The 241,304-nt window shown below is 42.2% G+C and overlaps 15 protein-coding genes and 1 non-coding gene across 31 annotated transcripts; 8 read left to right on the plus strand and 8 right to left on the minus strand.

Moving 5' to 3' along the window:
- Positions 1-8,290: 8,290 nt before the first annotated feature.
- mob2a (MOB kinase activator 2a) lies at positions 8,291-70,428 on the plus strand. 4 transcript variants are annotated; one of them, XM_086109214.1, is made up of 5 exons: positions 8,291-8,817; positions 61,843-62,003; positions 64,408-64,501; positions 67,521-67,645; positions 68,623-70,428. In XM_086109214.1, exons 1-5 carry the CDS (start codon positions 8,801-8,803, stop codon positions 68,943-68,945), a joined length of 720 nt encoding a protein of 239 aa, XP_085965340.1. In that variant the 5' UTR covers positions 8,291-8,800; the 3' UTR covers positions 68,946-70,428. The 4 variants fall into 4 exon arrangements, with proteins under 4 accessions (XP_085965340.1, XP_085965339.1, XP_085965336.1 ...); XM_086109213.1 differs by lacking the exon at positions 8,291-8,817 and adding an exon at positions 30,764-31,194; XM_086109210.1 differs by lacking the exon at positions 8,291-8,817 and adding an exon at positions 32,126-33,804.
- A 53-nt stretch (positions 70,429-70,481) lies between these two features.
- Positions 70,482-73,549, minus strand: kcnj11 (potassium inwardly rectifying channel subfamily J member 11). The gene has a single exon (XM_086109208.1). The coding sequence runs from the start codon at positions 73,139-73,141 to the stop codon at positions 71,981-71,983; it is 1,161 nt and encodes a 386-aa protein (XP_085965334.1). The 5' UTR covers positions 73,142-73,549; the 3' UTR covers positions 70,482-71,980.
- Positions 70,963-71,094, plus strand: LOC147205899 (U6atac minor spliceosomal RNA). Its single transcript, XR_015100853.1, has one exon. It is a non-coding gene; the product is annotated as a U6atac minor spliceosomal RNA (small nuclear RNA).
- A 1,921-nt stretch (positions 73,550-75,470) lies between the features above and the next one.
- On the minus strand, positions 75,471-121,948 carry abcc8 (ATP-binding cassette, sub-family C (CFTR/MRP), member 8). 7 transcript variants are annotated; one of them, XM_086109206.1, is made up of 39 exons: positions 120,836-121,948; positions 118,091-118,253; positions 115,208-115,349; positions 114,062-114,183; positions 112,145-112,311; positions 109,428-109,670; positions 106,468-106,656; positions 102,910-103,074; positions 102,672-102,827; positions 100,395-100,529; positions 99,629-99,791; positions 98,760-98,800; positions 98,349-98,494; positions 96,609-96,723; positions 95,230-95,349; positions 94,318-94,390; positions 94,132-94,237; positions 91,500-91,532; positions 90,392-90,430; positions 90,006-90,104; positions 88,271-88,355; positions 87,866-87,946; positions 87,376-87,513; positions 87,147-87,272; positions 86,824-86,920; positions 86,036-86,076; positions 85,829-85,939; positions 82,819-82,985; positions 81,891-82,118; positions 81,261-81,353; positions 81,030-81,132; positions 80,677-80,790; positions 80,493-80,613; positions 80,186-80,316; positions 80,037-80,115; positions 79,850-79,958; positions 78,713-78,816; positions 77,576-77,709; positions 75,471-75,971 (listed from the first exon to the last, which is right to left on the minus strand). In XM_086109206.1, the coding sequence occupies exons 1-39, from the start codon at positions 120,854-120,856 to the stop codon at positions 75,738-75,740; spliced, it is 4,734 nt and encodes a 1,577-aa protein (XP_085965332.1). In that variant the 5' UTR covers positions 120,857-121,948; the 3' UTR covers positions 75,471-75,737. The 7 variants fall into 7 exon arrangements, with proteins under 7 accessions (XP_085965332.1, XP_085965329.1, XP_085965331.1 ...); XM_086109203.1 differs by having other exon boundaries at positions 75,471-75,759; positions 75,909-75,971; positions 85,829-86,076; XM_086109205.1 differs by having other exon boundaries at positions 86,036-86,079.
- A 196-nt stretch (positions 121,949-122,144) lies between these two features.
- On the minus strand, positions 122,145-138,919 carry ush1c (Usher syndrome 1C). The gene is made up of 27 exons (XM_086109207.1): positions 138,714-138,919; positions 138,573-138,640; positions 136,618-136,761; positions 136,355-136,493; positions 134,487-134,595; positions 134,362-134,386; positions 134,215-134,272; positions 133,680-133,868; positions 133,539-133,598; positions 133,183-133,239; positions 132,202-132,344; positions 131,435-131,500; positions 131,206-131,348; positions 130,570-130,619; positions 130,156-130,317; positions 129,871-129,987; positions 127,985-128,641; positions 127,549-127,596; positions 127,324-127,452; positions 126,594-126,659; positions 125,827-125,868; positions 125,376-125,429; positions 125,151-125,250; positions 124,872-124,981; positions 123,910-123,965; positions 123,629-123,727; positions 122,145-122,827 (listed from the first exon to the last, which is right to left on the minus strand). The coding sequence occupies exons 1-26, from the start codon at positions 138,780-138,782 to the stop codon at positions 123,640-123,642; spliced, it is 2,949 nt and encodes a 982-aa protein (XP_085965333.1). The 5' UTR covers positions 138,783-138,919; the 3' UTR covers positions 122,145-122,827; positions 123,629-123,639.
- Positions 138,920-141,270: 2,351 nt separating this feature from the next.
- ccdc77 (coiled-coil domain containing 77) lies at positions 141,271-147,016 on the plus strand. 3 transcript variants are annotated; one of them, XM_086110319.1, is made up of 13 exons: positions 141,271-141,327; positions 142,010-142,065; positions 142,558-142,604; positions 142,797-142,989; positions 143,069-143,211; positions 144,043-144,139; positions 144,403-144,487; positions 144,635-144,726; positions 144,803-144,951; positions 145,037-145,319; positions 145,421-145,546; positions 146,449-146,601; positions 146,735-147,016. In XM_086110319.1, exons 3-13 carry the CDS (start codon positions 142,570-142,572, stop codon positions 146,879-146,881), a joined length of 1,503 nt encoding a protein of 500 aa, XP_085966445.1. In that variant the 5' UTR covers positions 141,271-141,327; positions 142,010-142,065; positions 142,558-142,569; the 3' UTR covers positions 146,882-147,016. The 3 variants fall into 3 exon arrangements, with proteins under 3 accessions (XP_085966445.1, XP_085966444.1, XP_085966446.1); XM_086110318.1 differs by lacking the exon at positions 142,010-142,065 and having other exon boundaries at positions 141,279-141,327; XM_086110320.1 differs by lacking the exon at positions 142,010-142,065 and having other exon boundaries at positions 141,279-141,327; positions 144,638-144,726.
- Positions 147,017-147,841: 825 nt separating this feature from the next.
- On the plus strand, positions 147,842-155,277 carry hdhd5 (haloacid dehalogenase like hydrolase domain containing 5). The gene is made up of 8 exons (XM_086109372.1): positions 147,842-148,779; positions 150,073-150,282; positions 150,380-150,492; positions 150,691-150,784; positions 150,992-151,025; positions 152,739-152,913; positions 152,991-153,179; positions 153,262-155,277. The coding sequence occupies exons 1-8, from the start codon at positions 148,696-148,698 to the stop codon at positions 153,668-153,670; spliced, it is 1,308 nt and encodes a 435-aa protein (XP_085965498.1). The 5' UTR covers positions 147,842-148,695; the 3' UTR covers positions 153,671-155,277.
- Positions 153,770-156,160, minus strand: ccdc34 (coiled-coil domain containing 34). Its single transcript, XM_086109373.1, has 7 exons — positions 156,056-156,160; positions 155,492-155,769; positions 155,278-155,398; positions 155,082-155,189; positions 154,812-154,970; positions 154,596-154,722; positions 153,770-154,459 (listed from the first exon to the last, which is right to left on the minus strand). Exons 2-7 carry the CDS (start codon positions 155,716-155,718, stop codon positions 154,287-154,289), a joined length of 915 nt encoding a protein of 304 aa, XP_085965499.1. The 5' UTR covers positions 155,719-155,769; positions 156,056-156,160; the 3' UTR covers positions 153,770-154,286.
- Positions 156,161-157,673: 1,513 nt separating this feature from the next.
- On the plus strand, positions 157,674-163,751 carry slc15a5 (solute carrier family 15 member 5). The gene is made up of 9 exons (XM_086108484.1): positions 157,674-158,157; positions 159,544-159,766; positions 160,179-160,348; positions 160,930-161,150; positions 161,941-162,127; positions 162,315-162,503; positions 162,601-162,732; positions 162,820-162,928; positions 163,610-163,751. The coding sequence occupies exons 1-9, from the start codon at positions 157,674-157,676 to the stop codon at positions 163,749-163,751; spliced, it is 1,857 nt and encodes a 618-aa protein (XP_085964610.1).
- Positions 163,752-165,432: 1,681 nt separating this feature from the next.
- Positions 165,433-168,165, plus strand: tmem17 (transmembrane protein 17). The gene is made up of 5 exons (XM_086110275.1): positions 165,433-165,612; positions 165,761-165,864; positions 167,382-167,495; positions 167,620-167,763; positions 167,886-168,165. The coding sequence occupies exons 1-5, from the start codon at positions 165,504-165,506 to the stop codon at positions 167,961-167,963; spliced, it is 549 nt and encodes a 182-aa protein (XP_085966401.1). The 5' UTR covers positions 165,433-165,503; the 3' UTR covers positions 167,964-168,165.
- A 390-nt stretch (positions 168,166-168,555) lies between these two features.
- agbl2 (AGBL carboxypeptidase 2) lies at positions 168,556-182,695 on the minus strand. The gene is given in 23 exon segments (XM_086110274.1): positions 168,556-168,571; positions 168,573-168,647; positions 170,165-170,300; positions 170,578-170,777; positions 170,848-170,878; positions 170,953-171,264; positions 171,565-171,664; positions 172,347-172,439; positions 174,465-174,551; positions 174,623-174,724; positions 174,862-174,940; positions 175,379-175,482; positions 175,568-175,668; positions 175,745-175,871; positions 175,959-176,118; positions 176,739-176,881; positions 177,079-177,480; positions 179,179-179,428; positions 179,493-179,646; positions 181,075-181,182; positions 181,295-181,462; positions 181,793-181,922; positions 182,607-182,695. Coding segments are annotated over 22 exon segments (3,060 nt in total). The 5' UTR covers positions 181,905-181,922; positions 182,607-182,695.
- Positions 182,696-184,649: 1,954 nt separating this feature from the next.
- fnbp4 (formin binding protein 4) lies at positions 184,650-194,512 on the minus strand. 2 transcript variants are annotated; one of them, XM_086109532.1, is made up of 17 exons: positions 194,312-194,512; positions 193,913-193,987; positions 192,803-192,930; positions 191,536-191,701; positions 190,697-190,844; positions 189,891-189,978; positions 189,469-189,813; positions 189,196-189,385; positions 189,017-189,114; positions 188,834-188,938; positions 188,448-188,581; positions 187,304-187,464; positions 186,901-187,193; positions 186,686-186,800; positions 186,421-186,614; positions 185,246-185,397; positions 184,650-185,115 (listed from the first exon to the last, which is right to left on the minus strand). In XM_086109532.1, the coding sequence occupies exons 1-17, from the start codon at positions 194,433-194,435 to the stop codon at positions 185,028-185,030; spliced, it is 2,604 nt and encodes an 867-aa protein (XP_085965658.1). In that variant the 5' UTR covers positions 194,436-194,512; the 3' UTR covers positions 184,650-185,027. The 2 variants fall into 2 exon arrangements, with proteins under 2 accessions (XP_085965658.1, XP_085965657.1); XM_086109531.1 differs by having other exon boundaries at positions 189,017-189,126.
- Positions 194,513-194,562: 50 nt separating this feature from the next.
- LOC147205909 (seipin-like) lies at positions 194,563-196,933 on the plus strand. Its single transcript, XM_086110144.1, has one exon. The coding sequence runs from the start codon at positions 194,803-194,805 to the stop codon at positions 196,033-196,035; it is 1,233 nt and encodes a 410-aa protein (XP_085966270.1). The 5' UTR covers positions 194,563-194,802; the 3' UTR covers positions 196,036-196,933.
- Positions 196,934-197,589: 656 nt separating this feature from the next.
- lrrc10 (leucine rich repeat containing 10) lies at positions 197,590-199,721 on the minus strand. 2 transcript variants are annotated; one of them, XM_086109351.1, is made up of 2 exons: positions 199,662-199,721; positions 197,590-198,945 (listed from the first exon to the last, which is right to left on the minus strand). In XM_086109351.1, exon 2 carries the CDS (start codon positions 198,853-198,855, stop codon positions 198,049-198,051), a length of 807 nt encoding a protein of 268 aa, XP_085965477.1. In that variant the 5' UTR covers positions 198,856-198,945; positions 199,662-199,721; the 3' UTR covers positions 197,590-198,048. The 2 variants fall into 2 exon arrangements, with proteins under 2 accessions (XP_085965477.1, XP_085965476.1); XM_086109350.1 differs by lacking the exon at positions 199,662-199,721 and adding an exon at positions 199,165-199,288.
- A 1,633-nt stretch (positions 199,722-201,354) lies between these two features.
- On the plus strand, positions 201,355-207,873 carry cnot2 (CCR4-NOT transcription complex, subunit 2). Of its 2 annotated transcripts, none has more exons than XM_086110064.1 (15): positions 201,355-201,473; positions 202,517-202,645; positions 202,723-202,798; positions 203,012-203,159; positions 203,264-203,446; positions 203,612-203,691; positions 204,418-204,543; positions 204,710-204,834; positions 204,914-205,031; positions 206,171-206,327; positions 206,418-206,479; positions 206,548-206,597; positions 206,922-207,022; positions 207,117-207,261; positions 207,350-207,873. In XM_086110064.1, the coding sequence occupies exons 2-15, from the start codon at positions 202,529-202,531 to the stop codon at positions 207,434-207,436; spliced, it is 1,575 nt and encodes a 524-aa protein (XP_085966190.1). In that variant the 5' UTR covers positions 201,355-201,473; positions 202,517-202,528; the 3' UTR covers positions 207,437-207,873. The 2 variants fall into 2 exon arrangements, with proteins under 2 accessions (XP_085966190.1, XP_085966191.1); XM_086110065.1 differs by lacking the exon at positions 201,355-201,473 and adding an exon at positions 201,483-201,681.
- An 884-nt stretch (positions 207,874-208,757) lies between these two features.
- washc4 (WASH complex subunit 4) lies at positions 208,758-239,161 on the minus strand. Of its 2 annotated transcripts, none has more exons than XM_086110063.1 (33): positions 239,019-239,161; positions 238,426-238,565; positions 223,272-223,325; positions 223,109-223,174; positions 222,913-222,958; positions 222,742-222,809; positions 222,577-222,659; positions 222,306-222,348; positions 222,133-222,236; positions 221,828-221,948; positions 221,196-221,319; positions 220,987-221,114; positions 220,740-220,900; positions 220,536-220,662; positions 219,237-219,362; positions 219,048-219,155; positions 218,668-218,814; positions 217,652-217,731; positions 217,471-217,576; positions 216,134-216,250; positions 215,858-216,026; positions 215,313-215,467; positions 213,929-214,003; positions 213,709-213,813; positions 212,727-212,861; positions 212,535-212,643; positions 211,141-211,207; positions 210,894-210,980; positions 210,605-210,752; positions 210,336-210,432; positions 210,027-210,223; positions 209,822-209,918; positions 208,758-209,713 (listed from the first exon to the last, which is right to left on the minus strand). In XM_086110063.1, exons 1-33 carry the CDS (start codon positions 239,077-239,079, stop codon positions 209,664-209,666), a joined length of 3,501 nt encoding a protein of 1,166 aa, XP_085966189.1. In that variant the 5' UTR covers positions 239,080-239,161; the 3' UTR covers positions 208,758-209,663. The 2 variants fall into 2 exon arrangements, with proteins under 2 accessions (XP_085966189.1, XP_085966188.1); XM_086110062.1 differs by having other exon boundaries at positions 209,807-209,918.
- Between the last annotated feature and the right edge of the window lie 2,143 nt (positions 239,162-241,304).

Raw genomic sequence — 241,304 nt, forward strand, 5'->3', positions numbered from 1 at the left:
TCAGCCATCTCTGCCTCACGGTTCTGAGCAACAAAAGTAAATTAAACCATAATAAAGTCAAACTACTCACCTTTTGAATGCACCTGACACACATAAGAGACTGGGAACAGGAACGTGTTTGTAGATCTGTTTGCCCTTTGGCATTTTAATGATAAATACACAGATGACCATTATCGTAAAGCCAACAAAAAATGCCTTATAATTCCCCCAAATATCTGGTCTTCTCTTTTGTCAATGTTTTTGCTTGTTTTTTTAAGATAACAATAATAATAATACATTAATGGCTCGCAGTACAAAAATGTTGGTGTCCATGGTGCCCAAGTGTGAAATCAAACATCCCAATTTTGGTATCTGTCTGTTACTAAAAATGTGTCTTGAAACGTTCTGCGATTCCTCCCGACTGCACTGTTCTTGATCCTTAGGCTATTTTGATGAAGGCATGTGACAGTATCCTGATGATTTATTACTTGCAAAACAACACACATGTCTGCTTTTATGTGTACATTATTGTGTAGGGAAAAAGTCCTGGGACAGAATTACATTTATTTTAGTAGTTTGGTTTACATGTACAGTACTTGAAGCAAATCTTTGGGCATATGACACATGCCTTCGAACACTACATGGCGATAATCCTTTCAACTGTGCGGGTTCAAGAAGAGCGCAGTTGCTGGAGGCAAGACGGACGTATGTAGTTGTTGATAGTTGCTGTCTGGCACAAGCTGAGAGGTAAAAGAATCACCTCACAGCTCTGTACATACAACACTTGTGGTAGCGTTTTGGGGTTTTTTGGATAAAGATGACTTGCAGTTGTGGTAGTGCCACAGTTACGGCATCCATCCATCCATTTTCAATAGCGCTTGTGATCGTCAAGCGAGCTGCAGCCTATCCCACTGACATTTGACGAGAGGCAGGGTATACCCTGGACTGTCCGCCAATCAGTCACAGGCCACATATACTGTAAAAAAACAACAACTTTAACTCACATTCACACCTATGGACATTTTAGAGTCTTCAATTAACCAAACGTACAAGTTTTTGAGAAAAAAAAACGTTTTCCAAACATAAAAGCCCCACCTGAGGCTCAAAGCCGAAACCCAAATATTTGCACATGCACCACAAGACTCAAATGACCCACAATATATAGCAAGTGATTGCTTTTTGTATGGGTGTTTACAGAAGAAAAAAAGTCCAAATTTTAATTTGTGCGCCTTTCATGTAGATTCACTTTGTGCCACACATACCAGGCCAACCACTGGGCACACAAGGGCAATCAACAACCATTCAGACTCACAATCACATATAGGGACAATATAGGGTCATCACTTAACCTACCATGCATGTTTTTAGAATGCGGGAGAAAATTGGAATGCCCAGAGAAAACCCATGCAGGCAAGCGAGAACATGCAAACTCCACCCAGAGATTAAAAAAGATTGATGTTTTTCAAGCAGGTGGGATGCGCAAAAATATATACTTATATAAAAAAATTGTATTTGGTCTCTGTATATCACAGGTGGTGGCTCTATAACGTATCCCTGACGGAAAAAAAGAGGTTCATTTTACTGTATTCCTGTATTGGAACCTTCTTCCACATTTTCACAAAAGTGTGTGGTTTCTTCTTTGGTCGACTCACCAATCCTATACAAGGTTTTGTGGGATTATTTTGTTGTTGTATTTATTGTGTGTGTGTGTGTGTGTGTGTGTGTGTGTGTGTGTGTGTGTGTGTGTGTGTTATACTGAAAACTATCTGTATCTGGAACTCATTCATAAATGTCAAAATGGCTGCTGTCAAAAAGGTCATTAAAACAACAAAGCTTGTGTTGGCCTGAGACTTTTGGAAAATAAAACAGACGCATTTGTATAATCTTAGGAGCCATCAAAGATGTATTATTCATGCAAGAATTGTGTCTCGGTTTTAATCCCTGCTGATGACTCTTTGATTCACCGCTGCCAGCTATGAATAAATCACATTAGTCACCCCACAGTCGATACCTGCAGCTGCAGAACTGATCTATAGTTACACGAGTGTTCATATGAGTCCGCACGTTGAGTGTTTTTCAGATGCCCCGATAGCTATGTTGAACCTCTTTGACAAGGGGAAAAAAAATATATCTCAAAATTAAATCTGGAGTGTGTACATGTGGGTGTCACACTGTCTGGCTCGGCATGACTAGCAGTCACGCAAAAAGTCTAGGCTAAAAGAAAAACTTCTGACACTTCAAAATGTCACAAAAGTATGACAACAAAGAACTCTATGTTCATCTTTGAAAATGTTTTCTTACCTCTCCCAATGACAAAAATTTCGACACAGTGCTTATTGTTTGAATAAGAAAATGACAGCATTATAGATTTCAAATTGCAGCATACTGTACTCTCCAAAGTCATATGGAGGGGAAAAAAATGCTTACATCAGACATCAGGCGCCCATCACTGTGTGTCTGGGTAGATGCATCATTATGTGTAACATCCTGCTAGACAACAGACAATTTTCAGATTTGATCTTACAAAGCATGTGATGGATTAAATATGTAAAATTTGTTTAATTTTATCTTTGGCTTTTTGTGTGTGTGCATGTATGTGTGTTTGTGCGTATGTGCGTGAGTGTGTGTGTGTGTGTTTTTCTACCAGAGAAGGACACTATAAATTACAAAGAGGAAAAGTGTAACAATAACCACAGAGCTGAAATTTTAGAAAAGAAGATAAACCACTTGTTCTTGTCAGGGTTGTGGGTGAGGGTTAGATTTGGGCTAGATGGGAGGTATACCCTGGACTGGTCACCAGCCAATCCCATGGCATAAATGTCATATTTATTTGACTTACTTGTTCTTTTCAACAGATGGTCAATGGAGTGCACTTATGTAGCACTTTGTCTTCACCAACGGGCGCCCAAAGTGCTTAACAAAGTCTCACATCCAGACTTTAATACATCAATGGACGGCTACTGCCATGCAAGGCGCTGCCAAGCCGACGGCCAGCAAACCAGGGTTTGGTGTCTTGCTAAAGGACACTTTGGCAGTGGAGAGTCAGAGACGGATTCAAACCGGCGAGCCATCAGTGGACTCTATGTACTCTGGTATCCTCCCACATTCCAAAAACATGTATGGTAGGTTGATGGAGCACTCGATATTATACCTTGGTGTGACTGTCAGAGTGAATGGTTGTTGTTTGTCTATGTTTGCCCTGCAATTGGCTGAAGACGGCTGGGATAGGCTCCAGCACGTCCGCAACCCTCGTTAGGATAAGCGGTTTGGACAATGGATGGATGGAGGCTTAGGAATCACAGCACACTTCGATGAATTTCGATGAGGCGCACAATTTGTACTGCACTCTGGGAATATAGGAATTCAGTCATATCTCTTTTCAGCTGCATCAAGTTTGATGTTATGGAATGGGAAAATATCGACCTGTACACGACCCATTATTGATGAGCGGATGGATTTCAGGAAGTCACCTTGAATTGCTAAAAGGAGCATCTGACCAGTGGCTGGCTCCATTTCCCACAGTGGGCACATCTATGGTGACACCTGGACCTTTGGATGCAAAATAATACAGTAGTTGGTAAACAAAGCTCAGTGGATGCCTGATCAAGGACACTGCTGCATACACAATAGTCAGCAGAGGGAAAATAGTGTCCAATATTAGTTCATGTGAAGGTATTTATGTGATTCAGACTGTGATTGATTTGCATTATCAAAGGCGACGTAACCTGATTTGGTACGAAATTCTGAACGCGCAGCTACCTAAGTTAGTGCAGTGTTATTCCTTCATCATCATTACAGAAAGTATTTCTATGAAAACCATTACCCCATAAATCCCAAATTATCAAATGAAAAAAAGCTTGCTCTCTGTACGGACCCAAGAAGCGTTGTACCAGAGGGTGGAAACTTCATATTACCCCACACTGCCACCACGTGGCTATATATGGAAGCACTTTGCAGAAGATTATTTTACCGCGCCTCGATTGCCGAAAACATTTGAAACCACGCCCCCCTGTTACATTTGATTGGAGGCCACCAGGGCGCTCGCATCTCAAAAGGCCAATCGTATGACTCTGGCCCATGTCAACAGGACTTCTTTTTTTCAGTGCCTTGTTGTTATCTATAGTACAGCAGTGTGGGGAAAAGAGGGTTGCTAATGATGGCTTATTGATTCTGAATGCCTAATTGTGAGATGACGTTGGGAGAGCAAACCTGATGATGTATGCAAATTAAGTTATGATGTCATCAACTTGTGGACTATTTCCATTTTGTTCAATGTTTATTCCCCGAGTTCCTCCTTACTGTTCTAGGCCTGCCGGATTGTATCTTAAAGAACAGATTTGACATGGATGCATGTTCTGGGCTAAGAGTACAGTTGTTTGAATCCCAGAGTACAGAACAGAGCAGAGGAATGTGGACAATAAAGAAATTGAATTGATTTAAAAACACACCTTTACAAGAATTGTAGCTCAGTCCCATTAATAAATATATATGTACATTGAAAAAAAGCATGTCATATTCTACTACAACACATTACATTGCAGGCTTCAGAGATGAGAAGTCCTGAGAAGAATCTGAGCTCACACGTTGTCCCCATCCTAGTTTTCTCCAGATACTGTACTCCACTTTTCTCCCATATTCCAAAAACATGCATGTTAGGTTAATTGAAGACGTTTCTGCTCCCTGATGACTCTCTTGTATCGTCACTTCTCTTCTTAAAATGTGATTCTGTCTTTACCACATTTGTACATCGAATTAAAAAAAAAATCACAATAAAGTGGCCAGAATGTAAATTCCAATGAAGTAGAGTGACTGTGAATGGGTGTTTATTTATATGTGCCCGCAATTGCCTGCCAACCAGTCCAGGGTTCATACCAAAGTCAGCTCACATAGCTTGCAGCTCACCCCAACCTTAATTAAAGAAAATCGATGTCTACTGTAGATACATGTGTACAATGCAGTGCATGCAAGCTAAAGTAAATAAGGTATGAGATACTGCTGCAATGGCTCAATATTCCAAGCTACCATAATAGACGTACTGTTAAATGATGCCCAAATAGTTTCAATAGCTGTGCATTATGATATGTTCAAAAATGATTCCAGAATTGAATACTAAAATGAAGGGGGGAAAAGTCTTTGTGATGAGAGGTTGCATCATATCAATGCGATTTTTTAACGCTGATTTCCGAACCCTAAATTAAAAACTTTTATGGGGTATTCTCATTAAATTGATGGTGTTCATCTGGCTGAGAGAAGTCGAGCAGGTGGATCCACTGTTACTGATGTGACAAAGACATAAAACACGGTTTATGCTTTGGGAAGGCAGCCTGTGTGTGAGCTCATTTATGATCATTTAACTGTAAGTTACTGTGCGTGCCTGCCACCTCCACCGCTTCACAGTGAGAGGTCAGTGCACATGGATGCCTTCCAGAGGAGAAATATGGCTTCCAATGACATTTCGCCGGGTCTTGTTTGATTGTGATGAACGCCACGGGAAGCTCACGAAAGACAAAGGCATGAGTGCAGTGATTCTTAACCTTAATCGAGGTAGCGAACCCAACCAATTCATATGCACATTCATCGAACCCTTCATTACTGAAAAATAAAAATTCAAGAAGTGTTCCTTCAGTTTTACCGGTGCGAGACTCAAGTTGTTCAACTTGGCATGACACATCATGGAAAAAGGATGCCGAGTCCCATCACATTCCGTGAATCCATGTGGTACATATTCGTCCGACCACTTTGGTTTTTTTTTTTTTTTTTGTGCGACATAGTTAGCATGTATTTAAAACATTCTAAGAGAAATCACACAATGTACTATCATGACAGTCGCACATTGACTACTGAGTGAACTAAATTTCCCGCAGCACTGATTGGATAAGCAATGTAATGTGATCATACAGTCAGTGATCGCCAAGCGGGCGTGTCATAATTGACATGTTGAGTCGGGTGTGTCTTAACCTCCATGGCAGAGTCTCCGTCAAACCCCTGAGACCGATTCACCGAACTCAGGTTAAGGACCACTGCATTAGTGGCTCCATTAGGTATGCAGTCTATCGTTTTTGTTTCTTTATTCCGCCTCAAGATGTCATGGGATATACAACAAGAGTGACAGAATAAAATTGCTTGCACATGGAGTTTGCGGCAAAGAATGGTCTAAATAGGACTTGGAATGTATCATTTGGGCACAATATAAACTAAACTAAACAGTCTTTGCTTTGCATAAAAACATTTAGTTGAACAAAGCAATGTTTACAAATACTTATTACAATTATTTTATTTTGAATTTAACTTTGAAATACTAGTCATACATTTTTACCTTCAACGTTTTTAAACAGCACCATGATGCAGTGGACGCTCTGAAACACTTTCTCCATAGGGCAAATGAGCATAGTTTTGCACGGTGTCCCTCAAGTCATGACAGGTAGCAATTGATGGCAATGTGCAGTTGTTGAAAACAATTAGTATCTTTTTTTCTCATTGCAGTGTGCAAAGAAACTGGGGTGTTCAAGTTCATCGAGTTCCTGTCAATCTTGGCAAGCACATCAACATTGGCATCACACAGAAATGTTCCATTTCAGTTAAAAACAAACAAACATGCAGTTAAAAATGCAATTTCTCAAAGATTCTGCATGCATATTTTGTATGTTTTCTAGACTTTAGATGTTACCATATAACATACAGCATGTATGTTATATGATCATTTGCGTCACCATCATAAAAGCGTTTTTTTTTTGTTATCTCTTGTTTTCAATGTTTTGGGTCAGAACCACATATAAGAGAGTAGAACAAACATAACAGCTACTGCTGCAATCAAATGCCTTTGGATGGCAACAGTGGCTAGAAGATTATATTTGGCCTCCACACGCCGAACAGAATCATTACGTAATGCGGCTGCACCCACGTTTTTTTCTTCTCATTTTTAAATGAAAAACTTTATTGTGCGAATGTCAAGTGTGTCAAGCATTCACATGACAATTGTGCATCCAAAAATGTGTGTGAATGTTAACTCATGTATTGAAACTAATGTTTGTTTTTCTGCAAGAATGCTGAATGCCTCGGGCTTTCTATGTTTGCATATTCTCCTTATGCTCCTGTTTTTTTTCTTTTCCTTTTGTTGTAGGTATTCCACTTTTCTCCCACATTCCAAAAACGTGCATATTAGGTTAATTGAAGACACATTTGCCGTAGCTGCCCATGTTAGTGTGAATGGTTGTTTGCTTGTATGTGCCCCATTGCCTAGCGACGAGTTCAGAGTAAAACCTGCCTCGTGCTCACAACCCCAATGTGGACAAGCACTTCCATATATCTTTCTTTATCTATACTGGGTTGGAAAATGCTTCTGTAAGGACTTGGGCTTTTGAACCAGAAGTGTTTCAAGGTAGCATCACCACCTCCCAAGTTTGCTTGCGTGCCTGCATTTGTGTGATGTGCACTACAAATCGTACAAATACTACATGATAAGAATGCCGACTGCAAATTCAATCCCCATGAGGAATTCTAATCAGAACATAATGTTGCATCTTTGGGTTTGTCCCATTTGGGGGTCATCATAGTGAGTCAATCGCATGATTCGTCTGGCACCATTTTTATGCCAGAAGCTACTTTTTAAAAATGCATATTTACTTATTGGGATGAATGTTGGGAATTGAAAACCGCGGCATCAGAATGAAAGGCAACAGAATGTTACCAAATTACTACTGTATATGAGAATGTCAATAAAATGAAGCTTCTGAAGGCATGGAGAACAAACTGTGCAAAATTCATTTCGAGTTCCCTAAATATCATATCCAAGAAGATCAAAGGCGAGATCATGGACAGAAAAAAACAAGGATGGCACAGATCACAGCACTTCTAAAGGTCGGCTCGCTCTGACGTCATCCCAAAAATACTCGCAGTCGCTAGGGGGCATATTTGCATTGTTTCCCTATACCCACCATTATTATTATAGTCCACAATTCATCGTGTTCTTTGGCATTTCAGCTAACCCAACAGCATTTGCACGTATTTTCATCCATCCATCCATCCATTTTCCAACCCTCTTATCAAAGGGAAGCAATTTGCAGTGCTTAACTTCACAATCAATAGACAGCAAACTGAATTGATTACGTCACTACACGTATTTACAAGCAAGCAAACAAACAAACAAACAAACAAAAACCAAGCACAGAACTAATGAGTAAATTCACGCTCCACAAAAAAACTCGTTCGATGTATGCTTCAAAGCATCAAATGTTGTCTAGGGGGTTCGTTGCCTCCAACGTTCCCCCAACGACGCACAGGAGCCGCAAAGTGCGAATGGCTCGGCTCTGTGTTTACTTCCGGACCTCGATGTGAGAGTTGCTCGCAGGCAGAGAAGCAGCAGCGGCAGGCGGCTTCGCTGGACCTTCAATCTGTCAGCTAGCAGTCATACGAGCTTTCATGACAGAGGTTACTGGGTTTGGCCCGACGGCATCCCGACACTCAAGTCTTCATTCAGCGCACCGGTCCGGAGCCCCTCGGCTTGCGCGCCCCAACCCCGCTCTGCGTGCTGCGTTCCCCGGCTCAAAGTCGCTCAATACTTCCAGGCTGCCCCGCTGAGCAGCTGCTTGTGATAGTGCCTCTTCATGCTCGGCGCTAGCAGAGCAGCACAAGGACGGTCACTCGGAGCGTGAGCGCCGTTCTTGGTCTGGACGGCCGGGGGGGGAGTCAACTGACCCCCGGAGAGAGCGACGGGACTCGGCGACGCGAGGCAGTCGGTCGGATCAAGTCGAGGGGGTCGCCTCCGACTCCTGGCGTTATCCCCTACTAGCTAGCCTTAGCTAAGCTAGCTCCAAACAGCACCATGGACTGGTTAATGGGGTGAGTACACATCGTTTCCCCTCATTTTACACGCCACCTACTCCCAGTTTTATTGTTGACACTTTGGGCTTGTCACTGCTTTATTTGTCACAATTTCGGTTGACTGTCGTGTTGCATTTCTCACATTCTAGCCCGGTGAGGCTAGCTCGATAGCAAAGCTTGCAGTCAGTGGGCTTCACCTGCAATGATAAAGCGACCAAACCAAGGACCGAGAGTTTTTATTTTCGTATCCTTGCGGCGTCTTGCCCTCTGTCCTAAAACGACAGCACCCACATTAGGTCCTGTCTTTGTCAAAGACAGTTTGCTGCACGGGGTGCTTATTTATAGCAATGATTAACACAGCAAAGTGGCTAACATTAGCAGCGTCCTGCTAAGGGAGCTGTGCCCAGCTGAGTGCAAGGTGCTCCTTCTCAGGCTGTCTCTCTTCGCCGGTGGTTCTCAACTGCCGTCACCTTAAGACCCGCAATTGCAAAGTGTCGACGCATGTTTATACAAGTTAAAAACAAAGACAATGTACTAGTAGCCGATGAAAACACGAAAACATGCTTACATTTTCAAAGTGCCTTTCAGAGCATTACTAATCTGAGGACTGCATCTCCAAAAAATGAACTCAGTATAATTAAACATGACAATTGCAAAAAATACAGCCAACAATCTTCACGTATATCTTGGCCCTAATCTCTTCTTTTTAGAAAAGTCCCTGACATGGTTTGTGTCGTACAGAAGTGTGCTAAGTATAAATACATGCCCCGTTACACCACAATAATGTTTCTGATGCATGGCTGTCAAAATATGCCGTTTTTCAAATTAAGGAGGAATCTGACATGGTATTTTATTGTACAGTGCGTCCTTAGTTCAATGGCAGCGACGTATACCAAAATTGTACTTAAGTCTGAGCATGTTGTAGGCCAGCGGTCACCAACCTGTTTGAGACAGAGAGTTACTTCTTGGGTACTGATTAATGCGAAGGGCAACCAGTTTGATACACAACTTCAGGAATAACACATTTCCTCAAGTAACTTTTCATAATATTGTTATCGCATGTCATTTCTAAAAGATAACAAATCATGATACAGCAATACTTTTCAAAATAACCAGGAAGCAGCACCATATTAACATGTACAACTTACTCAAAAAAATGTCATCCAGTGTTCATATTTTCAAATGACCACTACTACAACATTCCTTGAAGATCATACTGTAACATCACTGGTGAGCTCTTTTTAAAACAGGACTGCAGGCTGCACTACCCCGTAGGCCATAACCAACCATATCTTTGCACAGTAAGAAAGTCACAATTACACTTAATTTGAACTTAAGTCTACTGTTCAATCATACTCATTTAGGTATTTGAATGGATAACAGTAAGTACGGCGTTTAGCTGAGTGTGCCTTCTTGTGCCACATGATGATGCATTCATTGCGCGCTGTGCACAACCTCAAACTGTGATATGTCTTACTGTCACAAACAAGAGGACCCACTCACTTTTTTACCTACCCGTCCACAACCTAGACGAAATGGGTCCATGACCCGCTTTTTGGTCCCAACCAACCAGTTCAGAATCACTGCTCCACGCTACTGCTGTCAGGAGCCATGCTAACCCACCCAACGTGGTTTCCCTGAGACCTGTCAAAAGTCCTGTTTTGTTTGACTCAAGGAATGACTGGCTGAGCGACATATTTAACAAAACAATAGACCCATTTTAATACAGTAAACTAGTTTTGAGTACCTTCTTAGTGTGCCGCCTTGAATTGTGTCAGATACCATTATATTTATAATGATAATTTTGGGTAAGGTGTGTCCATGCTGAATTCGTTCCACTACAGAGTAACAATTGTGGGTCATCGGTTTCCCGTTTGACCAGTTATTAAATAATTTAAATGTAATTGTGGTTATCACTGTTAGATGTGGAAGAGTAAGTGTTGAGTCAATTTGTTGTGCTGGCTGCGTAGAGTATTAGCAGCCTGTGTGCATGCCCGTGTGCGTGCCTGTGTGCCCGTGTGCCCGTGTGCGTGTGTGTGTGTGTGTGCGCGGGCGCATGCAGGCTTGCACCACAGAGCAGTCAGGGCAGGGCAAAGGAGGGGTGGAGGCCTGCTGTCTGGCCTGTTTCTCCACCATGTGACATTTTGGCTGAGAGATAACGCTCTGCAAAACACATGCAACCACAATATCAGCTAGTTCACACCAGTTCCATTTTTTATTCGTCTTGCGCATTTTGGGAATCACAATAGTTATTTTATATTTTATTTTTTGGTGGACACACAAGGTCACTTAGACTCCAAACAAAGATTACCTGCTTGGTTGGGTTTCTAATTCTTGCCTGCAGCAACATGTCTCTCAAGTTTTAAAAGGCAGCCCGTCTTGTAAAAGTGACGTATGTACTTTGATACTCACTCGATGAATTTTAGGGCATGCCAAGTGGCAATTGGAACTATTTTTGTTGATTCAAGGACATTGTCAGTTATTTTGTTGAAAAGATTTCAGATTGTTCTCCAATAGAAGTGAGCACAGTGTGATGACCAAATGAGCAAAAAGGTTAAAATCATTATGCCGTGGTGCTTTTTCTCCTCTGCTGGAGCTGAAATGTTACTCATTTCCTCACCAGAATGATTGCTGCATGAAGGTGTGTGCATGTGTTGCTTACATTCGGGTTTAGATCGATGTTTCTCAACCGTTATTGCTCCAATGCACATATTTGACATCAGGAAAAACGGAAATGTCACCAAAAGTGCAAACACAACTCAATTATCGTCTAGTGGAAGATTATCTTAATTGTTCTGCCTGTGACTATATGTCTCTGTCATCAAACATAACTACAGTACATATGTAGTATTTACTGTAAATAATCATTGATGACCTCTTAAGTGAAATTAAACAATTTCCCACGGCACACCAGATGATCTCTCACGGTACACTAAATGCTGCAGCACACTAGGTGGAAAGCACCGGTTTCTTCACTCTAAAATCATCGTGCTCGCTTCCTGTTTAATGTGAGAAGACATGAAATGTTGGAAAACCTTTTCTTTACTTCCTCCCTTGTTTGCAGAGGAGGTCATGATAACATTGCCAATATCAATGACTTAGCTTTTTGCCTCACTGGCTGCTGTCCAATTCATGAATCTGTCCACAATTTCTTGTTGATTTATTAATAATATTCAACTGCAACTATTAAACCCCACTAAAAGTAATAGTTACTGATTTACTTAGTGATTGTTTGGCAAGTCAAGAATAACAGCCACTCATAAGGAAGCGAGATCACGTTCAGACAGTCAGGATGATTGTCTTTATGGGCAATCCCGGGGCTGCATGCGGCCCGTCGGCTGCATGTTTGTGGCACCAGAACTGTTAAGGCCCTTTCCAAGATCATACAAGAGCAGGCGTTCTCAAAGGAGTCGTAAGCCACACTTAACACATTGAACAACATCAGTCAGTCAATCGGACCCCTCATTGAAGTCACACAGCACCATTCACAAATGTTGGGACTCGTTGCATACACAATGGGACCCGCATTATTAGGTGCCCCGCCCATTTTGCAGAAAATTTAAGACTTCTAAGTGTGCCTTATGGTCATGAAAATACGTTAGCTAGTGGAGGGCTAATTGTCTCTCTGGTCCAGCGACCAGGTTTGCAAACTTCCTTTGTGCTAGCACGGCATCAGAGGCCAACAGCGAAGTAACGACCATGGCGTTGATGCACAGCCGATCAGGGATCACCAACCTTTTTGGTTACTGATTAATGCAAGGGGCTACCAGATTGATGTCTGCTTCGGAAATACACATATACGTACGACGTCACACGCTCGTAGCTATCGAAACATTTCTGTGCCATCAATAGACTTGATTCATTCTTATTCAAATCCGAAAATTCTGATTCCGCATTTATTTTTAATGGCTGCTTCCACCGATTCGTGCACAGCCGTACTAACAGCCAAACTTGGCAATTGTAATGGCAGCAAAACATGCTGAAAAATTCCTCCTCTTCCCACCACACAGGATCTCAACAGTGGCGCAACATTAAGCGTCACTGACAAACAAACTGCAAATTCCACAATGCAGCGCTTCATGCGAACAGTCATACTTTCTGTATGTTTGGAATTCATCTCATGTCACCTGTTTGCTGATATAGCCTGATAGCATCTTTTAATTGTTGACAGCTTGTGTTTGACTGCGTGCATTCAATTTGCGGCGGTTCGCTTTCAGTACACAATCCAACCTTGAAGGTCAAACAGTCTTTTTTTAACGTGCTTATCCCGCTCTGATTTATTTTGATTGCAAAACACGTTCCTATATCAAATGATACAAGGGAAATACGGTAGTGTGTTGAAAATTCATCCCGTTCCCATCAAAGAAAATCTTTATTATCTGTACATTTTATACTCCAGTAGTATTATGAGTGTGTTAGCTGTGCCGAAACCTGTGGAGGTACTACAATATATAAAGGAAGAATGAACAAAAATAATGTAGCGGAAAGAAACCTTAGCCTGGTAAGAGAGGGTCATGATGGAGTATTTGATGAGGTTTCTAAGCAATGGAGACATTAGCAGGTGCTGGGAGAAGGAGTGGCATAGTTTACGAGAAAGTAGGAAGCTCCCGGCGGAAACAAATGGAACTGATAATAACACTTCCCTAATGGTGGCAAGATAAAGGAGATGATGTTGAAGCTCACGAAATGTGACATAGCTTTGTTTCTGCGCAAGAGCAGCTGGGAGGTAGTGTGCTTCAATAACCCTTGTTGTTATTTTTGCACTTGCCACAATTTGTTTGCGCGGCAGACACTACCCAGACAGTATTATTTCAAAGCTGAATGACCTCATTTGTCTAGTTTCATATGTAGACAGGACGTCGACTCGCCAGAGAGATGCGCTACGCCTAAATGTGTCTTTTCCTGCCCCGGTGAAATGGGCAGCCTTTGACAGATGTTTAATTCCCTTGATTTTGAGTGATGGCTCGCTAATGCGGAACTAAGAGCGAGGGAATGGAAAATGCAGCAGCTTGGTAGAGTGAGCTACGGGCCGCCCAACTCAAGCCAGCCGTAGTCTGAATAAACCTTTAGCTTGCTTTGCATCTCCTGTGTCCTCATGCTTTACGGACACTGTAACGTATTACTGCATCATCGCTTTCCTGGTTGTTTTCGTGCTCCGTCGTCGTTGCCAGTGTTATGTGGTTGTGTTTCAGGTCCAGCTGAAATGGCAAAATCGTGTTGTAGACATGTTCAGATTAGTGGCTCCTGCCGGGGAAACATAACTGAAAGTTGTTTGTAATCAGAGCATATTTTGATTATATTTTTCTCCCGCAGTGAATTTGAAAATTCTACACACCCCTGTCCAAATACCAGGTTTTTATGATGTTAAAAAGAAAAAATTAGACCAAGATAAATCATTTTAAAACTTGTTCCACCGTCAACTATTTGGTGCAGCACCTGTTGTAGATTTTGATGTGGCGGTATTTGCCCACTCTTATCAAAAAAAAAAAAAAAAGCTCTAACTCTCTCAAGATTGTGCCGGCATCTCATGTACACACCCCTCTGAACGTCACCCCACAGATCTTCAGATTCAGGTCTGGGTGGGCCATTCCGACGCCATGTTCTTTGGGGAAGTCATACTTTTGTTGATTTGGCTGTGTGCTTTTGGAATTTTTTTATTTCCACTGTGGAGTCATCTGTAAATCAAAAAAAATGCTAACAGTTTGATGGCACATACATTTATTACATAATTCCCATAGTATCATAAACAAGTGCTTGATGGGATGCAGTATATAACAGGTGTCAAACTAAAGGCCCGGAAGACAGATGCGGCCCGCGACATCATTTCATGTGGCCCATGAAAGCAAATCACATGCATCGACACCATGTTTCTGGCTTATTGTTTTTAATAGTCTAGATTAGAGCTATTGCGAGCATTTTTTCTTCTGCTTGTGGAATGCCTTCTTTAAAATAAATAAAAAATACTAATATAAAATAGCTGAACTAACAAATATTTACTGGCATCTGCTTTCAAAACTAGATATTCATCCATTTGTTGTGAGGATGTGATAATGTAACAAGATCATCCAAATGCAATAAATGGCTTCGCAGTCATAACAGCCCTCCAAGACATTAATTCCAATGTGGCCATTATCGAACCTGTACAACTCAATTAAAGAAAACAAATCTTATCGTGGCTTGTTAGTAAACATAAACAATTGAGATGAAGTCGACCCCTTTATGCTCAAGCTTTGGCTTTGCATATTCTTATTTTATTTTTGTTTTTTTAATTCCTCCACCATCTTGGCTCCATTTTACACGACTTATCAGTGTTTTGTTTTGTTTTTAACAGTTTTGGAAGCTATGTTTTAATGACCATCACTTTCATGCAGAGTTTCACTATCCGCAGCTGGTCCTGTCCCTATCACCAGTAAATAGCAGTGGTAAACTGTAATGTTGGCTGTGCAATTGTGCACACCGTGTTATAGTTGGGGATGTTGTTGTGATCATAATCAACTAATCACATTCAAGCCCATCTTAAATGAGTCAACACACACCTGCCACCATATGAAGTGCCTCTGTTTTTCTCCAAATAAGAATCCTCTGTTGTAGTAGGCTTTTCCTGACTATTTTTGAATTTTATTCTAGTATTTTTTCTAAAGGTTATGTGCTTACATGAACTGATGGTGGATTTGGTGCCTTATGATGCTGGAACAATTTTTTTTCACTGCAACAGGGGAGTCTGAAAGACTCCCTCTGTGGTTGTTTGTATTGTGACATTTATTGGGACTGTAATTGGACAGAACAAGGAGTGGGCAGGCATTGTAATTGTATATAGGGTGGCTGCTGTCTGGGATGCAGCCGGCGGACCATGTTTCCTAATTGGTCTTGTTCCTGGGTCCAGTCGAGAAATCTACTATCAACCAAAATGAAATACTTATTTCGTGATATACCTTTCTGTCATCTTGCCCAGCCCCAAGCCAAAACATATAAAATAAACTAGGGCATTCTCTCAGTAGTGACAAAGGAAATGTACTGATGGAAATGATCTATGCTAAATCTGGTGCAAGCATTTCTTCATGTCTTGATATTAAAATATGTATGCATAAATGTAGTGTATTAATGTATGCAACCACACACTGTCCATAAACTTTAAAAAAAAAGATTCTTTATATCCTGTCAAGAATGTGTGTTGTTATATGCACAACTCTAATTGCTCTACTTCCAACGAATTTGCTGGATGAGAAGAGAACGGTCCCATTTGTTTCCTTCTTTATAAGGGAAAGCGCACGGCTCTATTAGATCCTGTCTCTATCCGCGTTTTAATTCTGTCCTGCTTCTCTCTAAGGACACTGATGTGCAGAGACGTGTGCGTGCTTTGTTACAGCTTGAGCTGGGCTCTTCAGTTGTAGCAATCCAGGCTGTGTTGAACTGGCCCAGGGCAGCCTCGGCTTCCAGATGTTTACCAACAAGGCTTACTGGCATGTTTGAGACTCAATTGTGTAGTATGACAAGCACAAGCCCAAGCAACTCTTCTATTGTGCCTCGTACATATGGCAGTGAATGACACAAAGCTGTGGAGAGAGCAATGCAAAGCTAAAGGTGCAAGAATTTAAGCCTTGTCACTGACAGCCCCCCCCCCCGCACCCTTTTTTTTTTTTAGTCTTTGTTTGGTATTCCCAATTCAACCACACTTGAGAGCACAGTGAAATATTCAACGTGTGAAAAGTCAGCAGTCAATGGAGGTTGGCCACATGTAGTTTTTTTCAGTTTTTTTTTCTTTCTGTCAGGAGGAGGAGGAGCCCATCCTCTCCACCATTGTAGCGTGGCCCTAATGAGGCATTTCCATTAATTGTATCCCGCAAGAAACGGGAAGGGAAATCTCGCTTCACTTTTGGTGAGAACTTAGCATTCGTGAATAATTAAATTATAAAGGGTCTATTTAAAATCTCTTAAGGACCCAGATAGTGTCTTGTACACTTCTGATTACATGTATTTCCAGGTTGTGCTCCTGTTGCCCCAGATAGGCAGTACAGACAGTCAAACCATAAACCAAGAATGTGTCTTCTGATATCCCCACATTACGGACTAGGCCTCTGCTTGGCCCCTTGGTTAAAAAAAAAAAAAAAAAAAAAAGATTATTGGGGCATGCGTGAGTGGCCCGGTGGCCCAGTGGTTAGCGTGTCGACCCCACAGTGCAGAGGCTTCCCTGTGTGGAGTTTACATGTTCTCGCCGGGCCTGTGTGGGTTTTCTCCAGGTACTCCGGTTCCCTCCCGCATTCCAAAAACATGCATGGCAGGCTGATTGAACGCTCAAAATTGTCCCTAGATGTGAGTGTTAGCGCGGAAGATGTTTTTTCTCTGTATGCCCTGCGATTGGCTGGCAACTGTTTCAGGGTGTCCCTCGCCTACTGCCCGAAGACAGCTTGGATAGGCTCCAGTGCCCCCCGCAACCCTTGTGAGGATAAAGCAGATCGGAAAATGAATGAATGAATGGGGCATGCGTCCCACACCTGTCCTCGTGTTATGTCTAGGTTCCAACAAAATGTAATGAAACCGAACTCTGTAAATGAATGGTGTGTTGAATGGCGATGAAGAATATTGGAGCAGGACAGAAAATGGGTGATGCTGATTAGGTGAAAAACAGAAAATGAGAATGTAGGTAAAGATGGAAAGAGACGAGGAGGGAAATAATAGTGCAGCTCAGGCGATAGAGATATGGAGATAGAAGTGGAAGCGGCATGGGTCAAAGTGTTAGATTGGAAACAGCAGAGGTCTGCAATAGAGGACAGATCGAGAGATTTAACTGCAGGGGCCCAGGCGGCCTGACACAGACAAATGAGCCGTATAGCAGGCAGGAAAAGGAACTGACCCTGCTGGACATAACTGTATACTTAAATAACGATACGGATGGATTTTTGTGTATCAGGAGAATAATTGTCATCCTTTTTTCAACAAAGCCATGGTTAGCCTCTGATAACGAGGCCTCAGTTGAGCTGCCGGACGGGTGCAGAACCATCAGGCTCTTATAGCACTGTTGTCAGCTCACGATAGATTTGCCCTTGGCGGCTGGGCCGAGGCCAAAAGGCTGGTCTGAAGTGTAATTGGATTAGAGAGCTCTGTGTTGCATCAGGGCAGGCGAGCCCAAGACACACACACTCATATTAGCACACTTTGCTCAGGCCTCAGAAAGTTCATCTCAATTCTAGAGGTTGTACAAATTACCCCCCCCCCCCCCAATATGCTATGCAACCCTCAAACTTACATAAGTGATCTTTGTTTAATCATTATTGGCTGCCCTCTTAAAACTTGGTTGTTCGTTATTTCTTTCAATATCCATCTTTATGTGAACATGTTGGTGGCTGTATGCATGTTCATCATCAGCCCTGTGACCTACTCTAAATGGGATTACAGGGTGTTGGAGCAGAATGGAGGCCATAAAAACTGCAGAGGGAAAATGTACAACAGGAGTTAATGCTCTAAGTCCTCCTACTTCATTTCACTGTTCTGCTGAGAAGGGGTGAAGGATCTACTCTTGACCTGTTTCCGATTGTGCACTTCCTGTTTAGCAGCTTCGCACAGGCAGTAAAAGGTCATTCGGGCTTTTTTTTCCTGATTGAATTATTTTGTTTCTCCTTTCAGCTTTGTGTCCGTTCACAAACAGTACATTGGGAATGGTTTGTGTCAATTTTAATAAAGGTTGTCACATGAGCTCAAGCTTCATGTATTCTTGAAGTGACATTCTAGGTACTAGTAGGTGTGGTTGAGGCAAGACACCATGACCACCAAGAAGCTCGCCATTATGGATCTGACCTTTCCAATGGGTCAGCGCATTGCCTAAGCTTCCTGCCACCATCACACTGAGGGAGGAAGTCGTGGCAGTGATTTTGGATTATAACAAGCAGCCACAATCTTCCAAATGTATTCTGTTGTACAGACAGTGGCTGAGATTCTCAAACCGTGACCTGGTCCAGATACCCAAACTGTTTAAAATTTATTAATAACATTGTCTCATGGACAGTGGTTTTACACTTTTCCTCAGGTATAAAACGGGAAGTGGAGGAGGCCCATTCGCATGTATTAAAGATGTTTGACTTGTTCAGAAGGCAACCAGAGTATACTGAGACGGTCAGCTGATTTCCGCTGTTGGGATTGGGTCACTTTATGGGAGTTGCCGCTCAGCAGTCGGGGGGGGGGGGGGGCACGCTTAAAACTGGACTTGACACGACTTCAAAATATACAACCAAGTATTTAACTCCCAAAAGTCCTCTGATATCCACTAAGAAAGTGAATGTGCGTAAACGGATTAGTCTCACTGACCGAAAGCTTACATAGTTGTAGACTGGGGAGTATCATCTGTTTGCATGCTATGATAATTAGAGATACACCAAAAGTGGCCCAAAAGTGCATTTTCGGTTTTCGACCACAACCAAAACAGGATGTTGTAATGACGCAAGTAAAAATTCCCTTCTGCTGCGGCAACCAGACGTCGGGCCAAAGAGATGCAAAAAGTGTTCCAGTTTGGCGTATTTTGCCATGGGGTTTTGCCATGTGTTCTGCTGTTTCTAGGGAAGTCTAAATGTTCTGGAGAGGACACCATGACATGGAGAGTCGATCTTCACTAATCATTACCCCCATGGCGAATTAAAAAAATGCATAAAAGACACGGAATGAATATTTTAATAAGGTGCAATTCATGGAGTATCCGCTAGGGGAAACACTGTTTTCATCAGTGTAGAAGACAACATTGTTTTGATCAGAGAAGAAGACAACAGCAGTCTCAGTATGTCACTTAGACAGATGAAATCAGAATTGGTACTTTCATCAATTAATTTCCGTGGTATAAGCTGGTAAGTGCCCTTTGAAGCGTATACAGGGAATTATCAGGATGGACTCTGGACAACTGTCCTCTGCATATCGGTTCACACCTCCATGTGTTCCATTGATCGCTAACAAACAATTATTTGGCGACATAATGACATGTAAAGAATCCAAGTGAAATACATCTATTTATTCTAATTTCACAAATTATTATCATTATTTCTTTTTTTTTACTAAGTAGTCTGGAAATTAGGGCCTGGAAAAGTGCAGACTTTTGAAATCTCAAATGTGTAGGAACCCTGATACAGGGGCAACCAAGAAGGCGGCCACCCAAAGTGTATTACATATTTATAGTATCAGCAATATTTTTTTGCACAATAGAGTTTTGATTTTGGCTTTGGAGATCTGCACAATAAATGTTCTCAAAATTATTTTGTTTTATTGTATTAGTATTTTTTTAATCAACTCTGGCTGCACGACCATACAACAGTATCTCTCATAATGTGTCGGGCCATAACTACATCATTATATATTTTTATATATTGAGCAGTTAAGACAATAAATCAAAACTGGAAAAAAAATGAGCTGTCAATATTTTGTCACTTGAAACTATTCAAGCAGGTGGTGCGGTCAATATCTCTGCAGCCACTTCTCTGTTAGTGCATCAGAGCATGTATCAGCTGCTCAGGATTGTACTCAAATGACAGATTTAAAACAACAATAAAACCCCCCAAAAAACAAAGAATACACACTGAGGTGACACTTGTAGTTTTTGCTCACTTCGGTGGATGTGAGCATGCCATGCAGGGCAGGCTCGACGCACTGGGGAGTGTGCTGCTGATTTATTATCGTCTGTGAGCTGTGTAAATGAGGCCAAGTGAGATGGAAGAGATTAGCTTACATAAAGAGCGATGGAGAGAGAAGTTCTCGGAAGTGAGCAATGGCTCTTGACCTTCTACTTTTTAACTCAGTGATTCACTATCCTCTGCTAAGCTGCCCTTTCATTCTTTCGGGCCTTCTCCTTGTAGCTGTGCCTCATTCCATGGACACCACTAGTTCTGATGAGCTTTGACAGGGCCTTGTCTTGGGTCAGACAGTCTTTTCTCGCATGAAGTCATGGGAAAAACAGTACTGTGCTTAATTTATCTGAGGCCAACTCGTTTATTAACAAGTGCTGCATTGCCCTCTGTATTGTTCTGAATAGATAACCATTAACAAATGTTCATCAGTGAACTAGGCAAAACAACTCTCAAAGGATGTTGCACTTCCAGTTTGGTGCCTTGTGACAGATGCTTTCAAATGTTCAACAAATGTAAGAAATAGCTTTTACCTCACCTTGAGCTTGTTTTGTCGTCGCCACAACTGTATTATTCTTCTATTTATTTATTTATTTTTTTATGCTGGCGCCCCCTGAGTGGCTGCCTCTCCAGCAGCGCATATCCCTGTTTGAGTTTCTTTTCGCCCTTTTACTTTATTTATTTCTTCTTCCCATTTTGTTTTGCGTGGTTTTGTACCCCAAACCTACGGGGGGGGGGGGGGGGGGCAGCTTCATTTCTGCTCATCTCCTTTATTTGCTTTAATCTTTTTACGTATCCTGTGAACGGAGATCCCGATGGCACACGCAACTCCATTGTTTACAGTAAGGACCAGCTGTTAGCATGGCGGGCTAACAGCGGGCTACTGGCCGGTGACAGACCGGATATCCCACGCGAGTTGAAGAGGAGGAGACGAGGGTGTCGAGCCGGGAAGGACCGCCGCACAAGATGGAGAAAGTACAGACATGTCCTCCCGTCCGTCATCATGGGGAATGTAAGATCGCTCCCTAACAAGATGGATGAGCTGGCGACGCTAACGCGACATCAAAGGGAGTACTGCGAGGCTAGCCTGATGCTACTCACGGAGTCGTGGCTAACAGCGATCACTCCGGACACACATGCCGAGTTGGACGGCTTCCAACTCATACGTGCGGACAGGAATGAAGGGAGTGGAAAGAGAAAAGGTGGGGGACTGGCTGTTTTTGTGAATGACAAATGGTGCAATCCGGGGCATATCACGATCAAAGACAAACTCTGCAGCCGGGACATTGAGCTGCTAGCCATTAGCCTCAGGCCCCATTATCTCCGGAGGGAATTCTCACACGTCATAGCTGTGACAGTGTACGTCCCCCCGTCGGCTAATGGTGATGCAGCGCGTGATGCCCTGATGACTGTCGTGAGCAGGCTGCAAACACAGTCCCCCAACGCCCTGCTGATCATCTCTGGGGACTTCAACCATGTCTCTCTGTCGTCCTCCCTTTCAACCTTCACGCAATATGTAACCTGTGCCACTAGAGACAATAAAACTTTGGACTTGTTTTATGCCAATACCAAGGAGGCATATAAACCCCTCCCCCTCCCCCCTCTTGGAAGAGCAGACCACAACTTGGTATTTCTCGAGCCTGTGTACAAACCACTGGTGCACAGGCAGCCAACTGTGACCAGAATGGTCAGCAAATGGTCCACGGAAGCTGAAGATGCTCTGCGGGACTGCTTCGACACGACCAGGTGGGAACTCTTCAGCGAGGTTCACGGGGAGGACATTGATGCACTCACTGACACCATCACGGACTACATAAACTTCTGTGAGGAGAACACCGTACCCACCAGAACTGTGCGGTGTTTTTCCAACAGCAAACCATGGATTAATCCCGACATAAAGCCCCTCCTGAAGGAGAAGAATAGAGCTTTTATGTCGAGAGACAGAGAGGAGCTGAAGGCCGTGCAGATTCGGCTGAGAAGAAAGATCAGGGAGGGGAAGAAGATATACAGGATGAAATTGGAGGACCAGTTGCAGGCCAACAATGTCACTGGTGTCTGGAGGGGCCTGAAAACCATCTCAGGCCATGACAGCCCAAAGACATTGACTGAGAAGGACAAGAACTGGGCAGATGGACTGAACCGTTTTTTCAACCGTTTCGACCAGTCGTCTGTCCCTTCCCCCAACCACCAACTGCAACCACTCTCACTGAGGACTTCTTCTCCTCCCCCTCCTCTTTCAACCAGCTCTCATCAACCCAGTCTGTCACCTGGTTCCTGCCTGTCCATCACAATAGAGCAGGTGAGGAACCAACTGAGGAAGATGACTGTGAGGAAGGCAGCAGGTCCAGACAAGATCAGTTCCCGGCTCCTCAGTACCTGCTCTGACCAGCTGTGTGACATTGTCCAGCACATGTTCAACCTGATCCTGAAGCTGGGCAGAGCTCCACAGCTGTGGAAAACTTCGTGCCTGGTCCCAGTGCCCAAGACCCCCCACCCTAAGGAGCTGAACAGCTACAGACCGGTGGCGCTGACGTCTCATCTGATGAAGACGCTGGAGAGACTCGTCCTCGCCCACCTTCGACCGCTGGTGAGCCCGGCACTGGACCCGCTGCAGTTTGCCTATCAGCCTGGCATCGGCGTGGAAGACGCCATTATCTACCTCCTCCACTCAGTGCTGTCACACTTGGAGAAGGCTGGGAGCACTGTGAGAATCATGTTCTTTGATTTCTCCAGTGCCTTCAACACCATCCAGCCCAACTTGCTGGGAGGTAAACTGCAGAACGCCGTAGTGGACCACCATCTCACAGCATGGATCACAGACTACCTCACAAATCGGCCGCAGTACGTGAGGTTGCAGAGCTGTGAGTCGGACAGGCTTCTCTGCAGCACTGGAGCCCCGCAGGGGACTGTTCTGGCTCCATTCCTGTTCATCCTCTACACCTCGGACTTCAGACACGCCACTCCAAACTGCCACCTTCAGAAGTTCTCCGATGACTCTGCGATTGTTGGCCTCATTACAGAGGGGGACGATCGGGAGTACAGGGGAATGACGAAGGACTTTGTGGACTGGTGCCAGCAGAATCTCCTCCAGATCAACCCTAGGAAAACTAAGGAGTTGGTTGTGGATTTCTGCAGGAAACAGTCCTCACCAGCACCGATGAACATCCAGGGTATGGACATAGAGAGGGTGACCTCCTACAAGTACCTAGGTGTTCTTCTGAACAACAAACTGGACTGGTCTACAAACACGGACACCCTGATTAGGAAAGGACAGAGCCGACTCTTCCTACTCAGGAAACTGAGGTCTTTTGGGGTTCAGGGGTCGCTCCTTAAGACTTTCTATAACTCGGTGGTGGCCTCGGCCATCCATTATGGCATTGTCTGCTGGTCAGGTAGCATCTCAGCCCGGGACAGAAAGAGACTGGAGCGACTGGTCAGGAAGGCCAGTTCTGTCCTGGGCTGCTCCCATGACACTCTGGAGGAGGTGGGCAACAGAAGGATGCTAACTCAGCTAAAAGCTATGATGGACAGTCCCTCCCACCCTCTCCAGCCCGCCCTGACAGCACTAGGTAGCTCCTTCAGCCAGAGACTGTTACACCCGCGCTGCAAGAAGGAGAGATACCGACGCTCGTTCCTACCAACTGCTGTCAGGCTGCTGAATAAAAAATAGCAACAATAATATTAATAATAATTAATGATGTGGAAAACAACTGTAAATAGCACTGCGATTTATCCATTTTGTATTTATATTGCACTTAATTGAACGGTGTTTGTTTGTTTTTTCTTCTTCTTTCTGCCTACATTCTTTCTGCTGGAGGCTGTAAATTTCCCCAGTGTGGGACAAATAAAGGATATCTTATTCTTATTCTATCAGTTGACATGTATCTTTTGGGCTTCCCCCAATTGTGGTCAAAGCATGTTTTCACCAAATTGTTGCCTGAGTTTCGTTCGCAGGCTTCCTCTTAATATGGGTGTCAAGAAGTAGGAGGGCATACAGAAATTAAATGTAATCTTGGGGGGCTAACAACTGTGTTTTCGATTTTGTGTTGCCCCCCCCCCCCCCCCCAAATCTTGTCAGAGAGCAAACGATGTCGGCAAGGAGTAGCAGGTCAGAGGTGTGTCTGCTGTTCTGAGTTCATGTGTGTCTCTGAGATCGACTTGCGATGGGAGGCAAATATGCAGCGCGCTTAATCACTCTCAATCTCGCATGCAAGGTTAGCTTCCTACATACACCCTGTGCTACACATTGTTAGACGACGGCGGTCTGAAAGTTGACAGTTCAGTCAAATTCAGACATGCCTTCTTTCCATTCCATGCTCAGCTCGATATTGTTCCAGTTTCATGTTGTCTGTCTACAAGCAATCAATGCTTCTTTGTTTTGAGTGTATTGTTCACGTACACCTGCATCCTCTTGTTTGCATATGACCTCTTGTTTGACTTTGTGTGCAGCGCCTTTCTCATCGCCCCACACTGTAACAACCGCTCTTTTCCCTCCTCATTGTTCGCAGGAAGTCTTCGTCACTCACTGAAGGCAAACAGGAAGTGCTGCCTTCCTTCTCCGACCGTCTGTCACTGAGCCGGCCGGCTTTATCAGAATGCGGCAGTGTGAGCTTTTGGCTCAGACCGCAAATGTTATGGTCCGTTGCATATTGTACTCGTGTATCTCAGTAGGCGCCGTGTTGTCACTGCAGCCTGACTTGTGCAGCTCTACTGGCTGCGATTCTGTAGATTTTGTCCACTATGCAAATCTCGAAATATCTATGCATTGGTTAGGTTGCCAGCCTGGGTTATGCTATGATGTGCCTTTTACAGAAATATCTCCACTTCAAATGAGACTTTAACCCACGTGTATCCCTGTGGTGTTTCTTAATATTGCTCAAAGCAGCTGAAGTGCATTTATTTTACTGTTCACAAATCTTAATGAAGCTTCTCTAATGGAATTGCCTGTGTGCATTGCATCATTATTTGCTGAAAGTGGGGTCAATTTTGCATAAAGCTCACTGGTTCTTCACAGCTTCGCACTTCACTGAGGCTTGAACGTGTACTCGCACACAATTGCTGAAGAACCAGTAGAGTGAACAATTCAACTATGGGTTCGCTTGCACATGCAACGCATGCATGCGTGTCAGAAAGTGTTTTACTTTGCAGTCGGGGAGTTATGATGATCGGTGCAGCGTCTGCTGTGATGCGGACGTTGTATCGGTCTGTCGTGGTGAAGAAGGAGCTGAGCCAAAGGGCGAAGCTCTCAATTTACCGGTCGATCTACGTTCCAACCCTCATCTATGGTCACGAGCTATGGGTCGTGACCGAAAGAACGAGATCCCGGATACAAGCGGCCGAAATGAGTTTTCTCCGCAGGGTGTCCGGGCTCTCCCTTAGAGATAAGGTGAGAAGCTCGGTCATCCGGGAGGGGCTCAGAGTCGAGCCGCTTCTCCTCCACATCGAGAGGAGCCAGATGAGGTGGCTTGGGCATCTGATTCGGATGCCTCCTGAACGCCTCCCTGGTGAGGTGTTCCGGGCATGTCCCACCGGGAGGAGACCCCGAGGAAGACCCAGGACACGCTGGAGTGACTATGTCACCCAGCTGGCCTGGGAACGCCTCGGGATCCCCCGGGGAGAGCTGGAAGAAGTAGCTAGGGAGAGGGAAGTCTGGGCTTCCCTGCTAAAGCTGTTGCCCCCGCGACCCGGCCCCGGATAAGCGGTAGAAGATGGATGGATGGATGGATGGAGTTATGATGATAAAAATGTTAAGTCCTGTCAGTGTTCATTTTTACAATGTCTAAGAATGCAATGTATGTACAGCCACAGTTATGTGCTTGAGCAATGCCAATCACAATGAATCATTTCCTTATAGAAGAGGAACTAGGTGTTACTGCACTGCAGCTAAGTTGTCGAGAGCAATAGAAAAAGATATTATTGATTAATATAGTAGTAATCACAAAGGCCGTATATACTGTATTCAGTTTAACATTCCTCTCAAATTTCCCAAGAGCAAAAGTAATGAGCTTTTTCCTTGACAATATCTTCAAAAATGTGCAACAATTGAAGTAGGCCTCTCTGAACATCAGTTGAACATTGGCAGAGAAGCTCCTTTGTCATTGAAGTGCACTTGAGCTGAACTCCAATGTGTTTTAGGTTGAGAGCATTGATATCACCCGCACGTTTATCTTAATTATGTCTTAATGCTCAAAATGTATTTGACATACAGTAAGCACAATACAATACATACAATACATGCTGATTTATATAGCGCTTTCACAACAGCGGCAGCTGTAACAAAGCGCTTAACAAAACAGTTAACATAAAGTAAAATAATAAACTCAACACATAACATAAAACACGGACAGTCGTGCAGTCCTAACCACTTTTTCGTCACACACTTTGTTGTTTGAAGCAGTTTGAGATGAAAGAGGAGAGAATCAAAGTGTCCTTTAACCAGTGGATCAGAGACGTCATGCTCAAAATGTGCACACGTCGGCTACAAGCTAAGTTTCAAAGTCAACAAGAACCTGTAGCATCCATTGACGAAAAAAGAGATTGGTTCACTTCTCAAGTACAGGCCAAGCTTGTTGTCAACAGAAACATAATGCAGTGCACCCTTATACCACAAGAGGGCCCTATATCTCAGGTTCTCTTAAAGTAGGATACTGTATACTGACATTCATGCTTTTTCACAGTATGGTTCATTTGAGTGCATTTGTTGTTGGAAACTGTGAAACACTGTATGTGTGTGTTCTGCCTCTGCACTCTGTTAACATGCAAAGGGATGTAATCCTTGAGGTAGAATACTATATATCCATTCATTCATTAATTTTCCGATCCGCTTTTCGTCATAAGGGTCGCAGGGGGTGCTGGAGCCTATACCAGCTCTCTTCAGGCAGTACGCGGGGGACACCCTGAACCGGTTGCCAGCCAATTGCAGGGCACACATAGACAAACAACCATCCGCGCTCACACTCACAACTCGGGACAATTTAGAGTGTTCAATCAGCCTGCCATGCATGTCTTTGGAATGTGGGAGGAAACCGGAATACCCGGAGAAAACCCACCCAGGCCTAGGGAGAACATGCAAACTCCACACAGGGAGACCGGAGCTGGAATTGAACCCGGTACCTCACGGTAAACAATGTGAGGTCGAGGCGCTAACCACTGGACCACCGGGCCCACACTATATATCCATCCATCTACTTTCTGATCCGCTTATCCTTACACGGGTCACGGGGCATGCTGAGGCCTATCCCAGCTGTCTTCAGGTAGTAGGCGGCGGACACCCTGAACTGGTTGCCACCCAATTGCAGGGCACACATAGACGAACAACCATCCACGCTCACACTCACACTCACACCTAGGGACAATTGAGAGTGTTCCATTAACCTGCCATGCATGTTTTGGGAATTTGGGATGAAACCGGAGTACCTGGAAAAAACTCAGGCAGGCACGGGGAGAACATACATTATGTTTGTCAACTGTCACCATCTGATTGCTGGTGAGCCAGAGAGCAAATGTAATTTTCTGATGGCAAGTTCATTAGCGAAGAAGTCAAAGCATATCACAGCCTGTAGTTCCTCTTTTGGCCCATGGAGGTCATGTTCTGACCGTATCTCAACTTGTTACACATGGTAGAATGGATCTGTTTGATTTCCGATCCGCTTTATCATCATAAGGGTCGTGTGGGGGAGCCTATCCTTTCGGGGAGCAGGCGGGGGACACCCTGAACCGGTTGCCAGCCAATCACAGGGCACTCGCAGACAAACAACCATCTGCGCTCACACTCACACCTAGGGACAATTTTAGAGTGTTCCATTAACCTGCCATGCATGTTTTGGGAATTTGGGAGGAAACCGGAGTACCTGGAAAAAAACTCACGCAGGCACGGGGAGAACATGCAAACTCCACGCAGGAAGGTTGGAGAGAATTGAACCCTGCGCCTCTGCACTGTGAAGCGTACGTGCAAACCAGTCGATCACTGTGCCGCAAGATGTATTTTTTCCCAAAAATAAATATTGGAATTGATATTTGGTCCAGTAAATAAATAATCCTGGACTGTACACCATAAATAGACGCACTGCCTGGCCATACAGTAGACCCTTTCATACCGCTTCACTGGGTTTCACATTTACTGTGCCACTAACTGTCCAGTGTGTAACACTCCACCCAGTGCCCGTTATAGTGCCCCCTTTTGTACACTAAATTGTGTATATGTCAGTGTCTCTGTCTCTCTCTCTCTCTCTCTCTCTCTCTCTCTCTCTCTCTCTCTCTCTCTCTCTCTCTCTCTCTCTCTCTCTCTCTCTCTCTCTCTCTCTCAATAGAGTAAGATGTGTTGAATGAAGCAGTTCAACATGTGTGTTTGTGAAAAGTATTCCTGGAAACCCTGTGTGGAACCAAGCACAGCAGTCTGTCTTGATTTTGTTTTGTTTCGTGGGGTAAGCGGAGAAAATATGTTTTCTTTCACACCAATAAAATAATGTCAAGAAAGTAATGCTGGGTTTAAAAAAAAGTCTCCTTTTAACCTTTAATTCCATTAGTATGCAATGACACAACACTTAACTGCATATCACTCTTGCACAACATGTCCTGGAAACAGGCATTGAACTTGGCGGGACAAGAGTAGTGTAAAAGGGGCTTAAATCGTGGGGAGCTGCACTGATAGGATGGCTTTCAAAATAAGGAAGAAAGCTCAATTTATCTTGGTGGAAGATTAAAGCCGAATAGGAGAAAGGAGGATGTATAGAACGGCATCAATTAAAAACAAGCCTTTGCGGTTGGCGGTTTCCATCCTCTTTATGCAGAAACCAAGCGTGTGTCCTGTCCGTACACTCCAGAGTCTACTCATCGTCAATTACCCATCATCCTGTGGTGTGACTGACGGAGGAGCAGCGGTGCGACACATCAGCAGTTCTGGTGCCAGACTGCTCTTATAGTTATTAACCAACTTGGATACATCGAAAGCAGAGTGCTTTTCAGAAGTAGAGGAATTGCCAATGCACCCACAGACACAGACACACACTGCACCGCAATTACATGAGGTCATGCTGGCTGCTTTTAAAGCTACCATTGGTCTGGATTCTTCATTTTCCTCTTCCCTCCTTCAGTTGTAGCAGACACACAAGCTCCTGAGCCCAAATTTGTGCACAGCCCTGTCGAAGCATCTTAAATTTGACCTTCTGAACCCCCCGTCATTGCTGTGCACTCAGCTCCGTCAAAGCCTTGTGTGCTGACCTAACCACTGTCAAGTTACATGAAATTGTATTCATTTATTTCCATGTCATTATGTGCCTTAGCTGCCCACCATCTAGGCATGTGTAACTGTTATATTTATCCAATCAGATTTCGGGCTCAATTCATTGCCATGTCAATCTAATCTGACCGTCGTTGCCATGTCAATCTAATCTGACTGTTTTAATTTGCATTTTTGGATGTAGTGCCAAAATGTAGTTACTAACATTGGTTTTCTGAAGTGTTCCTGAGCCCATATGGCGATATCCTTTACACATTGACGTCAGTTTTTGATGCAGTGCCGCCTGAGAAATTGAAGGTCACGGGCATTCAGTGTTGGTTTCTCGGCATTGCCGATTAAAATCATTGATTTCTTCAGATTCTCTGAACCTTTGGATAATAAAATTGACTGTAGATGATGAAATAATTGCAATTGTACATTTGGGAACATTGGCCTGAGACAGGTGTTTGATGAGCTTTTCCTCAATGTTGTTTCCCAGCTTTTTTGAAACTCATTGAACCCATGAAATTCTAAGTCAATTATTTGCTAAAAGCAATCATATTTATCAGTTTGAACATTAAATAGCTTGTGTTTGCACTGCATTCAAATGAATAGTTGAACATGATTTGTAAATCATTGTACTATATTCTGTTTTTATTGATGTTTAACATAACGTTCCAACTACCGGTACATTGGAATTGGGTTTGTCCAACAGCTCAACAAGTCTTTGCTAATTGAGATTGGCAACATTATATCTCATGTATTTTCTCAATATTAGTTCTTGACAATCTTAAATATTTATGTATATAAATCACTCACGCACACGCAGAGTTACAGTATATTAGCACATGCGTGTTTGTCAAGAGAATACAGTACAGTGCTTTAATGGCATTAGTTGTTCTTGAGTCCTATTCTTGGCCTCAAATCTGACTCACTCTTCAAGCTTGGACAACAGCTGTTTGGGACAACTTGCTGTATGTACGTAAATATATACACAGGAGTAAAATGGGAGCATATTCGAGTGAATGGGGAAGCCGTCTCATTGAAAGTGACCCCCACCACCACCACCACAAAGCTATCGTGATGACGTCACTGTGTCTGGGTAGTTTGCACATTGTTGTGGAGTTGATGTTTTTCACGGCGGGCTGAGATGATCGTGTGAGCCATTTCGCCTGTTGAGCCAGGCTGCGGACAAAGACGCCTCTTCCCCCGAGCTCACTGTCGCTTTTAACACCGGTCCATTTGTCTTGATCCCGATTCTACTGCATGTCATCGATACGGACTCTTTTGTGTTTGGAATCCAGACTGTGAGCCTGCCCCGCGGAAACTGCACGGAAAAGGGTGGGGGCGAAGGTGCAGCGTGGAGAGAAAATAAATAGTCGCAAAGGTGTCGAGCAGCGAGCGACTGTTTTGTTCCGCTTGTGTGCGCGCCCTGCAGCCGTCCACAACAGCAGCGGCTTCAATCTTGCTTTTTCGGGGCGCCGCCTAAACGCTCCGACATCGCACCATTCTGGAGTTCTTTATTCGCTTCCTGTCGTCCAGAATGAGGTTTAAAAGGAACGGCTCTTACACCTTAAATAGGTAAGTTAGTAAGATGCTGCCGTGCGCAAAGCAACTTAATGTGACACTCGTGTCTGGGGAGAAAGATGTGGGTGGGAGGGAACTGGTTGTCCTGCTATAAATCACTTTTCTATGGAGCTGCTCTGCATTTTGACTAATATGTGGGACGTATGGACACAATGCCAGATAATTTCTTATTTATGGGAACGGTTACTGAATTTAAAAAAACATGCATGGTCATTTAATATATTTTCACACAGTTTACGACTGCCCATTCCCTATTACAGTGTTTCTAATTGTACACCTTTTTTTTCTGGTTGTCGACATGTGTGTCAGTTTTGAAGAAACCTGTTGTTTGTGTTTCAGAGCTGGTGGGCTCCGTCTCTTTTGTTCATCTCCTTTCTCATATCGGCTTCCATCTTCATCTTTTTCCTACCCCCTCTATTTCCTACAAGGAAATGCTCCTTCTTGTGGACCCATCACCTAGCAACTTTGTATGTGCGTGGTGTGTCAGGTCACTTCCCCACCTCCATCTCATCTCTTTTCTCTTCCATGACAATTATTGCATCCACGTATAATTCTGTTCTTTTTTTCTGCACAGGTCACCCATTGAGTGCTATATGGTTTAGTCTTGTTTCTTTTTTGTCTTTTGCTCCCAAGTTAGAACCTCTTTGAAAAGGAAACCAAATTTCTTTGTCTTCTTGCTTCTGAAGAATAGCCAGTGCAGATGTTATGCTTGTATTGTTTGACTAAATAATATGAATGAGCCCATACGCCAGGGGAAGTACAGGCACACAAAGCCACAATAACATATTTTTTCGAAAGTGACAGTTCGTTTAATGGTCATTGCACTCCTTTTCCTCTTTTGCCTTGTTATTGAGCACATGGCTTTCCGCTGGGCATTACACATAAAAAAAAACAACAACATATCCTGCCTTCTTTGATCCACAAACTTCTATGAATTCCTAGCACACGTATCAGCACATATGCACACGCCTAATCACACAAACACAATTGAGATCTATGCCTCTACAGTTTAGCCTTGGTTATTTCATCTTAATTGAATCTATATACTCTTGCATCTGGAATTTTCCCAAGATTAATTAACCTCTGTTCATACTCTTATTTTGCATGCTCTATCACACATAAGCCTACATATCTTTGTCTGCAGGTGAGAGAAATGATGTAATCACGCCGCAAAAGAGGAGGTCTCTTTAAACGCAGCTTCTGGCGACAGGGCTCTGAGGAGGAGGTGGAGCGATGATGTCATTGGATGCAAAAGTGCTTTGCTGGGCTGCTGCGGTTTTTCCTTGATTGTACAAACCAAAACTAGCAAGAGATCATGAAGAGTGTTGTGTCAAGCATCCAGAGCACAACTCTTTGCTTGTGTTTAAAAGGGGGCCTTTACTTATGCTGAAGGTGCAAGACGCAATTTTTTTGTACCCATGAGAAGGATGGATTCACTCAGTCTGACATTGAGCGTCAGCATTCAGCACCACCTTCGTCACTCTCTGTTAATCCCGTGTCGACGGAAGCATCACCCTGTTGATTGGTGTCACACACACACACACACACACACACACACACACACACACACACTTCTAATGCCACTGTTGAATTTAGTGTGTTTTAGCATGTGTAATTGTGCATTTTTTTTCCCAGCACCCAAATACATGGGAGTGATGTGCAGGGCATGGTACCTTTCATAATTTTTTTTTTCTCCGGAGTACTCTGCATGGATTGGCTCGCTTCCAGGGGGCTCGTCACAGCGCAAGCCCCTCCCATTTGGTTCCGCTGCATCATTTGTGAAGAAGAAAAGTCACCTTGATTGTTTATTAATAAGATTTTTTTTTTCACCAGGTTGCACTGCCAACATGGTCTGTGTTTGTTGTTTCCCACAAGAAAAGGGTAGCCACTAACCAGTCTTCAAAGTATTTTAGCGAATGACGTACTGTATATGCTTAGCCAATGTATGGAGGTAGTTTTGGGTACACATACATGTACAGTATATATGTAAACAAATTCCTAAAATTGCTGCCTCCTGAGGTTAGTTTACTCTCTCTCTCTCTCTCTCTCTCTCTCACTCACATCCTTTTTCTTTCCCTCTATTCATCATTCTCCTGCAGTCCACCCTGTGCTGCCCAGCCGTCTGCACTTTGTTTACGGGACTCTATTTGCCAAGCTACTCTTCCCGTTTTTTTTAGGTGGGGGCCAACGAGGAAGAGAGGGAGTGTGAGAGAGTTGTTCACTAAGGACAGTGAGAGAGAGAGCGAGAGTGCAAGAGTGTGAAAGAGGCACGCAGTTGCAGACGTTGGACGTCAGAGAGAATGAGTAACCTGCTCTGTGAAAATTGTCAGATTTTTGTGAATGGAGTTTGCCGAAGTGCATCTCTTGCTGCTCCATTTTGCGGACAAGCGAATTGGTCCTGCATTCATCTGTTCTGTGCACAAGTCAAAGGTTGTTTGTTCAACCATATGATTACACAAGGTGCTCGGCCGGACATTTTCACCCAGCTGCACCTGTAGCCGCCAGTGCAGACGGGGAGGTGGGAACGACAAAGGGTCCAGCCTAGTTCTGCTTCACCGCCGCCTGGATGGGTGTTTTGGTGTGCTGCGACTGCTTCTTCTATAGGTAATTAACCAAGTGACTCCTTGTCCTACTGCCTCTTTACTTAAGTTGCAGGTAGTAGAGTTGGTTTGACTTTTCTCCATTCTTTAAATGATCTGATTTTCATCAGATCTGATTCCCTCTCCCTCGTATGCTCCACTGTTATTGTGCTGTGTTTTGGAGGTGACATTTGAGGTCAGTGCTGCTGTAGCAGGCAGAGATTCTGCTGGTGTCAGAGCCAGGCTATCGTGACATGGGTGGGGGGGAAGTGTGTGAGGCCAGCGGGCTACAGCTAACCACGGGATATTAAACATGACTGACTATTTTGCTAATGACGTACTAGCCTTGCCAGGTTTTCGAAACTTTGCGTCCCTGTGTGCCTCTTGGCTTCGAATCAGTCTTAATTTGGACACTGTGTTCCCTCACAAGAGGGCAAGGATGTGTTTCCTGTTTCCCTGTTTGTTTGTGCAGCATTGTCAGACTTTGGTCTCTTTCTCTTTTTTTTTTCTTCCCAGCAATTTCACTGTACTTGGAAATCTCTTTTGAAAAAGTTATTTGCTAATGCCATTTTTGGGACAGGCCCATTTGTTGACAGACCATGCTGGTGCTCTCACAGAGGACCACTGGACTAACTTGTTAAGGTAGATGATTTAGGTTCGGCTTGTTGGCAGTTGCACATCTGGTTCCTCTCTCTTGTGGGTTGAGCCAGTCACAGGCCAGAACTGCAGTAGAAATTCTAAATATAACGTGCTAGTTTTCTGAGGAGCTTTTTGACGATGGTGAAACTGTAGCACACATCACACTGCAGCTGGATTAGATTAGGAGTCAGTGATTTGCAACTCTGTTTCACTTCACCTTGAGCAACTCTTAAAAGAACCGTGTGTGTCTGTGTGTGTGTGTGTGTACGCACGCATTCACGTTTGACCATGTGCAATACACTGTAGCCCTTAGTGAAAGAAACACACAGAAGTCTAGTAAAAGGAGGGTTTGTTCCCGAGGTGTGTTTCCCCACCTTCGTGATGTAGTTGAGGGAGGAACCTGGTCTGTGTGCTGATGTCTCAAACCCTCATTCAGCTAAAATGGACGATCAGGTCTATTTTTAGCATATTTTCTCCCTATTCCACCAGCATTAGCCAATTTAATAGTGTCACCATGACCCTATGTTGACATGATTTGATTTGCTTTGCTAAAACGGGTCCTCATTGACCTCAGCGCAGGTCTCAGTCTACTCATCTCAAGTCTTTAAAGTTTCAACAGTGACATTGTGTGGACAAAAACTGCCTGCCAGCACTCCGTCTGTCATAGTATGCCTTCGTATAAAGTTAAAAAATATATATTTTACCGTAATGTCCTAGTCTGACATCCTGTTAAATTAAAAAAAACTTAAAAGATGCATTTTACCTTCATTTTCAGTCTTTCAGTAGTCTGTTTAGGACTAAGACAGGCTTACTGCATTCAATGCATTCAACAGCTGGCTGGACATTGACTCAAGTTCAGTTAAGCTACATATTTATCACGTGAGATTCAGTTCTGCTAGCCAAGAAAGTTTAGAACTGTTCACCGTGTTCTGGCTTGTATTTTTTCTGCAGAATGTGTAGGCTGCAAGAGCTGTGTCAGCTCCTTAAATAGTGTGACAACATCATAGTTGTAACAGTGCAACAAACTCTTCTTTTTTTTTTTTTGGTCTACTTAACTTTTAAGATTTGCGTTTTACAGGAATTGGCATAAAAATCAATTCGTCGCTTGATTGTTTCCAAAAGATTTTGTGGATTGAGTGTTTTTTTGACCGAGCCTGTTGCCTTCATCTGCGTTGTAAAACGGGTGCTCAATGTGTCGTTAGCCCGTGGACTGATCCCAAGTCGATTGGGCTGTAGGGAGGCATTGGGGGAAAACAAAGAAAAAAAATAAATTTGTGTGTCTGCGTGCGTGTTTTAATCTATATACTGTATATTTTGTGTTTGTGTTCACTGCACCCTAAGCATCCTATCAGTTTCACTTTCACACTAAATAAATAAATATTAAAGCAGGTCACCTTTAATCTACGGTGGTGCATGCTCTGCATCACCGGAAGTCGTTTGTGGTCAGCAGTCTGGAGAGGAGTTATAGGTTTCTGTGTGTGACAGTCTCTGCTTGTGAGCCTCAAATTGGCCTAATACTCAATAAAATTCACCTCAATTGTTTGTTCTGTTTAGCCTATTTCCTTTTCTTCTTATCATGGTCCACCCAAACAATTGGGCTATATGGTTCATAATCACCAAGTGAGTTGAATGCCCTCACGCTGAGAGCATTTCATTTAACTTGCATCGGACCAGCTTTCACAAAAGTTTGTTTGTTGAATCGGGTGAAGAAATTATGGTCATACCTCTCTCTGGAATGACGGCAAGCCTCCTCGCTGCCCATCTTTAAAACCCGCCTCAAAACTCACTTGTATTCTTTGGCATTTGACTCAGCATGACTTAGATTTGTTCTTGGTTTTGCTGTTGGGTGCTTTCTACCGTCTTTGTTCCAGATTTGCTTTACTGTTTGTTGTATATGTTAATTGCTCCATGTATAGCACTTTGTATGCAGCGATGGCTGTTTGAAAGTGCGCAATAAATACAGTTGAGTTGAGTTGAGATACCTTGACAAGATTTTGTCAAAGGTATGCACTCATTTCAAGTGTGTGAAGAGTTCCTTTGCTAAACAGTACAGAAATGCAATGCACTTAACTCAACTAGAATTACATTCATGAAATAGTGCACATTAACAAGGTCTGTCACTGTTCACTGCCTGTCCTCTACTTTCTCCCGTTGTCACTGCAGTGTGCCGACCTCACACAAGGACGGTTGCATAACACTTTCACAGTGTTTGCTTGCATTCAACAGCAGCTTCATCTTGCTGGCTCATGAGAAGCAGAAAGTGATGTCCTTGCACTAACCTCAACACTTCATTCAGTTACACACAGCAGACTGTGATTTTCATACACCTTGCGTACAGTGAAAGCGAAAGGATGTTGTCTATGTATGAATGGCTTGTTCTTAGGCCCATCACCAATACTACGATCTTGACTTATCGGTTAACAAATAAAATGAACATAATAGTATTTTTATGAACTCGATAAATTGTCATCTACATACGTTTATTTATATACACCATCAACATTCAGTTGCGCTGCTTCAATTCAACTCTCCTTGCTCGCCACTGTGGGAGCTGGCACTCCCATGCACTCATACGCAAAGGGTTGGAGTAGAACAGCTTTTGAAAACCAATAAAATGGTTCGACTGTTAGCATGTGCGCCATTGCCTCATAGGCATGCACACCTCTCATTTTTTAATGTGCTGCAGCTGTGTACTGTAGCGCTAATGCTAGCCAAGGTGACAGCGTTCATGGATGCGCCGGCTAACAGCTGTAATCTTTGGCGCTGCTTTTGTACTATTTTATTGCTTGTTTTTATACTCTTGCTTCTACAATATTTGTGCCAGGACCTTAAAGGTGGCAAAAAAACCCCACTACTGTTTATTGTATTAGCTTCTGGGAAAATATCTCACCCCCAAAAAAAGTATTGTGACTGTCCGAGTTGTTTTTGTAAAAAAGGTGGTACCTGTGCCAACCAGCCACACACACACACACACACGGGTATCCGTACGTCATGTAGATATTTATACATCATCATGTACACACACACACACGTGTGTGTGTGTGTATTTATATATATATATATATATATATATATATATATATTGTGTGGAGAGAGAGAGAGCACATGTGTGTGTGTATAGGTACCGTATATATGCGTGTATTTACCTTTAGGCACGAAAGCGGCACTAAAATGTCAGGTGAAGTCGGTGTTAGAAATGCTGCAACAGCCCACAGCCTCTCTGCTCTCTCTTGGAACAAGAGGGCCATTTCAAGGGAGACAGGAAGCATTTTGGCGCCTCACTTCGTGTTTATTGAGGTTGTCCCGGGAGAGTGAATGGAAAAGGTGGTGTGGTTCAGCCTAACAGACTGGAGAAGGTGGTGTTGAGTAGGTGTGTCTGCCACACATTTTCTTGCACAGCGGTGTAATTTTCCTCTGTGCTGCAGTGCCTTTGGCAGCAGTGCCAACGTCATATGCTGAAACAATCTTGCATTTTGGTACTGCTACTGGATAAACTGCAGAAGACAACAAGAAAAAAAAAACATTTCACATTTCACCATCCCATGTGGATCTCTGTCATTTTTAGACAAGTGAGCAACACAAACATTACTTCCCTGTACCTCCAGTGAGACTTACTGTATAGTATAGTACAGGGGTGGGCAAACTTTTTGGCTCGGGGGCCGCATTGACTTTTAAAATTTGACAGAAGGGCCAGGTCAGCACGAGCTATGGTACATTAAAAAAAACTGCATTTGTTGACAGTCCATATCAAACATCAACAGAACAAAAGCATGAAAGTACGGTATTAATATACTTTTTTTAAATGACAAAAGTGTTGTTGATGACCTATTTTAGCCTGTGCGTCGCTGCAGATGGGTTGTGATCAGACCAGTAGAAGTAGAGCGATACAGAGGTACCAGGTGGTCGAAAAGATTGCCCCGCCCCCTGTGTTCTGCAACTTCAAGTCAATGCGCCACCTGGCGGTGAAATGCCTGTCATTACAAGTCCAATTGAAATGAATGCAATCATTCACATCGAACCTTAATTGTGGACCAACCTTCGGTGGGCCGGATTAAAAAGACCAACGGGCCGGATTCGGCCCGCGGGCCGTAGTTTGCCCACCACTGGTATAGTAGCTGAGATATAAGGGGAGCGATTGTTGTGAAATGTTGACAAGCATGTTCAAGATTACGTATTTACTAAAACAGCACATGGAATTCCAAGCAGAACAGATACAATTGACATGGAGATTCACTTTACTTTTATAATTACAGTCATACCCCGTTGTCCACGAAGTTATTCTCCCCCACTGTTCAACATGACATACCATGCTGATGAGGAATTTCAAACACAGCCACTAGCTGATATATTTGGCAGTTCAGTAACACTGTCCAGCAACACATCACACAACTAGATAACTTATTTAACCATATCTCCAACACTTATCAGTCCTGCAATCTGTGGATTCTATTAGCAAATTCTGCTCTTAGAATTTCCTTCAAGTACACTACGGTACGTGTATTTGGTACATGTATACGAGCCTACTCAAATTGACTCCGATTTTGTAAAGTTACAGCATCAATTTGTCAGAATAATGTTGACTTACTCTTTTCTCTAAGCTGATCACACCACTTTCAAAAATGTGGAAATACTTGAATCAGTGGCTACGGAATATTCTACGACTGAATTATCAGTCCAACCTCTGACCTTTCAGTGTGGATTTTGCATGTTCTCCCTGTGCCTGCAGGGTTTTCTCTGGGTACTACGGTTTCTTCCCATCGTCCCAAAACATACATGATAGGTTAATGGAACACTCTAAATCAGGGGTGCCCAACCTTCATGGTGTACCCCGCCTGCTGACCCAAAAACAGCTGCGATAGGCTCCAGCACGCCTGCCCTCGGGAAGAAAAGCGCCTCGGATATTGGATGGATGGATGAATTATCATTTGTGACAGTGGAACCTCAAGTATTTAACTTGATTAATTCCATGACCCGAGACCGTGTTTGTGACTTGAAACGTTAATGAACTGAGGTAATGTTTCTCATTGAAATGAATGGAAATCCAATTCATCCTTTCCTCGCTACCTCCAAAATGGTATGCTTGCATATATTTTTTGTCTTTTTTTTGTCAATGTGTGGTTTGATATAAATAGTGCAATATAAAATTGAGTCAAAACACACTATTCTAAAGAAAACACTAGAAAAAAAATACAAATTTAGGGGAGGCGCTATTTGTGCTAAAAGAACGTACCGGTATATATCTTTATTTGAAAAAACAAAACCCTCACGAGCCATAATTAGATGATATTCTACAAAAAAATTGTAAATCTCCACTTGTTTCACAGAACAATTATGGATAGACAGCTTTTGTGAACGATCGCGTTTGTTTGTATTTTAAATTTCATACATCTTCTGCAAAACATTGCACACTGATATTGACAAAGAACTTTAAGTAATGGTGAATTTCATAGATTTTTGGAAATATTTCTCTCATGTAGCGTCTAGCGTTGTTATTTTTAATGACAACAAAGTGAGTCCTGATCATTTGACAAGAGAGTTTCCAAAATTGTCCTACACATGTAACACGCAATATCGTTCTAATGTAGTTATGATGGGGACTACGTGCGTGAAAACTGAATGTTAGGCAAATATTGAACATCCTGGCTGTGACGTTTCATTTGCTCGCATTAAATACTATGTGTGCGCGTGTGTGTGTTTTTGCTTAGCTCGGCGAGGATACTCCGACTGTGTGTGTGTGCGTGCGTGTGTGTGTGTGTGTGTGTTTTCTTAGCTTTTCTTTCGTGTGCCTGTGGAGCTGCAAAGTTTTTCCCACAATCCATATGGTTGATGGTTGTTTTCCCCATCCTCAGTCCAACCTTTTCCTTTTCTTTGTCACAGTCACAACACAGGAACAAGCGATGCTGTTGCTTTGTCTGACCACAACACCAGTTGTTGTTGTTCTACCGCCACTGCAAAACGCGGGCGCGCACACACATGGTTTTCCCCTTTTGCTCCTGTTTGCTATGATAAGACTACTCTACACTGACGCTTGAGTTGTCACTATTGATTTTGGCAAATTATGTGCATTGGCTTCTTGTTTCTTGCTAAAATACCAAAATTGCAAATCATCTAAAGATGCCAAAACATGGCAGGGGAGAGCTAGGCTTGTTCAAACAAAGCTCCTCAACTCACATCAAATTATTTCTGACACCAAGATGCCACCAGATGGTGCTAAAGCAGTACTGTTTGTGCTGCCTTATTTTTCAGTAGCTTCCTAAAATGTGCCTCATTGTTCACATCCCTAGGTACTCTGTGCACATAGAAATGCATGCCTACATTACCAGAGCTTACTTCTCTGGGCGTGCTTAATAGCTCAATTTTTCCACCAGTTTGGTGTTTGGATTGCTAGTGTGTTGGCCACTTTTTAGTCACATGCCTGCTCTTCACCTCCTCATCCAAACGTTCTTGGGTGTAACCTCTTCCCAGCGCTCAAATCCCTTCCAGCCTTGGTGAAACCTAGACAATGGCTCATAGTTTCCTTTACAGTCCGGAGGTGGTTAAATCTCGTCTAGTCATCTTTGGTCAGGCGGACCAAATCATCATTTATTTATTTGTTTATTTTTTATTTGTAAGAGGGGGCTACACTTCACACACATTGCCGAGATAAAAGTAGTAGAAATGAGGAATTTGGACAAAAGTTTTCCTTTCATCTTTTATTCCCCTTATGTTTTATGTACTTTGCTTGCTGCAGTGCAGGCTTTGCTCTGGGTTGAGCATGGCCAAGTTGTTGTGATAAGAACGGCAGCAGATTTGTGATGGGATGTGTGGAGGGAGGTGCACTCTGTGACCTTCAGCTGCTGTGGCCATTCCAGTGATGCCCCTTCCTAGAACATTGTTCAATATGTAGGTCGCAGCTTTAGAGAGTCTCAGTGTTCTTGGAAGTTTATGGCACGACACTTCAATATGAATCTGAAAAATGGAATAAACTAAATGATAATCACACATACTGACAAGTGTTTCTGATGTGGCTAAATGAGGGCACTAAAATATTTGAAACCCTGTTAATTATCCAATATTGTCTTTGTCCAGGAATATTTTTCAAACAGCACTTCTGTTGAGTCATTTCATTTGTGACAATTTACGGAACGGAAATTTTGTCACAACAGGGGTGCCCATTACGTAGATCATGAACGACCAGTAGATCAGGGACTGGTCCCAAATCGATCCGAGGGGTGTATATGAAAAAAACAAAAACAAAACAAAACATTCGTGTCTCTGTGCATGTTAGTGATATATTTTTTGTGTTTATGCACATTGCACCCTAATCATTCTATCAGTCTCCCTTTCACAAAAAGTATTTAAAAAAGAAACAAAAATAAAGCGGGTCATCTTTAACCTATGGTGGCGTGTAACTGCGTCACCGGACGTTGTTCGCGCTCAGCAGTCTGCAGTTGCAGCTTGTGCTCAGAGTTGTCGCGCTAATCTTTTATCGGTATTATTATTCTCAGTCAGAGTTTGTTTTGTACAATTCACCGAGGAGGCGGGCAAAGAATGGGAATCTGGAGGGCCGAGAGAAGCATTTTAAAACGCTACGCGTGAGCTACGAGCGTTAACAGGCTGCAAAAGAGCTCATCATGGCATGCGTGTGTACGTATGTGCGTGCGTATGCGCGGTAACGGGTCGATCCCGGGAGGTTGGTTGATCGAAAAGTAGATCTTCGGTCAAAAAAGTTTGGGCACCCCTGTTTTACAATGTTTAAATTCGACTGTCCGGTCACGCGCACAAATATGCTTTCAATTATACTCATGCATCTACCTTCGTTTGACATCTTAAATCAACCTTGCAAAGCAACCTTGCAACCCATTTCTACTGTATGTCTGAAAAGGTTTACCAGAAAAAGGTATCAATGAGTTTCTTCCACTCTTAATTCCCCAAAACGCATAAAATGGGTAGATATACTGTATTTTAAAGCCCCCCCCCCCCCCCCCCCCCAGTTCAGCCATACCGGAAACACCAGCATATGCAACAATTTCTGTGGGTCTGTGACAACTGTTGAAGCATTTCCATTCAATAACACTGGTAGTTTATTGCACTAGTTTTAAGGTACTGCAGTTGTTAAGTTGTGTATGCGTTTGAGGAATGAACACTTGGCTATCAGAGATCTGAATGTTTGTATTGCTCAGAAGCTTTTGCCAAGATAGATTTCTTAGTTCCATCTGGCCTGTTTTTGCAAGCATGGGTGTCACTCTGGGTGAAATAATTATAAGTTCAGTATTTACCTTAATGAGGAATTTAGACAATTCCCGTGGAAATGGGGCTCCCCCAAACCTCTCCTTTCATCTTTTATTCCCCTTATGTTGTTCCTGTGTGAATCTGAGGGCCTGGGAGACTGCGGCCTTTAGTTATGTAATATCCCTAGAAACACAACAAGCACACTAATGTGATGTGACTTGTGCACCTAAGGATCTTGTCAAATCACGGTCATGTCTGCTGACCTGATAGCGACTTTGTTCCAGCTTCTAACTCTCACGCCACTGTGTGTCATGCAGACCATTTTTAAACGTTACTTTCTCATGTAATCGTCCATGCATGTGTGAGCCTAATCTCGTTGACTTGTGTCACATGCTCACTTACTCCTGAAGTGAAATTTGTCTCTTAAATGGGATGTGAACCCAAAAATGTTCTTAACAGAAATGTGATCCATTTGCCTCCGCTAGTCTAAACACATCATCCTGGTTAATGTTGCGTTTTTGGGATACCACTCATGGCTTAGCTTTTGCATTTAACTGCTTAACTCAAAATCCACAAATGCAATATTAATCAGAATGCTGTGTTTAGACCCATAGAACGTATTAATGGAAATCATTTGGGGAGGGGGTTAACTTCCCCTTTAAACAGCCACTCTCAAGGCAGGTGTCCATTGTTAAAGGAAAATTCTGTACATTGTAGTCACATCCTCTGTCATCACGTTTGTGTATTGTTGCAAGTTGCGTCTGGGAATAAATGTAGTATAAACATTCTCTTCTGGCCTTCGTCCGTGACTAAATGGCCTCACTTGGGAGTTAATGAGCTGCATCATGGGACACTTGCACGGCCATACTGCAGGGAACACAATTCTACACTAACCTGCCCGATTAACTGTCACTTATTTTGAAGCAATGGTTGTTTAGTGACCTGCATGTATGCAACTTCAATCCAGACTGGCATTTCTTTATTTCTTTGTCAATGTTGGTCCTTCTCAGGGGCCATGAAAAGAGAGCTCTGTTTCTCCCCAAGCCCCTACCATCATGCTCCACCTCACTCACACACACATCGCGCACACTTCCTGTGCAAACATGGGCGCTACCCCAAATGTTTTCTCCACCACCTCCTCTTTGCTTCCTGACTCCATCCTGTATTTCATGACGATCTATCACGAACCCCTGACCCCCCCCCCATCCACACACACACCCCAACTGTTCTGCGCCAATGCAAACTGTAGCATATTTGACTGCAGCCCCACCACCATTTTTATTTTCCACCATCCACTGATGCCATGAACTCTCCTTCAGACTGTGACATGCTCCTGCTCCCCTCCTCTTTTTATAATTCTGACAAACTCCTTGCACGGCAACAGATACTTCACATGAATAGTTGGTCTAATCAAAAGTATTTATTTCATAGCAAAAGCTTGTTAGAGTGAGAACAAAACCAAACTTTTTTTAGTCCATAATAGACTTGTTTCAGGTGTTCAAATAAAATCCGCCTGGAGGCTCAGCTGTTTTCTGAATTGGTTGTTAGCTGAGTCCCGAGCACTGTGATATCATTTTCAGTCGACAGCAAGTGGCAAAATGGCCACCCGTTGAGATAGACCTAATGAATGAGTGACCTCGGAAGCTCCACTCACTACATATTGACTGACTAGTTAGTCCTGTTTTTGCTGTGTTTTCACTTTTGCATGATTGTTACCAGCTGGGAAAAGGTAAAAACGATGTATTTTGAATTTGTATTCATTCATTCCGATGCCTTTTCAAGTGGTTGGCATTTGTCCATGCTAACAGGTCCAGCTTTTTCTGCCTATATCTACAGAAAAAGAGAAGCTGTGCTTGCTCGTTTGTCACCTGTCAAAAGAACAGTGTGCACTCCCATTTTGTGACAGCAGGTGACAGCATTGCTCCAACACCCAATTTGTCAGTGACTGGGTACCATGTGAAAACAAGGTTGTTCCTCACGATTCATTCCTAACGCTAAACTGTAAACAGCTGAAAGTGAAATCTCAAGGCACTGTTTTGCTTTGGGTCAGAAATGTTCTGAACTTTATCTGCACCTGGGGAATGAAGACAAACACCCATAATTTCAGGTTTCTCTGTGGTAGTTTGTCAGTGCCAAGGTCATTGAGTCTTCCCAGGAAAATTATGTTTTTTCTCCTTTTTGAGAGATTATCTGTGCTCTGGGAAGCTTGTCGGTGGGAACCTTTTCCATGACAGTGCAAGACTATCATTTTTCCTTTTAATCAAAGTGAAGAATAACATCCATCCATCCAGTTACTGTGTGTACTGCTTTTCCTGATTAGGTTGCGGATAAGGACTGGTACACAGATAAATTGAACAACTTTAATATTTAAGATACTCTGACTCGTTTTGGACCATATAATGGGGACAAATCAACACATAACATACCGCGGATGTAATAAGTAGTCATTTTATAATAAGACAGTCAGCCGTTTGATGTCCTTGGTCAGGAAGTTGCAAAAGAGAGAGAATAACAGCCTGGTTGTCTTTGTGTGGAACGTATCCCAGGTGATTTTGGGCAAGAGGCAGAATGTGACCATTTCATGACTGTACTGCATTGACACTGCTGTCGACACGTTTCTTCTGGCAGGAGAGAAAACCCCATTATCACCCTTCTGTGACCTGCAGGGCATACACTGGCTCACCTGTAAACTGGGAAGCGAGAGAATGCCAGTTTGTGTTGCAGAGGTCACCACCTCTCCTCCAACTTGACCGCCAACTGTGTTTGTTTCTTGACAGCCCGTGTTTATCTTTTAAACTTGACAGATAAGTGTTCAACTGTCGAGGTGGGAGATTGTGGGATCGACTAAGACTCGCCCGGTTGAGGAATGCGGAAAGGAAGAATGAGTGTGTGTCCAGGGCATGCTGAGACAACTCCCACATTGAGCAACTTTTGTAGCTTCTCCTCAACCCTCTACAATCTCATTAGACTCATTTCCTGTCATTTTATCTACTCTATGTTTCAGTGTGTCCTATCTAGGTCCGTAGAGATGCTGAGGTATGGACTTGAGGACACAGGTTTGGTATTTCTCATCTTGCTAAATCTCCCTCTTAGTTCTTAAACCATTGCTGTCAGGGCCTGGTGTGGTGCCATGAAGCTGAAGCTGATGCCGGAAATTCTGTTGCCACATATTCATTTCTACCAATCAAAACTAATTGTAACCAAAACCAATTTTGATTTTATTTCGAAATCAATTTTAGCGATTGTTCTACCTACATGTCAAACAATAGAAACCATATTGTTTGCATATAAGAGACTTGGCTGTTCATGCTCGGTACGCCTTGTCTCATCTTGAGCCACGCTGTATGATCAAGGGAGCCATAGCGAGTCTCAGCATGCAGCTATTCCCTGCCTACAGGAATGCGGAGCAATGAAATGAAGCCAGGGACAAAACAGTGCACAAGAAAAGACAAACATACGTTGAGGCCTGGAAGGTGGGGAGTACTGCTTTGCCTTAGTGAAACGAAAACTAATGTGGCAAGCTTTGTTCCAACTAATGCTTAATTAATTAATTCTGGTTTGTGTACTGTTTAATGCCTGGAGCGGAGGCGTGAATGTGTTGGTCTGATTTCTTTTCAGTAGTTCATTAACAGGAAAAGCCTTTGACTCAACTCCTCAAAATTAAAATGTAACTGTGCTTTATAAACCCAAAGAATATTTTTTTTGTCTTGCACGTCATGTGAGTTTGCTCGGATTATCACATAACAGAACATCACTACTAGTATATTTTTTTACTTTGTATCAGATTCCTGGTGACCAGGTTCGCTGCGAAAACTTTCTTCAGGCCCTTCTTGACCTTTCTACAGGCCCATAGAAAATCCAGGGGCTCAAAAGACCTTCAGTGTGCACTGTTTTCTCTGGCCTTGCCGAGACCTTGCCTAAACATGCTGCACACACCCAGAATGCAGACCCAAGGGAAACCATGGGGGGGGGAAGCATGCTTTGGCTGAAATACGCCTTTTATTTCTTCTATGCTAACAAAAAAAAAGTATATAAGATAATAAGATAAGATAAGAAAACCTTTATTAGTCTCGCAATGGAGAAATTCTTAATTCACAGCAGCAAAGTTATGAAAGGAAGAAGTAGAACAAAATAAAGGAGCTGCTGGAAAGGCAGCCACTCTCGTGGCACCATCTTGAAGTCAAAATAACAAAATAACACAACACAACACATAAGACACAGACAGGCGTGCAATCTTAATCACTTTTCCTGCATACACTTTGTGCCCAACACATTTCAATGAAATTTGAAAGAATGTATTACGTACAACGTAGTGTTTTTCTTCGCAGTTTTGAGAAGTTTCATTTTCTAGCAACATTGTGAAAATAATTTCTGTTCAAACGGAGGAGCCCAAATGACTGAAAACGCTAGCTTTAATATGCACACCAGACCTGTCGATAACGTCCCTTTGTATAGACAACAACTGAATTCTGTCCTTTGGAGTCTCCAAAAGTATATTTCGAGTTCCCGCTGTTAAAATTTATGTGTATCTCTTCTAGCTATAGCAATGTTTTAGTACAGACACACTTTACTGGAGAAGTATTGTCAATGGCATATCTCAAGTTAGGGCTGGACGATTATGGAAAAAGTCAAAATCACAATTATTTTTGATTGGGATTGAAATTGCAATTATTAAAATGATTATTAATTGATTGAAAAAACCTTGTATTTATTCAACAACTCAAAACTATCGTCGTAATTAAGGTTAGTAACATTTTGCCAAGTAAAAAAAAAAAAGACAAACACTGGCTGTTCCTGCGTTTTTTTTGTCCTCATAGGGGCAGTGTGGTGCATTGCATGGATGGCGTACACACTTAGAAGAAGTGGCAGCCGTTGAGATGTCATCATTCCCCAAGGCATATCTGTTGCAACTAATGGCCTGGGATCAGAGTTGTCTTTGTTTCCACCAGGTGGATTGACCACTTTCATACCCAACCTGTCGAGCCTGCCAGGCATTTCTTCTAGCAGAGAATGGACTGCTGCAGGCAGCCAGTCTCCTGCTCATTTTAAGTAGTCATGACGTTTATTTATTTATTTTAAAATATCTTTTCACGTCGCTAACTTTTTGGTTGTGTCAGTCATTGCATCCTGTCTCACTGGATCGGCAAAAAGGTTTGCTAGAGTTGTTAAAATTCCAAGACGGTGTATTCATTTCAACACACACCTCTTAAATGTGGTGTTTTGACGTCAACGCTGTAATGATTTGAATTGCTCGCATTGTTTTCCACTGCGGCCTGTTTTCCTTGTACTGTGAGTTATCGAGCAGAGCAATTATTTTGGCTTCCTTCAGTTTTTCAGTGGACAGAATAAATCTAAGTGCCTTCATCTGTCGCCAAAGAGTGACATCTCAACATTTGCGTAAGGCTTTTGTTGTTGTTGGGAACAACAGTGCACTGTTTTGTTTTGTTTTTTGTTTTTTTGGTAAATTTCCATTACACCTTGCTTGAACAACAAAGTGTGATGCTTACCCTTTGTTTAGAGTCAGTCACTTCACGCTCTCATTTTTCTTGATTATGTAATTCAAATAATATTTATTCTCTCATAATATTCTGACTGCAATTTTAATCCAGTTGAATTTTTTTCCCACTGTTGTCTGTGTCTGCCATTCCTTTCAGCACACATGCTCGTTCTATTTCAGGGTGCATGTGAGGAAGCAGGTATACATAATACAATGCACAGTAACATCTGGTCTTGTTAGAGTAGGTGGCGAGAGTGTGATGCAGGTCTCGTCTGGACTGGGGAAAGGAAGGCAATTGTGGGACCTAGGCAAAGAAAGAAAAAGTGTTTGCCTGACAATGGAATGTGGCCATTCGTTTCCATCCACGTCAGATGTTGTGTAAGACTTTGCGGTGGGGTCTAACTTGTGTCGTTCTATAGCACCATTTATGTCAGCACTTCCACTTTTACCCTGCAGCCAACAAAACCTGACATGGTACAGGTGTGGCCTGTTTGAAGCAAACAATGGCGTGCTACCGCACTGCATCCGATTTAGAGAAATTGTGAAAGTAATACATCCAAAATATTAGAAATAGCTGTCAGTCTGATGCAGTGCCGTTATACACCTCTGCTACAACAACTAAAATAGCCATGATGTTAAACGTATATATCTCTGATAGTGTAAACCAGTGGCGTCAAACTCAATATCGCCAAAGGCCATATGACTGTGAACCAAGAGAAATGTATGATTGCCTCATGTTGCTACTGTATATACAACATATTGATGAAATCAGAAGACTGTCAGAAAAAAATCATTTGTTCAACTAATACTCTATTTTAAAAGAGGGATTGTTGAGGGAAAAAAAATCTTACACAATGTCAATGTTATTAAAAATAAAGACGTGCAATTTTGATATTTTAGCAAGAAACACACACAACATGATTTCCTTTCGCAGACCACATAAACGAATGCCTTGCCGAATCTTGCCCCTGAGCCTTTAGTTTGAAACTTGTGGTCAAAATTTTTACACCACTTACTTAAGATAGATATGTTTTAATCCTACTTTTTTCAACAATTTTTGAAGTGTCCCCAAAGTTTGACGGGAACATCATTAGACGAATGCCGACTTGTCAAAACAGGTCAATGTTGCTTTTTAAAGCGCTGCATAAATAAAGTTAAGTTGAGTACAAACAAACCCACGCCAATGAAAACATCCTGCTTCATGCAAATAAAATAGAACCACGTCCTTAATATGAATTGGGCATGATGACAATCAGTAATGGGGTGCCTGTATCTCATCAATAAGGACTTGGGTTTTGGAGTCATTGAGTCCTGCTGCAGCCAAATGTTAAAATGGCAACTAGTTCACGGAGAGAAGCTTGTTTGCAGCAAGGCACTCCTCCCACACACCCAGCTCAAAAGGTGCATCACCATTGTGCGTCCCCTTCACCCTAACAGTTTCCCTTGCATGCCTGCTTCATGTGTTGTTTTCGTCAACGATAACAAAATTATTTTGTTGACACCCCCTTTTTTGGGGGAGGGGGCAAAATGAAACAGTGGTGTACTAAATATGGCTCTTTGATGAGGAAATCATGATTAGACAAAATGCCAAAATTTTCATTGGCAAGACTGGACAAAGTGTGAGGTGTGTTATGTCAGATATTCAAAATACACATATCACAGAGGTGTTGCTGAACCCACGTTTGTTGAAGGGGAAGTGGCCGATGTGACTTATGAAATAAAATGTTCATATCACTCTATCACCTCAAATAAAAAGGAAACCTGTGAATGAAGTCTTAGATAATTTGTTAAATATTCCCAAACATGTACAGGCAGCTGTAAATATTCATGATAATTCACCATTTGCTCTCATCCAGCCTTTGTTTGATGATCTCACTGGTTCTTCAGTGTTGACATGGGTGAACACGCCTGACTGCTATCATCCTGTCACAGTGGGACTGCAGGTGTAATTTCACAAACAGGTGGAACGTCCCGGCAGTCCATGCACACATGTTAGTTAGCTCGGGTTCTCTCGCCTCCAATAGTGACACTTTTGAAGCGGTTTATTATGAACATTGCTTTTTCATACATGTTATTTATATCCTTGCCTACTCCGGGGTTGTCTTACTGCGTTATTTTAGGAGCTTAGCCTTTTGAATGTCACTGGCTCAGTGAATTAGGAGGTACCATGTGCAGTCATAACACGTGTGGCCTCGTGCACTTGCACTCATATTTTATTGCAAGGCCTACGTTTATTATATGTTATTATTATATTTATTTTCATGAGGTGCTGAAGTGAAAACAAAATAATTGAGGGAAACACAACAATTGTGGTCTCATCTGCAGTACATTGGAGCAGTGACAAGTAGGACTGGGAGTCCCGGCTTGGAATTGAAGCGGACTTACATGGGACAGGAGAAGAGAGCCAATCTCTCTTTTTCGTTAGTGGATGCTATAGCTTCTTGTTGCTTGCAAGCTTAGCTTGTAGCAGACGTGTGCACATTGCAGCATGACGTCTTTGATCCACTGGTGAAAAGGACACTTTGAATCGCTCCTCTTTCATCTATAACTGCTTCGGACAACAAAGTGTATGCAGAAAAGTGGATAAGAGTGCACGATTGTCTGTGTCTCATGTGTTGTTTTGTATTATTTTGTCGTTTTTTTGTTAACTTTTCTTTTGATGGCGGCGCGGACACCCGGAGCGGCTTGTCTTGTTTTGTGTTGAGAGGGAAGAAATTTCATCTGTGCTGTATGTTTCATATGCTGTTGTGAAAGCGCTATATAAATCAGCATGTATTGTATTGTATTGTACAGTACATTTGACAAAGTTTATCCAATCCAATCCAATTTGACTTGTATTTTGACAGCTGTGGCCCTAACATGCCCGTTAATACATTCTTGAGTTAAATGCGACGACACGCTTATTATTTATCTCCTTATTTATTTATTGTTTTGTAATCCTCGTTTACAGCATTATGTTGCTGTTTTGTTACAAGTTAGAACACAGTCATTATTGAAGCCTGAGCAACGTCCACGTGGGCAGGCTTTGCTGTCACGCCCCTGAACACTTTCCTCTTCTGTAATTGGACGATGGTCATACGAGGAGGCGGGCTTTCCACATGTTTGGAGCTGACCGCGTTGCCTTCGGAGAGTTTGAGTGAACTACACACTCGTAGTGAGAGCTGACCCGACGGTATCATCCAGATATGAGCCATGGTCGGCGAGTATTGCTCTTTCTCTAGGGATAAGACGGACATGCACTCCCAGAGAAACTCTAAGAACGGACTAAGTTGCAAAATGGTGCTTCAAGCGGTCGGAAAGGTTTTAAGGTAAAAACGATGGTTGTTCCGGCTCATGTAGAACCTGTTGGGTTAACAGCACTTAACTAACGACGCTGGGTATTTCCTTTCATAGTGTAATCTGCGAGTATGGGGGCAAATCTGAATAACAATGCTAACCTCGGTGCACGTGAAGCCATACACGTTTTCACGTTGACGTGTGTAAATACGGAGGTATTACATGTACACTAGTGCGTTACTCGTCGGCTCATCCAGCAGCTGTTTATTCGTGACTTGTACTCTTCAACTCGCTGCACTGATTTCCTTCAGACAAGACCGGGCAAGAAACGTGACACAGTCCTGCTCCTGTGGTAATTTACTCAAATGCAGCGAACGTTTGATTCGTTAAATATAAATGATTGCTTTTTGAGTCATCAAATTGGCTCCAAAACCAATTGCGAAGGAAGCGACATTGTTATACAAATATGCACCTTTACCTTTTGAATAGCGCTGCTTCAAAAGCGGGTCATGCAAATGATTTAACTGACTTTAAAGTTGTTCGCGATTCTCTGTGGGGGACAGTCGAAAACGTGTGTGTAAAAAAGCTTAACGTGGTTTACTCTTAGAAAACTACGACCGATTGCTACCAAAATTCACAGGCATGTCTCCACCTATGCCCACTTCAAATTCACTTCAAAAATATTTTCAGACATTGATTTGGGGAAAAAAAATACAGATGTCCACATTAATTTTGGTGGTGATTGGTTGTAGTTTTCTCACATTGAGTCACGTTAAGCTTTGTCTTTATAGTGCACGTCTATGGGGATGGAAAAAAAGCTAATGGCCATAAAATCCAAAATGCTGTGGTGATTCTTTAGATATTCATCAATTTGTTGTGTGCTGTATATGTAACATGTGGAGGTGATTAAACATTTATATGGTTTCCCAAAATTCATCACGGCCCTCCAAGGCAAACCGTAACCACAATGTGGCCCGTGACAAAAATTAGTTCGACACCCCTGGTGTATATCCTAGTTTCAGTCAGTGTCACACACCAGGAGTTACATTTCTCGACTTGACCTCCATTTTGTGTGTGACAATTGGTGGATAAATTAATAATTTCATATGCTGAGATCAGACTGAGAAGACTGAAGAAGATTGGTTAACCCAGATTGAATGTCATCATTGTGACACAAACAAAAAAAACACTCCGATTAATTTCTGTCAATACAGTAAAGCAAACTCCAACTTTTAACTCAGTTTACACATGTGTATTTAGCCTGGTTATGCGTCAGTTGTACAGTACAATCGGAATGAATGGGCTCCTACTTTCGACAGCTAGCCTTGTTAATGATTTGGTAACGTTTACCCCTACTTTCTTAAGCCCTGGGACACGCAGCAAACCAAAGGCCACATACCTCGAAACCTGTTGATGTAAGGAGCAAGACAGTGGACGATTCCATACCTTTTTAGAGCTCGAAACAGGTGTTATATAACATTGTGCTGTATGTGCATGGAGAGGTTGCACAAACCATATTTTACGGACCATTAAGCGCAACGTATTAAAAGGCACAATATCAGTGAATGGGTTGGTTAAAATAATCATACATAAAATGCACCGAGTTAAAAGGTGCGTTATGTTTGTGAAGTGGTGTTCGAAATAGTTTGTTCTAATTGTGACCTTTATTTGATAGATTTGTTTGTTTGTTTGTTTATTGAACATAAAACATATATACAGTATTTGCTACTATTATGCTAGATTCAAACTCGGGTTGAACGATTATGGAAAATAATCTAATTGCAATTTTTTCCCCCTAAAAATTAAATTACGGTTTGTTTTGTAAATGTTCTTCAAGATCCTTTTCAGATTATTTTTCAATAGCTAATCTTTATTACAACAAACAATATGAGATCTGTTATACATTGTAAAATACTGAGGTAAAGGCAAATAAAGCATTAATATGACAGAAACTTTACTAGAATGTAAATTCACAAACTCAAGTGCAGATTACCACAGTGATGTAAACAAATCAGTTTGCACACTCAAATTTCAGAGACACGTAAATCAAAGTCTACGCTTACAACAGCAGCACACATCCAACACCCATCAGACCCTTCGTTACACACGCGCTCTGACATTCGACGGCAGCCAAAACACATGTACACGGTGCGTTCCCCCCCCCCCCCTCCACACACGGGGAGTTTTAACCATGTGAGATGAAAAAGATCGTGCATGTTAGAAAGCTAGCGTGGCTGAAAGCTAGCGCAGCAGCATTAGCTTAGCATTCCGCTGTCAATAAAGTACAGTAATGACCGTTTAAACCTCAGCCTCTGCAATCACAAAATCACACTTTCTCAAATTGCGATTATATTCACCAGTGGTTGTGTAATTACTTTGGCTAAATGCTAAACAGGACAACCGCTGTAAATAAGTCAATGCTCTCACGATTATCCATGACTGGTCACGGCAGCTCTTGAAAGCTGGCTTTGGTGTCTACCTCGCATCGGTCAGGTCCCAAAATGCTACTAGAATAGCTCATCTTAGGTTGGGTCTAACCAACAAACATTTCCCATGATTCTTAGACACGAAAACGAGAAGCAGTTCTAGTTCTGGTATTATGAAAATAAACGCAAAAATAAATGCTAAAGTAAATAGGTAGGAATTTTCATTTGTTTACCTCTCGGTGCACATTGTAATATTGGAAAAAAGCCACCAGAAATTGCTTCCCACGATTCTTAGACACAGAAGCAGGAAGTAGTCCTATTTCCGGTACGACAAAAACATATAGATGCTTGCTAGTGATAAAATGCGGATGAGAATGACAACGCAAATGTAATATGAAGAAATTTGAATCAAAGACTGACAACTGAAAAGCCAACATTCATCCAGACATAGAGCGCATCACACTTTTGATTTTTGAGAAAACTGAAGTGTGCCTTATGGTCCGAAAAGTATGGTAATCTGGTATTAATTTGTAGAAATTAGTAAATATTCATAGAGCTCACACCAGGATTAAATTGACGCTTAGAGATTCTCTTGGATTTTTAAATGATATTCATCTTCAGAGAAGACCGAACTAAAGCACGTAATCATAGTTTCCAAGGTTGCATATGGGATTTTATGAGGGGTTGGGACTGCAGTGGAGCTGTTTACATCGCCTCTGTTAACCCATTTCCTCCTTTAGGGATCGTTTAGTTATTTATTTATTTATTTTTTGGGCATTTAAGAAAACGCAAATCCTTAATGAACACAATAAAATAAGGTCATGGAAATTCATTTCTGTCAAAACTTGTGACTTTTGAGTTTCCAGTGACAGATGCCAGCGTTTTTGTTCGCCAGTGTCTCAGCTAAACTTCCCCCAATCAATTTATTTGTTCCAGGTGCTTAACAGCAATTCCAATCTTATCACAGGGACACCCCCCACCCCACCCTTCCTGTCACACACTGGTGTTGTAATGTTGATGAGGCTCTATTATAGTAATAGCAGGGGGCTCTTGAAGGCTCTGCTGACCTGTGAGCCACTAAATGGGGTTTAGCACAGGATGACGAGGGAAAGAGGCGTTAGGCAAAGCGCTGCTGGGACGGTAGAAGTTGTTGAATTGGAACAGTGTGTGCACATTTAAGACCTGTTCCCTGGCTATAATTCTCATGTACTGATTTACAGTGCTGCTCACGCTCCCGGCGATGCTCCCGATTAAGTGGTGGCAGCTGTGCTTTCTCTGTTTGCTCTTGTTGCTTATCTCGTCCCCACAGAAATAAAAAGGTCATCTTGAAAAAGATGCTTGTGAATCTTCACAGGAACTTTGGCAGAAGCTCTGACAGACCAACAGAGCCTTACACAGCAGTTGAACGCCCTCGTGTGATCTCTTTTTAGCTGCGTAATTGCTGCCATGGTTTTGCTTTGCAGAGACCAAGCTGCTGTCAATGGTTTGGTTGTTTCAGGTACACTTTCAGAAGTGTGTATCAAACTGGTCGACTTTCTTTGCGTTAATCAGTTCCCAAGAAGTAGCTCTCACTTTCAAAAAGGTTGGAGACCCCTGCTTCTTGAAAGGACAAGGCCTGTTTAAAGACTTTTAAGGTCACGTAGGTTTGAATCCTGCTCCTCAGGAGTGCCACTATAAGCATTTTTAACAACACCAAAATAGGATATCCAGCACTGAGTCAGTTGGTGTCCAGTTGGTGTTCGTATACATATGTATGTTTTGTGTGTCAGGATTTGCTCATCGTTGTACGTCAGGTGTCATTTTCAGCCTGCCCTTATGCTAATTGCACTCATGTCAACCGGATGTAAATTACAATCAAACCACAAGTGATGGGAACATTATTGCTTGGAATATGTTGAACTAATTGACAAAATCACAGTTCATACCAGTGGGTAAAAAAAGCTAGCCATGTTTCCAAACAGTCGCAAACAAATCAGAATTATTTGTTTATATTATTGATGCCGGGTAATTAAATTAATAATGAGAAAAGCAGCAATTATAAACATTCTCTTGTTTGAACCATTGATCTGTCGAGGTAAGTTTTAGAGTTGGCACTGAAATTATTTTTCCATCATCTCTCAGTATTGTCGCCACAAGTGAAAGCCGGATTAATTGGAAATGGGTTCTCTTAATTGGACAGGCTTGTGGTGTATACAAGACCATGCAAATGGGATCCGGTAGCAAAGGAGATTAACAGCTCCATTTATTTGTTTATTTATTTATTTTTTTACAGTTTCATTTGAATTGCCAGGTGTTCCTTTAACGTTGCCCGATGCATTTACACACAGTGGCTTGAATGCACATTTGCCTGGTGTTTGCGCATACAAAGTCGTTAGGACTCTGTTGCTGTGGACACTTCTCGAGGTCTCTTGTGATGCAGCTCGTAATGTGCAGAACACAGCTGTTGTGACCGGCCGGGTTGGTTGTGAAAAGGGGGGATTGAGAACAGGAGATACTGCAGCAATAAGGCTGTGCTTGTCTTCAGCGTATACTTGAAAGCACAGGTTTGTATTTGCTTGGCGCAGCCAGCACATTTCAACCTAACGACTTATTTGAGCGAATGATTTTTAGTGTAATCGGGCCGATGGTGTTTTTCAGGTTAGTCTGTTCTCTGTCACTTCATCCTGTGAGCCTGTTTTTAACTGAAACAGATTAACATTGGGGTGGGGGGGGGGGGTAATCAAAAAAATGCACAAATTGAAAATCTTGTCTCAATGTATACATTTTAATAAATAATAGCCTTACCATTGCTAGGTAAATGAAAATTGTCATCTTTAAAATAAAAAAAATCTAAGTGTGCATGCGGGACCGAAATAAGTTAATCATGTTGTAACTGTAATGAAAGAGCACAGCGCTGCAGTCACATTTGTGCCTACAACAATTCACCAGTACAAGTGTACACTTTCTGCAATACAAACTTGTTCTGCCGAGTTGCATTACCAAAATCTTAATTTGCACATTACATACACAACAAAGAACACGCGCTTATAGGTAGTGCATCTTCACAACTGGCTATCGCCAACTACTGATCTGGAGTGCATATTACAGTGTTTTTAGTCATCTAGCCCAATTATTACATTTTCCCTTTTAAATATTCGATAAACTGGACACTGGAATAAAGTCTTTGAAATCAAGATGGCGCCCGAGTAGGCAGCCGTCAGCAAGTGCTCTCATGAGCCTTGCTTTTTGTTGTTGTTGTTTTTGTGTTTGTTTTGTCCCTTTGTGTTTGTTGTTACGTCGTGTGGAGCTGATGTGGACTTTTTTCAGCATTTTTTGGCCACGTCATTCGTCAAAGGAGAAGTATCTGTGCTTGTTGGTTGCGCCTTCTCGGCAGCATGGGTATACCAGCACTGTTTTTGACTGGGAGGAATGTCGGCGCCATTTGACTGTCGTTGCTGGACAGTCCGGGGCGCTTGTGTCTTGCGCCTGTTATGGGCAGCATTTTTCACAGCCCCGCTTTGTTCAGCGGAGAGATCGGTGCTGTTGGACGGTCTGCGGCTGGATGGATGTAAGGCTTGAGGAGCCGACGATGAGAAGAAAGTAGCGTTAGCGCGGAGCGCCGATGCGGATGTGGAACTGGGAGTCGCGGCTTGGAGTTTGAAGCGGATTACGTGGGACAGGAGAAGTGAACTAATCTCTTTTCGTCAATGGACGCTACAGCTTCGTGTTTGCTTTCAAAACTTAGCTTGTAGCAGACGTGTGCACATTTTCAGCATGACGTCTCTGATCCACAGACCGATTTTGCTCTCTAGGACCTTGACTCTGTACATAACTGGTGAAAGGACACTTTGATCCTCTCCTCTTTCATCTATAACTGCTTCAGGCAACAAAGTGTATGCAGAAAAGTGGTGAAGATTGCACGACTGTCTGTGTCCTATGTGTTGTGTTGTGTTATTTTTACTTCAAAATGGCGCCGCGTGAGTGGCTGCCTTTCCAGCAGCTCCTATATTTTGTTGTTCTACTTCTTCCTTTCATAACTTTGGTGCTGTGAATTGGGAATTTCTCCATTGCGAGACTAATAAAGGTTTTCTTAAAGCTGGCTGGTGGGTAGGGGGTCGTGCTGGTGAAAGTGAAAGGGGGCAAGATAGTGGCTAACAGATGGAATTGAACAGCTGCCAGGTCAGTCATTCCATAGCTCTGTCGTGCAGTCTTGCATGTCACCCGACTATGCAAACCCCATTTCCTTATTGCAGAGTCACACCAGCGTGTCTGCTTCCTGCTCCCCCTTCTCAACCTTTTCTCAACAAAATGCACAGCACCAAGTTTGCGCACAGGATCTTCACATGTCTCTGATGCGTTTCCATACAGGTCGAACCAGGTTTTCCTGACTTGTGAGATTTGACCGGTCCCTTTTGGTGCTAAACAGGCTGTGGCAGTCTGTTCCCTGTGTGCAGAGTTCTGGTCTTGGTCTTGTGGGCAGCTCTGATCTGGTGAGACGAAACGGGCATCTGCTGCCTTTTATGGCCAAGACTTGCCTTACCAAGAACGGGCGAGCTATGTCTGTAGCAAGGGCAGACACGCACGTATGAGGGGAGGAATTCTGGCATTGAGGAGGTTTTATTTATCTTAAAATAAACTAACAGCTCCAGAAATTCACCTCCCCTCACCACACAAATGCTTGCCAGACAGGGAGGAGGTGTTTGTGTGGAAAATGATGAAATGGGAGGCAGGAAATAGCTTGGTGAACATAATGTTTTCTAAAGGAATGGAGTGGAGGGGGACGGTGAAACGAACAAACTTGAACCTTTCTCAGGAGCCGAAGATTTCGGAGGAACCTACTGCAGTCTTTGTAACGGTGTGAGACTGACGGCATCTGGAAATGAAGCGCTTTGCTCTGCTTAAGCCCTTTAACATGAAGCCCAAAAGCCGCAAGGTTCTATGAATCTGTTAGTACCGCTGAGCAACTTACACTTACTATCTATATTTAGGTGTGAAAATGAAGCAGGAATAGAAAAAAAGGGAGGAGCGTGTACTCCAGAGACGTACCGGCTATTATTTAAAACAAGGTGACTGAGATCAGAATTGAAAGAGTGAGATTAGAATGTCAGTTGGAGATGAAAGCAAAGGGCAAAGGCCAAGATGAAAGGTAAGGGCAGGAATGGGGGCCCAAGTCTTTGGTCGGTTTGAACAGAAGAGGAGGGAGGAAGACCTTCATTATTATTATTATTTTTTTTTTAAAGGACTGAGGAGAAAGAGAAAATGTAGCTCCCTAATTGGCGGCTGTTCAAAGTAGACATTCTCTCTCTCAAGATGAATTACCCAACAAGCAAGAAGTTCTGTTTTCACACAAAAGGGATCATCTTAATGTCCTTTGATTTAAAGAAGAACAATATCTAGAAGAGGAAGCCAAACCATTAGCCATTAAACGGGTTGAAGCGACACATGTGCTCACTTGTAGACAGACATGCCTTCCTATGTTTACTGGAATGGAAAGAAGGGCATCTCTTTCAGTTAAGTAGCACTAAACTACTTTTTGCCAAGAGACCTCTTGCTCCGCCGACTTGTCATGTTTTCTGTTTATTTCCCATGGAAATAAGTCGAGCACATGTCGATTGGCCTCTCGCCTCCTTAGTTTCACTCCGTTTGCCCTCATTCCTCATGTGGTTTTATCCATCATTCCTTCTAAATATGTCTCTATTTAGGTTCTAATGACCACTTTCCTTGTTTCAGTAATCACTGTAGTACTTCAATACAGCACTTGAGTGAAAGTTGAGAGGAGCTCCGAAAAAAATAAAATCCACAATCCTGTCATTAGTGTGATGACAACAACTCGGGTGTGTCCAATAGCAGGAGATGCTACCAGTTGAGACTCAGGTGAACTCAGCATGTGACATGGGTCCAGAAGCAATAATCTGTTTTCATTTTTTAAATCATCTCTGATGTCCTTTTATCAGATTTGCGTGATAATTTAGGTTGGAGATGCAAAGGATGCCCCTTTTCATTGTTTTAATCTGTCAGAAATTTGAATGTGTTTTTTTTCATTCATATTAAAAAAAAGATTCAGTATTGTAAATAAGCTTTGTTCCAATCAAGTCTCTTTAATCGGTTATAGAAAATAGCTTTCCTCGAATTCGTTAGTTCCCGATATGGGGACGTTTTTTTTAATCGTCCTCTCTCTTCATTTTGTTGGGTCCAATGTAGTCCAGCTGACCGTAGGGGGAATTATGACCGTCCTTGGTGCACATTGAACAGGCCATGGCAGCACCCTGAAAGACGAATTACTGTCTCCAGCCTATTTTCAAGCCAAAGCAAAATATAATAGCTTAATTTCTTCTCTAATCATGCAATACAACAGTGTGATGACTGTACTTGCCTAGACAACTGGTGTCTCATCATAGTAAGCGATCAGGAACAAGAATGCTTATTGGAAAATAATTTGCACCTGTTAGACATGAAAGGATGTGTTTGGAATGTGTCAGAAATGAAACCGTATCTCAGAATTCAGCACGCCCCGCCCAGATGTCAGTGAGCTCTTTAGCGTGCGGCTTCAGAAAACGCCTTGCAGACATGCTCGTACTTTTTCCCGAGTCCGTTTCTCACAACCTTCCTGTTGGACTGAAAGGAAAAATAAGTGCAGACAGATTTGTGGCATCACGCCACAAATCCATCTTTATGTGGGAAACATAACGGCTTTACTGTCTCCATACGAGGACCATATTTCTCAGATTGGCGAAATACGACATTACGGACGATCACAAAATGTGCCAAAATGTGGTCAATCCGACACAGCTGACAAGATCGGTGGGAAATCCACGGTTTCTAAATGTTAGCTGAAGCAATTTTTATTCTTGTCACTTTGCCTGAGGAGGTGTCCAACAATATACTTTGAAAGGTATTTAGTTGGCCAATGGCTATTAGTATTTTATTTTCATTTCAATCTATTAGTTATTCATTTTATTGTGTTTTTGTCCAAATATATATTTCACCATAAATTGCCATTAATTTCCCATAATTCTAAGGAAAAATGCTATATATTGGAATATTTACCAGTATCGGGATGTACCTTCATAGGAATATAAAATGATGTCCACTTTGCACACTATTATCAAAGAACTTTTGTTCCAGTTCTTGTGCTAAATGGTAAATGGACTTCGGTTCGAATAGCACTTTTCTACCTTCACACTGTTTCCCCCTGATGCCGCAGCATCAGGAGCAACTCGCTGTTCAGTATCTCGCTCAAGGACACTTTGACACGGTCACATTGGCCGGGGATCCAACCGCCCCCGCACTAGGTTCCGTTTAGGTCTGCCGGTGGCCCTAACTGTCTACATTTTGTTGAAGCTGCCCGATACGAGTCTGCTTCTGTTTGTCAGGCTGACGCATTAAGTCTTTTAACCTTTGACCTCAGATGGAACTGTCTACATTGCTACAGAGTGGAAGTAGGTCGAGAGTATGCTGTTGCCCACCAAGTGTGATGTGACATACTCGTGCTAAAACTAGCAATGGAAATACAAGGCACTGGGGGCGGCCGTTTGCAGCTTCAGTGGTGACATTAGGTTAGAGGTCAGAGCGAAAGGTCATGTACACGCACACGGGGCTCTTTGTTTAGTCTATGTCAGGGAGTGAATCCACTGTTGAAAACTGGCATTGCTCACTTTGAGCCTTGGGATGATCTTTCTTCAAACTGCCATCAGCAATTCAAAAGAGATTGTCGATGCGTGTCTCAACACAGGAGTTTTTTCCCCATTGGCTTTGCATTTTTCAACTGATGTGCGCAGATGTCCCATTCTATCAAATACTTGGCCATCCTATCTCGTGTAAACCAGTGTATGTTGCATTTGATGCATGAAAAGCATTATGTAAATAACTTTTGATTTGAAATCCTGACCATCCTCTTGGAAACTAATCTTTCAAATATTTATTTCTCTGCATTCCTGAAAATGTTAGAGGCCAGAAACTGCAGAAAGATGACTTGATTTGCTGTATTCCACAGTCCTATATTGTGTAATTACATTGTTCTTCTTCTGTTTGACAGGAAGTCGAAGACAAAGCCAAATGGAAAGAAGCCTCCAGCAGAAGAGAAGAAGCAATACCTCGAGCCGGAGTTCACAAAGATCCGCGTGGTGGATTTTGACCTGAAGGAGCTGGTGGTTCTGCCCCGAGAAATAGACCTCCATGAATGGCTCGCCAGCAACAGTAAGTGATAGTGGTTGCTGTTTCAATACCCTATAATTATTGCTACACGACCCCTTCTGTTTTTGTTTTTTGCGGGCATATCTATCCACACAAAGGTTTCAAATCATCAAACCCATTTTAATACAGAAATACAACATGGAGTTTTCAAATGACAAGTACACAGGGCATTACATGGACAAGCACACACATTTCTTAATAAATCAATTACTTTGTGCATTAAGTGTTGAGTAAGACTCCTTAGTGTCAGGAAACAAGACAATTGGGACAATTTATTGCTTTCAGCATTGTGATATCAATCCAAGCCAAGTCCGTTATGTTATAATTGGGTGATGTTGTGGTGGAAGAATTCACTTCAAACCCATTTTGGCATGGGCCGATGATGGTTGACCGTGGTCTTAAAAAGTCAAAGTTTCAATAACCGTGAAAACTGGCCGTCACCTGTAACCTCTTTTCTTTTTGAGAGGATGTCTAAGCAAGGTGCAATTTGATTGGCTGCTTGTACAGTTGAGTAAATGAGCCACCTCTTGGAAGTCAAGTTCCTCCAATTAACTGTTTTTTTTGTTTGGGTTTTTTTTTTGTCGTCTGAGTGCAGTCATGCATATTGAGGAGGAGGGTGCAAGATGAAAGCACGGATACCTTTTGCTATAGTTAATGTGCATTGTCCTAAAAAAAAAAAATGGATGCCAGCGGATACAGGTTAGCCCAAGAACAACATGAGTAGCCCACCTGTCTGTTCTAAAAAATAACTCAACACTGATGGGACACTGTAACTTACTAAGATGTGTAAAATCAGAAGAATGTTCAGGTTTATTTCATGAAACTCAACATGGCACATGTTTCTTCTGTACCAAATATTCGATATTTTGGGGAAGAAAATGATTGTGTTCAATCAGAGAAAAAAAGTTTTCTTTACCCAAATATTTCAAAAAGCGAATTTTTGACAGCAGTAATTTTAATACCATGATACCACGGTATTTTTGCTCACGGTCCGTTATCATCAGAATCAAATGTCAGTCCATGCCTCGTTGTGTGCCAGGCCACCTCGGTTGGCATCAGTCCGGTGTCAACCAAAGTGCCACAACAGCTTTTTCTATGTAAGGTGTACTCCTGATGCCAGGTTTAAAACACCGGAGATTTTCTGGAAAGGCAAAACGGTGGAAAGTGAAAATGTCAGCCAACAGAAGCCGCCAGAGGTGCAGCGACCACAGAGCCAAACCTTTAACACGACGCAGACATGGCACAGTATTTAGCCCGTTCCCAGCAACACAACACACACTGTTCCTTGAAACACCATTCCTTGCTGTCAGTCCTGTTTACCTTTTTTCGTCTTTCTTAAATTTACACTAGTCCTTCGGAGCATAATTTCTTGAATTGTGTAAGCACACCATTGCAAACAGGCAGCTTGATTGATTCTGCTGTTTATTTAGTTGGTCCCCCTGACTGTTTTTCTCAGGTAGAAAAGGGCTGCTCCACAAGGCAGGGGCAAGAAAAGAAATATGTCAAACCTGGTTTGCACGTGTTCACTCTGTTGTGTGTTTTGCCTTGTAGCCAATTGATATTTAATTTTATCTTCAAGCCTCAACACAAGTTATTGATGTTCAAACAAAGTCTCTAATGACTTGTGTTATTTTTCCACACAGTCCTCTGAATATTTCGCTTTTTGTTGGGGTTTTAAAAAAAATGACACAATTTCAATGGCCATATGTCGGCAACCAAGACTCTATGGCAAGATAAGAGTGAGTCACGTTGCACCGCAGTTACATGAAAACCTCGGACGGGTTTTCCCACGCCAGAGTGAGATAAGTTGGCTTTTGAGCATAACGCTTTGACTGTGGAAGCCTTGCAGGTACATCTCCACATGAAATGCTTTAAATGGCTCAAGTGCGGTTAACCTAAATGTTGCCGCTTTAATACTCAAGCAGCATGATTACCTTGTACTGTGAGTCATCATCTCTGCGGTGCTTAAATGCAAACACATTCTTTACCAGGCAACATGAGTGTCGGCCTAAAATAAATCAACCTGATAAAGCAGCTCTTGGCCTCCCTGCTGCTGAGAACTTGGGCCGTCACATTATAAAATATATTTTACGCCCCTTGACATGTTTCTGTCATTTCTTCTCAATCTTTTGGCTTGCATCCATTTTGACAACTTCATGGCTTCAATCAAACCTGTGTTTGAGGAAAGGTTTAATTACTGGTTAATAGAGCTGCTTGTGACTGTGACTCATTGATGTCAATGACATATGCCCGACAGTCCACGAGACGATCAGTCATTAACCAATACACCCCTTCCGTGTTGTGACGTCAATAAGCATTATTAAAGGAGCATAATCATTTGCTGATATGTTGACGTATCACATTGGCATGATGTGACCTCTCCTTTTTTTTGTTGTTTTTCCTGCAGCAACTACATTCTTCAATCTTATCAACTTGCAGTACAGCACCATCTCGGAGTTCTGCACTGGGGACAGCTGTCAAGCCATGACGGCATGCAACACGTGAGTAATGAGCTGCACTTTTAGCCTGAAACGGTCAACATTATGCCTCCCCTTCCCCACACACACAAAAAAAACAGTAATGTAATTGATCGCATCATAAACACTGTCAGACAAGTATAAACTAAGCAAACCAATATGGTGAAACAACAAGGCAGTCTTTCTCCTCATCATGTGACATGATCAGACGATGAGTTTTTGTTTGATGTTTTGAGGCATAATTTTGTGGTGTTGATCTGCTTTGGCACAGGTTGAAAGGGGACGTTAAAGCAAAACAGTTCTTGATCGTAATATGTTCTATACTCCCGCATTAGTTTAAACGCAGCTCACCTCACCCGTTTTCTAGGTTTTGGTCATGTGACGTGCACAAGTTGAGTGGACATTGTGATTTACAAACACAATATTAATTGGAATACCGTGTTTAGACTAGTAGAGGCACATCGAAAATATTATTGTGAAGAAAGTTTTGAACTGGACTTAGAGGCTGCTCAACTGTCCTTCTTGGAATGGGCTGCATGCAGCATCAGTGCACTTCAGTCAGCCTGCTGCTTAGCTAAGAGCTGCTAGACGGCAAGTACGGTTGTGTTTGACAGAGCTGACTAAAGTGAAGACGACCATGAACTCCTCTTCCTCAGTCGTGATAAAAACCAAAATGTGCCCAGATGTTTAATAGTGCAGTAGTCAAAACCAGATAAATAAATAACCCCTATTTGAGTGGCCTATATTACTTTTTTCTCCCCCCGCCCCCCTTACTCGGAAAAGGTCTTTTGAAATGAACTGCAGCAGTAAATAATTTTCAAGAGCAACGGTTTCCCACCAAGGAAGAAACAGGTTTGCCGTTAAACAGTTGCAAATACCTGTGTGGCAGTTGGAACCTTTCAAAGGCCACATTGTCCACTGGAAGACTGTTTGTCCCATATAACAATGGGGAGGTGGCTAATTATAATTATTTATCCAACTAGTTTACCCTGTCAGGGTGGGGTATCGGCGTAATGTGTGATCCCTTGTCTTAAGGAGCAGGCCTTTGTTCATCCTGTGTATTCTACACGCTGGAAAAACCAGATTACCCGGACGCGACTGTACGCACTTGCGCACGTGCACACATTGCACAAGCAAATGACAAGTTAACAACCCAACTGTTCAGTCATAGTACACACCTGACCCATTCACTGTGAAAGATGAGCTTGTCATGATTTAACCCCTCAGTCAACAGTCATTTGGCTGATGCTGTCACCTTAGGCCACTGCTCTCTGACCAATGTGCCGTGGCCATATGACGAGGGAGAAATATGAACAAATGTGTTGGCTATCGATAGAGCAACATCGATCTGGCATTGGTTACCACGGCAAGGTGAAAAAGTGGGTCTGGATGAGCAGTGACAATTATCCACGTGTGCTGTACGGTGAAGTGCCAAAAGGACAACAATAGAGGACACTCAACATGTTTTTTGTTTCTTCGTGTCATGTGGCTGCTTATGAGTGGAACAAAACCCAATTTTGACAGTGATGACACTTTGTGTTCACCCCGGTCCACCCGTCTCATCACGCAAGAGTGACCCACCCGCCCTTTCCTGCTTGTCTATTCTGGCTGCAGTCACAGGGCTGCCAGTGCCCTGCCCAAAGACAGCTCAGTAGTATTTGGTGAAGAAAATGTTTCCATACGCTATGACGGCAGCGTAACCATTTAAGTGTCATTAACCTATTTTGTGTGCAGACAGAGGACAATATGTTGAACTGTACTCAAAACGCACATTAACTTTATGGGCATATTTGAGTTCAGCTCTTTGTCGTTTGCATGAGAAAAAGTTGCACTTTAATTATGATTTATACATCAATGGAAAGTGGAGACTATCTGCTCCAGGGTCAAAGTGCGTGCATCGTCCATTTTCCAAGTTAACATCTTACCATTGTTAATAAGTGTAAACACAAGTTAACCACTGTTAAGCAATTTCTGTTCAACTGTATTGGCTTGATAATTACTCGCATTCTTCAACTCTTTCCACCATTAGTTGAGGAAGCACCTTTCTTAGGAGCAGGTCTCACAAAAAAACAAAGGACAGCAGAACCTGCCCATTCAATCCATTGATGCTCACTGAACGTGAGGTCTGAAAATCCGCAGATTGGTGAGGTCTTTCCAAGATGGTGGTGTGGGGTATTATCAATAAATACATGTTCACCAATTTTAGGAGAAATGCTAAATTAATACATCAAACATTACAGGACTTGAAGTAATATAAATGCTCGGTGGGCCGAATTGGAGACGGAAAGCGTCTACATGTGGCCCACGGGCCATATTTTGCACACACTCGATTTAAAGGCAGAGTTTTCCTTGAGGTTCCACTGTGACCCTCAGTGAAATTGCTTCGTGGGGCAAATAAATCTCGAAAGAGGTCCTTGAACAAAAAGTCGTTCACGGTAGCAAATGACGCACAATAAACTGCAGAACTTATGTCATCGCATAATTGCTGGTTTCCTTTGATTGTTTCCTTTTTATGGCCCTAGGCATGTTATTCTTCTCACAAGTAGTCACTGTGATGATGACTTCATGACTGCGATAGCATAGGATAGTGTGTGTTCTGGCGAATTCAAATTACGTCGTCAACGTAGGAACAGAATGTGGCCGGAAACTGACGGCACTCTGTTTGTCATAGTAGCGGTATGCATGAGCTCTTTTACGAAGTCAACTATTGTGCTCACCTTACATGACTTAGTGTAGTCCTCAGAGTGTGACACCTAACTGGTGTATTGGGGTTTTCCCCAATTGAGGTCATAGAGAGCAGCTGATCAATGTCTCTTAAGATGACCTACCTGTTGTGGAGCGCGTGTCGCAAGAGATGTTTGCATGTCGCAGCTGCTCCTCCCTCAAACATTCTTAAGAAAACATTTACATGTACATGATTCATGACGACCTCATTTCCACAATGTTTTTCCGACCCACTGTGAAAAAAATCTCATGTTGCAATGCACATTAAAGTGTGTGTGTGGGTTTTTTTTTTTTTTACATTTCATTTTATGTTTTCCAGAATATACTACTGGCAGGACGAGAAGGGGAAGAAGACAAAGTGCACTGCGCCACAATACGTTGACCTTGTTATGAGTCTTTGTCAGAAACTGGTCACCGATGAGGAAGTGTTTCCTACGAAGTATGGTAAGTATCCCTTCCCCTTCTTAAGTAAGATCATGGAAGGGCTGTGGGAAATTATTTGAGAACTAATCTCAAAAGCGTTCAACTGGTCAACAGCAAATTTGAATCCAAGATGGTTTTGAGTGTCTGTCCCGAAACATATTTCATCGAACAAATGTCTTTGTTGTCTTTTTTTAGCGCACCAGGCTGTTGAGATATTCTCATTTTTGTTTTTAAATTGGATTTATAAAAGCTTGCGCAATAAGGATTTTTGCCATGTGTTGTAATTTATTCAACTACGATGTTTCGGAAAGAAATCCCACTTTTGCTGAATCAAACCCTTAATTCAGAAATGTGACAAAATACAGGTATTATGCAATATTATGTTTTATTATAATTGCTATTATATTCATATTGTAATGAAAACCTGATATGCTAAAGAAAAAGCAATAGCTGTCACAGCAAAAAAAAATTATTTTATTACCATCTCTGATTAGAGAAATTAAGAAAAACATGTTGACGGTGTTATTTATTTACTAAAAAGAATGTATCTTTGGTCATCTATCTCTGCCAGCAATGTATAGCAATTGGCCTGTGTTATCCGGCTAGCAGCATGACGACCTGGAAGAAAAAAAAAACAGAGACTGGAGCTCTTCAAAGTGTCTGTTGTCTCTTTCTTCAATGATATTGGCTTTGTGTTGAACTGAACAGGCTCAGAGTTCACACAGAGTAGGTCAACTGAGAAGGGAGATCGGCGCTGTTGCACTTCTGTGGTGACATTTTTCTTTGGTGTGTGCAGGGACTCAAAAGTTTGGGAAACGCTGCGGTCGTGTACCACCAAATGTTGTGCTACTGCCCTCTGCTGCCTCTGTTGTGGTCTGCCACTCAAACGAAGCAAAAAAGCCAAGTTGCTTTCCTTTCCTTCAAATTGCAGGCAGAGAGGGAGGGCATGGACGTCAGCACGGTTCTTCCCCATCCTAACTGTCTCGCTCTTCCCTCAGGCAAAGAATTCCCCAACTCCTTTGACACGTTGGTGAAGAAGATCTGCCGCTACCTGTTCCATGTGCTGGCTCACCTCTACTGGGCGCACTTTAAAGAAACGGTGGCAATGGACCTGCAGGGCCACTTGAACACTCTCTATGCACATTTCATTGTTTTCGTAAGGGAGTTCAACCTGGTCGACCCCAAGGAGACCTGCATCATGGACGACCTGTCCGAAATCCTGTGCGTCCCCGCCCCGCCGCCGCCCTCGACCGCGCCGGCCCCCTCCTCGCCGACTTCGTCTCCCTCTCCTTCGTCACAAAACCACGTGACGGAGAGATGAGGGGAGGCGCCGCCGAGATGCCGGCCCGGGGGCGACAGAGGATAAGAAAGGAGAGAAGGAAAGACGGTCTGGCCGCCTTCCGCCGTGTGCCAGCCGGGACTTGACAGACCTTCCACACTACACTTGCGTATTCCGCTGCAACACCAACCAACCAGTCGGGTGAACAAGAGAGGGGAGGGGGGGGGGGGGGGGGGGATTGGCAGGAATTAGGGAGGGTGGGTGGTAGCGAGGGGTTTGTAACGCCAGCAGGAATTGGCGTGAACGTTTCTCCCAGGGATTAAAAGAAAAAAAAACATCCCTCCCATCTTCTCTGCCATTTAAACTAGGACAAAAAGTAAGGCTGCGTTTCATTTGTTTAGTTTCATTTCACTTTTACTTTTGTTGGAGAGTTATTTGGTTCAATTTTTGTTGTTGTTTAGTTGGGTTGAAGGTGTGTAGAGTGTGTGTGTGGGGGGTTTGCAGTGTGGTGATTGGCCCTCCTGTCTCTGCTCTAACTCGCACACTTCCTGCCTACGAGGGGGCTGTACTTTGCTTGGAGCCACTCTTGCCCCGGGTTTGTGTCGGACGGACAAGCGGCGTCTTTGCTGGCCTCCTCCCAACAGCACAAAGCACCACGCTGGCCCTGAGCGCCTTGATGGTTAATATTAGCCAGTCCTGGTTTGGGTTGTTTATGTGGGCCTTGATTTAAGGCACCTCCTACTCAGGATCTGAGAGTTTTGTCACTGCTGCCGGAGAGGCTTTTCTCTCTCTTCATTCTCTGTCCCTTTAGACGGCCAAGTCCACCACGTGACCTACACGTACTCATAGCGTGGCCCCAAAACAAACATGTTGTGGAACTTACTCCCCTCTAGAGGGCAGCAAAGATGAAAATGCACAGAAACATGGACAGAAGAAAGATGTAAGATTGTATATTAGATATTTAATCTGATCAGAGAAATGGTGATACTTTAACAGAGTGGTGGCTGGAGTGCTGGTTTCAGTGTGGCGCCCCCCCCCCCCCCCCGCCCCACACACCTGCCGCAGCAGCTCAGATGGACAAAGACATGATGTCAGGTCTGCAGCCCCCCACACAGCAACATGCAGAGAAAGGCGAGGAGAGGGGGCCGGGGGGGTGCAGCGTGCTGGCAGAGAGCTGCAAATCTCCATTGTTTTCTTCTTCGTTCATTGTTTAGTTTTCCATGTCCCTTTTTAAAATTTGCTTTTAAAAAGACAATAAAAGGAAAATTAGTTTGGAAATAACAATAGATACCATTACACATAGAAGAAAACAACTTCTGCTTGGACTTCTGTCAGACAGCTTCTATGTGGAGGAGGATTGAGTTTATATTTGTCCCTTCTTTAATTTATTTTTGTTTTCTTTTTTGCAGGGTTCTTCAGTTCTGGCTCTTGTTTTTATGTATTTTAATTATTAACTAAGTTAAAAGCAATTTAATATTTCAAGCTCTGCTGATTATAATCTAATAAAAGAAAAAGGTCATTCTGATCCCGTGTGTCTTGTTTGTACTGCATTCTTATTTCGTGTTTAGAGACGGAACGTCGTTGGTTCTGTGCCTAAAATGTCTGCATCTTGATTTGGTGCCAAGATAGACATCTGATTTAGTTTCCCCCCTGAAACAAGCTCTTTTTTTTCCAAACATCTATTAAGATTTGAATTAAAAGTTTAATGGCGACTGAATGACAGTCTTAAGTGACTGACATTCACTACAAAATCATTATAAGGTCAGCGAAATTAAACTAGTTTCCACAATGATTGTTTTTGTCCAAACCAATTGACTGAATGCACCTCCGTTTTCCGTGGGCTGGCCATCTGTCTACAGCCCTGGTGATCTGGTTTACTGTGTGGTGTACAACGACAACAAATTTACCACTAAGGGTGATGTTGAATTTGCCCTTAAATCGTCATAATAAATAAATTCGTCAGGAGTGTACTTTTCGAGACCAGGGGTGGGCAAAGTATGACTGACACATATGCTGTGTTCTTTTGTCAGACCCACTGTGTATTTACTGTACATTCTGTGTGTTGTATGAAAGGAGACAAGAGTAGCACTAAAGGATGTACAGTAAATAGCCACAGGGGCCGCTGCAACACATATAAGGTTAAGGCATTGATTCCTAACTACTTTGTGACATCTTTAAACAAGTGTTTTGTTGTTGGATGTGTTTTTGTTATTTCAAAAATTTCCCAATTTTGGAAAAAAAAAAGCTCATCTTATTTAAACACATTCGATTTCTTCCACAATAACACGCATATCGTCAAGCGCCACATTATTATTATTATCATGATTATGACAATTATTATTCTTGATGTTAGGAAAAATTGATGTGCTCGAAAAAATGCGAGGGAAGAAAATTATTACTTGCATCTCTGATTTTAAAATGTATCGATAAAAAATGTTCAGCACATTAATTTGAGTTATTGTATGTCATAAAACTGAAAAAATGTAAAGTGCACAATTTTTTGTATTACTTTAGATCATTACCGTAGGTAGGCTCATTGATGGAAATTAAGTTATTTCATTAATGATCCATTTCATGATTAACTAATTAGAAATAATTTTATGTTAAATAGTCAGCTTAAAATAATGAACATTTTAATATTTTTATATGTCCTTAACAAAATCAATCTGTTGAAACAGTGCTTTCACAACAGCTACAACTCATTTGTTTTCACCTCATCTGCAAATGACCTGCATGGTCGTGTGGCAAAGGAGGACTAAAGTTTGACCGCCCCTGTTCGAGAGCTTCTCTGGAAAAAGAAAACTTTCAATGTACTTAATTTGAACATAGCCTGCAGTTGTACTTACATAATTGAAATGTGGTAAACTGGCGTAATTTTCGAAGAAGGGAAGGGATTTGTTTTTATGTTGCCCTCACTGTACTCCTCCACCGGAGATGAAAAGTTACTTCTGTTGTGAGTCGGTTCGATATACAGTAAATAACACAGAATTGAGTTGAGTTGAACGGAAAAATGCGAGGCCAGACCATACGAGCGCAGTCTATTCGTCCACGTGAATTTATTCGGAGTAAGCAGGTTGTCATCGGCTCTCCAGCCTGGAGCGGCGGGCCACGGTGGACCCCAGCCGCCTTCTCACCGACGGCCGCAAGGTGACGCCCTCGGTGACTTTAAACCTCGCGATGCCGCCCGCCTCGTCCAGTTTCTTGGCGCTGCAGCACGGGGTGGGTACCTTCTGCGTGTTGCCGAACTTGGAGTAATCCACCGCGTACATGCCGTCCTCCTCGGACACCGTGGGCACGAATCGCTGCCCCCACAGGATCTCCTCGGACACGTACGAGGTCCTGGCCTGCGTGGTGATGCCGGTGGTCTCCACCACCCCCTCCAGTACCACGATGACCTCCACGTCGTTGTGCTGCAGGTCCACGGCGGACATGGCGTACAGCGGGCTGTCCTTGTCGATCACGTGACAGATGATGAGCGGGGACACCAGGAAGACCCCGTTGGTGCCCACCGGGTTATCCATGTGGATGTCGATCTGGTCCAGGGGCACCACCTCGCCCTCCTCGGTGGTGGTTCTCTTGACCACCTGCATCCGTACGGTGGCGCTGATGATCATGCTCTTCCTCAGGTCGCCGATGCGCACCATGAAGCAAAGTTTGTTGTTCCGCACGGAGATGACGGCGTGCTTGCTGAAAATGAGCGTCTCGGCGCGCCTGTGCGCCTGCGCCGTCTTCATGAAGATGCAGCCCAGCATGATGGCGTTGATGACCAGCCCCACGATGTTCTGCGTGATGAGCACGACGATGGCGGACACGCACTCCTCCGTCACCATCCTCGCCCCGAAGCCGATCGTCACCTGCACCTCGATGGAGAAGAGGAAGGCGGACGAGAAGGAGCGGATGTCCGTGACGCACGGCACGAAGTCGCCCGCCCGCCGGTCCAAGTCGCCGTGCGCGAAAGCAATCAGCCACCAGATCATCCCAAAGAGGAGCCAACTGCACAGGAACGACATGGTGAAGATGATGAGCGTGTGGAGCCATTTCAAGTCCACCAGAGTGGTGAAGACGTCTTGCAGGAATCGACCCTGCTCGCGGATGTTGGTGTGTGCCACATTGCAGGCGCCGTTCTTGGCCACGAAGCGGGCTTTCCTCGGTTTCGTTTTGAACTTGGGCTGCTGAACATCCTCAGCCAAGCGTGTCAGCAAGTAGTCCTCCGGGATGAGGCCTTTTCTCGACAACATGGCTCTCCCGCATTACGGCCCCAAAGGCAGCGTCCGGCTGACAGATGAATAAAATGTTGGCTTTGAATTGTATTTTTTGTGCGTGTGTGTGTGTGTGTGTCGCTTTGCAGCTTTCTGTCAGCCTTTTCGCCCGTCCGCAGCCTTCATGGTCGTCTGGTCGTCCGAAGCAATGTGCTCTCCTCACGTTGCCCCCCGGTCAGGCGGTTGACGTCCCATGTGGGGGATTCCTTCTCCTTCGTCCTCAGCTGCCAACGTCACTCAGGGTGCACAACCAATAACACCAACAACAAGACCCCCACCAGCAGCAGGCGTTCACCGCATTGTAAGATTCACCACGCATGCACACGCACTTGACGTCGCTTTCTTCAGTAGGCTTTTTGGAAGCAGTTTTGTGGTGCTAACGGCCCATCTCCGTGATGCACTTTTCCTTTTGTGCTGACTCTCCAGCTCGATAGCACAACACGGGGGGTGGGGGTGAGGGTGGCGGCAGACCCTCCCTCCAACACCTCTGTCGTGCCCTTGCTGGGCACAAAGGAGCCAATTACGTTTGAAACATTTTGAGGTACAGTAATCCCTCGTTTATCGCGGTTAATGGGGACTAAAACCACCCGCGATAAACGAAAATCCACGAAGTAGCGACCAATAAACATACAGGTAAAAAAAAAAAAAACTTTTTTTTTAAGAAGCAAAAAGTCCACAATCGGTCAACGAGAAGCTGCAAAACAACAGCGAGTCACATAGAGCAACATATACAGTACTGTACTCCATGTATATGGATTTTTATTTTATTTATTTTTTATGAATATGTTTGAAAAAAATCCCAGATGCACTGAAGCCACGATAAACGAACCGCGAAATAGCGAGGGATCACTGTATACAGGAGAGGGGGTCCTCTGTTTACATCACAGACATACGCCGTCTCCAGTTTATGAGAAGCCCTCCTCGCCTAATTATTACATTTAATTTGATTGTTTTATATCTCAAGTCTCAAATAGTTTTTCACCCAAACATTTACTCGAACCTGAATTGCTAATTTATTTAAAATACTAACTAGAGTTTACTTGAACTAGACTGTTACACTGCGCCTTTTTACACCTTGTATAGAGATTACAGAGATTTTTTAAATGTTCATATTGTTGGCATGCTATCTTTGGAGGAGACGACTGAAACTGTAAATTTAGATCTATCTCTCTCTCTCTCTCTCTTTCTCTCTCTCTCTGCCTGCCTACGGACCTAAGTACCTATCAGCATAGGTTTGGTTTGACCATGTCATCCCAGCCCCCAATAAATGAAACAAACATTTAAATTAAATATTCAAATGTAGTGTAGACTATCGCGATATACCCCACCCACCTGACATCTGCTGCATTCTCTCAATCTGTGATTTAAGTGGATGAAGTGTTTTGAAAATTCCTGTATCGATTTCAGACAACCAATGTCTTTCTTAAGAAAGGAGGAAAATAGAAGCAAGGAATGGATGCGTTAAAATTAGGAAAATAAAAGGATGACAAATAAATGAAGGAAGGAAGAAAGATAGTACACAAGGAAAATAAAGGAACGTCAAAAAGTATGGATATAGGAAAAAGAAAGGAAGGAAATCAGTTTGGAAGGGGAAGAAAGGAAAATGAAAAAAAAGGAGGGAAGGAAGCTGATGTTGGTGTCTTGATATTGTTCCTGAGAGTTAGCCACATGATGATGTCCACACATCAGTATGTGATCTAACTACCGGTAGTAGAGAGGTTGATGAATTAGATGCACCATTCAATAAAATCAGTCACAAACTCATTCAAAATGAATCTTGGCATTTGACATTTGAAATCCTCTAACAAATGTTTAAATGCTTTTTGTGCTTGCAGTTTGCAATGGTGTACTCATTAACAAATATTATCTTGTTTCCAAGTAAAACAGTTTTAAAAATAATCGCAACAGCTCTCATGCAAATCAGTTCTACTGCACTGTAAATGACAAACCCAACATGATATCATATTATATATCTGACAGTGCCAATCAAAACTGAGTGTTATCATTTTTGAAAGAGAGCTTTTTGGTTATATTTCTTGTCTTTTTAAGTGAAGGTTTACCAAATGTTTTATGATTCCCTGTTGGTCTTTTAAGAGTAGTAATAGTTGTGCCTGGTGCAGGATGTCGTTTCCTGGCCTGCTGTGGCTATTTATAAGGCGCCCTTTTAGCATTCCGAAGTCATTCTTGGCTCCTGCAGGATCTTGTGACACCCGTGAGAATATGAATATGTGTTACTGACAGGGTCAGTGTAGATCAGTCTAAAGTCAAAAACACCTCACTTGCCTCAGTGGACAAAAACATCACTCAGTGACAATATATATTTTACTAGCAACCATCTCACATTGTTATGTACAAATATAATACAATATGAATAAAAAATACAGGTATAATATTCCATAGATCAATTGCACTTTGAATATCTTCCTTTGACATGCGCTCTCCTCCTTGTTCTTCTTGTGCTACTTGTCTGCTTGCACAAAGGAGGCGAAGACGCTGTCCTCCTTCGCCAGCAAAGCCTGGGGCTTGTCATACTCCAGGATGATCCCGCGCTTCATTACAATCACCAGGTCGGCATTCAGGATGGTGTGGACACGATGCTGTGCGGCATAGAGGAGCACAAGGGAGGCCGCTGAACAAACAAGCGCAGTCCAAAACGTGTGTATGGGGAGAGTGAGTGTGTGGGAGTGTGTGTGTGTGTGTGTGTGGACGGGGAGTGGCCATTATAAACTGCCGTATGTGCTCTTACTGCTATTGTAACCACTGTTCTGTCAGCAAAGGCAGTCATCACCACTTTCTGCAGGATGCTCTCCTATGGATGCAGAAGAAGAATTCAATTTTACATATACATATAATATTGTTTTTTTTTAATATATTTTACTTATCATATATATATATATATATATTTATATATATGTATATATATATATATACACACAAACACACACACACACATTAATGGTATGGATACATAAATGATATTTTTAGTATCAGTTTAATTTTGCTCCCCTTACAGTTCTAAATGAGAAAATATAAACATGAAAAACAGTTCTGGTTCATGCAATATAATGCCACAGTCTCCAACCATAATATCAAACATGCACTGGTGCCTTGATACAAGCTGACTGTATTCCATGACTGTTCACGGAAGTCAAAACACCTACGTTTCAAATAATCTTTCCCCATTGAAATGAATGAGGAAGCCATTAATCCGTACCAGACCCACATTCCAACCCACGCAAAGGTTTCACTACTGACTCAGTAACTTGGAGTAAGATACATTATTTTTCACAAAATGATAAATACATGCCTGTGAGTATTATTTTATATATTGGTTAGCCCGTCTACGAAGTTTTGCACGATTTGTAGCATTAAGCCAAACAGACTTTCCAGAGGGAAAGCTATGTGGTTGTTTTAGATACACATCATGAAATTCATTGTGCTTTATGATTATTTTCTTTTGCTATTCATCCCAAGTGCCAATGAGCAGTCTAAAGCTTCTGTTTTGAAGATTTTTTTTACTCTCTGCTTATCTTCAATGGTGTTGAGCTGAATTCACTGCCACTTTATATTAATAGTTCATAAAGACAAATTTTTGCTCGCGATCCAAAGTAAAAAGTTGGCCGGACTATGGTTTGTATCTGCAAAAGTTCATAGTTCGAGACACTTTTATCTCAAGGCAACACTGTATTGTTAAATGTACAGGTGCTCATCAAAAAGTGTCAATGTCATGAAAAAGTTTATTTAGTTCAGTAACACAGTACTATTCGATTAGTGAAACTTGTGTAATGCATGTATTCATTCTACACACACTGAAACATTTGAAGTGTTAATTCATTTTCATTTAGATGGTTATATCTGAAAATGAATTTTAAAAAACACTCTAAAGGTAGTATTTAATTTGCGCCTGTATTTTACTTCGTTGCAGTGTGCCAGCGTACCACCATTTACTGGTTTTAGAAAATGTGTCACTAATTTAAAAAGAAAAACAAAAGCTGTTCAATGCTTGTTTTTTCCCTCACTCGCTTCTAATCGACTTGACCTAAGAAAGTAAATTGGGTGAGTTAAGTTAAAAGCTAAGCGCTGTCTGCTCGAAGGCATCAGTGGTGCGTTATTGAGACCACAAATGTCAGTCTTTGTCAACCAGCATTCAGGAGATGCTCTTACGTAAGCAGCAGCTGATTGCACACACCAGCCCTCAGGCTCTTATTTGCACACTTTTCATTCTCCCCTGCTGCAGAAGTAAGTTTTTTTTTTTTTTTTTAGAATCACCCACTTAGCTTTTGCCGCAAACTGTATTTCCTTGTGTTTAATAGTTGCCATTGGTGACAGAATATCACTCGGTGACCTCCACTCCACCCCTCCCTGGAACAGTTTTCTCCCTAGAAACATGGTTAGCCGTAAACACACACTGACCGTTGCCATGTCGATGGATGCCGTGGCTTCATCCATGATGAGGATGCTACTCTTCCTCACAAAAGCCCTGGCCAGGCAGAAAAGCTGACGCTGACCCTGGCTGAAATTTTCTCCTCCCTCCGTCACATTGGCATCTGGAGACATGTTCAAATTAAGAAGTGCAATCATCATTCATTTGCTAAACATCAATAATCTAATCAGACCCAACACCAGAAACTATGGCAAAAAAGTACTACTACTAATAATAATCATAATAATGCTCCTTGGGGGGCGGCCAATTGCAGGGCAAATGTAAACAATGAATAAACAATTGTCACACTTATGGTTAAACTAAGAAATGCGTTTAGGGACGGAAGCAAAAATAAACTGAGTAAACTCTTATAAGCACAAGAGAACACGATGATGATGTTCCACCTGTGATTCAAACCCAGCATCTCGTGCTCGCAACTATGACTAGTTTCTTCCTAAATGTAATGTAATGTCATACAGTATTGATGTAACTATATATAGATATATATACAGAGCGACAGATAGACATATAGATCAACAGAGAGAGAGAGCGTTGTGCTCATACGTTGACATAGGATATGTAGATACGGATGGATGGACGGACAGACAGACACTACAAGTTATCGGTTGCCGTTGTGTCGAGCCTGAGGCGAGTATCAAATGATGATGAATCATCACCTTGACTGCTTGTTCATGAAACTTACAAGAGTATAGGGGAGATAAATAGCAAGCCCACAGCAGCCCAATTCATAAGCATACCAGGCACTCGTCACGTTCATCACACTTATCGTGGAAGTCAGATGAAGGTGAGTGTCCCCCTACTAGATGTGATCTGAATATAAGACCGCCACCTGAGAACGAGCACTGTGCATAAACAGCCTTTGCAGGGCATTTGAAATATTGATGCTCATGTATTGTGATACAGTACAGCAGACGTGCGATGGAGGGCGTCCGGGTAAAGTTTGGCACCTTATTAGTGGTCATGGAAACAAACTGACCTTTGATTCTGTTTTTTTTCTGGCATGATACGATCACAACAGTGTATTTGACAGCACGTACAGTATGTCTTCACACACACACACACACACACACACACACACTCTAAAATAGATCCAACTATAAACTCACCCAGCCCTCCTGGAAGTGACTTAACAACAGGCTTCAGTTGAGCAATCTCCAAAGCTTCCCAAAGCATCTCATCCGTGGCCTTCATTTCTGGGTCCAGGTTGAACCTACACACAAACACACCACATACACAATAACTGGAACAAAAGCAGAACTCACACCATACATTAAATGTTAAACAATTACCTTCGAAAGCTTACAAGCCTCTGAAATATTTATTCAAAGAATGTGCCTAGACAATTAATTGTGAATGTGAACATGTACAGTGCGTGAGGGTTTCAATGTCAAATTTGAAAAAGTAATATTGGAATCAAAATCAGATCTGGATTAAACACAATTTCATCTTTTACGCTTGTATACACAATTTGTTCATATTGGAATCATATATAATTGTTACCACCTACAATTAATTATTGTCATTTCAAAAAATGTTAATGATATTTTTTTTAATATCATCAATAAATTTAAAATAAAGCATATATTTGGGATAAAAACTTCCATATACCGTGATTCAAAAAGCAAGTGTCAATATATCAAAAATAGTTGAACGGAAACAAACTGGCTGATGAAAACCTCACCTCCTGGAGGTACACCCTGAACTTGTCGGCAGCGCAACATATACGCACAAATAACCGTTCATCATCACATTCACACTTACGGACAATCAATAGTTTTGGGAATGTGAAAGTGTGTCTGTGTAAGAAATCTCTCTGGGCCTTGTGGAAGGAAAGCATGGGGAGAACACACAAATCTGATCCGAGATTCAAACTCGGGACCTCTAAATTGTGAGGCTGCCAAACTCAGGAACACGTCCATTAGTTCCAATTCGACCATTGTGTCAATACAAGCAGTAAACGTGCTCTCTGGACCAGATTGTGATCGACCATAGAAAACTTGGGGGAAAAAACCCCCCCATCTATTCCTGAAAGCTCGTATAGGCACTTCTGCGGTTGTCTAAAAATAACACAGGTCCTTTTGAAGGAATGTGACAAGCTCTCAGCTCCGTTCGACGCTCGTGCATGAGATAAATAAGTGCGGTGCAAATATGTTAAGGTCCTTCTGCGCCTGAAGTGTCACCTGATCTAACGTGACGTATCGAGAACATCTGCAGGTAAAACAGAAGTTCGTTTGTCTTCATACCGAATGGTGCCGCTGAACAGGATCGGGTCTTGCAGGATGATGGACAGACGAGACCTCAGCGTCTGCAACGGCAGCTTGGCAATGTCAACGTCATCAATCACAATTCTTCCTGTCAAAGTCAAGAAATAATTCACATCGAGTGCATGATCAAGTGGCGCATCAAACACGATGGTCTGAGAGTGCAAACCTTCAAACATGTCCACCATGCGGAAGAAGGCCAGGGAGAAAGATGATTTACCGCTGCCTGTCCTGCCGCAGATCCCCACCTGCAAAACAAACACCCAACATTAACGCTTGCTCAGCTTTTTTCTTTTTCTCACCTGAAGTCTTCTTGACCTTCTGTCCAGGGTTGATGTGCGCGTGGACGTTTTTGAGCACAGGTTTGAGCGCGGCATCGTAACGGACGCTCAGGTTCTGGATCTGGATCTCGCCACGTTGGGGCCAGCCGTCAGGGACCTGAGACAGGCCTGGCAACCACAACAAACGCCGGCCGAGCATTAGTTGCACTGCAAACTAGACAGTATATGGTGATTAATTGCATCTGGATTAGGAGTGGTTAGAGCCCAGTTGAAATGACTTTCAGTCCGTTTTTTTCCAAAGCTGTAGAACTACAAATTCTTTATGGATTTAAGGTGGAACTCACTCAGCAGACCCTCGTAATTCTCTGGTTCTATTTTGACGAGGCTGTTAATTCTCTTGACTGATCCCAGCTGTACTTCCATGTCTGCCAGGTTCCGCACCATCCAGTTCAGGTAGTTGGATACCTGATAGACAGAACGCATTCACTCAATGATCCTTCGGAAGGAAAACAGGGCCCACGGTCTCACCATGAGTGCGTAGGTGAGGCCCAGTCCCACCAGTCCGGGAGAGAGCTGATCGTAGAGCGAATTTGTAATCGAAGAAACAGCTGCAACCAACACCACACAGGTCCCAATATATTCCTACAAGCAGATAGAGAATTTTCCGCTGATATCATGAAGAGCTTAATAAACATTAAAATTGACGAGCATCCTATTTATTGCCAATGCAAATGCCAAATCATTTGTCCAGGGATCCACAAACAAAGTCATTTCCACCGGGACCAAATGCGTGAGCCCAAATTAAAACATCATAACAAGGTGGCATGTCATGAATGTGAACGAGAGGAACAAGACCAGGACAAATACAAGTAAGTCATTACCATGCGGACCTCCAGCCACCGATTGGCTGCTGTGAGGAAAAGCGAGGCGATGTTGTTGGCATCTGTGAACTGAAGTAACCTCTGTCTAAACCTGGGCTCATACCTGAAGGATGAGAAAACCGGTTTCATTTTGTAATTTCATCAGGAGTATTCTTTCTATGGCAAGGAGCCTTGGTAACAGTGATGGCAGAATATTCCTCATGAGTCCGTTCAAAAAGATTTTATGCTCACCTGAGGGCCCTGATGGTGGTGAGACCCTCCACTGTCTCAGAGAAGTGGGAGAGCAGAGGCAGTTGGGTGCTGTCCTCTAGCTGCTGCAGGTCCCTTTGCAAAAGAGCGGAACGGAACAACAACTACTTCAGCCAAGTTCTGCAAAAGTAAGCTAATTCGGCCTCTCGTAAAAGGTAACCCTCTGTATGTTGCCCTTTACAGTCAAGCCTCGGTTTTCGAACGTCTCGGTTCTCGACCAATTCGGTTTTCGACCAAAAATTTCGAGTTTTTTATGCCTCGGATGATGAACAAATTTTGGTTCTCGAACAAACGGAGCGCACATGAATGCACCACTTGACTCCTCTCGCCTTCCTTACACGAGGAAATGACGCTTCCTCGGGTAGACAAGGAAGTGACGCTTCCTCGTGTCGCTTTCCATTGTGAGCAGACGTGTTCAATAAACTTTTTTTTTTTTAAAGAGCGTGGTTTCGGTTTTCGAACAGCCTTCTGGAACTGAGGTTACACTCAAACCGAGGTTTGACTGTATTTGAAAGAAAACAAATATGGTGTGAAAAAAAGTTTGTCTTTTTCAACACTTGTCCATCGTGTCCACACACTGACGCACATGCCCCCGGTCCTTGTCAGTCTCACCTGGAAGCCACACGAAAGTATTTTTGGATGAAGTAGCAGGTGACAGCCAGCGGCAGGAGGGCGATGAGGAACACAGGAGTGACGTAGGAAATGACCCCCAGGGCGGACACACACAGCAAGGTGGAGCGAGAGAGACACTCCAGAGTGGTCGGAATATGCTGATCGATCGTGTTCGTGTCTGTGGAGAATCGGTTGAGGATGTTGCCAAGTGGGGTGGTCTCAAACAACCTGGAATGTCAAAAGACAACAATATAGCTATTCATCCATCCATTGTCTATGGCGCTTGTCCACATTCAGGTTACTTGTGAGCGGGAGCCTATCTCGGCTGATTGGGCAAGAGGCAGGGTTCGAGCTCGGACAAGTCACGGGTCAGTTGCAGTGCACACATTAAAAACAAACTAGGAGCCATTCACAATCACACTCTACTGTATGGGCAATTTAGAGTCTTCAAGGAGACTGACATGCATCTTTTTGGAAAACGGGAAGAACTAGAGTACTTGGAGAAATCCCCATGCAAGCACAGGGAGAACATGCAAAGTACACAGAGGCCGGACTCAAACTCAAACACAGGACTTGTTACTGTTACTTGTTATGTTCTATAAAACCTTATAGTAAGACTATTGTACATGCTTGAAATTTGAAGTGGGAAGAAAGTGTGTGTTGATTCAACTGTGTGTGTGTGTGTGTGTGTGTGTGTGTGTGTGTGTGTGTGTGTGTGTGTGTGTGTGTGTGTGTGTGTGTGTGTGCGCGCGCGTGCGCGTGCGTGTGCGTGTGTGTGTAAAAAGTCTCTGGGCATTGTGGAAGGAAAGCAGATGGTGCTTGGAGTAATGGGGCGAGAAAGCATGCTTTTAACTGTGCTTCTGTTTTGAATACAAACACACACATCAATCTCTTTCACAGCATCAAGCTGCTACACGGAGAGGTGTACCTCATGGGGGCCAGGGTAATCTTGTTCAGGAGGTTCTGGTGGAGCTCCTTGGCCACATTGAGACCGGTCCATTCCACAGCCACAGAAGAGGCCAAACACAGAATGATGCCAAGGCAGCACAACATGCTGAACACCAAAAGATACCACGAGTGACTGAAGCCACAGTCCTGTAACAGCACATACATGCAATTAAATATTGTTTTCATGATTACAGTAGATAAACCTGATGCTGTGAAAAGTACAGCAGTGTGTTGGAAGTCCTCACACACACACACACACATGCACACACACATGCACACACATTGACATACACATATACATCTATATAAATATCAGCTCTATTTCGGCCTACATCATAAAATGTATCCGTTTATTTATACGTGAATTCTACTCTCCGTTCCTTTTCAAGAAAATGATCTGTGATGTGTGAACTCCAATAAAACCCACCAGAAATAAAAGATAAATTTGTCGCTAGTCGTTTTCAACAAAGAGAGTGTCGCTAAGATAATGAGAAGAAGTCTCCAGTTCAACTCAGAACAGAATGAGAATTGAAAAATGCTCCCCACGGATGCTTACACCAAAAGATCGGTGATTGGCTCATTTCGCTGTCAATCAGAAAGAGATTCAGCCTCAGACAGATCATCCAATCATCATGCAGAAAAGCTGAGCGTCCGGGCCAGCCAATAAACGCCCACTGTCCATAGACTCCCAGAGACGCTGAGTGTCCAATGGGCGGGACAAAACTAGCATTTATCCAATGACTCGTCTCGTTTCAATGCATTGGGACAAGCTACACTGAACTCTCGAGACGCCCAGCGTCCGCACGGTCGACGCTCAGCATCCACACAATTTAAAGCACAGTGAAGCTACGGGAATGAATGAGAAGAGAGTCGCGTCGTAACCAGTAATAAGAAGCTGATTCGGAACAAAACTTGATCGCGTTGTAGCGCATATTTAGTCAATGACATGTACACACAATTGTATGTACACACATTTATTTGATCACTTATTTTTTGGACATTTTAGGGGAAGCTGAGCTTCCCTTGCAGTCTTAGAGCAATCGCCTCTGATATACACTGTATGTGTGTGTGTGTGTGTGTGTGTGTAATATTTACTACCATGACAACTCTGGCGTTTCCTTATCAATTAATGAACAAACATGCTTACTTTGGCTTGACTGGTTTGCAACATTGATAATACAGTAACTGCTCACGATGCACGCGAATCCCCACTAGTAACATCAAACAGTCCACTTGTGTCATTTCGTTGTCAACGTGTTAATGCTAAGAGTGTGGTGTGCAACAGCAGGCTGGCAGCCGTACAGTGCCGCAAAGAGACAAAGGAGACAGCCATAGGTCAGTAATTACATTTGATAGCAGCAACTGGACTTGGCTGTGTCTACGTGTTGATTAGATACACTTGCAGGGACTCGCTGCACTGAAGTTTATCAAAGCATCCTTGGGCACCAAGCACATGGTTTATCTTACACTTAAGTTAATATGAAGTGTGTTCGAGTGGAAAAAAATATATAAGGGAGGAGGATGACGTGCCGTTCAGAGTTCGTAGCTTCCACATGACCATGAGAAATGTGATCTGGTACACACACACACACACGCACGCACACACACACACCACAACCTATGTATATATTTACACCTATAATTAAACATTGATACCTGATCTGGCTGACCTGAAGCAAATGTGATTGCAGGACTGTCTCAGTTCAACCTTCATGTTCTCATAGTCATTGTATTTTGTTTTTTCTTAATAGCAGCGTGTATGTGTGTGTAAGTGTGTGTCTGTCTGGTAGATATTACACTGAGAATAACAAATGGTTGCAGTAAGTCGTAATGATTTTCACTTGTAAGGCTGATGAGACCCACTGTTCATTTATATGTTTTTACATTTGTCTCACTTCAAGTATTGACATTCTTCCTCTTACTTTCTCTGTTTATCAGTGCATTCGTTTTACTGCTCTAATGAAGAAGCTGGCATGTGGTCGCTTCAGGGTTTGTTAAAGAGCACTCCATCTGGAGCTGGCAGTCAGTGGTTGCGCTGATGTTTTCGATTCCGTACGGCTCAACGGTGATTCAAAGATTAGCGCCTACTTGGTTATGCAAATTTCTGGTGGCCCGCATTTCAAAAAGAAAATTGATCTGAATGATTCGTTCACAGTGGAAGCAAGGAAAATATGACTCCAAAGCAAACAGTCAAGCAATCACAGTTATAGTTTTGCATATAGCACCAAAATGGACAAAATATGATGTGATTGCTTCAAATGTTTGTTAGTTAGTGCTATGTTGCGAGGCTGCATTGTCACATGGCACAAAAAGGCGGGGTCAGCGACCGCCATACTAACTGTTTTTCTTTGATTGTTTTATATTTGTGATACGTTGAAGCGTACGCAATACACTATAATACTGACTGCAGTTTGGACTTCATGAGTCTAGTCGGTTGAGACTTTGTGATGAAAGGCTATATCGAAATAGATTTGACTTGACTACTGCAGCAAGTGCAGGTTACTGACAGACCAAAGCACTTCCCAAATTCTTAACGAATTTGAGTTTTGTCACTGCGATAGGAAAGTAAATGGGTTATAAACCGAGGATTGCAATTATGTTTTCAGCATTATCATTACGATGATTTCACCCCGACGCACAGAATCCTCAGTTTTCCGGCCAACCGTGATTACGAACTGCGCGGATTGAAAATGGTAGACAACTGTGCATCAAATGTGGGTCTTATGCCATGACAGCATTGGGCAAACGTATGGACGTATAAAACACCCAATCCTTTTCATTCCTTCCGACCACCCTCGCCCCCCAAAAAACAGTTTTCCTCAACGTGTCTAGACACAAATACAGAATTGTTTTCGTCGTGGAGGTGGACTTTTTTTTTCTAGGCATTGTGATTCATCAAATATTTTCATCAGTATTTGTATGCTCTATCCGAAGGAATTCAATTAGCCAAATATCTATGAAAAAAGTAAATAAACGTTCCTCTCCCTCACCTGAACAAGTGTACAGTTGTGCGCTGTGGCGTCCGACTTGGCCGTGATGACACGTGACGTCCAGTGTGCCAGCCAGTAATCAATGGACACCATGAGGGTGTGTTTTAGGAGCTGTGACAGGAGGAGCAGGGTAAGAAGCAGGATCCCAGCCGAGGACAGGTAGGTGCCACAGGAGCGCCATGGTATGGTGGCTCGTTGACGCATTACCTGCGACAAGTTGTCATCATCATCATCACTCTGCAAGGATTCTTCTGGAGACAAGAAAGAGATGAGTTCACTGGAAGGATGGAACTTACATAACGTGTCTGATAAAGAGCGACACCCTCCTCTTACCTCGAATGAACTTAATTTCTTTATTTACCTGCGCTCTCCTGCTGCAAATCATTGTTGAGATCCCTTAGTCCCAAAAATCTATTTGCCACAGTGCTCAGATTGTTTTTCGACTCTCTGTCTTAATTAAGCACCCCACAAACCAAATAAAATATAGACAAAGTAATTAAATATAACTGCAATATCTACTGCCGCTTAGGTGTACATTGATTAGGGTTTAATGAATAATGTGTAAGTTTATCACAGGCAATAGAGCTTCTCATGCCAATATCTATGCGGCTGGGACTTGTGCCAACAACCCATATAATGTCATCATCGATCTGTGGCTTGGGTTCTTAGTTTTTGGTTCGGTAGAAATATTAATTCAGCTCCAGAATCCTATTCACATTGCTGGCAACTACAGGAACAATGGGAAGCATTTTCTTGTATAAGCGCTTTTCTATAGCTCGGGTTCTCAAAGCGCATCATACTATTACCTCATTCACCTACTGATGACGCAGCATCAGGAACAACCGGCGGTTGTGCTGCTTGCATGAAGACAAGACTCAATTGCAGCAGGGGAAAAATAAATACACTCAGCTGCAGTAAGCTCACGGACTGAAAGCCCTTCTCCTCATCATGTCGATATTTAACTGTTTATTGGCAGTAGTGCTTTGACCCCTCACCTTCCTCATCCTCCTCAGTCTTAGCAGTCTCTCTGGAGTACATTGCTCTCCGCAGGTTTTTCCTCTCCATATCTGTCATGCTTGATGCCACTGTCTCCTGTGGAGTGGAGATGGGGGGGGGGGGGGAAACATGGTCTCCCCAAAATACAAGAGAAAGCAATATTGTTTGCCCATTAGGGAAACACAGAGCCAATCTAAAGTTCATTACACAAAACAATAAACGTCTATGCGTTCGCTTAAATAAGCACCTGCGAAAGTACAGCAACAGCAATTCAAAACAAAGAAGGATTAAATTGCAGTGCAGGTAGCTGCTGATCGATTACCGTCTCAAACTCTTGGTCCTGCCTGTGCATCAGCGTCTTCCACTGCTCAAAGAGCTCAGGTTCCGACTTCTGGATGTCCTTCAGTGTACCTTCAGTCTGGATGGTGCCATCTTTCATGGCAATAATCTTAAACACACACAAAATGCAGACCTACTTTCATAGCTAACTCATTTAAATCAGCGTATATACACACACACAATACAATGCATGCTGTATCCAAAGGTCTCACCCAGTCTGCATGCAGCAGATACTGCAATTTGTGTGTGACCAGCACCACAGTCCTCTTCTCCTCTCTCAGCAGCTTGAGGATACCGTCTTGCATGACATGGTCACTCAAGTGAATGTCTAAGGCAGAGAACGGGTCGTCCTGTAAAAAGACATTCCAAAGTGTGACAAATTCAAGGAATACCCTTCATTGGTGTCTCCTTAGGGCAACATGGAGCTGCCAGAACTAAGATGTCTACAACAATCAATGTTCAAAGTCCAAATTTCATTCGTCATTTTAATTTCTTACAGGCTATTGTCCATCCTAGGCTCACTTCAACAGACACTTTTAGCAAGGAGGGCGTATTACTGTATATCTATGACCAGTAGCCATATTCCGACAAGTAGCTAAACGTTACCCAATAAATTGCGCACACCGGTTTCCACAAATGTAAAAGTATTCTTACTAAAAACTATGTCTCTGTCATTCAGTTTTGAGGCAGTGGTTGACTCACCAGAAAGACAACATTGGTCTGCTGATACAAGGCTCTGGCCACACTGATGCGCTGCTTCTGTCCCCCCGAGAGGATGATGCCCTGCAACAAAGACAACAAGTTTCATGAGAGATGAGATGATATCAGCTTCAGGCACAGCCGGGAACAAATAACACCATTAAATGCATGAATGTGCCCAGCCTCTTGGGGTGAGACCATTTTATAACCTGCACGGCAAAGCACAACATGAGCAACCATTGATCCAACCCCCTGTGAACGCCACCGTAACATACTAACAGCGAAGTAATGATGACAAATGCTGCTGTCGTGCAATTCAACGAGCCCCAGTGAGATGAGCAATGACCAGATGAGGCAATAAAAAGCCCCAAAGAGGAATCCAAATGAATTGCGCTGCGGGTTACTCACCCTCTCACCGATTTCTGTCTGGTCACCCTGTGGAAGGATGTCGATGTCAGGCTGAAGAGAGCAGGCCTCGATGACAGCTTTGTATCTGGTGGACACCAACACAAATAAAATACTGAAAAGGAGCTAAATAAGGTACCATACCCACAATATCACCCAGAATGAAACTGTAGACTTGCTATTTCCTCTACTGTCCAATATAGTTGACAGTGATGCATCAATATTGGACCAGAAACTCAAGAGCATTGCTTGGATTCAACACATGGTGGGAAAAAAAATCGGAATATTTGCTATAGCTGTACTCTACATGGATGATGACAAAAAAAAAATCACTTGGGCCACAAAACAGCATGCAAGTTAAAAGGTGGTTTTGTGATCAAATGCAAACCGGAGATAATCAGTTCTCACAAATCACTACAGGCAACCAAGCGTAGGAAGCAGCTTCTGAAAATGGGCCGATAGATCCGAGCAAGGTAAGTCATTATCAGAGATTAAAGCATGTGACCTTTCAAAAGGGCCATAACCAAGTCCGATAATTAAAGTTATTTGTTTCCTGAGCAGGCCCAAAAACATCTGCTTGTAAGTATTAACACAGCCCTGTATCAGCAACGAGCACTTAACAATCTCATAATGGCTTCGTGTACTGATTATTGTCTGACCTTTTCATTCAAATCATCCACTTAACACTCTGGCCACGTGGGGAATACAACTTTGTGTTCATGCTGAGTTACAACATAACTGTATTAGCCTGTTTCACTTAACACTTCTACTAGTGTTGAAATACAAATAATTGGGGTAAAACTGTAACCTACCGAGTGGTGCCAGATGTGGACCAAAATCGCTAATTCATTTCAATTAAACAGTAGTTGGATTTCAATTTGACGGTATTGACATTTTGTCGTGTAAAAAAACATGGAGTTGCCTCTCCCGCGACTCATCTGATCATTTGGTAACAGAAAGTAGCCTGCGCTCGACATGGAAATGGGCTCATCAAAATTTTCATTTCCTGCTTCGACCCCCAGTGCATCTGCAAATTTGGTTTAAAAAAAAGTAGACAAAGTTTTACACTGGCTAAAAGAAGGTTTATTTTGCAATCTTTTAGGACATTTTTATAAGACCAAAGATTGTCCGGTGTTTGACGCCCTTTGTCGGTGAGGTGCAAAATCAGGAGAAAATAAACAGCTCTATATTATCTTTCTGTGTCGACTCATCTTAACACGATTTTGGTGTATTTGATCAAGGTGCAGGCAGACTAATTTGGCACTCCATGGATGGGTCTTGCGGACGTCATGTTATTTCATCCATCAATATGACATGAATGTCGGACAATCCCTCTGAAGCGTATAAATCAATTAAATGAATTCTAATCATCATCTTAATAATAATTGTAATACCACCCCGTCACTATTGCTGGGATGTGTGGAGGGGCAAGGCCAACAGGGTGGTGGCCCCAGGCATCCACCTGGGGGCATCTACTTTCACTTTTTGCGTCTTTTAGCCCATGTCTCTGTGTTCACAAATGCAGAGGTGATTGAAAAGATAAGACAAACGCAAAAATGAGAGATTAAAGGATGAGTATACTTTATGCCTGAAAAGGAGAGCCATTACAAAAGCACAAAAGCACCACACTTTTGCTGTTTTGTCTGTTTGCTGGAATCGAACCCAGTTCCTCTGCACACACACACACACACACACACACACACACATACACACACACACACATATTTTCCCATTTTACCTGGTTTTGATCATTGGCATCTCAAACGTGATGTTCTCTACGACGGTGGCATTCAACAGCCAGGGCTTCTGAGAAGCGTAGGCCACTGCACACCTCTTCCTACCAAAGATGTCAAGAATCATGGTAAAGATTAGAAAGATTTTTGTCTGTGGAGACTGCTTGGTGAATTATGCATGAACAGCATTCAATTCCATTAAAAGGTCACTCAGTGATCATTAAGGACTGAGATGTGTTTGTCAAGTGGATGTGCAGCTCAGAGTCAGAGGAAATCTATTATCTTTTGTTTAGAGATAACCACCAAAATGGCTGTTTGACTGTGCTGATAATGATGATGCGTCGCCACGGAGACCGTCTTGGAAATGACATTGTGTGTTTCAAGAGCTCACCTAATGTCACCATCACCAGCTGCGTCTCTATCTGTGGGACTGCAGGGAATATATAGAACAGACGCATTTACCAAAACACATATATAAACATTATTCTTCATATCATACAGTACATCGGTCCTGTATTGATGAATAAAAAGCACTTCGTTATAGATGCTTTCATCTTGATTGTCCTTTCAGTGGTTCGCCTTAGAAACAACTGAATGAGAAATGTCTGCATCGCAAAAATCCATGACAAAATACACCAAGGTATATCTACAATGCACAAATCCACCTTGGATTATTCTGTATTATTAAAATGCTATAAAAGTATTCATTTTGAATACTTAGACTCTGTTTTTGCAAATAGGTAAAAATCTACAAATGGTTCCATTACCACCTCAAAATGAATAGTAATACTTTTACCTTTGTTAAATATGCAAGCGCACAATCAGATTCCTCAAATAAATTAGGGTAAAATATTTAGATTGAAAAAAGTGTAAATGAAGACATTACTGAACAGCAACAACACACATATACATACAGTATGCACACATACCTGGAAACAACCAATGTAAATATAAAATGCAGTTTTTAAGTGGTGTTTTTAATTATCAAAAAAAACTATTCAAAGCTACAGTATATGGCCCTGTGTGAAAAAGTACTTGCCCCCTAAACCTAATTACTGGGTGGGTCACTCTCAGGAACAAAAACTGAAATCAACTCAAATCAATAGCTGGCAATGAGTCTTTCACATCTCAGTGGTAATATTGTTGCCCACTCGCCCTTGCAGAATTGCTTTAAGTCAGCAACGCTGAGGGGGTTTCGAGAATCATCTGCCTTTTCAATGTCATGCCACAGCATTTCAATCGGATTCAAGTCTGGACTTTGACTAAGCCACTCCAAAACCTTGATGAGAACATTGGATGAGAACTTCAAACTATACAGGGCTGAGCTGCAATTAATGCTCAGTTGTGCATATGCTCTATTATGTTTGTGTTTTTTTACAGTGCACATTTTCAGTTTGCAGTACTTGTTAGTGCAGATTATGAACCCTTACCCAAGAGTTTGTGGACACCTAGAAGCCTTTATTCAAAATTGTATGTTTTGGACATATTTACATACATACCTTTCATCACCCTCTGACTCCAGATTGGGTAGGCTGCAAATAAAATCAGAGGAAATGGTATAGTTACAGAGAACAGAATACAGTAGGAGGTCACCATACGTTAAATCACACAAACTCATTCCGAGGCCATTAGAAATGCTTGGTGGGTTGTTTACGGCTTTGCACAGGCTCACTTGAAGCCTGCGTGTATTTTTAGGGCGCACCAATTGCCATTTGCCCAAAGGAGCTGACGGCTCACAACTGAGCGCTTCCCGATGGTGCATGCTGATTTATGGCAACTGGGAAATGGCAGCCACTACACCTGTGAGGAAGTTAAATGTCGCTGGCCATTTGAGAAGCAATGACGTGACACACACACCTGCACACACGCACATGCACACACACACAACAAATGCATAAAGACAATGGAGAGTATTACCAGGTACAGTAATTCCAGCAGCGTATGAATCATACGAGAAATTATGCAAGTGTAATGATAAAACTGTAGTCCTGATTTGCAAAAGTAACCATCTTGATTCCCCACTAAAGGACAGTGGACTGAATGACATGATTAGAAATGAGAGAAAATGGGGTTTGCGTTTTTGATGTCACCATGTGTCTAGCAACCAAGAAAACATTGCATGAGTGTCAAGTATGAATATTAGCTGGTGGGTGCACATACATGTGTGAAGTGACATTTATAATCTTCAATGCAAAGAAGGGCTCTCTCTTAAACCGATCTAAAAAAATATGATATATCAGTATGCCATTTTTATGTTTTGCTTGGAAATGACTGAAATTTGTCATCCTTGTGGAATCAGCATGCCAAATACCACAATGATTTTGTAAGTGACTATAATTGAAAGAGCTAAGAGGTGAAGTGTGACTTGGATGATCCTTGTACTCAAAAGCACATCTGATTAGCTTCATCTTCACCTCATCAGGATAAGGTGGTAAATTATCTTTCTAGCCATGCCTCAAGCATCCGTGCCCTAGTCTTTTTTTTTCTGAATTTTTTTACATGTGTTTTGAGCAAGAACTACAAATTTAAAATTAATTCATCTTCGTGTACGTGTTTTAAGTCATACAAAAGGAAATCAGCATATGTTCCACTGTTAAATTAAGTATGAAATGTCCCACATTTACAGTTGTGCTCATAAGTTTACATCATCCTATGGCATGTAAACCGACTGTATGAGCACAACTGTAAGGACGGCGCAAGCCAAAATGTTCAGATGTCCTAGTACTACACAAACACTGAAGACAGAGTTGTGGACATGGACATAAAACAACATTTCCATATGGAGGACACACCGACATACAACAAAATTGTGTGTGTGTGTGTGTGTGTGTGTGTGTGTGTGTGTGTGTGTGTGTGTGTGTGTGTGTGTGTGTGTGTGTGTGTGTGTGTGTGTGTTTGACAATATCTACTGTATGTATGTGGATATTGCCCTTAAAGAACTGTGGTTATCCAAGGGAAACTGTTGAGTTGGATACACAGCAGGTTGAACTGTTGCCATCTTGCAGTTAATTACTGCAGCAGCGACAGTTGAAGGTCACAGCCTTGCCCTGACTGTCCTTTTAAATACTCTTGACTGCATGCCAAGGTAGTCACCCACTTTAATGAATGAGATAGCCTTGACACGCTCAGCTCACTTTGCCAAATTTGGGGAGAGAGAAATCGAAATGAATGGAGTTGGCGAGGGAATGTTGGGAGTGTTAGGTGCATGGTGTCAGCTCAGCTGCCACATAATACTGTTTTGTGCGTGTGTGTATGTATATATATACATACATATATATATATATATATATATATATATATATAAATTAAAAAACACACCAACTCCCCCATCCCTCCCCCCAGAAAAAAATGTCAGACGGGCAGCTCTACATGACTTGTATGAGTAGCTCAGGAGTATAAATAGCTGCATATAATGAATGAGTTTGGCATCAGGCATGACAGGACACAGAACTGATATGACTGGTGAGACTGACGGGGCTTTGCTCAGAATGTTATGTCGATCAAGTAGGGGACACTTTGTTGACAAATAGACTATCCTGGGGAGGTGGTGACATATTAGCATACAAGGCGAGTAAGGCTAGTACTGTATTTTAATTGTTGGGTACCGTAGTTTCTCGTGACTGGAGGTCTACCACACATTCGGAGAAGCAGTCCTGTGATATGATTTCATTTTCATTGTTTTTTAATTGGTGAGAAGAACCTTTTCTCATAATGTTTTCACAGTAGCAGAATTGTCGAACAATTTTGGAAACACCCTGTCTGGTAGGGGAAGCTGAAGCTTATCCTAGATAACTTTGAGTGAGAGGCGTGTACATTCTGGACTTGTAGTCAGCCAATTGCAAGAAATACATAAACAAGCATTCATACTCACATTGACACGCAATTTAGAGTCTTTATTTGTAACATGGGAGGAAGCCATAGTACCCAGAGAAAACAAGTAACCACCATACACTGAGTCGAGACTCAAATCCAGGACCTCTTGACTGTGAGGGAGGTGTGCTACCCTCCACCCACCATGCCGGTGTAACAAAAAAAGCAATTAAAAAAAACTGAATTGACGAAAGGGTACTTTGAAGAACTTGAGAGGTTGCGTATTACAGAGAATACCTAACGACCAAACCTGTAACTGACCTGTTCCAGGTGATTGTTCCTGATACTCGCTGCATCTCACCCAGTGCTGCCAGCAAGAGGGAAGATTTCCCACAACCCACTTGGCCCACAATCATGGTCAGCTTGCCTGAAATGGGCAATAGCAAAGACAGGCAATTACAAGAGAGAAAGGTTGCGAGCAGTCAAATTTCATCGCCTGAGGCATACCAAAGGGAACCACGATGTCCACATTGGCCAGTGTCGGTGGTCCGTCCGTCCACGTGAAATAACCGCTGCATATCTGAAGAAAGCAACATGCATACAATAATGAAATACAAGATTTCTTTCTGTGTAGCACATTTGAGACACATGGCAATTCAAAGCGCTTTATGCAAGGCAGGAACAACAGGCATTAAAAATCCAGAATTCAAATGAATGTGAAAGCAAATATTATAGAATTACAGATTGAAACTTAAAATACCACACATAAAAATGCAAATGATTCGATAATAGAGGAAAATCAAAGTTACAGTGCAGAGTGAGCTTATATATGATCTACCTGTACCAAAAGGCAGCAGATAATCGAAAGTTCTTGAGCCAAGGCAGCAGTGAATAATAGAAAGTTGGAGCAAATCTGCACTTTTCTCAGAGTTTGGTCCAGATATGGTGGATAAAATTAAAAGTCAAAATAGAAGATCTATCAAGGACTTGATGGAAGAGGGTGTAATAGCATGATAGCATGGATGAAATCCATGCTAGAATGGTCTGAACCTTTCATAAGTTAGTGTTGACAAAAAATATATAAATCCTCAAACATGAACACCAGCAGACTGGAGTCTATCCGATCTGGCATCGGATATCAGCGGCTGTTTTATGCAGGGTATTCTAAATTCCAGTCACAGAGGTCATTTTTCAATTTTGGGAGTACATAGTTGTTAAAGAAGAAACCACTCCAAATATAGTAGACTGGACGTCACGAATGATAAATAACAGTCTGCTGTAACTATGATGGAATGCCCCTCTGTCGCGATCCATTGCAATCCATGGACATAAGGAGAATTAAATGAGCCGGCCGATCAATACGAGCCGCAGAGAGGGCAAGAAATATGCAGATGGCGCTTCCATTTTATTCAGTCTTACCTTGATACAAATGTCTTGTTCCGCAACCAGGGAGGGTGCGTCAACCTCATGCTCCCCATGTGATCTGTAGTTGTTCCAGTCGTCTCTTGGCGGATGCTTCCTGTTTACCACTTTCAAGGGCTGCAGGGTTTCAGACAGACAGTGTAAGGAAGGGCTAGGTTTAGAGCAGGAATAACTTAAATAGGACAACTTAAATACTGCCAGGGGCCACAAGTTATCAGTTCTACTGGAGAGGGCCACAGAGGACCACATGCTTCCTAACCTGATGGATGACAAAAATGCTGTTTTAGGTATGGACAAAGTACACGCATCCACTTATCCTCACAAGGGTCGCAGATGTGCTGGAGCCTATCCCATTTGTCTCTGGGCGGTACACCCTGAACTGGTTGCCAGCCAATCGCAGCCAAATACATGCATACGTGCAAAATACATGCTCTGATGAAATATTTTTAACCTTGATCCACAAATCTACTTCCAATAGTTCTTGATCTCTTTAGCCTATTCCAAATGACTTTAGGCAAGAGATGAGGCCGGACTGGTCTCCAGTCAGCTGCAGGGCACATATGGTGTAGACCAGGGGTGTCAAACTCATTTTTGTCGCGGGCCAATGTGACACGGACTGTGAAACTGTATAAATGTTTAATCACCTCCTCGTATTATTACATATAAAGTACACAATAGATTTTGAAATCCAAAAGTCAAGGAGAGTAGTTTGTTCCCCTGTTGTTCAAGTTTCTGTAATAATGTAAAAGAAGAAAATGCTTGCAATAGCTCAAAATGCCTACGCAGATTTTAGCAAGCGTCGTGGAAGTTGACATGGTTGATTTGCTTTCGCAGGCCACATAAAATGATGTGGCGGGCCAGAGCTGGCCCACGGGCCTTAGTTTGACACCTGTGGTGTAGACAAACAACCATACTTACCCACGTTCATACCAGTTCACAATTTAGAGTGCTCGATGAATCAAACATGTTTTTGGAATATGGAAGCTAGAGCACACAGAGACATCTCACACAAGCGTGGCGAGAACACGCAAACTCCACACAGGAAGGCCCGAAACCAGATTTTAACCTCAAAAAGTGTGAGGCATGACCACGAGGCCACCATCCTCCTTTTTTTACGGTGGCTGAAAAAAAATAATGACGCTCTATCCCCAGGGTTCGAATTGTGAGTCAAAGGCAGTGGGAGCCAAGCCCCCTTGAAGCACACCTCTCAGTCACTCGCAAAACACCGCCGTCAAGAACTCGAGTGAGTTGTGACACACGGGGTTTGTGCTAAATTATGCAACATAGCAATTCTACAGCATTGCACAAGTGGCACATTTTACAAACATATTCATTGAATAATAAGCCATTTTGCAGCTTGAATGAGATGCACTTACCAATGCCTGGTACCTATTTTGGTTATGGTTGTTGGAGCCCGAGGTCAACGTTGTTCTGGGCTCCAGTTCATCCCCAATCTCATCACTGGAGAAAAACTCGCTGAGCTTTTGCACACTGCAGGTCAAAAAGAGAGCAAGCAAATGTTAAGTTGCTTTGACTGAAATTCAAACTAGAAAGGAAAAGATAATGAGGCAGAGTTTGTTTTTTGTTTTTGTCATGGGACACTCGATGTTATTTCTCCTCTTAAAGTGAAAAATAGATTTCACATCCTCTTCATTTAATTGACAGCATTGAGCCTGGTCTTATGTGGGAAATTTTGCATTTTTTATACACGCAGGGCTGATCTGAACATTTACTATTATGATAAGATGCAAGAATAAAGTTGAATTATGATGAGGATAAAAATGTAATCTTAGGAGAAATTATTACAAAAAAATGGTCATCAATGGTCATTAATGGTCATCAATGGTCATTAATGGTCATCAATGGTCATTAATTTTATTTTTAAAATAATTTAAAATGTTGCAGGTAATTGTTAAGATTTGTCATAAATTTCCGAAACAATGAAGATTTTGACACATCAAAAGCAACTTCAGCACGAGCAGTCGAATGTGACTTTGTAAATGTTTGTCTCTTTTTCGTTATTGAAGAGTTAATATTAGTGCTGTCAAGCCGTTAATTTTTTTTATTAATAAATTATTAATTAAATTTTCCAGAATTTATCGCAATTAATACAAAGCTTGTAACAAATATGAACTGGAGTAAAACCGTGGAATTAATGTTGAATCATCAAAAAGAATGTTCACTTTGACAGTTTACTTGGATGCTTGAATAAAATGCTTCTTGTGTAAAATTCAACAGCTGAAGAAAACAGCCAAAACGGAGTCAACTTAACAGGCATATTTTTGTATGTTCTTCTCCTCTCAAATGGTCTTGCTTACAGGTTAATTTATCCCTCCTCAAGCAGTGATGATTGGCGAGGCCCCATGGAGAGAACTGGAGCAGAATGTTTTCCTCACAGATGACGTCGCAAAAACAAGCAAGTGAAATGCTGTTTGAATTTGGCTTTGCAACATGCGCAAATTATTTCAGATTTCTCCAATGAGCCGCCCAATGGATTTTTTTTTACAGTTGAACTTCCTCAAAGTCTGTCCTTGTTCATTTCGCACCAGTGACTCTCGAAAATTTGATAAGACTTATTTCTTTGAACGCTTTACATCATTTAAATTAATCTCAAAATGCAACACTTTAACTGCGACAGCCCGAGTTAATATATAAACATTGACCTATCGTTTCTGTTTGATTTATGATAAGCTGTTCTTAAAAGTCTTTTTATAATGGAGAAAACTGCTATTCCTCAACTCCCTTAAACAAATGATTTTGACATTGTAACCACATTATATCCAAAGTAAACATATACTAAATTCTCATGACATCAAGTTGCACTGACACAAATTCCACCATTAGAGTCACCAAATGACTTAAGATACAGTTTTAGTGTGTCAGAAGCAACTTCACTGTGACACATATTAGCAAAACTTCTAAAGATCAGTTTGTCCTTGCTTTACAGAATCATTTATATTTTCTCTCGTGATGTGGAGTCCAAATTCAATGGAACCATCTTTTGTCTTATAAAATGTGCCCATTCACCTGGCCCCCAAATTTAGCCTCCAGACCAAAGGACAAAAAAGACAAAAAAAGACATTCTGACATCTTGAAGGTATTTCTCAGTTGCTCACCTGACAAGAGCTTTGACGGTGGATCTCACGACACTGGAGAGCAGGAAGAGTGGCGTGACCAGGATATGAAAGAGGGAGAGAGAGGCGAAGGCCACGGCCGGAGACAGGTCAGCGTCCTCCGAGATTTGCACATGAACAACAAACGTCTGCAGAATGTGAGGGCATACAGAATGACTGAGAAAAACAATTCCAAACAGAACGATTGTTAAATGCTGGTGCCCTGTGTAGGCTGCAGGTGAACAAAATGGTCTCTATTTTATAGTCACGTTGCGCTCTAACTCTGCGTGGAGGCAAGATTTTCAAATGTCAGTGGACTCTTTGCTTTCCATGGGCTGAGTATGAGCAAAGTGCACTTGAATGTGATTGCTTATACACACACAATAAGAAGCTAATCCACTGTTTCCCACTCACCGTCAACACAGCTGCAATTGGAATAGCTGCATTCATGAAGACTGAAAGAGAAAGAGACACTTAGTCATGAAGGGAATTTGGGTCGGAGGGGTTTTCTGTCTATGTAATACTGTACAATGTGGAATGCACATTGGGACGCAAATTATATATATATTTTTTGTCAGGGAGAATACATTGAAAAGTAGTGCAGTGCCGTCATCTCTTTCAAGTATGCTGTTGTTAAAAACGACTTCCAACAAATAACATGATCTCAGCGGCTTCGGTTGGATGGTTGTTGTTTGATGTATTGTTGCCGTACTCTCACATTCGATCGCTCCCACTGTTCCGTTACAGACATAAAATTGATATTATTCAGTATGTGTATCACAGGACTGGAGCTTTTCAAGGATACAACCATTGTTGTTTTCGAACAGGGGTGTCAAACTCATTTTTGTCGCGGGCCACATTTCAGTTACCGTTTTCTTGGATGGCTATTATGACTGAAACCATAGGTTTAAGTTACTGCAATGAGAGGTTTGGTAATAAGAACATTCTTACAGTATCACTCTTATTTATTACAAATGAGAATTTGAAATTTTGGTCGAGTTTTTAGCAGGCATCATGAAAGTTGCCATCTTTGATTTGCTTTCACGGGCCACATAAAATGATGTGGGCCTTGAGTTTGACATGAGTTTTTTAGAAGATTAGACAAAAACAAACATGGGGACTGTCTTGTTAGAATGGATGTGGACCAAAGTCCAACATTGACCAATTATTACTGTGGTTCATTCAAAAGTCAATCAGAGCAGAGAGACCCAGCTCTTTTTTTTCTTTTTTCACTTTTTTGGTTCCTTACAAAGAGGGCAGTATATTGAGATCATCTTACTCACTGGATATGGAAGTGTAAAGTGCAAAGGCCTGCAGGCTGGTCAATTCCTTGCCCCTGGTTTCCTCCACACTGTCACAGAAGATGCGTTCCCATGCGTAAAGCTTTAGTAATTTGATGCCTCGTAGCAATTCATTGGTTTTCTTGAGGCGCTCGCTGGAATATTCCTGAGATGCCAGAGAGAGATTAATTCATTATTATGTATGTTAAAGTCATGAAACATTGAACAATTGTAAAAGAAGTGTGAATTCAAAAGTACAGAGGTCAAATGAAGCTATTCAAATGTACAAGTACATTCTAGGTTCATTCCGAAATTTCACCCAAAGGCCGATTATTGCAAAAAAAAAAAATTTGTCAGGAGTGTACGTGTGGATGTTTAACTGCCATCATTACATCCACGTCATTTCTTGGCAAGATATCAATTTGTTACCGGGAAGAAAGTGGCCAAAGCAATGTTGACTAACACTATTTGTCAGGTTCTGTCAGTCGGACAGCTCGTTTACAGAGTGAAAAACAGCAGTTAGGCAGCGGGTGTAATGACCCGAAAGAGTGAATTCAAACACATTCAAGGCCTTACCTCAGGTCAATGAATGAATGAATGAAACATAAACCGCTCAGTCACTGTAAATAGCAGACAAATGCACAGTCGTGTGCAACTGTTCATCCACATCATGTATAGGTCAGCGATTTTACAGCCCAAGCAACCTTCTGACTTCCCCATCTCTATGGCATGACTACTAAAATAGAAGGCTGCCAATGCTAGGACTCACCAGAGTGCTCTTCTGTGTCTGTGACAGTTTTGTGGCAACAAAATACTGAACGGGCGCAAGCACAGCAATGACAGTTGCTCCTATCAAGGCACTGATTCCTAAGAGGTAATAGAGCAAGATCACTCCCACGATAATCTGGGAGCGGAGGACACAGCAAAGAAAGAAATACAGCACAGTACATCAAAAGATTGTGAGGCGCTACATGATCTGGTTCGCTTGTTCAACAGAAATATACAGCAGCGCCTGGGTTGAAGTGTTCCTTGAGAGAGAAAAATAAATAAAAGCAAAGAACAATAATTCATCATGCAGAAGAATTCAGAACAGGTAACATTTAGCGATATAATATTCTTAGAGATCAAAGTAGACCAAAATGTCATTATCTTTACAGGCTGGATTAATGATGTGCTCTACGAGCACAAGTCACTGGGCACTCCTCTCAATCAGCAAATCAGCCAGGTTTGACTCGGACACCAGAAAGTAGTATCTACAGTTTGACTAATGCTTCAAGGTTTGTGGGTACAATTTACAAAACTGCATTTTCGTCCATTATCCGAACCGCTTATTCTCACGAGGGTTGAGGGCATACTGGGGGCCATCTCTGAAGTGGTTGCCAGCCAATCGTCAGCTAATCACAGAGCAGACATAGACGAATAACTGTTCACACTCACAATCACACCTACGGACAATTTAGAGTGTTCCATCAACCTGCCATGCATGTTTTTGGAATGTGGGAGGAAACCGGAGTACCCAGAGAAAACCCACACAAGCACGGGGAGCACATGCAAACCACACACAGGAAGCCCAGAGCCTGGAATCGAACCCTGCACCTCTGCACTGTGAGGCGGATGTGCAATCCACACCTTGCCGCCCTGCATTTTCATTCCCTATTATTTGAAAAATGGTCTCCACAGATATCTTTTGGGAGTTCAGTGCGCAAGAATACAAGAAGATTGACTTCAAAACCATTTAACACCTTGACGAACTACAGCCATCTGCTGCCTGTGGCTCGACACATCCATGGTGAGATAATGTGACATGTCACATTCACAGGTTCCCCTTCACAGGAAAATGCCTGTTGGTGGTGCGAAGTAAAATGTGACTTATTAGAAGCGATACCTTTCACAGCAGTTTCCCAGGGGGCGAGCATCATTTCTGACTGAGACATGGGGTTGTTGCTAACATACTCTCCAATGCCACCATCACTTTTTGTCAGTTGCAATTCAAATTACACGTGATCTTATGAATATGCCGCTGTATAATGCTCTGGCATATGACATGGCAAATACATGGCAGTCTTTGGGCTCATCGCCAGCCAATCATAAGGCAGGCATAGACAAACAAGCATTCACACTCACAATCACATATGTGAACAATTTAAGCCCTTATTTGACCAAGGGGGCAAACGTTTATGAGGGTTGGCAAAGATAGCGTATGTTAAGTTCTTGTCAGGGTTCATTCAAGGTCACAAACATTTGACATAATCCATGTTTGCCAACAGTTTTTCTTGTCACAAGGAAATTTTGAATACCGTACATTCAAAATTTCCTTGTGACAAGAAAACCACTAAAACTGTTGTGGAACGCCTGGAAAACGTTTGCTGAACGTTTGTGACCTTCAATAAACCTTGACAAACTCTGACGAGAACTCAACATTTGCTACCTTCACCAACACACCAACACACAAAATGTTCGCCCCTTAGTGGGATACTAGCTTTAGAGTTTTCAGTTAACCCACCATGAATGTTCTTGGAATGAAAAAAAGAATTATAATCGGTATTATTATTTTTTTTAAAATCAATATTCACTCATGTGGCGGGAGAGCGGTATTCACGGTAGACGCACGATCTGGGTGGTCTCCAAATGCCCACGTCACAAACACAGCCGACTACATCATCCGCAAGGGGAGAGCTTGCAATTTACCTGCCAATGTCCTGCATGGACCCCAGCAAGTCTGTTTCTGTATCTGCAATGCCAAGCACATCACACTCGGGCATACTGAACTCGGAGTGCCCTGATTTTCATGCAAATGAGGGATGCCGCAAGGATTGGCAGGGCAAAGATGACATGATCCCACAACAGTGCACAAAGGTGCAAGGTCCCCGTTACGCCCAATTCTTCCTGTGCGAAGTCGAGTCAAATTTCAGACATGCGCAGAGTTAGCGCTTTGTGTTCGACTTGCAATCAGGATGAAAATAATCCCCAAAACATTGACAGAAATATTGAAACACAAAGGCAACACTTACATGCAGCACTTGACATAGACCTTCATGTTTCCTACCTGTATGGGCATAGCCCACAAGTTGGGACAGAGAAAGAAGAACCACATGAGCTGGTTGGTATCTACGGCAACGAGGTTGCAAATTTGAGCGACAGTGAGCTCGCCCATGGACATGTTGGATGTGCACAAACGCATGATCTTGTTGTAGATTTTGGTCTGAGGATATAACAGCCACAAGATGGATGAGGTCATTTTCTCAATTCACTCCATTTCATAGTGAGCTCCAGAAGCAGAGTACCTGTATGGCCCCGCGTAGCTTGATGCCAGTCTCAATAGCCACATAGTAGGATGCCTGGAGGAAGGTTCTTTGCAGGAGCAGTGCAAAGAAGAGCAAGACGGCCAGCACGTATGCATTCTCCAGAAACTCCTTGGAGGAAATAAAATAGATCCCGAGCAACCTCATCTGGAAGGACAGAGTGGGACAGAAATATGGAGGCTGCCTTTGTTTTGCTGTCACCTAAAACAATAGATTCAAGCAGGATTTCACACTTGAAATCCATGCTGAATTGAAAAAAAGAAATTAAAAGGGAAAATGACAATACTGCGTCGATCAACATCACACACGAGCATCATAGTGGGAATGAAAGCCTGGTCGATGAGAAGTTTGAGATGAAAGGAGACTTAGTCCCTGAGAATGGAGATTGGATAAATGATCCTGAAAGATTTATTTTCCCGGGATGGATTTCAAATGATTAATTTATAACTTCAATATCACATCAACCATTTTTCTCTGAATCCATGTACACAATGCGGTTCCTTCATCCCATCACTCACATCATTCAGACATCCATTCATTTTCTTTCCCACTTGCTCTTCACCTGTCTCCCCGGGGGTCAGTTTAGCCAGGAGCCACTTTATAAAAGTCAAACTGAGCAAATGGGTATTTTTCAAAAACCCCAAATTGCATCTTTTGAAACACAAATATACATTATTACATGTGTAATTATATCCTGAACAATTAATTGCAAAGGGCAGAATACGTTCTGAAATGTTTTCCCTTTTTTCTCAAATTCTATCCAAGGGTGATTGACACTGCATAGCCACATTCGGCGATACCTGGCTCACGACATCCGTCCCGTTCTGTCTCGTTCTCGCTTTGTCCTATTTGTCATTCAGTTCATCTCTTTCCCATAGGGCGCACAGCACTGCTTTCCCAGGCTACATACGTAGATAAAATCCAGCTAATGTTATTGTTGACATATGCAGTTGTTATGCCGTTTTTATTTCTGTTTTCGCTCTCTTCTGTCTCTTCTCTCAAAGGTGCTTTTTTTTCTCCCAACTGCATATCCAATAAATATCCGCCTCCATACAAATAACAGATGTGGTATCTGAACTCTCATTTTGCACTGCAAAACTATTCCTGTAGGAAAAGGCATGTAGAAAAAAAACAATAATAATACTTGACCTAGCAGTCAATCGGAACATGTGACTCAATAAACCCCCAAAATCAAAACAGTAAAACATTTTACCTTAGCCATTGGTTCAAAAATCAAACAAAAAAAAATGCTCAAATTGGACCGATTACACAAGAGTCTATTTTGGCTCTTCAAAAGCATCGTCTTCAACTGATGTCGGAACGGTTTGTACTATTTTCACTTTGGCTTGTGATGTTCCGCTGCAGCAGAAGGTGAATTTCTGACTTCAAAATGAGAGAGATGCTCTCACAGGCGGATGCCAGAGAGTCTCTGTGATGTGATGGGTTGCCTTTTGTGAAAACCTTGACAAGTCCTGCAGTAATAAGTCTCATATATATTTGACAGGTCCCAAATCAATGCTCCACCCAAACTGGCATGCCAGATGGCAAGAAAGAGCATCTGAAAGGTCAATCTTTGGTAGGAATCCGAATGCCAGGTGATACCTCGCTCAACATTCGTACGTGCTTGAGTGGTTTTTCTGCTAAAATACGACAACAGCAACAGATCTGAATGATTCATTTTTCATGTTCACCCATGAAAGCTAGCAAGAAACAGATCCCATCACTGAACAAATACTGAACATGTAGAACGTTTCGTCATTGCCAGCCCCAAATGTTGGATCAGAACAAAGACATTAATTATGCATGCACAAAGACATTTTTGGTTTCCAGTTAATGACAGGTATTAATACTGCAGTACATTCTATATGTCTAAACGTTCATGCTAACTCTAGACTGAACATACAAATTCATCATACAAAAACATTACCATCAATGTTCATGAGGAACCAAAAAAAGGGTTTCTATAATATTGCACATCATCATTCACTTGGAAAATTAAGTTTGAATTTTGCATACATCACAGCTCAACAAGTATGTCAATCTGTTAAACTATTCATTCTCCTGTAGAATGGAATGCTTAAAATTAATCCTAGGTTGACTAATAATCCTTATATTGATTTAGAGAGAGAATTAGAGCCACACTACACAAGAAAGTTACAATGAAAGGAAAAAGCCTTTAAATTATTAGTTATTTATAAAAATGACGACAGTACTTTAAAATGGGGGTTTTTGAAGTGAAAATTCCCACACAAACATCTCTAGAACTCTGTCACATATGCATCTGTCCACTTTCTGAACCGCTTTATCCTCACCACGGTCGCGGGGGATGGAGGGGGGGAGGGTGCTGGAGCCTATCCCAGCCGTCTTCGGGCAGTAGGCGGGGGACACCCTGAACCAGTTGCCAGCCAATCGCAGGGCACACAGAGACGAACAACCATGCACGCGCACACTCACACCTAGGGGCAATTTGGAGTGTTCAATCAGCCTGCCAGGCATGTTTTTGGAATGTGGGAGGAAACCGGAGTACCCGGAGAAAACCCACGCAGGCCCGGAGAGAACATGCAAACTCCACTCATGAACGTCGGAACTGGGATTGAACCCACGACCTCTGCAGTGTGAGGAGCTAACCACTGGACCACCCTTCCCTGTCACATACTAATCAGGAAATATCATTTATCATTGATCAATACGTTTTTACTAAAGATTTTATTCGGTGATGAAAGCAAACTTTTCTAGATGAGTTTTTCTGCAGATTTTGATTCAGCCTTCATTTTTTTCATTAGGCGTGATTAAACCTAATAGGACGTCTTTATTGACAACGGATAGCTATTGATGGTGCCAGTGGGCACCCATTCCGTTCAATGACTGCCCGATGATTCACATCTACTTGACGTCAATTTGCTGGCATGGCGTCTGTCGCTTGATTAAGGAGCTTAAACTGACCTTTGTTTTCTCTCTCTCTTCCAGGGACACTTGTTACACTTCAGATTTTTAAATTCTGGTTTGAAGTTATCACTGTTTGCTTTACTGGTGCCACACAAAGTTAATGTCATACTCGGAAGGTGTTCAAACAATTTACTTTTCTCCACCACTTTGGATTTTCTGTAATTTTGTCTTTATTGTTGTTCTGTTTTGACACACTCAGGAATTAGTCAGCAAGCTAATAGCACAACGTTTTTGTTCTTCTTTTATTGCTTCTCCACATCTACGCACCTGCTCGGTGCCTCAGGTCAGCGGTCCAGATGCTACTGAGGGTACGAGAACTAAGTAGAGGATGAGAGGTGGTCGAGGTTTTTCCATTGCCGTTACCTCACTTTTTCTTTGGCTTTCGTCCCAAGATGAGACTCAGCATTGCTATGTTTTGTGTTTATGTTTTAACGTTATTAATTTCATAGCTTCAACTGTCTTGGTTTTACATGTCTGATTACCTTGCTCACTGCATTTTGTATATGGCTGTGGTTGTTTCTAAAGTGTTCTATAATTAAATAAAATGAGTTGAGTGAAAAAGTCGACTGCATATCGTGCCTTTGATGCTCTCACCGGTTGCTGGATGGTTCGGTTGTCCTGGCTGATGTGATGGACGATGCCAGAGATACAGAGTGGACCGACAAAGCCCAGCAGGTCGGCCATGAAGCGGAATGTGATGCTGAGGATGAGAGGTCTGCCAAAAGCTTTCCTCAAGGCCTGCCAGATCCACTTGGGTCCCTGTGGCGCCGTGCCCTGAGGTTTCTGATGGGAAGGATCCACAAAAAGAAAAACGTTGGGGATTGTTAATTAGGGTTATTTTTTCAAGAGGAAGACATGAAGGTGTTACATTAAAACAGCTCTGCAAAAAATATTATATAATGTGTATTCTATCCCTCTTATCCTTCAGAGTTGGTGTAGCTGGCGCCTATCGCGGCATACTACACCCTGGACTGGTCATTTGCAGAGCGCAAACGAGCTTGCAGCAAAAAATAATAATTGAAAAAAAAAACTGCCGCTACCACAGAAAGGTGAGCTTCAGCATAGATGCTGAATCATTACAAAAATCAGTCAGCCAATTCAACGGACTGCCTTATAACAAGGTCATAGTCATCTGAATTTCCACACTTCCCGCTGGTGCTGCTGCTGCATCGTGGGATACGCTGATGAATGGTTTCGCAGCGGTGCATGACAGCCATGCAGGACAAACCACAAAAGGAGACAAACCATTGTGGCAATGCGGCGGAGGAGGATCAAGGAAGAAGTGAACTCTTGGGATGACATAATATTTAATTATTTATTATAACTATGTTTTGGTGACTGTGTTTGTTTGATAGTTTGCAAGAACTGCATGGCCTATTTCCGCAAAATTCTCGAGAGAAGGGGCCCAATGCACTAAGGTGCAGCTAGAGATATATATGTTTGCATTTCTGAAAAGCTGTGTGAAAACAATGTCTTCATCGTTTGAATTTCATTGAATTTATATTGCACTCTGTACTACACATCATGTACATTCTTTACAAAGCACGCTGCTCATGTATTGCATCCCTCATACAATTTGTATGTTGCTGTTCTTGTTGGTTTCTTGTTGCACTTATTGTTGCTGATATTTCTTTTTTATTGTTCTGTGGTTGCGGAGACTCCAGTGTTTTCTATCAGTTGATCTCATTTTCAGCTACAGTATGCAATAGTAAATTCAAATTATCTTACACTGTCGCACAGTATGGTGTATTTTTGGTGTGTACGGTTTGCATTGTATGGCACTGTTAAGTATTAGTCATTTCATTTACATATGACAGCTCATCTAGGTATTGGATTTGCAAATGTGCATCAGTATTAACCGTTGGCCATCAGCACATGGTGGAAATAGCGGTTAGCATTTCTGCCTCACAGTATGAGGTTTAGGGTTTGAATCTGGTTTCAATCTTCCTTGTTCTCCGTGTGCTTGCATTGTTTTTCAGCTTGTACTCCAACTACAGATAAATTATTTTGAGCAGAGCTATACATCTTAAAAGTCTATCTGAATCGAGAGGATTCTATTGTGTGCCACCACTTGACAACATAAAACGGAGTAAATTCAACACACCTTTTTTTCAGTGTAGAACACAGTTAGATTGCACTGTTTCTATCAAATGTATAAGAACATTAAGTTCTCTGAGAATTTTTTTTTCACTTTAGTTGAAAGATCAGTCTTGGTGGCGGTCCACACTCCACTGAATGCGATTCTTTGTGAGTTTGTTTATACTTTGTGCACTCTGTGACATCCAACAACACAACAGCTTGGCTGAATGAGGCAGTCGGCAATGATCATAGGAAAACATCTGGACTGTCACTGCTAAACTGTTGGATTAAGCTCTCCCAGGAAATGTTCAATGTCCTGCTTGTGTGCGTTCCCATCTACTTGAAGCCGCTCTCATCAGCGCTCTGAGAAAACAGAACATGTCTCAATCATGACATTTTAGTGCATGTTAATATTCAGCGTTCTGGCTTCCCATAAAGTGAAGCTCAGTCACACACACAGGGGTCACCATGTCGCCTTGTTCACAGTAGAATAGGAATGACCCGGCGCCTTCTCGATGACGAGTATCCAACCCCCCACTAGGATCGCTTTATCTCTCTTCTCAAGTGGCAGGAAGTGAGACTGTGTTCACACTGGACACACGTTTAGCCATGACACATGGCTGTGACCTTTCAAACACTGGAAAATTCTGACCTTGGCGAAGATGCCGTATCTTCATGACACATGCTTCTTAAGAGAGATGGGAAGAGGTTTAAAGTTTGACTCATCCATCCATCCATCCATCTATTATCCAAACCGTTTATACTCATGAGGGTCGCGGGCGTGCTGGAGCCTTTCCCAGCTGACTTTGAGCAGTAGGTGAGGTGCACCCGGAACTGCTTGCCTGCTAGTCGCAGGGCAGACAGACAAACAACCATCCACACTCACTCAATTTTTTTATGGATGAAAAAACACACTGCCTAATCAAATGCTATGCAAAGGCACTCCATTCTGATCACATTTTATTTTTTGGACTATGACCTGTAGCAACCACTTCAAGTTGATTTGGGACTCGCTTATAAAATGGTAAACTAATAGCAAACACGGATTTTGGGTGTGAGTCTGAGCTCTATTGGTGTCTCTCTTATGTCGTTAAAGTTAATATTTTTTCACATATCTATGCTATTGGTCAGTCCACACGTGGGTGCTATTTTTACAAATTATTGGCCAATCTACAGTGCTGAAAGTGGCTTTCTCTCTTTAACAATGCAATATTTATTCTTGAACAAGCATGATGTTTTGGGGTCTCCTGAAAGGTGATGCTTTTGGAGGGATAAGGATTCTGCCTGACGTCAGCGATACGGGCCCTGTCAGGGAATGCCCCACCTCTCTCCCAGTGTGTTCACCAAAAACACTGGTAAATCAAGAGTGCAGATTCAAATAATATTTCCTGTGAATTAAACATCTTAGGGAAATTCCACATGCTGTTTCTCCAGCTTCCTATTGAATGTGTAATGCTAAACAGCAACGCACTCACCTTCTGGGCTTCGAAGGCGTTGCGGAGCTTCATGTAGTTGGTGAGGGCCCTCATTGCGATGGGCAGCTTTCCGATGACTTTGAGGTCAATGGGTCGCCTGTGAGCCGAGGTTATGAAGGTGTTCATCCACCAGTAGGTGGCTTTGGACAGCAGGTTGACAAAGGGCTGCAGAAAACGGACACCCAGATCCTGAAGGTCCTCGGGGGGCTTCACTTCTGTCGGGTTGGCGAAACACATGTATCGCTGCAAGACACGGACAAAACCAGTTAGTTTCACAGGCTCTTAGTTGGCCCAGTGGCTCCACCTGATTGCCCACTTGGAAATGTGCTTAAGGGTTGAAAGCGGCTGATTAAATTTCCATTGAAGATTGTCACTGTGGGGCGGAGTTACTGCGCCACCTGCAGTGATGCCTTTCTGTTTTTTCTATTTTTGATACCAGGGTTAATCAAACTCACTAAATGTGAGATATAAAGAAACAAAGAATATAAGCAAAATAAAAATGAGAAAAACAGTGTTGATCATTTGCGGATGTGTTTAAATGAAATCAGAACCAAGGCCATTCATTTCATCTACTGCCTCATTCTTGTCGGAGCACACAGTGCTGATTGTAGAACATCCAACCTGTAATACTGCATTGACGTTTTGGCCATTTTTCCTCCCATGTTTAATTCTTGCTAGTTTTTCTCACGATCTATCACGATTTATGTGATGCGTCGTAGTTGGAAGCAGCTGCAGAGCCCCGGAGGCTCAAAGTTGCTCTCCGGGTTTGGCCTGCGGTCTACCACTGATGTCGTCACTCATGTTTCTCATGCAGGTGTGACACATTTTCACATTCTGTCCAGGCTTTCCACAAATAAACTGTGTACACAGAGAAGCTTTGAAGTACGTCTGTAGACACAGTAGACTCAAATGAAGCACGCCTGGAAGGCTCGCTTCATACTCCAAGAAGTGCTTGCTGTGTAGTGGAACACAACATGTTAATATTGCACCGTCTGCCTGTAAACCGTCACAAGACGGGATGCTCTGTAACTCAACACGACGAAAGGGCTAACGCAGCCTTAACCTTAATGAACCTCAACTTAACTTGCTCGCTGGGTAACCGTGGATAAAAGTGGCAAAATGGGACAAAATGTTCACCAGATGCAGCGGAACATGACAAAATTTGAAAGGACGGTGAGATGCCGAGGAAATACCCGTCCCACTGTGGACCACGTCCAAGTTTTGTTACAGCCTATTACATACTGTAATTTTACTTTGGTTGACTACGTTTCTTATCCACACCGTCCGTGATTGCCGCGGCAAATTTTTTAAGTCTGAAAATCAGGCCTGGCATCCACAGCTATCATAGCCCATCACGTTTGCCGATGCTGTCTAATATTGGTGGATTGGAATGTGATTGCTGTGGGCGCCTGGAACATTTTATCAATGTAGCATAACCAGCAGAAACATAACCCACTACATTATTTTTCCATTTAAAACTTTGAAAAGGTTGTGTTAACCATGTATTGGAAACTCTCTGAGCCATTATGGTTGATAACCTGGATATACTTTTAGTGTGTGTACTTTTTCAGCCTGTTGTGTTTCAAGTGACTCATTGTGCTTTGTGCTATTGAGGGCATTCTGCTTCACCATGTGCAAAACATGATGGGAGCATTGCTTTCACAGCTGTTTAACCAGAGGAAACAGAATCAGCAGATGAGGTGTACGCAGCACAGGGATTAACAAATTGTCAGGAGGAGGAAAAGTGACCAAAAATCTGTTGAACTGAATACAGTGAGATTCCTCTACAACAAAACCTACATGGGCGAAAATATCCCCTAGTGTGAAAAAATCTTCATGCATTAACACCATTCCTACTCTCCTGCCCCCCATACAATGAAAAAAACCCTGTTGCGTTATACAAAATCGTTTTCTCTGCTCTTGCCTCGTGACGAGATTCACTACAGCGAAGTCTAATCCAACAGCGACCTTTACTGCTTCGTTCGGAAACGGCAACAGCAACCACCACACTGGTTTACACATGCGCAGTAGTCCAGGAAGTATTTGTTATTGTGAGTTTCACACGCAGCAAGAATGTTGCATTGCTAAAATGGCTACAAAACGGACCTTTGGATGTCAAGCAGCTAAAACAAGAAGAGCTCTGACGCTGGAAGAGAGGGTAAAAGTGATCAAAATGAAAGACGGAGGAAGCAAAATAAAAGACATTATCCAAGAAATTGATGTAAGTGAAAATGAATGCTGATCGTAAATTTCGCAAATTCTTCCCCTTTTTTTCTTTCTACACTGACTATATGAAGTGTCAAATAAGTGTATGTTCATATTTATGCACTAATGGAATAAAAATAAAGCGCACAAATACGTTTGTGTGTGTGTGTACACATTCGTTTGTGTGTATGTGTGTGTGTGTGTTTACATCTGAGCTCAAATTTGCTACAGTGAAAAAAAACCCCGTTGTAAAAATTTCTTGCTGCAAACATGATTTCGTTGTAGATGAGTTTCACTGTATGTATGTATGTTTTATATGAAAAATGTCAAAAATCGTGGGGTCTGTTTGCTCTCTCAGTTCACATTTCGGTTTATTGCTTTGCTCATTGGAGCTCCACACTAAAAACAAACATTAGTTTAAAAAAAAAAACCAACAACAACAACAAATCGAAATCAATCTGCTCCACGTGTCTGCACATATTCATCATTACAGTAAGTGAGGGCCCACTCACTCTGCCCAGGATGACATTGATCTCCACAGCCAGCAGGAGTCCATAAAGTAGCACCAGCAAGCATGTGATGCAGTAGCGTAGCTGCCTGGCGCCGATTCCATGCTCTGTGTATTTGGCAAACTTGATGGTTTTCATGATGAAGGCAAGAACCCAGTAGATAAGGAGAGCTGAGGAGATTTCATGTGGATAAGGGCAAGGCGCATCAATAATGGTTCCAGTATTTGAGACATCAACAAGTTTTTCATTTTTAACTTCCTTTATCAGCAGTGACTTGGCTCAGTGTATTTGTTCTGTCTTGTCTTTGCTTAACTTTCTGGACTATACATATAAACAAAAACAGACATAATCCATAATAATATAATGTATATTCCTGTGTGAATCAGTCTGGTGGGCAGGTGAGTGAGAGCGACAAGGCAACAGTAAAGCAAGTGCATTTTTACGCAATATATAATTGTTATACAAAGGCTAGCAGGACAGCACAATCTCTCCTCTACATTGGTCAGTTTACTCCACTTAAATGCAATTCACACAAGTATGCTTTATTTTAGAGCAGTTGCTTTCAGGTTAGTAACCTGTAAATATTTTAGGTGGGCTGATGGCACCGTGGCCCTGGATCCAGAGAAGAACAGGAGGCTATAAGCACACTAAGGAAATTGGATTTATGGCCATTTATTTTTTATATCCAATCATTTCACAATCAAATTGCCTCTCTGTATTCAGTATAACGTCATATAGTATTAGAAAAAAAAATAAAAGTGCCATCTGGAAGGGCACTGGTCTCACTGGAGTCTCTCTTCAAGAATTTTACATATTATCTGAGGTCAACTTGTAAATTAAATTTGTTTAAATAACATGAATTATTGATTTGTTGTTCAATGTGTTTACATCGATTTTATTGACTTTAATTTATTGTTTGACTGAATCATCCAACCCGAAATAATAAATAAACTTGAACCACACTGGACAGTTTTACTCAACATTATCAAACCCGTATTTACATTTACAAACCTAGCAAACTGGTTTGCAATGAAGTAACAAAACAAGAACCGTTTAAATAGCTCATGGCTCCTAAGTTATAACAATAATACAAGCGGATAGCATCTCTTTGAAAGTGGCCATCCAATGAAAGTGTCATGTTGTCATTTGTAATTGTGGAAAATGATTTTGCCTACAACTGTATTTACACTACAAGATCGAAATGATTCCCGAAACTCTAATGCAGACTAATTCAGGATTTCTTGTTTCATTTGTATGGAAGAACATCAATGCCACAGCGCCAGAGACTGCTAATGCACCGGCTGTGTCAAAATCTGTTGCCCCATTGAACTGCTTCTCCCTCGGTAGAGCGACTCTGACATGAAGACCTACTTACCCAAGATGGCTCAGCAAGAGAGTGAAGCACTTAGAGCGTAACACCGTTTACTTAATGCTGCACTGCGTTCATTTTGTTCTTAATTCAGTCTCGAAAAACAGTATCTTGCATCTTTACTACATAGCTATTAGCAGACTCGTTCACATTAATATCTGTGTTGGGAATACAAAAAACAATCAGGCAAATTAACTCATGCTCATTTGCTTAATGAGAAAAGATTATTAATCTCTGCCTGGAGCACTGTGGACACGATGATATTGTTTTCTATCCTGATGCTGTCTCAGCTCAGGGCAATGAACCGTTCAGTTGGAGATGCATTACTAAATCAGTCACCTCATTTTTAGAATCCGATCACCATGAAGCATGTAGAGGCTTACATGGTGGTGGTTGTTCATTTCACTGAAAAGGTCAAAATGGCAACATATGATTTATTTAATCCTAGCTTTGTAGGTCATGACTGATTCAAACCCAATAGAATGATAGAGTGAGCCACAGAGACCGATAAAGCAAGGTTAAAGTGTACTGGAGGTGCATAGTGGCTTTACCTAAGAGCAGTTTGGGGAAGTTGGAGGTCTCGATGTTATGATAGTAGACAATCGAGGTGATGCCAGCCATAAAGGCAAGACCTGCAGGCATGTACAGGTGAAGATGGAGAGATTTGCTGAACCTACAAGTAGGGCCAGTGGGAAGAGAGAGAATTAAAAATAAGCAAACAGTGGGTCATGTTTATGTCTCATTTCCATTTGTTTCTTTCGGCTTGGTTTTAATTAAAAAATGTGCATCTATAACGTCAAATGACATTGCAAGGATGTTGTGGTCTGACCGGTAACAGTCCATACAACAAACTCAATTGTTATAGCAAGTTAACTGCCAGTGGTTGGTGGCATCGATGCTCATCGTGAGCATTATTGGCATTTTACCACGATATGTTAGCATTATGCTAGCTGGGCCTTTAGACAGTTGTTTGTTTGTAAAATACAAAAGTGGAATGAATGCTTTTTGTTTTTTTTCTTTTTGTTTAGTTTCACAACAAACTTCAATTTCATTCAACATTTTAAAGCCTCATTTGAAGAATTATTGATTATTTGCCAAACTGCTGCTTGTTCTGACGTGAGTTGAATTGAGTTCACTACCACCATACAGCACATGGATCTTAAGGTTCCACTTGCAATTGACAGCAAAAAAATCGTCACCCCTATATCAAGGCGCCACCGTACAGTCATTCTCATGTGACAAAATGAGGCAATTGAGATATTACAATCAGTCCGATGCGGTGCAGTTCTACAACACTACAAACTCCAAACAGAATAATGAGCCGCTCAAATGTAGAGCTTGCTAACATTGTCGATCAAAATTAAGCATTATTATTTTTACTGATATGATTTTGAATCAAATAAAGTGTGCAATGTATTTCTATCAAACGAATCATGCTACACACACACACACACACACACTCCTCACTAGTGTGTAAACTGACTAGTGACGTTTGGTTTTTTTTGTTTTTTTTCTTTTATGCAACCTTGATTCAACCAGTAAAATGTCAAGCGGGTGAAGAGTTCTTCTGTTGATGTCAGTAAAAGAACCCTCTGATCTGTACACACTCCACAAAGCATCTTACAAGCCATATCTTGTTTGCTTCCAACCCCCACATATGAAGTCACCAAGCAGAGACACCACAGAGATCAACGTACCCATCGGAGACAATGCCCTCTGCAATCTCACAGACAAGGATGAAGAGCAGCACAAAGGTAAGCAGCCAGCGCAGGTTGTGACCTGGGAAGTGAAGCCAGGTGCTGTGGTGGATGTGGACCTTTGAGCTTTGACTTCCCCAGCCTCACACAGGAAATGAGAAAAGGAAGGTTATGGAAATAAAAACAGGTTTTTACATGATATATTTCTATCTCAGTTCCCTTCAGCAGCAGTTTTGCACCGAAAAAGAACATTGTGAGCCTGCAATGTTTGACAAGGCTCATAAAGGCTTTCTTGAGGTAATTTTTCTTTTGATAAATACTCAGGGAGCAGCTTTTCTGATCATTACAGTGATCGCAAAGAGGTGACTTCTGCCGATCCTTGAGACTATCGTTCCCCTCTGACTTCCATGTGAGCGAGCTGTGCTGCATCACTGTGTTTCAAGATGGTCAGGGTGCAATCAGTCTTATAAATAGAAGGTGCTGACATGAAATACTTCATATCTAGATGACTGCTGGTGGGGTAGAAGTTGTAATATTCATGCTAATCCGCACCTCTTCTGTGTTAATAGCGGATAATAAACTCATGAGCCAGTGCTTTAGATTTCCAGTTGTGCTGCAGGGTGAGCAGTGTCTAGTGTACAAATGGGACTCTTGTTTAAAACGTTCTTTCAGTCTACTCAAGGTAAACGTGAAAACTTAATGGTCCCTGAGGCCTGCGGAGGATAAGCAACAACACAGCTCAGGATAATAAAAGAAACAGCAATAAAGTGCCGCTTTCAACTATCCTTTTCCTTTTCACAATTGATTTACCGGTACTTCACATTTGTAGTCTGTGTTTTGCTTCTCCACTCCAGACTGCTCATTTGTTTGAATTGGCTCAATGTTTCACCTTAATGGAGTACATATTGCCTGCTAAATAGAGACTAAGATGCAGGTTGCCACATTGAGGTGAGAATAACAGGCAACAGTGTGATATTTTTAGGTGTCTCGTTCCTGGTCTCACATCTCATTGGACTTCATCACCGGCTTACCTGTTTCCAAGGGCAAGTCAGTTATACTCACTGTTGTAGACCGATTCTCCATACTGGCTCATTTTTTGGCTCTGTCCAAGCTTCCCTCACCATTAGAGACGGCGCAGCGACTCATAGTCTCTCCTTTTCCGATAGCTCCTTGTTTTGTAAGTATTTTGGTTTTCCAATTCTTATGTGATTTAAGTTTCACGTGTTTAGGCTTTTGCCATTTCATTTTGTATATTTTCGGGTGCCAAGTTTACCTTGCCGTTTGCAAGCACTTTGTAATAACAAAATACGGTCATATAACAAAATAAGTAACAAAAGACATGGACAGTCATGCAATCCTAACCATATTCCAGCATATTTGGTTTTCCTGGCTCTTTGTCGCCAGCGATTTCTGTTTGTACTTTGTTGGTCCTTCATTTTTCTATAAATTATTTTTGTTTCGCAGTTTGTCTCAGTCTGCATTTGTGGGATGCGCACACCATGTGGTTAGTTTTTGAACCTCGTCAGTTGTGCTGTGAGAATTTTTTGAGAAACACTGTCCGAGAGAGAGTTGGCTTCGCTATGTGCAATCCCTTTTATTAGTGATGTCAAAGCTTTCGCCATACAGTATTATACAAAACAAGCTAGGACAGAGATGTGATTATTGCTTTCCTCTCTGTCACACCGCTTACATGCGCAGCTAGCTGTAATGGAAAACAGGTGAAAATACTTCCTTCTGGCATGAGTAGCGACAGTAAATGATGGAAACCAAAAGGCCACCAGGACACAGCACATGTAGGAAATGTAAAGGTCGACAGTGTCATGTTCTACACAAGATGGTGTCAATAGCTTCCAAAGGTGACAGTATCCAATGTTTATGATGCATTCATGTTTACATATAGGATATGATATTTGTAACATGATCGGGTTCAAAACAACATGTCTTCAAGCCATTGTTATGCTAATTGTTGTGGCACAGGCTACATATAGGAAGTCCGCTAAGCTGTTTTTGTGTTTGGTCAGATGATGTTTCACATATAGCGGAGTTGCGGTTCTCTGGTTATCATTATATTTTTTTTCAGTTTGTCATTATCGGTACCCCTATGTGGCAACAACACAAAACAGCAAAGATGAAGATCGAAATGTTTCTTGGGTTTTGATGCACATTAAGATGAATTCCAGCGTGTCATCATTTTCACACAATTTGCAACGTTTGGTGTGCATGTTTCAATTATATTTTAATCTCTCACAAATAATAATCATAATAATTAAACCATTTTCCAATTATATGGCATTGGAAGCGCCAACTGGGGATGGTCCACAGTAATGGCATTTCATATATACAGTATATGTGAAACAGGAACACAGAGGCCGTGTCAAACCAGTTATGGAGAGTGACAAATTGTTCATGTTTCAAGCCTTCTCAAATGGTCGCGCACACAGGGAAGCAAAAGTTGTGGCAGTTACACACTGAACTTTACAACTCATGAATGGGCCACGACTGATTTAGGAAAGGAACAACAAAATCTTTCAAAACCTACAGACCATTAGGCCAGAAAACACCATATAGATCAAAGAATATGCACAAATGTTCAAACCTGTCTGAAGCATGTCGATAAAAAAAAAAAGTCAAACATGCTAAATAGGTATTTAAGTTCTCGGACAATACACTTAGTAGGGGTACACTTGTTTGTCAATGTTTGAAGGCATTGCAACCATGGAAGCCATCAAGTTGAAGATCATTATTGATGAACTCATCATGTAATTAGCAAAATTGGGGGAAGGTTCTCAAATCTATTGTTGTGTGTCTAATTTGAGACCCACTGCAGGGACTTGTGCTCATGTGAGTTTATGTGATTGGTGGAGGTGTGGGGAAAAAACTCACCGATGAAGAGGATGGGGAATGTGATGAAGAGGAGGAAGACGTGTGGCACTAGGTTGAGCGCGTCCAGGAAACAGCCGTTGTTCAGAACCCCCCCGTCCACATTGTAGGCACCCGAGTTATTCTCGCTCCCACAGAACGCCAAGGACATGGTGGAACCGGGACTCTGCATGCAGGCAGCGTGAGGAAGGAGAGCGGAAGGAAGAGGGCGAGGAAGAGAATGACAGGAGGGGGATCAGAGACAGATGAGAGACCCACATATTTAAAAAAAAAAAAAAAAAGCAGAATCGTGTCTTTTTAAAGGAGACACTGACAGCCTCTTCAGCAGCTCCTGGTAATTTCCACTGTGACCTCTTTTCAGTTCTTCCAGCTTGCAGAATTTGGATCCGGTGACGAAGAGGAGAAATAAGGAAGGCAAGAGGTGGGGGGAAGGGGGGGGGGAGTTAGAGACAATCCCAGTCCAGTGCAACGGTAGCTCCCTCGAATCCTCTGCAGTCTAAGCAGCTTTGGGGGTCATGATGGTGACAAACATCTGCATCCTGTCTGCCTGCGACTGCCCACATACTCTAAAAGTGAGGCTTCAGTTTTCGCTCAGCTCCGCACAGCTCCGTTGGAACGCGTTCACACTCTCTCGCATGGCTCTCACACACACTAACAGGCGCACACAGGGAGAGCGGCGGCAGCATTCTGCAGTGCACCTGCTATTGCCGTGTCTTTTCAGACTGGAGCGACCTTGGGAGACGAGAGCAGGAGGGGCTGACTGTGCAGGCAGGCTGGACGAGTTCGCTGGGAAAGGCAGGCGATGAAGAGGGGGAGGGAGAAAAACACAGAGAGATGAAGACACAGAGGAGGGATGGTGTCTGCCCAATGGGGAGAGCAAAGATATTAGAATTGTAGGAAGCATGAACAAGCATGCTAATCTGAATCCCAACTCAGTTTTATGAGTTGCCTACCTCTCTCTCATTTTCATTCATTAAACATATACATAGACCTCAAAAAAAAAAAGAACTCACACAACCGTCTATTGGTAGGATGCAAACGTAAGAAAAAACATGAAATATTAATAGATTCCTGCATGGGTTCAATGTGTTGTGTGTCCAATCCATTGGGGAGAAGACGGTGCGTGCAGCCAATCATGGAACTTGTTCAGAGGATCAGTAAAACTCACATGGGAGCAGATTTCAATCATATCATCTAAACAGAGACATCTGTGTGCCCTGCGATTGGCTGGCAACCAGTTTAGGGGGTCCCCCGCCTACTGCCTGAAGACAGCTGGGATAGGCTCCAGCACTCCTCGCGAGCCTTGTGAGGATAAAGTGGTTCGGAAAATTGATGGATGGAGACACAGACATTCCCAATGTTTTTTTTTAAATTCACACTGCGTACATATAGGCCAAGTGACAATGAGCAGTTGCTATGAGCTGTGAGTGCTATTTTAAATCGCCATGGATACAAGATGTGATGCAAGTACTACACAGCTTGTACACTTGCATGCAATCATTATTGCGCCTTTCTGTCACACATTCAGAGCCACATGCCAGCGTACTGGAGGGATGTTCTGTCAGCTCATTTTAATCAGTTTCATGTCTCCAAAAGCACATTTGGGGATCGATGAAACAAGTCCTTACAAGAGGAACATTAATCAAACTTTAATGGTGACCTACATCAATGATCAACCTCCATCTCCATCCTATTCAGGAAACTGAGGTCTTTTGGGGTTCAGGGGTCGCTCCTTAAGACTTTCTATAACTCGGTGGTGGCCTCGGCCATCCATTATGGCATTGTCTGCTGGTCAGGTAGCATCTCAGCCCGGGACAGAAAGAGACTGGAGCGACTGGTCAGGAAGGCCAGTTCTGTCCTGGGCTGCTCCCTTGACACTCTGGAGGAGGTGGGCAACAGAAGGATGCTAACTAAGCTAAAAGCTATGATGGACAGTCCCTCCCACCCCCTCCAGCCCGCCCTGACAGCACTAGGTAGCTCCTTCAGCCAGAGACTGTTACACCCGCGCTGCAAGAAGGAGAGATACCGACGCTCGTTCCTACCGACTGCTGTCAGGCTGCTGAATAAAAATAATAATAATAATAATTAAATGATGTGAAAAACAATTGTAAATAGCACTGCGATTTATCCATTTTGTATTTATATTGCACTTAATTGAACAGTGTTTGTTTGTTTTTTCTTCTTTCTTCTTTCTACCCACATTCTTGCTGCTGGAGGCTGTAAATTTCCCCAGTGTGGGACAAATAAAGGATATCTTATCAAAGGTGTACATGTGGAGAGCGTGCAGGGAAAAACAGGGCGAGAATAAAATCCGCTCAAATGTAGGTCAACATAGCTTGGACAGCACAGGGGGAAAAAAAACATGTATGCAGTCCAAAAAGATAAGACAGGAAGACAAATTGGGAAAGCACACACAACTCAGCTAATGTACATTTGAGCTCCATGCTAAGAGGTGAAAGGTGAATTTGTTGGATCTCATCTCAACAAGAATCCTCATCACTTTTTAGGTCAGGGGTGCACCAATCCGTGATTTGATATGATCGCTATATCAGTGAGTGCAAGTTTTCCAGCAGCTGCCTTTAAATCCGACAGTTGAATTCGTGTCATTGCAGCACATAATGACATTTAGGCATTAATAAATCCGCCTTGATCTGAATAAAAATCGAGATTGCACAGGGAGATTAGTCATAAAAATGCAACAGTGTGAATAACCATCCCAAGTGTTGAGGCAGGCGATCACGAATTTACCGGTTTGTATCGTGAGATCATCGTTGGCTTCTCAGCATTGCCACGTACGTCACTTCCGACGGAGAAAAGGGCAATAAAATACCGAGTGGCGTCCTGTCATGAGCTCGGAGAGCAATCCGAAATTTGGACAGGTGGCGGAAGGCGTTTTTCAGACTTGGAGCTATCCTTGGTGCTGAAGTCGGGTGCAGCGAAGGTGAAAGATCACAACGAAGTCGGGGCAAAGAAGGCAGACCCAGGCCCACCCTTTGTCCCCCCGTCATGAACCGGCAAGCAGTTCAAGCAAAAGTCTCGCAGAGGGTCGATTTAATCCTGCAAATGGTAGCCGGACAAAAGTCACGTATGCAGCGCGAGTGGAGATCACTACACAGTGTGGTTACATAACTGGGAAAAGGGATGAAACACACAGCACACACGGAACACTGTTACGAGGAGATTGTTTGACCTACTTTTTTTAAGATGTATTTTAAATGTTCTTTTAATACCACAGCAAATAACCTCATCAAGATGTGTGCAAGAAACAAAGTTTGAGGACATGAAGGAATGTATGAAAGTAGAAATTTAGGGAGAAACACTATTGCCCCCTGTGGACACTCATACACGATAACAGTACAGGATTTTGCTTCTTCATTCTAGTTTCCCTGTCAGGGATGTCAAACTCATTTTCGATTATAGTTCCCTGATCTGACTGTAAAAAAAAAACTGTACTGATTGAGAGACGACAGTACTTCGGAGAAGGAGAGAATTGTGGAGGAGGACTTGGAAACTCTATTTAAGATCAAGAATAGATTTCATGTCTTTGTATTTCAAGCCAATTTCAAAGTAAAATTCCACTAAACTCGCCATCCATGTTTGTTGTTTTCAGTTACCCAGGAGATGACCCGGAAGTAAGTTAACGCACTTTTTTTTAAAAGCGCCCCCTTGCAAAATAAATAAATAAATCTCGCTCGTCTTTGCGAGGGAATGTAACTTTTTTTTCTTCCATGTCCCCTTTGGGGCTCCGTGGAATACTGTTAGAATATAGTATTGCATCTAACTGTGTCATTATCAGAGCTGCCTTTGATATTTTGTCTGGCATGCAGCAAAAAAAAATAAAAAATAAAAAAACAGGACATCAATGCTCAGTCTCTACAAAATATCCTAGTAGTAAAACAAACAAAAAACTATGAATATACTCAGTATGATGCAACACACCTATGTCTTTGCAAGCTACATTTTTGTTAACGAGCACAATCCAAATTTATTTTAAACAAATACATAAATGAAGATAAAATACCTTTAATGGGAATCTTTGAGCAGGAAATGACACAAGAAAGTGCCAAAAATTTATTAGACATTTTAATGAGAACAAATGTATGAATTTCATATTGGCCATTTTCTGCAGCATGTTTGTCTCCCAATTGAGAGGTTCAAGGACCAAATCTTCAAATTCTTCCTGCGCTTGCGTGGGTTTTGTCTAGATTCTTCCTGCCATGGATAGATTGGTGGATGAATGGATTTGCTAGTTTCATTAAGGATGGGGCAAAACTGGACAGCAAATATCGATTCTCAATTCCGTTATTATTCCTGTAAACGGCAGTTGAGTTGACTCGATTTGAAATTGCCTGAAATACGACACACATCTATTCCCACTAAGACACAAGCATATAGGAAAGCATAAACATGTTTTTTGTTGTCTTTTTTTTTTAGGGAGAGGGGTGGGGGCTTTGGTTTCATAGCCCAGCCTCACAGAGGTGTGGAATACTACTTTATCAAATTAAGTACTGATCATGAGCATCCTTTACAAATCAAGAGAAAGGCAATTCACTCTCTCAGCGGGATATTCCGTCTCAAATTTGCAAACTAAGAGCAAAAGAAGCATGAGGAGGCTGCAGGAAAGTGCATTATTGTGATGTGTTGGAAACGATAAGGTAAATCCCAAAGCAATCCTCAAGAATGAAAACGCTCCATCTTCTTAACCAGACTGGTGGTCTACGCAGAGACTAGAAGAAGGTTCTGTTGGAGAAGACAAAAGATATGTATTGTTTACTCAAAGGTCATACGAGCACACTGAGAAAATGTTTTGTCTTAAGGATACTCTGAAACACAACAATGTAACACACATGCAGCTGAGTTTTAGAAGCAAATAATAGTCCGGTCGAAACCAAAACTTTTCGTGCGACTTATTCTGCATTGATGCAAAGCTTTCAAAATGAAAATGAGCATAATTGATCAAGACAGCAGCGTGTAGTAGTGGAGAACTCCCCCATTCAGTCGCTGAGTTGACAACGCATGCTAGAACATGTCACAGTCCCGAGGAACAACTTCAATCAGAACAACTCCCGGAGGCTGGCAGGAGTCTCGGTCTGCTTTATGAACGTCCATGACCTCAGGGCACAGGACAATACCACACAGGCCACACATGTGGCCGTATGTTTGTATAAAGCACGCAGGGTTGGCAGATATATGATAGGATGGGTCAGTGATCACATTAGCCGTTAATGTTTTCACCCGAATAGCATGTTTTTATCCAGCGCACGTTGGATCAAGAGATATCGCCTGAAGACTTTCCTTTTTTCTTTTCTTTGGCTGAAAAAGAAAGTCTATTGTACGCATGACTCACTGCTGCCACTTCCACAAAAGTGGCAAGAAACTCTATAAAAATACTAGCTTTGTTCCTCCTGAGTGACAGTCACATGTGCTTGAGTTCGGCGGGGTGGGTGTGTGGGGGGGGGGGGGGGGGGGGCAAATGCCACAGACAACATCAACATCCACTCTGCTGTGCAGAAGAGGAGGTTTGAAAGCAGATCGAGTTACCGGGTTGCGGGTTAGGACTGAAGCAGGTAGCCGTGCCTGTACAGTGTTGCACTGCCTTCAAACACCTTTCTGTTCACACTGGGACTGACTGACTTTGGGCTGCACAAAAATGTGCAAACACATAGAAACAAACTGCATCATCATATTCTCTGCCCAATCTACATGTATTAGATTACTGGCACCATAATACAGATACTGTATAGGGATGTATTTCAATCAACAGCAAATGCGGCAATACACAGTGATCACAAGAGGTTAAAAAAAAAAAAAAGAACACTTACATTTCATCTTCATAATGTTTTGGGGGCGACACTGCAACAACAACGTCGATCCAGTCCTGAAAATGATGACAGATTCGATTTGTGTCGGATCAAAACAATATATATATATCACCAAGCCAACAGTGAAAGTGTCATGATCGGTGTTTTTGTTGCCTTTGCTTTGATTAAATTAGGTTTTGTTTCATGTATTGTCATGTTTTCCCTGGAATCATTTTTTCATGTCTTATTTAACTCCTTCGGTTTTTGTTTCCACCTGTTGTCGTCAGCCAGGTCCCTTGTTTCGACCAATCAGCTCTCTCACCCAACTTGTGTCTTCTATTCAGTTCACCTTCCTTTCTTTCCGTCTTTGTCAGTTCATCGCTTCTGTTTTTGTTGCTGTCTTGTCATGTTGTCAGTTGCGATGAGCCCATTGCCAGATTTGGGAAGTGTTGTATCTGTTTTTGGGGACTTCTCTTACTTTGTAATTGAGTATTTCTGATTCCACATGTCTTGCTGACTTTTTTTTTTTGTTTGTTTTGGGGATTAAAAATGTGGTTTTCCCGAACAGTGCTGCGGTGCTTTTGAGCAAGGGACAGAATCCTCAAACTATATAGCGGACCATCTGGCTTGACTGACTCGAAAATCATGAAATGAAAACAGATGTAGTCGTATAAGCAGCAAGAATACAAATTACAAAGTAGAAGCCGACTGCTAAGTAAAGTTTATTTATTCATGTGCTGTCACGTCCCTGCCCAACTTGGCCTTAATGCAAGTGGACTCTAATAGAAAAAAACCCTTACATATCTTGATCTTTGTCCGGATCTGCACTGACTGTAAATGTAATGGCTTTCACCTTGGTCCATGTGTTGTTACACTATATTTGTGTTATGTTTTTAACAATAATGTTGTTGGTGTATCTGTTAGCTAACTATTCACGTTTGGATGGGGGATACAGTAAGACACTGAATGAAATGATACAGTACCCCTCCACTATTCCAGGCTCGTGCCAGAGAGTTTTGTCCTTCAGTCAGCGGAGCATCTATCAGGATCTTCCCATTAACAGCCATAAGTTCATCACCTGGTACAATACCACCTACAAATGCACATTACAGACATTTAGCTAGCGGAGATAAATTCATAGCACTGGTACTGAACATACACACTATAGGGATGAAATACATACCCGTATAGTAATAAACCTTGACGAAACTTCAGGTGGTTAAGATTACCTTTCTTAATAATGATCACGCCTTCATACTAACCATGCTTGTCTGCAGCCCCTCCCTCATAGACAGACGACACCACTAACTTCCCCAAAGGTGAGTCAGCACCCCCCTCCAGAGCCAAGTCAAGCTGTCCCTCCTGAACACAAGCATCAGTCATGCTCACCTGACATTTAGTGACAAGGCAACAATCATCCTATTAAGGATCATTTCATGTATGTATGTACAGTATGTATATAATAATGATGTATCTGGAGTAAGTACCTTTCTGATTCGCAGCAATCTCACGTCTCGCCCTGCTATCTGGTCTGATGAGAACTTGTTTCATAGGGAGGAAGATAAATGAGAAGGAAGAAAAAGCACCGCAAAACACGTGAGCGCAATAGTAAGCAAACAGAGATGCCAAACTAAAAGAGGAATTACTTTCTCATTTCTGTTTGGCCGCCTTCAGTGATCATTTAATAGGTTTTAAATATAAATTACAATGTTACCAAAAAAAAAAAAAACTTTGTGGTAGCAGTACCGATACATTGTTCTTCCTGATCATTAATTCCTTTGCTCCTGGTCCTCACTGGGGTGAACTGGAGCCTATCCCAGCAGACTTTGGGCAAGAGGTCGGGCACATCCTGGACTGGTATACTACCCATTATCATTACGTACACGACTATGACTTAAAATCTATCACATTGATCATGCTAAGATGTTTATACAATACCATTGAGTGGGGATCGAAGTCTTCCATGTACTTCTGAAAGCCCTGGAGGAATATCAATCTGCATTACATCAAGTGCATCCATATGTCAATAAAGAATTCACAAACAGGATACGATGCCGCAACGGATGTGAATGTTTTGTGCTCACATTTCCTTTGACAACCAGTTTAATTTTACTGTAGGTAAAAGGTAGGACAGATGATTCATTCTGCTATTGCCACTCATTATTCCTCTCCGTATTAATGATGTGCAGGTTATTTCCCTGCCCTTGGAGCGGTACTAGAAGTGAAAAGTGGCAAACCCACAAAAAGAAAAACAACCTTACTAGTTGGGATTCTGAAAGAGTGGGCAATCACTTGTAGACCGATTACAACCACTGGAACCATCAAAGAGTGGCACAAAATTACCAGGGTTCATTATTTCTGGATGAGAAGCACACTCACAATTTGGCTAAGCAATTTGTCGAGGAAGCAGAAGGGGAAGTAAAAAGTGAAAATGGAACCCGACTGTTGAAAAGTCATTAATATGACCACTTGTACTTATGATTCAAGGATAAATCAATAAATAAACTCTACATGGAACTACTTAACATCTGCAAGGTTGGTAAACATTGCAATTGTTGACCAAAAACACACACACACACACTTCTCTCTCTCTCTGTCTCTCTCTCTCAACATCTCCAACACTGGACTTTGGTGCCCAGCTAGAAACAAGAGAGGAAGACTACGTCAAAAGTAGGAAGGTTGTTTAACACAGACGCTTAAATTACTTGTGGTTTGCTGTTTGATTTAAAAGAAGAGTTGAAAGGCACCATCCGTTTCAACATTTCTGCAGGCTGAAACACAAGATCACATGAAAATAATAAGAGAAAAATATGAAGACGCGCAGGCAATTTCGTAGCCCGATTACACTGGTCAACAGTAAATTTGAATCAGAGACGGCTTTTAGTGCTCCTAAGCATATTTTTGACACTGATTTCTAAAATGTATTTACTTTTATATATTTTACAACAAAAAAAAAGCACATTACATAGTGGTGACATAGCATAATTGCATGAGTCATTTTTCAATATTTTTGAAAGACAAAAAAAAAATCTAAATTTTTAGAACACAGTATTTTTTTAATTGATATTGTAACAAGAAACGACATAAACAAATGGATGAACAAGGAAGCGGAAGCAAAAAGAAACAATAAAAATAATATATAACGATGTGTGTTCTAAAAGTATTTTTTTGTGTTCCTAAAATATTCAAAAATGACTAATTATGCTATGTGGCCGACAAGATATATATATACATACATACGTATACATATACAGTACATACACATACATATATACATACATACATATATATATATATATATGCGCGCGCGCGCACTCACACACACACACACACACACACGAAAAGCTACAGATCCACAAATATTATTTTCCATAAAATGTGCAACTACGGTGCTTTACGACCCTGGTATGGGGAATCAGGTGGGTCACAGCATACCAGGCCATCAGAACGAACAGCAGGTCTGAGCGGGTCTGGTCGGTGGGCCTGCGACTGGGGCAGCATGACGGGCTTCGACATGACGGGGATCATAGGACGCCTTTGGTTCGGAGGACTAGGTGCCAGTTGCTATTGGAATATTTTCAATGTATTTAATAATGTTTGCAGTTACGTTAAAACAAACATTGATGAGTATGAAATGGATAATTTAACAGTGTAACTCACCAAGGAATGAGTGGAAATGTGACTGGCATGTGAAGTATTTCTCATAACCTGAACCACAGTGAAATGCAATGAAAGGTTGCTGCACCGTGTACAGTGAAAACGTCTTTGAATCCCACACTTATTAACTTTCACAGCATGGAAAAGGTGTTAAACCGTAACGTTAAACATATTGCCTCATCTCATTTTACTTTATGCATGGCCACATTATGAAATCACGAAAAGACAGAAAACTGTCCAATCACTGCACACCAAATGCAATGCATCATCATAGCAAAACCAATCAATACCAGCTAACAACTTCTTCAAGACATTTCCTGAGGCTAAAGGGAACTCTATAACAAGCCAATAAGTCATGCCATGACCAAACATCCCAGTTAGGGAACATGATATGCATTCATGAACACACAATTGTGCCTCATACATGAGAAGCTCGAACCTTGGGACTTGAAGGACAGGACACTTCACTAGGGTTGGATGAGTAGAGGCCCCCTCTTGGGAGGTAGCCACCCGCCTCCCATTCACTCCGGCGCTCAGGTGGACTTGAGGAGGGAGGCAGATTATGGTGCTGGCGGTATCCACTGAGGGCACCTACTCTTTCTTCAGGCTGTTGGGGCGGTGGAGGAGGTGGGGGCGGCGGGGGTGGAGGTGGAGGAGGCGGTGGCGGCGGGGTAGGTGTCGGGGTGGGCTGAGGGGATGAAGGTGGGTGGGTTGATTGAGGTGCAGGGGGATAATGGGAGGAAGGTGGTTGTGGGGCTTGTGATAGATGAGGTCTGCGCCCCTTGTTGGCCAAGGGAGACGAGGCAGACGGGGGTTTCCGAGCGTTGGGCGGAGACGGTGGCTGGCGCTGTGGAGATACTTTCGAAGAATAGTTGGGGATGGTGGGGTTTAGTTTGGGTGAAGGCGGTGGGAGAGGCAAAGGAGGGGGAGGCTGGCTAATAACTGGTGGGGTGGGGGCTAGTCTCTTCAGGGGCCCCTTCAGACTCTGATCCACATGATCCAAGTTAATGTCATCCATGTCAGTCGTGGCCAAGTGTAGACCTCCAGGGAAACGCTTCACCTTGGGCTCCGAAGAAGGTGAAAGTGGTGGTGACAGCTTCAGAGCACAATAAAAATATGTTGCGATACTGTATAGACAGATTGTTATGTGTGGCAAAGGTAAATATTTCTAGACGTCTGCGGTCTGGTTTTAACTGTACACATTAAAATGAGTAAAAATCTGGTCCACACTGTGAATTAAAAAGGGAAATAGCCGTGCATGTATTTGGCCATAATTTCATGAAAACTGTCCCAAAGATCAGTTTCATGTGACGTATGCGTTCATTAATTCTGGCTGCACGGGCATCTTGGAGGCAGAAAACACACTTCTGAGTAGTAATAGTCTCGTGCCGTGGGTTGTCAGAATGGAAAGACCACACACAGAGGTCTAGTCTTTTACAGAATTCCTGCTGGTAAACACCCCTTTCAGAAAAAACGGCGAAATTTATGGTTACAAGCTTGACGAGAGAATTGCACCGAGGAGGCAATTAATAATGCTCGTCTTTGCAAACAACAGTGATGTCATTAAGATGTGCGCGCATCTTGGAGGCAATGTTCACAAACATTGAAACTCATCGATAACCAAAACCAACCATAAAATATTAAATTTTATGAGCAACTAAACTCGCCCCCTGGTCATGTTTTTTAAAAAAATATTCGTCACTTCAAACAATTTGAGAGCCTGAGCTTGAATGGTACAATGTGTTGAGTTGAGTGTCATCTAGTGGTGAACAAATAGAATGCAACGACCTAAGCTTGAAGCGCATCCCTTTTTTAGCACGCACACTCAGGTGCGTCGGAAAGACCACACATTGGAACCTAAAATTCATTCATTAGCGGAAGTTCAAGAAACATGTCATCCCAAAGCACTTCTAGTGTTATAATACTTCAAGTGACGTAAAAAGTGCAGACTCGTTATTACATACGGTCAGCTCATCATGTTGAAGAAATACGTTCGCTAAGTTTGTCTCTTGGGGTATCCTTAGCAAAAAGATGGTGTAGGGGAGGCGCGCCCGATGTAATTAGTTATTACTTCACCTGTACTGTACTTAAATAAAAAAGTAAATAAATAAAATAAATACATTGATGTGATAGAATATATATTTTGCTCATTATTGAAATTAAGTGGGGGTTTTTTTTAAATAATGAACAGATATTTACGCACTGTCCCTTTAAATGGTCTTAAGACAGCCAGCATTTTACTCCATGTGAAAAAGTTAAAAATATCTTTAGAGCGATGTCTAGAAGATCAAAGCGACATAGGTTGCAATTCTTTTCACTAGGTACCTCTGGTGACTCGTTCTCCACACAAGAGATTTGTTCCAAGCGAGTCTGACAAAGACACTCAACCCAGTGTTGTACTTTCTCAGACTCTTCCAGGTCTTCTCTCTCTGTTTCTGAAACCTGACATACAGGCATTATAATTCAGTACGGGCAAAAACCCCACACATCTACACACAAAGGCACATTCATGTTATTTGAAATATGTCAATTATTTCAGCAATTAAAGGAACACAAATTACTATACTGTGCAGAGCAAGAACAGCAAATTCAGTTTGCTGTGTATTGTACCTCCTGAACCAGCCTATTGATCTTCAACTGCTTCTCTTTTTCGTACATCTCTTCTTTCTCCTTGGCCAATTTCAGCTCAAACTCCATCTCCTTTTTGTTTTTTCTCTGCTCCAGCAGCGTGTCTGTGTTGGACATTTTTTTCTTTTTCTTCTTCTCGCCTTTCTGCAGCGCCAATAGTTTTTCAATGTGAAACAAATTCTGTCAATCACTGCAAACCCCATAGCAAGACGGGCACACACTTGTTATAAAAAATTTTAAAAAACAACATTGAAATTATCATGCGATTATAAACTCGAACTCATCTGAAATGAGCTCTGACACAGCAACAAAACCAACACTGTAAGTCAACGCATGTTACACATACAGCACATTTGACAATAAAGTTGTATCCAATCCAATCCAATCCAACATTACCTTGCGGAATGAAGGAAGTTTCCCCTCATATCGGTAAAACCAGCTAAACGCTATGGAGATGAAACAATAGCTCAGCATTAACTGGTTACAACTGTAAGTGAAGATAATAATGCATCACACAAACAAGAAAAGCAGGGAAGGGAAGAGATCAAGGCTTGGCCTATTTGCACTGAACCATGGACAATGCCCATGGATTTACAACAACAAAACCAGTTCACACATGAAAATGTTACCAAAGCTATGACTCCATATTTACTTTTGCTAGATCTACCTACCTCTCTTGCCTTTGCTGTGCTCGGTTAAGAAGCTACAAAATATTCGAGGATTATGGGGATAATAATTAGACTAGGTTGTCAAAGGAAGTCTAGCCCAAGTTTGTTCATACATGTAGACGTTCACATTCTGCTTATCCACACTCACTGGGCTGTCCTGCTCATCCTCGTTGGCGTCGTCTGTGAATGAGCTGGCTTCATCATCTTATTGGAGGTTGATAAGAAGCAGCACAGCACACAGTAGTGATTAAAAAAAAAAAAAAAAAAGATCATGCTCGGTTACAGCTATATGCTGAAAGCTGAAGGTGGAAAAAAGAAGGTGAAATTTTCATGCAGCGGTAGAAAATCCAACTTGGGGGCTTACGAGAACTTTTGGCCTTCGGAGACTGAGAGGTTGTAATCTCAAGTGGGCTGGGTGATGGGCTCCTTTGAGCAGCCTGAGGCCGCTCGGTGGCACCATAGTCTTCTTCCCACTCTCTGTGGTGTTTCCTCTCCACAGCCTCAATCCTAAAGAGGATGACAAAGTACAGAAACATCAGTTTAGCCTGCAGATGTTGAATGCTGTCTTAAACAGCAGGAATGCAACTGATTACCTCCCCATCTCCTGCTTGTAGCGGTGCTCTTCCTCTGCAGCCTTCTGCGAGATCTCCATTTTCCTTCTGGTGATAAAATGTAAAGCCCACATTGTATAACTCTCCACACAACATACAGTAGTTGAAGTAAAAGGTAATTATACAGTATGAAAGCATTTCATCCAATGTGTTAGTCTTCCTTATACAGCCATATTAATCTGCACCCAATATTTCTGCATGTTAAGGGCAATCACAAGACACAAGACAAATAAATCGAAAATGTAGTACATCTTGCACAAATTGTTGTTTCCCACGTGGGTTGAGTCAGTGCACACCCTGTCTGCTGTCCATTTAAATCTTAAAATTGATTTCCTTTTACATAAAGCCAATTCAGGCAACCTTGTTTTGTTTACCCATTTAAAAAGAAGAATGTGCTCCAGGCATTTCCTGTAAATAGAAAACATAAATGACTTTGAACGCTTTCATGCAGCATTCATATTTGATCTTAAGTGAACCAAACTCCTGAGCCTCCACACATGACCAAAATAGTGTGACAATAATTGTACCAGACTTTGTTTTAATCAAACCAAACCTTACAACAAGTGTTTAAACACACATGCTTCAACTGCTCTTGTTTACTGGAAGCAGAAGACATAATTTGTTCATGAAGACAAAGCATCATTTCAGTCCTGTGAAGTCATCAAACAATTTAGGTGGGTTACATTTTCTTTTAGGGGGTGAAATAGACAGCTCACTATTATAGAGCCATTACACCTTCAGGAACTTACTGTCTCTCCTTCTCCTGCTGCTCTTTAAGAATCTTGTTGGTCTCCATAGCCACCCTCTTCTGATGCATCAGCTCCTGCCTCTCTAGTTCCCTGCGTGCCTCCACTGCCAGACGCTCCTCGTCCGTCATAAACAGCTCGCTGCCCTAAGAAACCAGCAAGAACCAGAGAAAAGAATGGTGTGAGCCAACCAACCTCCTGGACTGTGAAGCCAATGTCGCATTTTATCTTAGAGCTTCACTGATGGTTTGCACATCGGCTTTAAAGTCAAGGGATCCGCGTTTCAATCTCATTTGGGATATCACTTAGTGGCTTTTGTCTGTTTTTCAGGGTAGGCCGTTTTTCTCCCACATACCTAAAACATGATGCATGGGTTAATTTCACAACCTGGCAGTGAATGTGAGTGTGAATTGTTTGTCAATTTGTGCCCTGAGAATGATTAGCAACCAATCGGGGGTGTATCTAGCCTCTCTCGAGTTCTCTTAATGAGGACTCATCTTGAAATACATTCTCAAATTTTATTAATCCATAGGAAGACATTCAGCATCCAGTATGTAGAAAAGGAAAATACAAACACAAATGCATTTGACAGACACAGTAAATAAGACGAGGCGGCTTGTCATTTATTACACATTCATCATCAACAGCCTGACATGAACAAGCTCATGAAAGGTGTGATTGATGGTAAATGATGAGAGACCAAGGGGAAGGCTGAATGATAGAGCCATAAAAACACAGGGATGTGGCTCAATGCCAGGATACATATAACAAAATGAACATGCTCTATTTGTGTCCACAACCATCATTGGCCGAGGGAATTTTACTCGATTGCAACTTGAACGATAAATTAAACATGTGTGATTTCCATAAACGGTACAGATTGTCTACTCTTTAAAAATGGAGTGAATAGCCCACATCGCAAGTGAAATGTACAACAAAAGTTCAAAACACAAATGTCATAATGTAATGTTAGAATGTACTTACAGCTCCTGTTAGAACTGTAATGGTCAGGCTTCGGCTGCTTTTGAGGACTCTCACAGCCTTGTAGGGTCAGAAAATAAAGAAAGACAATGAAATAAGGCCCAGTTTCAATGATTTTTACAGGTATTACAATCCAGTCACATGACACAAAAGATGCGGGGTACTATTAGTAAACAGTTCTGATGGCATCTTTCCGTCAGCCACAAATTTACAGTCCTAGTTTACAATAGACGACATGCTCTCTTGCTAAACCATTTTGACTACATGAATACTAATTTTATTGAAGTATCGAAAGGGAAATAAAAGGGCAGCATGGTCAAACCTAAGATGTCATTGTAAGGCATATTTTCTGCGTTTACCTCTTTGTGGTGCACGTTGGTGAAGTCTACCCCATTCACCTCCACAATCTGGTCTCCAATCTATATTTTGCGCACACATACGGACATTTGCAGTTGACGACAGGAAGCCCCACAGATCATCTGGAGATTGGGAGCACTCACCTGAAGTCCGACCTCTGCAGATAGCGAGCCTGCTTTGACGTTGCTGATGTAGATGCCAGGTTTCTGCGTGGGACCACTGGAGATGCTGATGCCCATACCTTTGGTCCCGACGAGGCTGAGGAAAACCTTCTTCTCCTTGATCTCCTTCCCTCCAATCGATGCCAAACCAGCAACACTGCTTTTTTTCTCCTGGGTTGCACATCATGCAAGAACAACGGAACCTACAAGAGCTGACTGGTGACCATTATAAGAGGTAAGGGTCAATGTCTAGTCTTTTCTGTTACCGTATCTGCGTGGCTTGATTATATTATCACAACTGAGCATACAGTATATGACAAAATATACCCTTGTCAGAAATGACATTTGAATGTTTTTTTTTTGTCTGTCTTGTATTCTGCCATTTATAAAATAATTACTAGGGTTGGATAGTATCAATATCAACTTGAACCTTGTTGGCTACCATGATACTGCAGCTACGCTTGAAAAGGTGCAGTGAATGAAAGTGTCGTATGACACCTTACTGATTCTTACTCACCCCTGATTCTGACACAAATTGATCGACAAACTGCCACTTGAGGGGTTCATCTGAGGAGCTAAACACACGAGACAGTGATCATAATGTCTCACTTGCAGAACGATAACTTGAAAAAAAGGTTCGACTAAATTATAAGCAGCAACGTACCTTTTTACAGGAATCATCCCCACATCTACAAAAAGTAAAAAATAATCATAATAATATTGAATGATATACTCCTGCCTTGAAAAACACAAAAAAGTGACTCATACTGTAGTGTGTGATTAACGCACGTCTGACTTTAAGCGACACAATCTTCTTGGTCTTGATTAGACTGATGACTTCCTCATGTATACAGGAAGAGATGGAGTATCCGTTGATGCGAACAATCTCATCACCCACCTTGAGTATCAATACAGAATGGAAAAGCATGAATAATACATCCTGAAATAGTTGTTAGCCTAGCAATTTACATGAATTTTCCAGTTTGTTTAAAGAATAGGCTTTACTGGTCCCCATGAATTGCTTATACTCTATTGGTACTGGCCTTACACCTTCACTGTAAAATTTATTCAATGCCCTCCATCTCACTGACAATTTTGCTGATGAAGCACATCTACAATGTGGACATTCCACATGATTGTAAGGCATACCTGTCAACTCATACGGTTTAGCCATAGTTCATACGGATTTTGTGGTGAATCTTACGTATATGGCCGTATCGCACAAATCATACGGATTCTGAAAATTTCCGGGGGGTTTTCCCCCTAACAGGTAGTTTCGTTTGCTTTTGCCCAGAATGGTGCTAGTCTGCTCGAATACTTTCATTTCCGGTAACTTTCTCTTCACACAGAGTTCCGAAAATCGCTTGCACCAGAAACACTGACAGCATTATTGCAGTGCAAAGTAAATATGAATGGATGCTGTAACTTCGAGCCGATGGGTCAGCATTTGGAGTTGGTGAAAAAAGTAACTCAGGAATACAACTCTGAACAGTCATGCCACTAAGTAGAATGATGATTAGACATTAACCAGACATTGTATTATGGAGATCTACAATAAATATCATTGAAAATTTCGTGGGTTTTTTTCTGCCATTATTTTGACATATAAAATGCTTTGGTATGTTATAAGGATTTTTTGCTCTTTATAGGGATTTCTTTGGTAATTTATACAGGTTGGCGCTCCGAAACGTTGACAGGTATGGTAAGGATAGACCCAGCAGTTAAAGTATGTGTTAATTATAGACAATTTGTAACACAGTAGTCATTGATAAAACAACTGAATTTAATGATTAAGTGGTGCGGCTCATTACTTTGGACCAGGAGTCACCAACTCCGGTCCTTGAGAGCACCTATAAAATGATGTCAGTCTTCTTCAAGACACTTAATTCAAATGATCAGGATTACTATCAGGCTTCTGCAGAGCTTGCTGATAAGACGATCATTTGAATCAGGTGCGTTGGGGGAGGGAGACATCTAAAACACTGTGGATAGGGGCCATCGAGGACCGGCATTGGTGACCCCGGTTTTAGACCACGTCAGACGGTTCTGTTGTTTTCGCCAACAGTATTATTTTCCAAGACCCAACCCTACACAACTTCTCACAAGGAGAGAATATTACACTGAACAATTTGATTGCTGTTTGATACCCTTTGAGACAAATATACCTAGCCGTAATTCTGCAACACACATCCATTGAGATTTGGGTTTCCTCATTGTCCTTGCCACTAAAAACTCAATGAGATGCCTGAAGCCGGATTACTACTGAGGCAAATTAAAATTAAGAAGCCAGAAGAATGGAAAACACATTACAGTCGTGTCATGACAGAATTTCTTCTATCTCTTCTATCATTAGGAAAATGCTGTGTCGTTTGTTCGACAAACAGAGGACCTGCTACCCTCTAGTGGACAAATGTGTCATGACAAGATAATATGTAAAATAATTCCACTCTCGCCGTTTCTTTTTATCTAACAGTGACAGATGTCATCGTTCAACTGATATATTTCGAAACACATACAATATATCTGTTCACGTCATACCAAGTGCTGCATGGTACACATTTCTAAATACCGGTACTATTTCAAGAGCAGAGGTGTATTGTAAGTCCTTGCCTTTTATATACAGCATTATGGAAACATAGAACAGATAATAAACAAACCTGAAGACCAACATTACCAGCCTGACCATCTGTGACAATTTGTGATATGTAGAGACCACAGCCAAACTCCAACCCTCCTCGGACACTTAGACCCAGTCCATCACGATGTGTGCGATCTAATCGCACCTCTTTCAGCTTCCTGAACCCGTGCGTGTCATAGGGGACATAAGAAAGGTAACAACAGAATGAATATGTCATGAAGAGAGCTCTTATGAGTTTAATGATTCAAACTGCAGCTGAGAAATGCATGCCGTTCGACACACCTGGACCTCTTCGGGGTTAGCAGGTCGTACTCGACCTGGTGTTTGAGTGGGATGAGCGGTCGGATAGCATCAAACAGGGGCAAACGCTTTGGTTCATTGATTACTAACTTCAGGTCCCCAACAAGCACAGGCAAATCCATGGACCTGTCACACAGCAATTAGAAAACTACTTTTATTTTCATTTAATTAGACATGATGAGACCCGAAACGGGAAGTCGACTCAAAACTTTTCTTTTCAAGAATATGTTCTATGCACCTGCACTAGTCCAAACATGGCATTCCGATTAATATTGCTTTTGTAGAATATGAGTTAAGAAGTAAAATCCACCCATTTTATTAAATCTCGGGCGGCAGCCATTTTGCCACTTGCTGTCGACTGGAAATGACGTCACAGTTGCTCAGGGCTCTGGTGCGGGCCAATTATGCCTCAGCTTCAGAAAACCAGTGAGCAACTGTGAGGTCATTTTCAGCAAAACAGAAAGTGGCAAAATGGCTGCGATGGCTAAAAACAACGGGTGGATTTAGCTGCTTAACTAATATTCCTCATAAGAAATATGAATCAGAATGCCGTGTTTACATTAGTGAAGGCACAAAGAACATACTATTGTAAAGACATTTTTTGGGTTGACTTCCCCTTTAAACCTTGAGCGGAGGTGGGTCGTAATAAGTGGCGGCACAATTAACCTTGACTGCAATTAATTTAGTCGCTTGACTGGTTACTCGCTTTTAAACGTAACTCAGTTACTACACTGATTAATTGAGTTAAAAAGTAAAAGTAAATGACATGTTACTTTAATAGTTATATTCAGCAGATGTTGACAAGACTGCTTAACATAACAAAATGACAACTGTTTTTGCCACTTAATTGGAAGTGCATTTTTAACTGTGAGTTTAAGAATGCAGTTTGTTTTCATTACAAATAAAATAAAGAGAATCTTTTTGACTTATTTTTACTTAAAAAAAGAATGAGTCTTTTGTGGATTTCACCCATTGATTCATTAGAATCCCACATAAAGGAGAAGGTCTCTTTCTGTGATGAACTTCCTTTAAAGAATGGAAAAGTAACAAATTCCATTGTTGTTTTTATTATTTTTACATTAGGATGGAGAAAGATTTTTTTTGATATAGTTTTAGTAACAAAGTAGTTGGAGGACAATGGGTGAATTTGCACATAAATGTTTATTTTTACTCTGATGAAGAAAATATTTTGGAGGGGCGGGGGGCAAAATCTTCGTACCTTAGTTTTCTGTGCCGAATGCATGAAACGTGCTCACACCAATGGGTAATAATGATGCAGTAGAGACCTTTAGAGACTACAGGAGTATTAAAAAAACTGTTGAAATCTGAGCACCAATGGAAAAGGCAAACCAAATTATTTGTCCAGTTCAAGACAAAACCCACACACATGAAAGCAACAAGGTTAACACAACTGTACAAAATCTCCCATTGAATTATTCATCATTGCCATTTTATCATTGCTTGGAAGGTGAACGTGGGCCTTTTGTGAAAAACTGGCCAGGCTTGTCAGGGTACAGTGGAAACTGATAAGCGGCTTAAGCCACGGGAACACGGGTACAAAGATGATTGAAACCTAGACCTGCACCCAGCCCCCCACCCCCACAGCACACAGAAAACTATGTTGCAGTCAGAAATCCTAAAGGACATCATTCTACACATCAATTTATTGAAGGATAAGAAAACAATGGACAAAGATCTTATTTCCAAACTACTAAAAGGTTACAAAGGGGTGTGGGGGCAAACAAGAGGTGTAAATTCTTCTTACTTTCAAAGGATGGTACCGGTATGTATATACGCTACCCACTCTTCAGTAAAACCACCATTTACAATTGCTTGGTCAGTATTATTATGATTTTAAAAAATAAACAAAAATAACAGAAAGCACCAAGACCAGAGTACTCATGCAATTACAAACACACACATAAGCAATTACTCACTTGTGATACATGCGGAGGACATCATACAAGTAGTCCTTCTCAGCCTCATTTTCAATCAACAACTCCACCTGCAAGACAGTGAAAACATTCCTAACCACTGCATGAGGTGAGACATGTCATAGCAGGAGTCGTACTACAAACCTTATGACGACTCAGATGTCGGAGGATAGTTTTTAAGAAGCGCTTCGGCCAGTCACTAATGTAACACATTTTCCTTGTTTACAATTCAGTATACTATGTATAACTTCCCTGCAAGATTAAGATTCCACTAACATTCTTAGTTTTTCTGAAAGGTTAACGCTATGTTGAGCATGATAAGGCTTCTGTACTGAAGGAAGCTTTTAGACTGCTGGTCCTCTCCCAACCAACCACAGCAATGGAATAATAGCAGTACAGTAGGGGAGGCTGGAGAAGGAAGGTCAGGAGTGTCATCTTACATCTCAGACACAGGCGTAAACAGTCACACTCTGAAGTCATTCACACACAACTTAAAAACTGCACAAATAATGTACCTGAGACTAATTAATGCTCAAGATAGAGCTACCTATGTTTCAAAACATGGAAACTTCGCCTTATACAGGTACACTATTGTGACAATTATGTGTCACTGGATCTACATGGGGCAGCACAGTCGTTGACTGGTTAGCATGTCCGCCTCACAGTGCAGAGGTGCAGGGTTTGATTCCGGCTCCGACCCTCCTGTGTGGAGTTTGCATGTTCTCCCCGTGCCTTTGTGGGTTTTCTCCGGGTACTGCGGTTTCCTCCCACATTGCAAAAACATGCATGGCAGGTTAATGGAACACTCTAAATTGTCCCTAGGTGTGAACGTGAGCACGAATGGTTGTTCGTCTATGTGTGCACTGTGATTGGCTGCCTATTGCCCGAAGACAGCTGGGATAGGCTCCAGCACGCCCGCGACCCTTGTGGGGATAAGTGGATTAGAAAATGGATGGGTGGATAGATGGGTGGATCTACATGCCGTTTATGACAGCCATAAACGTCTTTCTACACTCCTGCGTGAACAGCACACGGACTTTGACACCATAAACCAATAACAGAAAGGATGGTCAGCCACACACAGCCATTTTGAAAAAGTGCCATGTGTGGTTAGTAGGCTCCTGTTATCATTTATTTATTTTTATACATTGCAGCGGGGAACTAGTCATTGTTCCCCACTGCAATGTATAAAAATGAACAGATCTCAACCTCCCAAACAAATGTGCATTCAACAGTCGTGCAATTACACATAGCGGGCCTACTCAGTTGAAGCTCAAACACTGAGGCAGAACAACACAGCAATGAACAAAGCCTCTCCTCATTCAGCCTCTAATTAAACCCTTGAATTCCCAATTTATTCCGGCTCAGATGCTCATCTCTGGCACATCTACATTATTCAGTGTCAGTTTGCCCTTTATCAGCAGCCACTGTGCGTCTGAGTCCAGCACAGATGGTTGTATGGTGATATCCATCACGTACTGAGGGTAAAAACACTCAAGCCATATCACATTCCCTTCCTCTGTTGTCAAACTTAGCTTTTTAAGAGCTATTTCTGTGATGCATGGAAAACTAAAAAGCCTGCTACATTCGCATAACATTTTAAAGAACATCATGCATGACAAAAGAAATCAGAAAATAATACATAATTTCAATGTAGTAATTTATTTAAGTAAATTATTCTGGGAAATAGAATTCAGGACCCAAAAACCTCAACTATATGTACTGTAGAGCAATATTTAGGCTGTTTTACTCTCGGATTAGAAAGTATCCCAGAAATCTCCCAGTATTTATCTAAGAATCGTAATATTTAAATTAAAAAGAATCGTATGCTGATTACTTACTGATTGGACAGTTTTTTTTTCAACTTTCAGCCGCACAGGTAGACTTTCAATAAATGACATCTTGTAGCGTGAGATAAACAACTGAAACATGTTTTATGCCTTACCTTGTGCCTGAATTCACGAGCAACTTTGCGCTCCATTGCAAGGAAATAGAAACGAACAAGTTTTAGCCAACGAAGTGACGTGAGCTGCCTGTGAGGGTTAAATTTGACCCGAGTAAACCCAGGCGAATATGTAAAGATACTATTAGTACAGTATAACTTCCGGCAGTGATTTCACAATAAAAACAAATAAAACGGGAACATTATTGACAAAGAAATAGAGGAAACTGTATTTTGATAATTTTATCCGGATTGTTAAATAGTATTTGAAGCAAATCATATGCGTTATTGCATGCTTTCCAAGAAGCCCAAAAAGTAAGATTCATTTTCAATCAGGTCTAAACTACTTTCATTTTAAAATAGTACACTTCACAACATCCTCAACATCTGAAGGCGTAGTCCATAGTCAGATAAGCATACGTAAAAACCTTTATCCGTGGTCTCCAGATTGGGCGAAACATTTTGGAGAGAAAAGAAATGACTGAATAAATAAACGCATGCATGAAGAACGAAACATAAATGATACTGTAGGACCTGTAAAATTCTAAATTTACTTGTGGTAGGCCTAGGAGTAATACTAATACAGTATAGCATTTTTGTATTATTGGTATTGTTATTATTGTTGTTGGCGTTTATTTTGAGCAACTACATTTGTTTACGTTGTCGTAGGTTGTTATTATTTTATCTGCTGCTAGATGGCGTAGTAGCTACCACCTCTCCCGTCTCAACCCCAAAGAAGACGAATAAGTGTAGACTTCCGGGTTTCAAACTGCTACAATTGCAACGAACAACAAGAGACATCAGAACAGCTCTACGGTATGTGACAGTTGAGTAATGTTTAATCATGAGTCCTAATAATCCAGACGTCTTTTTATTTTCTACATCAGAAATATTATCTTCAAGACGTACGCAATTTAGATGACAAGTACCACTTTTTGCAGACATTACAGTGATATGGTCCTTATTTACTGTACATTGATACCGTTAAGTACAAAACAACTTCTCTGCTAAATCAATACATCTGCAAGACGGATGCGCGTACTGTTAAGCATCTAAAATGCTGTCTTATATATTGTGTCAAAGTAGAGCAGTTCAAAAGTCCCGCTTCTCCAGGCGACCTGTACGTGGAAGTGAATCTTTATCTCCGCCTCCTCAGTGTTAAACGACATGAACGCCTCTTTGTGTTTGTGATTACCAATTGAACGTTTCATTTTATGCATTCAGAATTGTATTTTTTTTTCTGATTTGATATTTCATGTTTTTGACAAAAATAAAATCGAGACGCACGAAAATGTTAATACGACTAAAGTTCAGTACTTCTTCCGGTTACGATGTTAACCAAAAATGAGTCAAGGCAGCATGATGTGCTTATCCAACTAGATTGTGAAAGTGGGCATAATGTTCTGACTAATCGGTATTAAATAAATAATTAAAAATACGTCTGCTGTCCTGTAATTGGCTGGCTCCCAGTAAAATGTTGCACCTCGTCTCTCGACAGTCAGCTGCAATGGGCTTCGCCTCCTTGCCCCTATTGAGGACAAGCGCAACAGAAAAGTAACAGTTCATTTGCTTCTAAGTAATATTTTTCCGACATGAGTTTCCACCCCTGCATACATTTTATGAAAGAAAAAACATTTAAATATATATGCGCTGTATGTCACTGGTGTTATGTAGAGTCTTATGCCACAAAAGATCAGTCAATCATTCGTTAAAATATATATATATATTGTTATTATTATAATAACATCCCCTTATGTGGTCTGACCAATCGTTTAAATTTGCGAAAAAGTATGAAATTCATATATGTATGTTTACAGTATGTTGTTTCACAGAAGGTTTAATTTACGGTGTCTGTTGATGTTAGTTGACAACATTAGAGTAGTTTAGAATATGTAGAAAAAAAGTCCGTTTTCAATGTTGTTAATGTTTTTTTCTGACTACCAAACCATCTCACTTGGCATTGTACATTCATAATTGTGCGTGATTTTTTTTGTATACTGTATATTATTTGCGGCGTAGTACATACGCTCTCTCTTATATTTTTAGATTTGCCTTCAGATGGGATCTCCCAAAAAACCTTCAGTGGCACAAAGGTATATATATATATTTTTAAATATACACTACATTCTTAATCATGTATTCCTCAGTATTACCATGCTTAGGTTTGGTCTCAATTGATGGCTATGTCTAGATCATATAATATTCTTTTTATGTCGGTGGATTACATAATACTAATATACAGAAGTATTCCACTCCAAAGGACTGACACGTCTTTCGTGTTGCAGATCCTGTGCCTGTGTGAATAATTCTGGGAAGGAAACAGACTCTCCACTTCCCCCTTTCAATGAGCGGTTGGCCCACCTTCGTCCCTCCAGAGAACTTTTGGAGTTCTACAAGCAGAAGATTGCCCAGTTTGATGGAGAGCACGGGCAGCTGCTGAAGATGTTGGAGAAGTACAAGAGTATCATAGAGGACCAAGTGAGCCAAAGTGACGGGCTTTTGATTTTTATGTTACAGAAGATATGTTCCTGTATGCACTAATATCCCTGTTTCCCAGCATAAACTACTGGGTGACTTGCGGCAGCGTGAAGGGGAGATTGCAGAGTTGCAGAATGCGTTGAGTGACATGCAGGTGTACCTCTACCAAGAAAGAGAACAATCTCTACGGCTTCATGCAGAAAATGACAGACTAAAGATCAGGTGGGAGCAAAAGCAGACCAAATATTCTTGGGGGAAAAAAGCATTCTTGGGTTGCTGGAAGGCACTGTACAAATCAAAATTATCATTATTATGGCCTCTCAAATTCACTGTTTATTCGTTATTTTGACAAAAGAAAAGCCTTTTTGGTGCCTTAACATGCCCCAAAACTAAAATGTATGCCCCCCCCCCACCCACCCAAAAAAAATTTTTTTTTGCAAATGCATTTACACTTGCAAATATATATATCTCCCAATCAACATTAGATTTAAATGTTTTCATCCGAGTAGTACTGTGGTACCTCGGGACTGGCGGTGGAGAGCCAGAGAAGTGCCGGGAAATGAAACAACATTTTAGCTAGATTGGGCTTGTTTTTCCATCATTAGCAGGCTACTAGTGAGGCTATTAGCGGAGCAAGGGAAAGAGAGAGGGGGTGCCAGTATGAATCAGGGGGATCTGACAGTTTCAAATTTATCACACTGACTCACATACTAAAAAAAAAAAGAAGAAAAAGAAGAATGCACCATTATGCAGATCATTAGCAAAAATTAGGTAGTGAAATATATGATTAAATTAAACCAAATGAGCCCCAAAGAAGCAAGCTTCTCAGCCAGATGGGCCATGCTCGATTACTCAACTTTTTTTGCACGTGTCATTTCATGTGTGCGGAGCATGTATCGAAGTTTTTACAGATGAATAATTATCCTTAAAATTGTAAGAACATAATTCAGTCTTTTTCTTTTTTCATAATCCTTCTATGCCCGGGTAACGTCTTTATTCTTCATCAGCTTTTCAAATTCTCAAAACCATCATTGCATCTTTACTGTTGTCTAGAGAGCTGGAGGACAGAAAGAAAATTCAACACCTTCTTTCCCTGGTGGGTACTGATGATGGAGAGACCACATATTTCCTGCGGGAACCTCCTCACAAGGTACACTTTTTCATCATATTAGATATTAATAATGATAAGTGTATTGCTGAAATTGTGATAATTATGGCATCATTGGTTGGTAATGGTAAAATTTTTACCACAGCTTCTGTATTGTATCTTGTCGGAGTAGGTAAAGTATTCACTTTGTTGTGTAGAGGTCGCCATGGCATTGTGACTGGGAGTTTACACTCCAGGTTTCCAAGTTTTGTTATTTTTACGAGAAGTAAGTTGGAAATAATAATTGTGTAAAATATTATACCTAGGTGGCGATCAAACAGAAGAACCAGGAGTTGGGGGAGAATCTCAATCTCAGGCCAACAATTTTAAAACCCACTGTGACCAGCAAAGGTCTGAAAATGTGACGACTTTACTTTTCTTGTGTCATACTACCGGATTGATATTTTACAGTGGAAATGCAGAAAAAAAGAACTAGATGACTTGTTTGCTTGTTGTTGTTTTTTTTCTTTTAATAATGCCACTCTTGTGTTCTATTAGCAGAGACCATTAAGCAAGCGAAATTAGCTAATTTGGGAACTGGCGATAGTTTGGAAAAATATAAGACGGACAACCATACTTTAATACTACAGGTAAGGACGTTTTCTGCTTGTATCCAAATGTTGTAGACGTATTCATGAAACGTTGATTTTGATTGCGTGGCCCCAGGTGGAGGCTCTGCAGGCCCAGATGGAGGAACAAACCCGACTGGCCAGAGAGCAGGTTGAGACACTCCAGGAGGACCGACAGATGAAAAAAGACGAGGCACAGGCTGAAAGGCAGAGATTTGAGTGCTACATTACCAATTTGACTGAGAAGTGAGACTTTTTAATTGTGTAAAGTCTAGACATTTAAATACATTTGTATTTGACCTACAGATGAGTTGGTGTGTGTGTTATTCAGGCTACAGCGAACCCAGAACCTCCTCTACGAAAGCACCAAAGATTTCTTGAAGCTAAAATATGAAACAAAGACTCAGGAGAAGAAATGGATGGTAGAGAAGGACCGCCTCCTCGGGGATCTGAACACGCGCCTTGAGCGTCCCAAAAAATCTGTCTCTCCTGGTGTGGAGGTTGGGCGAATGCGGCAAGCCGTTAGTAGCGGCAGTCCAATTTGGGCCAGCCCCACTCGGCTCAGCCCGCAGCCTCAGCCAGACTTCAGGCAGAAACATAAGGACGAAGTGAAGGTATGTCTACTAAGTGTTTTATAATGCTGAAAGATCCTCCCTACAAACCAATCTTAAAACGAAACGAACTGTCTTTTTTGTGCTTGATTTGATCTTTTTAGGCACTGCAGGAGGACATAAAGCAAGCCCACCGTATGGCAGAGATGTACAGGGAGCAGTGTGTTGCTTTGGAATCAGAACTGGCCCAAGCCAGGGAGCAGGGGGATGTTGGCAGGGAAATATTGAAGGTACAACTGTTTTAGGGCTCTCATCGTTCTTTGTTTTCATAATAATACTGTACTGTATTTTCCGCACTATAAGGCACACCTAAAAGCATTCAATCTTCTCAAAAGCCGACAGTGCACTTTATAATCCCATGCGCCTTTATGTATGGATCAATAGTCTGATTTCTTGGACGCATGATTTTAAAAATCCTGTAAAGCGCTTTGTTACAGCTGCAGCAGTTGTGAAAGCGCTTTATAAATGAAGCCGTATTGTATTGCATTGTATTCCCTTTAACATAGCTCCATCTAGTGGATGCATTATGCAACAGCAACCGCTATTGTAGCTTCTGGTCATTCTGTGCGCCTTATAATGCTGGGCACAGTATGGGTGAAAACAGTTTTAAAATAGGCCATTCATTGAAGGTGCGCCTTATACTCCAAAGTGCGTATAGTGCGGTAAATACAGTAAATTTGATTTGTGTAGTGCATTTTAGGATTCTTTTCTGATTACGGTTTTATGTTATAACAACATGGACATACAGTAGGTAATGGTAACTCATTACATTATTAGATGAGATGTTCTTCTTGTACTTTATTGCAGGGAAACAGTCTGTTTAAGGTGCTGGTGGACCCCTGATTTATTTTTATTTTTTTTCAAATAACAGAACATCCATACATGCATTTTCTAGACCGCTTATCCACTTTAGGGTCACGGGTGAGCCCATACCAGCTGATTTTAGGGTGATAGGATGCTACGGACTGGAATGATTGCCAGCCAATCTCTGGGCACATTCACGCCTATCAATATTAAAAGTCCACCAATTTCTGAATTATATGAGTAATATACTTACGAGCATTTGACTTGGGAGGTTCCACTGTGTTGTGGACAACCCCCATCTCACTCTAGGAGTATTTGATCTTCACAGGAGCGTGCGGAAAAAGTGGCTCAACGTCTTAAGCTGATGACTCAGCGTTACGAGGCACTGGAGAAGAGGAGGACCTTGGAGGTGGAGGGCTTCAAGACAGACCTCAGGCAACTTAGGCAAAAACTCAAAGATGTAGAAAAACAACTTATACAGGTAAAACAACTCAGAGACAGACAAGAGAGTGATTGCCCTTTTCTCGACAAAGGGAAATGAATGTGTAGTTAGGTGCAAGATGTCACTGAATTGACAGTATGTTTAACCATAAACATCGCTATGTATTCTGCAGGTAACGCTTAGCATTGGGCCTAACCAGGACTTGGCTATCTTGCAAGAGGTCCGGGATAGCAATACAAGAACTAAGAAGGTCCAGAGTGAACTGACGACATTAAAGGCCAAGATATATGGACTGGAAAATGAGCTAAGATTTTGCTGATGAATGGATCACATTGTTTTTTGTTACATAGATGCCTTAAGAAGCTTTATGAGCTTTACCCAAGCGTTGTGCTTTGTACTGTTTATTAGTATAACTTCTTTAGTTTGTGCCAATAAATGTTTTTAATCCATAACATTTCATTTGGATTTTAATTCTAGACTTGATATAACAGCACAATACTTTACAGCCTTCTTTCCCCCGCGTGTTCGTTGAATTTCGGACGAGGAGAATGTTTGTAATCCAAATATAGGCTGGAGCCGATGAACGGTTTCTTCAAAGCTTTTAATAACAGAATATTCCGGGCATCAGCATACCTGTCAACTTTTCGGAGCGCCGACCTGTATAAACTACCAAAAAAATCCTTATAAAGAGCTCTCCCTCCCTTGTTTCTTTCTGACTTTCGGGTTGAGTGAACGCTGGCGCGTTTTGGCTGCCGCTGCTCAACCCGTATTGTTTTGTGTTTTTTGTTATTGTAAAGTGTCCTTGGGTGTCTTGAAAGGCGCTTATAAATAAAATCTATTATTATTATTATTATTATTATTATTAAAAAATCCTTATACCAAAGCATTTTATATGTCAAAATAACGGCAGAAAAAAACCCACGAAATGTTCAATGATATTTATTGTAGATCTGAATACAATGTCTGGTTAATGTCTAATCATCATTCTACTTAGTGGCATTACTGTGTTCAGAGTTGTATTCCTGCGTTACTTTTTTCACCAACTCCAAATCATTTGGAGTTGGCGAAAAAAAAAACCGGAAATTTTCAGAATCCGTATGATTTGTGCGATACGGCCATATACGTAAGATTCACCACAAAATCCGTATGAACTATGGCTAAACCGTATGAGTTGACAGGTATGCATCAGTGAATTACAGACAATGGCTGTATGTCACGAGTGCGAAGCAGGAAGAGATTCAAATAATTTTTACATAATCAGAAGGGCGGCACCAGAACTCAAGGTGTGACATCGTAGCTTTCGTTTCTCCTGAACCGATTCTCAGCTTGTATCAACTAGCGCATTTCAATGTTTGTGCGTCTCCAACAGGGAGTACAGTTTTCCAATTCTAGGTGATGATTGTTACAAGGACGCCAAGCTACGCTGCGGGCATGGGAAAGTTATACAGCATGACTGAATATGAGCAGAATACAGATTTCAATAGTCATAACCACTATTTCTGCATATGCCTTGTTGTTTGAAGTAGTTATAGATGAAAGAGGAGAGAATCAAAGTATCCTTTCACCAACGGATCAGAGACATCATGCTCAAAACGTGCATGACGTCCCACACATCTGCGACAAGCTAAGTTTGAAAGTAAACAAGAAGCTGCATTTTTTTCCAGCCAATTGCGTCGTTTTTATTGTCGGGCTTGCCTGCACGAACTTGTGGCATGTTTACAGGTACGATGATTCAAAGTATGTATCAGTTGCGTAGCTTCAGAACGAACAGCATTGTTTCAAGATAAATGACTTGTATGAAATAACAACATATTTGGAAGAAATCTTGCAATTTAATAATCACACCGGCAGAGGAGAAAGTTCCGTTTTCGAAAAATGAAAAGCGCCTCAGCGACTTGTACAAAGAGCGTTTCTGGGAAGCGTGACGTGATTGTACGCATGCGCGTTCGGTGACCGGAAAAAGTCAAACGCACCAGTCTTAGTGGGTTAGTGCGATATTGATCCAAGGTTTAACTTTTTGCGACCTAAATTTCCAACAGTTTCGAGTTTTAACAAAGGCCGTTAGTGTCGTTTAAGCATTTAGCTCGTTTGACCTGGTATGTTTTTATTTGTATACGCGGCACTTCAACAAAAATGCAGAGATTAACATTTTTGAAAAGTGCATGGAAACTGTTTCAATCAAACAGCGAAAAGGCAGTAAGAAGAAAGTACAGCCATGTAAGTAATTGCCTTAGTTTTTGTTTGTTTTAAGTATTCACGTGAAGGAGAAAAGTGAAGAAATGGCAGCACTTAAAACACCCTCTAGCAACTTCTCTCAATTTATTATTACTAGTACTGTACTGTACAGTTATTTAATCTAATCAATGTTATCTTACCTGCACTTACGCAATCGATGTATGTGCTTTAAAATACCGCTGGAACAAAGTATCGATCATTTTTTGTTTCTTGAAGCCATACAGAAAGTGGTCATTCTATGGACTGTAATATTAACAATAATTGAACGTTTATTTTTAATTGACTCAGAAATGCACGACCCCCCCCCCCCCCCCATTAAATATACGTTTTAAAGGTATCCGATGAAAGAGAGGTCCAGTATTATGATTGAACATACATAATATTTGTACACACTGTTAATACTGGCAAAGATTTTAGTTTTTATGCAATAGTGTGGTTGTAGTTTGAAGCGGTGTAGAACTGCCCGTGTCTGTTTTGCCTCTTGTGAATAAGGCATCCAAAAAATGAGAAGTCTCAATACAGTCACAGTGATAAAGAAAAAAATGAATACATCCATAAAAACAAAACCTATTTGTCTGAGTAATTAAAATTATTTATTTTTTTATTATTATTGACAGTCAATTTGTCAACTGTGTGTCTACATGTTGTAGTAACACAATGCACTATTTTGCCTGAATTGGCATATAGAGTTTTTAAAAAAAAATGCAATTATTTGCACTTGATATCAACATGTCACATTCTGGTCGAAACCATGGCGTTTGGGGACGGTTCTCTGATGCAAATGCTGAGTATGGCTTTCATTCCCATGGCGACAAAACACAGAGCTAGTGAGTGCGATGAATCAGGTGGCAATTGAGCGTTGCCAACTTGGCAAAAATTGTTGCAATATTCAGCATTGTGTACAACCTCTGTTGTGTATTTTTAAGCAACCAGTAACTAACCTCATGGCTTTTTGTGGTGTGATTGGAGACTTCTTGAGACTCTGACACTCCCTCCGCAGATGGAGATGTTCACTCCTCCATTTCCAGACTGCAAATTAATGGCGCTTAGACTTAGACACTGAGGCTAATTTAATCATATACCATCAAACGAAAAGATATACTTGGCTGTGTAATTTCACACTGAATGACTCGAAACATTTTGTACACAAACAATAACAGTAACATTTTCATGTCGCATTTAATTTTTTCAGAGAATTAATTTCACATAATGGGTGATCAATTAATCGATTTTTTTTTTTGGTCACTGTGCATGTGTTGCTGTCTTTTTCCCTAGACTTCTCCTCAGGGCTCATTTGGTCTCCTCTTCGACATCGATGGCGTGCTGGTGCGCGGTCGATCCCCCATTCCTGCAGCCCAGGAGTGTTTCAGGAACCTCGTGGACCACCAGGGAAAATACAAAGTGCCTGTGGTGTTTGTCACCAATGCTGGAAACTGCATGCGGCAGACAAAAGCGGAGCATCTTTCTCATCTGCTTGAAGTGGAGGTAAATGAATTCCATTTCTTAAAATTGTATGTTTTCCCAACTCGCTGTCTTATTTCTAGCCTCCTAACGACTGTTTCTTTGTGCCCATTGCACTCAGGTGTCACCTGACCAGGTAATGCTGTCCCACAGTCCTTTGCGAATGTTCACACAGTTTCACCAAATGTGTGTGCTGGTATCAGGACAGGGTCCTGTTGAAGAGGTGGCTCACATGTATCCTGTTTCAAATCTCCAACTCATGCTCTGTCTGAACTGAGCGACATCCCTGTGCGCATGCTCTGTTTATTTAATGTGCTTCCACGCCGCTCTTTGATGTTTTCAAAACTTTGAACCCTTTACCGTGTGTTTGTTCAGTCGATTTATGTAAGTGTTCGAAACTATGCAGAATGACCTTGACCGACTAAACTTCAGGTTGGGCTTCAAAAATGTTGTCACCATAGATAATCTCAGAGAGGGTTACCCTCTTCTTGATATTGTGGATCACAACAGAAGACCCAAAGACAGCGTGAGTTTCTACATTTATTTAGATCCATAGTAACTACAAACTTCTTGATAACATCATCACATTTTAAGAGCAGACTTTTTGTAGCATCTTTCCTTTTATTTGATGTAATTTGATCGTGCTGATGTACCTGATGTTTTGGTAAAAATAATCAATCAGTTTCCAGTGCATATACAATAAATGTTTGCATACTCGTGTCTTGTCTCACAGATTCCTCCCACTAAAGGTTTACGGCCAATAGATGGTATGTTTGCACGCATACATAAAACAATAAAATTAAACTTTAAGCATCTCACTAAGTTATCGTTGATAAGTCTTTTTTTCAGTAGTTTACTCAAAATGTGAAATTTAAATACCGGTAGGTTAAATAAATACATCGAAAAATACTTTTCAGAAAGTCAATTCCTTCCTCATGTCTATATTAAACATAATTTTGATTGTTTCTCATGGAATGTTCTAATCTCTTCAGGTGGTGAATTGATCTCATTTATAAATCCATCCATCTATTTTCTGTTTCGTGAATGCTAATTAGGTTCTACTAACATTTTTTTTTTCCATCCATCCATCCATCATCTACCGCTTATCCGGGGCCGGGTCGCGGGGGCAACAGCTTTAGCAGGGAAGCCCAGACTTCCCTCTCCCTAGCTACTTCTTCCAGCTCTCCCCGGGGGATCCCGAGACGTTCCCAGGCCAGCTGGGTGACATAGTCTCTCCAGCGTGTCCTGGGTCTTCCTCGGGGTCTCCTCCCGGTGGGACATGCCCGGAACACCGCACCAGGGAGGCGCTCAGGGGGCATCCGAATCAGATGCCCAAGCCACCTCATCTGGCTCCTCTCGATGTGGAGGAGAAGCGGCTCGACTCTGAGCCCCTCCCGGATGACCGAGCTTCTCACCTTATCTCTAAGGGAGAGCCCGGACACCCTGCGGAGAAAACTTATTTCGGCCGCTTGTAACCGGGATCTCGTTCTTTCGGTCACGACCCATAGCTCGTGACCATAGATGAGGGTTGGAACGTAGATCGACCGGTAAATTGAGAGCTTCGCCCTTTGGCTCAGCTCCTTCTTCACCACGACAGACCGATACAACGTCCGCATCACAGCAGACGCTGCACCGATCCGCCTGTCGATCTCCCACTCCCTCCTGCCCCCACTCGTGAACAAGACCCCAAGATACTTGAACTCCTCCACTTGGGGCAAGATCTCCTCCCCGACCCGGAGGGGACACTCCACCCTTTTCCGACTGAGGACCATGGTTTCAGATTTGGAGGTGCTGATCTTCATCCCAACCGCTTCACACTCGGCTGCGAAACGCTCCAGTGAGAGTTGGAGAGCCCTGTTTGAAGGAGCCAACAGCACCACATCATCTGCAAAAAGCAGGGATGCAATACTGAGGCCCCCAAAACGGACCCCCTCAACGCTTCGGCTGCGCCTAGAAATTCTGTCCATAAAGGTTATGAACAGAATCGGCGACAAAGGGCAGCCTTGGCGGAGTCCTACCCCCACTGGAAACGATTCCGACTTACTGCCGGCAATGCGAACCAAACTCTGACATCGGTGAAATTGTGACCGAACAGCCCGTATCACGGGGTTCGGTACTCCATACCCACGAAGCACCCCCCACAGAACTCCCTGAGGGACACGGTCAAACGCCTTCTCCAAGTCCACAAAACACATGTAGACTGGTTGGGCGAATTCCCACATACCCTCGAGGACCCTGCTAAGGGTGTAGAGCTGGTCCACCGTTCCACGGCCGGGACGAAAACCACACTGCTCCTCCTCAATCTGAGGCTCGACTTCCTGACGGACCCTCGGGCGGATTTTTTTTTTAGATTCTGGAAATATTTCACTCCGTGTTGTGAATACTAGTTTCACGTATTTACTGAAATAAAAAATTCTATTACACTCTAATTCATTGAGATACACCTGCACATTTTTGTCTTTGCCCTCGTATCCTTATAGCTGTCATCTTATTTGGTGAGCCAATCAGATGGGAGACCAACCTCCAGCTCATTGTTGATGTACTTTTAACCAACGGAAACCTGAACAGTAATTGGAATTCTGCGCAGTATCCACACATTCCGGTGCTGGCCTGTAACATGGACCTGTTGTGGATGGCTGAGGCTAAGAATCCCAGGTGGTGTATCTGGGGCGGGGAAAAAAATGTGCTGCTCTTTTTCCTGAACTATCATTCATATTGTGGTTCCTTGACAGGTTTGGCCATGGTATGTTCCTCGTGTGCTTGGAGAGCCTTTACAAGAAGGTGACAGGTCATGACCTCAAGTATGAGGCGCTGATTGGTAAACCCAGCGTAGTGACTTATAATTATGCAGAGCTGCTGGTCAGGCAGCAAGCTGAGAGACTTGGATGGGCCACACCCGTGAAGAGATTGTACGCTATCGGGTGAGTGACTCCATTGCTCCATCTTGGCCCCCAGTCTTTGTTAATCCAAACTGATTTATGTCTTGTCACTTTTTCTTGTTAGTGATAACCCTATGGCTGACATATATGGTGCCAATCTCTACAACCGCCACCTCCAGACCGCTCAGTATTCTCAGGATCAGAAGCAAGCTAACCAAAGTGGAGCATGTGCTCAAGCTGTTGACCAGGCCCCTAAAATGACATCGAGCGAGCAAGGCGGCGCACCCGCTGTGTTCAGGTCAGGCACGGATCTCCCGGAGGCGTGCCACTCCATTCTGGTGTGTACAGGAGTGTACAGCAAAGAGGAAGAGCTGCCGTCGGACAGGGGGCACACGGTGACCGAGCAGCGCATCTTTCACGGCCACAGGGACTTTCGCTTTGACCCCAGCCTCACACAGCCGTCCTTTGTGGTGCAGGATGTCAAAGACGCCGTAGAGTTAGTGTTCCGGCAGGAAGGATGGCCCCTAGATTAATTGGCCTATTCTTGACTTTAAAGGGTTGAAACACTAGTGTATAGTTTTACAACGTATCCTGTCTTTATGTCAAAACAACAATATCCTGTTTTCACATGGTCATAATGCAAAGTCGTTTATTATTGAGGGAGTTGACACTGATGTAAAAGTATGGTGCATGACAATTATTTCCAACATTTGCAAACTTTTCATGTAGCGAAAGTAAACCAAAAGTCTCTGCATTGTGACACATTGATTTGGATTAGGGACTTGCACCATTTGAATCACTTGTGCAATAAATGCAACAGGATTCAAAACGCTTAGTGACTTAAAAGGCTGTGGATGAACAAATATCTCCTGGAAACTCAACATGATAAAGAACACACTAACTCACATTGTAAAATCCATCCATTCTCGTAAGCGCTTTTCCTCACGAGGGTCACAGGCGTGCTGGAGCCTATTCCAGCTGCCATCAGGCGAGAGGCGGGGGTAGGCCCTGAACTGGTTGGCAGTCAATCGCAGACATTCTAAAATCCCAACATTAAAATTGGCCCTCAAAAAAAAAAAAAAAAAATCTGAACGCGTTCCCCATGTTGCATTGTGATTCACATTTGAGTTGGGTAAAACACCCTCAGTGTCATCTACGTGTCCTGTTTGTGAGTCTTAATGCTGAGCTTTGCTGTCCTCTTCTTTGTTTCTGAGGCTTCTTGCTTAGTGTATTTTCAGGAGGAGATTCTGGAGGGGGCATATGAATGGGTTTCCATGGGATTGGGTTGTAAAAACTGGGTGGTGGGTGGAATCTGCAGGGACCTGGAGGGAAGATAACACTCGCAGGTTACACAGATATGAAAATAATGAACCCCGATTCACTGCTGAAAAACATGCATAAATGAACGAATTATCCAGAAAGCTACCGAGGAGCTCATAATTGCCAGATCACACTCACTTGAATAATGAGGTGGCTTTGGATTTGCTTTCCATTTGTCATTGTTTTTTGCCAGCCATTCCTCAAAGTTCCCCTCTGCCTTCCTCCGTCGCTCTTTCTCCTGCTCCTCCCTCAGACTTGCTTCCTCCTGTTGAAATGAGATCCCCAGTGATAATATCGAAATACATGGCGGCCAAGCAATAGCGAAAATGCAGACATTTTGAAAATGGATCTTACTTTTTGCTTCTTCTCCTTTTCTAACCTCTCTTGGTTCTTCTTCTGCAGCCAATTGTTGAACTTTTGTTGAGCTTTCTGTTCAGTCTCTCTTTTTTTTTCCTGTTGACGCCGCACCTCTGCTTCTTCTCTGCCGATTTTCAGAAGCTGATTATGTCTTTCCTTGGATTACAGTAACAAAAACACACAACCTGAGCATTTTTTGCTGCACTGGCTTAAATGCTTAATGGGCAATTATCATTTGCGATTGTGAGTTGTAGACCAGTTTTCAACCTGCTCTCTTTTAAGTTGCTGCCAGTCTCTGATCTTCTTTTCCTCCATGATCTTTTTCTGTTTGCGTTCCATTTCTTCTTGTTCTTTTTTTTCCTTGAGTAAACGTGCCTGGTTAAAGAGGTGTTGGAATCAGAGCTTGTAGCCATGCCCTTTTTGGAGACGGATGACCGTACACCGATAAAGCTTGTCAACTTGCCTCCTCAGTTTTCTTTTTCATTTTAAGATGGTCTTCTTTTGTTTTGTTTACCAGCCACATTTCCCATGCACTGAGGGCTTCAGGTTCTATCTGCGCTGAAGAGGGTTTTTGTAGCTCACATCTTTAAAAATAATAATAATAATGACAGAAAGAAAATACAGAGTTTAAAAGACATTGGTATGCTTTATATCCACCTTATGGAATCACGAAGTACCTGGGCGGTTGCTCAGTCGTACTGAGCTCGTCGTCTTCATCGCTCTCATAACTGTCATGGTAGATTGGGGAGAGCAGGGAGTAAGTGTCGTCGTCCTCGGGTAGGACGTCGTCGTCCACCGTGTATTCCGAAACGTGGACATGTTTTTTCACATTTGGCTTGAGAGGAGTGGAGCTGAAGTCTTCGGACGCAAACGACGGGGAGTTCGGCAAACACCAACCAGACATTACTAGTCCGTCGACTTCTGCAGCTGGACAATTTTACATCAAAGCGTCTTCCTGTGGGGATAAAAATGTGATTTACTTATTTATGGTTCCGTTATCAATCTCATAAATGATTCTGCAACAACAATCTAAGTCGGCGTTACTCGTGTCTCCTAAAAGCTATTGCAAATGCACCCACAAATACACGAGTTATTGTTAGCTAATTTATGCTAACGATGTTCGCACCAGGGTGTTACTAGTCTTGGATAAGATATAAACTCTGTCGCTATTATGGTTTGTGGATAGTTTATTGTCCTCGAGGAACTAACGATGACATTTGCCCGAATCACTTCTGACTTACTTTTAAGGTCGCAGTGCCTGTAAAGTTAATATGCATTTTCTTCCTTCATATTCAACAACAACCGTCTTCCCATGATGCACCACGCCTCCACACAACGCCGTTTTTGTAACTATGACGACGTTTGACCTTTTATATTTTTACTTTTGTACTTTTACTGTGCCTGTACTTTGGTATACATTTAAATTTTACTTTGCACTTAACAGTATGAATTTATTAATGTAGTGCTTTAAAACCCCAATGCAAATGATAAATTACTCTCTCTCTCTCTCTCTATATATATATATATATACAGTATATATATATATCTCAAGTATCAAGTACAACTTTACTGTCAAATGTGCTGTACACACACACACACACACACTTCCACAAACTCTTGTAAAAAATACATTTTACTAGAAAAACAGGGTCAAGTACTGAACGCTAATACATTCAAACGCAACATTAAAAATATATGAATATTGTAAATTATATATAAATGGAAGTCTTATTTCCTGACCAAATATGTGGTTTACTATAATAATTAAACTCTAGTATTAGCTCCCATAGATTATAAGTCTATTGTATAATTTCCGCACACTTTGTTACCTTATTTTAGTTCATAGATGATCACCATGTTTCAGGCTACTGCAAGAAAGCACAAAAATGTCAGGAAAGGGCTACTAGAATAAGTGAATTTTTGGGGAGGTGAATCAAGGTGTGTGCTGACTCACATTTAGTGCTGGTTAATTCTGAACACAGCCACATCCCCATATGTTAGAGGGTGTGGACACATTATCTCAAGTGTTTATATTTTATGTCTCCTCTTGAAAATATTTTTATTTCAGTAGAGTTGTACAGTTTGAGGGTCACATTAATGCTGTTGGTGTCTCAATCTCATTGTGTTATGCCAGAAAAACCTAAAATTTGAAGCGTGTGTTGGCGTTTTACATCAACAGTTTTCCAGCACCCCAGCTACAGTCATGTTGTCTGTAAAAATAAAAGAGATGCAATATTTGCAATAGGGCAGTTGTATTTCAGACCTGTCACATAGACCTGTTACCTTGGTTAACCTTCACCTTAACCCCAGGTACAATATACTGATTCGTGGAAGGCAGCAGGCTGTTTTACTGGAATTAAGGCCAGCTTGGTGTGCCCTCTGTCTCACTCGCACTTCACATCATCACCCTAAATACATCAAGCATGCCACAATGAGTTTGGACTGTTACGACAAAGACTTGTGGCATTTAGTGAGTGCCTCTTATGTGTGAAAGGGAAGGATATTTTATTGTTGCATCGAAGCGATCTGCATTACTGTAGATTCTTAAGAGCAGACTAACTCTACATGTTTATTCCTATACTTGGTGCAATCTTTCAAAGTTTACTACATTAAATGTACAAGTGCAGGAAAAGCTGTTTGGCCGGAAGAACAAAAAAACCAAATGCATGATTCTTGTTGGTCATCATAGAACTATTTCTGAGCTGCTCTCTAAATTGTTTCTATCTATCACTTCTCATTTTCATGATGTGTCAGATGACTACGAGACAAACATCTGACACTCTTAATCAGTAAGGTAATAAAAGGTGAAGATAGTCAGCCACCAGCACGTGTAAAACACGTTTATGTCTCACGTTTTCTATGACCACTCAGCCCAGCCCCTGGCCTCCACTGCTCCTCTCAGAGAAGGCCTGGGTGTCACATTCAGAGCTTTGCAGTTTCACAGGCAACATCCATTCCACGAGGGAGCAGGGAAAACATTTTCCAGGCAGGATGGTGGCAGGAGACATTCAGAGACTACCCGAGGGCAAACACCACCTTCGGCGGCTCACCAAGACAGCTCATCCGGACCAGAGAGCATTACCTGGGGGCCGCAAGAAGCTTCAAGTCATCATTTGTGTTCTGCTGGTGGAGCTATGTGAAAGATTCACATTTTTTGGCATTGTGTGCAACATGATCCTTTTTTGCACTGTAAAGCTCGGCTACGACAACTACCTGGCTGCAACAGTGAATTTGTGCTTCATAGGAGCCAGCACCCTCACCCCTGTGCTGGTTGGCTGGTTTGCCGAAACCTGCCTAGGAAGAACCAAGGTGCTCTACTTGTGCGCTTTTCTCCATTTCTTTGGTAAGACGCAGTGGGCATTTAGTTTGCTTGTTTTTGAATGAGAGGGTTCACATTTTGGCAGAGTTTCAGCTTGTGAATTTCTGAGCTTTTTTGTGTTTGTTTTCTAAAATCACGCACAGTGGATCCTTGTTCAGGAATGTCCTTGTTTACAAAAAAAATAATGAATTGTAGTTTCACTGTACATTAGTGCAGTGCTGTGAAAAAGTATTCACTCCCTTCTTGATTTCTGTGTTCTTTGCATATTTATCACGCACAAAGATTTCAGTTCATCAAACCATTATGACACAGAGACAACCCAAAGAAAACTACATGCCAATATAATTTAGTTAGACACCCCAAAAAAAATCCAAACCCACCTGTCTCTTTGTGAAAAAGTAATTGTCCCCTGAACCTATTAATGGGGCTGTGCCACCCTCGGCTGCAAAAAGTGAAATCAAGCGTTTGTGATAATTGGCGATGAGTCTTTCACATCGCTGTGGAGGAATTTTGTCCCACTCTGCTTCGCAGAATTGCTTCAACTTCGCCATATTGGAGGTTTTTGGAGCATGAACTGCCCGTTTAAGGTCACACCACAGCATCTCAATTGGATTCAAATGCAGACTTTGACTTGGACCCGCCAAAATTGAGCTTTTTTTAACCATTCAGAGGTGGACTTGCTGGTGTGTTTCAGAACATTGTTCTGCTGCATGATCCAAGAGCGCTTGAGTTTTTCGGACGTTCACCTTCAGGATTTTCTGGTAGTCAGCAGGAATCATTGTCCCATCAATCAAAGCAAGTTGACAGCGGTTTGCTGAAGCCCCAGAATCTTGGAAACCTTTTCCAGACTGATAGATTTCAACAACTTTTCTTCTTGAATTTCTTCGGATCATGGCATGATGCGTTTGTTTCTTGAGATTTTGTAGACTACTTCATTTTGTCTGACAGATTCTATTTGTGATTTTTTTGAATCAACAAATGTGGTGCTTGCCTGTGATATTGAACTCAGCTTTCCCAAACCTGACTTTAGTCACAGTTACTTTGTGATTCAACAAAGGGGTGGGTGCAATTACTTTTTTTTTTATAGGGACAGGTACTTTTTGATTTTTTTTTGTGCCTTAATAAATTAAATTGGTATTTTGAAGCTGCATTTTGTATTTCTTTGGTTAAATCCTGTGTGATAACAAAATTGGTTTAATGAATTGAAACCTTTGTGTGTGATAAATATGCAAAGAACACTGAAATCAGGAATGGGGCAAATACTATTTCACAGCACTGTACATTCTGTTGATCCCTCCAATTACCCTTTGATCTCATATCCAATTCAATATTTCGGCCCACTGTGAGCTGATAGGTTTCTGATGCTTTTGACCTGCAAATACAGTGACTCGTCAATTGTTATCTCTGTAGGCACGGCCATGTTACCTGTGGTAGCATTCCCTTTTGAAGATTTCTACATTGACATTCATCATATGAGTCACAAGTTAGAACCTCAAGAGCGGCAGGCCCTGTTCTACACCGGCCTCCTGGCTGCTGCGCTGGGCATTGGCGGCATCCGGGCTATTCTGTGTCCCTTGGGAGCATACAACTTGCAGAGCTACAATCAATACCAGCTACTGGGTTTCTTCAATTGGTATGTGATGCATGTACAGTACATAAAGTTGTCTACTGCGTTAGCAGTGGAACAATTATAGATAGGAACTTGGGTTGTATCATTTAGTAGCGAGACAGAGAGAATACTGTAATTTCAATGTTGGATCATTTTTGGAAAAAGATGACATTAAGTTTTTTTGGGGTTTTTTAGAGAGCTTGTTTTATTCTTCCCCACCTGAAGGAATATTTATGATTAAAACACAGCATGACAATGTACCTGTTTAAAATGTTGAACATAGGTGCACATAATATATATCTCAAATTAAAACCAGCAATTTGTTCATGTACGATAACTTTAGAGGAAGGAATTTTAGCCGAATGACAGAAAGCAAAACGGAACGCAAAAAGAATGCTTGAAGACATGTGTAATTTTTTGTTTTTATTGCATTTAGGTTCTACTGGTTGGTTAATCTGAATTCCACGGTTGTGTTTCTGGGTATTGCTTACATCCAGCAATCTGTGGCCAAAAATTTGGCTTTCTTAATCCCTTTTACCTCTGCACTGCTGGCACTCATTGCCATACACATGATGCGCAACAAACTCACCTACAAACCCAAGAAAGGTAAGAAGAACACACTTTATCAATATTCTGATTATGTCATAGAAATATCTTTGGTGATTTTTTTTGGTTTGTTTTTCCACTATTCTCGTATATTCCAGAGATCTTCAACCCTGTTCCTTGAGGGCCGCTGTCCTGCCTGTTTTCTCTCTCCCTGATGCATTGATTCACATGATCAGATAATCATCAAGTTCTGCAGAAGCCGGATAACGATCTTGATTATATATACAGTGTATATATATATATATATATATATATATATATATATATATATATATATATATATATATATGTACACACACATTTTTATGAAACTACAGTATATCATAAAACATCCAGGAAACTGGCCCTTGAGGAACAGTATTGAAGACCCCTGATTTTTTCTAATATCATGCTTAGAATGATGTTTTTGTTCAACTTTTTTGTCCAATTGAAAAGTCATAACTAAACAAACTATAAAAAGAAGAAGCAACCTCCCCAATAGTTTTAGGTACTCAAGCATACAAATGGGGATGAGTGTGAGAGGTCAATGTTATTTTTGGCCTACATTGCACCTCACCGGTGTCGTCTTCTTTCTGTCAAAGGTGGCTCCTTACTGACCACGCTTGGAGTTTTCTTGAACTCTCTCAAGATGTGCTGCCTTCACTATCGCCACCTCAGTGGAGATGTGCCATCTTGGCTGGACCGGGCCAAGGAGAACAATGGCGGCCGCTACAGTGAGACTCACGTAGAGAATGTCAAAGTCTTGGCCAAGCTCTTCCCACTTTATGGACTCCAACTGATATACAGAGCCTGTGTCACTCAGGCAAGTCGCTAAGTTAAAGCAGAGGTCACCAATGTGGTGCCTGCCACAAGGACCACATGAGGAGCCCTTGGGCCTGTTCTAAAAAGAACTCACCAGTGACGTGATCATCATTTGAAAAATGTTCATATTTGCAGTGCTTTATATAAATAACACATAGCTGTAGAATATACATATTTATCTGTTTCTAACCATGCTAATCAGTTTTGCTAACAATGGTCAACAGCAAATCTTAATCAGAAATGTCTCTATGTGTCCCTATATGTAGTTTTGATGCTGATTTAAAACATGTCTTAGCTATTTACCCAGCACATCGCATCATGTTTTTGGGATATTTTCATCCATCCATTCATGTTCCGATCCGCTTTATCCTCACAAGGGTCACGGGGCGTGCTGGAGCCTATCCCAGATGTCTTTAGGCAGCAGGCGGGGGAGACCCTGAACTGGTTGCCAGCCAATCGCGGGGCACACATAGACACACAACAACCATTCACACTCACACTCACAATCACACCAAAGGTGTGATCTTGTAATTTATAGTTTACTTGCATCTCTGATTAAAACATTGTTGACCAGTGTAATTATTGTGAGAAAACATGATCATTGTTTTCACATTCAATATATAATTTAAGGTTATTTTAACTTTTTTTCCCCAGACGTGTGTATAAAACTGTTAGCCCTTTACATGAATAGTATGTAAGAAGTAGCTCTCACTTTCAGAAAGGTTAGCGTAGTTTTTCAAGTGCACAGTACAAAGGTGGATTACTTCTATGCCCACTGTGTTTCCATACAGATCCCCTCTGGATATTACTTACAGGCGATGAACTCCAACCTCCACCTGAGTGACGTCCTGTTACCCATCGGCACTATGAACGTGATCAGCATTTTACCTCTTCTCATGTTAGCCCCGCTGATCGAGTGTGTGAACAGCTGCTCTCTCTCCATGGCAAAAACTCCTCTGGCACCCACAAGAGTAATTAGTGAGTACTTTGCCTATGCACACCGCCAGTGATGCAACACAGTGCTTCATCATCTTCATCTAAATATGTCTCTCTTTGTTCTACCTCTGTTGTCCTCCCTCTTTTCTCTTGAAATGACTTGTCTTGCAACTCCCATTCTGCAGCCCTCTGTCTCATCACCCCACCCTAACTAATCCTCCCCTTACAGCTCTGGGACATGCATGTGCCGCTCTGTCCATCCTGGTGGCAGGTTTATGCGAGCTGCGCAGGAAGTCTTTCCCCCTGGTGGAGCAAACCCTCTCCGGGAAGGTTCTGCAAGTATCATCCATGCCATATTTCCAGCTGGCACCACAATATATCCTACTTGGACTAGCTGAGGCTTTGGTCACTCCAGCGTGTGAGTGAAAGGCAGACAATTGTGGACACTTGTTTGAGCAGCTTATTCAAGATAATATCATGTAATATACAAGTATGTATTCTGCTTTCTACGGCAGGCTCCCTCATCTCTTTCCAGCTGACCCCTGGGCACATCCGAGGAATCTCCCTACACTTCCTCGCATTGTCCTATGGGGGAGGATGCTTTGTAGGAGCCATCTGCATTCAGGTGGTGTACTTCATGTCTGGAGGTGAACAAATGCTCGTAATGGCAGTTCTTTCAATCCTTCAAAGTGGAATATATTTGACATTTGACACAGAGCTACGCTTGACTACAGGGTCCTTTTATCCAAGCGTCCTGCATGATGGAAATCTGGAGAGATTCTTCTTCTTCATGGCCATGCTGATGACGATAAATACTCTGGTGTATTGGAGTATATCTCACAGGTACTGGGAATTACACCAAAGTGAGACATGTGGCAGATCCACCTTCACCAAATCATTATGTCAAAGAGAATGTACTGACTCATAATGGTCAGCTAGTTGCATTCTTTACAGTGCATTAAAAATGGAGGCTCTGGTTGTAAGAGTGGTCTCCTCGCCAAAAGGTAGCAGGTTTGGATTTTGCATTGTGGGAAGGGTCGGCGACAAACCGTCCCTCTCCTGATAGTGGGGGTACAGTTTTCACCTGTGGGTTCCAGTTGTGGATGCCTTGATAAAGGATAAATATCATTCTCTGTACATTGTCATGTTATTTATCTTCTTTTGTTTTTATTGTTACAACAAGACCCATCTCGTTTCGACAAAGACAACCAAGGCACATCTGTCATTACTCATTGGATTTGCCTGATAATGACATCATTTGTTGTAACTTCATTGCCACAAGTATGGCTGAGCTTGGCAAGCAACTAAACAGCTGATTGGGGTTGATATTTTCCCAAAAGTGAGGGGGTGTTCTCATTTTTGTGAGCTACCGGGCGTCATTAAGTTATCATGAAAAGCAGGTCAAATTTATATTAGTATTTGTTGCAACACTATACTGTACCATTGTCCAGAATGTTTAGATTATCTGAGTCTAAGGTACTGCCAGTTGTTTTTAAAACTTCTAAGAGTATTTTCCTTTCCCAGGTACATGGATCTCAGCGTGCGGGGTAAGCCGTTGACGATCAGCCCACTAACAGAGAAACTTCTTCAGTACAAAGCTTGCCTGCGGTACTATGACACTATGGACCGCTCGTACACAAACATTTCCTGTGAATCTATCATCTGACAGACTTGAAAAGGAACCCCTACACTCTGTGGCGCTGGCGCTGCTTTCTGCTGTGTCAAATTGAATATACTATTGTCGTTTTATTGTGATATGTGAACAACTGTGAATGTATAGCCATGTGGGCTGTAAATTGTCTTTGGGCTACATTTGTATTGTATTTTAAAATAATCTCTATACAGAATACAACTACTGCTATAAATACCATGAAGCCAGAATAAAGACAGATCATCAAGCATCGCAGTCCTACTAGTGGGGAGTACATCTGTGGTTTGGGGTTTGAACCTCGGCTCTGCCCATCCTGTGCAGAGTTTGCATGTTCTCCATGTGCCTGCGTGCGTTTTCTCCGGGGACTCTGGTTTTCCTCTTACATTCCAAAAACATCCATGGGGTTAATGGAACACTCTAAATTGTCCCTCGGTGTGATTGTGAGCGCAAATAGTTGTTCGTCTATGTGTGCCCGGCTGGCAAGCAGTTCGAGGTATACCCCGCCTGCTGCCCGAATACAGGTGAGATAGGCTAAAGCAGACTGGTGACCCTTGTGAGGATAAGTGGATTAGAAAATGGATGAATGCATGGATAATTGCTTGCATAATTCCTTTAGTCTCTACTCGGTGGATTGGTTTATTAAAGTGCAGAGGTGGATTTAAACAAAACTTGCAAGATCTGTCTCTGTGCGTGCGTGTGCGTGTGCGTGTGTGTGTGTGTAAATAAATAAATGAATAGACAGGTTATCTGTTTGGAGGGGCATTTCAGTCCACGTCACTTGGCTGGTCAAACTACCATCATGCTATGATAGAAATTTGTCTAAACTACCTACACAATGGACGGCTACTTTGGTGCTTACCTGCTTTCTGTGAACACGAGCTTAACATTATCTTGCGTAAAAGTCATTTTTAGACATGTTTGACATTACTCAACTTCAGCACATGTTCTTTACTTGTATTCTTTAACTTACTATGCATTCTCACAATACCTGTGTGAGCATGAAACATCCATCCATCTGATGCGCTTATCCTCACAAGGGTCGCGGGCGTGCCGGAGCCTATCCCAGATGTCTTCGGGCAGTAAGAGCCCACAATCATTTGCACTCACAATCACACCTACAGAAAATTTAAGATTGTCCAATCAACGACAGTGCATGTTTTTGACATGTGACCTCAGCTGGAACCAAACGCTGCACAATCTGCATTGTGAAGCGGACATGCTAATCAGTCGACCACCATGCCGCTGGTTGATTAATATAAACGATATACAGTCAAATGAAAACTGATTATAATTATTAAAATAAGCTTGACATATTTTACAATTATATTTTTTATTAATTTATTTATATGAATTAATAATTAACAGTAACATAATGATTACCTTAATAGGAACTAATAACTAAATAGGAATAGATTATTTTATTGGTAAATGTATTCGTTTTTTTTAACTCATCGACAAATTACCTGCCGACTGTCCACTTTAAAAATCGAAAGTGCCCTTGAGCATCAATTTTCCCAACCCCTAATCAGGTGTATATGATATGATTATGCTGACCCAGTGAATGTGTTTGATGATCTTTCACAGAAAAAAAATCCAACTCAACTGTGTCAATGTATCATGTATCAGTTTTGTTTCGTATCAACAACGCACCACGGTAGTGGTTCTCGGTTGCCATGGGGACGAGAGCCGCTTTTTTCGCCTGCGAACAGGAAGAGGCAGGGTCATCTTTCTATTTGTTTGTTTCCGTTAACCATCGCTCTTTAAACAATGGACATACCAGACACTATTCGAAGACGTTTGGAGGATTTTTCTCGTAATGTCTTTGTGGACCAGAGTCAGTCTCCCGCGAAAGAGCGCCACACGTCGTCAACACACGGTAACGTCAAAATGCAGCTAGCATAGCAGCGAGCTAGCATGACTAATGATTGGAATGTTGTTTCTTTGGAGCAAACCTGTCATTCCATATAGCTTTACTTATAGCCAACAACTACACGACTCACCTCTGTGTTTATTTTTTCCCCCAGACAGGCGCGTTCTGGCCAGTTTGCCTCTCCAGATGTCTCTGTTCTTTAACATGTGGTTCTTCCCCCTGTGGTGGATCAGTGCGATTGTCATGCTGCACCTCAAAGTACGAAAGAACATGTGGGATGGCTTGTGTTAACATAATGTCTCCAAAGAAAAGCGCAGTTAGCAATTGATCATCTCTTTTGGAGTGCACAAAGTCTAAAAAAATTCAAGAAATACCAAATTAAGAAGTCGGCGGGTGCAATGAGAATGTCTCAACATATAAGTTATTGTACATTTCTGCACTCTTAGTGAAAGTGTAATTTGTCTGTGTTCATGTGGGCAGTGGCAATTAGTTGTTAATGAACTTTAGGTCAGTCCATAGTGTTGCGTTGAACACATTGAACCTTTACAACACGTTTTAAACATTATTGTAAACATAAGGGTACAAAAATAATCTTAGATATGTGCTTGGTGGGAGGGTGGGGGTCATTTGACATTGAATGCCAAAGGGAGGCTGTATATCCGTTCAGTAATCCAAAACAAGCATTGCTGGTCACTCATGGTGTAATGCAGGGTTCCTCAATTAGTTCTCACTGAAGTCCAAATTGTGTCAAAGTTGTCAAGTCGCAGGCCAAACTGTCTGAGACTTTTTTGGTTTTTGTCATTGGACCGGCAAATCTTGTTTAATGTGCAGATGTTCTTGTTGCTGCTTATTAGAAGTAGTGTTGTTAGTAGTGGAATTTGTTGTCACAGCAGATATCGTATAGTAGTAGTTATAAAGCCTGTGTTGAGGGACAAAAAAGCAAACATTTGCACTGTTGAAAGAAAATAAGTCCAATATCAATTTACTTTTCAATGCCCCTTTTGAGTATTTTGATCAACAGAGTATGAACAGTTTGAGCAATAAAACAGAAAGACAGGAAGTGGTGCAGACCAGGAAGAAAGGGTATACTCAGATAAAGATAACTGATACATTTTCTACACAAAACTTGTCATACTCCAATATCAGGAACACTGATGATTAAATGTTAAATAGTAAACAGTTTACTCCACAGTAAAAACAAACAAACAAACAAATGAAGCCTTAAACATAAAAACATCAGAACAACGTACACACACATACACCCCTCCCGGCACACACACACTGTTGAATTCGCCTGTTTTTTTTGTTGTTGTTTTTGTTTTGTTTTGTTTTTAATAACCAATCAGTTTATTCCCCACTCTTTACCTTCACGAATCCTCACAGAGACATCAGCATTTTTCCGCCCTCACATTCGTTCAGTTTACATTGTCCACCAAAGATTGATTTACAAGGGAGGATGACACAAGAGATTCTCCGGGTATTCCCACCTTCTCCTAGATTCATGGACACAAAATTGTCCATGAATGTGAGTGTGAAGTTGTTTGTCTACATGGGCCCCGGATGGTTATTATTGGCGATGTAGTTTGTAGTGGAGGCATCCTGCTGTGAGTTCCCCCTCATGCATTTGAAAAATTAAGACAGTCTTTGAGTCTGACACAGCACAATACTGTGCTTGATTTGGATGAAGTATCTAAAAGTAAAAGAACTGCATCAAAAAAATTCTGTAACTATCTATAGTTGTTTGTTAACCACATTTCTTTTTTTTCCCCCACTAGTATTCTGCTTTGCCTGACTACTATAAGTTCATCCTTATGACCATCCTCATCCTGATGACTGTGATTGAGGCCATCAGACTTTATCTTGGCTATGTGGGGAATCTGCGCGAAAAGGTAGCACACCCAAAAAAAGAATTGCATTTTGGGGATCTGTCCAATACAATCAGAAAATGGACATTTACTTCAATGAGAAAAAGGTACCTAAAACAAATTTAATACTCTTTTCTGTTTGCGGAAGGTGGCAGAGTTGGCTGGATTTTGGCTGCTGAGCATTTTGCTGCAGTTGCCACAAATCCTCTTTCAGCTTTGCAACGAAGCCATTCTTGTACAGCCCCTGGAGAGAGCCATTCACATCATTTTGGCACTTTTCATCCTCACGCAGGTATGCTGCTTGATTTAATCATGGGACACCAGTACAGTACTTGGGTCAGCTCCATTTTTGTAAATGCGTTATTTGCATTCAAGTTACATGAGTAAACGACTTTTCTGTCTTGAATCTCCTAGGCTGTTGCGGGTTTTGTGGCTCTCCGGGACTTGGTCAGACACACAGAAAGTCAATTCCATCTTCGCCAGTTTGATTGAAACCGTTTTTCAATCACTTCACACACATCAGAACATATCAAAACACCTCAAACGTCTCCAAGTCTCTGTCAACACGATGTCACGTCTTGATTTTGTAAAATGTAAATAATGGATTTATCAAGAGAAAGCGTATTTATTTTTGTATTTTGTCAGGATATTACACACGTTTGTAATATGGTTTGTAAATAAAATATAAAAAATATGCAATTTCTGTATTATTTGTATACTGTTTGATATAGTGATCAGTGAATGTTATCTTCGCCCGTATTATCTCAATATTACACAAACTTTTTTGTATAATGTCAGTTGTAGACATTTAAGTCAAATTGTCAAGTTATGTTGGTATAGATTACAACACAGCATATAAAATGACATCAGCATCGGGGCAATCCTGTTAACTAGAAACTTTCAAATGTTCCTTCATGTCCATTCAAAGATGTTCCATTGACTGGCCAGAATGTCTGTAATCCCAACATCGTAGTATAAAGTACCACAGGTCGGGATGGTCTTGTGGCAACTGGCCTCTCTGGAGCAGTGCCTTTAGTGACCTAGTCTTCCTGAGTTAGGGGCCTGATATCCTCAGACATGACACTCACCTATGGTGCCACTGTGGAGGTGGACGGCTTCCCGACAGGGGGTAAAACAATCTTTGGTCTTTTGTCTTCTAAAGTTGAATTGCTGAGTCTGGGGAAAATGAAAAAAGATGCAAATGTTTTCTTAACCATGCAAGCTTGTAACACAGCGGCATTACAACATCCAAAAGCAGATACACTTAACCAATAAAAAGAAACACTTGCCTCCGTTCTCACACAAGCCATCACCCTAGCATGAGACTATGTAAAATGTCGGCATATCTTGTAAAACTTCAGCTCAGTGAGCATCTAAATCAATTAAAGACGTACTGTGCTGTGTCATAATAGGCGTTCTGGCAGACCGAGAGAGTTATGTATTTCACGGCCTCTGCGCGACAGACAGTTTGGTAGACTTAACTTAGACCAGGTAAAAGCACGTCTTAAGTTGTGGCCTATGTGGTGCCATGCAATTTTGGTGGATTTAGTTGAGGCGCAGGTAGGCAGATTCCATGCTCCGATGAGATGTATAGTAGATGTCATTTTAAGTCAAGTCAAGTCAACTGTATTTATAGAGCACTTTCAAACAGCCATCGCTGCATCCAAAGTGCTGTACATGGAGCAATTTAACATATCCAATAAACAGTAAAACAAATCGGTAATAAAGACGGTAGAAACACCAAACAGTAAAACCAAGAACAAATCTAAGTCATGCTGAGTCGAATGCCAAAGAATACAAGTGAGTTTTGAGGAGGGTTTTGAAGATGGGCAGCGAGGAGGCTTGCCGAATGTTCAGTGGGATGTCATTCCAGAGAGGGACCAGCAACAGATAAGGCTCGATCCCCTCTGAGCCTCAGTTTAGTTCTTGGTACTTCTAATAATGTCTGGTCCGCAGACATGAGGCGCCGGGCAGGTGTGTAGGGGCGGATGAGCTCAGAGAGGTAAGGTGGCGCGAGATTATTTAGAGATTTGAAAACAAATAAGAGGATCTTGAAAATAACTCTAAAATGTATGGGGAGCCAGTGAAGGGATGCCAGAGTAGGAGTTATGTGCTCCCTCTTACGAGTACCAGTCAAGAGGCGAGCAGCGGCATTCTGGACCAGCTGGAGGTGCTTAATGGAGGATTGGCTGACTCCAAAGTAAAGGGCATTGCAGTAATCGAGCCGTGATGTGACAAAGGCATGAATTACTGTCTCAAAGCATTCATGAGAGGAGAGGTTTTATTTTGGCCAGCTGTCTAAGGTGAAAGAAGCTGGATTTAACAACGGCACCAATTTGCCGATCAAGTTTGAAATCACCGTCCAGTTTAAGGCCCAAGTTTCAGACTGTTGACTTAAGATAAGGAGACAGGGGGCCCAAGTCTACAGGATGGGATGTACTAGGGCCACTGTGACCAAACAGTATCACCTCTGTCTTCTAGTTTATTATTAATCAATTAATGGTACGTGTAATGGGCTGTGAGTTCAGGTCAGTGATTGCCATTTCATCAAGTGTCTTTTGGCCAAGCAAAATACAATGAAAAAGAGAAGCTTGGTCAATAATTGAGAATTTAAAAAAAAAAAAAAAAAAGATGACACCAAGAATGACAGGAAGCTAATACAGCAATTCACAATGATTAAAAGAATGTTTTACCTATGTCCTTGCAAGTCTGGATACCTTAGTACAGGCACTAAAAAACGAGGGTGGGAAATAGGCTTCCTCTGACAGATTTCTGAGATGAGATTTCGACGGTTAATCTCTCGAAACGGTAGATGTTTCAGCAATCCAACTAAACAAAATACAAGAAAACAATGATCAAACATGTACCAGGTGGAACCACAATATTTAGCAGTATATTGTTATTAACCACAATATCTAGCAGTTGCCTTAATTACACATAGTGGTTCCACTTATATAATCCTTGGTTTGCACCGCTACAAACTTCAACCACAATTCCAATGCACCTGTCAATTATCCGAACCGCTTATTGTCACAATATACTCGGGCATTTTGGAGACTATCCCAGCGGCCTCTGGGCAACAACTCTGTTGATATTAAAGACCAACCTTCTGCAAAGGCCCCTTCCTCTCTCTCATCTTGCCATTTGGTGTTGGGTATGTCTGCAAGTACAGAGGACAGATCCTGGTGGACATAGTAACGGTTTGGCGTCATTGAAGAATTTCGGTCTCTGAAATGATCATGATCATCCCTGGTGCTTGACGGCAGGTGCCTGGTGGGAACAATGTCAAACATGGGACGACGGAGCCTGAAAAGAAAAGGTCATTCGTGACACTGATTGAACTGAGTGTCACAGTAATTGACAGTGCAAGTTTTACCTGTCAGATGTTGCAGTGACGGGTAACAGACCTAAAAGAGTGACAAGTTTAAAAATGTGGAACTTCTGCGTGTGTAAAACAAGCCATGAAGGATGCACCACTCACGAGACACGCATTGCTGCTGCTGATGACGATGAGGATGCTGCTGCGGTTGCTGCTGCTGATGATGGTGTTTATGGTGCTGCTCCTCAGGATGATGATGATGGTGATGATAACTATGATGTTGATGATGATAATGCTGTTGCTGCTGATGGTAATGTTGCTGCTGCTGAAAGTTATGTTGCTGTAGATGATGATGACGAATCTGCTGCAGTTGTTGCTGGACCGGGTACAAGAACCTTGGAGGACGTCGAAGGAGAGCACTCAAGTGCAGCAGCTTTGATGAGTATCTCCACTGTGCTAGGTCTCTTTCTTGGTCTGCTTTAAGCAAATGTCAAGACACACAAACACACAATTATGACATAATCCATTCCAATACCTGCGATTGGCTGGGAACCAGCTCAAGATGTATCCCGCCTAATGCCCGAAGACGGCTGGAATAGACTCCAGCATGCCCGTGACCCTCGTGACGATTAACGGATTAGAAAATGGATGGATGGATGCACATTCCAATGCATATTTATGGCTTACATTCCTTTTGTCTATTTCTGAGTCTATGCAATGCAATGGTGGTGCCCAATTCGTGCTCATTACATACAAGCTATGTTCAAAACGCACCTATTTGAGGTGAAATGGCTGCAAAAGGGTTGATGTTTGAAGATGCTCTTTTCTTGCGACGTGCCTCTGCTTCTGCTTCCCTTTCTTCTCGGCAATTCGCCTAGAACAGCACAGTGGAACACTTCGATTCAACTTTCATCAAAAAATACATTCAAAATAACCGAATGTTTACACTTATCAGATGCTAGTACAGTGGTAGCTTGACTTATGAGCGCAACCGATGGGTTTTTAAAGTTTCAAGTCCTCGCTTCGTCGATTTTTTTCCTCTGTGTGTGCAACTCACAAGTGGCAGAGAACGCCAAGGCCAAAACATCCACGCAGCTTCTCAGCTCTCACTCACAATTTGAAATGCAAGTAAAGTGAGTGGCCAGCTCAGTCACAAAGGTATGTACTGTTTTTTTTTCTTCTATATAGTCAAAATATCAACCATAACTTAGTATTTAACAAAATTCTGTGCAAACCTACGCGTGAGTTATTTGCATTACCTTTAAGAGACATGGCTAAAAAGTAAATACAGTAGTAGGACAGGTACAGGGTGTGATCTACACATTTTTATTGTTAATCTGGTTAAAGGTGGACTTTGGAGAGCTGTACATTAACTGCCTTGAATAGGAAGCATCTTCAGCAAGGTGAAATAAAGGGAGTACGGGGCCATGTATAGCTATGGTTTTATTTAAGATGAGTCAAAACTGAAGTTGAGACAGAATCTAAATTTAAAGCGAATTGATTTACAGTTAAGATGTTGGTAAATTGTATTCTACACTAGTGATGAACTACATTACCTTGAGAGGTTCAAAGCCTTGCCAAAGGGTCACATGACTGATCCCCAGATAACCAGTATTTGCTGCAGGAATCACACTTTTCCGGTCTTTAACCTTGACAAGCAAAGGGTTGGTATGATTCAATATCAAGAAAAGTAATGGGATTTCCATTCAATACCTTATATCATACTTTATATTATATTGTGGAGATGTGCTAACTGACAAGGAGAAGGAAAGTTGTGTCTCTTTTACTTTCACACAAAACTTGACTGTTGACACTGCGAGCGTCAAGGTACAGTACTCTTTCAACCCTTTTATGTCACTCATCCATTTGAACCCAGATTCATGTCAACTCCCTCCCCTCCCTGAAAGTTACGGGTTTCTGGTCAATATCTCTCTCTTATGCGTCATCATACAAGATGCTTAAACTGGAGGTTTTTCAGGTGGCTCTCGACATCTGCCACGGCCACCAAGATGTAGTCCAAGTTGACAACGACGAGAGCAGCACCAAGTCCATAAGGCACCAAAACATCAGTGCTGCCCTCTTGAGGCCAAAAGGGATCCACAGGAATCCGAAAGGCCAAGGGGTGCGATCGCTATCTTGGGCATACTAGAACAAAGCATGTGGGTGTGCTTTTCAAGACAACATGGTACCTGTACACCAGTTCCACCTTGGGAAAGATGGATGGCCCCTGCCAGGTCTGTAGAGAAGTCCTGTATGTGTGGCATGGGATGTCAGCCGTGAGTCGTGCTATTGCTGAGGTGACGGAAATCGCCAACCTTGGTCACCATGTGCAAGGGGGAGGCTCGTGGGCTGTTTGAGCAGCAGACGATGACCAGGGGTTCCGTGGTGGTGAACTCCTCCTTGCCGACCATAACCTTAGCTGAGTCAAGGCGATGAGAGGCGGCCTGCAGTCGTGATGTGGTGCTCTACACTGTGCTTAGCCTCGGCTGTCGGGAATGTGGGCTTGATGAGGTCAGGAAATTTGGCAAGCAGGCGATGATATGGATCACTGGTAGTAAGCGTGTTTGACAGGCAGAGCGCACCAACCTCTCCAAGCATGTGTATGTAGCATCAATAAAGCAGCAGTTCATAACATCCACAAGCAAATCAAAGGCACAGATAGTCAAACAGTGGCGTAGAATCAAAGGCCCAGCTGATGTGGTGTCCACAAAAACACTTCCATCTACTCGGTCCCGTAGGTACGTATGGGCATGGTATTAGCGGGGTTCATCCGGGGACCGTGTCTGCCCGTCATGGTGTCTGCTGGCTGTGCTGAGCATGGGATTTTATCAGATGACGTCAGCCGGATATGGAGTCGGTAACAACAGCTTGCAGCCCTGGCCAGCATTCTTAGCTGCTAATGAGCACTGGACCTGGCATTTCCCTCACCCCCAGGCAACTGCAGGTTTTGCGACACTGCTTGGTCTTGGCTTGGTCTTCCTTTGTAGGAACACAACCCGTTGTCACATTAACAGCGGGCCGTCACTGCATCTGCAATGTCTATAGTGTCCTATAGGTGAAAAAGGATGACAGAGCAAGCAAGGCCAGTAACGCTCGCATCATTTCAGGTGGTTTACAGTCGTTGAGGCCGTTGAGGGACTGCAGTCAGTCCGCCTTCTCTGATTTAGACAGATCAAAGACACTCAAAAGGAACCCCTTGAATGCATCATCCTTGTCAACATCTGGCGGAGGCTCCAGCAGAGCCGTTGCTCTGGCTATTGAGGCCACAAACGCTGCCACCACATGTCAGTATCTTCTACCATCCTGTGTTACTCTTCTCAGCTGAAACTGAGCTTCGCTGTGCTAAAACCACAGCGAGAGGTTGTATTGCTAAAAGTCGGGCAACTTGACTGCTGGGGCGTAGATGACATATGTCATTATTGATTACATTACTGCCAGCAATTGTGTAGATGCAGTGAATGACGAGACAAGGAGATGAAGGCTAGTCATGTCTCTGTTACTCTCCACACAAAACTGATTGATACACAGGAAGCTGCAAGCTACTCTCTTTCAACGCTCTCAAGTCTGTCGCCCTTTGATCCCAGAAACATGTCAACTCCCTCTCCTCCCGTAAAGGTGCACGTTCCTGGTGAATGTCTCTCCGCTCTCTCCACAATATATTCCTTATGTCATACCTGCCATTTTCTCCTGTGTCTTCTAAGTGGCCTGTCTTGGATGCTCTCTTTTTGTTCATTGTCAATCGCATGCGGAAAATCAGGTTCCTGCAAAGGTCCAAGAATCCAAATGTTTGACATTTACCAATTATTGCACAATAAATGTCGTGCTGTCTTACAATATGGCGAGTGATGCTTTGCAGAACTTCAGGTTGCATCCTACTTTTCAGCCTGTCTCTTTCTTTGCGTGTCATTTTCTTCTTATTCTTCACTGGAGATTGCTTTGGAGGAGATGAACAGTAGATAAACACACCATATATTTTTTTTTTTATACTTCATCTAAATCTGATTAGAATCTGACAAAAAAGTGCTTTTGTAGAAACATTTCTCAATGGGAGAAGATCGTCATCATATGTACCTCTGCATGCACAATTTGCGGCTGTGTGAGCAAATGCAATGGAAGCCCATCAGAATCAGAACTATCAGAACCACTGGTGCTGCAAAAGCAGAAAAGAAACCGTCACTTTCAAGACTAATTTAATCACACATGACAATCACAGTATGCAGTCTCCAATTATTGTTAGGAATGATTACCATCCATCAGGTTCCCCTAACCCTACACGACGTGACTCGGAATATTCAACATATCGGTATACGGATATAATGTACTCACATAAATATATACAATAAAGTGTAACATTTAGCTTTGCTTGACTTTTTGATGGATGGATCATTTTTGAAACCAAAGATTTTTTTTGTGTGTGCACATTTGCACTTAATGACCCCCCATTTGTGGGTGTATCTTATTTTATTTAGTATGCAAAGAAATTCTTGGGAAATTCAAGATTTTCACACAAATCTTTTGGAGTGCATTCATTTATGTTACATATGCTTTGTATATTGATAGATCGCAACAAAATATAATATTGTATTACCCAGATTCCAAATCAAAGACAGAAAAGTTGGTGTCCAATTCTTTGCCCAGTTCTCGGACTTCATCTCTCAACAGATTTGTCAGTTCTTTTAGACAATAGGTCACCTGGAGCGGCATATTTAAACCATTAAATCAGATGCATGTGTTCCGGGTCAATTTCATCTTGATAAGATGTTCACCGTTTTCTTACCTTCGCCGGATCTGGATCAAAATAGTCAAGTAAGGTGTCACAAAAGTAAAAGCCCAAGGACTTAAGGTCTTGAATGGTGAAATGTGTTCCCTTCCGATCACCTGATGAAAAGTCATACTTGAAACACATCATAAAAGCACACACATAAAGCAACACATTCAGAAGGTGTACACCAACCCAGTGTGGAACCTCCAAAAGTGGCCTCCATGGTGTAACTGTTTTTGATACCAAGTCTCCACATGGCGACTCGCCCGGTTCCCTCTTTGCTTTTCTGCACCTGGAATTTACAGCTTTGGAAGGAGAACTGTGGGAAAAGAGGGTGCGGGTATTTGTGATTGGAATTATGAGCATGTACAGATCAAAGGAATAGCATTTCTGTGACAAATAATACCTTGTTTCTGATATTCTTGCTCAACATTAGAGGGAAAACTCTCTCCTGAAGCTTTGGAAAATCATCATCTTGGTTATTACAACCGTACATAAAGACATTGTTTTTACGGTTGTGGCCATGGAAGTCACAGTAGAGAACTACATCTGTCTGCTTCAACAGTCTGAGGAATAAAGACATGAACATTAACCTCTGAGTTTTTTCTTGATGGGTTTTCACTCAAAGTAAAATAGACAAAGATAGCATGCAATTCGTGAATTAGACCTAGTTTATGGAGCGAAAAGAGTTATATTACAACACAATAGACAACAGTAGATCAACAAATGTATCCTTCTTCTGCCATTAATCTGCCATTAGAGCCATTTTATGTTTTGAGAAAATCCCCACCTGACTGAGAGTCCCAATATCAATGCAGACTAACACATTGCAACTGGGTTGATTACAGACAAAAACAACATGCTCTGTTATTTACACTGTCTCTGAAATCTGTTGTATAACTTGTAACCAATATTAAGGGAGCTGGAACCTCTCTCGGGTGACTTGGGGCAAAAGTCTGATTACAACCGGTACTATTTGCCACCCAGGTAAGCACAGGGCACGTAAAACAGACAACCATTCACACTGGCACATGTACACTGATGCTGAGTGGGGTCTAAATCCATGCTGCCTGCACGGAAGTCAGGCGAGTGGGCCACTGCACCATCAGTGAGTTTTTAAGAGTGACCATAGAAAAAATAAATAAAAATAAAAATACTAAAAGACACCCAATAAAAAAACGCTCACTTTTCAACCATGTTCCGGGTGTGCCACACACATGGAAAGGAATCCCTGAGCGTTGTCTTGTAATTCCTGTTGAGGTCCCTGCCTGCCAGAGAGCAGCGGTAATTGCCAACCACCACACCGTCTGGGTTCAGCATTGGCACCACCTGAAGCATACGATGGAGGAAAAAGTCTTTTCAAAGGCATGGCAAGAAGCACTGATATAAACTGTTGGGCTCCTGGTGAAGTCATAAAAAATACAACAGCAAATAGGATTAAGAGCACCAACTGCTCAATTTAGTGGTTCATGTCACCGATTTTTGGAAACATTTACAACCAGATGTTAGCTTTTAAACTTTCCCACCTTAAAAACAAAAGTGTCTCGCAGAAGTTGTGCATCATCTGAGTTCCCCAGCAGGAAGTCCAGGAAGCCCTCCATCAACCAGGATGCATTGGTTTCTCCTGGGTGTACTCTGGCCGTGACCACCACAGCTTTCTTGGCTTTGCCCTCTTCTTCATTTTCGCCAGCCCGCGATGTTACTGTTAGCACGTAGACCGCGTTTCCAGCTAGACTGTGACACAGGACGCGTACTTTGCAGTATGACACCACTGCTGGGTTGGATGAAATGTGCCTGAGATAGCGCTGTAGGTGTGAATAGGTATAGGGATAGCAGTGGGCAAGGTAGCAGGTGTCGGATTCATACGGAAACTGGAGAGTCCATGTGAGGGAGTACAGGGTCCTTGGCTCATTGGTATCCTTTGCATTCTGAATTGGGACAGACATGAAGCTCTATGAGACATCCCATTAGTGTTGAGCCCAGCTAACATTTGATGCATACATCTATATAATAGACCACATAGCCTGAATAATGTTGCGGGTGAGCCGTAGTGTGTGTGTGTGTGTGTGTGTGTGTGTGTGTGTGTGCGTGTGCGTGTGAGTGTGTATACAAGTGTATACAGTGATCTCTCACTTATCGCGGTTAATGGGGACCAGAACCCCCCATGAAAGAGGAAAATCTGCGAAGTAGGTACACCCCCTGTACGGTACATGTACATGTGTATGAGTATACAGTAATCCCTCGTTTATCGCGGTTAATGGGGACCAAAACCACCCGCGCTAAACGAAAATCCGCGAAGTAGCGTCCAATTAACATAAACAGGTAAAAAAAAATAAAAAAATTTTAATTTAAAGTCCGCAAACGGTCTGCGAGAAGCTGCAAAACAACAGCGAGTCACATAGAGCAACATATACAGTACTGTACTCTACTGTATATGTAAAAAAAATAATAAAAAATTTAATGTTTGAAAAAATCCGCGATGCACTGAACTCGCGATAAACGAACCGCGAAGTAGCAGGGATCACTGTATATAATATTTATAAGGCCAAATTTAATGGTATACATGCATGTAGAAGTAAATGTTTGTCGTAATAAACATTACTTAATGCTATATCCTAATATAATCAGTATATACAGTACATGTATAAGATGTATAAATTAGGTTAGGTTAGTGTATAAATAACAAAATACAGTAAACAATACAATACATGCTGATTTATATAGCGCTTTCACAACAGCGACAGCTGTAACAAAGCGCTTCACAAAACAGTTAACATAAAGTAAAATAATAAACACAACACATAACATAAAACACGGACAGTCGTGCAGTCCTAACCACTTTTCCGTCACACGCTTTGAACATATACATGTAGTACTGTATATGTTGCTCTATGTGACTCACTGTTGTTTTGCTGACTTTCGCTGTCTCTCGCGGACCTTTTGCGGCATTTTCGCTTTTTTTTTTTTTAATGAATATTTTTGAAAAATCCGTGATGCACTGAAACCGCAATAAGTGAACCGCAGAGTAGCGCGAGATCACTGTAGTTTTAAAATTTTGACTGGAACATTAAAAGGGCAATGCATCCTTATTTATATAGCGCTTTCTCATATTCTTTTAAGCTTTGGCACACTGCTCAAAACCTTGTTGATACTGTAGTGCGGGAATGGGCAACTTAAACGCTGGAGAGAGCCAAAACCTTTCATCAGTGCTACTGACGAGGACACTAGGACCATGCAGAGCTGGGCGATATGACAATATGTTTCAGGACGACGACAGAAATAAGTTGACAAAGAATGTGTCTATCGTTATTTGTCATCAGCATCAAACTGCCTGTTAGAAGATTGATTTGATGGCCCGTGGGCCGCTAGTTGCCCATCCCTGCTGTAGTTTACCGTCCACTTGTTTGCCACTCTATTCGGATGCCAAACTGCATTCCACTTCGTGTACCATGTCGGATACAATCTAGATCTTGATTCCAACACATCTGCTATTACACTGTGTATACATCTCTTCTGCTATCAGTTTTACCAAAGGTAAATTATCACATTTTACCATAGCTCAAAACCAGTGTAACCATGTGAGGATGATTATAAATGTGATCATTACTGAACTTAACTCAACGTACCTGACTGCGGTAGTATGTGATGTTGGAGCCGATACGTTTCCAACCAACAGCACTCTCCTTAGCAGCTCTCTCGGAGTAGAACAAAGGCTTCATGCCCTGGGAGTAGAGGCTGCGGCGCTTCATCATGTTGACTATAGTAAGGCGATAGTTCACCCCAGCCTTCATGTTCCTGACTCTGAAGTAAAACCACTGCGTATGCTTGCTGGTGTACAAATCTGTGCGCAGGGTGAGTTCATAATCATGGGGACCCCTGAGCAAGAGACGACACATTGATTTGGGTAACCACAAACTAAAAATGATGACCAGAGACTCACACTTGCACAGCTTTCTGAAGGTTTCCACTCTCAAATCGGGATTCAAACTCAAGTGAGAGGTCTGTCTGGTTGACGTCATTAGAAGATGAGGTGCTGTTCACAGAAACACGGGATCCTCCAACACGAGAGCATGTGAAGTAGGGACATTTATCGGCTTCAAAAGAATGAGAAACAAAAGACATCAGAATCTGTTTTTCAAAAATATTCTTATCAAACTAATCTTTTATTGTCGGTATTTAAAGCGGCTCTGACAGATCAGCTGTCACCTTCGTTTTACTTCAGTTAGATGTAGAACCATGACAGCAATCTAATCTTTCATGCATGCTTAACTCATTCACTCCCAAAGACGTTTTTAAATGTCTTTTCAGACTTGGTCTAGAATTGGCTGGTACTGAATGAGTTTAATGTCAGTATGCCCCTATTTTTTGTTATATTTTATTCCCTCACTGAACTCTTATTTTTACTGTGCGTCATAACTATATTTGATTGAGTTTCTATCGCATTTCCGCCAGGTATCAATAAAGTATTCTGATAAACCACTTGTTTTTGTCCAAATTAGTAATTAACATGGCAGAATGAAACCCCACATTCATTTCATATGTTTCTGGTCTGCATTGACACACACCAGACACTTCATTGGGCACATCTGCCCAATTAACAACAATGCAGGTGCATCAAAAGACGCTGGCTTTACAATATTTTAGTCATTTTGACTGAGGTATTATCTGAACAATGTATGATGTTGAGATTTATTAAATACCAAGATCTGCTTTTAGTATTTTATTGGGCTTATTTATCTCCATACATTGTGCTTACAAATGATGAAAATAGCCTCACATGATTGATTAATATCTCGAAACATGTTAAAAGCATTATGTCCTTGATGAAGATGTACTTAATAATAATAATAAGATAAGAAAACTTTTATTAGTCTCGCAATGGAGAAATTCCCAATTCACAGCAGCAAAGTTATGAAAGGAAGTAAACAACAAAATATAGGAGCTGCTGGAAAGGCAGCCACTCTCGCGGCGCCATTTTGAAGTCAAAATAACAAAAATAACACAACACAACACATAGGACACAGACAGTCGTGCAATCTTCACCACTTTTCTGCATACACTTTGTTGTCTGAAGCAGTTATAGATGAAAGAGGAGAGGATCAAAGTGTCCTTTCACCATAATAACGTACATTTTTAAACCTGACAACTACTTCTTGGGTACTGATTGATGGCTATCAGTTTGACATTTTTGAAATAAATTAGCTCAAATTATGTTACTATTAAATAATGATTCTCATGTAAGTGACTGATCATGTTAATGTTTTTTTAACAATAATTAGGAAACAGATAAATATCAATATGCAATACTTTAATTTTATACTGTAAATCTCTGCCAGTGTTTATATTATCAAATGATAATTTCTACAACATTCCTAGAAAAATCATTAATGTCCCATCACTAGTAAACAACTTTTAGAACAGACTTGTGGGCTATTCATGAGGCACTTGGCGGCTACCTGGTGCCCACGAGCACCACGTGCTGGTGACCCCTGCTGAACAATAATGTTGACTTATAAATTTACCCTCGTCAATGCAATAGACAACTTGTCTGCTCTCCTCCCCAGGTGGAAAGGGTGTCTTCTCATGGCCACTTGCATAGTAGAAAGGTTCAGGCTTTGGAGGCTCCCATTCTATGATACAGAAAGGCAGTGCATGTGAATATTAAAGTGGTGATCATCAGACTTCTGACGGACTTTTCGGGGTATTAAATCATAAATGTCACAATGAGAATTGTCGCATTACCTATGTGATGAATTGCGTTACTGATGACCTCACACTCTACTGGCCAACGTGGGCAGGAGATAGATGGGAACTGAACCAGGTCCAGTGGTGCTCGAAGACTGAAAACTGGGCGTCCACCATCAAACTCTACGCGCAGCTGCCTGGTTCGCAGTGTCTGACTAATCGATACTGAGGAAGCACAGAAATCATTTTTTCCCCACCCCCGAGCTCTGATTCTTGTTTCTTTCTTGTTTAAGTAGAGCATGGGGATATGCATTTCTCATTCAGGCTGTCCATTACCTTAGCTTCACAAAACAAGTTTGCTCATTTGACTGCAGATTAAGCTGAGTGGGACTGGATATATCAGCGCCAAAGGAGCACATTTATTTAATAAATAATGCTCAAGCATTGAGCTTGAGGGCCACCTTAGAAATGTTTAAACCGATCAAGGGAACTCTGAAAACCATCAAAATAAATCTCTACATCAGGGACAGTAAACACACAGGAAAAACAGCTTACACTGCTTCTTCTCAGCTACATCCTCCTTTTCGTCCTCTTTGTTGGAGTCATTGGTGTCAGATTTGTCTAACTGGTAGGTGGTCCACCAATTTCTGATCACAGGGCGGGCCATGACTGATGTTTTCACTGCCTAAATGGCAAAAAGAAAAGAATGCTTTTGAGTACCAGGTGTTATAAACTGCTCGAGAGGCATTTACTTGATATGTTTATAATTGTGGCATTAGTTTGGGGTGGTGCAGAACTATACTGCAGACCTGCATCACATTAGTGAGGTTTTGTTGTAGTATTTAAGCTCATGAGAAAAGGCTAAAACATTATAGATATAAAATATTGAAGATACATAGAATTGCAACAAAAATGTTTCACGCTGGGCAGCACGGTGTTCAACTGGTTAGCACATCTGCCTCACAGTGTAGAGGTGCAAGGTTTGATTCCGGTGCTGTCCTTCCTGTGTGGAGTTTGCATGTTTTCCCCGTGCCTGTGCGAGTTTTCTCCAGTTACTGCGGTTTCCTCCCACATTCCAAAAACATTCAGGGTAACTTGATTGAACACTCTAAATTGTCTCCATAGGTGTGATTGTGAGGGCAAATGATTGTGGGTGCTTACTGCCCGAAAACAGCTGGGATAGGCTCCAGTACGCCCGCGACCCTTGCAAGGATAAGCGCATCAGATGGATGGATATTGCATGCTCACACAGGTATTGTGAGAATGCATATCTACTGACATGTCTAAAAATGACTTTTTACGCAAGATAATGTTAAGCTCGTGTTCACAGAAAGCAGTTAAGCGCCAACTGTGGCACTGCTGCACTTACTAAACTCTGTGGCAGATCTCATCCCCATGATGTTCACTTCCCCTTGGTGGCATATTTGTGTAAGTGAGGATGAATATATGTTGTGATTTCTTTCTTCAGCTTTTAGCCTGGTAACAGCATGTCTTTGTTGTCCTCTTTCTCTTCCGTTCCTATGTCTCTGAGTGGAGAACATTCAGATTAATAGATATAAAATACTTACACTGTTGACAAAATAGTCACATTAACAGTGTTTTTAAAATTAAAGAACAGAAAATAATAGCTGTAGTTTTTTTTTACAATATACATTGTGACTGACAGAGGGAATGATGCAGCAATGATGTCACACTATTTACATTTTGTACATATAAATATTTCAAAGCAATTACTTAAGTGGCCAATCAGATTGGGCTGATGTCATTCACTGTGCTGCTTGAATTGAAGACGTTCATTTCCCCTGCATCATACGAGCAGAGCTCGACACCACTGCCAACTACAACCACAACCATAACCATATTATTGAATTATTTCCTCTCCTAAACTGTTTATCAGAAGTGCACGCAATTATATAATCTAAAATCAGAATAGTTCATCCAGCTCTACTATTACCAGTGTGCAAGTGTACCCAAAACTGCGGCAGGTGATTGTAGGAAAACGGCCAACAAACTCACACGTAAAGTGACGGTAGGATCCCTTTCAGGCATCTTCGACGTTCTGACTGTAAATTTAGATACAGTATATAGAATCATTTTAAATGAATATGTAACACAAATATGACCAAAAGAAGCAGCCGATGATCACTCGTTGGTTTTACCATTCGAAAATAAAGATTTTAGAGAGATGAATGTGCTTTGTTGCCCGTTAGTTGCGGCTGCCAATTTAGTACAGTATTTAATCACATTTTTGACTCATGACGACTTACCTCGTTTAACGGTGCTTTTCGGTCCCAGCGCCTCAAGAGAACCCCCACCCCCCCAACAATCATCGAGCAACAAGAGGTTACCAAGCAACCAACCGATGGGCCAAACAAGCTCTGTGACACTGCCACCTCTTTCTGTTAGGGAACCTACAAATTCGATAAAAGCGCTTGGGTCCCATTCATAGGAGTTCGTTTTAAGTTAAATTAACAATTGTGCATGCGACTGTAGTAGTCTAAATGGTGGGTAAATGATTCAATTAATCTTACTCTACGAGACTTTATTTTTTGTATTTATATGATTTTCTTTTAATTCAACATGTATATATTTGTGCCTTATGTAATTTTATGTAAATTTTAGCTGTGTTCAATGCACTACATGTTTGCACTGTGGTAGAGAGAGGAAAGTAATTTCATCTGTGCTGTATGCTACACATAGAGCATACTTGACAATAAAAGCTGACTTGACCTAAAAGGACACGCTGCACTCAATTTTCGCAAGCTAAAATGGCCGTCACGGAACCTGCGTACACACACTCCCGGTTCTACCAGATATAAACTTAATTTAAACATATGTACAGTATACAGGTAGTGGTCATCACTTTTCTAGGAAACCAAAAATGTCCTATATTTGATTAGTAAATTTTAGATGAGATACGACGGATTGTCATTGGGGCTACGTTGTACACTCAGGGACCATGTTGGTGACTCCTGATTTACATTAGGGTTGCAACTAACGATGATTTTACAATCGATTAAAAATGGACTTTAATTGAACACAATCCAAGTGCTTTCATATAAATATACAGTATTCTCATGTGAGAATATTTACAGTTAAGAGACCAAAATTCAAGGAATCGCACAATTTTAATCAAGGTCTCTATAAATGCATGACATTATTTTGAAGGTGGCCGAGTTAAAGGAAAATCACCTCCATAAGAGCCACAATGTCTTTTTTCCAGAAATTAATTCATGTGTTCTTCAGCGGAAGCAGTAGTTAACTCCATTACTTAATAGCATTTAGTTAGGACAGACTGAATACAGAGAATTTGCACTGCATTAGTATTTCGTCTTGTTAGATTGAGCAAATACATCTAATGTTGTGTCACATTATCATATGTTGTGGAAAAGGGTAAAAACTTTGACACACATTGGGAAAAACAATTTAATAAATGTACAAAAAGTTTACACATTCCGAGACCACCAACACAGCTCGTCCTAATATACATGGTATGTACACTGGTGTAAAAGTTTAATTAAAACAGATGACTCTCATACATATATTGCTGTGGCCACCTGAATACATTCTATCCAAGTTCATTACAAACTGAAGAGGTGGCACATTTACACGTGGACCTAAACAAATGTTTAAATCAAACCCAACGGTTGATCTCGGTCTTCATTTTGAATACAAAAAATATTCATAAACGACTGAGCAACTGAGCTCAATGAAGCTCGGAAGAAACAATAACATGACATATAATTTTTTTTTGGGGGGGGGGGGTTATTTAAGTTGTTCAGGTCCCATGTTACGTGCTATTCAGCTTCCTTTTCTTCAGTCTATCCCTCCAATTATCAGGAAGTGCCTCGAAGTTGGCATTCTTTGCAGCCTTTCCTCTGAAAGTTAAAAAAAAAAAAGAAAACTGGAGGATTACAAAAGAGGAAAACGCTACAATAAACATTTATTAAATGGGGGCGGGAGGAACAATAATAACAGGAGAGAAGTGCAAAATGCATTGTAACATACGTCGTGAGCTGCTGCTGTTTCCAGTCTTCTATACTCTTCTTGTTGATCTGTTCTCTGTCCTCATCACTGGAGCTGCTCTTCTCCTCTTCTTCCAGCTCTTTCTGGATACTTTGCCACTTCTTCACAAGGGATGGCATTTTAGTCTTTCCCTTCTACAATTATACAAAGACAACAGGAGACATTGTGTGAGAAGTGCATTATAGTATATTAGCCAGCCCGCATGGTTGCACTCAACACCGAAATGCTGAGTTTGTAAACAGATTGTTGCATAAATGTCAAGTATTTAGCAGAGGTTGTGAAGTTATGGGTGAATGGCACCACCTGCAGCTGATGCTTAGGACTACTCCAATACCCCTTTCCCACTGAAATTAGCGGGTAGTAGTGATCCGTGGCAACACGCAACCAATTGGCATATTGTCCCTTTCCCATTGACCAACAGAAGGCAATTCTGCCCCCACCCTCACTTTCACCACTTTGCGTCTGGTTACGTCAGCACGCTGTGATTGCGTAGATGATAGTGCGATAGATTTCTTGGCGGTAAACAAAGCAACATGGAAGCGAGTGTTCTTTCTTTTATCATGCTTTTTACCATCCTCAAAATGGTCAAAAAGCAGAGGAGCAGCAACTCTTTGCTACTACTGAGACAACAGCTTAAGGGGCAATCTCCGAGTTTTGTTGTGGGGGCGTGCGATATACGAGGCTGATGGCGCGCGATGTCATCACGTAATTACCGGGAAGTCCCGTGTTAGGCTTTCAAACTGCAAGCGGAGGCGATCACAACCCGCCGCCGATGACGTGCTGGTGGACACGGATCGACACAGATCGACACTGGCCAGTGAGCCTTTCCCACTGCCCAAAAAAAACGTGTTTACCCGTGGTTTTGCGGCAGTGTGAAAGGGGTACAAGTGTTATTGGGGCGATGGTTGCGGGGGTAAGAGCAAGAAAGTACCTAATTTAATGTGCTAATTGGCTAGTAAATCACTTGACAGCTGCCTAGCTTCGGTCATAGACCACACAAGTGCAAAAAAAAAAAAAGCTCAGAGTTACCTGTTGCTCATTCTTGGGAGACAGAAAAAAAATGATTGAGGTTCTAAAGTTATGCATAAAAATGTTGCCATTTGTTGCCTAAATAAGTGAGGAAAAACCCTGAAACATAATCTGAATTTATTACAAACCTTATCTTTCTTGGTTTTCTTGGTCTTTTCCACAGGTGGCACTTTAAGTGCTGAGGATTCACAGGCTGGCTGGGGAGGTGGCAGCGGTGGTTGGGGGGGTAAAGCAGGAACAGGTGGAAGAGGAGGTTCACAAGGGACAAGAGGTGCAGTGACAGCTGGCACACCCCAATAGACTGGTGCGGTCATGATAGGCGCTACACAGGGGCAAACCAATGTGATGTTGTTGATGGTATTTGTGATGTGACTATCAGATGCTGAATTTTACCTGCTGTAGCAACATGCTGTGTGTACAGGATGGGACTACTTCCAATAATGGCTTTATTCAGCTGACCAGCTTTCCGTTTCTGACCCTTACCCAGTGGGGCTGAAGAGTCTAAGACCTGCACCAAAACAAGGAAACAAAGTATACATCTGGACAAATTGAAAGCTAAACAGGACAATTACCACCAAAATACATATTCAAAGTAAACACGAGCACACCTTAACACCAGCAATGCCTGAAGTGGGCCACCCACTGCCATCATCTTCAGTTCCAGGGGCAGGTGGCTCTATGTCATTATCATCCATCTCCATCTCCACCTCCATGATCTCACTATCACTGTCTGGGGGCGGGGGAGGTATAGGAGGTGAGCCCGGGGGGAGAGGTGGAAGTGGGGGGAGGTCAGGTGGAGGAGGTGGGCTGTCAGGAAGTGGTGGTTGAGATGGGGACCACAATGATGATGTGCAGGACTGAGGCACTGGTGGTGGTGCAGCAGAGGCACAAATACACGGTTCTGGGGAGGGGGAAAAATGAGCGACAACATTCAAAGAGGAAACTTTCTAACATTTCACTTGAACCCCCCCCCCCCCCCCCAAAAAAAAACAGGCACATCTTTGTTCTGACCTGAAGGTCCACCGTTGGGCGCAGATGTTTTGCCATTTCCTTGACTGGAGGTTGGGCTAGCCCGGTTTCCTTTCAGGTCACCCCCCTTGGCCTCTTCTGTCGGGAACTCCCACTGTGATGCATTCGTCAGGTCGTTGACATAAAAATACCGCTTGTGATCTCTAAAGAGTGGGACAACAGAGATAGATGGCAACAGTCTCAACAAGTGGCCTTGCAACGAGCTGACCGGTGCGATGACCTGGGACAGAGGGCAAGAGAGTGGACATGGTGGGGCTTGCTATGGATGGTAGCTTTCACCATCCTAAAGGGGAATCAATTCAAGATTGACTAAGAATGTGGATAGATAACCCACCTTTCTCTTAAAAACAGTTAAAGCAAAACAAATCATCTCAGGGCCCCAAACGTTGTATTGAGCAGCCAACATCATGGTTGTCCTAAACGTTGCATTTAAGACAACCATTCCCCTCACGACACAGGAAGATGCCGGGAAGGAGGCACCATCATCGAACAACAAGAAATCACTACTATACATCATATATAATCACACAACGATTTGTCTTGGTCATGAAAAATAATAAACAGAAAGACATGAAATAGAGTTGGTCTGACCTGCTGGATTCCCGTCATTGCTCCATCTTCACCTTTATTTGGATGCGTGACACTTGTGGCTTCCAGGGCCTCACTCTGCATTGCATTCTGGGGGTTGTAGTCCTGAAAAGTGCAAAGCTCTCCCAGGCAACCAACCCTGCTATCTCCCCACCCGAATTCTCCACTGACTGAAATTGAGTCTTAAAAAGCGCCCTCATAACAGAGCTTTGCAGTCTCCCATCAAGACATGGATTTCTTTCTGTGGCTGAAATAATAATAGCAGCAGCAGCAGGCTGGCCCTGAGTGGACGCTCCCTTATGAGTACAAGTAAGACACAATGCTTGCATTGTGTTACTGAAACCTGGACAGTCTGGTTGTGGTTTGTGCAGCAATCCGCACGCACTGGTTAAGCTTGTCATGATGTCATGATACAAAGTCTGCAACCACAGGACTGAGGTGCGCGTAGTCACACTGCACTTTTGGGGGGGCTTGGGGGACGGGGGGGGGGGGGGGGGGGCGAAGGGGTGTAGAGATGTGAAAGGTAAGCAGTGCGTACCTGTCCCAGTGGCAGGACCAGCCTTTAGGGGTGGCGTTAAGTTCATAATGTTTTATGTGTTCGGCGGCTTCCTGTAGCTTGCGGCGAAGATAGCCCCCGTTCAGAGCACCCTCCCTCCAGTCAGCTATCCGTGTCTGAGACATGTGGGACAAAAGGGGGATTAATAGGAAGCTGATGAGCAAATTTGAGGCCATAACGACAAGCAATTTGTTCAGGAATGACAGGTTTGTAATTGATTATAATGAGAGTTTTAATATTCAAGTACATGTAAATGGATATGTGCAAAAGGACATTAAAGAATTATGCAATTAATATTTTATGCAATGGCAGAGCTCCGAGTGAAATTGGGACAACTCTGCCAGGGTACGGAATCATGATTTTGTTACCTCAGTTTGCAGCAGAAGCAACTGAAAATTCGAGACAGCTTTCTTGTGTATGCCCAGGAACGCCATCTTGCTCGTTAAGGTGTTAGCCAGTTCTCCAATCTGAAACTAAGTCATCAACATTAACAATCATGGCTAAGCACATTCCACATGTTAGATTAGTGTATTATTAAAACACCATTTTACCCTGAGCTCAGCTGTTTCAACTACTTCTTTTGGTGGAGCTTCTGGTTTCTGCTCAGAGGTATCCGTTTCCCCATCTTCTGCTACACCACTCTCTGGAACTTTTGTACATGCTATTAGCAAATGACACTGAGATTGTGGCATTTCAACCTATTTCCTACTGTAGGGCATTAAAAGCTCACCTGTTAACATGTTGTCCTGAGGCTCTGAATTACGACTGTTGGAATCAGGGCTAGGAGCACTAGGGAAGACAGTTTTCCATCGCTTTTTCTTGAGTGTGCTACGAGATCCAGAAGCGTCTTGGCTCGTCTCAGAACAGGGACTAGAGCCTCCAAGACTTCCATCGCCATCCTCTAGAGCCTGGAGCTCAGCCTGATAATCACAGGTCCAGATTAAACTGTGATTACAAATGCGTGCAATGGCAGCGCATGGCAAACAAAACCACCACCACCAACCTTCTTCCGCTCCAGAGCCAGTTCCAGCTCCATCGTGTCTTCTTCTGGCCCCCCTTCAGTGTCCGAGTTCACCTCTGACACCTTCTTTGCATCCGAATCTTGTTCCAGAGTTTGGATAGCATCAGAGTTGTGCGAAGTGGTACAGGGGGATCCCACAGGGCGAACAACCTCTCCTTCAGAGTCCACACTGGTCTCATTTTCATCCAAACCTTTAAGGAGTCTTTTTCGCCATTTCTCTTCAGCGTCTTTCACTTCGGTAGGGATCAAGGGACCAAGCAGAGATGCAGCCACTCCGCAGCGCTCCTCCTCTTTGCTAGTGAGGCCCACCACACTTTCTATTACCTCCTATAAGATTAAATCCAAGGATGTCATAACAACATTAACACGTTTCTCCATGGAATTGTGTGGATACTTAAACTTGCCTTGACTTGAGTTTCTTTAGATGATGTTGGAGCTGCAACAGGTGTGGTTTCTACAGGATAATGACCAGCACTCGATGCCCCATTGGCACTAAAAGTACAAAGTTTGAGAAGTCTCACTTCAATATATAAATGTATTCATGACTGAAGAAGAGGAATGGGCCGATTACCAGTTTTCAGTAGTTTTAAAAAGAATGTTTTTATCACCACTAAATCTATGTCAGCCTTATTTTCTTCTCAGCAAGGCACAATATGATTGCCTGCTTTCAGAGTTGACTCAACCAGCCGCCTAAAGTTTATCAAAGGCCTGCTGCTTTTTTTCCCCTTCTGCTCGGCTAAGCACAGCTGGGAGGGGTGAGCGGTTACACACGGAGCAAGGAAGGAGAAGACATTTAGACACTGCCGACACCAGCATTTACACAGCTGCCTATTTGCTCTGTTGATTTGTGCATTGTCCTAAAACAAAACAATACCCCTGGTATGTTCTAAAAATAGCTCACTAGCGATAGGACATTGTAATTAAAACAGATAAAGAATGTTTTTTTTAACTTAACAGGACACATTTCTTAAAGTGTCAAATATTTTGTTTAAAAATAGAGATTGTTCGATGGGAGGAAGAACAGTTTATTTACCCAAATATTAAGTATTTGGGTAAATAAAAACTGGACATACTGTATAAGCGCTATAATTTGAATATCGCAATATTTTTACACGTGGTTTATCATACCATCAGAATCTAAATATCAGCCAATGTTGAAGTGAAGTGTAAAAGAGAACCTCGGATATATGTTTTAAATGCAGTCACTCACCTGTTGGTATGGTTAGCCAGTCTTTGCACTTGATTAGCTAAATAGTGAGGCAACTCCCAAGAGACCTCATTGTTCTGAGTGTTCCAGTAATAATAGCAGCCAGAGTTATCATCCCAGACCTCCTGCCAGTCCCCCATTTCTACATCCACTGGAAGGAAACAAGATACTTAAGGTTAACAGGATCGGCATCATGTGACTTGGACATTACACAGATGTGATCAGCTGGATCGTATCAGCATATATTTTGCATTTTATGCAAATGTTTAGCTCGACTGTAATATCTTTAAAGCGCCGATCGATCAACAATATCAGTGATTTGCTCCACAAAATAAAACATTCCCGCTGCAATGTTTCCCACAAACACACTTACCTGTACTGGGCCACAGCAAATTAATTGTGGCCGCTAATAGAAAATTTGGGTGCTACCTGTCAATCTGTAATTGTTGTAATAACTTTCAGTGTTGCATGGATAGCCACTCCGATGCTTGTGTGATTCTGGTGTGAGTCTGCTAATCGATCCTAGTACAGATTTCCTTTGTGGTGCAATACTGCAAATACGTGACTGACCTATCAACGGTAACAATGTTTAAAGTTTGGGAATCTGAGTAATATCAGGTCATGCAGTATCGACCCACACATGCAAGCATGGGGGAAACATGCAAACTCCAAATGGGATGGCCATAGCCTGCATTCAAACCCCCAATTATCAGAAATGTGAGGTGGATGTAGATATGGATGTGTTTCCAGATTGTAGTTAATTCTGATTTTAACATTTTCCTCATACTTCCACGCAATCTAACCTGCAAATTTTACAGCACAGTAACACACACATTATTTACCTCCAGCTAATGAATACTGAGTATTGAACTCCAACTGGTCACTTTGTTGCTCACTGGCACCTGGTTGCTGGTTATTGACATCTGGTTTGGGTGCACTACCAGCCGGGGTAGAAGGTTGAACTGCTGCATCATCTGAACTTGGCTGAGTGGTGATAGCATCGATTTCCTGTTGAGCAATATTATGAAGTATTTTTTAACAACACTGCTACAACTACAACTGCTCTTATTCACTCAAACAATGAATCAATGTCATTTTGTTTTTGCGTTTTCCTTTAATCACTTCAAATCCAAATTTTATAGTGAGGCGAAATCACTTACAGTACTTGTGCGTGCGTGCCTGTGTGTGTGTGTGGGTGTGCGTGTGTGTGTAAGACTGAGAAATTATGAGTATTAGGCACTGGTTGCATGAACAGAGTAGAAGGCAGGGGTGCCCAACCAGCCGATTGCAGTCGGCCGATAGTCCGCAGACTGGTCCCAAGTCGATCGCCAGGGGTGTAGGGGAAAATAATAATTTGTGTGTCTGTCTGCATATTAATATACATTTTTGGGTTAGTGTACACTACACCCTAAGCATCCTATCATTTTCACTTTCATAAAAAGGTATTTAAAAAAAATAAAATACAATTAAAAAAAGCAGGTCACCTTTTACCTATGGTGGCGCAGTGACCTGCATCACTGGAAGTCTGCAATTGCAGATTGCGATCTCTGTTGCGACATATCTTTTTTAATTCTCATTCAAAATTTGTTTCATCTGCAATTCACTGATTGTACTGGCAAAGAATAGAAACCTGGAGCACCAGGAGAAGCATTCTAAAACAGTATACGTGAGCTACAATCATGATGTTATGATGATAACAGGCTGTATCATGTCTCTGCGTCAGGTGTCTACTAAGGTAGGCAGTGATTTCCTTTTCACAAACTTGTATCTGAGAGGGGGGGGGGGGCTGTGGTGTTTGAATAGGTTTTTCATGCCTTTTCAAGTGTGCTACCAAGAGAGGTGAGTGGCATTGCAATTTCATATGTTGTGTTCATTTATTGGTTAAGTTCAACTCCTACTGCTGTGATACCGATGGACGTATGGGAACATTAGCAGGCCCTTAAATTGACTTGGCGCATACTGTCATTTGTGCCTTTTTACCTCATTTATTGTCTTACCTCTGTTTGGCATTACCATCCAAAGCTCCCAACTCCCAATATTTGAATCGGAAATGATACTTTTGTCATAAATAAATGGACCAACCCAGCTACAAATAAAAATTATACTTACAGCCATGAAATTTGCTAATGTACTGTCAATATCAGCAGAATGATTGTGCTGAGAAGTTGTAGTTGATCGAGAGACTGTGGCATCCTCTTCGTCACTATCTTCATAGGCTCCAAGCAAGGACAGCCCCTCTACAAGTGGATATAGACAAAATGTTCAGTCAAATTATTTTGTTTGAGTATAGCCTATCCATCTTCCTCATGAGGGATCTCAGGGAGAAATGACAATGTGGGCGCCTTCATGTAAGACAAACGCTTTAAGAATTTTTTTATTTGTTATTGTTTTGTTTCACAGAGCAATTTATTTTAACATTAAGACCCCCCCTTTTTATAAATGATCATAAGCCCCATTGCATTGAAAAATGCCTTGCAAGGCTTGGGAACTTGTTGCGCTGTTTGCGGTTGGACTAACAAGCAGAAGAAGTTCAATCTGTGGCTACAAAAGCAATGTTCTGAACTGGCACCTCGGGCGAGGAGGAATCTCCTGTGGTTGAGAGGAAAGAAATTTCATCTGTGCTGGAGGTTGCACATTAGCAATAAAGTTGACTTGACTTGAGACATTGAAATATTTTCTCTTATAAACTGCAACAAGTAGCATTACCACATTGTTGAAGTCTGCAAATGTCATAGTAAGTGGACTTAAACAAAGAGTTTCCATGTGAACAAAATGCTAGTTTTGCTAAACTGGAGGTCGTGCAACTAATTCAAGGAGAGGCTCATGGGAAGTAGAAAGGTGGTGGATATCAGGGGTTAGGAAAAAGGACTCCAGCAATGATACATGAGTAGCCCACAGACCTTGTGTAAAAAATTTCTGAGTGATGTGACATTGCAATTTAAAAAAAAAAGAACGTTGTAGACATCATCATTTGTACACTTGCAGAGGTTTGTAAAAAAAAAGTGCTACACATTCCTATTCCTCCACTCTCGTCAGTGTCACTACGTAGACTTAAATGGCATTTAATGTTAATAACGCCATAATCAGAAGTAATTTGAGTTATTTGAAACCTGTTTCAAAGTGCTAGCCCTCTTCATTGACCAAAACACAGGAAGTAGCTCTGTTTCAAAAAGATTGGGGAACCCTGGCCTTACAGTACACGGTAACAAAATAACGTACCGGTGGCTTTCACTGCGGGAGGCTTCGTGTTCAGTCTGTCTCTCACAAATCGTCCTTCTCCTTCTTGCTCTTCTGCTACAAACGTCAGAAAAAAAGATAATCAAAGCCAGAAGAGAGGAAATGAACTCGTGGCCCACTTTAGCGAACCACTATGTTTCAGCTCAAATGAAATTTGGTTCATTATGATACACAAGCAAATTAATTGCTAAACTCAAAGTTTAGCCGTTACATTTTCATGCCGAATAGTGGCTATGGTACTTGTGTCTGTAACTTAAAACCAAACATTGAGTATATAACACAAAATACAACAGACGTTTAATATGTATACAAGTGAGACTCTGATCCACATAGCATTTAGCAAGCCCGCCGCTAGCAATTAGCAAGCATGTTGAGGAATACCATCGGATCCTGACAGCCCGTCTTCCCTCTCCCCGGCATTCCCACCACGGAGCCCAGAAGGAGACAGCTGTAGAATTGTTCTCCGACCAACGGCTCCTCCCGTAGCGCGAGCCTTTTTCTTCATCGCTGATTATTTGGCCTGCGAAGCTGCGAGCCTCTCTTTTCCGAAGTATCGGGTTGCAGCTAGTCGCACAAAGAAAGGAAGTGGTATTCCGAACACTTCCGGGTGCTGGGTCGCTTGTCGGTGTACCACAAGGAAATGTCCGTAGTGTACCAGCGTCGAAGATGCACACTAGCTTACTTAATAACAAGCTTTGCGGGGGAATTGTTTCGGCTTAATCATTGGAATCCCATTACCGCTTGCTTTTTGTAGGACTACAGGTTTTGCGGCGCACATTGGAAGTCGGTGTCCCGACGATTGCAGGAACTGTCTTGACATGTTCAAGTGAAAATTGGCAATTTCACAGTTGTCGCAGTGGAGCCGCCCATTAATGTATGAATTTCAAGAGCCGCCATCGGGGCAGTGGCCATCAGAGCCGCAGAGAGGAGGTGCTGCCCGATTCAGAACCGGAGGAAGCGCTACGGGGACTCGATCAAGCACGATGGGGGGTGCGATGGGACCGGTTCTGCACTGGCTAAACGATGTGGCAGCCGTGACTCTTCTAAAGGCCCGGAGGACTTTATTCCAAGCTGCTGTACTTTTCTGTGTTCTGGGTCTGCTGCTCTGGGTGTCCATTTTCCTGTATGGCAGTTTCTATTATTCCTACATGCCCACAGTGAGCTTCTCCGCACCCGTGCACTTCTACTACAGCTCAGACTGTGATGCGTCGGAATCAGAACTTTGCTCATTCCCAACGGCCAACATCTCCCTTTTGAAGAACAGCAGGGACCAGGTGATGGCGTATGGCCAACCGTACCGAATATCTTTGGAGTTGGAGCTGCCAGAGTCTCCTGTGAATGAACATCTGGGCATGTTTATGGTCAAGATGTCATGCTACACCAAAGATGGGACGATGGTGTCATCTGTTCGACGTTCAACAATGCTACATTACCGCTCGACCCTTTTGCAGACCCTCGGCACTTTCTTCTTTTCTCCTCTACTCTTGACGGGGATGGCTGAACAGAAGCAGCTAATAGAAGTCGAGCTCTTCTCTGCGTACAAGACCAACAGTTATCAACCAACTGTCGGTACAGTCATCGAGATCCAATCTAAGCGTGTGCAGATCTACTCATCCCAGCTCCGCATCCATGCATACTTCACCGGTGTTCGTTATGTTCTGTACAACTTCCCCCTGACATCTGCGGTGATCGGGGTGGCCACCAACTTTGCCTTCCTTGGCGTGATTGTGGTTTTCAGCTACCTGCAATTTGTATGGGGTGGGGTCTGGCCCCCGGATCAGGTACGCGTCAAAGTCATGATGGGGGACAGTACCCGCATGCAGCAGAGAAGAGAGGAGGTGAAGAAGCGCATGGAGAAAGAAAATTCCCAGAAGGAGCTGGATTCCCCGAGACTGATCGGATCTTTGAATGATGCATCTGATGACCAGGCTGATGACACAGTGGTTGCGCAGTCATCAAAAACGTCCATTGTGGAAGTAAATGCCACTGAACCCAGTGTTCCCACTTCCGAAAAAGATGTGTCTCCTGACTCTGTATTGCCTGAGGCGATAGACCAGAGTGAGACAACACTCCGACAGAGATCTGGTACATCAAAAAGCCTTTAGACTGAGGGCCATCTTAAAATTAAGAGTACATAGAGTGCATACAGTATACAGTACTGAAATCATTCCACTGAATATAGTTGCAGATCTTAATACAGGCAAACACCCACTATTAGAGGTCAAGTATATGTAGATCAGTCAGAGCATAATATGCATATTGTTTTAACCCCCCAAAAAATTGCTTTACTCCTACAACCTGTCTTCACTGTACAACAAATATCTATAAAAATGTTACACCCCTTGTTTTCTTTTTTTATTTTATTAAAACTAACACATGCACTTAAGAAAAAGTCAAATTACAAATGTGGAACGTCTCCAAGACATGTTACTTTTTTCCACAAATGTCTTTACAAGCAATTACTGTAGAAAAATAGTACATTTGTTTTTAACAGTTTCTAAGGGGCTTCATGGATCTGTTGCGTGAATCATTCTTCTCCTATTGCACAAAGAGACGTTTTGTCTGAGCGCAATGGCTCATGTAACCACCGCGGGATGTTTTGTCAAAGAATCTAGTTCATTACAAAACTAGGCTTCTTCGCATCAGTGCTCGTGTCAGATTTACAATGTGCAGACACAATGTAATGGCTGAAAACCGTATTTATTGTTTCACAGAAAAAAAGGATGTTTTAGGTGGATGTTTTACACAACGTACGTTTTTTTTGGTGTCTCTTGATGTAACCCATCTGTATCCAGCATGAAGAGATGTTTTGAGCTCAAGTGTTTCTCAGCTCATTGGTTGGTATTGAAGGTAAAAGGTTCACCTGCTATGTGCTTAAGCGCAGGTTTGAGTTATGGTACCAAAAAATATTGACAGACTTTGGTCTACTCTCTTCTTATAACGTGAATGAAAAGACATTTCTTGTGCACAGTCATTGAATAAAATGCAAACATTAAAAAAAAAGTGTACATTCAATGAAATGATGAACTAATACCCTGTTAGATTGTTGTGCGGGGGAAAAATCAAATGGTTGAATACATGTAGGGAACATTTCGTTCCCTTTTTCCACATAACTGGAATGAAAATGTGTTGTTTACAAAACATTTGATGATGTAATTGCAAACCACTTACAATAGGGTAGTAATGCGGTGACAATAAAGCCCATTAGCGGGCTTCACTCAAAGCGACATCCTCAATCTAGCAGATGAATTATGCATTGTTCCAGATATGGAGTGCACTAATTGACTGAATTCACCATCCATCATTTGAATTATAACCTCCCCGCATTTAGCCTCAGTGTAGTGACGTCTATGCAACCATAACTTCGATGTCTACGTTTTTGTCCCAGTGCTAAACCAATGTATAACTTTTGACTGTGTACTCATGGTTTTGTTGTATTTCTTAGACTGTTATTTGTGATCACACACTCTGGTGACACCTGGATAACTTGTAAACCTTCAGTCAAACTGTATAATTACTTAGTCACTGAACTTTATCTTGGACCTTCATTGGAAATATTACTATACAACCCCCCCCCCCCACATCAAAATATACTACTGTATAATATATATATCCAAATAAAATAATACAAAATAAATCTATGATTATGTAATCTTCAATAAATACATTTGATCAATTATACCCCCAATATAATTTCAAGGCTGACATTTATTTTAGTGAACTGTCCTTCAAGATTTGTATGACTAATCATCAATATATACTGTAGGTAAATAACAGTGTAATACAGTTTACGTTTAATATATAAAATTCTCTCTTTTCCAGTTACAGTACATGACATTTCTTTACTGATACGCCGATGGCAATTTTGAGGTGTACTCACGTGAAATTATGTACAGTGGTTACTAAATATGGTTCCTTGGCCTGTGATGAGCTACAATCATTGATTTATGAACACTTTTTCCTTTGCAACCAACACGTTACATGTTGCGTTCCCATATATGGCTCAACTATCAATGGTATGAAGGCGCCGCACACGCCTGAGCTTCAAGTGATCCACTTGAGTGACGTCCTGCCCTTTTAGGCCTCGGCACAGCTGAATGTCACTTTGTCGCTTGACCTTAAATGTCGATCTCCTCCTCTGCCTCCATCTCTGTGACCTTGGCTTTTGAACCTTCATCTTCCTGCTCATCATCTGAGCAGTCCGCCCAACGCCCGACCCTTCTCACGCCTTCAGCCACCATTGGGGCATTAACACAGGGATTGTGGTCATAGATGATCAGTTTTAGCCCCTGCAAGCGTGAGAGATTGGGGAAGCGGTGGATTTTGTTTCGATCCACATCAACGACAGCGAGGAAGTGCATTTCCAACAACACTGGAGGGAACTCCGTTAGCTCGTTCCCAGCCAGCCAGATACTTCTCAGCTCTTCCAGCCTGGTAAGTTCATCGGGTAAGCAGTGTATTTGGTTATAGCCAAGGTGCAGGGTCTTGAGATTGGAAAGCTCACAAACCACATTTGGGAAGACTGTAAAGCAATTTGTCTCTAGCCACAGGGTGTTCAGTTCCTTGAGTTCCTGGAGTTCCTTGGGGAGGTGGAAGAGTTTGTTGTTACCCAAGTAAAGGATGCTAAGCTGAGGTAGTCTGCAGACAGATGCGGGCAGCTCTTCAAAGCAGTTAAAGTCAAGAGCCAAGAGCTGAAGTTTCCTCAGGTGGTGGAGTTCATCGGGCAAACTGCTGAGGTTATTGTCACTCAGGTAGAGTTTCACCAGCTCATCAAACACACAAACAGCAACAGGTAACTGGCGCAACTGATGGCTACTCAGGTCCAGAGTCCGATCAAGTGGCATCTCCTTCAGGTCCCCCACTAGGAAGCGTTGACACCGTTCCGATGGAATGAAGGCGATGACACCTCGCATGGCATTTCCCATGTTTCCTGCTTGCTGGTCCGTCACAGGAATTTCAGGTAAGCAGTTGCCATCGTTAAATGTTTTTCATCTGAATCCACTTAAACTCCGCCACTGCAGCAACAGAGTGCATGAAAATACATAGAAAACAACAGTTGTTAGATTAGAAATGCCCTATTTAATATTTTGGAGCTCTGTAAACAACAATCAGATGGTTATGACACTAATTACAACATTTTATGTGACAAAAGAATACTGTACCCAGAAGAGTAATATACAATAGCAATGAGCACTGATCACAGAAATAGTACCCATTAAGATAAAAGTACCTACTGTCCAACAAATCTGATCCATGACTACCTTCATCGCCAAAAGTTAGCGACGTGTTTATCCAGTATAACCAGCTGAAAAGACATTAGATTCCCTGAGTGAATGTTCCCCAGTGCTTAACTCAGTGCCTCTGAGCTTTGCCCTGACTTTCAAGGTAACCACTGACAGCTCTCTTCTCTCTCCTCCCCCTTTGTGCCAAATGACTCCCCCCTCTTCTGCCCTGAGATGGCAGAGGTGGGACAAAGGGAAAGACAGGGAGGGGCAGAGAGACTTTTTTTTTTTTTTGCAATAATGACAGAAGCACATAAAGATGATAACAAACAGCATTAAACCATGTCACAATAGGAACAGTGTTCAATCAACAGCATTAAGTGAGAATGTTTCATGTTCCTTGAATATTGACGTGCAGTGGTGTGAGGTGTTGAGCTGTTCGCTGGTACGGACCTTTATTCCACATCAATAGTTGCTTCAAGATTTGAGATTCACACGCATTTACTTACTTTCTATTTGAATTTGTTGCAGAAAGCTTTGTAGCAAAAAGTGTTGCGCTGGCATTCATTATCTTGCATACCTTTACCAGAGATGTTTTTTTTTTAACTGGGTCCAACTGGCTGGAATGTCATGTTCCTTATCAGAGGAGGCACTGGTCTGTGTTCAGTGGCAGATTTTTTTTTAAGCACGTCCTCTTCCCTCTTCATCCTCTTATGGACTGGGGCGTGCCGACATGAAACTAGCACATGTGGAATATCCGTCATTGTTGAAAATGCAGTTATTTTCTACTGAACCTTTCCAGTCAATGAGGTCAGTAATGTCATTATTTCTACAGTCAATAACCAGAAATATTACAGTATGTTGGGACAAGTTTGACAATGTGTTTTGTTGATTACCTTAGAGGTGTCAGATTACTTGAGTCTAATAAGAGTCACTGTCTTCAAGCTTGCCTTTAATAACGAAATAACAACAAATTGTTATTAACATGCAGAATGTTTTTATTTGCAAAGCCACATTTTTCCTTCTGGTTATTTCAGTATTCAATGTCAATGAATTGTGTAGGACAGTGTACCTCAGTTTATGGCCTGTCAAGGAAAGTAACTGTATCTACTGTATCTTCTCCGGTGGGCCACCAATGTGATGGAGCACTTGGAAGGCAGAAATAACAATTCCCTCTGGAACCATTTAAAACTACAATGTTTGTCATGGGAGGTGGTGTTGTGGTTTATGCACTTGTTTTCCTTCAGCCACTATGGGTTCTACTCCTGCTTAATGATGGTGTAGGTACTGTACATCCAACCAACATTTTCTGTACCATTTTGTTAATTGCTTGTGTCTTTCAGGTACCTTGTTGATGTAATTGTAATAGGTTCTGTTAAATATTTACAACGGGTACTCCCACAGACACAGTGTATATTGTGGTTTGTTAAAATATAATGGGTTGAGCAGACTCGGAAAAGTCAAATGAGTATGTATGGAAGACATCCACCGTCACGTCTGTCCATTCGTGCATGGCACAAGACATTTATGGAAACCGGGAGAGATAACGGGAGGAGTGGATGAGCAAATTAAAAGCCAAGCAACCAAACAAACAAACAAATAAAAATAATCCTCATCCATCCACTCTCGAGACTGTGTGTGTTCTTTGAGTTCGCGTATGAGCCGGAGCCCATCCCAGATAACTTTGGGCCTTGTACACAGTTGCAGGGCACAAAAGGCCAGACAACCATTCACACCTTACACCGTACAATTGAAAGGCTTCAGCGAACCTAACATGCTTGCTTTGCGAATGTAGGACGTAGCAGCTGCAGTAGCCAGGAAGAAAACAGGCAAACATAGGGAGAACACGCAAACGCAACACATGAAAGCCACAGCGACACCTCAGAACTGTGAGGAGAGCGTGCCAAGCACTTGACCACAGTGCTGGCACGGCTCCTTATTTTATAATCCTTTTCACAAACGGTTGCTTTTGTAATATGTTGAATTGCAAAGAGACTGAAAATTATTATTTTGTAGTTTAATGTATTTTCAGAAGTGAAACCTGAAGAAAATGGAGCAGAAAGCATATGGAGGGGAGCTACGGTGTTTACACTGCCAGCGCATCAAATGATAGTGGGGGTGTGAGAGAATTCTCATTGCCCAAAGTAAATGTTTAGTACGTTTGCTTTGTGGTGAGCAACATCCCATGTGAACTGCATACCCGTTCAGGCTTGTGTACGGAAGTGGTCTGCAGGTTGTAAGGTCAAAGGGTAAAGGCTGTTCATCTTTCGGTTGAGAACACAGCCATCTTGGATTTAACGAAGTCAAGTGAAATTGATGCGGTGAGGCTATTTTTAATTGTATATCGCCTTTCCAACAGGACGCGCAGCTCAGCTCGTTGAAATGAATGAGTGAAATTAGCCCCGTTGTTTTCCTGTGGCTTTTCACGGCGAAACGGTTTCTTTAGCTATTAGCTTCATCTGATTGTCACTGTTGCTGCCTGGCAAACGGAGCGTAAATTGAGCTGAGAAAAGGGGCATCTGTCTCCAGGTATATGCAATCCAGCGTCCTTTTACTACCGTTAGGAAGCCGAAACCGTGTGTTTTCGAAATACGCGTAAAAGACGCACGGATATATGTTGTTATTAGCTTAATTGTTGCTTTGTGTAGCCGCATTAGCGAGCTAGGCTAACGCTAAATACAAGCACGGAGCCTACTTACAGGCTACCTGCCTACACAGCCTAGTAAGTCAGGTCCTTAGCTAACTAGCATTTTAGCATCCTATCCCAGAACTGAAATGTTACAAAATATATTTTAAGTTAAGTCACTAAACATTAACTGAACACAACCCTTTTAATCTGCATTTTTTACTCATAATATCGTAGTACTAGTTTTAATCGGCGCATCGTGGGAAATGTGTCGCTAATATCTGAACTGTTCACTCCAGGAGAGCGCTTGGCTCAATATCTCTTACTGTGTTTAATAAGAGCAGTGCAAAAGTGCCTTTTGACTTCAAGATCGAAAGAGAGACACACTTAATAGGTCGCGTGGCTCACATACATAAAAAACACTACGCACGGCTTAAATACAACCCAGATTTAAACTAAAAATAGTAGAAATGTTGTTAACAAAAAAAGTGTCGACATAGACAATTATTTACACTGTGTATAAACAGTTGACTATTGCACCAATTATCCCCAGGATGAGTCTACACTATCATTGAATTCACATTCAAATTCTATACCTGTGCTCCAAAACTGGCCACGGTGTTTTTAGGTCTGATGAGTCAAAGGATCTGTTGAGGCGATTGTTGTTCTTGGTTGTCCTCTTTTGTCCAGTGACCCTTACCTTCAAATGGATTTACATCGTCTTTACTCTCTCTGCAGGTGACAAAAGGCATGTTTGGTTCGAGAAAGAAATTTGCAGAGTTCGTTGAGGTAGTGGACAACGACTTTACTGATGAAAGCATGTACTACAACCAGCCGTCGATGTTTCCACATCGGTCGGACAAAGACGTGAGCTCTCTTTAGTCCTAATGTGGTCACCTCTATCTATCGAAGGTCTTTTGTCCTCACAGAATCTTTCTCCCCAGATGCTGTCATCACCTTCGCCGTCCTCATCCTCGGGGCAGCTGTCACAGCTTGGTGCAAGTTTGTATGGTCCACAAAGTGAGTGGAAACAGTGACAAACTAAGGATTATCTAGGATTGTTAAAAAAAAAAATGTAAATGTAGTGTAGAACTTGTAAGTGTATTTTAACACAAACATGATCATCAGACAGGTATGAACAGTGTTATTTTTGTAAACATTTTGGATGCATAGACTCTTAATCAGATTGCTTGGCTGTATTTTATATTTGCTATTATTATTTTTCTTCTGCAGGTGCACTCGGCTTTTCGGTACGAGGAATGGGGAACAGTACGCCTCAGTTAAACCGAAATTTAACACAAAGCACCCAGCTACAAAGTCACATTACCCCCACAACAGGTGTCCCCACTATGTCCCTCCATACTCCTCCATCGCCGAGCAGGTGCCTTCCTCATGACACTTCAGTTCACCTGAAATTAAACACTGACCTGATGTAATTAAATAAATAATACAGACTAATAAAGGCATCCCTGCTTCTTTCAACAGGGGGTCTTTACCGATGAACACGAGGAACATGCTGAACCACTCTCAGGTCGGACAAGGCCTCGGCATGAGCGGCAGGACCAATAGTATGAGCAGCTCAGGCCTGGGCAGCCCCAATCGCAGCTCTCCAAGTATCATCTGTATGCCCAAACAGCAACCAGCACGCCAGGCCTTCACTGTAAACAGGTATGAGGCTTTAATTTGATGGACGCACCTGCTCTTGCTTAGTCTTGTGTATGTAACATCTCTTTTCCACTTGACAGTCCTCTCTGCCACATTTTCTGGTGTATTATAAATCATTTCTTAACTATGTCTAATCTGTAATTTGCATTGTTTTCCACATCTATGCAGCATGTCCGGATTTGGAATGAACCGCAACCAAGCTTTTGGGATGAACAACTCATTATCAAGCAATATTTTCAATGGCACAGGTCAGCATGTTAAACCAAAGCGTCATTTTGAAGTTGACCCCCCCACCCTCCAACACCTTAGGTACATCTCAGTGAACTAGTATGTCATGGAAAACTTATTGTCATTTTAGGAGTTAAATTTAAAAAAAAAAATCATATTGTACAGATTCACTGCACGCAGGGTGAACTGTTTGCTGATTTAATTTTTTAAAAACATTTTAAAGAAAAAAAAGAATTTTACATCAGATAAACACCTAATTATGTTTAATGTAGATTTTAGGCAGGAATTCTGAGGTTTATGAATCTGTAATATGTAAGATGTACCGCATGAGTACAATGAGTTTCACGAGTTGAATTGAGAGACTAAAATGAATGAACTTTTATGTGATATTCTCATTCATTTAGGTGCACCTATTTTGGGGAGAATAATAATTGGCAAAATTTGTAGATGCATGCTTTGGCTTTCAGTTTTTAACTCTACTGTATGAGTGAATACGTTCATTGTCAGTGTTGTATCAAATTCCTCCCATTAAAAAAAAACAAAGTTTGTGTAGAGAGAGAGAAAGAGAGAAAGAAACACATACATCTATGCAGCATGTCCAGAATTGGAATGAACCGCAACCAAGCTTTTGTGGCCAAAACGTCCTCACATGCTCTAAATTAGCACGATCAAGACTTTTTTTCTGCACGAAATGTGACCACTTTTTAGTGAATTGAGTGAATAACATGTCTTTCCACTTGCTGCAGATGGGAGTGAAAACCTTGCAGGACTTGATCTGTCAGATTTCCCTGCATTAGCGGACAGGAGTAGGAGAGACGGAACCGGCAATCCAACACCGGTGCTTAACCCGCTGGCTGGAAGAGCTCCCTATGGTAGTTCTGTAGACTGCAGAAAATGTTTCTTTCAAACACTAAATAATAAGCACATGGACAATCTGTGTCATTTTGAAGTGTTGAAAAACATGATTATCAAATTATGCTGGTTTTATGACAATGGCCTTTTTGTTTAATTTTGTTTGTCACGTTTCTGTCTAACAAGTTGGCATGGTGACAAAACCATCAACTGAACAGACACAGGATTTCTCAATCCATAATGAGGACTTCCCTGCGTTGCCTGGCCCAAATTACAAGGATCCGTCGTTGACCAGCGATGAAAATAAAACTGTAAGTGTGCCACACCTCAAGATACAAGGCAATCCTTGGTGATCTGATTCCATTTTTTCTGTGCTTGTGATTTGTTTAGAACTTGAATTCAACAAGCAAGAGCACATCCAATACAGATGGGCCCAAGTTCCCCGGGGACAAGACGGCCTCGGCGCAGAACAACAACCAGAAGAAAGGGATCCAGGTGTTGCCCGACGGTGAGCGCTTTCGTTGTATTGAGAGTTCTATGGAGAGATACACTTAAGGTAGACAAGCTTGCTGTGTAAAAGGTTAGAAATGATGTTACCTGAATGGACGGGTACCTTTCACATTGAAATCGATTCAGTTCTGATTCACAGAACCTGCGATTCAATACCGGTACTCAACTTTTGTGTGGGTATTTGTGGTAATAAATGTCAATTTATTCAACAGTAAAATCGAAAAAAGTTTTCAAATTAAAATGTAAACTTTTACAAATCACAAAACATCGTTTATTTTTTTTAAATGAGCCAAAGAGGATGCAGTACGAATAAAGGGATAACATTTTACAATAAAGTATTTACGATAAAAAATTTTTAAGAACGCAAGGCCTGCTGTAAGTCACGCGATCAGATCGAAACATTCTTTAAAAAAAACCAAAAAAAACCCAGAAAACAGTTGGAAGAGGAAGTGAATCAGAACAAACTCTATTTGGGATCAAATGAATCATTTGAATGTACCCGACAGTGTATGTAATGATGGCTACATTTTGGCCAAAAGCTTTTGCTATTTCACTTATAAATACAGTTAAGTATTGTTCCAAAATCCAATTTATATACTGTATATTGTAACCGTGGGGAAGCCGCGCACCTCCCTGCATGATCTGCTTTGGTGGGGGAAGACAGATCACTTGACGGCCAGGCTCCTGGAGCGGATGGCTGAAAGAGAGGTGCCGGTGGCGTCCTCCCTTTCAGCCCCGCACCAATTTTGGTGACATGGGCACATTGTCAGTCACCACCTGGCACCCGCACCAAGACGTCTACCCCCCCACCACGCTCAACCAAAGTATGCTAGGAAGCGTGGGTCTTCATAATTGCTCAATTTGCTTGAGTTTCACTCGCTTCCAAACCTGGAAATGTATTTTTCGCATGTGTGAAATCCTGATCACTTCCTCACAGTCACAACAAAAAAGGGCTTCAGAAACCAAAACCTGTTACCATTTGATTTTATGTGAATCAGTGTTCGGTACTACCAACCCCAACTGGTGCCTACCCCAAAAATTACTGTCTTTGGTACCCACCCGTAGTTGCTGGGCTAAGATAATAAACATTGGCAGGAACAGTTTGCTCTAAACCCCTGTCCTGTCTTGTGACTGCAGGCCGGGTGACGAACATTCCCTCAGGCATGGTGACGGACCAATTTGGTATGATTGGCCTTTTGACGTTCATCCGGGCAGCAGAAACGGATCCTGGGATGGTCCATCTGGCACTCGGAAGCGACCTCACAACACTGGGTCTCAATTTGAATTCACCAGAGTACGATTGCAACCGCTTCCGCGAACAATACTCTAAAAATGGACCGTATCCTAAAAATATGACTGACCCTGCTGCTTCCTCTCTCGATAGAAACCTTTACCCCAAGTTTGCATCACCCTGGGCATCAGCACCCTGTCGACCTCAAGATATTGGTAAGACAGCAACCTGGATACAAGTGGCTTCTCTTATCATACTTATTTGACCTTTGCTGTTTTGTTAGACTTCCATGTTCCATCGGAGTACTTAACCAATATCCACATAAGGGACAAGGTAAATAAAGTACAGTGGAACCTCTAAGATTGATTGCCAGTCGGCCTCCATTTTTTTCCCCCTTTTATTTTTACACAATTGTACCCAGAACAAGTACAACACACGTGATGCTCACTCAACTCAAGTCCCAAGAGATTCACCAAATTCTTGTATACATGAGATTTATCAATTTTAAGAGGCATATTTGATCGGAAATGTATTTCAAATTGCAAATTTTTCGACTTGAGAGGTTTCACTGTATATGGCTGCAGTCTTCAAGATGTGTTCAAGCTGTACATTTTGGTCCTGTGCTCATTTGTTGTGCCCCTGTTGCCTTGCCTCCAGCTGGCTGCCATAAAACTGTCTCGATATGGTGAAGACTTGTTGTTCTACTTGTACTACATGAATGGTGGGGACTTGCTACAACTTCTGGCAGCAGTAGAACTGTGAGTAATTAACGATGAATGATTCAACCTTCTTCTGCTGACCAGGGTTTTAAAATCATTCTTTTTTTTTTTTTTTTTAAACTCGTCTGCCTAGCTTTAACCGGGACTGGCGGTACCACAAAGAGGAGCGACTTTGGATCACACGAGCACCTGGCATGGAGCCGACATTGAAGACCAATGCCTACGAGAGGGGCACCTACTACTTTTTTGATTGTCTTAACTGGAGAAAAGTGGCCAAGGTAAATCCTCTGATGCACAGTACTAATCGGTCTCACAAAATAGCAACAATGCTCAATTTTGGTGTTCGCTATTGTCTGGAAATCTAAGGAATTCCATCTGGAGTATGACAAGCTGGAAGAGAGGCCTCACGTGCCAACAACATTCAACTACAACCCAGCCCAGCAGGCCTTCTAAGGCCGACCTGTCCACAAGGCTACAGCTGTTCCTGCACATAATGCTGTTGTCCAGGGAGGGCGCTGTGGTTCTCACAGCCTGGTTTTTATTCCTTGAGGATTTGTCTGTTTGACTGCAGGGGAGGCATGTCTGACATCAGAACTACCCTCCTGTTCCAAAATTTCATGTTGCCCAGAACACCAACATTTTTGTTTTTATTCTATTTGTTACCCCCTGATTTTTTTTTTTTTTCAGTCTTGTTTTGAGCAGGGTCTGTGTTATGTTTACGTCTGAGTCTGAAGCCTGAATTCTCCCAGGAAGAAGGACTGACCCTCGTTTGTAACACCAGAAAAAGTGAGGGGGAAGGCAAAATAAAATCCTCAAACTCAAGTGAAAGGGTGAAAGAAATGCAATGTTTATTGTTGCACTATATTTAGTAATAAAAGAACACAACATTTGTTTGTGCTTTTTATTATGCCAACACTCCCTTGCATTTGTTTTGCCTCTATTTTTTCCCTTGATTCAGGTATTTGCAGTTTCTCACCCTTTATTCTTTTTCTTCCACCACCAACTATTTCCTCTCATTCTGTGTTTGTCCTGATGTCTTGCTCCGAACTTTTAGCTTGTGAAGTGTGGACTCCTTGGTGCCCACCAATATGGACATAATCCTTACCCTTAAAGGGTAAACTCCGACAAACAGTTGCTTTAGAGCAAACAAAACACTTTTACTGTCTTTGTTACAATTTTCTAAGAATTGTGTACATTTTGTTTCTTTACATCACATGAATTAGTATATGTAATTTTGAATGTGTATATATGATTGCAATATATGTGTATACAGTATATATATATATATGACATCTATTTTGAAACAAATCTTGCCCTGCCTTGTACCTCGTTTTTGAGGTGAGCATGGATGAAATATGCGTAAGGAACAGGATATTTGCTGGAGCCTGGAACGCAGCACTTTGGGCATCAAAATAGGTTGGAAAGTCATGCAAGGAGTTTCGTGGTTCTCAGCTTAGACAAAAAAAACCAACATGGTCACAAAAAAAAAAAAATTAGTACAAAGCAAAAATAGAAACGTTTGAGTTGAAGCTGTTTGGACAACAGAATTTCAGAGGAAAATTTGTGGCGAAATCTGCAGACCTGTCTTGTAATTCTTGAGGCAACCGCTTCATCTCTGTATTAAAGCAGACAAAAGCTTCCCCTAATCACGTTGTCTCCTGTACTGTATATGGGTCTAAACTGCTCCTGCAATCTTCAACCAAATCACTGGAAAAACTATTCGCACAGGCGCCGACTCACTTTCTTGGTGTATAAGCATTTTTGCGATTCAAAATCATTCCAAAGTGCAAGTTTTATTAGTTTTCAATTAGGTACCCAAATATGTTAAATTGATGGAATGTCATTTGAGCAAATATTACATGTATCACGTCAATGAATATACAATCAAGAAATATGTAAAATGCAATGATTACCTGTGCTGCAAAAAATGTCTTGCATTTTGCAAGAGAGATTCTGTGTATTGTTTTCTATGTTAATATCCATCCATCCATCCATTTTCCGAACCGCTTGATCCTCACTAGGGTCGCGGGGGTTTATTCATAAATCAGATGTATCTACAGTTCAGAAAGGCACATATACAGTTAAAAAATATGGCAAAAGGACCGTAAAAATGAGCTGTATGCAAATATGGCACACAATACTTTGCTCCTGTGCATACTGAGGTGTTAAGAACAAAGCCACCAGGTAAGGCCATGGACAATCATGATGACAAGGGATTTGTGTAAAAGACAGGTTGGACTTATTCTGAGTTTCTCAAAGCTACTTGGCAGAAGAAAAAAAAAATACTTTTGGGCTCATTGAATAGAACACAATCAAAAAGCTATGAACTGTTAACATTATTATTACTAATATTATCGACTGGCAAACAGTGCCTCTGATCCAAAGTCATCTGGGATAAGCTCCAACTAACCCATGACCCTACTGAGGTTAAGTTGCACATGAAATGGATAGACAGAAAAGACACGTTGCAAAGTCAGTAAGTCTTAATGAGTGCACAGTCTTTTGCTAAAAACACACAAATGTTGACATACATATCGAGCAAATCTTTCCATTCTTCCCAGGAAAATTTGTCAAGTTTGCAGTCTTGAGACCTAAGCCAAATGTTGCTCACAGTGCACTCTGATATTGTTCTATATTCACTTTCATTCTTTGTTCGCTTGCGGCTGAAATCACAACAGGGTCACTTTGATCCCGGCTCTGCAGGGGTGGGTCCATCGGAAGATCCTCCGGCTGTTGAGGGGAAAAAAGATGACAAAACCATCAAGACGGATTCATTTTCCCAGAAGACGTTTTTTTACAGGCACTTGAGGTTTTTGTATTTACAACTCATCAGTAAACCTTTATCCTTCTTTTCTTGAGTCTCCTCAGCTGCTGTCTTGTCCGCTCTGAAGAAAATACGGGCGCTGCTTAAGGAGAAGTGAAGTAGCTCAAACTCCTGCAGGAGGAGAACAAATAGAATGTAAATACTCCGTGCCCCCCAAAGTGGCCATTTAGGAAGCAGAAAAACCTGAGGGAGGGAGGCAAGGTTACATGAAGTCTGTACCTGAAGGTAGAGATCCAATCTTTTCTGGGTCAGGTTCATTGTTTGCAGCAACTTTTGATCCTGACTGGCAGAGTGGAGGTGCTGCTCCTTCACCACAGCATTCATCTCCTTCTTGTACTTATCTCTGACCGATTGGAACCAGTGCAGGGAGTCGAACTCCAAGTATTGGTCCAGCAGCTTCAGAATGTATGCCACACCTGAACAAAAAGTGAGAAAGTGTGCGTTTGTTTAAGATTTTGTGCTTTAGCATGCTGTATGTGTCGTCCCCCACGCCCCTTCCCGCCCCTCCCCTCAATGTAGGTCACTTACCCATGGCAAATCCATCATCTGTAAAAGCAGCTCCGGTCTTGTTCTTCTTGTTCAGCTTCTCTTTGCAACTGATGGAATGTTCCACAAAGTTCACAGTCTAAAGGACAAATTGATTTGGTGGTGTAAAATGGGCCAATCCACTGAAACTGTCATCACACAAATGACCTATTTGTGGTGTCACACACACTGTTGAAGTTTGAGCTTCTTCAGGGCCATTGGCGTTTACCAGTGGAAATGAGTCACGTTACTGAAAATGGCTTGGTACTCACCAGTGGGGGCACAATCATGTAGAAGTTCCTCAGGTGCATGTTCTTTGCACGTCGAAACTCGGGCGCAAACACTTCCACCAGCATCTTGAAGTATTCTGTCCCCTCGGCAGAGTTGCTTGTCAAATCTCCTAATACGGAATCCAACACGCTGCATGCAACGAGCAAAGTTCATGAGGTAAAGTTCACTTTTACATTTATTTTGATCTGTGCCCCATATTGGACACTGACAGCGGAATCACATTAATTCACATGAAATCCAGAATGTCAGCATGATGGACCAATACGTTACCCTGCAGCTCTCTGAGTTTCCTCTGACAGTCCTTCCTCCTTTACCAGCTCCTCAAAATTGACAATATCCTCCAAGTCTGGGACAAACCTTCAAAGACCCACAGACAACACAATACAAATATACCATGACTCATATGCATTGAGAAATGTGCCATTTCATTTTTAATTTGACTAAACTGGTGGTAAGACAACCACACAGCCAAGTCGTTCTTAACATTTAGAATGTTTGTTGTCATTGCACAGTTTACCGAATGGCACTACTACAGCAGTGGAGTCCTCCTGAGCGGATCATACGCACATAACCCATGGCATTACCTGGAAGACAAATGTCAAGTCCACATTAGTTACTTAATCAATACGGAATGTAACATATTTCAAAAACTGAAACAATCTCTATCCATGTAATGATTTTCAGATTTAATGTCAAGCCAAACAACAGCTGTTTTTGGGGGTGGGGGGGGGGGGGGCAGGGGTTATTTATGGATCGGACTTGTACCAAAATGCTTTGGGAAGCATTGCAACAACGATATCTGAAACAACAAATCACCCAAGCTGGAATATGAATAATCAATCCAGTCAAACAAACAGGAAGTACTTCTTATGTCAGGGCACATTGTTCGAAAAAAACAAAACTAACAAATCATGAATTTCACTCTCCCCACCAAAAACATTTACATTAAAAAAAAAAACGAACTCAAGGAATATCATTTTTTATATGTTCTTCTGATAGCATTCCCTGAATGCTACATTTGGTTTTGGTTCCTCCTTGGTTGCAAAACAAATTTGTTACATTCTCTAAAAGTTGCACTGTCCATAAAATTTTTGCTGTTGCCTTACAGAAATGAATACTTGGCGTCACCTCAGCAGGTGCCACTCTAACATCATTTTTGCAACAAAGCCTGTTCCTTTTCTTTGTTTTTATGTCTACCATTCTCAGAAAGGACAGCTTGCCAAGATAGGGGGAGAAGCGAGCGTTGTTGATCTGACGAGTTGTCATGAATCAGTGCGTGCGTCCTGACCGCCACTGAACCCTTGAGACTGACTCACCAACCCCTCTGGGTTCGATCGAACCAAGGTTAAGAACAAGTGATTTAGACTCTTCGATTCACTGAACATGCATGTTTTCGAAATGGGGGCGAAAACCAGAGTACTCAGAGACATGTCCACACAGGAACACCGGAACAAAAATTTCAACCTCAGAAATGTCATGCTTTAAAAATAAAACATCCATCCATCCATTTTCCAAACCGCTTGATCCTCACTAGGGTCGCGGAGTCTGCTGGAGCCTATCCCAGCTGTCTTCGGGCAGTAGGCGGGGGACACCCTGAATCGGTTGCCAGCCAATCGCAGGGCACACAGAGACAAACAACCATTCACGCCCACATTCACACCTAGGGACAATTTTAGAGTGTTCAATCAGCCTGCCACGCATGTTTTTGGAATGTGGGAGGAAACCGGAGTACCCGGAGAAAACCCACGCAGGCCCGGGTAGAACATGCAAACTCCACACAGGGAGGCCGGAACTGGAATTGAACCCGGTACCTCTGCACTGTGAAGACGACGTGAATAAAGCAGAAAAACAAAAAAACCAACAACAACACAGCATGCAAATAAGATGTATGTGTGTGTGTATACATTTTACCAATCTGACTGATGAGCTGTCTGAACTGGTCCAGGTAACTCTGCCCATCGGGAGTGATGCCCAGTTTCCTGATGCCACGGTTAAACTTTTCTGCACGCTCAAAAGGATACTACAACAAAGTCATCGGTGAATTTGAAGCAAAATATTTCCATCCTCAGAAATGTCTGCTTTTCTTTCATTTCTTTGTCCTACCTTTTGGTCAGACTCATCCTTTGTTTCTCTGAAGAAGCGAATGTCCTTGATGAGCCTGGATTTGATGTGTTCGTCATACATGAACTGACTGAAGATGTAAAACTTCTTGCGCAGGAACTGGTAGGTGAAGTTCACCTGAAGGAGAGAGAAATTCCTCCCGCGAGTTAGTACTAACAATAATAATAATAATAATACATTTTATTTGAAAGCGCTTTTCATCATACTCAAAGACACTTAACAAGAGCTTAAAACACAGGATAAAAATGTGCACTTAAAACAAGCATACATAATTTACAAAAGCACATTTAGATGAAAAAAAAAAAAGCAAAAATGGGTAAAAGAGATTAAAAGGTGTTAAAAGCATTGCGGAACAGATGAGTTTTAAGAGCTGATTTGAAGGATTGGAGGTCAGTACAGTTGCGGATGTGTTGTGGTAGAGCGTTCCAGAGGGTGGGGGCGGCGACAGAGAAGGCTCGGTCCCCCCAGGTTTTGAGCTTGTCATGGGGATGGCGCGGAGGTTTGTGTTTGAGGAGCGGAGATTGCGGGAAGGAGTGTATTGGTAAAGAAGGTCGGAAAGGTAGGAGGGGGCCTGATTGTGAAGGGCTTTATAGGTGAGTAGGAGGAGTTGAAATTGAATCCGCTGGGGAACGGGGAGCCAGTGGAGGTTTTTAAGGACGGGGGTGATGTGATCACGAGTGCGGGTGTGGGTGAGCAGGCGGGCGGCGGCATTCTGGATGTACTGTAGTTTATCGAGGAGTTTGGAGGTTGTACCGTAGAGAATGCTATTGCAGTAGTCAATGCGGGAAGTGATGAAGGCGTGGATGAGGCTTTGAGCAGCGTTGAAAGAAAGTGAAGGGCGGAGACGAGAAATGTTTTTGAGGTGGAAGAAAGCAGTTTTGGTAATTTGGGTGATGTGTTAGTCGAAAGAGAGGTTATCATCTAACAATGACCAACTCAAAGCAAATGGTTCCTATTCACTCACCGTGGTGTTCATAATGCCAGTGCCGTGGGTACGGATAGAGTTGGCGATGTGTCGGATATTGATGGTGTTTAAGTGCTTGTTGTTGCTTGCCTTCTCAATAAAGATCTATGAGACAATAACGGTTACTTCATAAATACTTCACAACGTAGCAAGAGGAACATTGGCAGGGCTGTTAAGAGAATAATAAACAATTAAATAAATAAATAAATACAATTCTAACCTGGTTGTTGAGGTTATATAGGTAGCGAGAGACAAAAACATGGATGTTCCTCATGATCTCCAACACATCCAAGCCCTTGTTGAAAATATCAGCGTTAGAAGAGTGTTTTTGCACTTACACTATAGATTCTAAGTTCATTATAACCTTTCGTGCAAGGTTAAGAAAGGTGACATTGTTCTTGTCTCTCTCTGAGTATACAGTACACTATCACTTTGATGTGAGACAAAGATGTCTGTGTTTTGAGGGGTGGGTGTAACAAATATGTACGAATTTGACATTGTATTTGGTCCAGTATTTTTATTTAATTGTGAAGTGGACAAATATTTGACCAGCGGGTAGCCTCTCAAGTAGACGATCTGGGCCCATTGAAGTGCTCCTACGCAAGGGTCTTATGTCACCTAAATACCTCTGCACAATTACTTTCTGTATGTGGCAGCAAGTCCAGATGCACAGAGAAGAGGAAAATATTTTGACTAACGGAGCATCAGGGAAAACTGATTCACACCTCATCTGTCTGTGTCCTATGTGTTGTGTTGTGTTATTTTTGTTATTTTGACTTCAAAATGGCGCCGCGAGAGTGGCTGCCTTTCCAGCAGCTCCTATATTTTGTTGTTCTACTTCTTCCTTTCATAACTTTGCTGCTGTGAATTGGGAATTTCTCCATTGCGAGACTAATAAAGGTTTTCTTATCTTATCTTATCTTATCTGACGGATGCAGTTGAGAACACCAAGATTGGCCATTTGCCCATACCTGAGCGCGCACACGCACAGTCACTCTGCCTCGATCCCCTTGGAACCTTAGGAACAGTTGATGACCCAGAATTCTGTCTAGAAGGATTGGCTTGATGTATGCTGTATTAGACTGTTTGTGAGGGATTAAATACTTCTCTCTGTCACTCACGCAATCGACGTCAGTGACAGCTTCATCCCTTCACAGCTTCATTCTTTATCCCAGTCATTGCATTGATTTCCCCATTCCTGATGTTTTAATATGAGTGACCGTCAGATGTTACAATCCCGAAGCTCATGATGCCACGTATTGTTAACCGTCTTGTGCTCCAGCCTCAAAACACCACAAGGCCATCAGGTGCTGTCCTATCACTGATGCTACATCAGATGGTGGGATATTGGTGGGATGGCTTAATCCAACCTCCAATTTTGTTAGCGGCATTCACTGCCCGGGTAATGTCAAAAATAAATAAATAAAATTAAGTCAGCCACCTCACGTTTGTTCTTTGTTTGAATTTGAACCAATTTGTAAATAGGGGTGTGCGTTTTATGATTGCACAATTACCTCTTTTGACAGTTTGTTAATTCACAACTGCATTTCTATGAACGCTTGACGCCGAGCATTGCCACAATGACGTGTTACAAACCAACAGACCTGTTCCAGGGTTTGGCTCGGCAGGTGTGCTTCTGTCATTTTCAGTCCGTAACGCTGTATAGCAAGGTTTCTCATCTCGCTGTAGGTGGCCCAGTCATGAAGAGCCACAGTGGTCAGGTTGTAGAATGTTTTATCCAGATAATGGGTCACGTAGGCTGGAAGCACATTTGCATTGGTTATGTACAACAGTAATGTGCTCTGAGAGCCATTTTGCACATGAAATAATTACCGTATTTGTACAGTTTATACTGTCACATGTTTTGGATTGCTATTTTTGAAAAAAACAAACAAACAAACAAGCAAACAACAACAAAAAACAATACACATTTGGTTTGTTTTCCATTAGTGCCGCCTCTCACACAATTGTCAGCTGGTTTAGGTTTCAGCTCATCCACAAGCCTAATGAAGACACACTCTAGAAAACAGACAACGATGACGACTTCCACGGCAAAAATATCTGTCCCACGGCAAGACCGTTTGAGAACACCAGACTTTGTCGATTGTAAATTGGATTAGAGCTCTTAAGAGCAGGAATTTTTCAGCACCTTTGATATGAATGAACCGGTTGAAGAATCTGATGGGTTTGAGGTAGAAGAAGTGGGCCAGGTCCTTCATGCCAACTTTGAACGGGTTCCTGTCATCCAGCTTCAGGTGCGTGTGAACAGAGAGCCGCAAGTCCTTCTCTATCTCTTTACACAATGTATCCAGCAAGTGCTTGAATTCAACACAAACACAGAGCAAAGGGTGTGACTGTGGTTCTGTCTATGTCAACGCAAACTAACTTCATCACTCTCTTTCTACTGCAGTCCACTTTGACTCACCTCATTGAAAACATCCATGATCTCCTTGTCGTAGCTCTCCAGTAGCTGGTCATAGGACTCCAAGTGCTTGGTTTGCATCATGGAGGGCACGCAGTCCCTCAGGGCACTAAACATGTACTGTATGAACCAATCATGGCAAAAGAAAAGGGCACAATTAAACGCATGAAGACACTGAAATGCGGTATCTGTCATCAGACGGTACAAATAAATCTCTAACTAATGAACAGTATTCAGCCTCAGTCATTCAAATACATGGATTATTCACTGATAAGGCTTTGGATATATCGCAGAGTGCTTTTAAAATCTAAATGTGGGTGCATACAAATGGCTGATAAGAGAAGTCATAAAAATCATCAGCAAATTGTACAAAAAGAGTATTAGGTGGGACTACAGTATTTGAATGGAAACAGTAAACAACATTGAAATTCTTCAACGATACAATGAAAACATTTGGGTTTCAGATCAAAAGATGAATATCAGACAGTATTCAGAATTGTGGCTCTTATTTCACAGTATTCACATCGAGATGTATTCAACAGCTCAGAACAGAGCACCTTTTTTTTTTTTAATACATGCAATTTTCAAGTGAGTAAATTATTGGAACATGTGACTGATGGGTGTTTCTGGTTAATGAGGTGTTGCATTTTAGATTGATTGCTTAAATATCAGATAGTGCTTATTTTTTGGCTTTGGGTTTCATCCGTGAACAATTAATTTGCTATTACACAATCATGAAGACCGGAGAGCCATCTATGGGAGAAAAGCAAACCATTTTGAAGCTGACATAAGAGGGTAAATCGATCAAAGCTATTGATAAGGCAACACCTGAGCAATTGGAAACACGCATCTGGGTGCGCTCAAACAAAAGGTGCTCTGTCCTGTAAATGTAAATATTATGAAAAAAGAATTGGAATTTTGAACCTTTGTCTCACATTCATATTTTGATCTGAAACCCAAATGTCTTCACTATACAACAAAAAAGGGACTTGACTTTGCCCTTCCAATGCTTATAAAGGGGACTGGCTATCCATGCATTCCATTTGATGTGAAAATGGCCAATGCCAACACGCTGATATATTTTAGCCTGCTCTAGTCTACTTTAAGTCTATTTATCTATGATTTGGGCAACGCAATATGTGACCCGTCTGCCTGTTGATGGCACCACAGCGCCGTTTACTGGCCCTGTGGCAAATTCCGGGATTAACAGACTTAAAACACTCACTATTTTCTGTCTGTTAAATCCAGAGTTCGCTGGCTCCAGGTCCGTGAAATCAAGGTTCCATCATAAATGAAACTGAGATGATATGTGTGATGCGTGAATAGACCACGGATCTTACGTGTATTCGTGCTGCATCCACAGCATTTTCATAAACATCATCCAAGTAAATAGGAAACACTGCTCGGTGCCAGTAAAGGAAGCTGCAGTCACACTGAAGTTTGACCCTTAGAAGTAAAGTAAAAGAGATGTATACGTCTGTCGCATCCAAGTTATTCAGTGTCATCCTCATTTTACCCCACCTCTCACTCAGCTCACTTATCAGGTCCAGCTTCTTCAACACAAGCTGTAGTGGAAGCAACTCCTCATCTCTGAAGGTTTTCTACGGTCATGTAAAATATGCACGTTATTTACGTAACCCACTGAATTGATTTTAAATATTTGGCACATTGTTATTCATTATGCCAATCCCAATTGTGTATTATTCACAATAATATATATAACGTAGCGGAATGACTTGCATGAAATTTCAGATTGCAAGTTCTCTTTGTATCTTTTGACCGGTTTTGTTTTTTGTTCTTTGTGCATTATGTGAAAGTGTAGCAGACAGAGTATCACATGGGTTAATTGCTTTACAAAGAAGGTGTTTTCTATTGATCTCATGGCCTAACAACACCTGCTGGGGTGTAAAAATCACATGATAGATAAAATAGCTAGAAAGTACAAGTCTTCTTTTTGATGTGACCACCGGTCCGGACGTGGCTGCGTCTATTGAGGTGTGACTGTTTTCACTGACTTTGTGATCTTGATTCACCTGGTGTGTTTAGGTAACAAGGGGTATCTGACATTTCAAACTTCTTCTTCACAAGACAGCTGTAGATAGTATGCATCTGTTACCTGATCTGTTCACAAACAGGATAAACTGCAAATATTTTCTACAAACTAAAATTTTTTCAGTGTTGTCTGGATTGGATTATTTTTCCCCTGTAAAAGTGATCTCTTTGCGTTTCATTCACTCTGCCTTCATCTAATTCTGTATTGGATATTGTTCAAATATTCTGTGTGAACCGGATCTTGGAAACGTCCGGTTCAGGGACCACATGAAGTCAAAATAAAACACAATGCAATGCTGTACTTTGATTTTGAAAGTTGTGCTTTAATTTCATGTGCACCTGTGTGGACGTTGGTAAAAGCGACGTAGTGAGCAAATTTCCAAATGTTCAAAAGGATACAAATCTCTGCCTTTGGGTAAATTCATACTTTACATTGAATGTACCGTCTTTCTTTGAGTATCCCGACCCGAAGGGTGCACACTTACCAGCTGAGTGCCAACACAGAGAGCCAAAGACACCACAAGACGTCTCTCTTTTGTGCTGGGTCCACTCAGAACATTTTCGGCGAGCACCAAGGAGGAGAGCACATCCAGACGCTGTTCACTGTACTTCTTGTCAGATATCACTCTTTTCTGGGAATAAACAAACCGTGTAAGAGTAACACAGCAGTGACCTTCTTAACCCAAAAACCTTCTTATTGATCACATTATGCTTACTTATCTGATGAGAGCCACAGAAAAACTGTAGTCTACAACCACAATGCAGTAATGAACATACTCAAACAACTGACTGGAGGAAGGATACAGGGCAGTTTTCAAAAGTGCTGAAATGTCATGCAATACATATACTGTAGATTGTGTGTTACCTTGGCAACATAAATGGCGTTGAGGGCCTGTGACTGCAGCTGCTGAGTGATGTGAGAGACAGAATCTGCTACGACCATGGACCGTCTGTGAAATGTGTGCTCCACTGCCTTGGGAGACAGTGACATGACACAACATTGGTACGTCTGCCAAGTCCTGACAGCCTCAATTTAATGGACAGGTTTACGCACTTTCAACAATTCCACCAGTCGACACAGCGCTTTGACAGAGGTCTTGGTCATGGGCCGCTGCATGGACATGTACATGTTCATGGTGGTCTTGATAATGGTACTGATGCTGTATGCAAACAGGACACCCTATGGGGGGGGGGGGGGGCACACAAGGTAAGCTTTCAAATTAGAAAATAATAATAATTGTACAGGTCAATAAAGTCATCTAGATTTTTAAAAAGCTACTATGTATCGTACAACAAACAATTCTGCAGTTTTTCCAAATGAAGCCCAGCTCTGCATTATAGCTCTAATTCACATTATTCAATGACATAATGATGGAGAATACAATACAATACATGCAGATTTATATAGCGCTTTCACAACAGCGACAGCTGTAACAAAGCGCTTCACAAAACAGTTAACATAAAGTAAAATAATAAACACAACACATAACATAAAACACGGACAGTCGTGCAGTCCTAACCACTTTTCCGTCACACGCTTTGTTGTTTGAAGCAGTTTCAGATGAAAGAGGAGAGAATCAAAGTGTCCTTTAACCAGTGGATCAGAGACGTCATGCTCAAAATGTGCACACGTCGGCTAAAAGCTAAGTTTCAAAGTCAACAAGAAGCTGTAGCATCCATAGACAAACAAAAAAATGTTATCATGTTTGAAAGTTCATTTTGTTACATGCTTGATTGACCTCGAACGCGTGGGTCCATACAGCTTGTACACAATGGAGCACAGAGAATCAGGGGTCAATTTGAGGTGAATAGATCCACAGGCGCCTGTTAACTGACAACCTGGAAAGGAAGATTTAACTTCGGACGATAGGGAGTACTTGGTATGCTCCATCATGAGAAGAGGCCACTAAGCCAGGTTACAGATGTATCAGTTCATGGAAAGGCCACTCATTAAAATGTCTATGTTTCTGTTGGTTTATGGATGTTGGTGCTTGTACCAAGGGAATGCCTTTGCCTTCAGGGGTCCACTGAGGGGTGACCCATTGGGGCCGTCCAGGGGCATGGTATGTAAATGAAGAAGCGAGTGTTTTTCTGATATATCATTTGTAATTTTCATGCACGATCAATAAAAAGCCGGCAGAGGCTGCAGAGGTCAGGTGTCAGTTGGAGAAGCGAACACATAGTGGCTTCATAGAAAACTGCGCCTGCTGCGGGCAGTGAAAGACAATCTGTTCCTGCTTCGAGCCTCTGTTCAACGGTCTGAGCGACACATAAACATGACATGATAATGTGCTGAATAGTAGAAAAGATTATGCAATGAGTATGAGACGAGTGGAGGACATCAATGTCTTACCTGAACAAATACATTACACCTGCTGTTAAGGTCTTCCGCCATCTTGTCACTCTTTTGCTCCTTGCACAGAATGGACTCCATCTTCATCATCCATGACGTTACAAACACATAGTATGACTGAACATCCCTGAAGACAACCCGATGTTATTAAAGCTCGAATTTTCATTGGCCTTAAAAAAAAAAAAAAAAAAAGAAACAAATTACTTAGACAGTGTCTGGGCTTTTTGCTGAAGGAAGGTGTCTCGTTGTGCTCGGATCGCTTGAGCACTTTTCTTGTCTATCAGTTTGGCTGCAGCAGGAGCCTTGCTAAGGAGGAATGTGTCGGGGAACCAGATGATGTTAGCAGTCAGAGTAACAGCTGGAACCTGAAGAAAAGATAACAAGCAAATTTTTCAGCAAGATGTGTCAAGGGAAACAGCAGTGACCGTTATACCAGTACTCATTAGAATACCTTTTTACAAACATCGAGGAGTGCTTTGTAGAGCTTTTTGTCTACACTTCGAAAGATGTAAAAGTGAAGCACAAAAAGAGCACAGACTCCAGCATATTTATCTCTCTGATCAATTTCTGACGGTTCCCCTGTCAAGCACAGACATAAACCGCTCAAATTAAAGTGAGAACAGCGTATGAAAAACAATTATCACAAGGATTAAACCTGACCAATCTTAGATTCCACATTGGAGAATATGGTCCGTATATTGAAGGCAAACTCCTCAGCAAAAGTGGTGTTTTTAGTGATGGTTACACCTTTCCCAGGATCGTCGAATCTCTGGTCCACACACCCCTGTTGCATTGTACATGACAAGACAGGTCTGAGTTATTGATCATGCTCAGATGCCATCAGCAACACAATGTGAATTCTGGGGTTGAATCACTTCTGGCTCTTTCTGTGTGCCGTTTGCATGACTTGTGCTTGTGTGGTTTCTCTCCAGGCCTGTCCCACAGGATCATGGCATGAGTGTGAATGTGAAAGATCGTGTGTGTGTGTGAGTGAGTGAGTGAGCCCTGGCATCAACGAGCAATCAGTCCAAGGTGTAGCGTGTCTTGCTTGAAGTCAGCTGGCATAGGTTCCAACATCCCCGTGATGCTGAACAGAGTGATGACGACGAGAGGCATATGTGCACGATTTGATATTAAATTGTGAAAATATGCCAAATATTTTAATTAAATCATGCCCTTGCTTGTTACATTGGAACCTAAAATGGGTGCCCCGGCGCATTACAAGTTTGCTTGGATCCCAGAGGGGATGATTATCTGATATTTAAAATGAAAGGGTATGGCTTGTAAGTCACCTGCAGTATCATGCCATCTAGCAACTGCCCCTCGAGTCTAAGCAAGAGCTTCTCAAATGGTTTCAGTTTCTCTTCGGCAATTGAAAATTTCCCAGGATTGTGGTGCACAGACTTCAATAACCTGTAAACAAAGCATGCAAGTAGCAGAACATATATTACGGATTATTGTAGGTTTGACAATAATAAATAATACTGTAGATGACGCAGACACAACATTAGGATCCAATTATTGCAACAAATGTGTAAAACATGAATTAAGAATGAAACACTCACTTAATTCTGCAGACTAAAATACTGTGGCTCACCTCTTATACATCTTCCAGTGATCTTTGAGCGTGCCATGATTTTCCATGATTTCATCTAGTGTAAGTAGAACCACTAACAAATCACCAAGATGTTCATACACTATCTGCAAAGGGAAAAGCAACATGACGCAACATGCATCCACAAGTACCACAGCTGATACGTGAAGGCTTACCTGGAAATGGACACTTGATGAATCAATAATTCTTGTCGCAGCCCTGAAGTATAAAAAAATGACTCTTAACTGTTAAAATAGTCAAGGTTTATGAAAGACCTGCACAGTGGAGAGATAAGTCTTTTCTTGCTCAAATATGAACTGAATCAATTGGTTTTACAGTTAACTTTCCGTGTGCTATAAAAAAATGGAGGGCATGCATCGATAAACATTCTAATCTGTTATTAAGTTCTTTCTCTTCAAATGTTTGGCCTCTGGCTATGGGTCTTACTTATTGCTGTTGTAGAGGGCCCCCAGCTGGTGAACAATGTTGACCACCACTTCATAACATCTTGACACGAAACAGGACAGCTCCTGATAGATAATGAGAAGTCTTTTTTTTGCACTGCAAATATTTATTTGTTGATTTATTACTTGAATTCCTGTCATTTGGTACCTGTAAGAATGAGATGAATCGGCCCATCTGAATTTGGGACTCACCTTCGACAACGCTAAGGTCAGACACTGTTGAAAGGGCATACATGGCTCTGAGTAATCTATACTGAAACAATAAGCAATACTACAGTGGAAATGACGGAAAATCTAAAACAGAGAACTGTCACATTACCTCCCTCTCCATAGTACAATAAACCATTGTAGAACTTGTTTTCTGCCTGTGAAAGATTATGACCATAATCATAATTCTAGTTTTAGCATGTACTATGCACTACATAGAAGCACAATAAAACAACGACCAGTCTCTGGGAATACTGCGACAGCCACAGATTAAATGCAGATTAAAATGGTGCGGTTACATGCTCTACCTCATACTTGAGATTCTTCACTTCACTACAAAGAGCAGCATATACTGTGATAACTTTGTTCAGAACCTGCAAGTCATCAAAAAAAAAAAATCAGGATTGACCTTTTAACAATCAAAGACATAAATCATTGAAATCAAACCTGAAATGTTTTTCTTGGTTTTACCTTATTGTCTGTTTTAATCAACTCCAACAGGGAGGACTGTTCATGTGGGAGGAGCTGAAAGACAAAGTATTGGTGAAATTAATCGTTTTTATTATACATTTTGCTCAACCACATACTCTGGTATTGGTATCGACAAGGTCAGATTTTGTTCAGTTAAATCATCAATTCATTTATTTCTCTATTACGCTTGTCCTGAGATAAGCAGACAAGACAGGAAGTCTAGAACTTTCAAGGACAACCCAGTTTGTTTTATTTTGTCTTGGGTTGCCAAGACAAAATAAAACAAACTAACCTACCTCACCCTCCCAAACAGATGAAGTTATCCTCATCTGCCCCCCCCCATACCCCACCAGTGGAACTCAAACTTCAAGCACACATAGAGAGACTTTGTCGTCTCGCAATCCCCATCACAATCCTCTTGACTGGTACTCGTAAGAGGGAGCACATAACTCCTACTCTGGCATCCCTTCACTGGCTCCCCATTCATTTTAGAGTTATTTTCAAGATCCTCTTATTTGTTTTCAAATCTCTGAACAATCTCGCGCCACCTTACCTCTCTGAGCTCATCCACCCCTACACACCTGCCCGGCGCCTCAGGTCTGTGGACCAGACATTATTAGAAGTACCAAGAACTAAACTGAGGCTCAGAGGGGATCGAGCCTTTTCTGTTGCTGGTCCCACTCTCTGGAATGACCTCCCACTGAACATTCGGCAAGCCTCCTCGCTGCCCATCTTCAAAACCCTCCTCAAAACTCACTTGTATTCTTTGGCATTCGACTCAGCATGACTTAGATTTGTTCTTGGTTTTACTGTTTGGTGCTTTCTACCGCCTTTATTACCGATTTGTCTTACTGTTTATTGTGCATGTTAAATTGCTCCATGTACAGCACTTTGTATGCAGCGATGGCTGTTTGAAAGTGCTCTATAAATACTGTTGACTTGACTTGACTTGACCACAGGACCTATCGCTGGACGTTGCATTGTTTCCAAACAACTCAACTCTAGATTTCACCAACAAGAAAAAAATAACTCTAGAGCTACAAACTTCGTATACAGTAGCTTGTCAACTTTTGATTAATGACATCATTATTACTTATGATCTTGACTTCTTACTCCCCAGTGAAACATGGCTGCCAGGTTGTTGTAAAACTATTCTGAATGAAGTCGCAAAGACAAGATATGTAATGTTAAAATTGACATTTTCAAAACAATGTTGTCTTCTACTCTGATCAAAACAGTGTGTCCCCTAGCGGGTACTCCACAAATTATTAAAAATATCCATTCTGTGTCTTTTATGCTTTTTTATTCACTTTTAAATGATCCTGTGGGCCTGATCGATCCTCTCTGGGGGCCGGTTCCAGCCCGCAGGCCGCATGTTTGACACACCTGCACTACACCATCAGCAACATGTATTATCCATCCATCCATCCATTTTCCGAACCGCTTGATCCTCACTAGGGTCGCGGGGGGTGCTGGAGCCTATCCCAGCCGTCTTCGGGCAGTAGGCGGGGACACCCTGAATCAGTTGCCAGCCAATCGCAGGGCACACAGAGACGAACAACCATTCACGCCCACACTCACACCTAGGGATAATTTAGAGCGTCCAATCAGCCTGCCATGCATGTTTTTGGAATGTGGGAGGAAACCGGAGCACCCGGAGAAAACCCACGCAGGCCCGGGGAGAACATGCAAACTCCACACAGGGAGGCCGGAGCTGGAATTGAACCCGGTACCTCTGCACTGTGAAGCCGACGTGCTAACCACTGGACTACCGGGCCGCCTCAACATGTATTATTATCATCATTATTATTGTTATTATTATCATTATTATTATTATTCCCCGTGTTAGGTTTAGTAAACCTACAACATTTAGGAAACAACAAACAAGACAGGAGAACGGAACGATCATACACAGTTACCTGTGCTCGCCCTAGACCGTCAGTCTCCACCCGCCCCAGCCAGCCATTAATTGACATGTTATGCAAATTACAAGTGACATGAGAGAAAAACTCTCCTTCCCTAATTTACATGCCGCGCCCCTCAGCCCTCCGAGACACCCTAGCTCCAACATCAGCATCCTGTTGCATGTTCAATAGACATTTTGACAGGTTAATGGTAAGCCCTTCCATAAACTGAAACATCCTGGCATGCTAAAAGCACATTACAGTCAAACCTCGGTTTTCGAACATCTCCGTTATCGACCAAATCGGATTTCGACCAGAAATTCAGAGATTTTTATGCCTCGAATTATGACCGAAAACCAGTTTTCGACCAAACTGAGCAAACCCGAATATGCCACTCGACTCCTCTCGGCTTCCATAACGTTCATTGTGAGCAGCCGTGTTTGTTGTGATTTACGTAAATCTGACTGTTTTTTGGTTATTTCTGCATAGTGTATTAGCCCCTAATCATGGGCTAATAAAATAGTTTCGGATTTCGAACGAATCGCTTTTCGAACAGCTTTCTGGAACGGATTATGGTCGAAAACCGAGGTATGACTGTATTTCTAAACTGTCTACCCAAAGTTAAGTCTCCCTTCTGTTATGAGTTAACAGGCATCCTGGCTTCTTTCTCCCTGAGATGACCCTGAGTAGGCAGCCTTCGGCAAATGCTCTTCAAGAGCCTTGCTTTTTTGTTCTTTTTTGGTGTTTTTGTCTTTTGTTTTGTCACATGTTGTTTGTTGTTTCATCGTGTGGACCTGATATGGACTGTTTTCAGCGTTTTTTGGCCACGACATTCGTCAAAGGAGAAGTATCTGTGCTTGGTGGTTGCGCCTTCTCGGCAGCATGCCTGTACCAGCACAGATTTTGATTGGGAGGAATGTCGGCGCCATTGACTGTCAGTGCTGGACAGACCTGGGGCGCTTGTGTTTTTTGCGCCTGTAATGGGCAGCATTTTTCACAACCCCGTTTTGTTCAGTGGATATGTCGGCACTGTGGGACAGTCGGCGTTGGTGCGGCTGGATGGATGGCTGCTGAAGTTGATGATGAGGAGAGAGGAGCGTTGGCGCAGAGCGCCGGTGCGTATTTGGAACTGAGAGTCGCCGCTTGGAATTGAAATGGATTTCCATGGGACAGGAGAAGTGAACTGTTAGAGGAATCTATGAGCAAAATTGTATCATGTTTAAAGTTTCATTTTAATTTGGGTACATCGAAACGTTTGGGTGCGTATCCAGCACCCACAAATGCCTGTGCATAAAGGCGCCGGCTACCTGGCCGGAGGGCTGTTGAAGTCCACAATTAGCACGTCAATGCAGGTGGGCGATCACGGGGGAGATGGCGAAACTCGGTCACAAAAGGGGAATGAATAATTCGGGAACAGCGGTTGAACAACAAAAGACGAGTTGAGAACACCCGTCGCGCCCAGGCGACATTGGCCATCCGCAAAGTCTGCAACATGTTAATTCAATGTAGACCAGACAGAAAAGGCGCCAACGTACTGGTGGTTCAAGTTTGAAAAACAGGTAACCAATCACTACCGAGGGGCCGGACCGGGGGTGCGGTATGCAAATATCGGGGGCAGTGTTTTCCTTGTATGTTACAATAAAAGTCTGAATTGGCGGGAAGGGAGCTCGAGTGTGATCGCGGAGCAACTAACCGTCGTTCGCTCTCAGAGATCCGCTTCCGCCGATATTGAAGTCAATTTTCCTGTGGCCGAGTCATTTCTTTAACTTTGTCCGAGAAAATCTCTGACATGAACCAATCTCTTTTTTTCGTCAATGGATGCTACAGCTTCTTGTTGACTTTGAAACTTAGCTTGTAGCCGACGTGTGCACATTTTGAGCATGATGTCTCTGATCCACTGGTTAAAGGACACTTTGATTCTCTCCTCTTTCATCTCAACCTGCTTCAAACAACAAAGCGTGTGACGGAAAAGTGGTTAGGACTGCACGACTGTCCGTGTTTTATGTTATGTGTTGTTTATTATTTTACTTTGTTAACTGTTTTGTTAAGCGCTTTGTTACAGCTGCCGCTGTTGTGAAAGCGCTATATAAATCAGCATGTATTGTATTGTATTTGGGGGTGCTGGCTAGGTGAAGCCATAGAAATGTCCAAACAGGCATATAAAAAACTAAAACTTTTAAACATGATATCATTGTGTTTGCCAATTCAATTAACACTTATACATGAACTTCTAAAGGGAAGGGAAGGGGCAAGCACACATACTGTACATCATAACCATTGATGAAGTCCACAGAAAGAAGTTATCTGGTCAGAACACAATGCACTCCTGTGCTTAGAGGACTTCATGAGCTCATTTGTGCAAGCACGTCACAAGCGCACCGTCTCAAGGTAGCCATTTCCACTCCTCAGAGGTTGATATCCAGTGATAATTTTACAGTTTGCCACCAGCGAGTCCCAGGGACTCGCTGATCAGAAAAGTATGAGTCCCATTATGCATTTCGAGAGTCCCAAATTTAGAATTCTGAAATGGTCTACTTATTCAATTGCATATGATAATAACACAAACAACAACATATACATACAATTATAAACAAATGCTGCAAAAATTTAAATAATTCAGTAGCAGGCCTGAGGATTTCGGAAATTCACGGTAACCGTTTTTCGGTTCCGTCGGATTACCCAGTGGGAAACCACGGTAACTAATTTTGGGTTCCGTAAACGTTCACTGATATTCATAATCATTGACTGATATTCATAATCAAGAAAACTGAAACTACTACAAGGGTAAATGTTTGAAAACTATGCATTAAGATAAGAAAACCTTTATTAGTCTTGCAATGGAGAAATTCCAGATTCAGAGCAGCAAAGTTATGAAAGGAAGAAGTAGAACAACAAAATATAGGAGCTGCTGGAAAGGCAGCCACTCACGCGCCGCCATTTTGAAGTCAAAATAACACAACACAACACATAGGACACAGACAGTCGTGCAATCTTCACCACTTTTCTGCATACACTTTGTTCTCTGAAGCAGTTATAGATGAAAGAGGAGAGGATCAAAGTGTCCTTTCACCAGTGGATCAGAGACGTCATGCTGAAAATGTGCACACGTCTGCTACAAGCTAAGTTTTGAAAGCAAACACGAAGCTGTAGCGTCCATTGACGAAAAAGAGATTGGGTCACATCTCCTGTCCCATGTAAATCCACTTCAATTCCAAGCCGCGACTCCCAGTTCCACATCCGCATCAGCGCTCCACGCTAACGCTCCTTTCTTCTCATCGTCGGCTCCTCAAGCGTTACATCCATCCAGCTGCAGACAGTTCAACAGCACCGATCTCTCCGCTGAACAAAGTGGGGCTGTGAAAAATGCTGCCCATAACAGGCGCAAGACACAAGCGCCCCGTGACTGTCCAGCAACGACAGTCAAATGGCGCCGACATTCCTCCCAGGCAAAAACAATGCTGGTATACCCATGCTGCCGAGAAGGCGCAACCACCAAGCACAGAGTTTCCTCCTTGATGAATGTCGTGGCCAGAAAATGCTGAAAAAAGTCCACATCAGGTCCACACGACGTAACAACAAAGTAACAAAACAAACCAAAAGACAACAAAAAAAAGCAAGGCTCATGAGAGCACTTGCCGACGGCTGGCTACTCGGGCGCCATCTTGACTTCAAATTAACAATGAACATTCCATCAGTAGCTGTGTACTCCAGGTTTATTCAATAAAATAAATGGATCAAAATATTGTACTATATAGTTGTACTCATTGGCATCATGAATACAACATACCACAAAATCAGAGTATTTTTTTTCCAATCTCACACTGCAAAGATTAATTTACTGGTAATCATTAATACAGGTAAGTATTGATGTGGTAAGTATTGACGAAACAATCTAACACACGTCATCATTAGTTCTACCAACAGTTAACATTAGCATTACTAAACGTGACGAATGTTTTATTCCTAAAGTTACCATACTACAACCAGTAAATTATAGAACAACCAATACTGTTCCATATTTTTCATAGCGATTAGCCTATACAGTGATCCCTCGCTATTTCGCGGTTCGTTTATCACGGCTTCAGTGCATCGCGGATTTTTCAAACATATTCATAAAAAAAACTTTTTTTTTTTAAGTCCGCAAAAAGTCCGCTAGGAGCAGCGAAAGTCAGCAAAACAACAGTGAGTCACATTGAGCAACATATTCAGTACGTGTGGGGTGGGGTTGGGGGGGGCTGAGAGGATGCAAAGCCATGTTGATTGGTTGTGCATCTTCTTTCTGTCTTATCACGTGGGTTACTCTTTGATCTTTAATCGTGTCTTTAAGTGTTGTTTAATGTATGGGTGAGCTTGTGTGTGTGCGCGCGCGCGCGGCGTGCCGCGTGTGCGTGTGGCTGAGAGAGAGAGAGGGAGAGGAGGCTTATAAGAACAAAAGCAGGCCTCTTCCATCTTTAATTGTCTAATCATCCTTAATTGACGAATCATAAACACGTCTGCTGCACGGCCGCGGGATCGCTGGCCTAAGTGTGTGTGTGTGTGTGTTTCGTGGTTGTTTTTTTTTTTTTGTTTGTTTTGACTGAGAAATTTCCTTGCATCCCGAAAAACGCACATTATTTGGAACTGTGCGTCCCGCAGGAAAATTGTGAGTCTAGGACGCAGGACGCAGGACGCAGAGGTAACGAGATGGCTGGATATCTGATTTCAGTCTGAGAGTGTTGGTGAAGTCAGAACACAACATGCAATGGACTACTCAGAAAAGTCCTAAATTCACTCTTTGGGCTCCACATTCCTCAGTTGGCATCTCCACTCCTTAATGGCTTATCTAGTCCAAGCTTTGGAACTGGCTGGCCCCTCTTCAACATCATTCTTCACGGGCTTTCTCAGTGAAACCTTGCAAGGCCATCCTGCTGAATAAATGCTTTGTCGTAATATAAGAGTGAAGACGGGATAACTTTTGTTAAGGAAATATTCCGCTAGAAGTAGTAGTAGAACATTGTTAAGGAATTTCAGCTTGCTATGAGAACTATTGACACTAGTCTCTGTCCTGAACATCTGCTGAAGTACTTAAAACAAAGAATGTAGTGTGAAGTTTAGGTCCTATTTTCACTTGGTTAATTAACAGCCCCCGAGGGTTTTCCTGCCTCCACCACCTCGTATAAATCCCTGAAGGCTGTCAAGTGCCCTCAAAGAGGAACCCTAATCTCAAGATCTGTGACCAACAGCAGTGGTCTATACTTCGTCATCGTTTCAAGGTCGAACTTTGCTTGACCTTCTTTGTCTCTAGTTTTTGCTTAGGTAGGCTTAATGGTTATGGTGTTATTCCTCTCTGCTAGTTGTGTTTGTTCAGGCACTTGAGAGAAACAATGTAGAATGCTGTTAAAGGTATTTTCTGCTCGCTGTGTTTACAATCACCTTTAGTGCCCTCGAACCCCACCGCTCCCAACTTCTTCCAGCCACGCCGGGTTAGATGACATGTTACTTTCTTTGTTTCAGGGATTTGCATGAGAGGCGTACCTCCCCGCCTCTCATTATCATATTGTCTCTATATAATCTCATGAATGTGTTTCTTTGAGGCTTCCGAAAGAAATCTGAAACTCTCGGAAGCCCAAATCGATTTGTGCTGTGCTGTGATAAACTGAAAAAGTACGACGTGGTGTTTGGTCTTTATTCCACCTTACAGAGGTATAAAAGGACTTGTGTCCAAGGAGAGCAAGAAGCAAACGAAAAGCTCACTCTCCTCAACAAATGGCGTCACGAACAGGATCCCTCTGGAAAAAGACAGACACCGGTTCCAAGACCTTCAAGATCAGGCAGTAACCAGGGGCCCCGCTAAATAAGGTAAGACACACCTGTTCCTGTTCTTACGGGCGAAGTGTCAAGATTCGGCTTATGTCCAATCAGGACCGATCAAATCAAACTGCTCTGATCCTGAATGTGTTGAACCAAGTATAGTGATTGGATCTTGTAGGTGGCAAATAACAAATTGATAATGAGTTTTAAGAGATATGTGAATTGATAATGAGTTTTAAGAGATATGTGACTATGGAAAAATGAAGTACTGTACAGGAAAAAGGAATTAAAGGATAGGTGTGAGGTATATTCAAAACAATATACCGTCCAAACTTTGCCACTGAGTAGTAGATAACTGAATTGGCACAGTTATTGAGTCACCACGTAGGCGGTTTAAATTAGGTAGAACCGTTGAGTCATAGGTTTGGCTAGTAGCTGACGAGCAAAGACCAAACTGAGTTAGTAGGCAATTAAAAAATTAGTGGTTAATTGCTGGAGCAGGTCCAGGTAATTTTTATTATTCTGGATGCTGTCAAAATGCAGGACTGCCGACTGGAGATCGGGGCCTGAGTAAACAGCTGTATATTTAGGGCAAGTTAGGGACAGCTCCATTGTTACAATTGGAGAATTACGTGACGTCACACGGTCCATAAGGGAGTATATTGGACGGTGAGTATGATAAAAACATGGTGAACTGTAAGATGGACGGAAGGCCTGAAGGCAAGAAAACGGTTGGAATACCGTCTGGTGGTAAGTAGGAAAGAAAGGAAGGCGAATGCATTGCGCAGAGAGAGAAAAGGGCGAATGCACTGCGCAGAGGGGTAAGTAAAGCGAGAAAACAAGGATTTAAGAATAAATTTTAAGAATAAGACAATAGTTTGAAATATAAAAAGAAAAAGCTAAGTGAAATTCAATTCGAGCTATAATGATAATAATAATACTAATAATACATTTTATTTGTGGACGCCTTTCGAGGAACTCAAGGACACCTTACAACAAGCAGTTAAAATCACGAATACGATGTGAAAACAACATCAAATAAAATAAGGAAAAATACAACAAAAAGAATAATGGCTTTATGGTCCGAGTGAATAGGCTTGTCCAAACAGATGTGTTTTGAGGTCAGATAGGTATGGAGGGGCTAGGTTATGGATGGCTTTGAATGTGAGGAGTGAGAGAAGAGCGGAGCCGGCGGATGTTTCTATGATGATAATGTGCAGAACGAGTGATGTGGTTGATATGTGAGGGGAAAAGAGAGAGTCAAGTTGACAAGTAGAGGTTTTTATATATATTGCATTTCATGGGCGGTTTGACCACTGCCTTCGACATCGGAAAAAGAAAAAAATGAACAAACAAAGTAACTCCGACAAAGTTATGATAAACAAGGCAGCGATGATGCCTCCTCCACCGCATGGGGTGAGGAGCGCTAAATTTATGACCCCACTACAAGTGCCGAGCGGCCATATGAACATAGGCGAGGAAAGGGGGATAACACATACTAGCCATTTTACTGGCCCCCACCCGAACCCATTGTGTGCCAAGCTTCCCCCTGATCTGCCCAGGGTGGTTCATAAACAATTGGTAAAATTAGAAAAATGTATGCAAATTAAACAGGATAATGAGAGCATGAGTGTTTGGGATGCAACCACTTTTATAACCAGGGAGACTGAATTGATGAGGCAAATGTTGCTGGATTTGCCTAAAATTGACTATGACGTACAGTCGTGGGCAACAGACTGGCTTAAGAGTAAGTATTTACCCAAAGAGATTATGGACCTTTTAGAGGGAATAGCCTCTTGCAAATTGACTAGGTTGAATAATAGAAAATCAGACGCGCTGAGTTCCCTTTATCCAACAACATTGGGTCCTCTACAACAATTGGCGTTTGAATTGTTATCTGAGGTACACCCAATGACTTATTTGGTTAATTGTATAGATGCTTGGGTGACTGCAACTGGGAAGGACCCCAATAGTCATCCATTGAATCAAGCTTTGTTCAGGCAAGCAGTGCTGGGGGGTTGTCCGTCTGATGTGCAGAAAATGATGACTAACTCTCCCACTCTCCCCACTTCAGATGACGTGAACTGGCAAACTCATTTCCTATATTATGTGCAGCAATCTCGAATGAGAACCGAGGAAGAGACTGAGAAAACATCCAAGCTACAGAACAACTCTTTGAACCCACGAGTAGAAGAGGCTAAGAGAGCCACCAGTAATGCATGCAAAAAAGAGAAACTTGGGAGATCTAATCAATTGTCAATCAGTGTCTCTCAACAGGCTCCACCACGGCTGATCACACCCCCACCGCAGGTCCAAGCCCCACCTCAACATTACGACCTGCCCACAAGGCAGGGCCGAGACGCATGGCTGGGGGGAGGTCCGAGACGGGAAGGTGGGCGTGGACGAGGAAGTCACGGGAGCCAAGCTGGCTGTTTCATTTGTGGTGATGTGAATCATTGGACAAGGAAATGCCCGCACCGCCGGCACCCACCTGTTCATCAATCAGGCTATGATCAACAAGCCCCGACTCCTCCTCCACAAAACCAACAACAATGACAGGATACGGCACCCCCACATGGACAATACCCATCTGCTCCATGGGTAACCGAATCCCCAACAATAGGGATCGCTGCTGGCCTCACTGAAAGACTGTCATGAACTTGAACATGCTGGACCACACTTGCTCCCAATGCCTGCTGATACAAGGCTGACTGTTGCTAAAGTCAGCCGATGGATGACCCACCACTGAACTCTGTCTTCCAACAGTATCGGCTTTGGTCTCCTTAGACTTCCTCCATATGACCTTACCATCCACTGATCGGTCCTTCCCACTGCACAATGCTTTTGACAAACTAGAGAATGAAATATATCGCATGGCCTGGTTGGATGAAACACAAGGCAATTTATTTAATGTTCCCTCCTCCTCAATTATTGTAGGTCCTGAAGGGTGTGGCAGCCAGAGTGGACCTGTCAGAGGATCTCATCTCATTGACTGGTATCTATGGCCGCGCTGCACGTACTGTTTTTGCCGTCTACTCAAATATACAATAATTCTCGTTTGTACACATTCTTCTGTAATCGATTTAGATAAGGTTGTTCGATATACCACTTTCAGGATCGTATAGGGACTTTTCTCATTCTCTCACCTTGGAGTTAAATTACGCTACACTCGTTTGCCCCACGTATTCACTTTTGTCTTCTGGAATTTTTATTCAAGTGCTTAAGCAGCTACTCTACGCTTTTCGACCTACGGATGGCGTTGTACTTGTTCGGTATGGTAATGTTCTTCTCGATGCATCATCTAAGATTTGCTGTTTGGATGCCGCAAGGTGGTTCCTTTGACGTTTGGCTTTTTGCAGTTTCAAACTATCGCATGGAAAAAATTACAATTCGCTCTGCCTTTAAATTTTAGGGGAGATTGAACACATCAGAAGGTACAGCGATGCCGGTTTCTCTTGTGCGGCCTGATTTAGCTGATTTACTTGGATATTTCCGAAAAAGAAGGCTTTGTTTCTGTAGTTCTTTTTCAGAAAAGAGAGGGAAATGTGGATGACAGGAACATGAACAACAGGGAGGTAAAAGACTAATTTTGATGAATTTTGACATACGTCAGCATGCAATTGGACCCAATTGAACAAAAACATTCAGCATGCATCAGATATGCGGCAGCATTAGGCAAATGTTTGCAAAAAGTGGATCACATTGTGTTGAACAATCCCCTTACGGTCCTTACTTCTCACGCAGTGGCGGCATTTGTCTGTTCTAAAGATTTTACGATGTCAGCAAAACGAAGTGACAAATTGGACAGAATTTTACACAGACCCAATCTGACATACAAATCAGAAGGAATCAATGCGGCAGATGGAATGGTTGAAGGCGCACCCCATTGTTGTGCCGACCTTTCCCTGAATGAAGAAAAGCTCAGAGAAGGTTTGTATGCCGCACCAATATCGGAACCAGATTATAGCGTGTTCACAGATGGCTGTTGCTTTAGACATCCAACAGAAGGGCTGATCTCGGCCTATTCGGTAATAATCGATGATGGCCAACAAACAAGACAATTTAAGATACAAGAAACTGACAGAATAGAAGGGAAACAGTCGGCCCAGAGAGCCGAGCTGGTAGCAGTTATAAGGGCACTAGAGAGGGCGCAAGGGTTAAGGGTTAACATCTACACGGATTCAGCATATGTAGTCGGGGCGATTTTTACAGAGATGCCCCTCTGGCGAAGGAATGGGTACAGAACAGCAGCCGGAACATCAATTAAACATAGTATGGAAATCCAAAGACTCGGAGAGGCTCTGTTAAAACCAAAAGAAGTAGCCATTGTTAAATGCAGGGCACATACTGGAGGGACTTCCTATGTAGAAGTGGGAAATGACAGGGCAGATAAGGTAGCGAAAGAGACAGCGGGCTACAAGGTGAGCCAGCCAGTGATGGTAGTAGAACCAACAATGGGGAAGATGTATGATCTGGACATTAACCACCTTCTTGCAGATCAAGAGAGGGCATCCCCTGAGGAGAAGAACTACTGGCTATCCACAAACAGGGTGGCCAGGGATGAGACTGGTTTGTATCGGCACAAAACAGACGGACGCCCAGTTCCGTCAGCAGATAAATTGAAGACTCTAATTCACGAGGCACACGGTCCAGCTCATTTGGCAAAAAGGAATGTGGCAGATAAATTAAGATCCTGGTATCATCCTCGCCTTCTGGATATGGTAAATGAGGTAGTTTTGGGGTGTGAGGTCTGTAATCGACATAATGTAAGGAAAAGTCTCAGGACGGTACCTGGGGTGTATCCGCTACCCCGGGGTCCAGGTGAGGAAGTCGTTATCGATTTCACTGACATGATAGATAGGATTAGAGGCAAACGATACCTTCTAGTGATAGTGGACGCTTACACTCGATGGCCCGAGGCTTACGCATGTGGCAAAGAAGATGCGATGGCTGTAATTAAGATTTTGGTAAACCACTACGTTCCAACGCATGGGTTTCCGCGTGTGGTTCGATCGGATAATGGTACTCATTTCAAGAATAAACATCTCCAACAAGTCGAGCAGTTGTTGGGGCTTAAGCATAAATTTGGCACGGTTTATCATCCACAATCGCAAGGACTGGTTGAACGAATGAACCAAACGCTCAAACTAAAACTTTCCAAGACAATGGCATCGGCAAAACTGAATTGGGTCGATGCGCTGCCGATTGCGTTACTTGCTGTGAGGTCCACCATTAATTCTGCCACAGGTTTCACACCTTTTGAGCTGGAGCATGGCCAGGAGTTCCCTGGTCCGGGGCGATCGATGGACCAGGGCACTCTTCGACAGATGGTTCCCCATAAAGCATACATGGACTCATTGAGTGTTCTCGTCTCTCATTTCCAGAAGCAGACTGCACTCGGGTGTGGGCACCCGAACGATCCAGGCGTGAAACCACAGACGTATCCGGAGCAGGTGTATCTAAGGGTCCTCAAGCGGAAGTGGCATCAGCCGAGATGAATGGGACCACGCAGAGTGACACAAAGGACCCATCATGCTGTCTACCGGGAAGGAATGCGTCAGCCCCAAGAAGCATCTCCAACTTCAAAGTGACATTCGGAAGGACAACTGGACGTGAAACCAAGACAAAGTTCTCAGGGGGCCCAGAACTAATAACATATCTTTCTGATTATACTGGTTATTTTGGTCTCTATTTCTCTACTAATGTGGGCACTGGTGTCAGGCTTCACTGAGACTGTTATTTCCGGCTGTAGTTTGTTTGATAATGCTTGCACAAGGGGGAATTTGTTGTTCCGCTTTGACGACGGATTTTGGCACTGAAGTTTTGTGATCACAATATTGATTGTGATCAAGAGAGGGATTTGTTAAGGAAATATTCCGCTAGAAGTAGTAGTAGAACATTGTTAAGGAATTTCAGCTTGCTATGAGAACTATTGACACTAGTCTCTGTCCTGAACATCTGCTGAAGTACTTAAAACAAAGAATGTAGTGTGAAGTTTAGGTCCTATTTTCACTTGGTTAATTAACAGCCCCGAGGGTTTTCCTGCCTCCACCACCTCGTATAAATCCCTGAAGGCTGTCAAGTGCCCTCAAAGAGGAACCCTAATCTCAAGATCTGTGACCAACAGCAGTGGTCTATACTTCGTCATCGTTTCAAGGTCGAACTTTGCTTGACCTTCTTTGTCTCTAGTTTTTGCTTAGGTAGGCTTAATGGTTATGGTGTTATTCCTCTCTGCTAGTTGTGTTTGTTCAGGCACTTGAGAGAAACAATGTAGAATGCTGTTAAAGGTATTTTCTGCTCGCTGTGTTTACAATCACCTTTAGTGCCCTCGAACCCCACCGCTCCCAACTTCTTCCAGCCACGCCGGGTTAGATGACATGTTACTTTCTTTGTTTCAGGGATTTGCATGAGAGGCGTACCTCCCCGCCTCTCATTATCATATTGTCTCTATATAATCTCATGAATGTGTTTCTTTGAGGCTTCCGAAAGAAATCTGAAACTCTCGGAAGCCCAAATCGATTTGTGCTGTGCTGTGATAAACTGAAAAAGTACGACGTGGTGTTTGGTCTTTATTCCACCTTACAGAGGTATAAAAGGACTTGTGTCCAAGGAGAGCAAGAAGCAAACGAAAAGCTCACTCTCCTCAACAACTTTATGTACATTTATTCTAACAAGCCACACTATTTTACTACGAGCTAACTAGCTACCTCGGTATCCATCAGTCCATCCATCCATCCATTCAGTTAATGGGGACCAGAACCCCCCTGCGAAAGGTAAAAAACGCCAGGTCGGAAAACTCTATTATGCACACACAAAAGCCATTTATCAACAACACCCAGGGACACCGCCAGCTTCTCTGGGCTGGAGCTCATCGAAAATGGACTGATGCAAAGTGGAAAAGTGTTCTGTAGTCTGATCTTCTGATCTGCTTGTCCTCCTGCAGGAGCCTATCCCAGCTGTCTTTGGGCAGTAGGTGGGGTATGCCCTGAACTGGTTGCCGGCCAATCGCAGGGTACACGTAGATGAACCATCCACGCTCACAATCACACCTAAAGGCAATTAATTTTGAATGTTCCATTAACCTGCCATGCATGTTTTTGGAATGTGGGAGGAGTACCCGGAGAAAACCCATGCAGGCACGGGGAGAATATACAAACTCCACACAGGAAGGCCAAAGCCAGAATCGAACCCTGCACATGTGCACTGTGAGGCGGACATGCTGACCAGTCAACTATGTGCCGCCCTCGTGAATACAGACTGTTGGAATAGGAGTGGGATTTCAGTACTTTCTGATCTTTTTTAGCTGCTGCTCTGACTGTCAGGAAGCTTCACATTGCTAATCTTTCTTAATAAGTAGTATAAATTGCTTTAGTTCACTCAAACTGGCTTCTGACTTTTTGTGTCACTTTGTGGCCTGCTTAATGTTCTAAACAGATTCACAGTAATTGTAGTTTCCTTACTTTGAGGGCAATGGGGTCCAGAGTGAAGTCCCAAACATCTCCGATTGAGTCATCAAGAGCCTCCTCAATGCCTCTCAGCTGAGTTGTGTACTCCTCCAGAAACTTGGCGTAGTTCTTGAGTTGAACATCTGTGTGTATTTCTGTTGGAAGGGATCTTTCATAATTAGCTTCACTCGGCTAAAGTACGAGACTAAACGTTAGTCGTTTAATGAATGCCAGCGTCAGATTACAATGTTGCATACAGATATTCTGATGGATCTCAATAAATGATGCGGGTGTACCTTATGTTATGACCGATGAGTGCATGATAATACGGAAGTACTTTTCTATCCTGAGGCATTCAACAATCTGCTTGTCACCTCCGGTCAAACGCGATGAACTGAGCGTTAGCTTATAGTCGCTTATTGGTGACTATTAAAAATACGCAAAGCTAACAGTCAATCAAAGCAATACGGGCTTCAGTTTGATGAACGTTTCGAACTAAACCGGATACCATAACAAAGAAACGGAGCATTTTGGGCGAAATAACTTGCGAGCTGCTGTAGGTTGATGCAGTTACTTTAAAAGCATTCGAGCGGATTACAGTAACTCACTCTGTGAACCATCGTCAAAACGGTCAAATTCCCAGTCAGGTGCAATAGTTTCCACTGCCATTTCGCAGGAAAATATAGGCTCCAAATACTGTTTTTAAAATGCAGAGCTCCAGGAGCCCACGATGGGTCTTATGATGAGTAAACGGCGCAAGCGTTCTTGGGAAGTGTAGTCCGGAAGGTCAGCAGGCGAGCAGAGGCGTCAACATTCTTTTTCCACTGCTGCTGCTCCTGTTGTCACTGCAATTTGTCAGATTCTTCTTCCTGATCATCATCTTCATCATCTGCATCATCTGCATCATCATCAAATAAAGATCTGTTGAAACTTGATAATTGGAGGCGTATACCTTTGCTCTACAATGATCATAAGATATGACCTCTGGTTTATGCAAATCGACTCAAACATGTTTTGGCTAAATTAGTCGATGACTATCAATCTGCTTTCATTTAAGGCCGAAATATTCATAACAATGATGCTGGACAATCAATCTTCCTTTGATGCTGAGGGTTTTGCTCTGTTCATCGATTTCTTTAAAGCGTTTGATTCTGTCGAATATAACATTTTGATCGATACACTTGGGACTTTTGTGTTCGGGGCTGGATTATTCAGGTCATTAAAATGTTTTATAATAACATAGCTCCATCTCTCTAAACCCAGGAATGACCCCTAAAATAAAGACATAAAAGAATTAGACAAGGCTGTCCAAAAATGTTCATTTTGTGTACCCAAGTATTGGCATATCTTTTCATTAATCCCTTAAAAATTAATGTGTTTACCTTTGGGTATGATGAATTTCGATTAAATCAATTTGCTGATGATGCGGTTTTATTTTTAAAACACAAATCAACAATTGTAAAGGCGTTAAAAGTGCTCTCCATTTTCTCCAAAGCATCTGGTTTCAATTTGAATTTGAACAAATGTGAAATTCGCTCATTGTCTCATTGCGATGAAGTCCAAATAATATCTATTCCTGTTAAAAAAAAGTTAAATACCTGGGTTTAAAAAAAAATTCAGGAAAGTAACAATTATAACAGTAAGTTTAAAGTTATGGGAAAGACTCCCAAGAGACCTCTCCACATTTGGACGAAATATATTATCCAAGGCTGAAGGCATTTCAAATCTGGCCTATCCAATGTCAGTCTCTAAAAAGCCAACTCCATTGTATATAACTTTATATGGACAAACAAAACACACTATGTAGGAAAGTCACAATTCGTCAAAAATGTAAAAAAAAGGAGGTCTAAATATAGTCAACTTTGAATCAATGATAGTAATGTGATTGTGAAATCACAAAATCACCCATTAAATTATCTGATTTTGATAAGCAAGTATTACACTATTGCAAAATGGCATTTATCCACGAATTTAGTCGACATGGCTCTACCAGTTCTGTCCTGGGCTGCTCCCTAGACACTCTCGAGGAGGTGGGCAACAGGAGGATGCTAACTAAAGGGGTGTTCACATGGCAAGATTTGGTCCGGTGCTACGACGGGGCTGCCCCAGTAGAGCGTTCACACGTGCAAATTAGCTCCGGCGTAGCCCCGGAAAACAGCTTACACCGGACCAAATTTGATCCACCTCAGGGAGGTGGTTTAAAAATTTGCTCCAGAGCAAATGCTCGTTAGCGAAGCAGCACCGGTGTAAATTTGCACGTGTGAACGCAACTGGGTTAAATTTGCTCCAGAGCAAATGCTTGTGAAGAGTTTACGCACGGCGAGAATGCGTTGCTTTCGTGCTCTGTCGGACTTCCGTCATGTGTTTGTTTAATAACGACACAAGACTTTGGTGGTAACATCTTTCCTTTTGTAGAAGACTGGACTGTCTCGGAGTTGTTTGTGTAGTTTGTTCATTTGTTGTGTGTTCACAACCCCCCGCTCCCCATATAATTTATTTTGTGATTTCCTCTCTTGATTTTCTGTTTGGCGCATTACGTGTTTGCTTTTCTGAGTGTCATTGAAGTCATCGTTGATTTACATTTTCGGGGGCGGTCACTCTCAAGCAGAAGGCACGGAGACCGAGAAGGAGAAGGCGTGCCTGTCCAGTAGTCGCTTGAGTTGTGTATACGTTTTAAAAAGAACCAACACGACAGCTCGTTTGTTTTCTGTCGTTTTGCCCCGCTGCAGAAACTGCCGTGTGAACGCAAGTGGGGCTGCACCGACGCTGTGCCGGTGCAGACACGCTCAGCGGCTTTGCACGTGTGAACGCTCCACACAATTTGCTGCGGTGCAAAATATATCGCAACAAAATACATCGGTGCAGCGCCGGAGCAAATGTGTGCCGTGTGAACA

This window comes from Hippocampus guttulatus, chromosome 4 (assembly GCF_054856545.1).
Source record: "Hippocampus guttulatus isolate MCC_2025c chromosome 4, RoL_Hgut_1.0, whole genome shotgun sequence".
NCBI classification, from domain to species: domain Eukaryota; kingdom Metazoa; phylum Chordata; class Actinopteri; order Syngnathiformes; family Syngnathidae; genus Hippocampus; species Hippocampus guttulatus.

Excerpts from the sequence above, each read along its gene's own strand:
- mob2a (XM_086109209.1), top strand. The coding sequence starts at position 51,319 with ATGGTCGGCGAGTATTGCTCTTTCTCTAGGGATAAGACGGACATGCAC. Across the intron at positions 62,004-64,407 it reads TGAATGGCTCGCCAGCAACA|CAACTACATTCTTCAATCTT; the intron begins GTAAGTGATAGT and ends TTTTTCCTGCAG. Across the intron at positions 67,646-68,622 it reads AGTGTTTCCTACGAAGTATG|GCAAAGAATTCCCCAACTCC; the intron begins GTAAGTATCCCT and ends CTCTTCCCTCAG.
- washc4 (XM_086110062.1), bottom strand. The coding sequence starts at position 239,079 with ATGGCAGTGGAAACTATTGCACCTGACTGGGAATTTGACCGTTTTGAC. Across the intron at positions 222,959-223,108 it reads TGAAGAATCTCAAGTATGAG|GCAGAAAACAAGTTCTACAA; the intron begins GTAGAGCATGTA and ends AATCTTTCACAG. Across the intron at positions 210,224-210,335 it reads AGATGATGGATTTGCCATGG|GTGTGGCATACATTCTGAAG; the intron begins GTAAGTGACCTA and ends CTTTTTGTTCAG.
- ush1c (XM_086109207.1), bottom strand. The coding sequence starts at position 138,782 with ATGTGTTACATTAGTGACTGGCCGAAGCGCTTCTTAAAAACTATCCTC. Across the intron at positions 136,494-136,617 it reads CTAACCCCGAAGAGGTCCAG|GAAGCTGAAAGAGGTGCGAT; the intron begins GTGTGTCGAACG and ends GCACGGGTTCAG. Across the intron at positions 134,273-134,361 it reads GGGATGATTCCTGTAAAAAG|CTCCTCAGATGAACCCCTCA; the intron begins GTACGTTGCTGC and ends TCGTGTGTTTAG.
- ccdc34 (XM_086109373.1), bottom strand. The coding sequence starts at position 155,718 with ATGTCTGGTTGGTGTTTGCCGAACTCCCCGTCGTTTGCGTCCGAAGAC. Across the intron at positions 155,190-155,277 it reads TGAAAAAGAAAACTGAGGAG|GCACGTTTACTCAAGGAAAA; the intron begins GCAAGTTGACAA and ends CTCTTTAACCAG. Across the intron at positions 154,460-154,595 it reads AAAGCCACCTCATTATTCAA|GTCCCTGCAGATTCCACCCA; the intron begins GTGAGTGTGATC and ends TCTTCCCTCCAG.
- slc15a5 (XM_086108484.1), top strand. The coding sequence starts at position 157,674 with ATGACCACTCAGCCCAGCCCCTGGCCTCCACTGCTCCTCTCAGAGAAG. Across the intron at positions 162,128-162,314 it reads GGCACCCACAAGAGTAATTA|CTCTGGGACATGCATGTGCC; the intron begins GTGAGTACTTTG and ends CTCCCCTTACAG. Across the intron at positions 162,733-162,819 it reads GGTGTACTTCATGTCTGGAG|GGTCCTTTTATCCAAGCGTC; the intron begins GTGAACAAATGC and ends GCTTGACTACAG.
- lrrc10 (XM_086109351.1), bottom strand. The coding sequence starts at position 198,855 with ATGGGAAATGCCATGCGAGGTGTCATCGCCTTCATTCCATCGGAACGG.
- tmem17 (XM_086110275.1), top strand. The coding sequence starts at position 165,504 with ATGGACATACCAGACACTATTCGAAGACGTTTGGAGGATTTTTCTCGT. Across the intron at positions 165,865-167,381 it reads TTGTCATGCTGCACCTCAAA|TATTCTGCTTTGCCTGACTA; the intron begins GTACGAAAGAAC and ends TTCCCCCACTAG. Across the intron at positions 167,496-167,619 it reads TGGGGAATCTGCGCGAAAAG|GTGGCAGAGTTGGCTGGATT; the intron begins GTAGCACACCCA and ends TGTTTGCGGAAG.
- fnbp4 (XM_086109531.1), bottom strand. The coding sequence starts at position 194,435 with ATGAAGAAAAAGGCTCGCGCTACGGGAGGAGCCGTTGGTCGGAGAACA. Across the intron at positions 189,814-189,890 it reads CTAAAGAAACTCAAGTCAAG|GAGGTAATAGAAAGTGTGGT; the intron begins GCAAGTTTAAGT and ends TTAATCTTATAG. Across the intron at positions 185,398-186,420 it reads AGAAAACCAAGAAAGATAAG|AAGGGAAAGACTAAAATGCC; the intron begins GTTTGTAATAAA and ends GTATAATTGTAG.
- ccdc77 (XM_086110319.1), top strand. The coding sequence starts at position 142,570 with ATGGGATCTCCCAAAAAACCTTCAGTGGCACAAAG. Across the intron at positions 142,605-142,796 it reads AAACCTTCAGTGGCACAAAG|ATCCTGTGCCTGTGTGAATA; the intron begins GTATATATATAT and ends TTCGTGTTGCAG. Across the intron at positions 146,602-146,734 it reads TAGAAAAACAACTTATACAG|GTAACGCTTAGCATTGGGCC; the intron begins GTAAAACAACTC and ends TGTATTCTGCAG.
- LOC147205909 (XM_086110144.1), top strand. The coding sequence starts at position 194,803 with ATGTATGAATTTCAAGAGCCGCCATCGGGGCAGTGGCCATCAGAGCCG.
- cnot2 (XM_086110064.1), top strand. The coding sequence starts at position 202,529 with ATGTTTGGTTCGAGAAAGAAATTTGCAGAGTTCGTTGAGGTAGTGGAC. Across the intron at positions 203,692-204,417 it reads CAATATTTTCAATGGCACAG|ATGGGAGTGAAAACCTTGCA; the intron begins GTCAGCATGTTA and ends CACTTGCTGCAG. Across the intron at positions 205,032-206,170 it reads GATCCAGGTGTTGCCCGACG|GCCGGGTGACGAACATTCCC; the intron begins GTGAGCGCTTTC and ends TTGTGACTGCAG.
- abcc8 (XM_086109199.1), bottom strand. The coding sequence starts at position 120,856 with ATGATCTCACGATACAAACCG. Across the intron at positions 98,801-99,628 it reads ACTTTACACTTCCATATCCA|TCTTCATGAATGCAGCTATT; the intron begins GTGAGTAAGATG and ends TTTCTCTTTCAG. Across the intron at positions 86,921-87,146 it reads AGGACCAAGAGTTTGAGACG|GAGACAGTGGCATCAAGCAT; the intron begins GTAATCGATCAG and ends TCCACTCCACAG.
- kcnj11 (XM_086109208.1), bottom strand. The coding sequence starts at position 73,141 with ATGTTGTCGAGAAAAGGCCTCATCCCGGAGGACTACTTGCTGACACGC.
- hdhd5 (XM_086109372.1), top strand. The coding sequence starts at position 148,696 with ATGCAGAGATTAACATTTTTGAAAAGTGCATGGAAACTGTTTCAATCA. Across the intron at positions 150,283-150,379 it reads CTCATCTGCTTGAAGTGGAG|GTGTCACCTGACCAGGTAAT; the intron begins GTAAATGAATTC and ends CATTGCACTCAG. Across the intron at positions 150,785-150,991 it reads ACAGAAGACCCAAAGACAGC|ATTCCTCCCACTAAAGGTTT; the intron begins GTGAGTTTCTAC and ends CTTGTCTCACAG.